The 271,722-nt window shown below is 58.1% G+C and overlaps 11 protein-coding genes and 3 non-coding genes across 34 annotated transcripts in view; 4 read left to right on the forward strand and 10 right to left on the reverse strand.

Moving 5' to 3' along the window:
* Positions 1-13,192: 13,192 nt before the first annotated feature.
* On the forward strand, positions 13,193-155,239 carry MACF1 (microtubule actin crosslinking factor 1). 12 transcript variants are annotated; one of them, XM_087760700.1, is made up of 100 exons: positions 13,193-13,370; positions 44,560-44,621; positions 45,772-45,861; positions 48,564-48,641; positions 50,431-50,523; positions 56,853-57,019; positions 58,255-58,367; positions 58,460-58,566; positions 59,009-59,128; positions 59,234-59,329; positions 59,582-59,709; positions 59,823-59,916; positions 60,700-60,854; positions 60,993-61,269; positions 61,718-61,846; positions 62,126-62,203; positions 62,362-62,523; positions 63,137-63,241; positions 63,843-63,938; positions 64,307-64,432; positions 66,672-66,824; positions 67,302-67,456; positions 67,889-68,015; positions 68,462-68,645; positions 69,259-69,428; positions 69,701-69,879; positions 70,077-70,215; positions 70,692-70,885; positions 71,050-71,212; positions 71,524-71,607; positions 71,716-71,823; positions 72,456-72,554; positions 72,734-72,886; positions 72,987-73,075; positions 73,529-73,664; positions 76,774-82,062; positions 82,558-82,707; positions 83,130-83,345; positions 83,452-83,601; positions 84,435-84,668; positions 86,099-86,248; positions 86,337-86,570; positions 87,184-87,411; positions 87,855-88,376; positions 88,734-88,910; positions 89,424-89,547; positions 89,879-90,087; positions 90,479-90,796; positions 91,600-91,766; positions 92,880-93,036; positions 93,866-93,983; positions 95,476-95,538; positions 96,333-96,574; positions 97,013-97,142; positions 97,947-98,146; positions 98,868-99,363; positions 99,973-101,444; positions 120,997-121,158; positions 121,305-121,475; positions 122,414-122,580; positions 123,332-123,491; positions 123,928-124,254; positions 124,918-125,002; positions 125,870-126,111; positions 126,267-126,473; positions 127,335-127,454; positions 128,575-128,682; positions 129,048-129,266; positions 129,868-130,071; positions 130,862-130,870; positions 131,980-132,211; positions 132,952-133,178; positions 134,171-134,293; positions 134,399-134,500; positions 134,948-135,049; positions 135,156-135,329; positions 135,434-135,589; positions 135,756-135,953; positions 136,303-136,431; positions 136,756-136,929; positions 137,734-137,889; positions 138,028-138,234; positions 138,367-138,486; positions 138,717-138,886; positions 139,057-139,216; positions 139,918-140,112; positions 140,817-140,945; positions 141,026-141,169; positions 141,307-141,495; positions 141,839-141,956; positions 142,495-142,658; positions 143,851-144,013; positions 144,171-144,325; positions 144,579-144,653; positions 145,422-145,439; positions 147,670-147,787; positions 150,363-150,574; positions 151,162-151,272; positions 153,173-153,296; positions 153,662-155,239. In XM_087760700.1, the coding sequence occupies exons 1-100, from the start codon at positions 13,277-13,279 to the stop codon at positions 153,916-153,918; spliced, it is 22,332 nt and encodes a 7,443-aa protein (XP_087616826.1). In that variant the 5' UTR covers positions 13,193-13,276; the 3' UTR covers positions 153,919-155,239. The 12 variants fall into 12 exon arrangements, with proteins under 12 accessions (XP_087616826.1, XP_087616819.1, XP_087616817.1 ...); XM_087760693.1 differs by lacking the exon at positions 130,862-130,870; XM_087760691.1 differs by lacking the exons at positions 13,193-13,370; positions 130,862-130,870 and adding an exon at positions 36,577-36,694.
* LOC148055393 (uncharacterized) lies at positions 50,550-55,389 on the forward strand. Its single transcript, XM_087760720.1, has one exon. The coding sequence runs from the start codon at positions 52,905-52,907 to the stop codon at positions 54,354-54,356; it is 1,452 nt and encodes a 483-aa protein (XP_087616846.1). The 5' UTR covers positions 50,550-52,904; the 3' UTR covers positions 54,357-55,389.
* A 1,049-nt stretch (positions 155,240-156,288) lies between the features above and the next one.
* On the forward strand, positions 156,289-168,838 carry LOC104017868 (bone morphogenetic protein 8A). Its single transcript, XM_087760728.1, has 7 exons — positions 156,289-156,718; positions 163,633-163,825; positions 164,409-164,557; positions 165,298-165,492; positions 166,158-166,237; positions 166,606-166,716; positions 168,104-168,838. Exons 1-7 carry the CDS (start codon positions 156,289-156,291, stop codon positions 168,251-168,253), a joined length of 1,308 nt encoding a protein of 435 aa, XP_087616854.1. The 3' UTR covers positions 168,254-168,838.
* Positions 168,839-170,487: 1,649 nt separating this feature from the next.
* On the reverse strand, positions 170,488-174,198 carry PPIE (peptidylprolyl isomerase E). Its single transcript, XM_009470943.2, has 10 exons — positions 174,117-174,198; positions 173,945-174,043; positions 173,796-173,839; positions 173,159-173,185; positions 172,897-172,978; positions 172,201-172,301; positions 171,950-172,073; positions 171,681-171,866; positions 170,951-171,093; positions 170,488-170,860 (listed from the first exon to the last, which is right to left on the reverse strand). Exons 1-10 carry the CDS (start codon positions 174,145-174,147, stop codon positions 170,792-170,794), a joined length of 906 nt encoding a protein of 301 aa, XP_009469218.2. The 5' UTR covers positions 174,148-174,198; the 3' UTR covers positions 170,488-170,791.
* Positions 174,199-175,998: 1,800 nt separating this feature from the next.
* PABPC4 (poly(A) binding protein cytoplasmic 4) lies at positions 175,999-190,668 on the reverse strand. Of its 2 annotated transcripts, none has more exons than XM_009470811.2 (15): positions 189,597-190,668; positions 183,364-183,557; positions 182,959-183,074; positions 182,339-182,478; positions 181,975-182,069; positions 181,252-181,389; positions 180,557-180,652; positions 179,779-180,051; positions 179,424-179,511; positions 179,131-179,250; positions 178,435-178,562; positions 177,695-177,788; positions 177,446-177,576; positions 177,260-177,359; positions 175,999-176,347 (listed from the first exon to the last, which is right to left on the reverse strand). In XM_009470811.2, the coding sequence occupies exons 1-14, from the start codon at positions 189,787-189,789 to the stop codon at positions 177,273-177,275; spliced, it is 1,893 nt and encodes a 630-aa protein (XP_009469086.2). In that variant the 5' UTR covers positions 189,790-190,668; the 3' UTR covers positions 175,999-176,347; positions 177,260-177,272. The 2 variants fall into 2 exon arrangements, with proteins under 2 accessions (XP_009469086.2, XP_087616835.1); XM_087760709.1 differs by having other exon boundaries at positions 175,999-176,699.
* On the reverse strand, positions 178,864-178,996 carry LOC148055394 (small nucleolar RNA SNORA55). Its single transcript, XR_015705569.1, has one exon. It is a non-coding gene; the product is annotated as a small nucleolar RNA SNORA55 (small nucleolar RNA).
* On the reverse strand, positions 180,148-180,280 carry LOC148055395 (small nucleolar RNA SNORA55). Its single transcript, XR_015705570.1, has one exon. It is a non-coding gene; the product is annotated as a small nucleolar RNA SNORA55 (small nucleolar RNA).
* On the reverse strand, positions 180,803-180,934 carry LOC148055396 (small nucleolar RNA SNORA55). The gene has a single exon (XR_015705571.1). It is a non-coding gene; the product is annotated as a small nucleolar RNA SNORA55 (small nucleolar RNA).
* A 3,909-nt stretch (positions 190,669-194,577) lies between the features above and the next one.
* HEYL (hes related family bHLH transcription factor with YRPW motif like) lies at positions 194,578-203,933 on the reverse strand. Its single transcript, XM_087760737.1, has 5 exons — positions 203,588-203,933; positions 199,802-199,868; positions 199,250-199,333; positions 198,709-198,790; positions 194,578-197,229 (listed from the first exon to the last, which is right to left on the reverse strand). Exons 1-5 carry the CDS (start codon positions 203,665-203,667, stop codon positions 196,562-196,564), a joined length of 981 nt encoding a protein of 326 aa, XP_087616863.1. The 5' UTR covers positions 203,668-203,933; the 3' UTR covers positions 194,578-196,561.
* Positions 203,934-216,529: 12,596 nt separating this feature from the next.
* On the reverse strand, positions 216,530-228,365 carry NT5C1A (5'-nucleotidase, cytosolic IA). Of its 2 annotated transcripts, none has more exons than XM_009470941.2 (6): positions 228,227-228,365; positions 221,969-222,136; positions 220,991-221,120; positions 220,550-220,672; positions 219,921-220,105; positions 216,530-219,639 (listed from the first exon to the last, which is right to left on the reverse strand). In XM_009470941.2, the coding sequence occupies exons 1-6, from the start codon at positions 228,329-228,331 to the stop codon at positions 219,274-219,276; spliced, it is 1,077 nt and encodes a 358-aa protein (XP_009469216.2). In that variant the 5' UTR covers positions 228,332-228,365; the 3' UTR covers positions 216,530-219,273. The 2 variants fall into 2 exon arrangements, with proteins under 2 accessions (XP_009469216.2, XP_087616855.1); XM_087760729.1 differs by lacking the exon at positions 228,227-228,365 and adding an exon at positions 222,243-222,381.
* Positions 228,366-230,508: 2,143 nt separating this feature from the next.
* Positions 230,509-234,738, reverse strand: HPCAL4 (hippocalcin like 4). Its single transcript, XM_087760745.1, has 4 exons — positions 234,616-234,738; positions 232,597-232,766; positions 232,238-232,453; positions 230,509-231,964 (listed from the first exon to the last, which is right to left on the reverse strand). Exons 2-4 carry the CDS (start codon positions 232,756-232,758, stop codon positions 231,767-231,769), a joined length of 576 nt encoding a protein of 191 aa, XP_087616871.1. The 5' UTR covers positions 232,759-232,766; positions 234,616-234,738; the 3' UTR covers positions 230,509-231,766.
* Positions 234,739-238,211: 3,473 nt separating this feature from the next.
* LOC104017750 (CYFIP-related Rac1 interactor A) lies at positions 238,212-246,294 on the forward strand. 6 transcript variants are annotated; one of them, XM_087760731.1, is made up of 13 exons: positions 238,212-238,419; positions 241,145-241,226; positions 241,754-241,834; positions 243,129-243,208; positions 243,666-243,838; positions 243,916-244,021; positions 244,228-244,364; positions 244,546-244,623; positions 244,743-244,859; positions 244,970-245,049; positions 245,138-245,264; positions 245,485-245,555; positions 245,672-246,294. In XM_087760731.1, exons 4-13 carry the CDS (start codon positions 243,136-243,138, stop codon positions 245,733-245,735), a joined length of 1,026 nt encoding a protein of 341 aa, XP_087616857.1. In that variant the 5' UTR covers positions 238,212-238,419; positions 241,145-241,226; positions 241,754-241,834; positions 243,129-243,135; the 3' UTR covers positions 245,736-246,294. The 6 variants fall into 6 exon arrangements, with proteins under 6 accessions (XP_087616857.1, XP_087616858.1, XP_087616862.1 ...); XM_087760734.1 differs by having other exon boundaries at positions 238,215-238,419; positions 243,717-243,838; XM_087760732.1 differs by lacking the exon at positions 241,754-241,834.
* Positions 246,295-251,122: 4,828 nt separating this feature from the next.
* TRIT1 (tRNA isopentenyltransferase 1) lies at positions 251,123-267,425 on the reverse strand. 3 transcript variants are annotated; one of them, XR_015705440.1, is made up of 12 exons: positions 267,158-267,425; positions 260,800-260,943; positions 260,236-260,331; positions 259,872-260,020; positions 258,832-258,974; positions 258,434-258,545; positions 257,734-257,846; positions 256,478-256,555; positions 254,605-254,714; positions 254,156-254,273; positions 252,692-253,175; positions 251,587-251,722 (listed from the first exon to the last, which is right to left on the reverse strand). XR_015705440.1 is itself a non-coding variant. In XM_087760721.1 (11 exons), the coding sequence occupies exons 1-11, from the start codon at positions 267,335-267,337 to the stop codon at positions 251,583-251,585; spliced, it is 1,383 nt and encodes a 460-aa protein (XP_087616847.1). In that variant the 5' UTR covers positions 267,338-267,420; the 3' UTR covers positions 251,123-251,582. The 3 variants fall into 3 exon arrangements, 2 of the variants coding, with proteins under 2 accessions (XP_087616847.1, XP_087616849.1); XM_087760721.1 differs by lacking the exon at positions 252,692-253,175 and having other exon boundaries at positions 251,123-251,722; positions 267,158-267,420; XM_087760723.1 differs by lacking the exons at positions 252,692-253,175; positions 254,156-254,273 and having other exon boundaries at positions 251,123-251,722; positions 267,158-267,424.
* Positions 267,426-269,644: 2,219 nt separating this feature from the next.
* MYCL (MYCL proto-oncogene, bHLH transcription factor) overlaps positions 269,645-271,722 on the reverse strand; it is a 4,834-nt gene continuing 2,756 nt past the window's right edge. The window contains exon 2 of the mRNA XM_009470804.2: positions 269,645-271,477. Within this exon, the coding sequence (XP_009469079.2) occupies positions 270,918-271,477 (560 nt within the window). The 3' untranslated portion in view covers positions 269,645-270,917. The remainder of the gene's footprint in view (positions 271,478-271,722) is intronic.

The following is a 271,722-nucleotide window of genomic DNA, read 5'->3' on the forward strand; positions in this document are numbered from 1 at the left end:
TGGCGGTAGCGGCGTGTGAGGTGAAAACCTGGCTAAAACAACTCGCTTCTGCCCGGATTCAGAGCGGTAGCGGATGGATTCCGTTTCTCTCCTGCCCTTTCGGTGCCTCGGAGGCAGATCTCCTGGCTGGGGGCTTTGCTCGGAAATGCCGCCTGTCAGCGGGATCCATTGAGCTCGGCGCTGGGCCCTGCTGACGGCGGCGGGCGGGCGGCCCTGGCGCGGCCGGGGCAGTTTGTCCCTTGGCACGGGGCCCCGTGGGCGCAGCTGCTGCCCCTCCCTTCCCAAGGGGGTCTTTCCCCCCGTCCCCTCCAAATCCAGCACGGTTTTGTAACAGCATTAAAGTAGGTGAGTACCTGGAAGTAGAGAGGGGACAGATCGGCGCTTTAATCCGCGTGTTTAATACCGATGACTGTGGGTTTAATGCTTAATCTTTGATGCAGGTGGAGCCTGTGAGGTTCCTGATCCTCGCAAATCCCCACGCCGGGATGATAAACGCTGACCCGAGCGCGGTGTAACCTCCGAGCGCGGTGTAACCTCCGGCAGGCGGAGGCGGCCGCTGCCCCTCGCCGAGCTGTGCTACGCGGGGCTGTCGCTCCCGCTTGAGGTCCTTAACTCCTGCTGCTGCCTTTGTCCGTGGATCGGCAGTGCTTGGGGCGCGCGCCTCTGCGTTTGTCTCCAAAGAGAAGAGATGTCCCCTCTGGAGGGCCGGAGGCGGCCGTGGCAGACCTCCTCTTTCGCCAAACACCTGGCAAATGATTAACTGGGTGGGGGAGACGAGCTGGTTTGATGAGCGGCCTGTGTTTAGATAGCGCGTGCCTGAAATTTGGGGGGCTCAAATTAAAATACCGCCTAACAGGATAGCCTGTGAAATTAAAATATCGCCTGTGACAGGAGTGAAAGCCCAGACACCCGCTGCCGCTTTGAGCTCCTGGGGGCCCGGAGCCCTCAGTGGGCACGGGGAGCCCGCGGGAGGAGGCTCGCAGAGCCCTGACTGGGGGCGCAGAGCCCTGACTGGGGGCGCAGAGCCCTGACTGGGGGCGCAGACCCCTCGGATAGGATACGCCACGTGGGTGCTGTGTTTTTGGGGCTCTCCGCCCTGCCCCTGTGCCGTCCCGGGGTGCCCGGGGCAGGGACCCGAACCAGAAGCGTTTCGTTATTTGCACGTGGTTGAACAAAATGGAAGAAGCTTCCCCGGTTTTCACCCCGGTTCCGCGCGGGCTGTGGCAGCGACGGTCTCGCAGGTTTTCTGCTGCTCCCTGTTGAGCTCCTCTCCCGCAGCTCCCTCCGAACCGGCCTTTCCGAGCGCTGCCGGGAGCTTTCTCCCTTCCCCCAGGCCCAGATGGATCGATTACTACGGCCCAGATGGGTTCCCTCCGCTCGGGCTAATTCACGGCTGCAGTCATCCCGGCGCGTGGGACGGAGCCACGTTTCTCCCTGGCAGGGACAGGCGCTGGGGGAGGGCGGCATCCGAGAGCCCCGAAATCCGGGTCCGGCTGCGATGAGGCCCCGGTTCCCGGAGATGGGGAGCTGCTCTCCCTGTCTGTAACGGGCTGATAATCCTCAGGGATTTTGTTTGGTGCTTTCAAATATGAAAAGTGTTTGGTGGCGATTAGTTTCAGCAGAGGAAAACTTACGTAACGATGCCGGCGCTCCGGTGGATTACGGCGTTTTGGCTATAAAAACAGGCGAGGGGGAGCTCCCCGGGCAGCAGTGGAGGGGAACACCGGGCAGATGCGAGAGCGGCATGAAGAAACGGGTGGAAACGTGAGCGGTTTCAGGTGAAAACGCCCTGCACGGCTCCCGGCCCTCAGAACTAACAAATGATGAACAGAGAGGGAAAACCGTGGCTGGGGATAGAAAGCGAACGCCGCCGCGTGAGCCGTCGGCTGCGGAGAGCCGTCTGGGGGGGCTCCGGGGGGAGGGTGGAGGGGTCCCGGGGACTGCAGCGGGGGCCAACACGGCACCGCCAGAAAGCGCCCTGTGCCCTGGGGCACCGGGAGCCGTTTCCCCACCGAGCCGGGCCGCCCTTCGCCCGCTGTCGGCCCCTGGGTTTCAACCAAGGATGGAAATTTGGGGAGCGGGGCCAGCCGGGAGCTCAAATCCTCAGGAGCCCCCGCGCCGTGCCTGCACCCCCTCCATTGCAATCGCTCGTTAGGGATGAGGATTAATTACCCTCCCCTTTCCCGGGAGGCGTTACGCTTCGGGGAGGCAGCGGTTTGCAGGGCCGGCCTCGCCAACGAGGACTCTTCTTGGTGGCAGCTCGACTGCGAGGGTCGTTAACCGGGCGGCGTTGCGAACCCCTCGCGAGCAGGCTGTGAGGGCTGGCAGCGCCCGGAGCCGCGTGGCAGCACGGGCTGGCACGCTCCCGGGAATCGCTGGTTTGCCAAAAAACCCAAAAGGCTGTGAAAAGGAAGGGTTGCTTTTCCAGGGAGAGGGGGGGAAAAAAAGGGCTCAGCAAAAAGCCCGGCAACTTGCTGGTGTCGGGAGTGACTCATCTCATCAAGCTGTCCAGACGTCGGAGGAGATACTGAAATATATCTAAACACTTCTGCCTCCCGAGTGGCTCTTTAGATCCATCCAAAATCTAATTGTTCTGGCGATAGATGTTAACACAGCCAAGGGCAAGCGGTGAAATAGCAGGGACTGGGAGGAGTGGCTCTATTTGTTGTAGTTAAAAGCTCTATTAGAAATTTCAGCCAATAAGGAAAATAACCAAAGACCTGATGAAAATGATCGAATTCATGGAGAGAGAAAATAAAACGCCTCCCAGCTCTGACGGGAGGAGACCGCGGCCGAGGCTCCGGCCGAGCAGCAGCGATTGAAAATGGGTCTGATCATCCCGAGTTCCCCCGGGCAAAAGGGATTTGGAGCATCCTCAGCTTCTGAATGTAGCTCACCATGGAGCCCTGAACAAGATTCATTTCCAGCGGGTAGCAGATCCAAATTTATATTTCACTGTTTGCTTTTTTGGCATTTTTTTGGCGCGGGGCGAAGCCACGTCCCGGCTGGGTGGGAGGTCTCTGCCGGGGAACCGCTTCTGCTGCCGGCACAGCCTCGGCCGGGCAGGAGCCGGCGCGGGCAGCGCTTGCATCGCTCACCGGCAGCTTTCCCAGCGGCTTCCCTCCCCCCAGCTCCCCCATTCCCGTTTTCCTACAACACTCGGCCACCCGGGAGCGGGAGCTGGGGTCCGGGGAGTGGGTGAGCCCCCACCTCCTGCAGCTCCCGCAGCCGCGGCCCTGCCGGGAGCCTCCAGCAGCATCTGCAGCTCCTCTCTGCCTCGGAGAGGGGGAATAAACAGCTCTCGGGAGATGAATAATTTATCAAAAGTCAAGGGAAAAGGCAGATTTCATCTGCGGGCTCGGGCGAAGGCTTTAATGAGGGAGAGGGGACAGATCCTGGCGCACAGCCGGGTGCCAGCTGATTTGCACCGGCACAGCCGCGGCCCGGGAGCTGTCTCCCTGTGCCCCCGCGGATGCTGAGCGGGACCCCAAGGGCTCAGCACCTGCGGGCGGGCGTCCGCAGGGCCCCGGCAGGGAGGGGGGTCCCCGCGGTCCTGCTGCGAGGCGCAGGGATGGGGAGATGAAATGATTTAGGGAGGCCTCCCCCCGCCCGCCTCCCCCCTGCCTCGTGAAATAACGATGCCCCGTCCCCACGTAGGCAAAACAAGGCACCATCTTAACCCAGATTCGTAGCGCAAATAATCCAGCGCCGCCGGGCGCCGTGAGGGATTTCTGGAAAGGTGTTTTGGGTGTGAAATCCGCGCAGGCTGGAACAGGCACCGTCTCCCGGCCGCCCTTGCTCCTCCGCGGTTTGACGTGGTTCAAATCGGCCGGGTTTGCTCTGAGGGCACCGCGAGGCCGGAGCCCGGCCGGTGGCACCGAGCACGGGGTGACGAAGGGACGCGTCACCCCACAGCCGGCTGCGCGGTGAACCGTGTGCCTCATGCCCCGAGGGCGAGCGGCGCCCGGCCGCGATGGGTGGGAGCGGGGGCGTCGTGCCCATCGCCCTGGTGCGCGCCGGGGGCCGGGCTCACCGCAGCCGGGCTCACGGGGCCGTCAGCCGGGGACCTTCGCGCGTCGCAAACACGCGGCTGAGCCGCCCAACCCTTCCGGGAGCTTTGGGAACGGCACGAGCAGCGTCTGGCTCTTCAGGCGCTTTCCTCCTCCCAATGCGTCTGGGGCCACGGGCTCCGGTGGGACGAGCCCTCCCCGCTCCCCGGCTCTTGTGGATTTTGGGGTCCCTCGTGGCGCTGGGACCCACAGCCCCCACTTGAGCGCAGCGGCTGCATTTGTCCGCCGGTGTCCGGTACAGCCCTGACCACCCGCTCAAGCGGTGCGAGACCTGCACGGGGGGAGGGAAGAGAAAGCAGTGCCGGGGCGGCGGGGCTGGCACCGGGGTGGCGGGGCTGGCACTGGGGCGGCGGGGCTGGGGCCGGCCCACAAGGACTCCATTTTCCAGTATACCCTTTATTCTGGCCCGGCCGCAGCGTTATTGGGGCTCCTGGGTCCGGGGAGCTCATGCCCTCGTCACCAGCCAGTGCTCATGTCCCCAAGGCCTCGGCCGCTGCATCTGCGGGCTCGATACATCCCACCGTGCACCCACAGCCGGGCGGGTTTTGGCCGAGCGCGTCCTCCTGCGCGGCTCTCCCCATCCCGGCTGCGCCCAGGCAGGGCTGCAGGGCAACACGTGCTCTTGAACAGCCACATCCCAGGTGTCCAGGAGCAGAGTGTCACCACACCCCGTGCCGTGACCTCCGCTGCGTCCCACTCCTTCGCTGGAGGGACTCGAGGAAACAGCCGCTGGGAAGCAGACGGACTTGTTGGAATGAAATCTGAAAACTGGTGGGGGAGAGATGCCCATGAGGCAGCCGGCTGTGCCAAGACCCCGGGAGGACTGGGGAGACGGGCTTGGCCCGGCCGCGTGCGACGCCGTGGGAGCAGCCGCGCTGGCCCGGGGCTGTGGCATGGTGCTGCTGCTCGCTGGGTCCCACCGTCGGTGCGGGGCGGCTGGATCTGCCGTCAGCCGGAGCGGTTTATCCTGCTTCACTCCTGCCAAGCGGCTGGGGTTGTCCTGCAGCTCAGCCACCCCTTCGGGCTGCTGCTGGTGACCCTGCCTGCGCCACGGCTGCTGCCGGCGCTGCCCGGGCTGGGGCTGGGATGCCTCGCTGCCCCGCAGGTGAGACCCTGGGTGGCCCACGGCTTTCCCAGCGCAGCCCTCCGGCCCCTTCCACGCCTGTCCCTGCTCACGTCCCCCCGCGCCCTGCTCGTGTCCCCTCTCCCCGTGCTCCCGCCGCGGCTGCGGGCCCCAATCGATGGGTGCTCTAATTACCCTGGGCCTGGAGGGATCCAGAGGATGGGGTGGAGCGGAGGGGTGCTGGGAATGGGGTGCCGGGGGGGGGCTGTGTGGGGAGCTGCTGGGTGGTTTGGGGGGACCCCCTGTGCAATGGGGGTGCGGGGGGGGAGGGGTAGGGGCAGCCCGGGGAGGTGGCAGGCACCGGGGTGCCCCGGGGAGCCGGGTCGGGGGGAGCCCCTGGCGGGGTGCCCGGGGCCGGGCTGGCGCAGGGGCGGGCACCGGGACCGGTCCCCGGAGCTGCGCGGGGCGGGAGGCGGCCGGGACCCCCCCGCCGCTCCGTGCCGCCCCGGTGGGCAGGGCCGGGCCGGGCCGGGGGAGGCGCCGCGGCGGCGGGAGCGCACGGCGGGGCCGGGAGCCGCCGTACCGGGAGCGCACGGCCGGGCCGGGAGCGGGAGCGGGAGCGCCGCGTCCTGCCCGCACCGAGCCGGGAGCGGGAGCGGGGGTGAGCGGGGCCGGGGCTGCGGGTGCGCAGTGGGGAGGGAAGGGCGGCGGATGGAGCGGGGATGGAGGGCGGAGGATGGGGATGGGGATGGGGATGGACCGGGAACGGCGGGCAGCAGACGGCGGGGCTGGGCTGGGGCTGCGGGCACCGGAGGGTGCCGGCCGGGGGGGGCAGGACCGGGGCGGGGGGTCCAGGACCGGGGCGGGGGGCAGGCCCGGGCCGGGGGGGGGGGGTCCAGAACCGGGGCGGGGGGCCCGGCCAGCCCCGGGTGCCCCCGCAGCACCGTGCCCGCACCCCGCTGCCTCCCGCGCCTGCTGCCCCCGCTGCCCGCACCGCGAACCCGGGCTCCCCGCAGCCTCCGCAGCCCCCGCAGCCCCCGGCCCTGCCTCCCCCCGCCCCCCCCGCCCCCCCAGCCCCCCGGTGCAGGCGTCGGGGCTGCCGGAGGAGACGCGGCTCTGGGCCGCGGTTCATTTTTTTGCAGCTTTTCCATGGGGGGTGAATGACTCATGGAATCCTTTCTCTCTTTCTTTCAATGTTTTTTTGGGTCTCTTTGTTCCTGTTTTGCTGATTAAATGATGATAATAAGGAAAGGCTCCGCGCGATGGAGGCGGCTCCTCTGCCGCGGCGCATCGGTTGTAGGAGCCTCAGTCATCTCTTGTGCATTTTTCCTGGTCGAGCTAGAGGACACAATGAGAATTATTTTAAATATGTCTCATGCAAGGTGCTTATTTGCCCAGCATGTGTACGCGGCACAGCTCGCTCCCTGCCTGCTCCAGAAAGCCCTACCATTTTCCCCTACCATGGTTAATAGGATTTTTAAAGCTGTTCCCCCTCTGAGAGGGGAAAAAAACCGCAGGTACAAAGAGCAGTGCCGATCTGATGGCTGCTTCTTGTGCTGAGCACAAAGAAATCAAACCCCAAAGGTTTGCTTTGTGGGAGTAAACTGGGGCCGGCGGCGTGGGCTTTGCTGGTAGGGGTGGCCGTGCCACCGTCCCCGTCCCCGGGAGCCCCAGCTGTCAGACCAGCAAGGGGGAAACTGAGGCAGCGTTTAGGAGCTCTGGGAGGGCCGATTTCCCTGCCCAAGGGGGTGCTTGGGCACAGGCGCGAGGGCAGAGACGTCCGTGGTGGGACGGTCCCTTCTCCATCACCCCCAGCACCCATGGCGGGGAGGGAGCCGCGGCCGGCAGCCCGGCGTCACGCGCCGTTTGCTCCTTCTGCAGGCTGCTGCCCGCAGGGACGTCCTGCCTGCCCTCCTGCCCACGCCGCGGGCCATGTCGTCCTCCGACGAGGAGACCCTCAGCGAGCGGTCATGCCGGAGCGAACGGTCGTGCCGGAGCGAGCGCTCCTACCGCAGCGAGCGCTCGGGCAGCCTCTCCCCCTGCCCGCCCGGGGACACCTTGCCCTGGAATTTGCCCCTCCACGAGCAGAGGAAGCGGAAGAGCCAGGACTCGGTGCTGGACCCGGCCGAGAGGGCTGTCGTCAGGGTCGCAGGTAAGGCGGCGCCCTGTTGTGTGGCGGGTCCCCCCGGGGACCGGGAGATGGGGCTCCCCCCGCCGTGGTTGAGACGGTCTCGGGGCCGTCCCTGTCCCCCGCTGCTCCGCAGGGAGCCTGGGGATGGATGGGATGGGGAGGGGGGGATGGATGTGGCCTTTGGTGGCCAAGGCCCGGGCTGGCGGTTCGGCTCTGTGGTGGCTTTGTCCTGTCTGGGCAGGGCTCGCCGCAGGTTGGTTCATACCCTCGGCACGCTGGGGTTAAGGGATGACTGGGCACCTCCAACGCTCGGGTTGGGTGACATTAAAGCACTTAATTAAGGACTAAATGGCTCCTTGGTGGAACAATGCCCTTGGCCAGACTCCGGGGAGAAATTTGCCCTGGGAGGTTTGTGATTCCCAGCCGGCTGATGGAGCCGGGGCTGCTCCGTCGCCGTGGTGGTGCCCATCGGCAGCCCCGTCGCTGTGGTCGCTGGGACGCCCCGGGGTCCCTGCGCTGCTGCGTCGTGGAAGGGGCCCTGCGCCACATGTCCCCTCGCCTGCAGCGCCGCCGCGGTGCCCGCCGGCTGCTGTCACACCCCCGGGGAAGGGACGGGGACGGGAAGGAGAAACAAAGACAGGGATGGACCCAGCATGGCTGATGGCTCCTTCTCCAGGCGCCGGTTGATGGGGCTGGTGGGGACCCCGCTGCGGGGCCGCCGAGGAGGGAGGGAGGATGGAGGAGCTTCGTTCAAGGTGGCGGCCCTGGGCACCGAAGCCGGGATTTGCATCTTCACCTGGGACAAACGGCTGTCAGGGGTTTGATCTGCGGCTGCCAGAGCAAACGGGGATTCGGGGCCATGCCGAGGGGCCCCCGCCGAGCCCTGGCCGGGCTGTTCCCGGCTGCCGCCCCAAGGGAACCCCGGGGCCCAGCTTTCATCTCGCTGGCGGAGGCGTGCATGAGGGCGGTGAGCTCCCGAGGCGCCCGCTCTGCCCTGCCTGCCCCTGCCAGCCCCCAGCCGATGGGCAAATCAGCTCCAGCGCTGGGCTCCGCACCCTGTGGGGACTCAGACTGGGAGGACTGGGAGCAGGGGGACCCCAGCCCCCGTGTGTCTGCAGCACCCAGCACCCGGGCAGATCCCACCAGGGCAGGAGCGGCAGCGGGATGCTGGCTGCCTGCCCTCCCTGCCTGCCCCGCGCGGGCACGGCGGGGTGCGCGCAGCTCTGGCCGTGCCGCGGTGCCGCTCGGGCGGGTTGTGCCGGGCAGGAAGAACCAGTTGATTCAAATGATGGTTCTCGAAAAACGCGCTGTCTGGGGCTGGGGGAAGCAAACGCGCAGGGTGCGGCCAGTCTCGCCCCGAACGCCAGCACCGTACCCATCACCGCTCATGGACCGGCTCTGCCCCGAAAGCCCCATCCTGCTGGGTGCTGAGCACTCTCCCACTCCCTGGGGCTGGACCCTCCCGAGGCACAGCCATTTCCCCAGCTGCGTTTCTCCCCGCCTGCCCGGGATGCCGAGCGCTTGTCATCACGCTGGCTGGATCCAGCCTGTGATTAAAGGCAGGGGGATGTCACAAAATCTGGTCTCACGCAGATTCCCCATTAAAAATAACTTGCGAGGTGCAGCGAGACAGTGCTGAGCTGGGAAGAAAGAGTTTGGAGACAGTTTTGTGTCACCAGTTTTGAAAATGAGCTGAAATATTGATTCAGATCCTTGCATTATTCAGCGGGACTGTCTGCAGCGCGCCGGCTGCCCCGGTGCCCGTCCCCACCGCGGGGCTTGGGGACGGAGCTAGGCTGGGGACCGGGGATGGCGGCTGGCGGAACGTGCCCGGGGCGAGCTGGCACCTCTCGGTGTGCCTGGGGAGGGGGACGGGCCACGGCTCCCTGGGACCCCCGGGAAGGGGCACCGGGAGCCAGCCTAGCAGCGGGGATGGAGCCTGGGCATTGTGCGGGGCCAGGGAGCCCCGTCCCGCGCCTGGCCGTGGACATCGCAGAGGCGGCGCAGGAGCGTTAGCACCTTGGTGGTTTTGGGGGGACACACGGAGCTGGGGTGCTCTTCCTCCTCGCTGTCCATGGCGTCCGACAGTCGCTGCATCCCTTCTGGCCATCAGGGCCAAGGAAAGGAGGATGCGACGGTGCCCAGGGAGGGGACGCGGCAGCGAGGACCTTGCGGGAGGTGCCGGGGCCGCGGTGCGGGGGGCTGCGACATGTTGCTCCCCGCCCCGGGCTGCCTGCGCTCCCGGTATCTCCAGTGCTGGGCCAGGTCCCCAGGCAGGCTCTGGAGCCGTCCCCTGCTTTGCTGGCATCGCCCTGGAAGGCGGTGGCACGGGGGAGGCAGAGGGGAGCGGGACGCAGGGGGTCGGAGTCCGGCCGTTGGCCCCGCGTCGCTCTGTCGCGCTCCAGCCGCTTGGCAGCGGGTGAGGGTGGCGGCGGGGGGGGCTGCTTTTGGAAGAAAAGGCTCTTTCATCCTAAACCTCTTTGCACTTGATCTTGCCAGGGGTCTCGGTCTGCTGGTGGGGTGCTGGGGTTCGAGGGGCCGGGGGCAGCGAGCGGGGGCGATGGGAGAGGCGTCGCGGGGGCTTTCCAAGGGCTGCGCTTCGCCTGTTTGAAAAGGCTCCTGGGAGCCCTTTGTCATTCGGGAACGTCACCCCAGCCCCTGGCAGAGGCAGCGCCTCGGCTGAGCAGAGGGAGCTGTGCCTGCGCGGCATCCTCGGGGACGTGGGAACAAACCTCCTCCTTCTCCGCTGCCCTGGGAGCAGCAAAGCCGCCCGCTCATAGGGACGGGGCAGTTGCGAGCAGCCCTCCCTATGCCCGATGCCCGAGGAGGAATCACGCGCTGCCAGCTGGCCGGCGCATGTTTCCCCGTTCCCCCGGAACGCGTTTTCGGGTCAGACGGACATGGCGAGCGCGGGCACCTCGGCAGGGCTCCGTGCGGGGCGGCTTCGCGGGCAGAGCCGGAGGAGCCGCGTCCCCTGCGGCCGTGCCCGGCGGGACGCCCTGTGCCCGAGGACGGTTGCCCTGCCTCTGCTCTGCGGGCCACAAAGGCAGCCCCGCCACGAGGCCGCTGCGCCGGCGCGGTTGCCTGGATTTAAACCCTCCTCCCTATGGAGGCTCTGCCGGGGATGCAGCCGGGCACCGGCGCTCGGTGCAACGTTAATTACTTTTCCTAATTAAGGCACCATGGTGGAGGGGAGATGCCTCCGGAGCCGGGGCGAGGGGGATGATCTGTGTAACCCCCCCCCAGGCCGAGGGCTGCGGGAGGAGGAGGAGGAGGATGGTGATGATGGCGGTGGCTGCCCGTGGCCCCTCGCCATCCCCCGGAGGGATGCGGGGTGCTGCCGGGGGGGCCCCTGGGTGATGCTGGGGTGACACACGATGTCTGGGCTGAGCAGGATGGGGCTTTTCTCGTTGCCATGGTTACCCAGCTGGCAGAGCCTGGCCCTCCGGTTGCCATGGGAACGGCGCAGCCAGGGTGAAAAAGCAACATCTTGTGTTGGCCAAAAAGGGCCGGGACTTGCCCCGGCGGGTGGGGGGCACGGGGCTGCCCTGGGGGGCTGGGTCCGGCCGGGGGAGGTGAGAGGGTGCCCTGTGGGCTGAGCGGGGGGGCCGGGTGTTGGGGGGCCGGGGGTGTCCCCTGGCCTGGGGACAGCCACCCGCCTGCCCCCGTAACGGCCGCTTCTGTGGGAGGTTTTGCTCTGCCTCATCCAGAATGGCCGGGAGGGCTGGGGTTTGGGGGGCTGAGCGGGGTTTCTGGTGGGTATGGGGGTGCCAGGCAGGTTTGGCTCTGCCACTCCATCCCCGTTTCCCCATGGGGTTTGCCCCTGGCCCTGCCGTGCCCCTTGGTGGGGTCCCCCCGTCCCCCAAAGTCCCCCGGGTGATGCCAAGGGGCTCCCTGTTCCCCCACTGCCCCCCAGAGCGATGCCGAGGGGCCTGGCTCTCCCATCTCCTACGCCCCATTCCCGTCCCGGTGGGAGGCTGCGGGGACCCGGTGGTAGCGGGGACAGACCCCAACCCGGGAGACCTGGAGGCGGGAGCCTGAGCCCCCGCCCCACGCTGGGAATATCCCAGGGGATAAATCCCTGCCGAACTCAGCCTGAGATCAAAGGAGGTTTTGCAAAACCGGAGCAGGGGGTCCGTCCCGCACCCCCATCCCCAGCGGCGTCTGACTCGTCCTGGGCCTTCGCCCGTGTGAGGTGCTGGGTTAAAAGACCCCGCGGGGGTATTTTGGTGGGGGTCTAATCGTGTCCAGCACCCCATGGGTGAAAAACGGGGCTGGAGCAACGTGGGGCTGCCCTTGGGCACAGCCTCCACCTGGCTGCAGCCGGGGCCGCTGCCGGGGGCCCCCCACGGGGCCGAGAGCCCCCACAGCCGCTGCCCTGCTGGCGGCAGGCGCGGGGTGCAGAGCCCCAGCGTTCGGCCTCGGTGGCTGGAGCGGCCGCCCTCCTGGCCGGCCGCGGGTGCCGAGCAGGAGCGGGACCCCCGTCCCGGTGGGCAGCGGGGCCCGGGGCAGCCACGATGCTCCCCTGCTTGGGTGCACTGAGGAGCACTGGGATGCGCTGGGACGCGCTGGGACGCAGTGCTGTGGGCACAGTGGGAAGCAGTGCTTTGGTTGTACTGGGGGCACTGGGAGGTAATGCCCTTGTTGCGCTGGGCTCACTGGGGTGCACTGGGATTGCACTGGGCTGCAGCACACTGGGATGCACTGGGATGCACTGGGCTGCAGTGCTCTGGTCTCACTGGGGTGCACTGGGCTGCAGCGCACTGGGCTGCACTGGGCTGTACTGGGCTGTACTGGGCTGCAGCGCTCTGGTCTCACTGGGGTGCACTGGGCTGCGCTGGGCTGCCCTGGGCTGCAGCACTGTGGGCACACTGGGGTGCACTGGGATGCACTGGGCTGCCCTGGGCTGCAATGCTGTGGGTGCACTGGGCTGCACTGGGCTGCACTGGGGAGCACTGGGCTGTAGTGCTCGGCTGCACTGGGCTGCAATGCTGTGGGCGCACTGGGCTGCACTGGGGAGCACTGGGCTGCAGCACTGTGGGCACACTGGGGTGCACTGGGATGCATTGGGCTGCACTGGGCTGCAGCGCTGCGGGTGCACTGGGGCGCACTGGGCTGTACTGGGCTGCAGCGCACTGGGCTGCACTGGGCTGCACTGGGGAGCACTGGGGTGTAGCGCTCTGGGCTCACTGGTCTGCACTGGGCTGCAATGCTGTGGGTGCACTGGGCTGCACTGGGCTGCACTGGGGAGCATTGGGCTGTAGTGCTCTGGGCTGCACTGGGCTGCAATGCTGTGGGCGCACTGGGCTGCACTGGGGAGCACTGGGCTGTAGCGCTCTGAGTGCACTGGGCTGCACTGGGATGCACTGGGCTGCAGCGCTGTGGGTGCACTGGGGCGCATCAGGCTGTACTGGGCTGCAGCGCACTGGGCTGCACTGGGCTGCACTGGGGAGCACTGGGGTGTAGCGCTCTGAGCTCACTGGACTGCACTGGGCTGCAATGCTGTGGGCGCACTGGGCTGCACTGGGGAGCACTGGGTTGTAGCGCTCCGAGCGCACTGGGCTGCACTGGGCTGCGCTGGGGGGCGCTGGTTGCCACTGGGGAGCTCTGGGAGGTGGCGCGGCGCTGGGCGGCGGTGACGGCGCTGGGCGGCGGCCCCGGGAGGCCCCGGCTCCACGGGGGGCCCGGCTGCACGGGGGGGCCCTGCCGGAGGGGGGGCCCTGCCCGGGCCCCGCCGCCCCCCCGGTGCCGCCCCCCGGTGCCGCCCCCGCCCGGGGACGCCCCGCGCCGCCGCCAGGGGTCGCTGCGGGCCCGGGGCGGGTGTCAGGGGGCGGGGCCGCGCTCGGGGGAGGGCGGAGCGGCTGCAAGGGGGCGTGGCCCCCGGGGGCGTGGCCGCCGCCGGTGGGCGTGGCCGGCGGTCGGGCGGCGGCGCGGGCGGAAGCGGCCCGGGCACAGACCGGCTCTGGCCGCCGCGCCGGCAGCTGCACCGAGGCCGCCGGCACAAAGGCCGCCATGGCCGGGTACGTGCCGGGGCAGCTCCCGGCCAACCGCAGCCAGGAGAAGGAGTTCGTCCAGGCCTACGAGGACGTGCTGGAGCGCTACAAAGGTACCGCGGGCCGGCGGGGCCCGGTGTGGGGCCTGGAGCGCGGGCGGGACCGCCCCGCGGGGGCTGAGCCGGCGCCGTCCCGGTGCCCGCGGCCGGGGCTCTGGGGGCTCCTCGGGGCTCCCGTTTGGGCGGGATGGTTGGGGTGAGCATCCCGGCGTGGGCTGCCCGCGGGCCGAGTGGCCCTGGTGTCCCCGGCGTGGGGTGCCCAAGGGATGAGTGGCCCCTGCGTGGGGTGCCCGGCGTCTGAGTGGCCCTGGTGTCCCCGGCGTGGGGTGCCCAAGGGATGAGTGTCCCTGCATCTGAGCTCTGTGGGTTCCCCAAGGGAAGAGTGGCCCTGCGTGTCCCCTGTGTGGGGTCCCTGGGGTCCTTGTGTGTCCCCTGCGCGGGGTCCTTGTGTGTCCCCTGCGTGGGGTCCTTGGTGTCCCTGCATGTCCCCTGCACAGGGTGTCAGGGGCCCTGGTGTCCCCCCGTAGGGTGCCTGGCATTCCAGCACCCCACCTTGCTGCTCAGAGCACCACGACATCCATCATCCCTCTGCCCGTACCCTGGGCTGGAGTAAGGTGCGTGGGGACCCACCGTCCCCCATCCCCGCTCCGGCTGCCCCGCTGTTCCCGTAGTCCCCCACGGCGCCGGGCTCCCCCTCCCCAAGCCGCAGCTGGGCAGGGGCGAAGGGCCGCCGCACTGCCCGGGCCGCTGTGCCGGCGGCTGTGCCGGTGTCGGTACCGGCAGTGAGTGTGCAGTTTTGATGTCGGTGGCTCATCTCTGGGAGTTGCGTGCGTTTCCATTCTTATTATTATTTTTTTTTTTTCCTCCTTGCTGCAGAGATAGACTTGTCTTGGAGCCCAGATTTCAGCCCCACAGGGCTCCTAGCGCTCTGTTTTGTAAGTTTAGCAGCCAAGCCTCTTTAAAATGCGGATGGCCGAGCCGAGAGGAGCCAGGCGCTCGCGGCGCCCGTTTCCTTTCCCTTTCTGCCTGCAGAGAAAGGGGAATAATGGGTTCCCCAGCTCCCTGATTCAGGGGGTGCCACTCAAACCTCCCAGAGGTGGGAGAAACACGCCGCCTCGCTCTGCTTTCACAGGGAGCGGGGAATAAAAGCCTCTCCGGGCGCCTTGGAAAGGCGCTGCATAATGTGACTTGGGCTCGTCCAAGTACTTGACAAACTTTTATTAATAAAAAGCCCCTTTGATGTAGTTGGGTTCAGCGTGGAGACGCGGAGGAAACGGTGCAGCGGGTGCCAGCGGCTGGCATGGAAAGAGCTGTCGTTTGCATTGGTTTTGCTTTGTTCCAAAAAAGAAAATGAAATTACAGTGCCTGTCCGTGCCGGTCCAGCTGGAGCACCACCGGCCGGCCGTGCCGCGCTGGGCCCCCCCTCGCCCGCCCCGTGCTCCGGCTGTCGGTGCCTTCGCTGAGCGGCCGGGTTCCCCCAAGAAGGAGGACTTTTTAGGTAATACCTAATTTCTACACCAGGTTATGGTGAAAAGCTTGGAAATACCCTGCTGGGTGTTGTTTGATCTTGTTTGTGGTGCCTGTTTGGTGTAGGAGAAATGAGTGTTTATACTGGATAAAAGCTTTCCTTTGCCTTTGACCCCTTCCCAGCTCCCCATCCCTCCCGGGACGTCCCACCCGTGCTGCGAGGTCTGGGTGGGAGCCTCCGGTTCGGGTCGTTGGGCTCCGAGCTGGTGGACGTGTTGTCTCTTCCCTGCTTTTCTCCATCGCAGCTCCTGTGAACAGTTTGGTTTTTCCTGTCCAGAACAAGTTTTCCACTGGCTCATCCCCTCCCCCTCTTAATCCTGCAAAAACGGAGAGTTTTCACCGAAATGTGACTTCTGGGGGCTGAGCCGCCTGGGGAGACCTGTGGGGTCGGTGTCTGGCTCGTGGTGGCCACCCTGTACCTGCTGCACCTGGGGCCAGCGCTGCTGGCGCCGGCTCGCACCGTCGGAGGGCAAGGAGGACGCTTGGCGCTGCCGAAGCCAGGAGCCATGGGGAGACTGTGCGTGCCTCCCTGCATTTCTATTAGACAGCTCCGCTCTATTTCTAATAGAAAATAGCCTAAAAACCCCAATCTGAGCAGCGGGGCCTCCACCGTCGAGCAAGCCGGGGCAGGTCTGGAGGCAGGGAGGTTGGCGGCATGGGAAGGGTCCCGGAGCCGGCGCAGTGAGCTGCAAATCCTGCCTTTTACTGCCGAGCAGGGGTTAACCAGCTGGCAGATCCCTGTGATTTCTTTCTTTATCAAAACTCCCACCGTAGGCAGAGGAGAGCTGCCTGCGCGGAGGGACCGGGGCGCCGGGTAGGTGTGCTGCATCGCTGCGGCACCGGTGCTCGCCGGGGTGCTCCCGCTCCCAGGCGTGCTGGGGGAGGAGGTTTGCATCAGTGCTGCGAGCTGGCGTGGGCGCTGCGGGGGCACGTGTCCCTGCTGCCGGCGGACCCGGTACTGGGTGCTGGGCGATGCTGTGCGTCGTTCCCGAGGGGGCTGGTTGAGCAAGGGGATGGGAATGGGGCTCAAGGGGGGGATTTGGGGGGGGCGTAGGCTCTGGTGCCACCTCACAGCGCTTGGAGTGTGGCAGAGCTGCCCTGATCATGGCTTCCTTTGGCTGCTGGCATCCTCGGGGGGCACAGCACCCTCTGGGTTGCGCTGTCCCGAACAGCGCCCGGCACCTGCAACTGGAAGGTCTCCAGCACCAAGATGTTCACCAGTCTGGCCCAGTTGAAAGCCAGCGGGCTGGTTTCCCAGGGCTGTGCTGGGGAGGTATGGCGCAGGGCGGCTTCCAGCCCCTCTTGCCTCATCGCTGGATCGTGGTGCCACAGCACATGCCGGGACGTGCAGCGCTGCTGCCGCGGGTGCCGGTGAGAATGACGGCAGCAGCGCGGGGGATGACGGCAGAGCTTTTGGGGGCCCATCTGGGTGCTGGCGCTGGTCAGAGGGGTCTGGGTAGGAAGGGAAGCCCTGGTCCGTCCTCCCACGGGCGCACGGCATGCTGAGTGGGGCTCAGCGTCTCCGTTCCCGTGGTGCGTACCTCGTATCATGTTTTGGGGGATGCTGACCCTTGCTGTCCCCCTGGGAAAGCAAGAGCCAGCACGTGGCTCCCTGCTGCCGCAGCCCCCGGGATGCCGGGCAGCGCAAGAGTGCAGGCAGCGCAAGGGTGCAGGCAGTGCTGCCGGGCTCCATTCAGAGCACCGGTCACGCTTTCCATGTTCAGAGCTCTGTAAACATTAACTAATCAATCTAGGTGAAATCCTTTCTTTTCGATAATTAACCCTTTTTGTCCTTGGGGGTAGAAACCTGGAGCTGTAGTGTCAGAGAAGCCCTTTCCCAGCCCCGGCGCCGTCTCTGCCTGCTCCATGGTGCCCGGCACGTGGCCTGGCTTGTTTGGACTGGGACAGCAGGGAATGGCTTGTCACCTTGTCCACCTAACCTGACAACCTTCCCAAGGACTGGAGGAGAGCCTGGGGCAGGCAGAAGAGATGTGGGACCCTTGTATAAATGGAGTGCATTGGACCCCTCCTCATGGGACTGGGGCCTTCCTGGTGGTGGGCAGCCATCCTGGCCATGCCCATCTGGGAAGAAACTCCTTCCCCGCCCCCGTCTTGTCTTCTGCTATAAGAAATACAACTAGAGGTGTCTGGACCCCAGCACTGGGGGCTCGGGGCTTGAGGACCCCTTGCTGCAGGTGCCGGCTTGCTGCAGCTGAGTGGCTGTGCCAGCCTGGCAGCACATGGCTGCCTGCTGACGCGGGGCCGCTGCCGCCGGGATTTCATCCCGCAAGAATAAACATCGTTCCTGGACGGCACTGAGTGGGCTGCGCGAGGCCTCCGCTGTCTGCAAGAGCGCTGACGGGACCGGCAGTGTGGCGGTGACTCCTTGCCGGGGGGAGAGGAAGCCTGTCTTCCTCTTCATCACCCAGGAGGAAGGGTGGCCGAGCGCTGCCGTCGGAGCGGAGAGTCCCTGGCTTGAGCAAGCGTGGGGGAAGCTGGGGCTTTCCACTAAAGGATTGGATAGCGCTGATTTTTTTGGGATGCGTGTGGGAGTTGCTGGCTTCCCTGGTACGGGGATGGGGACCAGAGATCGATCGAGGAGGGCTCAAGAAGGTGGCAGGAGCCTTGGGCTGCCCCCAGGGATGCCGGACCCGGGTGTCTGAGGTGGACCCTCAGCGTGCCGTGGAAGGTGCTGTTTCGCTCATGTTTATTTTGGCCAACAGAGAAATGAAATTGGTGGTTTTTCAGGTGAGAGGATCCACCCTGCCTCACCCGGCCAGCTTTCTGCTGCCTTCATGGTGGAGTCATCGCCATCCCAAGCGCCTGACAGAGCCTCCTGGGCTGGGCTCGCCTTGCCGAGAGCCTCCAGCATCCCCGGTCACAAAATCGGCAGAAGTGATTGCAATTGCCATTGTCGTCCTGGTGCCCTGCTAATGATCCAGGACTGTGGCTGAGCCCTGCTCTCAGGTCCTGGGGCTGTCGGCTGCTTCTCCTTGTTTCCATGTGCTTCTGGTCCAGAGAGAAAAGCCCCTGGGGAGGCTGGGACGGTGGGTGCCCGTGCGAGGTGGCCGCATCCACAGTACCTCCCTGGCACGGGCACCAGGACGCGGTGTGACTCCCGCCGGTGTACTGTGCCGTGCCGGAAAGCTTTGATCTTGTTTGATCTTGATCTTGTTTCAGCGGCCAGCTCGCCACCGAGCCGAGCGTTTGCAAAGGGCTCGCGCTGTTCTCTCGCTCCTCTTCTCAGCACTGCCTGCACGCGTTCCTGTCGGAGCCTTTTCCTTCCCTGCTCATGCTTCGGGGCGAGACCGGAGTCTTTGACCTCCGTCTGCTGGTTTCTGGCCAACCTCCTTTCCAGGCTCGTCTCGCTTGTGTCAGCTAAGTTTAGACTGCTCTGGACATACCGTGGCTGATGCCAGCAGCATGAAACCTCCCAGACGGAAGTAGAAAAAGAGGCTTTATTTAAATTTAAAGTGTCTTAACACCGTTGTTTGAATACCAGGGTGATGAGTCCCTTTATAAGCCATTTTTTGCCCCGTTTCTCCTGCACAGAAGGGCCGGGAGCCCTCCCCGGGGCTGTGGGCTCAGCCCGGTGGCTGCGACCGAGCTGGTTCCTGCACGGGGCAGTGTTTCGCTGCTGGCTGGAGCAGGAGGGCCGGGACAGGCGTGGGGCAGCGGGGAGGATGCACCGGGCAGTGCCGGGAAGCCGTGCGGCTCCTCCCAGGCCTCTGCTTGGCCAGGGTAGCCCTGGAAGGAAGGTTTCAGGGGGCACTTCGGGGTGAGCTGATCCCAGCCGAGGCTGAGCCGCAAGCAGCCGTATGGGTGCTGGAGAGCAGAGCCGGCGCCCGGGGTGGGATTTGTGACGGCTCAGCCTTTGGCACTGCGGCGGCTCCGGTTTGAAGGGGGTGACCGGGGCGGTGTCGGTTTGAATCCATCGCTCCTCTGGAAAGGAGCACAAATGCGTTGTCATTAATATTCCCGGGGGATGGTTTCCATGAGCAGCCTCTGATGTGCGCCCGTGATGGGGAGTGTGGGCAGGGCTGGCTGATGCCTTGTGCAGGCTCTGCTCACCCCGGGGGGCGCAGGGACCGCAGGGGACGGCATTTCCTCGGGGCTGTCCCCATCGAGGTGCGACCGCGCTCCCTGAGCTCAAATCCATCCCTTCCCCGCTCCTCTCTGCGGCTCGGCTGTACCCAGGGCGTTGCTGCCTCAGGAAACTCGGCGCTGTGCATGGATCCTGGCAACGCCAGCTGAGTTTTCCAGGGCAGATGAGGCAATCGCTGCCCGCGGGGTGAGGCGGTGCGGTGGTGGGTGCGATGGCACACCTGGGACAGGGACGGTAGCCTGCCATGAGCAGGGCCATGGTGGGAGCCCTAATTTCTGGGGCTGGTGGTGGCTGTCACCCACGATGTGCCCCCCTGCCCGGCACGGCGCTGCAGAGCCAGCCTTGGTGGGTCCGTGGGCAGGACCTACAAACCGGCTCCTGTCCGCACCCCGACTGGTTGCTCACGCCTTGCCCATCCCATCGGAGTCTGCGGGTGGGGTGGGAACCAGCGGAGCTGCTGCTGGGTGGCGGTGGGAGAGCAGGGGGTGGAGGCAGGGTGCTGGTCTCCCCGGCACAGGGAGGAGAGCGGCTTCCTGGCAGCTTTTCCCTGCTGCCGGCAGCGTGGTCCCCTGCCTGGGCGGTCCCCGTCCCGCATCCCAAGCAGCCAGGCTTGCAGCATCCCCGCTGGATGCTGACCTCAAGCTCCCCCTTCTCCTTCCAGATGCTCTTTCTCGAGGCTTTTTGGAAGCTCCACATTTGACATCTCAGCGTTGCTCTTGTCTGGGGGGGGCTGGGCCCGCTGCTGGGTTTGGGGGTGTTCAAACAGCCTCCAGCTCGGAGAGGGAAGCCACCGAGGAGGCCCCCTGCACAGCAGTGGTTGCAAAGCACAGAGGATGCTTGTGTGAATAAGCCAGGAAGTTTCGTGTTGTGAGTTTTTTGTGTGTCTGGATGGATCCCACCTGGCTCGGGGGGCAGGGAGGGGGATCCTCCAGTGTTGGCTTCCCGAGGAGATGTGTGGTGGGGCTGGGAGGCTGGGTGATCAGATGTGATGTATGTCTGGCTGTGGACATGGTTAAACAAGTCCTCGGATGTGATCTGAAACGTGTGCCCTGCCTCTGGGTCAGATAAGCCGAGTGATTCCTGGAAGGGGGAAAGCGGGGAGGGCTGTTGGGCAAGATGGTTTGGGAGATTTTGGGCAAGGAGTGGGATGCTGATCCCAGCAGGAGGGCTGGCAGGACGGGCCAGGGCTCCCTTTTGCCCTGTCAGAGCAGGCTCTGATGGTGCCGATGGGAGCCTGAATCCACCGGTACCAGCAGCGGTGAGACGAGTTGGGCTGCAATGAGCATCTTGTGTTCGTGCCCGGTCCCTGCAGCCGTGGCCTCGCAGTGCCAGGCATGCCCCTCTGTCACCCCTCCATTTATCAGCGATCTGGACCAGTGAGTTCAGAGCGGCTGGCTGGGCGCTGCCAGAGCACGGTCACGTTTTTGTGTTGTTTCCTTGTGCATGACATGCTGCATTTCCATTTTTCATTTCCTGTTGGACCCCGTTTCCCTCCGGTTGAGTCCAAGCCTGCCGGCGTGGACCGCGGGGCCGGCGCTGTGCCCGTGGGCTTGCAGCGGCTGCCTGCTCTCCCTGCCCTCCTCTGCTCAGATGAAGCATTTTTTACGAATGCCAGGGAAGCTTTGCCAGCCTCCCGCCTGTGATGGATGCTGTGTTTTGCACCTCTACAGCACCTGTGTGGGTCTTCTCCTCTCCCAGCCTCTGCTCTTGCCCACCTCGAGCTCTGCTGGGGCCCCTGTCCCCTTCCTTGAGCTCTGCCGGGACCCCTGCCTGGGTCGAGGGCAGAGTCCTGGCATGGTTGGGGCCAGAGCCAGCTCTGCCCCGTCCTGCTCCCAAGCCCTTGCTCTGCCCTTGCGGGCTCCCGACCGGCTGCCTCGCTCCCATGTGGCCGTGGAGCTGCACCTCTGCTTTGGTGCCGGTGGGACGTTTGGGCTGACTTCTGGTCACATCAAATAAGGGTGTAACTTCTGTCTTGCTTTTTATGAATCGCCATTCAGGTCCATGGTGGCCTTTCAGAAGTGCTTCTGCCAGCAGCTTATTTTTCCCTGCAGGAAACTGTATACAAGGGCGCCCGTGGCAATGAGATTCGCATTGACCTTGGGCAGTTTTGCTACAAGAGCCGTCCTGGTAAAACCGTCCAGCGGGAGTGACTCCTTTCCGCACGGAGCAGGGCCAGGCCATCTTCCCAGCCGGGCGGTCCTGCACCGCGCGGGCTGCCGGCAGCTGCCCTGCCAGCTAATTAGCATGAATTAGCAGCCCCTGCACCACCTCCCTGGTTGGAGCACCAGTTGATAAGAGGATCGCTATGAGTGATGCTGGGGACAGCTGGTGTGGCCGTGGCCATCGCTGTGTCCCCGCTGGGGGCTCGCTGGAGCAGTGACGGTGCAGCCCTGCCGGCAAGGCTCTCCTAAAATAAATGCATCCCGCACCCCAGGCTTGCTCCCGCAGCTGCCGTGGGGCACCCGTCTGTGCCCTGGCTCTGGCAGTGTCCTTGGCGTGGTGTGAACGGCCTCTGCCCCGCTGCTGGCGATGGTGGGGAAGGGCAGCACGGTCCCCTGCTGTCCCCCCAACTCGTGTGCACTTGGGGAGCAAAACCCCCACCACGGGGCACTGCCCCAGGGCGAGGGTGGCGGGGAGAGTCATGGCGCAGGAGGGTTTATTGCAGGCGGCTCCAGACGCTGCACACGGAGACATTTCATCCTCGCCAGCTGTTTGGGATGCTTCTCGTTCTTGCTGCGGAGGGCAGTTGCCGGGCTGGGAGATGCTGGGATTCCTCAGCCGGCCGGGTGCGCGGTGGCCGTCCCGGGAGCTGGGGGCTCCCCCCCCAGCCCCGGTGCGCTGATGGAGCCAGCTGGAGCGATCCTCCCTGCTCCGGGAATTCCTGGCGTTCCCGACGGGGAGAGGGAGCCGGGATGCTTGTGGATGGGGTCTGGCGGCATCAGACCTGCCTCCCCTTAACCCCCTCGGGACGGGAGGAGGGAAGCACCCTTCTCCCCATCGCCGTGGGGTTTGGAGGGTGGGTGTTGGGCTGCCTTCGCATACCACTGACCTGCTTTGGTGTTAGATGGTGCGTTAGGGAGCGGGGCAGGAGGCAGGCACCGAACCCCTGCGAGTGTGGGGTTACCCTTATCACCCTGGGGGTACAAAGCCACGGTGGGTGCTGGGGGGAGAGCCGGGGTGCTGGGGGGGCCAGAATTTGCCTGGGGCATCCACGTCTCCCTCCTGTGCTATAATTTCGGAGCAGTTGCCTGCTTGCTGTGTCCGTGGCCATCCTGGCGGTGCCTGGTCTCTCCCCTGTGCTGGGAAGGGGAGGATGGAGATAAATAAACCGGGGACGTTGGCGGTGCTGCCTGCTCCCCCGCGCTGGGCTCTGCTCTCCCTGCCTGCGCGGGGGTGACGGAGGGGAAGGAGATGGTGTCCCCCGCGCCCCTCCGCGGGGCTGTTCCTCGCTTCCTTCTCACAGCCCCTTTGTCAGCAAGAAGCAGGGGTTTTTTTCTTATTTTTGCTTTTTTTTTTTTCTTTAGAGGAAAATTCCATTGTGCTATTTTTAGTGGTGACAACTTGGCTTCTCACAACAACTTTATTCTGTTCCCGGCTCTGCCGGCAGGCGCGGGGGGATGTCTGCAGGAGCGGCCCCGCGATGCCGGGGCTGCAGCCAGGCTGCGGTGTCCTGGCAAGCAAGGGCTGCCACCGCCTGCTGCCAACCAGTCTCCTTCGGCTCCGGCACTGTGCGTGAATCCTCAGCGAAGGCCGGCACAGCCGGGCTCTTCCACGTGGCTGCATGCCGGCGATTGGATCGGCTCCCTCTCGCCGGGATGAATGGGTGCCTGTCCCGGCTGCTGCGGACCCGTGTGTCCCCCTGGGGCTCGGGCAGCTCCCTTCGATGGTAGTGGGTCCTCCGGGTGTCACCTCCATCCCAGCCGAGCCCGGCGGTGGGTGCCGGTGGTGCAGCAATTGGATTGCAGGGGGCTGTGGGCGGCACCTCGCCACCTGCCCCCGTTTCCCCCTCCGAGCTTCCAGAGCGATTTTGGCTCCCTGGTTCCCAGGCAGACAGCTGTCGGGGGCACAAGCGGCAACTGGCCCACGGGGTTTGCTCCGCTCGTGAAGGAAAGCGATACCCCTGGTGTGCGTCTGTCCCCAGAGATGCATCCATCTGTCCACAAAGCTGCAGAGGAGCGGGGCCCTGTGCCCCCCTCCAGGGTTGCTGGGTTGTGCAAACTGGTTTTATTAACGTTTTTATGGATAACGTGGGGCATTGCCATGGGATGCTGATGGCTTTGGGAACGGATAGATCCACTCCCCTAGCACGTGGTGAAGAAGCCGGGGATTCATGTGCCGGTGCCTACGGACAAGGGGAATCTCCTCACCCTGGCGAGATGTAGGGAGCTGCCACCCCTGGCTTCTGGGGGGTGATTTGGCTCCTGCAGCACATCCTCGCTCTGGTTTCTCTTCTCTCCCTCCGGAGAAGCTCAAACGCCGTGTGGGTGTGCCAGGATGGCTCTGCCGGGAGGTGCCGGCCGTGCCAAAGCCCAGGTGGGCAGATCCTGCGCTGTGCAGTGGGTCTTGCTCAATCTGCTGGGATCTTTCTGGAGAGGCAGTGGGGCGATGCAGGGAATGCGTGATCTGCCTCCATGACAAGCATGTTTCAACACCACCGATGGTGATGATATTGTTATTTATTCTTTGATTTGATAGAAGTCCGGGGACATGCCTGGTGGACACCAGTCCTGCTGAAGGGCAGCGATGAGCGGAGCAGGCGCTCAGATCCCCTCGGATCATGCTGGGCTGGTTCCTGCTGTCAAATAGTCCTTTAAAACTAATAAATCTCCTTTTTGGCTTTGTAAGTGCCTCGCTGCCGGTGCGCGGTGAGCATGTGGCGAGTGGGGGGGGGGGCAAAGGTAGGAGGGACCTGGCCCCTTCCTGCTCCTGGGTCTCTCCTGGCCCTTTTTTCCAGCACATTATGGAAATTTTCTGGTGGCTTCTCCCACGCTGGTGGCCTGGTGTCAGAGTCACCAGGGTGGCTTTTCCCATAAGGACAGGACCCTGCGCTCTGCCACTGACTGCATTTTCCTTGTCTTCTGCCTGCCAGTCTTAAAGCCTGTTGGGTTTTTTCCTTCCCCTCCCAATTCCCTCGAACGTGCTCCTTGCTGGAAATATCCCCCAGACATTCAATCCCTGAAACCTCTGTCGTGGAGGGAGGGGTAAGGGATGCCGGGAGCCCTGATGGTGTGGGGCGCTTGTTGGTAGCGCTGGGCTCATTTGCAAAAAGGGAGGTGGCCTCGGCCATGGGAGGTTTTAATGCACTTCATCAAATAAGGAAACGTGAGGGCTGTGCCGCAGCTGGACTTGCTGGTGGCCAAAGGGTGACGGCGGTGAGGCCGGCGGGGCTGCCGAGCCGGTGACGGTGGCTGGGGGTCGTGGGTGCCCCAATGCCACCCAGCTGAGGAGCGGGATAGGCTCGGCTGGAAAATGAACTCGGAGAAGTACAAGAAGTTCCTGGATGGACTTGGCACCCTGAAAGGTATTTCTCACCCTCCGCAGTGTGGAGGTGCAGCACGGAGAGAGGCTGAGCCACTCTGGCATCGCCTCCTCTGTGGGCTCCAGCAGAGTCCGACCATCTGCCATCGATCGCTGATTGAGGCAAATCGAGTCCCCCTGGGATGCCGAGGAATCGCCGGCTTCCCATGGAGGCAGCCGGGAGGGGTGGTGCTTTCCATGGCTCTGCTTCACTTCCCTCTTTTGTCTTTTATTTGGATTTTGAACGGTGTGTCTGGGCACAAAGCGAGTGCTGGGGCAGCGGCTAAGCCAGCCCTGTAAGTAAGGCAGGGAGGCAGGGGAAGCTGCTTTGCAAATAACAACTGGAAAAGAAATTGAGCTCAAAATCCTGCTAAAGGGAATGGAGCTGGCTGCTGCTCCCGCGGGCCGGGGGCTGATCCGGCCCCGGTGAGGGTATTTTCACCTGTGTGGGTCCCACTGGCCGTGGCGTGGGTCCTGCTGGTAGTGGGTGCACGGTGGCACCTGGGTGCAGATAGGTTCTTTTTTTTTTCCTCTCCCTTCTTTCCAAAACTGCTTCCCGATGCTCTGCCGTCTGCCGCCTTGCAGGCTGTCCCCGGAGAGCCGGCTGCGACACCCGATCGTGCTGGGCCAGCCCCTGGCAGGTGGCTGGAGGCCGGCGGCCGTTGTCCCCGCTGCAGCAGGCAGCGAGCCTGGGCTGCGGGCGCAGGGGCAGCGGGAGAGCGGCTCAGTTTACCTGGCACTCCAGCTACAGCAGGAGGGGATGCTTCCCTTGCTTTTTCCCCCTTTCTTTCTTTTTTTTTTTTTTTTTTTTTTTTCTCCCCCTCCCTGCTGTCAGAGGAGCTTTTTGCTCTGGAACTCCCATCAGCCTCATCTTGCTGCAGACGGCTAGTGGGATTCGCCTGCTAGAAGGAAGGCAAAGAGGAAAGCAGACGGCACCCGGGATGCCATCACCTGTCATCTAATAATGCTCTTACCGACTTGCCCCTTTTACGGCACTGCCTCGGCATGGCTGGGCTTTACCAGCTGATCCCGCTGTATAATAAAGGTGAATCAATTCAATGTTTAACTTAGCAGGGAGCCAAGGGAGTTGTCACCAGTCGGGCTGGCAGCCTCCCCACCCTCCTGTGCCGCTGCCGGGGCTGACGCGAAGGGTTAATCCCGCAGCTCTGTGGCTGACAGCTGCCCTGAGTTATCGTGTCCGGGAGTAATATAATTCACTTTCTTATGCTGGCGTGGTGTCCGTCATAAATTTTTCCTGAGCCTCGCTGCAGCTGGCACTGAGAATCAATGTAAAAGGAGCCCGCACTCGCCGTGTGCCGTGCCGGTGGCTGGCTCCATCCCGATGCTGTGTTTGTCCCCCAGTCTGCAGCCCCTCGGCAGCCGGAGCACGGATGGGCGCTGGGCTTGGGTGCCAGTGACACCCCTCCGTGTTTTGGGGCCACTGCTAAAGCACCTGCGCTTGTGCAGGGGGGTTCGGGCCCTGTCTCCAGCTGCAGCTTGGCAAATTCCCCTCCTGCCTGCGAGAACGAGGTGCTGAGGAGCCCAGATGACATTATTAATAGCGTTTACAAGGTGACTGGCTGCAGGAGCTGATCTGGCAGCTCTCCCCTCTCCAGGTGCTGCCCAGAGCCCTGCCGGGAGCGCTGGCTGCCTGCGCTGGCTCCTGCATCCCGGCGCTCGTGGTGCTTCCTCTCTCTGCTCTTACGAGCCTGTAACGGGAACGCGAAAACACGGGTGACGAGTCCCCAAGAAACCAAATCTGCAGTTTTTGGTCTGTTTTGCTGCCTCTAGCCTGAGCGATGCTGACTTACTGGTTGTCACCAGCCGTGCTTACCACAGCCCTTTGTGGCTTTAATTCAGAAAGTGGTGCAGGCAGGGAGACGGAGGAAACTGCGGCGTGGGCAGGGAAGGGGCAGGGGATGCTTGGGGGAGGCGAGATGGCTCTTTGAGCAGGCACAACCACCCCTTTTGCACTGTTGGGGTGCTTCCCTATGCATCCAAGTGCAGAAGGGGTGCCTGCCTTTGCGAGCGGTTATGGTTAGCTCTGCCGTGCCCGCCGGCATGGAGACAGCTGTGCCGTGCCTCTTGCCGTCGTGGTTTGGCATTTGCCGTGTAGCTAAGTGTGCTCTTCAGGGCTGAAAGCAGCCCCAGCCAGCCTGCCCTTGAGCTGCGGGGCTGGACAAAGCTGGAGGAGAGGAAGGTTTTATTGCTGGAGAGGTTTCTTTTCCCCTGCCTCCCTGTCTCCCCCCATCTCTATTCATCTCCCCAGGGAGGTGGAGGCAGCAGCGGATATTGGAGCTGGAAGCATTTCATATGTAAATGCCTGTGTGTGTAAGTCCAGGCCCCTGACCCCCGGCACGGTGCCAGCATCCATCGCTGTCAGCCCCGCCGGCTCCGGGCAAAGGGCTTGGAGAGCATCCTGATCCCCTGTGCCCTCCTGGCTGTGCTGGAGCTGGGAGGCTCTGCCGGATCCCTGCCTCCGTGCAGGGACAAAGGATGCTCCTCCGGGACCGACCGTGCCCCAACAGCCGCTGCCCCGCTGGGTTTGGGGTCACCCAGCCTTTCCACGGTGTCTCCATCTCGGGTTTCCCGGAGCAGCGGCTGTCACAGCCCTGAGGTGATGAGACCCTTGGGCCTGGCTCAGGAAACTCATTTGATTACAAATTTATTGCTGGCTTAATTTTACCAGTGGCACGAGGATGGCTGGTTTCACTTTCTGAGGAGTTTGTTGTTTATTTGGCAGCCGGATAAAATCCAGCATCTTCTCGGCCTTCTCCCGTACACGCCAACTAATCTCCTGCCTTCATCTGACCTTGTTGCTGCCATGTGCAGCCCAGGGGAACCGGGCTCAGATTTTGCCTGTGGCCAGGCAGCCGTGAGTGGGTCCGTGCTTGTTCCTACCGCCTCTACAGCACGCGCGTGCCCAGCTCTGCTGGGTTTCTGATATTAAAAAAGAGGATTTTTTGAGATGTAATGTGCTGGGGGGGGATTGGAGCAGGAGGCGGGAGCAGCATCCTGCCCTGGCACGGGCAGTGGGGCTGGTGCCGGAGCGGTGCTGTGGCTCGTCCCCGTGCGCTGCCGTCGCCGTTTGCTTTCGTCCCATCATGTGATGGCTTCCCCGAGGAGCAGCCCGGGCTGGGGCTGCCCAAGGTGGCTGGGTGCGATAAGAGATCCAGGGCCGCCATCTGCCCTGGCCGCTGCGGGTGGAGGCCCCGGTGGGTTTCGGTTCCTCCGGCACATGGCTCTCCTGGCCCCTTCTCCCCATGCGTGGGGAGAAGATGCAGCCGGTTGCTCCTGGGGAAGGGTGGTTGCCTCTTTTCCGGCACGGCCACCCTGCGAGGTGTCCCCTGGGGAGCACAGCCGGCCGGGGGTACTCGTGGGCCGTGCCCTAACTGAGGATCCCTGGTGATTTACAGCTCTCCCGCCACAGCCTCGCGGTGCCAGAGATGGTTTTTGCTCCGGAAAGGTCTAACTGAGCCCTCCTAAGAGCATCCGATGGGCTTGGGCCAGGCTGGTGGGATCCAGCGGATCAGGTGCTATGCTGGTGCTTGAATGAAGCAGGCAGAGCAGTGTTAGCAACTGGATTATTTAATTTGTTTTTTAATGGGGATTAAGTTTCTCTGCAGGAGAGCAGGTCTCTAGGGAACAGAGGTTTCAGGCTCCTGCCTTCCTCTGTTTGGTTTGGGTTTTTTTTTCAATCCCAAATTCCTCTCTGCTGCTGTGTGCCAAGGCCGGCCTGGTCAGGAGCCGGTGGCAGCAGCTGGGATGAAGCATCACTTCAGAGCACGGCACAGCCATGAGCAAAGCCCTGGCTGAGCCCACGGGCGGGATTCCCAGGAGCGTTTGTGCTCCGGGCGAGCAAGTGTGGAAGGACCAGGGCTGCATCCCGGGCAGGCACAGGGTGCCGTTGGGAGGGAGCTCTGGGTGCCCTGCTCCCCAGCCCTGGCTTCCTCAGGGGGGTCGGGACCCCCTGTCTTCAATCAAAGGGTGCTGGGGCTGGCTGACGGAGCGGGCTGCCGCCCCTTCACCCACCTCCCGCACGGTGCTAATCAGGTTTCACACTGCTTAGTTTGGGACATCTAATGAGATTAGGGCTCAAGGTTGCCTGCCCGTCCTCCATTTGCAGGGGAAAATGGGAGAATCGACTTCTTCCTTCTCTTCAACCTCCATTTCTAAGATGGGGCTTTGCACATCTCCTGTCCCAAGCAGGCTGGGGGCTTGCGGGTCCCCCAGCTGCCCTCGTGTTTGCAGCGTGGTGAGGCCGGTCAAACCCCGGGTGGCTTTGTGGGGCACAGCTGGGGGGGTGAAGGCAGCCAAAGCGGGGGCCGCGGCTTCCTACCAGCAGCTTGAGCTGCGAGGTGTGCGCTTGGCCCGCACGCTTGGGCTGCGAGCTCCCCTTGCCTTTTCTCTTGCTGTTTTGTATCGCTATTGTGATATGCAGGAAACGGGGAAAGGGGGTCCGGAGCCGGGAGCTGGCGGTGAGGCCGTGCCCGGGCAGCTCGGTCGGGGGGAACCCGGCCCTGACACCCCCGTGTGCGTCGTGAGCTGCTGCGTGGAGCCTGTGCAAACACAGCGCCCAAGCATGGCCCAAACAAAGCGCAGCCAGTTCCCACTAGCCTAACGTTTTCCTATTTCTCCCGCTGCCAAGCAGCCTTTGGTTGGCGTTGGAATAACAAGCCTCTTTGCGGAGACACCGGGTCTTTTGTTAGCTGGTAGAAAAGGAGTTTTGATGCCGGCGATCCCTCCGCCCCCCGGCTTTCCTGCTCCCTAAGCCACTGCTGTGGGAAGTGCAAAGCTTGGCCTTGAGCGGCCGACAATGATCCCACTGCCGCTGCTCCGACCCGGCTCCCCACGGTCCCTCCCGGGGCTCGGCTGTGCCAGGGCGCAGCCCCACACCCCAACCGGTTGCCCCACCACAGGGTCCGGCTCCTCTGAGAGGGGCTGGGGCCTGGGACTTCATTTAGGGGATTTTTTTCAGGACTTGGGGTGTTTACTGGTGCTCAGCCCCTGTGCAGGCAGTGGGAGCGGGTGCAGAATGCGGCCAGGGCTTGGGCTGCTCTCCGGCACGGGGCTCTGCTGCTTGCCTTTGCTGGGGCTTCCATCAAATCTTGTGGTAGGGATTTTTTTGTGTGTTTTTTATTTTGTTTTGGTTTTGCATGGCTTTCTCTCCTCCGAGGTGCCGGTGGGGTGTGCTGGGAATTACGGAGCGGGTGTTTACCCAGGCACGGAGACGGTGGCTCTGGGGAGGCATGCGGCGTTGTCTCTGTGGCTGGAGGGGCAGGGAGGGACCTGGAGATGGCATCGCCTTCCTCCTCCTCCCCCGGCCTGGGAAAGGTGCCACCTCGCCAAGTCAGGACAGGCCCCTGGGAAAGCGCAGACGTGTGTGTCCTCTTGCACGTGGGTGTGCGAGCAAGCCTTCCTTCACGCCCGGAGCTGGGATGGTGTTGCTCACTCCCAAAAAGCCGGAGTGTTTTCTGCCAGGAGACCTTTGCTGTTCCTCCGCCTGTGCATCCCCATCCTCCTCGCCTCCGGCACCGGCTTCACCTCCTCCCTCTCACCCAGCAGCTCCATGTGCATCGAGAGCTGCCCTCGCTGCTTGGCCATCTGCCTCCCGACATGCAGTTTTTATCTGTGCCCCAGTACCCAGCCGCTGCCTGTCCCCATCCCCTGCTCCCTCCTGCCCACTCCTCGCAGGGTGATGCCGCCGAGTCGATGCTGGCTCAGTGGGGTTTGGTGCTTTCCCGGAGCCCGGGGTGCATGGCCGTGAATTTCATGGCATCATTTAATGAGTGAGCGTGGTACGGCTCTCTGCCAGCGTCCTCGGAGGGGTGACAAACCAGGGGAGGCTTCCGAGAAGTGGGAAGCGATGAAATAATGCCTGAACCGCTGCGTCAGCAAAAACCCAATGGCCTCAGCAGTCATCTGGGGAGGCTGCCGGGCGGGTGGATTGGTGGAGATTTTTAACACTGGGAAAGAAGCGGTGAGATCACCCTCGCCACCTCTTCAGCATGATGTGCTTGGTTTCCTGCCGAGAGGGAGGGTTAAAAAGCCCGGGCAGTATTGGAGAGCATCTGAACGAGACGTGTCTAGGATGCACGTGGTTCAGCAAAGCCACCGGCTGGGTGCGAGGATCTGCTGGGGTCCGTGTTGTGGGAGAGGGGGTCTGGGTCACTGTGGGGGACGCGTGGAGGGGGCTGCGCTGGGGGCAGCTGGGCCAGCGGTGCTGATGGCTATGGACGCCCCGGGGAAAGGTGCTGAATCTGGGGCACCAAAAAGCAAACCCCACCAAGGAAAGGAGGCTGGAGCTCCGTGCCAGTGCCCTGGGGACACCAGCTTCACGCCTGCCCGCAGAGCTGCGGGCTCCAGGCAAGTGGTTCTCCCCACTGGTGCTGCGAAGGGAAACGGTCGCCTTTTGGGTCATTTCGGAGTTTCTTGAGGCCTTGGGTCCTCCTGTTGGCTCCATCCATCCCATCTGAGTCGGTCCCGTTGGATGGCCCCGATTTGGATGTCACATTCCTGTAAACCCCATAACTGCTGGTGTGCTGGGGGATTTCCACTCCTGCCCGCGAGCAGGAGTTAATGCTGAGCTGTGCTGCTGGGGAATGATTAAGCTGTGAGCAGGTGGCGGTCCAGCTCCGCTGTTTGCTTTGCAGAATGAAAACAGGCAGGAATGATGTTTGCTTCCAGCCTTACCTCAAACCGTCTTACCTCTGCCCTCCACCTCCATCTCCCAGCAGCGAGGTGGTCCTCGGGGTCCTGTCCTGCGTCCCCCTCACCACCCCAAAGCAGTACCGGCTGCAGGGCAGCAGCTCTGCCATGGGAAGGGAAGTCTTTTTTTTTAAGATATAAGTCTTATTTTGGTGCCCAGACGTCTGCTGGAAAGGGGAAGATCTCTGCTCTTATCATCAGCGCTTCCTTTCCCTGGTTCCTCGGAGCTCAGATTTTACCGCTGATGGTGGCGGGGGGGGGTCTGAGGTTCCCCCCCCCGTGCGGCCCCCTTCCCTCTCCCCGTGCTTTGCTGTGTCCGGCCGACCTCTGGCAGTGCGGGAGTGCGGGCAGGTCCTCTGCTGAGATTTGCGGTTAAATATTCACTTGTGCTGCCCTCTCGGTGCCGATGCTGAGCCGGGGGGGGGGGGGGGGCTGGTGCAGAACAGCCCTTGAACCCTGGGCTGGATGGGGCTGCCCTGGTCGTTACAGGTGAAGCCCAGCTCAAGCTGCCCAGTTCCCTGTGCAAACACGGAGGTGATGACGGGGCGCTTGGAGCCTCAGCCCTTGCACATAGGCTTCTCCCGGGCCAAACCCCCTATTTGCACAAAACCCAGTGTTTGGGAGGTTGGTTTTTCCAGGGCCACGAGGAGCGTTGCCGCTTGGGAGGTTTCGTAGTCCCAATTTTTTCAGACCTTTTGCAGCCCTGGAGTTCGGCGGTGACGCCGAGGGGCTGGCGCGGGACCCTGCGGACTCGTCCCCATCCCTCTTGGTGGGGCCACGGCTGCTCCAGGATGATGGAAGCCAGAAGGAAATGTGGGGAATGTGCCCGCTCTGCCAGGAGCTGTGCGGGTAGGGCTTGGCGTCGGGGCCTGCCGAATGGCGAGGGGATTGGTGGCTCTGCCCGCACACGCACGGGCGGGTGATTCACCGGTGGGAGGAGAGACTTTTTTATTCGAAGTGGAGGAGCTCGTCCTGTGGGGATGTGCTGGGCAGCACCGGGAGTCACGACCTGCCTCGTTCCACCTTGTTTTTAATAGCCAGGATCACAAGAAACATCATCTTTGTTCTTGCTTTCCTTTCCCATGGCTCCTGGCGCCGCGGGCAGGGTGGAGCGAGCCCCCGCGCCCCGGAAGGGCCCTGCCCGTGCTTGCAGGAGGGGGTGCGCCGGCACGTGCAGATGCACTCTGCAGCCGGGGATGCATCTTGCTGAGCTGTCTGTCTGTCCGCAGCAGTGTTTGCCGTTGTTTGCAAGGAAGGCGTAATGCTGTGGGTTTAGCCAAGCTCTGGGTTTTGCAGGGGGAAAAGCCGTGATCCGGGGGGAAACGACCCCGGCTGAGCGCCGGTGTGGGGCACTGGCTCGGTCCCCCGGCTCGGGGTTAGGGGTGCAGTGGCTTTGCTCGAGCACTGTGCCCCCCATCCAGTCCCTGCAGAGGCCAGAGCCAAGCGGGGCTCCTTGGCCCCCTCTGGAGCGGGACCTGCCCCTGGGGCCGCGTCGGGGAGCAGCGGGTGACACGTCTGCAATTTACCTGGGGCGTCCCTGATCCAGAAACCCACAGCCTCCTTCCCCTCCTCAGCAATTCTTGGCCACTGCCCTAAGTGACCGAGATTTGCCCTCGAAGCTCCCAGAAAGGAGGAAAAAACAACAGAAAGGGGAAAGCATCGCAGAGGAAGCACGGCAGGAAACCTGGGCCCTGTACTGCAGTCACGAGTTTGTGCGTGCTCAGCACCGCTGCCAGACAAGCCCTTTTCCCCACCATGGGGAGCGGGGTGTCCCCTGCCCGGTGTGGGGCGACCCCACTCCCCATTTGGGGCAGAGAAGCCCCTCAGTAAAACCCCACAGGGTTCCCTGGTGCACTCACAGCCGCTTCCATGTCCAGCGGTGCCCGCTGCGGGTGATGGGAGGGACTTTGGGGGGCACTGGCAAGCACCCCAGCCTGCTGTGGCCACAGGGGTGTCCAGGCAGAGCCCTGGAGAGACGCTTCACCCAGGTACCGTGCTGCTGGGGGCCAGCTCTGGCTCTGGCCGCCATCCCCAGCACCATCCGGTGATGCCCGCTTCAGCGTTTCGACAGTGCCACCTGGCTGCCACCTCCCGGGGCTGGGACACGTGTCCCTGGCTGGAGGCCATGGGGCCTCGGCTGCCTCCCGGGAGGCCGGGGCACCCGGGGGACGGAGGAGCATCCCTGCAGCATCGCCCACCCCGATGCCGGGGTGCCTCCCCCCCACGAGTGGTGCTGGGGAAGCGTGGGCTGTGCCTGGCTCCCGTGTGCCGCTGCCCGGCAGCTTCCCCAGTCATATAAGGAGATGCCGGAGCCGGCAGCCGCAGCAGGGCCGTGTCGGCTGAGCATTACTCACCGGGGAGGCGCATGGCGGGGGGGGGATCGGCCCCACAAAACGCTTGGCTGGAGCCAAGGGTGACTCAGCTCCGAGCAAGAGGCACGGCCGGAGCGAGGGGGGCCCAGGGCAGCCCGCGTCCCCAGAGCCGTCCCGTGGGGTACCCTAAAACCCAGGCAGGGTGCTGGGGGGGAGCGGGTGCAGCGATGGGGGTGACACCAGTTTGGGTGATGCACAGGGCTGTAAGGTGCTGCGCAGGGCACCCCGGGAAGCGGGGGGGTGCCCTGCAGGGTGGGGACTCCCCATGGCAGGGGCGTGGCCTCTCCGCTCCCCAGATTCCTGCGCAGGCGGGAGATGTGTGTCCTCTCCCCACCCCTTTCCTTTCCGGGTCGCGGCAACGGTTGAAGCTGAAAAAGCCGCCTTGCAAGGAACTAAAATGAGCTGTTTGTGTTTCGGGTACGCAGGGCGGTTTCCATGGCAGGGTGGGGGGGTGGCCTCAGGCTGCTCCCCCCGGGTGAGCGGAGCAGGGCCGGCGGCCGCATCCGGGGCTGGGTGTCCCCCAGAGCCCGGGGGGGTCACCCCGAAACCCACCGTTGGCTCCCCGCACCCTGGCTCTGCTGCCGCTGGCTGGGCTGCAGCCGTTATCGGCTTCCTGCAGCGGCGAGAGGCGGCTGGGCCGGCTTGTGCCGAGCCTCTGCCGGCAAGGGGAGCGCGGAAGGGAAGGGGGGGAACAGCGTTAAACTGGGTGGGATGAAGTGGGGGACCACCAGTGTCCCTGGGGTGTCCTGGTGCAGGGGAGGGATGTATTTATATATGTAAATATACATTAGTTTTATATGTATTTATATATATATATATTTAAACCCCCATATATTTCTATATGATTATATATACTTTATATATATATATATGTATGTTCCTTTTGCCCGAAGGCTTGTCCGGCTGGAGCAGCTGGCAGTGCTCCGTGTGTTTTATCGGCCCCTCTGCACATGCAGCACCCGGGAAGCACAGGAGCGGCTGAGCCCCCATGGGTGCAGCTGGGGCAAGGGGATGGGGAAAACCAGCTCCTGCTTCCTGGAGCCTTTTCTGCCGGCACATCCCAGCCCCAGCAGCCGCAGCCGCCTGCCTTGCAGGGCGCTAACTGCCCCGCTTGGGGCCATTTATGGTGGCCTTGTGCCTGCCAGTGGGTCATGACTCCTGCAATGCTTCCCCTGCCTTACCAGAAAGCAGATCGCTTTAGATGAAAACTATACTGGGATATTTTTCATCCAGGCAGGGCTGAAGCTCTGGAAAATACATTGCAACAGCACTGAGCCCCGAGGTAAATTATCTGTATTTTCTATCGCCTGTCTCATTATCCTGAAGGGTGTTAGGAGGTCATGGGTGGCATGGGTCCCCCGTGGAGTGCTGCAATGTTTGAGTCTATTGAGTTTTGCTCGATATGGTTTTCTTGGTGGGCCTGGCCAGCTTGTGGCTGTTGGGTTTGGGGAGCTCCTCAGGGGTTATAAATATAACTTAAATTTCTGCTTGTATCTGGCCGGCACCCCAGACCTCGTGTGGTTTCACTGTCCCATGCTGCGGAGCGGGTGCTGCTGGATGGCAGCCGGTCCGGCGCTGGCCACCGGCGAGCCTGGGCTCCCGGCTCTCTCTGTCAGCAAAGCCTGAGCCGTGCTGAGGTTTTGCAGGTCTGCGGCCCTGGGCTGCGGCGTGCCGTCCTCGCCTTAACGGCTTTCCCCTTCGCTGCCGAGCACCGGTAGCAGAACAACCCTCTCTTGTCCGAGCCCTTCTGGGAAGGTAAAGGCAAAAACCGAGCATTCAGTTCTGTACAGCTTTCTATCCAAGAGCAAGTTTCTTCCTCTGGGAGCTGGTGGGGGGACCCGGCACATGATGGGCTCTGAAAGCAAAACAGGCTTTGTAAGGAGCCTCTCCACCCAGTTTGCTTGTGGTTACAACGGCAAATGGGCCAGGGGACGTAACGGCTGTGCCGCGGCAGGGCTTGCTGCTCTCGGTCTCCCTGTGCCGTTTCTGTGCCTCCGCTGCCGGAAACGGTTCTGAAAAAGCGAAACTCCCAGAGTAACGCCGAGCACGGCGCTAACCATTAGTAAATAGGGTTGGGCTGCAAAGTCTCACTGTGCACGATGTGATGCTGGTGGCGAGCGCGGCACTCAGCCGCAGGAAGGAGCGGGAGGTGGAGGAACCTTTGCTTTTCGTGTTAGAGCATCGTTTGTGGGTGTTTCCCCGTGGCAATCAATGCATTTATCTCTGGGCATCCAGGGAGGGCGAGGGAAACGCGCTTGGGGTACCCGATTCCCAGAAGCCCAAATTTGGTCGCCTTTGTTTTTGCCCCTCTTGCTGGGCAGAGGGTCTCCTGCGAGCAGACTGGTGCTGGGTCCAGCCCGGGGTACCAAGCCCCCAGCAGGCAGCTGCCTGCTGCCACTTGAATGCTACCGAAGTGCTGCCTGCATCTCCCAGCTGCTCCCCCCTTCATCCTGGCTGCCCTCGGTGTGTTGGCATCGCCGGGCAGTCTGCGGGCAGGGGACGCTGGGCCGGGCTGCCGGCTGTCACCCGCTGGGGTGGGCAAGATTTTGTGCTGCTCCTGAGCCCCCCAAGAAGAGCGGGGCATCGCGGTGATGCCGGCACGGCAGCTGCTCCCGCCGATCCCCCTCACCGTGGCCACTGCAGCCGCAGCCGACGTTCCAGCCGGGCTGGGAATGGAAATTGAGGAGATGACGTCTCTCCCCCCAGACCGGGGGGGGGACGAAAAAGTTTGGCTGCGTGAACACCGAGGAAAGATGTTTGAGCCGGCCTGACGCTCGCTTTCTCCCTGCACCCGCCCCCCCGCGAGCTCCCAAATCTCCCTGGTCCCGTCCTGGCGACGCTGGCTCTCCCTGCGCCCTGCCAGCTCCGGGTGTGCAGCCAGCTGGAGGCAGAGGTGCAGGCAGGAAGTTTCGGAAGTTTCTGCAGGCAGCGGCTCAGCGTCCCCCGTCCCCTCGCCCTCCCAGCAATGCCAGGCTCCGACAGCGGCAGCTTCAGGAGAAGGAAATTCGGAGCTGGGCTCGGGATAGCGGGCTGGGATTAGGGGACAATGCCTCTTTCGGAGAGCTCCTATCTGCCGCCCGCTGCCTTTGTCTTGAGCCACGTCCTGGGCATCGCCGGCGTCCTGTACTGGAGGAGCAGGAGCAGACAAGGTAGGGGCGGCCCCCGTGGGGGGAGAGGCGCTAAGATGGCCGGCGTGCTGCTGGTGAGGGTCACAGCTTGTTTTCCCTCCCCAAGAGCCGCGGCAGCGGCACGGGTAGGGACGGACATGGCCGGTGGGGAGGAGGATGCAGTGACAGAGATCTTCCCGGCACAGCTGCCCTGGTCCCCATGTCGGGGGGGGTGGCAGAGGTTTTGGTGCCTAAATTTGGTCTCGCCACCCGTTCCTGGTGCATGTGGGGGGTGGGAGCGACTGGGATGGGGGTGTCTCGCTGGGGACGAGGCTGCTTTTTGTCTCGGCACAAGCCTGCGACACGTGGCTGGTGTTCTGCCTCCCGGCTCCTGCCCCGGCGCAGGCGGGCGTCCCTCCCTCCCCTCGCCGTGGCAGCAGCGTCTCGGTTAGCCACCGGCAGCGGCAAGACATGGTCCTGGGAGCTCCTCCCGGCGCTGGCACCGGCTTGCTGAGCAGCTGGGGCTGACCCTGCCTCAGTTTCCCAAAATAGGGCTTGCACATGACCACCGCCCGAGGAGGGCGAGGATTCGTTACAGGGACGTGCGATAGCTCCGGGTCCCGGGCAAGGACTCAGTAGCTCCTTCTCCGTCCCGACCTTTTCCTCCTGGGATTTGTTTGTTTTGATTCCTCCCTCTTTTTTTCCAGCAGGGCTTGTTCTCTCCCATTCCTCCGCATGGGGCCTTTTCCCTGTATCCGTGACCAATTCCCCCTTTTCTTTCACTTTTTCTACGCGAAGGAGCGGGACCACGGAGCCCGGGCAGCGCACAGGGACTTGTCCCCAAATATTGCTCGTGGAATATGCTTCTTCCTCCCCCAAAACTATTGGGAGAGAGATATTGAGACTGAGTTGCACAAATGTGCAGAAACGTGCCCTGTTACCCACTAAACCCAGCCTTGCTGCAATTCCTCCTGTGGACCCGCCGTCCCCGTCCGCTTAATTAATCTCGGTGTTCGGGCAGTGTTGTGCTCGGCTCCATCCAGGGACCTCCTGGCCGCTTCCCGGTGTGACTGTCTCCTCCCAGCTCCTCACCCCCGTACCGCGCCGACCCGCTGCTTCGTCCTACAGAAATCCGTCCCTTTTGGAAAAAGTCCTGGTGCAAGTGTCGCAAGCAGCAAGTATATTCAATATATGTTTTCCTTCATCACTCCTTCCTGGTAAAGGTCAGGTAATACCCGCCCCACGGGCGCAGCATCCTGGAAGACGAGGGTCATCTCGTAGCAGGTTTTGCTGCACCAGTAACCCCTGCGATGCTCGTCCAGCTCTGCCGAGCATCCACCCGGGTCTCCTTTGCATCACCGCTTCTCAGGTGTCTCCCTCATTAAATATCCAGGTGCTGGATGGTTTTCCACTGCAGGTATCTCTCGTGCATTCTTCCAGGGTGAATCAGGCGCCGTTTCTTCTCCCTGTTTCGAAAGGCTCTGTAAATCCTGCCCAGTCGGCTCTGCTGTCATGATGGATTATGTCAGCCCGCGAGTTGGCAGCCAGCACATTTTAAATACCTTGTGCTCCTCAGCCAGCCGGATTTTTTGCATATCCCCCATCTTAAAAGTACCACGATAAAAAAAAAAAGTGCATTCCCATTCTTTGCTTGCCTCAAAGGAGTTCAAAGTGGAAGCGATGGGTTTCAATGCTTTCAAAATTTGTTTCTAGACACTTATACATAACAAAACCCTCCTTCACCCCAAGGCTGGCTCTTGCTGTTTAATGCACAGAGCTGCTTTCATGTTGACCGTGGGCTCGGCGATGTCCCCAAGATCTCTGCGAGCTCATCCCGTGCAGTGCCCCATCTGACGTCTCCTGTGTTCCTTCGGCTTTAGCAGGAATTAATGAGCAGGAGGGGAAAGCTTGGGAGCCGCTTCCAGGCTTTATTCCAGCAGGAGAGGCTGAAGGAGCCAGTGGGGGACACTGAAATCCCGTGCTACCTCCCAGGGATGGCAAAGGGCCGTCCTGGGGGAGCACGAGAGCCCGGTCCCAGCGCTGGTGGGACGGAGGGTGCCTGGCCAGGGTTAGGGTTAGGGTTAGGGAGGGTCCCTGGCCAGGCACCCTCCGTCCCGCCGGCGCCCGGGGCTGGGACTGGCTCTCACAGCAGCAGCCCGAGGCAGGAGGAGGTGAATGGTGATGGAGTCTGACAGCGAGCGAGGCCAGCCGTGGTGGAGGAGAGATCCTGGGGGGAGCGGCAGCTCCTGGCTGGGCGTGTTGGGAGCTGCTGGGGACAGGCAGGCTGCCAGGACGGAGGCTGCTGCAGGCAAACGGGGAGGGGGGAAATGTCTGTACTTGGTGTTGGGGTGGTGCTGGGAGGGTCTCCAGCACCCCGTGCATGGGAGCCCTCCCCGTGACGATGGCAAGTGCCTGGGGGCCCTGGGGTCCAGCAGGATGGTGAGTGGGAGTTTTTCTTCCCACACTCAGCTGATGCCCCCGGTTTCAAGTTTGCTGGAAACCAGCTATGGAGCAGGATGGTTTTCCCCATTCCCCCTCGCTAGCTGGGTTTGCCTGGGGGACCAGTAGCAGTGGGGAAAACCCCAAAACCCACCTCCCTCTCAGGCAGTCGCCTCTGCTTCGTGGTCCTTGCTGCTTCTGGCCCCTCCGTGGAGGATCCACACTGCTGTGGGGGAGAGCAGACAGCGCGCCGGTGCCTTTGGGATCCCTGTTTCTGGGGATGCGGTGGACTGCGCTCTGACGTGCAATGGGGGGAGAGGAGGTGGGGAGGGAATTAAACAGCGTGCGTGGTCCTGCAGAGGTTTGGGCCTGAGGTGCCGGCAGCTGAGATGCAGGTAGCTGGACCCTGCTCCTTGCTTGCTCCGGGGAGCAGCCGGGACGGGTCTCGGAGCGCTCCCGGGCTGTCCCACAGTGGTCCCTGTGCCCTGGGGCTGGGCTCTGCCTGGGCAGCGATGGGGACAGGGACAGCACGGCTGTGGCTCAGCTGGGCTCCGGCTGCGTTGTTGCCTGGCTTGTCCAGGTTTTTGCCTCCATGCGAGTCTCACCTGTCTTGGGAAAGCAGCAACATGAAAGCACTTTGCAGCTGGAAGCATGCGGCTCTGATAGCATCAGCGGTGCTGGAAGCCATCGGATGGATGCGTGGCACACAGGTGTGGCCACTTAAGGACTGGGGTTTTCACTGGTGCTGGCAGCAGGGTTTCCGTTTGCCGGCGATGTTCCCTGCGTCACTGCCACCAGCCTTTGCTCCATGTCCTGCGTGCGAGGGGACCCGAGGCTCCGCAGTCAGCCTCTCCTGCCCTTGCCTGCCGCTGGCTTGTCTTCGGAGGGGTGCAGATTTCTTCTAGCCGCTGTAACCTTCCTGCTGGCCGTGCCCTGCCTGCCTGCCTGCCTGCCTGCTGCCCGGGCCATCGCCTCTGCTCCCTGTCCCTGGCTGGTGACAGGGTGGTTCTCAGTGGCTGGGGCCAGCGAACCCCTGCTAGACAGGGGAGAGGACAAGCATGGGGGAGTTACAACAAGTTGCTTATCAGGGTGACTCTGGAAAAGATTAGCCAGGGAGAGATAAGCTTGCAACGCCTTAATATTGTTAGTAAGCAGTAACTGTGCATTATTATTAGCTCAGACGATAGCGTGGGTGCAGGGTGGAGAAGTGTAATCTGGTTAGAGAACCACCGAAAGGTGGGGAGAAGGGGCAAAAAAAAAAGGAAGAAAAAACCCCATTTCTGCAGGAGATGAGAAGAGGGAGCGTGCCGAGGAGCCGCTGGCCCACGGGTACCCCCCAGGTCCGGCGTCGGAGGTGCCTCGCTGCAGACCTTCCGTGTGGGACTCGGTGACGCGCCCCTGTCCCTGTGTGCTCCCTGCGATGCTCGGGGACACGCTCCCGCCTTTCCCCGGCAGCAGCTCGGCTCCTCTCGCCCTCCCGGCCGGGGCGGCGGGGCTCCTGCCGGCAGAAGGTCTGCAGAGGGATTATATTTAGAAGAAAAGGAAGAGAGGTGGTGATAAGGAGGCCCCCGTTATCTCCCCGCGTGCCGAGCGGGGCTGCGGCTGGGTCCCGGCTCCAGCATTTCGGACCCGGGAAATGACTTGGGAAGAAGCTTTGGGCATGCAGGCGGGAGCGGAGAGAACAGCCTGGCATTGTCCTTCCCGTCCCCAGTGCAATTAACTGGAAAACAAGACGAGGAAAAACAAGCCAAGAGCCTGCCAGCGGGGCAGTGCCCGGCTCCACGGGGTGAGCCTGCGTCCGCACCCCCAGCCCGCCAGCTTGCTGCTGCTGCTGCCGGGAGCTGCACCGCGCTCTGCACCGCCTCTTGCTCACTTGCAGGAGGGAGCAGCTCTCCTCTTCCTCGCTGGGAGCTTTCCCAGCAGCTTTGCTGGCCATTGGGACCATGGGACAGGGTTTTGCTGGCACGGAGCTGCCACGCCGGCGGCACCCTCGGCTGGGAGCACCCAGAGAAGGGTGAGGAGCAAGGGAAGAGCAGGTGAAGCAGCTGTTGACGTTGCGGCAGGGTTTGTGGCGATGCCCCGGAGGAGGAACGGCCGGTGCCCGTGCCGGGGGCAGCGGGTGTAGGAAGTGATGCAGTTGGGAGGAGCTGCGGCTGAGAAGTCACCCACCCGCACCCCTTGGGGCCAAGGTCAGCAAGTGGGTGGTGCCGCCAGAAGACCCTTCCCCAGGAGCTGGGAGGCAGCCACTGCTTTGCTGGGACCCAACGCTCCCCATCCCGGGCTCAGGCGATGGAGGAGCGGCATCTCTTCGGGGAGGGGAGGCGGCTGCGTGCCTGCCTGGTGTGCCGGATGTGCTGCATCGGTTAGTACCCACCGCCTTCTCCTTCCCAGCCTGCAGGCAGCCCCCACCGTGCTGCCGGCACTGCGCCGTGGCTGGGGTACGGCTCAAGCTTTATCCACCCCGAATTAATGCCAGGGTTGGGAAGGGACCCAGCACCGCGACTCTGGGGGGGATCGGGTGAAGGAAAGGTCCCTAAAAACACGTGGGGGTGACGCAGCTTCCTATTGCAGGCGGCGGCCGGTGGTGCCAGGTGGCGGCTCCGTGGCTTGGCCACATCGTCCTGGGAAGCCATGCCGGAGCCAGAGCCTGGTGGGGCAGGGAGCGAGGGCAGCCGAAGTTCAACCGGCGGATAGTTGTCAGCACCTGGTTGTGTGCCTTGGCCGGGGGACAGAGCGGGACGCAGGGGAGGTGATGTGCCAGTGGTGTGCCACGTGTTTTACTGCGGTGCTTTCGGATGGGGGAAGCCGTGGGGTGGATGAGGAGCGATGTTAGATGGTGCTTTCAAATCTGCCTGGATTTGAGACGTGGGGAGGGAGGTTTTCCTGAGGGCCCCTGGAGCCGTGGCTGCCTGGCCGGTGCAGGGACCCCCCAGTGACCCCCCACCCCGGGAGGGGGGCTATGGGGCCATGCGGGCAGGACACGCAGCGTGGCTGGGGAGCCTGGGCTGAGAGATGCTGGTTTTCTCCCTTTTCTTGATTTTTGGCTTAAAACCAAAGCAAGGGGTGCTTCTGCCTGGTGGACCGTGATGTCGTAGAATCACAGGATGGTTTGGGTTGGAAGGGACCTTAAAGATCCTCTGGTTCCAACCCCCTGCTGTGGGCAAGGACACCTTCCACTAGGCCAGGTTGCTCAAAGCCCCATCCAGCCTGGCCTTGAACACTGCCAGGGATGGGGCATCCACTTCTCTGGGCAACCTGTGCCAGTGCCTCACCACCCTCAGCATGAAGAATTTCTTCCTTAGATCTCATCTAAATCTCCCCTCTTTCAGTTTAAAGCCATCACCCCTTGTCCTGTCGCTACCTGCCCTTGTAAAAAGCCCCTCTCCAGCTTTCTCGCAGGCTCCCTTCAGGTACTGGCCGGCTGCTATAAGGTCTCCCTGGAGCCTTCTCTTCTCCCAGCTGAACAACCCCAACGCTCAGCCTGCCTTCACAGGAGAGGTGCTCCAGCCCTCTGATCATCTTAGTGGCCCTCCTCTGGACCTGCTCCAACAGGTCCATGTCCTTCTTATGTTGGGGACCCCAGAGCTGGACGCAGTGCTCCAGGTGGGGTCTCACGAGAGCGGAGTAGAGGAGGAGAATCCCCTCCCTCGACCTGCTGGCCACGCTGCTTTGGATGCAGCCCAGGATACTGTTGGCTTTCTGGGCTGCGAGCGCACGTTGCCAGGTCATGTTGAGCTTCTCATTAACCAACACCCCCAAGTCCTTCTCCTCAGGGCTGGTCTCAATCCATTCTCTGCCCAGCCTGTACTTGTGCTTGGGATTGCCCTGACCCATGTGCAGGACCTTGCACTTGGCCTTGTTGAACTTCATGAGGTTCACACGGGCCCACCTCTCCAGCCCGTCAGGGTCCCTTTGGATGGCATCCCTGCCCTCCAGCGTGTTGACCGCACCACGCAGCTCGGTGTCATCGGCAAACCTGCCGAGGGTGCGCTCAATCCCACCATCCACGTCCCTGACAAAGCTGTTAAACGGCGCCGGCCCCCGTACCGACCCCTGAGAAACGCCACTCGTCACTGGTCTCCACTTGGGCATTGAGCTGTTGACCGCAACTCTTTGAGTGCGACCATCCAGCCAATTCCTTATCCACCGAGTGGTCCATCCATCAAATCCGTGCCTCTCCAATTTAGAGACCAGGATGTCGTGCGGGACAGCGTCAAATGCTTTGCGCAAGTCCAGGTTGATGACGTCAGCTGCCCTTCCCTTATCCACCGACGCTGTAACCCCGTCGTAGAAGGCCACCAGATGTCAAAGGGGTGTCTTAGGGTAGCAGGGCTTGGCCTTTCCCACTCTATCCCAGGGACCCCTGGCCTGGATGTGGCAGCTCTCGGGAGCTTGGAGTCGCGTGCCATGGGTCGGTACCGAGGCACTCTCTTTTCCTCCGAGATGATGTTGTTAAAACCAGGCGAGCCCGTTTGGCACAGGACTGGCTGCCGGGGTTGCCCTGAGCCCTCCCCGCTGCCCAGGCGTGGGGAGGTGGGGGCTGAGCGGGGCCCCCTGTGGGACCCTGTAGCGGTGTGGCCCCGTCTCACGCCCTCTCCTTTCGCCTTGTCTGCCTTTGTTTTTCATGTGATGTTATTTTTTGCGCCGAGAACGGGCAAGGCAAAGCCTGCCGACAGCTCCCCCATCCCACGTTGCTGTTTGGCATCGCCACGAATCGCCCGTCCCGTCACCCCATGGGACTGGTGGCCGCTCCCGCTGCTCCCTGGGACTGGGACCTCCGGGGGACGGGACCCGCGTTGTCACCCTGTCCTGCCGGTGTTCAGAGCCCCCCACGTCTGGCCAGGGCACCCTCGGCTGAGCCGCGGGACAGAAATAAACGTTAAATCCTGACAATCCAATGAACCAAAAATACAGCGACAGAATAAGCTGCTAATTGCACCCGCTGCTAGTGCCCGGCAGAGGCCCGTTACGGGACATCTGTGGGGTTTATATAATGCGTTAAAGCCTGTCGGGAGCGGGCAGGGGAGGGGGACACCCTCCTAAAGCGGGGGGGCTCGGGCAAACCCCACCTCCCTCCCTGAGGGGGACAAGGAGGCACGGAGGTCCTGGCCGGGGGGGACACATTTTGGGGGTTCGGTTGCCGCTGCCGGCTGCAGCTATACCCATCCCAATCATCCACGGTGCTTTTATTCGAATAACACTATTCTCCCCCAAAAAAGCGGTGTATTCGGTTCTAGCTGTGCAGATGCTCCTACCTCCCTGCCCAAGCGAGACGTCGGAGCCACGTGAACGGCCCCGTCCTGCACTAACCCGTGAATAAGCAGCCTCTGTTCCCCTGCGGGTGCAGGATCCGTCCGGCGGTCCTGGCACCGGCGGCGATTCCTCTGTCTCTTCCCCTCATTTCAAAGTCATTTGAGTTTCTGCATGAGAAACACTGACCGAGAGCCGCCTTTGTCTTCTTTTGACAGATGAACGGGACAGAGTCCAAAAGAAAACCTTCACTAAATGGGTCAATAAACACTTGATGAAGGTAAGAGTCATGTATTTTATTATAAAGCTGGTTAAATGACCGTCTGTCTGTTGGTTCTGGCTCAGGGCTGGCAGATAAATACCTTTTTAAAATATTTTTTTTTTTTTGTCTGGGAATTTTTGCACTGGATTTGAGTGTTCGTACGCGTCTGTACTGAGAGCAGAGACGGTTGCGGTGGAAATGTGCCGGTGCCTTTGGAGGGCACTGTAACATCACCACCCAGCCCTTTTTACTGCATTTGCCTCCTCTGCACCCAGTTCTTGCTTTAACGCGAAGCTCGTGCATCCTCCCGCCTGGGGCTGCGGGCGGCTGGGGTGAAGGAGGGGATCCCGGCTTTTTTTTGTCTTTCGAGGGATGCTCCTGCGCGGAGAGGAGCCCCAGAGCACGTGAAGGGAGATGCTCCCAGCCATAAGTAGCTAAGCAGGATTAACGTCGCACTGCAAGGTGCCTCCTGCTTTTCTTGGTTAATGCCAGGTGTTTTTTAATTAATTCTCCATTTGGAAAAAAAAAAAAGTCATTTGGGCATTAGGTGTCAGCTGTATTTTCCTGCCAGCTTTGCAGACCTCTGTGTCAAGCTTTTGGCTACTTTCTAAATCTTACAAAGGAGGGAAAAAAGAAAAATCTTGAGGCCACCTGCTTGAGGCTGCTGTGGGAAAACATCTGGGGTTTCCCAGCTGAGTAAAGCCCCAGGGTGAGGTCTGGGGGAAGAGCGGGTACGGAGGCTGCCTGCGGTCAGCCTGCTCTCGCAGCCGCGCTGCCCCGCAGAAACCCCCTCTGCTCTCGGATGGCAGCTGGGTGCCGTGTTTTGGGAGACGCTGTAAGGTAGCGTAAGCAATTAAACCAATGCTTCAGGACTCAGCTGCCCTTTCTGCAGAGGTCTGAGAGTGATATTCCTGGATTGCCTGGAGTACGGATGGTTTAACAGTTTGCTTTCATGCGTAACGTTGGCAGCAGCTTTTGCCAGGTCATTTGGGAAACGGGAGGCTGCTTTCCTTAGCGATAATTCTGAAATAACCTTTTTAAATGCCCGCGGCTTGGAGGGAGACGTCTGCTTGCAGATGCGGCTGCCTTCCTCCCGCGCTCTTGCAAGCAGCGGGAGGGCGCAGGAGACGCGTGGATCTGATGGCTTTTCCTCCCCGGCTCTCCGCAGGTGCGCAAGCACATCAACGACCTCTACGAAGACTTGCGAGATGGCCACAACCTCATCTCCCTCCTGGAGGTGCTGTCGGGAGTGAAGCTGGTAAGTCCCCACGGCCGGGACGCGACGCTGCTGCCCGCCCTGAGCCCCTCTCCGTCCTCCCCCTGCTCCCCTCTGCTCCCAGCCATCAGCTGTCATTTCTTATGCCGTAGTTTTGTTTTCGAATGTCTGTCGTTGTTTCTTTTATTATTATTACTATTATTATTTATTATTATTTTATTTATTTTCACTCAACCCTGCGCTCCCCAGGCTGGTCTCTTGGATACCACCAAAGCGAGTGATTAAAGGTTATGGTGCCCTGGGTAGAGCCCTCTTTTTGTGAAAGCTTACACACCTTCATCTTCTAGATTTGGCTCCATATTTAAAATAACGGATAATAGTGGCTTGGACTACAACTGTTTCTGTGAGAGCGTGCCCAGCAGCTTAGCTCAGATTTGGCGGAGGGCACGCTCCTCGCTCCTGCCCCGTGCTCGGCTCTTCACGAGCTGGGTTTGTAGCAGTTGGTGGCATGCAAACCTCTTCCTGCATCTTGAGCATCGTAGAGTCCCCCTCCTTCCTCCTCCTCCTCCTCCTCCTTCTCAGACTGACACATTCACTCAGCTCTGGGAAGATCCTGAATGCTGCAGCAGGGTAGCACAGCAGGAATTATTTTAGTTTTCCCCTAAAATAGGATCTGGGCAAAGATCTCCCAACTCCCTCCGTTACCCTCCCAAGATGCCAAATCAGTTTTTGTGGGGGCTGAAAAATTGGATCGAGCTATTTGTGATCCAGACAGTTTCCTTCTCTTCACTTCGGCTTTCAAAGGCAGGGAAAACTTCCGTGCTCGAGCCCGGGGTGTGCCGGAGATCCAGCCGCCTTCATCCCCACTCTTTTGTTTTTCCTTTTACCTGGGTGTTGCATTTTGGTTTCCATTCTGTCTCCCTGTTGTGTCACCCTCCCATCGCCGCTGTCCCTCCCGTCCTCGTTAGCAAATAGAGCCGCCAGCTCAGAGGAGCCTTCGCCTGGTGAGAGCGCCGGCCTGGTGCCGTGCAAGCAGTGAAGAGCGTGAGGAGGAAGATGATGATGATGAAGAAGTAGGTTGAGTTGGCCCCGGCCGCAGCCTATCCCTGGCGGACACTGGAGTGCCGTCAGATAGTCCAGTGCAGCCCAGCATCTCCGGGGGCTCCGACCTTCTCCTCTGTGTGGTTTTAGCCGGGGTTTTTGGTAAAACCCACCCAACGCGCCCCGAGCGAGGGTCTGCGGAGGGGAAGCTGTAAGAGCGGAGAGGCACCCGGTGCCACGGTCCTTGTTAGCGGGCTGTGTTCACGTTAACTGGATTATCTGCGCGTGCATTGCGGTGTCGGCCTGCGGGCAGGGCACGCCACCCACCTGGTGTGACAGCATGTGTCCCCGCCACGGGGCGGGAGGGGACAGGGACGCGGGTCCTGCACGCTGCTCCTGGCCGGGCCCCCTTGGGGGGCTGCGGTGACGGCTGCTCACCTCGCACTGCATGGACAGGCTCTGGGCACGGGCACCTTCTTGTGGGGCTGGTGCCACCGTGGGGTCCGGGCCACGACTGGCAACCCCGTGCATGTGAGTGGAGGTGGGAGCAAGCACAGTGCGGCCCCAGCTGAGGGTTACCCCAGAGGGGCTGGACCCCAAAACCTTGCTGAGGTGCAAGAGAAGGTGTGTTTTCCAGCCCCCTTGCTCTGGGTGACGAATCCCTTGCACACGGTGTCACCTCCCTCCTGGAGCAGCGCAGGAGGAGCTCCGGTCCCCTGCAGCCGTGGAGACGTTCCCCCTGCAGCGATGGCTCTTCCCTTTCAGGCTGGGGAAGGAAGGTGCCTCAGAGGTGTCCTTGCGGGTCAGAGCACCCTGGTGGCACCTCCTGTTGAGGCCCAGATTGGGATTTGGGCGTTGATCCTCCCCCTCCTGCTGATTCGGAGCAGACCCAGCATCCCACGCCAGCTGGCCGGGCTCCTGTGCGGAGGTTGGAGCTGCGCACCCAGCCCTTCCCCTGCTCTTTCCCTGGGCCACGACTCAGCTGCCGGGAACCTCGGAAAATCCCCTGCTTGCGGCAGCGGCGATGAGCACAGCCCAGGGCGTCTCATATCTCCCCTCCCAACGAGTTCAGAGATGGCACCTGGAGCAGCGGCCCCTGCCCGCACACGGGAGGAGCTGAGCCGGGTCTGCAGGGGCCGGTGCCGAGGTCGGGGTTTCTCTGCCATCAGTGGGGACCCGCAGCCGGTCCCTGCCCGGGTCCTCACATCCTGCTGTGGAGCAGATCTGCTCTGCTTCCACCTGGACGGGTCGGACTCCCTACCCGCTTGGGTGAATCTCTCTGCTGAGCCCTCTTCCCAGTTTGTCTGGCTGACCATGGGATGGGTGAGATCCTGCCCTGGGATCTAGAGGCTGAGCCAATCCTGCCTGCTGCTGGCAGCCGTGCAGCGCCCGGCTCAGAGCCTGGATATGGACCCTTGGGGTCTCCTGGCACTCAGAGGAGGTCGAGATCTCAGGGTCTTCCCACCTCCGTGGGCTTTTTGCCCTCTTTCAGCAGGATCGTGCGTAGCAATGACTTTATTTGCCTCCAGAGCAAAGAAGATAGAGCAGGGTGGATGGAGTGCACGGGGGGTCACACCAGCACGCTGAGTGTGGGGGGCTGCCCCGGGCGGCTCCCGGGGGCATGTGGGGGGTGGCTGTGCATGTGGGGTGCTGCTGGCCCGGCCCCGCGAGCCTGACCTGACGCTGCCGCCTCTCTCTTGCAGCCGCGTGAGAAGGGGCGGATGCGTTTCCACCGGCTGCAGAACGTGCAGATTGCCCTGGATTTCCTGAAGCAGCGACAGGTAAGGGCTGATTTAGGCTCATCCAGAAGTAGAGCTGGGTTCTTTGCAGTTCTTTCTCCTGGTCGGGGCTTGGGAAGGGTGTCGAGAAGCAGCATCAGCCTGTGCTGGGGTGTGCCCGACCCCGCGGTGCCGGTGCTGGTTGAGGACGGCTGTCAGGGGACTTTTCCCCATAGGCGTTGTGTCCTCTCAGAACCGCCCATGCAGCACAAAAACCAGTATCAAAATGAAGGATCAGACTCCAGTTCTGGGAAAGGGTTTTCAAATGTCACAGACAGTCACTTCTGCACCCCGAAAGCCTCACGCAGGGCTTCCCGGCAGATCGCGGCGGCAGGGACGGGCGGCTGTGGCACGTCCGTGCCTTCCCACCAGCTTCAGGGGAGATGGGGTAGCTGGGTCCTGCTCAGCCCCATGCAGCCACGGCCTCGGTGCTCGCACAGCCGCGTGGCTGTGTGCGGCATCGCCCCTCCGGACAGCAGCACGGACGTACTGCCCAGGGCAACATCGCCCTTTGGCTTTTTGAGGACAGGCTCCCTCTGCCGAGCTTTTGGGAGGTGCTGGCCCCGCAGTGCCTGTGCAGCTGGCAGAGACCAGGGATCCTCCACACCCCTGGGCAGATCCCGCCCGGAGCAGTGGGATGCATCCCGAAACTTGTTGGCTCTGCAGGTGAAACCCCCGCAGCCGGGTGTCCTGTTCCGCCTGTTGGGTCAGGTCTCCCCGCCGTGATGCTCCTCGGATAACGCCAAGACGATGATAAATTGTACCAGTTCATGCTGAAGCAGAGATTTTTCTCTCTCTGCTGGCCTGAGGGCACTGAATAAATTTGAGCACGTGCCCCACTCCAGGGAGGGCGAGCCGCTCCCCTCCTCCTCCCCGGCCCCTCGATAGAGACATTTTGCCGAGGGCTCTTGGGAGCTTGTTTCTCTACTTGGATGAAACAGCTTTTTCCTTTGAAGTGTGATGGCCTGGTGACAGCGGCCTTGCTGGGACATCTTACCCCAGATGCTCCTGCTAGAGATTGTGAGGTCTCCTTGAGTGTTGGGGAGCGGGGACACCCCCGTGGGGAGCCCACCAGGGGAGGAGAGCCCAAAGAACGTGGTGGCTCCCGGGAGGGCGGCTGCAAGGAGAGCAGGAGCAGCAGCCGGGCAGCACCGCTCCGGTTTGCATCTGCTGGAAGCGCTGAGGCTGGTGCTCCTGGTGCTGCAGGCATCTCCATGGGGTTCAGGGACTGCACATGCATTTAAACCAGCCCTAGAGCAAAGCAGCTGGGAGGGAGCAGCTCTGGGACTGCGTGGGGCCGGAGTCTGCCGGGACAGGGGCTTTCGGTGGGTGCTGGGGAAGGGCCCTCAGTGAGGGCAGCGCTGGCGCTTCTGCCTTTGTTAGGGCTGATTGATTAGCAGCTTGGTTTTGAACCCAGGAGGGGGTTAATAAAGCTCGGCCGTCCTCTTTTAACCATGCTCTGGTCTGTAGCTATTAAATTATGCACTAGCGCTCAGGGCTTTGGGGACGAGGCACTTCTCCATGTGAGCTGAAATAAAGCCATTAAGTGCTGGGAAAGCATTTCTAGATAGAGTGTGCTAGAGATGTGAAAAATCCTTCCTTCCCCATCCCTGAGCAGGAGCATGGGGTGGCCTCGCCACTTCTTTGGGAAGCGCTGGGGTCACGCGTGTCCACTCCCTCCCTGCCGGAGCGTTTTGGTGTGGCCCTGGGGACGGCGTGGTCAGGGACACGTCCCCCCACGCTCTCTGGGTGAGGCTGATGGGGAGCTTTGACTCTGTTGCTTCTCTTTCAGGTGAAACTGGTGAACATTCGCAATGATGACATTACAGACGGCAACCCCAAGCTCACCCTGGGGCTCATATGGACGATCATCCTCCACTTCCAGGTAGGTCATGAGAGCTTCTTGCTGAAGGACACGGGGCGGACGGTGGGAGCACGTTGTCTCCCCAGGGCGCTGGCGTCTGTCTCTGCGTGCACGCGTTTTGTGGCGATGCCGGCACGCAGATCGGTCTGGAGGATCAACACACGTTGCAGTGTCATGGAGACCGGTGTCGGGGAATAGCAACGCCCTTTTCTCATCATTTACATAATGAAATCATTAATGATGGGTTGTGTGCGGTGGCCTCCCAGTTGGCACCAGGGTTGCTGGCGGGAGCTGTTTGCTCAGCTGAGTCTCTGGAGGAGAAGAGCAAATTTGGAGGGGGCCGCGGAGGGGACAGGCTGAGCTCGTGCCCGTGCAGGGCTGTTATCCCAAGGCATTCCCAGCCCTTTGGGTGGTCGGCACAGCCATGGGATCTTTTAATGTCAGCTGTGCGACAGCGGTTCAGGACAGGGATGGGAGGAGCTCTCTGGCCCAGCTGGGGTGCTGGGGAACGCACTTAGGACCGTCTCCAGCAATCGTGTCCTATAGATGCTCTTGCAAAACAGGGTCTCGGGTCTTTGATAGCCTCAGATTGTCTGGTTGTAGCTTTGATGCCCTCAGGGGGACGACACGTGGCCCCTAATGCCACCATGGCATTGCCACATGGGGCTTGCTCAGTGGTGCTGCTGCCAGCAGCTTGTTAGCGATGTGACATTATCTCTGGGGCCGTCACCGCCACCGCCGCGGGACTGAACCCCTGGGAGCTGCCGCGTCCCGGCTCCCTGCCGTATCCCTGCTGGTGTCTCTCAGGCGAGACTAGCGCTGGCTTTGAGACCTCGTAAGGAAGCTTTTCATTTTTGGAGGATGAGTGGGCAATGCCCCGGGGAGCTGCCCCCTCGCCTGGGCCATGCGTGTGCCCCGTGCCAGCGCAGCCAGGCTGGCCCCATGCGCTGGGTGAGCCCCTCCTGACCTGTATTTCTCGGGAAGAGGCTTTGGGGGGGAGCACGGGGATAAATTGGGTGTAAGGCTGCTGCTGAGGCGCTCTGCTGGTGTTTTGGCCCTGCGAAGCAGCCAGGGTCGAGGAGGGTTTGGATGCTGATGAGTCACCGTCGTCTCTGGTGGGGCCCTGGCTGGTGGCATCCTGTCCCCGCTGTCCTCGGGGTGGCCCTGCTCTGGTGCGTGCTCTGCTGCAGGGGACCAGAGAGGGGACGGCAGAGCCCAGGCAGGAGCTCCTGGATCGCCTCTGCACCCAACTAGGAGGGGACACTGCCACCCTGCCGTGGGGAACAGGGCGGGTGACGTGGGGGGGCCCCCAGGGGAGCTGGGCTGGTACCGGCGAGCCTGCGCGTCCTTTCCCCGCCTGCGCTAAGGGGATTTTTTCTGCGGTGGTAGCTCCATTGTCAACCTCTTAATCTCCCCTGTCCCAGTGCCGCTGCCTGGGGGCAGGCGGCTGGGAGAGCCCTGGGGAGGGGTTCGGGGTGGGCCAGTGCCCCCTGCTCCCTGTTTTCTGTCTTGTCCCTGCTTTTGGCGTGTGTTCCCCTCCTCTGGTCCCTCCGAGCTGGCGAGAGGAGTCAGGGTGCTGCATGTTCCTCAAACCTCTGCCCTCGGTGGAGTTTGGGGCAGGAGCTGCAGGAGAGAGGCAGGACATGGGGCCGGACTGGGACGGGAGGATCAGCGCTGTCGTAGCCTGGTGGGACCCCGCGACTGCGGCTCCCTGAAGCGATGCCGGCTCCCCAGGGCACCTTGGGCTGCCCCTCCGTGCCCCGAGCTGGGTGAGCCTGGCAGGAGGGTGGGCATATGAGCCGGGCTCTTGGGGCTCTCAGCATTGAGAATTAAGGAGCTAACCTCCGGAATTGGAGAGAAACACCCCTGCGGGAGCCGGCGCGACGGCTCCGCGTCCCCGTTGGCGTGCATGCAGAGCCGCTCTGACTCCTCCCTGCTTTTTTTTTTTTCCCCCATTTCTTTCCCACCCCTTCCTTTATGCTACCTTTGCCAACCTTCTCCGGGTTTTGTGTTTTTTATCTCCCCCACCTCCCCAGCCTCTCCTCCTCCCCCTCCCCGCTCCGCTGCCTGATTCCTGCTCCCTGTTTGTGTTGGCGAGGGCCGTGCTCCAATTACCTCATATTTGGAGAGAAGGACGCCGCAGCCAATCCCCGCTCCCTCTGCTTTTAGGTCAAGTGATTTCTGAACTGCAGTGAGATGCTTTGAATTTGTCTTCTCGCAGCGCCCAGGCTGTAAGATGGCTGTCTGGAGCGGCGGCGGCAGGGCTGGCGGGGGGGAGCGGAGGCGAGGGCCAGTCCGCGGCACGGTGTACGGCGTGCGTTTGATCCGATGAAGCCCGGCTCGGGATTTATTTGGGAGCCGGCGACTCGCTTAGCTGCGTTGCTGCCGGCACCGAGGAGGAGATGGGGAATTCTCTGGGCTGTGTTAAAGAGCCGAAGGAAAAAGCTGCGGGAAAGGCACCCCTGTCTCCCAAAAAAAGGGTCCGCTTTAAACGGAGACGGAGGGGGAAGAGGAGAGCGATGCCGGAGGCAGCCCCACAGGGGGAGCCCCCGGCCCTGGAGGTCGCTGAGGATGAGGAGGTGCCGAAGTCGAAGGTATCCCCCCAGCAGGAGGGAGGAGAGGAGCCTGCTGGGAGCCGGCATCACGGGGGGGACCCCAACCCGGTGGCCCTGCACCCCGGGCTCATCGTGCAGGTGAAGGAGCGGTTTCAGGGGGAGGTGCAGAAAGCTCGCCTGGTGCTGGAACCCCGGCGGCTGGGTGCGGTGGGGGCTTCCCCGGAGGAAGGCACCACTGTCATCGCCCGCTTGCTGGAGAACCCGGCCGAGAAGGACTGCGAGAAGGCGGTGAGCCGGCTGGTTGAGCTGCAGAGGAGCGGTGCGGGCAGCCGCCGGGCCGTGCTGCTGCCCCTGCGCGGGGGGACCGATGGCCGTGTGGAGGGGCTCCTGTCCCCGGTGAGTGCCGTGTCCGGCAAGGAGCCAGCGAAGAGCTGGGAGCTGGGGGCCAGCAGCGCCCTGGATGCCTGGGGGAGAGGAGGCAGCAACGATCCCAGCTCCAGCGTCGCGTGGACCTGCTCCTCTGTGGCAGAGCCAGGCACCGTTTCGGAGCTGTCTACGCTGTCCCCCATGGTGGATCAGCTAGAAAACCCCAGCATGGGGAGAACCTCAGGGTTGCCATCATCTCAGGCCAGGGAGGGAGATGGGCATGGACTGCCGGCCTCCCGCAGCCCGTCCTCCTTCAGCGGGCGCAGCGGCGGCGCAGCCCGGAGCTCCTCGGGGTACGGCAGTGACCCGGCACGCCGGCCGGCCAAGGGCACTGGAGCTGGTGGGACAGCGGCGTCTCCCTCTGAAGGCGGCTGCAGGCTCGCTGCGGAGGGCTGGGCTCGGAGGGGGAGCTCAGGGACGGACGGAGGAATGGTCAGTGTCTGCATGTACCCTCACCCCCTTTTTGAAGCAGGGTGGGGGACCCGGTTCAGTGCACCCCAGATCCCGGTGGCCCCTGGGGATGCGCATCTGGGCAAGGTGCAACCTCGTCCTGAGCGCAGGCGGGAGGACTCTGGTGCAGAAAGCTCCCAGAGCCTTTTCCCCTATGAACATCTCTGCCGGGAAAGCATCCCCCGGGGATCACCCTGTCCTGTACTTTGCTCCCGGCACGGGCGGCCAGAGAGCGGCTCTCGCCGGAGCCGTGGGTGCGGCCGGCACTCACACGGGCTCTCGGTGCTGTTGTGTTTGCTGTTGGCAGCGCGCTTGCTGTCGGTGGTGGCACGCGTGCCATCGGGGCTGCTGGGTCGGGTGCGAGTTCGGGGTGTCCCCTTTCTGCTGCCCGCACGCAGCTTCCAGGCGGGCGGCAGCGGGTGAACGTGGAGGCTCTGCCTGCTCCGAGGGTGCTCCAAGAGGAAGAGGAGGGAACGGGGCTGTGTTTGCTTTGGGAGCCCATCGTTGCTGTTTGGAGGTCGCTCTTTGGGGCTGACAGGGCGGGCTGAAGGCACCCTTGGGTTTGGCCAAGCTCTGCACGAGGTTGGAGGGGCAGGAAAGGGGCTGTGGCCCCCGATACCTTTGCCGGGTTGGGACCGGTGTCACAGCCACCCTCCGGCCTTCAGCGTCCTGCCACCAGTTGCTTGATGTGCAAGGCTGATGTTGGAAGGGTTTGGAAGGGGCTGGCCCCGGGTCCTGCGAGTTTCTGCTCTCTCTTCTCGCCGGTGCCTCCCTAAATCTTTGTCCTGACACAGGCATGTGAAGAAAGGAGGGTGGAGCTGGTGCCGCATCCTGCGCCTCTGTAAGCACATCTCTAGGAGGGTCTCCTGCAAGGGTGCCTTTGGGGAGAGGCCCAGTGGTTGGAGAACCCCGGTGCTGTGTGTGAACGATTAAAAATAAAGGATTTATCTGAGCTGGGTGCTGCGAGGAGCTCCCCGATGGGCAGCAGTGCTGGAGAGCCCAGGTGGGGCACAGCCGATGGGTGGGTTTGCAGAAGGTTTCATTCTGCTCTTAATTAAGAGCTGTCAGGTAATCAATAAGGGGGTGCTGGGCAGGTTTGTGGGTCCCTCCCTGCTCCCGGCAGGCATGGAGGGTCCCATCCTGCTGCTCGCCCAGTGCATCTCCCTATCCATCCTGGCTCTGCTGCCGGGTCCCGGCATCCTTAAGGAAACCCAGCCCCGGGGCTGGAGGAGTTAAAGGCAGTGCCGGCGGTGTGGCAGCGGCTGACAAAGAGCAGTTTTGTGTGTGATGAGAGTATCAGGCTCGGGAGAGGGAGGTGAGCTGCAGCATACCAATTACACCGCCGCTCCCCATGCCGAGCTCGGCAGCATCCTCCCCGCCGGCGGGAGAGGCGGCTAATCCTGCAGGTCCCTGACACCTGCCTGCAAAGGGATCTCTGGCAGCTGGGACCCGTGCAATGCCAGCACCCAACCGGCTGTGTTTTGGGGGGGAATAAAGCAATTGGGTGTTTTCAGGGCGGAGGGGGCTCGGAGGGGCGGCGGGTGGGGCTGGGTCCTGGCACACCTTCTCCCTGCAGTGCCGGGAGGAGGAATCCAGCGAGCAAACAGCCCGCATTGCCTTTCCAGAGGGACCCCAGAAGATACGCGAGGCTCGCGTCCTCCCCTTTGTCTGCCCCTTAATTAAGGGGAGGTAATTGTACTAATTGGGGAGCTGGGGGGGGGATGGGCGAGGAGGAGGCCATGCCAGTCAGAAATATGCTGGCATGCGGAGACACGTGCGTTTTGTCACGTGCGAGTCTGGGATTCGCAGCCAGTCCTGCGCGTCTGCCTAAGAGGGGTCTGTGACCCTCGGCCTCTTTTGTTGGGGAAGTGGGTCGCGGCACCCCTGCCACCAGCACCCCCGGCACGGCGAGGCAGAGGGGGAACGCGACAGCCTCCTCCCCATCCTTGCCTTTCCCCCCTGGGATGGAGCTGGTGGCACCGCTCCCAGCGGCTCCGCTGGCTGGAGGGCGAGGAGAGACCTCTGCCCCACGCGTGTTCTCAAACAGCACCTCCGAGCGCCATTTCCCACTCCTTAAGTTGGTTTTGGTGGGGTTTTTTTTTTGTTACATGATGCTCTCCAGGTAGAGCATCCCCCGCCACGCCGGCCCCGGCAAGGGATGGCATCAGTGGTCCCTTCTTGGGTGCTTTCTCACTGCCCAGCCACGGGTGCTGCTGGATGGGGACATTCCTGCGTGAGTGCCGGGTGCCCGAGGGTGCTGGGGCTCCTCACGGTGGGTGCTGGGCAGGAGCGGGCAGCGAGCAGGGTTCTACAGGAGGGTGCGTAAGCCTTGCTGTTGGCAGAGTGTGTTTGGGGCGGGAAGAGACCCGCCCGGGCCCCCGTCTTGCCAGGGCGTTGTGTTCCTGGCGAGCTGCGCCCCGAGCCCTGGCTGGGGGGGACGGTGCCGGTGTAATGCGCCGGGGCATGCTGCGGGCTGCCGGTGGCACAGCGCTGCTGTCTGGTGTGCTCAGAGCATGTGTGGCAGCAGCCGCTCCCGAGAGCGGAGCTTGGGCGGAGGAGCGGCTCCGGTGAGCTCGGTGGTGGTAGGAAGCCGGGGTCCGGCAGTGGCAGCTCCTGTGCCAGCTGCACCTCGTGCCCCAGTGAGATGGGGCTGGCCCATGGCTGCGCCTCCCTCGCCTGCCTGGATCTCCAGTCTGCCCAAGCCACGCCGCGCCTCGGCACCCCGGTGCCCTCCTGCAGGCCCGGTGGTCCCTTCCCAAGTCTGTCGGCTCTGGGGTCCCCTCTCCCCCACAGTGACCAGGAGTTTCCTCCCGCCCTTCCTGGCGGCTGCCAGGTCTCGGGCAAGTTCATGGAAACTGGACACGCCTGGTGCTCATTCCTCCTCCTGCATCACCCCGTGGCTGTGCCGCTTCCTTACAGATCTCCGACATCTACATCAGCGGGGAGTCGGGGGATATGTCGGCCAAGGAGAAGCTGCTTCTGTGGACACAGAAGGTGACGGCAGGTTACATCGGGGTGAAGTGCACCAACTTCTCGTCATGCTGGAGCGATGGGAAGATGTTCAACGCCCTCATCCACAGATACAGGTAGGCAGGAAGGAGCAGCGGAGAGCATCGTCCGGGTGGGAGGAGGGGCTGGGGGCCTCCCGGGGGTCCCTGCCCACAGTTGGTGATGCTCTGTGCTTGGCGATGTAGGTAAGGCTTGCAGGGAGCAAGGGCTCTTTTACTGGAAATCATCTCTTCTGCCAGGTAGCTGGGGGGTGGATGCTTGGAAAGAGCAGCAAATACATCAGGTTGCGAGAAAAAACATCTTGAATGAGACTGGGGAGAGGCAAAAAAGCAAAGCTTTTAAACTCTAGAGTATGGGAGTGCTGCAGTGTTTTACGTGTTACTGCTGCCCATTCTGCTCTCCATGAATAGCAGCACGTCCATCCACGCTTTCATCCGAGGATCTCGGAGCTCTCCTGAGCAGCAATTAAACCTCCCACAGTTCCTTAGAGATGGCAGAGCCCTGCGCACCTTCCGTTTGCTCAGCGCAGGCAGCGAGTTGGAGCTGGGGCCGGCTTCTGCCCCGGCTGCTTGGTCAAGGGGACTTGGCACGGCTTGGAGTGCCTGAAGGAGAAGAGCAAAGGCCCCAGGAGAAAGCATCTCCTGGTAGCTGGAAATAGCACGGCCTTCCCCTGCTGCTCTGTGCTCGGGAGGAGCAGGCAGCGTTTAGCAGCAAAGGACAGGCAAAGCTCCTGCAGGCAGGGGCAGGCAGGAGATGGGGCGCGTGGTGGGCAGCGGACCTCACCGGGACAGCATGGTGCGCGGAGGCTGGGATTTACCTGGCTCTGCTGTGCTCGTTTGCACTTCGTTTGTGCCATGGCTCGCTGGTGTTGTTCGGTTGCTGGTGTTTCCTCCTGGCGCAGGGTTGGCAGCGCCCGCACCTGCTGCCTCCATTCCGCTCTGCTGCGGGCAAAGGGCTCTGCCCGCGTCCTCCGGAGAGGTGTAACCACCTCGCTTTGGGGCTGTTTCGGGCACCTCCTTCCAGGGAGGGCTTGCGGTCCCAGCCTGTCACGCTGGGTACAGAGCGGGCGCTGGAGAGGGCAGGTCCCAGAGGAGCACGAGAAGCTTTCCTTCGCAGGCTGACCACCCCCGTCCCAAAGGGGCTGAGCTGGGAGCTGCTGCAGGCCAGGGCCCCTCGGAGAGCCACCAGCCTGGGACAGGGGCTCGGACGAGCCCTCGGGAGCCAGCCGGGGCAGTGGTGCCCATCTGGGATGCTCTGCCCTGGGCACCTTGCGCTGTTTGCCGATGTCATGACTCTGGCGCGTGTCTTGCAGGCCAGATCTGGTGGACATGGAGAGGGTGCAGATCCAGAGTAACCGGGAGAACCTGGAGCAGGCCTTCGAGATCGCCGAGAGGCTGGGGGTCACACGGCTGCTGGATGCCGAAGGTGAGCGGCTGGGGGAAGCATCTGGCATGGGGAGATGCCAACCTCTCCACCCACTCCCATTCCTCACTGCCTTTCTGCTTCTCCCTTGTCAGATGTGGACGTCCCCTCTCCGGACGAGAAATCCGTGATAACTTACGTGTCTTCCATCTACGATGCCTTTCCCAAAGTCCCCGAGGGAGGAGAAGGGATCAGCGCTATCGTAAGCATCACTGCGGGTTGGGAGGCTGGGACAGTGATTTGGGAGGCAGCTGGTTGTTGTGGGAAGAGTTTGGAGGTTCTCTGGCTGCCGTAGCAGATGGCCAACGGGTGGAAGAGGCTCGGGGTGGAGCAAGGAGCTTCCCCATTAGTGTGTCTGCCCTGGGAACTGCCGGTGTGCCTGTAGCCTCCAGGCTCTGCAGGTTTGAGCTCATGGGAAAGCTGAGCTGGCTTCCAGGGAGCAGCTTGCAAGGAAGATTTTCCTCCTCCTCCCTCTACCTGGGATGGCATCACAGCAGGGAGGCAGAGGCAGATGATCCACCCCATAGCTGTGACCGTGGCACCTCGGTTTCCTCTGTGCTCTGCTCGGCAGGGCCGGGCTCTGCCTCTTCCCCAGGGAGACCTGCCCGCCGGCAGTGCTCTGCAAGGGTGCTCTCACCCCGCAGGAGGTGGATTCGAGGTGGCTGGAGTACCAGAGCCGTGTGGAGTCCCTCATCTCGTGGATCAAACAGCACACGATACTCATGTCCGATAAATCCTTCCCCCAGAACCCTGTAGAGCTAAAGGTAGGTCCTGGACAAGGTCCATCCGCAGCGTCCCATGTGCTCGGCGCCGAGAGCTGGGTGGTGGCATTCCCCAGGATGGTTTCTGATGAGCCTTTCTCATCCCAGGCACTTTATAACCAGTACATACACTTCAAAGAAACTGAAATCCCAGCGAAAGAGCAGGAAAAAGGAAGGATAGAGGAGCTCTACAAACTGTTAGAGGTAAGTATCATCATGGCTACCCGGAGGCTTGTAGGTGGGAGTGTTGTGCTTTTAGCAAGACTGAAGTGTGCTCAGTTCAGGTTTATTTTGGAATGGAGAACTGGAAATAACCCTCAGGGTAAATGATGTAGCAAGCAGCACGCTGCAGGAGCGGAGGCAGAGCTGTTGCCTTAAAGCCCCACTTTCCTCGCTGTAATCTCTCTCACCAGCTCGAGGAGGTAGGAAATGCCATTCTGTTGATGTTTTCCCCAGGTGTGGATTGAATTTGGACGCATCAAGTTGCCCCAGGGCTACCACCCCAACGACGTGGAGGAGGAGTGGGGCAAGCTCATCATAGAGATGCTGGAGCGTGAGAAGCTCCTGCGGCCGGCGGTGGAGAGGTCGGTGCTCTGCCCGTGGCAGGCAGAGTCCCCTGCGGGGACGTCTGCTGCTGCCCTGGCTGGAGGGACCTCCCAAAGCCTGTCTCTCATTCTCTTTCTCTCTGTCATCGCAGGCTGGAATTGCTGCTACAAATTGCTAACAAAATCCAGAATGGTGCTCTGAGCTGTGAAGAAAAACTCACTCTGGCGAAGAACACGCTGCAAGCTGTGAGTGGGGGGCGTTATTTTCCCCCTCCTATTTTTTTTATTTATTTTTTTGTTTTCCTGCCTCTTCTTTTATGCCCATCTCTTCCCCTCTCTTCTGCGTGGGGTGGTGGGTTCCCCTGGACAGCTTTCCTTTCTCTTCTGACGTTGAGCCTGGCCCAGAGGGGCTGTAGGGGTGGTGGTGGATACCTGGTGATCTATGGCACAAGGACCTGGGGGACAGGGGCGCAGGGGAACGGCCTTGCCGAGCAGCAGGCTGCCTCCGGGGATGCAGCTAGTGAGGCTGGACGTCTGCAGAGGTGATGGTTTGGAGGAGAACTGCAGTTCTGGGAAAGTTTGTTGTATAATGAGGCTTAAAAACCCCCAAATCTGTTTTATTTGTCTAAAAGACGGGCAGAAAGGACTCGGTTGCAGACTGTAGCTACCTGGGTGGCGAGTAGATTTCTGAAGAGGGGTGTTTTGTTCTGGGAGAAAGAGATGTAAGGGTTGGGAGCTAAAAATGGTTAAACTCAAGCAAGAAATGAGATGCCCGTTCAAGTGACTGTCCATGGGACTAACCACGGGAGCCCATCTGTCACTAGAACCTTCCGGTTCATCTGCAGAAGCTTTTCTAAGGGGGATGTCCTCGGTGTGGTGTGAGCGATGAACTCATGTTCTTCTGCTCGAGTCAAGCTTCTTGTGGATCAAAAGGTCTTTTTGGTCTTAAAGTTGATGCTGGGCTGCTCTCGTGTTCTCTCTGCCTGGGCCGGGGGGACCCAGCCCTCAGCCTCCTCTCTCTTGGTGCAGGACGCTGCTCACCTGGAGTCGGGCCAGCCGGTGCAGTACGAATCCGACGTGGTCGTGTATCTGCAGGAGTGCGAGGGGCTCATCCGCCAGCTGCAGGTGGATGTGCAGATCCTTCGGGATGAGAATTACTACCAGCTGGAGGAGCTGGTGTTCAGGTGAGAAGGGCCATGCCGAGATGGTCTGTGGATGGAGAAACGTGGTCAGGGGCTGATGGACGGGGCTCCTCTGCTCTGTTGTGGGGAAGGAGGGAGTGTGCGTGCATCTTCTTACCCGTGCCTTGCTTGCTCTTCCAGGATCATGCGGCTGCAAGATGAGCTGGTGACGCTGAGGCTGGAATGCACTAACCTGTACAGGAAAGGCCACTTCTCCACCCTGGAGCTGGTGCCCACGTCCACGCTGAGCACGACGCACTTGAAGGGCGAGTCCCTGACGAAAGGGCTGCACACCTCCTCTGCCTCCTGGTTCCGGAAGCCCATGACCAGGACAGAGCTGGTGGCCATCTCTTCTTCCGAAGACGAAGGCAGCCTCCGGTTCGTGTACGAGCTGCTGGCCTGGGTGGAAGAAATGCAGGTGAGTGCTGGTTCTCTGGGCCAAATTACCTGCCTCCGCTCACACAGATGCGGGAAGGTAGGAAGCTGGTCTGGGCTTTTTTCTGCCTTTATCTGTGAATAATTGCTTTGATGGTTCAAAATTTCTGGAGAGCACCGACGCTTTTGTCTTGAGTTGGGTTTTCTCTCTCGTGACCCTGCTGCTCAGTGGGTATCAGAAGATCCTTTCAAGGCTGGAAGCAAATCTGTACCGATCCAGTCGGTCCTTTGGTCTTATGTGGGTGTGAAGCTTGTGAAGGCTGTCCCAGAAATGAGTCAGTGGTGGAGCACTGGCTTCGGACCTTCTACCAGGACTGGCGTGGTGTTTGTTCCCTCTTGAGTGATGTAGGAGGTTTCCTTGCCCTCGTGTCCTTTTGAGATATGCTCCTGCAGATGAGGAGTGCTGACTTGGGCCTCTTGGCCTGTTTCAGATGAGACTGGAGCGGGCAGAGTGGGGGAGCGACCTGCCAAGCGTGGAAACCCAGCTGGAGACCCAGCGGCACGTCCACACCAGCGTGGAGGACCTGGGCTCCAGCGTAAAGGAGGCCCGGATGTACGAGGTACGGTGGTGCGGGCTGGGGGACACGGTGCGTGGCACGATGTGTGCGGGAAGGTCAGGGCGTCAGGATCAGCTCTTGTGGGTAAAGGTGCCTGGGGCAGAGGTATTTTGTAAGGATGGAGCTTCTGAATTGATGCTGGGCTGGTGCAAGAGGCTGCTGCCCTGGAGCCATCCTCTGCACCTCCTTTTGCTCCCGCAAAGCTGGGGAGAAAGGATCGGAGATGGGGTTTCAAGGGATGCCGTCCTGCGTCGGGTAACAGGAATATTTTTCATCCTTCAGGGTAAAATGTCTCAGAATTTCCGTGCTAGCTACACGGAGACGCTTGGCAAGCTGGAGACGCAGTACTGCAAGCTGATGGTGAGTGGGCTTCGAGTGGGCTCATGGCACTGCCCAGGGAGCGCGGGGTCCATCCCTGCCGCCCTGCTCCTGAGCATCCCTGCTCCGAGGCTGGGGAGGGGGGAAGAAACCGGTCGTCTTCAGAGCAGGGAAGAAGAATCACGCTTCGTTGTGTTCAGGAAACCTCGAGCTTCCGGCTGAGGCACCTCCAGAGCTTGCACGGGTTTGTGTCCCGGGCCACCGCTGAGCTGATTTGGCTGAATGAGAAGGAGGAGGAGGAACTGGCCTACGACTGGAGCGACAACAACCCTAACATTGCAGCCAAGAAAAACTACTTCTCGGTGAGTGACCGCGGGGCAGGGCTGGTGGGATGGGGCTCTCTTGGGTGCGCTGCTGCTGCTTTTGGTCCGCAGCGGGACCTTTGGCTACCGCCAGACCTGAAGTCCCCAGAGGTTGGATGCTCCCTCCCAAGTCCCTGAGCTTGTAGCTCATGAGTGCAGCTGATGAAAGAGCTCTCCCTAGAGCAGAAAGTGCAAAAAAGTGTTTGTTTAATTGAGTTTCAATCAAAAAGGCATCAAAAGATGTCTTTTTAGCACTATTTGGAACTGAAGGCATCTTTAGCAGGGGAAAAAAAAGTCTGAGCTCAAGAGGAAAATTGATTCCTCTTTAAAGCAGTATAAATAAATTGCTCTCTTCCACAATCATCTGGAACTGAAGAGGTCCCCGGGCAGGTTTCCAGTATCTGCGTTCCAGCTGCCCCGCGTGTTTGGTGCACAGGAGGCATCCTGATGGCAGCCGGCTGTGGTGCTCCCGTAAGCCGTGCTGGTTTCCCTGAGATCCACCGGCGTTCGCTGCAGCGCTCCCATATCGCCTGTTGTATTGGTCGGACACCTGCTCCGAGTGAGGCTGCTCCCCGTAGCCGAGATTTGGACTTTGCTTGTGTCCTTCGTGCAGGAGCTGATGACGGAGCTGGAAGAGAAGCAGGACATCTTCCGCTCCCTCCAAGACACAGCCGAGCTGCTGTCCCTGGAGAACCACCCGGCCAAGCAAACCGTAGAGGTGAGCGGCTGTGCGGAGGAGCCGGGAGGAGCCCTGAGAATCAGCTGGCAGCAAATCTTCTCACCCAGGCTTGGGAAACTTGCTGTCCCATCCCTTACGGGCAGCCAGGGCTGATAAAGTGGTTTATGGTGGCAGAAGAACATCAGTGCAGTGATAGAGCTGCTTTATTCTGGGGAGTGCCATGAGAAGCTCGAGGCCATTCCCAAATAATCCTCACCTCAAATTAAGGCACAGATACGCTTGTCCCAAGCATGAGCCTCTCCTGCAGTGAGGTGGTTCAGGGAATGGCCTCGGCTCCTTTGGAGCTATCCAGGCTTCCAGAAAAACCATGGTGGTGAAGCAAAGGGCTGCGGGGACATGTTTCTCCCTGGTGTTTCTCTCTGGGGTGGGAGAAAGCAAACCTGTGCCTGCTGCAGCCCCTGGCATCGCTGGTCCAGGGTCTGCCGTCTCCTGCTCTTCGTGCCTGTGTCCAAAGCCTCCTGCTTGCAGCCAGATCTTGCCCGTTTGTGTACATCGCGCCTCTGTAGCTGTGGCCTTCCCGTGACCCTCCTGGCTGGTAAATGCTCATTATTCCTCCCCGTTTGGTGTGTGTGTTTCTCAGGCCTACAGCGCTGCCGTGCAGAGTCAGTGGCAGTGGATTAAGCAGCTCTGCCTGTGCGTGGAACAGCACGTGAAGGAGAACGCCGCCTATTTCCAGGTACTTGGGAGGGACAGCCCAAATTTCCCTGGTCACCACCCTCTGCATCCCGCTGCATGAGCTTCATACGCTGCTGCTCCCTTCGGGGTGAGGGAAGGAGGGATGTGTGTGCCCATGGGGGCTGCTTTCTCCTGAGTCATCTCTTTCTCCTTAGCTGCTCTCTGGGGATGTCTCGCTAGGGCAAAAGGGATCAACTTCCACATAGTTCTGGCCGTCTGTGTGGGGTGCTCACTCCCTTTGCAGCCCTAAGGCCAGAATAGTGTCAGGAGCTCCTGGTTGAGATGTTGGGGTTGTCCCTTGCTGTGCTGGGTGCTGCTGACCGCTTGGTGGACTTGTGCAGGTTTCCTTGACCTTCTTTGCCTTTGCAGTTCTTCAGTGACGCCCGGGAGTCGGAGACCTACCTGCGCAACCTGCAGGACTCCATCAAAAGGAAGTATTCTTGCGACCATAACACGAGCCTGACGCGGCTGGAGGACCTGCTGCAAGACTCCATGGTGGGTTCTCCGACATCCCCGCCACCCTGGGCGGGCGATGGCTGGCCTTCTTGCTCCAGTCCAGCAGCATTGCTTGGGGCACCTCTTGCTTCCGAGGGAAAACTGGGTTCCTTTTATTCCCGCAGCAACGCAGTTTCATGTAACGCGGTTCGTTTCCTCGTCTCGGTCAATGTTCTGCTTTTCGGTGGAGCTGCTGCATGTGTTTGTACGTGGCCATGGGGTGCAGGCTGGGTGCTGCACCGCTGCCTGGATGTCACGCTGCCGATGGTAGCCAGATCTCGGTCGTTATGACAGCCGATGGGTCGCTTTGGTTTAGAGGCACCGTCCAGCATCTTTCTGTATCCTCGGGGTGCAGGGCAGGTGGCGTGTGCTGTCTGTGCAAACTCACAGCTTGATGTGTGAGCTGGCTCTTCCCCTTCGGTGCCCATCATGCCGTCCTGCTCTGCATGGAGCCGGGCGTGTTCTGCTGACGGAGGTGTCGCGCAGAGCCCGTAGCGTGCTCCTGTGTCTGCTTTTGAGCTGGTGCTTGCTAGGAACGGGGTGGGATGCGGAGAAACGCGTGCTTTTTATCCAGACCAAATCCCACGTTAATCCATTGCGCCGTGCTGGTGGGGGGAGAGCCAGGGCAGCCCGCCGGGGACGGGGGCTTGGGGGCTCGGCAGCGCTGATCTCTGAACACGTGGCCTGGCTTAGCTGCGGCGGAGCAGAGAGCAGATGATGGGCAATCGCGCTGTGATCTTCTTGTCCAAATTGGCCTGAAAAAAACTAACCTAAAAACAAACGCCAAGGAGCAAAGCATCAGATGGTGTTTGAAACCAGGGACGGGGGAGGATTTGGGCTGTGGATTGACCACTGAGCCACTGGTGGAGCTGGAAGGAGGCGACGTTTGGGGGTGTGGAGGCAGGTGGCTGCTTTGGCTTTGCTCTTAGTGCACACCACTGATTTCCAGCGTGTCCCCAGTGAAGCTGGGATGCCGTTACTGGGTGTTCGTGATGGGTGCATCAGCTGGGCTAGGGCTCGCCGTCTTCTTTCCTGGAGGCCTGGGAGGTCCCATCCTCTCTGTCATGGTCTCGGGGTCGTCCTGGTCTGTCCTCCCACGCTCCCAGGATGCGGAGCAGCCAGCCTGGCTCCTGGGGTCCGTATTTGTGAGCCCTGCAACACCAGAAGTCTGGCAGGCGCCGTCCAGGGTGGGAGAGGCTCGTCCGGGCAGCCGGAGAGTGGCCACGATCTCAGGACTGGGGCAGCTGCCCTGAGCTCAGCTATATTACTCTTTCTTACCTAATAAGTTAAAGTTGTATTTCTTCCAATCATGCTCCCTGGGACAGGCACAGGTAGTTTATTTAATCATTTATTCTTTTCTTTTTCTTTTTTTTTTTTTCTACCATTAAATTATCCTCCACTGTTGTTAGCTCACTAACCGACCCCGAGAGTACCAAGCATGAGGGAGAACATTTTTCTGGGATCCTTTTTCAACTTTTGCAGCCAGAATGGGCTGAGCTGCTACTAATCACACGAGCTGCCAGTGTCGTGATCCGCACACGTCTCCATCGGTGCCAGAGGCTGTTCCAGGGGAGCTTTGCCACCAGTCCCCCGGGTTGTCCCATCACCAAACCCAGCAGGGACTCAATTATGCAGCATTTTCCTCCAACGGGCAAATTTCTACCCAAACCCAGAGACCTGTGCGATCACTCCACCACTAGCCCCTTCTCCTGAGATTGTTTTATCCGCATAATTCATCATATCCGCATTCCAGCCATTGGTTTAAACATGCCTTCATCCTTTGCTTTAGAAAAGGGAGCATGCTTCTGTGGTCTCTCCTCCAGAAAACTAAACGTCCCCAGCTTTGGGCTGGAGCTTGTCCTGCTCTTGGCCCCTTACACCTCCTGGGACTTTAATTTTGGTGTATGCTGTCTTCTCTTTTTTTCCCTTTTGAAAGAAAATGTCTTCTTGTCCTAGCAGCAAAAGAGCCAGAGGCGTGCATGCGGCTTTGCAGGGCAGTGGGAGTAGTAGTGGAGAGGTCCCACCCCGACCTGAAGTCCGTTCTCCCGTCCATCCCATCTCCTGACCCCTCTTCCCGTCCCGTTAGGGCAGCAGGATCCTCCTGACGTGTTTGTTCAGCCCTTGAGATCCCAGTGTAGCTCTTGCAGGCCAACGTTGGGGTGGGGGGTGCCGAGATGCCTGGGAGAGGCCTCCTCTCCCCTGCCTCGAGCAACCTGTCCTTCATCCTTCTTCCTGCCAGGACGAGAAGGAGCAGCTCATTCAGTCGAAGAGCTCCGTTGCCAGCCTGGTGGGACGGTCCAAAAGCATCGTTCAGCTCCGGCCCAGGAACCCAGAGCACCTTGTGAAGAGCACGATCCCCATCAAAGCTGTTTGTGACTATCGGCAGATCGAGGTGAGCGCTGGAAGGGTGTCGGCGTGACTTTGAAAGGGAAGACGGGGATGAGGCAGGGGAGCAACGCCCGTGATGGTTTAGGATGTGGTGTCTGTCAATGGGAAGCAGGAACGGAGTGGGAAGATGGGAGGAGGGAAATAACACGGCTGTTTTTCCTGGAGCTGATTTCCATGTCTCAGATTTATTCTGGGCAGGAGCTAAAGCCCTTTTCCCCAGGGAGGATGGGCTTCATCAGCCTCAGCCAAATAAGCACGTGGGTGGTAGCCAACTCTGTTAAACTTCCTTGTCCCTTCTTCTCCAGACGTGAGCGTGTTGCACTGCTTGGCACTATCCCAGGCTTTTGCTTGATTAAAATATATATCTCTCTATATTTGTGGAAGCTGGCTCGCCCCCAGGAGGGGAGCTGGCAGCAAGGGCAGGCGTGTGCAGCCCTGCTGCTGGTTTCTGACGGGTCGGGTGGTGTTGGTGCCGCCGCAGATCACCATCTGCAGGAACGACGAGTGCGTGCTGGAGGACAATTCCCAGAGGACCAAGTGGAAGGTGATCAGTCCCACGGGGAACGAGGCCATGGTGCCCTCTGTCTGCTTCCTGATCCCCCCGCCCAACAAAGAGGCCATTGAGATGGCCAGCAGGTAACTCGCGGGTCTCTGCCGCGGGGAGGTCCCAGAGGTGCAGTGGCAGGGGCTTGGGGAGGGGGTTGGTGGCAGGGGAGGGGACAGATCTGGGGTGGGAATGGGAGAGGAGCTGGGGTGGAGGAATAGGAGTGGGTGGCACAGCTGATTCGGGGTGAGGGAAGGCATCCCTCGTGGTTACACAGCTGCCAACTCCATCACAGCAACAGCTATAGTAGCTTGCAAAAGAGAAAACGATGATTTGGGAGGAGGGATCCCTCCAGGGATCGCTGGCACTGGACATGCAGGAGCATGGCTCGCTGCGGGCTGCCGGGCTGGGATCGCTGCCTTGATGGGCCGCTGGCTGGCAGCAACGGCTGGTGGATTAACAGGGTCAGGGCTGAGCGTGCTGGGGAGATCCAGGGCTGACGGATCTGCTCCTTCCCCTTGCAGGGTAGAACAGTTGTACCAGAAAGTGATGGCTCTCTGGCACCAGCTCCACATGAACACAAAGAGCCTCATCTCCTGGAACTACCTGCGGAAGGACATAGCCCTGGTGCAAAGCTTCAGCATGGAGAAGGTACGGCAGGAACACCTCTGCCTGGCTCCGGGGCTGCGTTGCTCGCTGGCCGGACTTCTTCATGTGGCTGAGGGGGAAAAGGAGGTGTTAAAGGGAAGACCAGAGACTGCAAGGTTGGGGAAGTCAAGGCTCTGTGCACCTTGAACAGTGGGAAGACCTGAGCTTGGGGGTTCTGCGCAAAATGATTGCAGTTTTTCCCAATAGAAAGAGCATCGGCAGTTTGCTGCTGGACTGTAATAAGCCTAAGAGATTGCGGACTTAGCGTTTCATTAGGGAGTGAGCAAGGCTGGAGGGAGGATAAGGCTGATAGGGAGGAGCTTGTCTCTTCTCCTCTAAAGCGAAAATACTCACTTGGCAAACGAAGGTGATTAAGGTGGGGAGGGTGGCCTCAGTGGTGTGTAGGAAGTTGTTCCCACTGGTGAGATGTGCTGCTTTTCCACTTGCAGCTCCGGTCCTTAGCACAAGGGGAGTGCCAGCAAGCCATGAAGAGCCTCCAGGCGCACTACGAGGATTTCCTGCAGGACAGCCGCGACTCGGAGCTCTTCTCGGTGTCGGACCGGCTGCGCCTGGAGGAGGAAGTGGAGTCTTCCAAGGAACACATCCGGCAGCTGCTGGAGTCCATGGAGAACGGTGAGCTTCAAAGGGCTGATGGATTAACCAGGAGCTGTGAGGACTCATAAACAAAGGATTTATGGGATGGCTTCAGTTGCTTTTTTTTCCTGAGCTAGCTAGTTGATGGTGTAGGCAGCTGCTCTCCTTATTTCTCCATCCATTCAAGCTTTCGGCCCTTGTCCAGCAGTGTTCCTGCAGAGAGGGCTCGGCTTTGCAGCTTCAGCCTAACTGCTGAGTCCTCTTACCCTGATATCGTTGGAGATGGGTTTAGTCATTAGTCAGGACGTATTCTGAGCGAGGAGCTCTTCCTGCATTTAATCTCTAAGAGAACACACGTGGCGGTCGCAGTCCCGCTGTTCAGAGCAGCGGATGGCTCCCGGCGTGACGCAGCAGGGCTGAGCGCCACTGAGACTGGGGACTCCGGCTTCACCATGCGAGGTGCCCTCTGGCTGGGCTCATTCTCAGCTGCGTTTGAACGAGATGATTTGATGAACTTGTTTTCTGGCGAAGCTGAGACCTCGGTGTCAGTGCGATGCTGCACTTGGCTCCGGGGCTCCCGGCAGGTCCCGTTTGGGGCAGACACCGGCCGAGGTTGTTTGAGCTGCTGTTTTGGTTTGTCTGTGACTTGCAGAAGACAAGGATGAGACCGTTGCCAGGACGTATCTCTCGGAGCTGAAGAATATCCGTCTGCGCCTGGAGGAGTGTGAGCAGAGGCTAGTGAGCCGGATCCAGTCCCCAAGCAGCACCCGAGCAGATGGTGATACTATCCAGGAGAACACCATCCGCATTGCAGAGCAGGAGGTCAGTCCTGCCGCTGTGAGATGCGGAGGGGAGGGAGGTGGTGGCCACGGGTCTTTAGCGTGCGCCAAAAATAGCTTTTAACTTCTCCAGGGTAAACATGTGGGTGGTGGGTGCGTGACTGTGTGGGGTTCGGGAGGATCTTCCTGCACAGAAAGTAGCAGGAAACCTCTCCAGGTGGGCTCCCTGCTCCGTTTCATACCCGTCGCCTTTGCAAGGGCTTTTTCTCCCCCTGCTTGGGCTCTCCTTTCACCTTCTTTCCCTTCCTCCCGTAGCGCTTGCAGGAGGATCTGCAGCGGCTGCAATCGGACCTGCGGTTCGTTTCTGAGAGATGCTACAGCTTCCTCGAGAAGGCGCCCGCGGGGTCCAGCACGCCCCACTTGCGTTCCGAACTTGACTTGGTGGTGAACAAGATGGACCAGATGTGTGGGCTGTCTTCCATCTACCTGGACAAGTGAGTCGGGATGTGCTTCTGTGCCTAAATACCTTTTTGTATCTGCCTGACTCTGCTAAAGACCTTTCTTCTGGCCCTCTAACACACCGTGCACTGCGCTCCATCCCTTTGCGGCACGCGGTGCAAACAGCCTCGCCATCAAGAGGATCTCGCCGAAATTTTGGATGTCATTGTGCTGCCTCTGTTTGATTTGCCAGGTTGAAGACAGTTGATGTTATTATTCGTAACACCCAAGGAGCAGAGTCTCTGGTCAAAGGGTACGAGGTTAAGCTGAGCCAAGAGGAGGCAGTCCCCGCCGACCTGGCAGCTATTCAGTCTCACAGAGCGGCGTTACAGGTTGGTGCCGTTCGCTTCCCAAGGTGGGCCGGCAGAAACCAGCCAACGCTTTGCCATTTGTCCAGCAGGGGCCTTCCTTTTCTCTACTGAATTTGTACCGTATGCCATTTTTCTTGCCTCGATATAGCTGCCGGCAGGATTTTGTGCTGCTTATGTGATCCCTTATTGCTTTGTAAAGGTAAAGGAGCTGCTCTGGCTTGTGCTCCCTCTTGCAGGGCACACGGGAGCATCTTGGCAGCTACACGTCCTGCTGCTGTAGGACAGGGGCTGAACCAATCTGACTCGCTCCAGGCTGGGAACACAGTCCCCTCCATTTCGTACCTCCTATAATCAGCCAGATCTTTGCAGGTTAAGGAGAGTGGGACGATAAACCCCTTCTCAGGCTTGTCAGCTCTGGGCAGGAGGGTGTCTCTAACTTAATGTGCCTTTTGCTTTTCATGGCGTTGAACCGGTGCTGTCTCTTGCTGGTTTTGCAGCAATGGCTCGGGGAAGTGAAGGACAAGAGCTCCGTCTTCTCCACGTTGGAGGAGGAGATGGCAAAGGCGAAGGTGGTGGGAGAGCAGCTGTACCGGCTGAGACAAGAGCGCAGCATCGACCTCGAGCGCTATCAGGAGAAGGGAAGCCAGCTGTGGGATCGCTGGCAGCGAGTCTGCGCCCAGATTGAGACCCGGTGAGAAACCTCCTGCCTCCTTTTGCAGATTTACTTTCAGGCTTCGGCTGAGAGCTTGGGTCAGGCTTGTCAGCAGCAATATTTGTCCAGATGGTGGCCGGGATACCCCTATAGCCTGCAGTGGCATTTCGCCCTCCTCTCATTTGTCTTGGTTCTTCTCTCAGCCACGCGGAGCTGGAGAGCATCCAGGAGGTGCTGAGTGATTACCGGCAGTGCCACAGTGCCCTAATCCAGTGGATCGAGGAGATCACTGTCCAGCAGGAGCTGATGAAGCCCGGGCAGGCGGAGGACAGCCGGGTGCTGTCGGAGCAGCTGAGCCAGCAAACGGTACGACAGGACCTTGTGATGTCTCCATGGCCTGGGCGCTGCAGTGACCATGCCCTTTCTTTTCTTTTTCTAAAATCTTTCCATCTGTGAGCTTGAAAATATGAAACACAGTGGGGAAGAGGCTGCAGACCTGATCTGGGTGTCTGGGAAGCAGAGAAACTCTGCTTATCTTGAGGGGGAGATGAGGCCTTGCATAAAAAACTGAAGAGGACAAAGACTTTACCCAAAAGGGGCGGGATGGGGACTGAAATTCAGCTCACCACCCACGGCAGCTGTCCTGACAAGTGTTTTTGCTTTGAATTCTGGTGAAGGCTTTGGCTGCAGAAATTGAGAAAAATCAAGCCAAACTGGACCAGTGCCAGAAATTCTCCCAGCAATACTCAGCTGCCGTCAAGGTATGGGTCCCCTCCTGCGCCTAGATAAGGCTGGCTGGGCAGAAGCGGCCGCAGCGCAGCGTGTATCTCGCATGCTCCATGTCTCTCCACCCCTGGTTGCGTTTGCAGGACTACGAGCTGCAGCTCATGACGTACAGGGCATTTGTCGAGTCGCAGCAGAAGTCTCCCATGAAACGCCGGCGCATGCTCTCGTCCTCGGACGCCATCACGCAGGAGGTAGGAGCACGGCTGCCCGCCCGCCCAACCTTGCGAGGGAGAAATTGTGCAGGGGGTTCTTCGATGCCGAGCAGCCTCTGTGAAATGAGCTCCTTTCTGCTGAACTCTCTTGTATAAATAAAGTTTCCACCCTCGCTGTTTTTTCCAATAGCCAGAGAGGATGGCTTAGTGCTCTAAGCACCAGGTATGAAATACCTAGACTCCTGGGAACCCCTGGGTCAAATCCAGCGGGGTCGGCTCAGCCCTTCAGCCTTGCGAGGTAAATAACCAGAGCGCCATGCAGCGTTACTGTGTGTGGATCTTTGGGATGAGACCTTTAGGGACCCAAGGTCTTGTCTGCTCCGTGTGGATACGAAAGATCCCGGTAGCCCTCTTGTGAGAGTTGAGCATCCGCCCCAGTGTCCGTGACCGGAGTCTCCCCTTCGCTCCAGTGTTGTGCAGCATGCCGTGTGTGGCCACAACCCTCCCCGTCAGACTCGCTGCATTTCATTGATGCCGTACGGGGTCTGCGAGGTGCCTGGGGGCTTCCCAAGCGAGAGATGGTGCATCCGTGTCATGTACTGTAAAGTAAGTCGCTCCGGATCCGCTGGTCGTGGCTGATGCGCCCCGTTTCTCCCTCTCTCCGTTTGCAGTTTATGGATTTGCGGACTCGCTATACAGCTCTGGTAACGTTAACCACGCAGCACGTGAAGTACATCAGCGATGCTCTCCGGCGGCTGGAGGAGGAGGAGGTAAGGGTGTTCTGTGGAACTGAACTCTGTTCAAAGTGCGCAAGCTCGTTTCCTAGCACCCCCGAGGGTGCTGCTCCCCGTTCAGGTTACATCTCGGGTGCTGCTCCCCACAGCCTTCTCCGCCTTTGGAAATCTGGGGCCCCTTTGATGTGGTTATCTTCTCCCTCCTCTGTTTGCAGAAAGTAGTGGAGGAGGAGAAGCAGGAGCATGTGGACAAGGTGAAGGAGCTCCTGGGCTGGGCCCTGGGCTTGAAGCAGAGCGTACAGGGCAGGACGGCGGCTGCCGGGAGCAGAGAGCTGGGCGACATCGAGAAATCCATCTCGGAGCAGCAGGTAAGCAGGGGGGCAACTGTCAGGCAGTTTGTTTAACTTCTGATCTTTTCCCACAACTGAATTAAGCTTCTTTCTTTCTTTTTTGTTTTTTTTCCGACAGGCCCTGAATGAGGAGCTGGCTGCAAAGAAGGAGCAGGTCTCTGAGGCCATCAAAACTTCACAAATCTTCCTGGCAAAACACAGCCACAAGTGAGTGTGGCCCGAGGAGGGGAGAGGCAGGGAGAGCAGTGGGGGGAGATGAGACACCTTAGAGCTGGCGCCGGTGGGCTGGCGTCCCTGGGGTCCAGTGCCCAGCTCCCATTAAAAACAGCGATGAGCTGCACGTGAAAGTTGTCGTCTTTCTTATCTGCAAGAAGAGCTATGAAATATGAAACCCATTTCTCCTGTTAGGACGATATCAATCCCTTTTGGTAGTGATCCAGCCCTGATGTTTGGGGATTTGATCGTTACAGGGCAGGTCAGCCTTTGCTGAGCACAGTTACCCTTGCTGGTTTTGGCTGAGCTGGGCAAGGAGTAGGGCAGTGGGAAGGGGGGACTCCTGGTGGGTTTGGCCTTTTCCTTCACCAGAAGAAGACGTTAATTCTGCAGAGCTGGGAGACGGTTTGTGCAGTTTCCCTGAGAGATTTCCCCTTCCCCTTGTAGGCTTTCCCATCCAGAGAAGGAACAGATTTCTGCTCAGATCGGTGCCCTGAAGGAGACCTACCAGGCGCTCTGCAGCGACTCCACGGAGCAGCTCCAGCAGCTCCAGAGCCAGCTGGCTCAGGAGACGGAGCACAAGGTACTGGTCCCCGCTGGGTCCCGTGGCTGCACGGGCACAGGGTGTAAAAAAGGTTTTGCTTGGTTGCGTGTCTCATGGCCACCAGCCACTCACAGCCCGTCGACTTTCTTACTTGCACATGGTTGCCCTCCCTTCTCTTCTGTCCATGCGTCACCCGAAGCACCCAGGCTGGGGTGGTCCCTGGAGGCCAAGCAGGAGCCGTTTGCCTGCTGCCTTCCAGCTCAATGGGAGAGTTGTCCTTTGCAATGGTTTTCGTCAGAGCTCTGCCCTGTGCACGAGGGTTGGCTTGTTGACGCTTGGTGGGCAAGCGTGTAGATGGACCTCTGTCCTGGAAAGGGTCCCCTTAGCAAATCTGTGTCCTCTGAGGATGCTCTCGCAGTGGTTTAACCGCAGAGGGCTCCATCTCACAGGCTGCCTGCGTGCAGGAGACGCGAGAAGGTGGGTTTCTGCAGAAGGGCGTTTGCCCGTGCGGTCTCATATGTCTCGGGGTCTGGCTTGTCTCAGCTGTGGCTGAATGAAGTTGCTCTCCCCCGTGGAAGGCGACTGCATCGCCCAGGCCCTCGGCTGACCTGGGAGACCTTCACACCCCGTAGCTGGACCCATTCCCTGGTCCCGTCCACCAGCGCTCCCGTCAGTCCCCATCCTTGTTTCACTGGGTAGGGAGGGCTGAAAGCGCATCCTTATTGCCTCTGTTATGAGCTGTCTTCGGTCATTCACAGATATACGTGTACGTGTTATATAAGTGTATATACATGTGTCGATGGATTTATTTGTGTGTTTGCTTGCTGGCTCCCTGTACTCTGAAGCAATGGCCCGCTCAGATCTGGATGCGTGACGCAGGTTTTGGCCGTTGGGTCCGTGAGTGAAGCCCTGTTCGAGCCGCTCACGGGAAGAGGGCGGCAGGGCTGCTTGTGTGAATTCTGCCTGTCCAGCTTTCACCTAAACATGGTGTTTCTCTCCAAATTGGACTTTATAGCCCGTTTCAGGTGTCTCAATGCGGTCAATGCTTTCTATTGCAAGCCCTTTAGCCCTCGGGCTGGCAGCAGAAAGCTTACGGTGAGCAAACGGACTTGTTAGTCGCCGTGAAGCCATCATGGCTTTGATGCTTCTGCTGCCAGGAGAGCGGCGGAGAGCAGTCTCCCTGGGGAAAGGGGGCTTTTTCCTTTCCCTTTTCCTCCCTCCCGGGCAGGAAAATGACTTTATAGCGAGCGCCTTCTCCAGGGCTTGCTGGGCTGTTTTCCTACAGCATGAGCACGCTTTGGGGCTCAGGCTAGAACAGTTTTCACTCACGCTCTTGCCAAAGCCCAGGAAACAAAACGAGAGATGGCAGTGGGGCTCCGCCATAGATCCCGGGCCCGTCTAGGAGACGCTCCCCGCGGCTCCGGTGCGGTGCAGTTGCTTCACTGTAGAGGGAGCATGAGGAACTCTTAACATTTGCTTGCTGGAAACATCCAACTGTCAGAGAGAAGTTATAAAAGACAAAAATGCAAAGCAGAACGCGCTAAATTGAGCATGATGTGTCCCTGTACAGTTTGTGTTTCATGTCAACTGTTTTTAAGATTAACTGACATCCTTGCTTACAAGTTTAACTAACCCCCCGGGATTTAAACAAACAAAACACACAAAGCGAAAGAGGACGACCTGTGTGGGGGGCTCTTTTTGCAAACAAAACAGTCGCATGCTGGACGCTAACACCAAGCTTTACACTGTGTGTGATACGGCTGAACTGCTCCATAAGGCTCTGTCTTTAACTGCTCAAGGCACACCCTGCGACTCGGGTAAGTAAAAGCCTTTTACCTCCCTTCCCTCCCATCCTCCCTCCTTTTTTATCGTTCTCTTTTTTCCCCCCTCTCCTTTCTTCTGTCTTTCCACGGCTTGTTCATCTCCCAGCGTGCATGCCTGAGTCTGGCGACGGTGGTGGAGAGCTTAGGTTTTTGCAGCAGGTTCTGCTGGCTCCGCAGCAGAAGGCAGCGGGGGAACTGCAAACCAGCCTGGCGGAGGCTGCACCCTCTGCTGTGCCGTACCTGAGCTGCGCCGCAGCTACAAACACCCCCAGCCGCCCATGCTGTTGGACTCACCGACAAAAAAAAAAATCTAGGGGTCTTGGGGATGCCAAAGGAATTCATTCCACAATCCAGATGCCCTCCTCCCTATCCCCACAAAAATATTTTAGTGCTTGGGCCAACCTTATACCCAACCAGTGGGACTGGGAGACACCCAAATGTCCAAAGAACCATTACTCTGACATCCGAGTTATTACTCTCCCTGTGGGGATACCAGCAAGAAGAGAAAAGCCCCTCCAGAAACACCAAAGGAGATGGTCTGTTCCCAGTCTGTCACTGCTTCCGTGCTGGGACCTCCAACTTCTTACGCTTCTCCCCTTGCCCTGTCTGAAGAGCACAGCTACTTCGAGGCGCTGGAGCGGGGCAGAGTGGGTGCTGGTGGTCGTGCTGGGGAGCCGCCCCGCATGCAGCGCTCCTGCCCTGATGCATGGCCGGTCTGTGCGGCTGGGGAGCTGCTCCGTGGCGCAGGGCTCTGTGGTGGTCCCCGGCTGTCCTGGCACTTGAGATCTGCTTGGGGAAGCACAGGATTTAAGCATGGCAGGAGTCAGGGTGGAAACTGCACTGGGAGAGGTTTCTAGATACCCTGAAGTGGACATCTTTGGGGGTTTTTCTCCTCTGAGTACAGAGTGGGATTTGTGTCGTCTTTACTTTTTAAAACATGAGTAGTTGAACGGCTTTGGTGTGCTTGTTGGTCTCCTTCCCTCTGTTTCTCCATGGAGCATTAGGAGCACTTCTGGGTTTTGCTGCTTGCCGCTTTGCTGTGTTCCTGTTGGTGGATGTTGGAAGCATCTCGGTGCTGCCCTGGGTGATGGACTAGATGAGCATTAAAACTTGCTGGCAACGTGCAAGCTAGCAAATGCACCAATTTGCGTGCTGTGACGCCTTTGGAGTTGCATTTCAAACACTTTGGGACTCCTTTCTAGCCTGTTTAGGGTTTTTAAACTTTTTTTTTTTTTTGAAACTGAGACCTCCCTGGACCTCATACAATCTGAGTGCTGGCAATGCTCGATTTTCATTTAATTCTTTTCCTTCTCTTTCTGTTCTAGGGCAACGAAGCAGTGGCAGGAGTGATCGATCTTGGCACGGTAGAAATATTCCCTGTCTTTGGTGCCATGCAGAGAGGTCTGATAGATCAGGACACTGGCCTCGTCCTCTTGGAGGCCCAGGTTATCACATCTGACTTAATCGTTCCAGAGACCAATGAGAAACTCTCCTTGGAGAAAGGCCTGGCAAGAAACATCATCGATCTCAGGACTTTCCAGGTGCTGCAGGAATTGAAGGATGCTCTCCACCGGGTGGAAGAAGTCAGATGTGAAGGGAGGCAGCTGCTGCCTGTCGTTGCTGCGATAGAAGAGGGGAGGATCAGTGAGAGCATTGGGCTAAAGATTCTCGAGGCTGAGCTCGTCACTGGGGGCTTTAAAGTCCCTCAGGGCAGAATCAGCATGGAAACAGCGGTGCGAGAAAGGCTCCTTACCCCCCAGCTTTATTCCAGACTTATGTCTCACCTGGAGGGTGGCAAGGATTTGATTGACCCCAACACTGCTGAGAAGATCGGTCTGCCCGAGCTCATGCACCGATGCATCACTCACCAAGAGACTGGGCTGAGGCTGCTCCCAGTCAAGCAGCTGGCGGGTGGGATGGTGAGCTTGACATCAGGCAGAAAAGTCAGCATCTTCCGTGCAGTCCAGGAAGGGCTGATAGACAGGCAGGTGACGGTCAGGCTGCTGGAAGCCCACCTCTTTGCTGGTGGCATTGTTGACCCCAGGACAGGGCACAGGTTGACTGTGGATGAGGCCGTGAGACATAATTTAATTGACCAGGATTTGGCATGCACGCTTCTTATCCGGCAGCTTCAGACAGGTGGCATCATCGATACCGTCACGGGAGAGAGACTGACAATTGACGAAGCTGTAAGGAAAGAGTTGGTAGCACCAAGGATTGCATTGGTGGTCCTGGAATCCCTGTGGTCCTTCATGGGGCTCCTGTGGCCAGAGACGGGGGAGATCGTCCCGGTTGCGGACGCTTTAGAGCAAGGAATCCTGTCTACGGAGTTGGTTTACAAGATTCTCAGCAAGAGGCAACTCATTAAGGGTGTCTTTATACCAGAAACCACTGAGGTGTTGTCCTGGAAGAAAGCAGTTGAACACGGCATCTTGGAGAGAGATGTGGCAAAGAAGCTGAAATCCACAGCCATACCTGATGTCATGGCCAGCGTGCAGCTTGCTGGCTCTCCAAGCAGAAGCAGACATGGCCAGAGCTCTTCTGGAAGGAGTCCCACAGGTCACAAAGAGCAAAGTGACCCTCTGCTAAGGAGTGACGACGAAAGGCTGATGTTCCACTTGATGACCCACAGCTATATCAACATCCATGATGGCCAGAAGCTGCTCCTAGTGGATGGAGAGTTGAACAATCTCACTAAAGCCCTCATCCAAACCCAAGAAAATGGATCCTGTGCACATGTGTTGGAAGAGAGTGAAGGCTTTGAGGAGACAAAGGCAAATGCAGCTCTTGAAAGCGAGCCTTGCAATGGTTTGGCTTTGCAGCAGCTTGAGTTTCAATTTGCTCCTTCAAAAGAACAAAGCGAAAAGGTCCTGCTGCCCAGAACTGCTTTGGAGAATGGGGAGGTGGTGATGGGACCTGAAAGCCTCCTGTTGGAGGATGCAGAAGATATCCTGCTTGTGAAGGAGCAAAAGCAGATTCAAACCGAACAGGCTACCATCAAGAGTGAAACTGATGCTGAATTTGGAAGAGAGCAAGTAGCTTCTACAAGCAAGGACAAACAGGTAAAGGTAAAATTATCGATGCTGGGACGTCCCGGTGACCTTGGTAGCGGATTCAGAGAAACACAGGAGACAATGATTGAGGCAGAAGAGTTGTCCAAGCCTACTACAGCAGATGGAGTGGAAAGTATTGAAGATCAGAAGAGGGCATCGGAAAGTAGGGCAGTTGTTGTGAAACGTGAAATCTGCATACCGATGGATGTTTCAGAAAGTAGAGGGAGACTGGAAATCATGGCAGAGAGGTCTCAGGATGTGGAGGAACCTGAACTAGAGGCAGAAGATGTTACAGAGACTTATTTGCTAAACGAGGAAACAGTTGAGAATGGCATGCTGGGAGGAGAGGAGGGTGTGCTCCCTAAAACTGGAGAGGCAGAGCAAACAGAGAGGCAAAGTGAAAACACAGAAAGTGTATTGGAAGTGGAAGAAGGAGAGGGGGAAGAAGTATCAGGCAATGAGAGCGTTGATGAAACATCCCTGCCAGCCCCTGCAGAGCAGGAAGCGGAGGACGCTTTGGAAATGCTGTTAACGCAGCTCCAAAGCGGTGGCATAATCCACGAGCAGACGGGCAAGACTCTTCTTCTAAATGAAGCAGTAGCCTGTGGAGTGGTGCCCAGCCACACAGCTGTGAAACTAATGGAGAAAATGAAGATGTTCAGCGGCTTCTTTGACTCGCATACCTGCGAATCATTAACCACCGAGGACGTCATTGAAGAAGGTCTGATGGATGAGAAGCTTCTCCAGAAGGTATTCGCATCTGACAAAGCGATAAGTGGCGTTCTTGACCCAGGCAATAACTTTGTCTACTCTATCAAGGATGCCGCTGCGGTTGGCCTTCTGGACAAGGAAACAGCAATGAGGATCTTGGAAGGGCAAGTGGTTACTGGAGGGATTGTTGACTTGAAACGTGGCAAAAAAATATCCGTCACTTTGGCTTCAAATCTGGGCCTCATAGAGCCAACGGGTCAGAAAGAGCTGGTCAAACTGGAGAAGGCTTCCAAAGGGAAAGGCACTGATGAGGTGACCAGACAGAAGCTCATTAGCTTACAGGCTGAAACCAGTGGAATTGTGGATCCTAAAACGAAGCAGCCTTTGACTGTTGCACAGTCTGTTGAAAAAGGGCTCCTGAAAAAGGAAAGAGCTTTTCAGCTCTTGACCAAGCAGATTGCTGATGGAGGAATCATCCATCACATGTCTGGAATGAGGCTGTCTGTAAACGATGCAATGAAACATGGCTTGATCAATCAAGATTTATGTAATGAACTCATGAAAGCTGAAAGCGTGTGCCTGCAGGACTATGTTCATCCAGCTACGAAGGAGAAGCTGCCCTTGCCCCAGGCAGTATCGTTGGGGCTCGTTAGTCCGGACTTCCAGAGGAAAGTGCAAGAAATCCAGGCTGGGAGTGGAAGCATTATTGATCCTGCTTCTGGCCAGAGACTGGCACTCTGTCGAGCGGTCAAGGAGGGCTTGCTGCCCAAGCAGGTTGTGGAGAAAGCCCTGTCATCTTCAGAGATGAAAGAAGGAATTGTAGATCCCGAGACCTGCATGATCGTTCCGTACTCAGAGTTCATAAAGAAGTGTAAAATCGACATTGAATCTGGCCAGAGGTATCTGGAGGTCCATCCCTTCAGAGCCATCAAGGATGAGGTGACGGGGAACAAGCTCATGTGCGCCGAGGCGGTGAGGCTGGGGAGGGTGGACCCGCTGCCCACTCTGCGGTTGCTGCAGGCTCAGGCAGACAGCGGCGGGGTCGTGGAGGGTACTGTCAGCAAGAGGCTCTCCCTGAGGGCTGCGGTGGAGCAAGGGCTGCTGGATGAGGAGATGGCCAAACTCATCGCCACCAACCAGATGAGGACCGGGGGAATTGTTGATGCTAGCAGTGGGAAAAGATTGACTTTAAAGGAAGCTGTTGAAAAAGAACTGATTAGCCAAAAATTAGCTGCCAGTCTTCAGGAGGCACAAACATCTGGAGACAAATATGGCTCTGAGGTCGGCAAAGTAGATAAGCCCCACCTTTTCCAGGAAAAAGTGGAAAAAATATCTCCAAAAGAGGAAGATGTCATCCTCTCTACCAGTGCTGCTAAGAAGTCTGATGGTGCTGAGCATAAAGCCAGATCCGAAGCCACGAGCTACGATGTGGCTGGAGGTGCTGCTGCCAAGAGATCCCCAGTGACGCTGACAGAAGGGAAATCAAAACCTCAAGAAACTTCAGAGGATGGTGTAACGCATCAGCCCCAAGAAAAGGTTGCACTGCCTCCAGAATACCCCCCAGTATTAGGTACAGCATCTCTCTCTGAAGAGACGGTGGCGGTAAGGGCTATGGAAAAAGGGATTGCAAAGAGCAGCTCCCAGGTGAGAGCAGCTTGGGGGAAGGAATTGAGGAGAGAAGTCGTGGATCGAGGGACAGAGAAAGTGGAGGGATTGGGATTGCAGGAAGAGCAGTCATTCTTGGACATGGAGGCGCTTCACAATGCGGAGAACAGTGAGGAGAGGAGGAGGAGGAGGAGGAGAGGGTTTGTAAGTGCAGAGGGGGTTGTGGCAGGTGAAGAAGGTGCAGTGGTGGCTTCTGAGCAAGGAGAGCGAGCGGGCAGCCCGGATGGGGTAACACCAGCAGCCCTGAGAGAATCTGGTACGGTGGGTCGAGGGAAGGGAGAGATGGGTCCTACAGAGTCAGGAGAACCCCCTGAGATTGGCGTCCCCACGAAGCCTGCAGGAGACGAGCTTGCAGCTAAGAAAACTGTCAAGCACATCAAAGGAGAAACCCTGAGATTGGGTGCAGAAGGTCCAGTTGATCAAGAGAAAACAAGTGAAACTGAGCTAAAACCTACCCAAAAACAGAAAAGCAAGAAAAAGAAAGCAAAGCAGACTGGTATCCCAGGAGGCAGCGCTCAGCTGGAGAGATCTTCTGCAGAAAAGCAGTCCCTTCCTTTCCTGATTTCCAAAGAAATTCCAGGGAAGAAGGAGGAGGAGGAGGAGGACTTCGTCTCAAGCACGCCAGAACCAAAACCTGAAACCACCACCAAGATTACTGCTGGGTTGGCAAGAGACGCAGCCAAGCACATGGGGAGCAGCAGGGATGAAAAAGAAAAGAAAACAATTTCTGAGAAAGATAAAGAAAACCTCGCTGGGGGTCAGGTGTTGAAAGGGGAAGCTCGAGAGGTGATGAAAGGTGGGATCAGAAATGGTCACGATTCGTCGGTGGCATTGAGCCTAGAGGACAGCATGGCCCAGGAAAACACCAAGGTGGAAACCACCAGTGATGTGTCCAGTGCAGCCCCTGCAGCAGGCGAGCTGCCCGATGAATTAATTATCAGAGAGGAACCCAGAGAAGTTCAAGAAACCTCTGCAGTCCTTGAGCTTGGAGAAGAGACACGGCAAGAGCAAAGAGTGGAGATCAGCACAGGCCAAGGAGGTGCCCCTGTTCCCCCAAAATCCCAAGGAGAAACGCCGCAGGAGAGGACCAGGCAGGCGGGTCCTGGCGATCGGGGCTTGCTCTTACCCGTGATAGTGGAGGGGGAGCTGCTGGAAACCTCGAGGGAATCCACGAGACCAGCCCAGGTAAATTGATGCTTTTTGCTATTTTGACTTTTTTTTTATGAGCTATTTGTGCGTGTTTGATGTTAAATCTGTCCAAGGTCCTCAGGGGAGAGGACGGCCAGAACAAGAGGAGTGGATGTTTGAGCTTGATGTTGCAGTATCAGCTGCAATGGATTTGGCAAAGGACCCAGTGACGTATGACTGAAAACACTCGAGGCTTAGTTGTGGCTTCTTTTTACTAGAGCATTACTTATAAATGACTAATAAGTAGTGCTCTTTTTTGGCACTTTTACTGTAACACCAGAGATCTCTTGCCATTTATAAGCTTATGTTGGAAAAAGAGCCATGTGTTTTATTTGTCCTGTAGTAAATCTTGTAGATAAGGCTAGCGAGTGGAAAGACCCTGAAACGGAATGTTATTAACAGATTTCTTCTTTGGAAAAAAAAAAAGAAGAATATATAATCCTTTGTTTTCTGTCTAAATCTGAGGTTTGGTTTTACTGTTTGATTCTGTAGATTATGTTCAGCAAGAAGATGTGTCTGGAGCACGATGAGAAGCTGATATCTTATCTCTCCATGCTCCGAGATATCGAGATGAGAATCAAACGGGTGCAGCCAGCAGAGCAGAATTTGGCAGCCCTGCACGACCTGCTGCAGCAGGCGGAGGTAAGCGAGGCTGGGCCAGGCTTGGCCGGCGTTAGGCAGGACAGAGCTCATCCCTCCTCTCCCCAGCTTCATCCGCCGTCCTTACACCTCCTCCCTGCTTCTGGGAGCCAGCCGGGGAGGTTAGTCTCAGGTTTAACAGGCATTTATATGCAAACCCTGTCCAAAACCCCGCTCTGGCACTGCCTCTGGCTCACCTTCTCCTCCCTGCTTAGACGATAACCTAAGCGTGGCTGAAATGAATTTTACAGCCTGCAGAAAGACAGGGGAGTGCTGGCAGCTGAGCGGGGCTGGAGGATGGTAATGAATCTTTCTAGGAGATAGACGCAGTGTTTGGAGCTGGGTCTCCAAAACCTTTCCTCAGTGTTGGCAGCGGGATGATGAAGTCACCGTATCTTAGACATAACGATGCTGTCTTGCCTCAGGCCCTGGGCGCTGAGCTGCAGGAGCTGAGTTTCCCAGTGAATCAGGAGTTGGATGCCGTGCAGTGGATTGTGGCCAACCCCCCCGAAGAAGTCCCTGAGCAATTACTGAAGGCTTTGGAGAAGGATGCCAAGAACCTCCAGAAGTCTCTGAGCTCTGCGAGTGATGTCCTGGAGTCCCGGCTGCAAAACCTTCGCGGGGCAGCAGAAACCGAAAAGGTAGAGCTGGCAACTGTCCCCACTGCCTGCTGCCCCCCGAGCATCCCAACGCTCCTTCCCCGGAGCGCTCTGCTCCTTCTTTAAATGATGCATTTCTGTTTTTAAGGCTAAAATCCTGGCACATCACGAGAGTCTCCAGGACAAACTCCAGGAGCTGCTGAGCTGGGTCTCTGGCACCGCGGAGTCGCTGGACAGCAGCGACTATCACCACGCGACTGATGCGAACAGCTTGAGTCGCTGCCTCCAGCGCTACAAGGTAACCATGGCAATGCCCCTAATCCTTCTGGCTGATGAAGTTGCTGTCCCCTGCGCGGAGGAGAAGCTTTTAATCCTGCTTCCCTCCTGGAGCCTACCAAGGGTTTGCCCTTATCCTTTGTTGCAAGAGGAGCAACAATATTGTATTTGCTCCAAAGTCATTTGTTTCCACAATACACAAACCATCTGCTTTGGCCAGCTGGGGAACATGCTCCAATGCAGGTGTGTGGTGGGGGCTGAGAGACCGGAGGGATTCCCGTCAGGCTGTCGAGAAGAGAGCTGCCTCCTCCGTGGGGGTTCTGAGAGCCTCCTCCATCCCGCCTGCCCTGCTCCCCTTCGACTGTCCGAGGAGCCCAGGCTCCCCTCCACATTTATTCATCTTTTAGCGACAGCTTTCAAGGTTTGGTCAGTTCAGCATCTCCTGTTTGCTGGTGGCGCCTTGGCGTTGAAATCAGGGGATCGAAGGCTTTGAGAGCCGATGGTGGCCCACAGAGTCACCATGGACTGGATGGAGCTGGTGGCAGCTCCAGGTCGGGGTCATCTTCAGAGCCAAGGGCGGCCCTGCGCGCGCGGTCCAAGCGACCTCTTGGCGAGGTGCTGGAGGCCTGGTGCAGAGGCACGTTAGAAAATTGCTGCGGTGAGATGCTGTCACCTCGATGCCGAGTGTGCTTTTAGGAGCGTTTGGGGTTTCTGGAATATATCGTTCTGGTGACAACGCACTTGTTTTGGGTGCGTACTGCTGCCTCTCCGCGTGTCCCTTCTGAAGCCGGCAGTGCAGGAAGGCGCTGGCTGCAGAGCCGTTTTGCCTTGACGGGTCTTTTCTCTCCCGTTCAGGAGCTGAAAGAGCCCCTCGCTGACAACAAGTCTCAGCTTGACGCCACTGCCTTCAACATCCAGTTCCTTATCTCGGAGCACGCCCAGGACTTGACCCCGCAGCAGAGCAGGCAGCTGCTGAGGCTGCTCAATGAGCTGCAGAAGGCTTTCCGGGACCTGTCGGAGCGCGTGACGGCTCGGGTGGAGGTCCTGCAGGTCTGTCTCCAGCAAGCGGAGCAGACGGATCAGGTGAAGGTTGTGAGACATCTGCTTCCCGGCTGCAGTTTGCTCGCTGAAACGCTTCCCAGCCACGAGAACGTGCGCTGAGACACCTCGTATTTGGGATTTCACATGCATGCCACTCACAGTTTATGACTTTTCATTGCACATCATGAGCTTCCTCTAAAGTCTGTCTTCTTCCTACCCTGTAACTCCCGGGCGAAAAGTGGCTTTCCTCCCAAGAGATGGAGGCCTGCCGAGGTCTGGGTAGCACAGCCGGGCAGTCCTCTGCTAGGCACCGAGCTGCTTTGGGCTGGGTGGAATAAACCCCACCAGAAAATTCCTGTGCAGAGGGGCCACCACAGACACCTGGCAGCTTTAATGTCTTATTTCCACTGCACAAGTGGGTATCGCTGTCCCAGAGAAACAGCCGATGATGTATCAAGGCAGCAGGCGGCTGCGAAAGCAAGTCCTCCGGTCTCTGCTGCGTTGCTGCAGCACCCATCACTGCATGGATCCTCTTGTTCAAGACAGAATTAATGTGGTTTTTATTAACAGTTGCTCTCTGTGACTCTTGCCTGTCCTCTCTGGAGTGTGTGTGTATATTAACCAGTTTGCTTTGCTTTTTCAGATTGAGTGTGCGCCCATCCTAACCCAGGAAGAACTCGCTTTGCAGCTGAAGAGCTCTTAAGAAGGCTCTTTCAATTTGCTTCTGTTGTTTATCTTATGGCTGGGAGAAACAAGCACAGTGTTTTGCACAAGTTTGTACATCACCTTGCTGAAATGCCCAGTGAAACTCAAAAACCGTTATCTCCCCTGGGAAAGGGGAACAGGAACGTTGCAGGGACTCTCAGGTCACATCATGCTCAATTGCTCAAACAGGCGCTTCTGTATTGTGCTCTGGCAGCAAAACGGAGGAGCTGGATCAGCTACAGAAACGTTTTCTCTCTCCCGGGCTCCCTCTCCAACCCCAGGATCAAAAAAAACAGCCTACTTAGGTTGTTTGGGGCTCCACAGTGGTGCTACCTGACCTCAGGTTGTTGTTACCTCTCATTAGATGAGTTTCTGCTGCAGTTTTCATGTTTGTAAGGTTGAATGGAAAAGGCGCAGAAACTTCTGGTTGAGCTCTCCCAAGAGAGGAGCGCGTGACCTGGAGCGTAGCTCCGCGTGGAGCTGAACGGGCTTCTCAAAGAGCAGATTGAGAGAAACCCGCTCGAATGGTGGCAAACGTGCGGCGAGCCGCTCCTGCTCGGCAGGGACTCGGCACCTCAGCCCCGTTCCTGCAGCGTGTGAGCCGGAGAGGGAGCGGGAGCACGTGGAGAGCTGCAAAAGCCGTTTTCTGTGCTGCATCCTCATCTTCAGGAGATGCTCCAGCTGTAACCTCTCGCCTTGCCTTTCAGCAGTGTGCGTGACCGGAGGTGCAGCGCAGGCACTAATGTCCCCTCTCCCCTTCCCTCTGCCCGCAGACGCTGCAGGAGCAGCAGGCAGCCCGGGCGCAGAGCCTGGCTGAGCTGAGCCGCTGGCTGCACCAGGCAGAGGACACGCTGGCAGAGCAGCAGAGAGTGGCCAGCGAAGGGGACCTGTCCGCCTTGCAGCAGAAGCAAAGCGATGTTAAGGTCAGTGCTTTAAAAATGGAGGTCGGGAGGCGGAGAGGCTCGGTGCTGCCTCAGGAGCGCACGGAGCCTTACGGCATCGTCTGCCTAGGAGCTGCAGAGGAACATGCACACCCGAGCCGCCTCCTTTGCCAGCGTCCTGAAAAGCACAGAGGAGTTTTTGGAGGAGAACAAGGCAAAGATGGAGCCCGGGGAGCTGGCAGCCCTGCAAGAGAAGCTCCAGCGTGCCAAGGAGCAGTACCGGTCCCTGCAGGAGAGGACGGAGGTGGCCCAGAAGGAGCTGGAGAGCGCTGTGACTGCTGCAGTGCAGCAGGAGACTGAAAAGGTAACGTGCAAAGAGCCGTAGGCCCCAGGCTCTGCTTGAGGTGGACAACGAGGTCCAGTCGGTGCCATCAGATTCATGTGGGGTCCTGGTGTTCATCTGGGTGATGTGGCATAAAGCAATTTGCTGTTCCCTCCTGTCTGTCCCCCCAGGCGAGGTGCTCCCCAGGCGTTTCTCTCATGAAATGTCTTGAGAGCTGCAGCCACGGATGAGCTGGTTGCGGAGGGAATGGGGGAGTAAAAGGCACCTTGCTCTGCCGTTGGGTGACCTGTAAGGGGAGCGGGAGCATCGGGCACCTCCACGCGCTGGCGGCGAAAGCGATGCTGGCACCTGCATGCGAGGAGTCGCAGCCCTTGGTGGGGGGACTCTGGGTTGTACCAGGGCGAGAGATGCAGCGTAGCAGAGAGGCTGAGTTTATTCACAGCTTCTTTGCACCTTCCACCCTTTCAGAGAGCCGCAGTGTTTTGGAAGGCTGTGAGTGTCTCAGGTGTTTGCTGTGGCTGGAAAACTGTTGGGGGTTTTTCCTTCTGTTGATTTTTGTCTCCCTCCCCCATGCAGCCGTTTGCTGATCATGCATAAAACCGGTCATTCTTATCTGGAGCCTTTGTGCTTTCAGGTGAAAGCTGCCAAAGAGCTGGAGGAGAACAGCAATAAGATCGATTCCCTTTTGAAGTGGGTGGCATCGCTGGAGCAGAAGGGAGGGCTCCTGGAGTACAGACCGCACCCCATCGAGCCAGCGGCAGGGGCGCGAGCGGGGACGGGCACTCGGGACGTCCCCGACAGCCGTGTCGTGGGAGCAGACAGCGCTGCCGAGAGCCTGGATGAGGAGTACAAGAGGCTGAAGGTCAGGACCCACACCTCGTCCCTCTCAAAGCTTTCTGCCCGACGCACTGCCCCTGCCTCTCGCTGCTGATGCGGCTGGGAGCAGGACGGGGCGTCAGATGGGTCTGGCCTCTGAAACACGTGATCAGGGTGATTTTCCATATGGGAGACTTGGGAAGTCCCTGCCTGGCTTCCTGGGGGACGTGCGCCCTGTGTTGGTGGGTGGTGCCACGGCACGGTGCAGTCAGGGTAACGAGAGGTGCCCATTGTGGTCAGAGGAGGGGTCACTCTCCGGTGGGCAGAGCCCCTGCCTGTATCCCAGCCTTGGGGCGTTCCCCCCCCTTGCCGGGGCTGTAGGAGGGTGCGGAGGCTCAGTTGCGCGCGTGGCCTCGCTGCACCCGCCGGGTGCTGGTGGGCAAAGACCCTCGGTCGCAAGCATCACCTTTGCTCTCCGGCATCTTTCAGGCCCAGCACCAGGAGCTGCTGTCCCAGCAGCAGGACATCATCCTGGCCACGCAGTCGGCGCAGGCTTTCCTGGACAAGCATGGCCACAGCCTGGCTGGGGAGGAACGGGACCAGCTCCAGGGCCAGCTGGCAGAGCTGAAGGACCAGTATGCAGCTTCCCTCTCGCAGTCGGAAACGCGGCTGAAGCAAGTGCAAGTCCTGCGGGACGAGCTGCAGAAGTTCTTGCGGGATCACGGGGAGTTTGAGGCTTGGCTGAAGCAAGCGGAGCAGGATCTGGAGGGGATGTACAAGGGGGACAGCGACCCCACGGCCCTCCGGCAGCTGCTCCTGCGACAGGGGAGCTTCTCAGAAGACGTCATCTCCCACAAAGGCGACCTGCGGTTTGTTACCATGTCAGGGCAGAAGGTGCTGGATGCGGAGGGAGCTGCTGGGGACGCGGGGTCCCAGCTGCTGACGTCCGGGAGCGTGGTCAAGAGCAAGCTGGAGGATGCAACGCAGCGATACACCACGCTGCACTCCAAGGTACAGGAAGGGCTTTGCAAGGCTGGGAGTTAAACCCTGGGTGCCATTTTCCTTCTGTGCTGTTGAATGAGCAGCGATGGCAGAGAGATGTGTAACTCAAGAGTACCTGGCTGGACTTCTAGCACATATGTAGATTGTAGGTCAAGGGTTGTCTTCTTCAGGGCTTGGGCAGGAGTAACACCCTCTGTGTTGGTGTTGGTCTGCATGTTGTCTCCTGTAATTCCTTTAACACATACAGGAAGATTGTTTTCTATTGTTTTTTGTCTTTCCTGATGATTTCTGTGCGTTTTCCAGCAGCGCCCAGGTTGGTCTGTACTTGTGTGCATCCTCCCGTTGTATCTTGTTGCTCCTTTGCAGTGCACCAAGCTCAGCTCCCACCTGAACACCTTGCTGGATCACTACCAGCAGTTCCAGGAGGTGGCGGAGTCTCTCAGGACATGGCTGCAGGAGAGCGAAGCTGCCGTTGGGAAACTGCTCTCGGAGACAGTTTCTTCAGATCCGGCCATTCTGCAAAAGCAGCTCACCAGCGCTAAGGTGCGGGGTGCTTGGGTGGTCTCCTGGGGGAGCGTTGGAGCCTGTACGGGTCTTTGGCCGCTGCCCTGAGCAGCCGTAGTGCAGTCAGGAGCAGGGAAGAGACTCGATCCCTTTGGGTTTTTTGCTGGTTGAGTGCAAAGACGTACCTGCAGGCTCAGGAGGTCCCGGTGCTGCAGATCAGGTGGAGCCGGACCCTTCTGAGAGCTGCTCAGAGCAAGGACCAGGGGCTGCAGTCACAGGCTGCCGCAGGGGACATCCCAGCGGGATGCGGGGAGACATTCCTGCCCCGTGAGGGTGGCCGGGCACCAAGACAGCCCAGACCCCCTGAACCAGCTCTGCCTGCAGCTTGAGGTTGGACCTTCCAACCTACGTTATTATTTTTTCTTAACCATTTTGTGATTTAAATGAACAGGATCCCTCAGCAGGGTTTAACTGGAGCACTGAGCTCCCCGCGGGTGCAGGTCTCTCGCGTGTGACCCACTGGTGACTTTGCCCTGTCTTGTGTCAAAGCAGCAGCTGCAGGGAGACCTCGCTGAGCATCAGGTGCTGGTGGAGAAGCTCCAGAAAGCGGCTCGGTCCCTGCTGGAGGTACAAGGGGAGCCGGCCCCGGACCACGGGCACATTCAGGAAACAACCGGTACGGAGCAAAACAGCCACCGGCATTAGCAGGGATGGTTGGGGAGAGCGTGAAAACCAACCAGGGAGGGAGGAAAGAAGAAATCTCCCGCTTTTGGGGGAAGATGGGGCAAAGGCGCACAGCAACGCATCTTCAGGGCTTGTGTTTGTGCGAGGGGAGGGCTGAGATGCAGTGTGGCCGTTTGCGTTGGGTCCCTTGTCTCGCTGCTGAGTTTGGGGATGGGGATTCATCGGCTGGGGTTTGGCAGGAGCCAGAGGTTGCACTCGCTGCTACCTGAGCACCAGGCCAGAAGCTCTTTGCCACTGATTCTCGTTTGTGCTGAACTCCGCAGATGCCATCGTGAGCCGCTTCCAGAGCCTCTCCCAGCAGATGGCCGAGCGCTCGGACCTGCTGCAGAAATCCATTGCCCAGTCCCAGAGCGTCCAGGAGAGCCTGGAGAGCCTCCTCCAGTCGGTGGCTGAGATTGAGAAGAACCTGGAGGGAGAGCAGCCGGCCGTGCTCTCCTCCACCTCCATCCAGGACTCACTGGCCACAAACGTGGTAAGGCTGGTCCCTGAGCTCCCCCGCCTCAAACACGCCTGTCTGCAGGACCTGAACCATGCTGGCAGTTGCTGGGGGGTTAGCTACAGTGTTCTGAAAGCACAAAAAAAACCCTAGAAAGGGATATGAGCAGAACCTTTACTTAATTTCTTTAAGCCAGGACACAGACCTGTTGAAAGTCTCTCTTCTACTGACGAGCAGGGCTTAGATATCAGGCACCTGGAAAAGGCAGAGCAGGTTGGGGAGGTCAGAAAAGAAAGAAAAACTGGGATAGAAAACTATTCTTGCCCGACTATTCTTTCCCAAGGGCGGCCCAGCCTCTTTATGCCAGTTCTGTTTTGCTCAAGAGCCTTCCTAAAATGGCATCCCTTTCTGTGTGTGCTTACCGCAGAAGCTGAAGCAGGACATCGCCAGGCAGAAGAGCTGCCTGGAAGCCACCCGTGAGATGGTGACGCGGTTCATGGAGGCAGCGGACAGCCCCACGGCCTCTGCCCTGCAGGGCAAGCTGGCAGAGGTGACGGAGCATTTCGGCAGGCTCTGCCAGCAGCAGCGGGAGAGGGAGGACGCGCTGAAGGGCCTCCTGCCGAAGGTCGAGCAGTATGAGCAGCTCTCGGAGAAGTTGCGGCAGTTCACGGAGAGCAGAGCGCGGATGTTGGCATCTGGGAACCAGCCAGACCGGGACATCGCTCACTTCTCCCAGCACATCCAGGTGAGATGCAGGGGGAGAAGACTCCACCTGCCTCAGGTTTCTAGGGCAGGGATGTCTTGCAATGATTTCTTCCTGGGCAAACAGCCCCTGGTTCGCTCCCAGGCTAGCAGGATCCGCAGGACCTGTGCTGGCTCTTTGCCTGGGCAAAGGAGCGCAGCCGGAGCGGCTGAGGCTGTTTCCAGCAGTGAGAGAGGGGAATGGCATTTCCCTGGAGCCAGGCTGCTTTTCGGAAGGGCTCTCTAGCCAGGCTCTTAGGGGCCACTCCAAATATAGCAAGGTTTTACCGATTAAAGACTCCACAGAGTTAATACAGCAAAACGCCCGAGTGTTGGCAGTAAGCGCAGTGCAGGATGTGACAAAGCCCTCGGAGAGGCCGTGGGTCCCGGTGGCCGGCCGTGGCTGCGCGGGATTCCTCCCTCTGGCCTCCTACAAGTGCTCTGCTACAGGAGGTGGTTTGGCCACAGCCTCAGAAATGCTCTAAGTTGGCATAAAACCAGACATTTGTGCTGTGGGGGGGTTGATTTGGCTTGGTCTAGGGCCCCCCATCCCATTCACGGCACGGCCTTACAGCAGCATCGGGGAAGGTGGGACCTGCACCCGCAGCTGCTTGAAGCATTTGTTGAGCGGGAGCTGGGGGAGCAGGTGGGACCCAGCCGTGCCCACCCATTCGGTGCTGGTGCAATTCATGGCGCTGCCCGCGGGGGGTCTCTCTGGCTTGCCAGGACGTGGGGCTGTCTGGTTCATCCCCTTTGCCCGAGTCTGCTGGCGAGGGCACAGTCGGCATCGCCCTTTGCTCTTGGCAGGAACTGAATTCGGAGATGAGGCGGCACCAGGAGGACCTGGCCGCCCTGGAGCACCTGGCTGCAGAGCTGGGCTCCTGCGGCTTCGCCCCCGGCGCCTCCCAGCAGCAGGAGAAGCTGCAGAGCCTGAAGAAAGACTTCCTGCAGCTGCAGAAGGTGGCGAAAGAGAGGTGAGTCCCAGGGACCCGGCTGCTCTCTGGAGAGGTGAGTTTGCGAATGGCTTCGTGGTCAGAGCAAGACCCCGTGGAGATCTCCTTTCCATGGGGGGGCACGAGCGAACTCTTGCTGCCTCTCTCCTCCCACACCAGGAGACGTAAGGCAGCTCGCTCCAGCTGACGCTTTAAAAAAAGCCTTGGCTGGGGGCGTTGTGAAAAATTCCTGGTGCTGCAGGAGCTGGCGTTCGTGCATTTCCCGGCGTGTGGGCTGCCACAGCTCCATCCCAGAGCATCTTGCCGGAGGGGAGCGGGATGCTGGCGGGGGATCGGGAGCCTGCCCCAGGCGTGCTCTGCGGGAGGTGACAGAGCAGAGCAGGCTGTCCCCAGAGTCCCCTAAAGTGGGGGTAAAAGGGAGTTGTAGCAGCAGCTTGAGCTTGAATCAGCCCTGGCAGCGTGAGCAGGATTGGAGGGGCAGCGCGCCTGTGGCCCCGAGGGGTCACACCTCCCAGGCTGTGTCTCCAGCCTCCCTGGTGAATACAGGGAAGGTGATGGGGAAAAGCAGATGAACCTCATAATAATCCCCAGAAATTCAGCACCGCACAGAGAACTGCCTCCGGCCAGCCCTGCGCAGGCTGCTCGCAGCTGCGGTCAGTGAGGGTGAGCCGGAGGGGCCGTGGCTCCCGTCCGGGGGCTGCCTTGTTCCTCCGGGACGGGCTGAATAAATGAGAGCTGTGGCCAGGGAGGAGGGGTGGCAGAGCCTGGCCTCCCTGGGCTGCAGCTGCCTGGAGCCGGACGGCATGAATGAGCCCTGTCTTCCCCAAATCTTTGCTCCCCCCAGGACAAAGAGAGCGGTGCAGAGCCGGCGCAGGTCGGCAGCGGTGGTCCCGCGGTGGTGCCGGAGCGGCCCCGAAAGTGCCACCGGCCACGGTTTGGGGGGCCAGCAGCAGTGAGGGGCTGGCTGCGGCGTGCACCCCGCTTTGGCTGGTGCTGCGTGCGCTGTTCCTAAGCAACATCTAATAATAATAATAAAAAGAAGGGCTCCTAGAGACACAACTGTGCTACATTCAAGCAGGGGTAATTGCAAGGCAAAGCACGAGCTCTGACTCTCTGAAACCTTTTCACTCGCAGAGAAAAGGATGCGTCGTCCTGCCAGGAGCAACTGGATGAATTTCGGAAGCTGGTCGGGGCTGTGAGGAAGTGGCTGAGGGAGAGCGAAGGCAAAATGCCGCCTGCCGAGACCTCCCTGGGCACCCAGGAGCTGCACAAGCGCAGGCAGCAGATCCAGGTGGGCAGCAGGAGCCAGAACCAGACTGGGAAAGTTGGCAGCTGGTGTGGAAACACTGGAACGTGGAATAAATCCCAGGAAGCAGAGTCCTGGGAGATGTTTTATGGTCTCAGGAATCCTGGGCTCCCCCTGTACTTGCTGGTGGGCTGCAGCCCCTGGTATGTGTGCATCCCATGGTCCCTGGCTAGTGGAGAAAGGAGCAGTGTGAAGGTCCCTCTGAGTGCTGCCTGGTTTCCCTTCCTTCCCCCTGCCTGCTCGGGGCAGGGATTTGGGAGTGGGAAACCCCAGCGCAATCGTTTTCATGGAGCGTTTCCCCTTGCCAGACATGGAAGGTGACCTCCCGTCATCCGAGCCCCCGCTCCCCTCCAGCACCGCCATGCTTTACATCAGGATACGCCAAGGGTTTGACTCAGAGGCAGAGCAGCGTCTGCTGAGTCACCCACAGCCCTCGCACCCCACGGCACGCCGCCAGGCTCCGGCACGCCGCCGGGCTCCGCCGAAAGCCGCGGGGACTGGGCCCGCGTGAGGCTGGGTTGTGTCGAGAGGAGGAGGGAGGTCCCCAAAACAGTAGGAGGGAGAAGAAAGTTTCCTGTGACAGACCCGCTAGTTAGGGAAGAGCTTTTCACTCTTTGATTCCCCCTGACAAAAATAAACGTAAAGACACCCACTTTCCCGGTGCAGTCTGCTTGCCGTGTGCTGGTGCGACCTTTGCCAGTTCCCTGGGTGCCGTGTCTGGTGCCACCGAGTCACCGCAGAGCTGACGGGCGAGGAAGGAGGGCTGCGGCGGGGCAAGCGCAGCCCTCTGATCCCAGCCTTTGCTTTTGATCAGGATCTCCTGGAGGAGTGGAAGGGGAAGGGGGCCCAGGTGGAGGAGATCGGCCGCAGAGGGACCCTCCTGGAGAACCTGATCGTGGAGATTACGGCCCCTGACACCCCGTCCAAGGCAGGTGAGTCGCAGCCCGGCTCTCCCGACGATGCCTCCTTCCTCGGAGCTCTGTTTGCTCTTGTTGCGTCTTCTCTGAGCCTGCCTCAAGCAAAAAATGGGGTTATTTCCCCTTTTTAACAAACTTCAGAGGGCCTGTGGTGCTCTGAGTATTGCGGGGCTCAGCCCCGTGGTCAAGTTGCTGCCGCTTGTTGTGTTAATGCACCAGCCGAGCGCTCAGAGCCCACCAGCTTGGCTTAATTTGCTGCAGCATAACGAGCCCTGACGTACCCTGACTTACCCTGCATTTGCCGTGAGCCCGGCGCGGGGACACGTAGCGCTGCTCGGATGGGATCTTCAGGCTGCCGCGGCGCGGGGGTCCGGGCTCTCGGCCCCGCAGGGCGCTCGTGGAGGCGGCTCCTGCTTTCTCTTGGTGATGTGCTTCAGCCTCCTGGGGACCGAAGCGTTTTGATCAAACTCCAGTATTTGGGTTTCGTATCTGGATGAAATTTAAGACTGCAATATTCAGATGAGATTTACTAGTCTTCTTTTTGGCTTCAAGTCTGTGAAGCAATGAGATTATGTCTGGTTCATTTGGAAACCAACTAAAAGATGTCTTCCAGCTCGTGAGAACAAGTCTCTGGACTCTCCTCATTGATGGGCATTTATGGGAATTCAGTCGAGATCTGGTTGTTAGGGTTCACTTGATGAGCAGTTCAGTGGGAAACCTCCAAGAGAGGTGGGGAGAGGCTTGGTGTGGGTGACTCACGAGGTCACCCACGCGGGGTGAGCGAAGCTGCGGCCCCTTACATCCATGAAAGCTTTAAAATGCGTGGTTAGAAAGAGAGAGGCTGACCCGATAACGGTTCTGATGAATCCCCCTTTGGTTACGGACGTAGCTGTGATACCTGGTGTCCAAGGAGGGGATGCTGACGCATCCTGCGTGGAGCCTCTTGGCAAAGAGAGCGTGTCTCTGCACCAAGGCAGGTTTAAATAGCTTCATCCCATGAGAAAAGGAGAATATGGGGGAGTTAATCTATTCAGGGGAGTTAATCTCTTCAGGGAAGGCATTCAGAAGTCTCCCTTGATATCATAATTCACAAAATCGTGCTCGGGGTAGCAGCTTTCCAGGGTGGAGAGGTGGCCAGTGGCCCCCAGTATTATGGTCCATGCAGGTGCCACGTCCACCTTGGGTGATGCTGGGAGAGGTGCCCAGCTCCAGGCAGCTTCAGCTCTTCTGCTTCTGGTCCAGCGAGGCAAGAGCAGCTCCAGGAAAGCGGGGGGGTGCGGGTGGTCGGGAGGAGGAGAAATGAACAGGCTCCAAATCGAACGAACGCCGATCGCTCGGCGCCGAGCCACTGGGTTCATCAGCGCCAGGCGGGTGGGCCTGTGGAGACGCCGCATCTGTGCTTGGTGGCCGGTGTGGTCCATGTTGTGGAGGGCCGTTCATCGCTTGCTGTCTGTATTCCTAACACGTCTGTCTTGTCCCTCTGTCTGTCTCCGTCCCCTCTGCTCAGGTGCTGCGCTGCCCGCTCCAGGAGGGTCGGTAGGCAGCGTGAACGGATACCACACGTGCAAAGGTGAGCTTGCTGTCACCGCTGTGCCGGCACGCGCGTGCCGAGGTCGCCTCGCCGTCTCCGTGTCCGTTTTTGTCTGTGCATTTCCATCCGTGAGAATATAAACCACAATGTGACACCGTCAGCATCCCGGCGCAAGTGAAATGAGCCTGCAAATAGGCTTGTGAATTCTTGGCCGTGCTGCGCGGTAGCCAGAGCCGCGGGACGGGCAGGCGGTGATGGAGGATGTAGGTCAGGCTGAAGGACAGAGAGGGGCAGCTTTGGGGAGTGACAACACCCTGGCACCCCATCAGGTGGTGTCAAAAGCTGATAAATGGGAGATCGTTTTAAAGCTTGCAATTAAATTTATTGGTTCTAAGGGATTATAACCCATCCAACCCTTCAGTTTGAAGAGCAATTTTAATTATTGCCCGTTATCTGCTGTTAGTTCGCCGGTTCAACGAGATAATAGGTGCATAAAAATGGCTTTATATTTTGGTGTCAACTTACTTAACACTGTATTAGCAGTGACATTGCGAAAGGGGGGCTCAGCTTGCATCAGTCTCACAAACATGAAGGCATTCACTTTGTTTGCAAAGTGTCAACATGCATATGTGGTGCAACGGGAAGGGCCCCTCTGGCACGAGAGGTGAGGATAATCTGACGTTGCTGTGCAGACAGACGGACAGCAGCGCGGCCTCTCGCTCCTCCTGCTTGGCCGGCTGTGGCTGCCCAGGGCTAGATTAGTTCCTGATAGTCCAGGTCAAGATGGGCAATGCAGGCAGCGGTCCTCATCTCAGGCTGCTTTTTGGGAACAGATCTGACCGAGATCCAGTGCGATGTGGCGGACGTGAGCCAGCAGTACCAGGGCCTCGGCGCGGCGCTGCGGGAACGCCAACAGCAGCTCTCGGCTATGCTGGAGAAGATGCAAGAAGTGCAGGAGGAGGCAAGCTCGATGCTGAAGTGGCTGGAGTCGAAGGAACGAACACTGTCAGAGCTGGACGCCTCCTCCTCACCCACCAAGACGGAGACGATGAGAGCCCAGGCTGAGCACAACAAGGTAACTCCTCTTCCAGAGCACAAAAACGAGGATCTGAGGACCTCCTCCCAAAGGATCTCGGGGATGTGCTTTATTGCAGCAGGGCTAGGAGGATGAGCAGCGAGGATCTGCCCTGGGTTAAAGAAGGGCTTTCCCCAGCCGTGCTCGACCCTCCTTGCTTTCAGACCTGGTGCTTTCAGGCATTTGGCTCGGGGGCCAGGAGTTTGTCTGTAGCCCTTGTTGCTGGGTCACTCCAACTTCTCCGGGAAAGCAATTCCAGCCTTTCCCTGCTCTTGGAGCCAAGTTAGCTCACAATATTGCTAATAAAACGAAGTGATTTCATTAAAGAGCAAAGAACAGAAATTGTCCAACTCCAGCTTGTAGCTGCTGCTTCATTCCTACTCGGTGATTTCATTCTTTTGCCGTACATATGAAGAAGTTCAAATGATTATTTTCCAGGCATTTCTGGCTGAATTGGAACAGAATTCTGGGAAAATCCAGAAGGTAAAGGAAGCACTTTCTGGCTTGCTGGAGAAATACCCAGATTCTCCAGAAGCAGCAAACTGGAAGAAGATGCAGGAGGACCTGAGTAAGTGCCTGAAGCGCTTCGTGAGGCTTCGGTCTTGAAACATGGCGTTAGCAGTGGTTCAGGATTGCAGGGTGATTCCAAAGTCACGGCAGAGCAGAGTCGCTTCTAATTAAAATTTAGTAAATAGCGAACTTCTCTCCAAGCTGTCTGGTGTACAAGGTGTTCCTGAGATGAGCGCTGTCGTGATTAATGAAAGCTCTCTGATGGATGTATATTTTAAAGACTTGCCTCCTTAAATTACTTCTTTAATAAAAAAAAAAGGAAAGAAAGAAAAAAAAAAAGTGTTAGCGACATGGGTTGATTATTTTGATTAAAAGCTTCACTGCTTGATGTAAAATTCTAGTCATTAGTAAGGCTATCCTAGGTAATTAAATGTTGACGAAACAAGACTGTTTAAAAAGAAGCCCAGAGATTCTCTTCTTTGAAATAGCAGGACCGCGTTTACGGAGTTCTCCGTCCAGGAGATCTGAATGTGCTGTGTGAGGACTGATACACATGAGAGTATCCTCATTTGTCGAGCCAGGGATGTGAGATGGCTCCCCCAAGGTCAGACCAGCTTGTGGCAGTAGTGGCTAGAGCACAGAAATCCTGCTTGCAAGGTTTTTTTCTATGAGCTTCAAGACCACGTAGCCATTAGAAATGGGTAACAGCTTGTTAGATGGAGAGTGAATAGAGCCACGCTAGTTTTATTGAAAAGCTGAGGCGGTTTCCCATGGGGAAACCATGGGGAGGGTAAAAAACCTTCTCGACGGAGGGGTGGGCTGGCCGGGAGCACGACCACCACCAACGCAGCCGCTGCTTCAGATTGCAGGTGGGAAAGAGCCAGCCAGGCGACGGCCGAGCGGCAGCAGAAGCTGGAGGAGTCGGCGAACCAGCTGGCCAGCTTCCAGGCTGCCGAAGCCCAGCTGCGCCCCTGGCTCATGGAGAAGGAGCTGATGATGAGCGTGCTGGGACCCCTCTCCATCGACCCGAACATGCTGAACGCGCAGAAGCAGCAGGTCCAGGTGAGGCCGGGAGCTGCGTACGCGTCTCCACGGTGGGTTCAGGACGAGGAGGGAGGGTGTCTCATCCAGTATGTGAGGTGGAAGATTGCACTCCGAGTTATTTGTCTTGCAAGTGCTCTGTCATGCAGCGAGTGTTGGGAGGCCTCATGGCTCTTCTCCCAAGTCCTCCAAACCCCGCTGAGCACAAGCGACTGTGAATAACTTGAAACGGGTGCAGCGCTCGAGCTCTCTTCCCCGCACTGGATTGACTCATCAGTGAATCACTTGGCCCCTCTTGGAGAGTGAAATTGCTTTAAACAAGACCGGTGCTGATGCTCTGCAGGACTTGCTAATGCTGCCCCTCCGCCTGGCAGCCTGCCCTTTCCGTACCTCCTGCTTCCAAATCCTAACATGTCCGTAACCGGCCACATCATAAAATAAAACGCCCCAGTTAACATAATTAGATTTCCTTCTCATCTAACTGGTTTATGTTACGTTACACAGCAGTAGGACAAATAAGAGAGAGAGCAAAGTACTGAGGCCGCAGACCCCTCCCGACTTTTTTTAGTTCCAAGGTCACAGTAAATCGTGGTCTTCCCAGCCCAACTGCCGTCCCAGCCCAGGGCTTGTTCCTACCGATGCCGTGGGCTGGATAAAGCCCCTGGAGGTCTGGTTTGTTTTGACTGTGTGTATGCGGAGCTGTCAGTTTTATGCAAACATTTTTATGTTATTTCTCTTCCAGTTTATGCTGAAGGAATTTGAAGCTCGCAGACAACAGCACGAGCAGCTCAACCAGGCAGCTCAGAGCATCTTGACTGGCCCTGGAGATGTTTCTCCATCCACTAACCAGGTGCGGGAAGAGCTCCAAGGGGTTAATCAGAAATGGTCTGAGCTAACAGAACGCCTCAACTCCCGCTCCAGCCAAATAGACCAAGCCATAGTGAAGAGTACCCAGTACCAGGAGCTCCTCCAGGGCCTCTCCGAGAAGGTGAAGGCAGTTGGGCAGCGCCTGAGCAGCCAGTCTGCCGTCAGCACGCAGCCCGATGCCGTGAAACAGCAGCTGGAGGAAACCAGTGAGATCCGCTCGGATCTGGAGCAGCTGGAAGAGGAGATCGCAGAGGCTCAGACCCTCTGCGATGACCTCTCTGTCCTGATCGGGGAGCAGTATCTCAAAGATGAGTTAAGGAAACGTCTGGAGACGGTGGCGCTTCCTCTCAAAGGCCTGGAAGACCTGGCAGGTGAGACAGCACGGAGAAGTTGCTTAAGAGGTGTTGGGATGTCAAACTCCACCCCTGCTTTTTGCCAAAGGGCTCTCCCATCACTGGGTTTCTAGGAATAATAGGGGAAGCACTATTTCTCATTTTTTAGGGTGCTTCATGGGTGTTTTATGTGGGACTAAGCACAGGAGAGTTCACACTCCAGACATACCTGAGCCTGGAGAGTGAGCAGAGGTGTTTAGTCCCGCTGCTGTGGCTCTTCAGCAAGCCTGCCTGGCTTGCAGCAGTGGGGCATGTGCTGAGCTTGGGGAAAAAAAAAAATGGTTCCTAAATTCAGATTGGGGCATGGAGAAGACCCAGTGGCCACCCTCTAACCCTGGGACGCCTCTTCTGGTTTCTAAGAGGTTGCATTTAGAGACTAGTCAGGAGAACGGAGACTACTGCGTTACCATTGCCCGTTACTGCTTAAGAAATTCATGAATCAGTGAGCAAAAAGGCTAGTGATGCAATGGAAAGCTCCTTCCTGTTAATCAAAACACAGTTGGTGCATCTGAGATGATTTTAAATAATTGCACTTTGCTTATTTGATTTCAGCTTAATTGTCGCGTTCTAATCTTATTTCCATTTCAGCCGACCGGATGAACCGACTGCAGACTGCACTTGCAAGTTCCCAGCAGTTCCAGCATATGTTTGATGAACTCAGGACCTGGCTAGATGACAAACTGTGCCAGCAAGCTCAGAGCCAACCGATTTCTGCTAAACTGGAGAGGCTACAGAGCCAAATTCAGGAACAAGAAGAGTTCCAGAAGAGCCTCAACCAACACAGTGGCTCCTACGAGATGATTGTAGCCGAGGGAGAATCTTTGCTGCTTTCTGTCCAGCCTGGGGAGGAGAAGACCACTCTGCAAAACCAGTTGGTCAGCCTCAAAACACACTGGGAAGAGCTCAGCAAACAGGCTGCTGATAGACACTCTAAGCTCAAGGACTGTTTGCAGAAAGCTCAGAAGTACCAACGGCACACGGAGGACCTCCTCCCTTGGGTGGAGGACTGCAAGGCAAAGATGTCAGAGCTGGAAGTAACTCTGGATCCGGTGCAGCTGGAGGCAACTCTTCTGAGATCAAAGGCTATGCTGAGCGACGTGGAGAAGCGTCGCTCCTTGCTGGAGATGCTGAACAGCGCTGCCGACATCCTGATTGATGCTTCTCAAACCGATGAGGATGACATTCGGGATGAGAAGGCTGGGATCAATCAGAAGATGGATGCCATCACAGAAGAGCTGCAAGCCAAGACGGGCTCCATCGAAGAAATGTCACAGAGGCTCAAGGAGTTTCAAGAGAGCTTCAAGAACATTGAGAAGAAGCTGGAAGGGGCGAAGCACCAGCTGGAGATCTATGATGCCCTAGGGCCGCAAGCCTGCAGCAACAAGAATTTGGAGAAGCTCAGGGCACAGCAGGAGGTACTGCAGGCCCTGGAGCCACAAGTGGATTATCTGAAAAACTTCACTCAAGGTCTAGTAGAAGATGCCCCAGATGGGTCCGACTGTTCCCAGCTCTTAAGCCAAGCTGAGGTGGCTCAGCAGGACTTCAAAGCTGTGAAGCAGAAAGTAAATGACTGCTGTACGCTCATGGAAAACAAGCTCGAAGGGATTGGCCAATTCAATAATCGGGTGAGGGAGATGTTCTCTCAACTGGCAGATCTTGATGATGAGTTAGACAGCATGGGCCCCATCGGGAGAGACTCTGACAGCCTTCAGTCCCAAGCAGAGGACGTTCGCACCTTCCTGGGCAAACTCCACAGGCTGAAGTCTGACATTGAAGCTTCTGAAAGTGAATGTAAGAAGATGCTGGAGGATGAAGGGAGCCCTGATTTATTAGGACTGAAACGTGAACTGGAGACGCTGAATAAACAGTGCAGCAAACTGACCGAGAGAGGCAAGAACCGTCAGGAGCAGGTAGAAACGACGCTGTCTCGTGTTGAGGACTTTTACAGCAGGCTGAAGGAGCTGACCCACATGACAACCGCGGCAGAGGAGAACGAGGCATTGCAGTGGGTGGTGGGAACAGAGGTGGAAACCATCAACCAGCAGTTGGCAGACTTCAAGGTAAGTCTTTATGCTCTCAGGTTTCTCAAGTGATGTTTGGTGTTTGAAGGTCTCTCTAGTGTTGTGGTCTTTTGTGTAGGAGCTCTGGTCTTCAGGCTATCGCGGCTTCGTTTTTCATTGCTGTAACGTCAGCATTTTTGGTGTAGTGAAATATCCTTGGTCTGGAGAATGTGAGCTCAGCTGTTGGACTTGATAGTCTGTGGTGAAAAGGTGCAGAAGGATATTGTGATTGGGAGGAAAAAACTTTTTTCCCTGTTCTCCTTGTGATGTGTAATGTTGGCGTGCCAGTACCTCGTGGGCTTGTCGAGATGGTTGGCATTCGGGTTTTGGGGGAGGGAGGGATGGTTTTGAGTCCATCTGAGCTGTGAGTTGGCTTCATCTGAGAGCCTAGTCCGCATCAGATCATCCTGTAGGTCTTTCTACCTGGTCTACCGTTCCTGCTTGTTGTTCACTTCGTCTGGGACATATATAAGTCCATTTTTGGGGTCCTTGAGTACAACTAAAGCCACAGACAAAACTGTGGGGCGAGGGACACATACAGGGAATAAAACCAAGGCAAAGTTTTGCCGTGGGCTGTTCACGTTTCTAGCAAAGAGCTGTGCTAGAGACCATCAAGGCTTGCATGAAGTGCTGAGAGAGGGAAGAGTTGGAGTGTGTTTGATATTTTTTTACACAGCATTATGGTGTTGGGTCCTGCTGTTACACTACATTAATTATATTAATACTGCTTAGAAATTCTCTTGCTGTGAAACTTCTATTACTGATGGGCTCGGTAGCTGATGATTGGGCTGATTTACATCTGGCTGCTCGTTTCCTGGTGTTAATGGGGGCTGGGAGGGGGAGGCGTTTTTACAGCCATTTACTTTTCATCTCATGGCTAATTGATCCCGTTCCACCACTTAATAGCTCTGTGAAACCTTCACCAGGACAAGGTATTTCTGTTTTGGGGATTGCCTATCCAAAAAAAGAGCTTAGAAATGTTACTTACGGGGCAAACTCAAACGCGTCTTATCGTTGTCCTGTTAACTCTTGTGCTGGGCAGTCTTCTGCATTGAGCTTGTATTGATGGGAAGGATTTAACTTCATCATTAAACACCACACAGTCGCTTGGAACAAATATATCCAAAAAGGAGTTTCTAGTCCTTAAAACCAGTGAAACTTTCCTGCAGAGCAAGGGATTATTCCTGGCTGAGCAGCTCTCATTAGATACGATGATGAAACCCAGCGTCGGTGCAGATTGCTTCGTTGACCGGGCTGGCGAGCGGGGCTGGCAGGCGCAGCTTAACCCGTCGTAGCACTTGCAAATGGTCTATATCTCAGTGACCTTGAGGATGACCCTTTAAGTCAACGGTGTCCTGGGCTGCAGGAGCCAAGGGTGCTTTGGGGAGTGATGTGTCCTTACCAGGAGGCATCCGTTGGCCGTCGAGGCCACACGGTGCAGTCGCGGTCTTTGTTCACGGAAAAATGAAAGTTGCAGCAGTGATGGTAGGGTTTTGCCGTGTAATGGCTGAGAATAAAATGGGGGAGAAGCAAGAAGGGTGGATGGAGCAATCGTGGTTACACAGCGGCATTCCTCCCCTGCACAGTTCATCCAGAGAGCAAGCATTTTTGCACGAATCGTAAATGTTGCAGAGCAGATCTTTGCAAAGCCTCATCTTACAGTTCTCTCTAAGGGGAAATGCAATCCCAGATACTGATCTGCACGTGGAAGGGCATCACAGCATACGGGCAGGGACCGTCTGTACTCCATACGTGCGGGAGGGAGAGCGGTGGAGAAGTCTGGCTTGGGCTCGGGGGGGAGCGGGGACCATGGGGGGCTTTTTTTGGTTGCACCAGGCTTTTATTTCTCTGTGCCTAAGACAATATCACAACTGTCTCCCTTCTTGGACTGCAAACAAGATGGACGCATGGCGTGTCCGTGGGGACCAGAGGCAGCTCCTCAGCCGGGCAGCGCTCCCCGGGGCGGCATGGGGACGATGCAGCTGAGTGTGGGGAGGAGGATGGGGTGGCCGGGGCTCTGCAGAAGCGGTCGCGGTCCGTCTGTCCCGAAGGCTCAAATGCAGGCAGATATTATGTCTTAAGGCATTAATTTTAATGAACATCTGTGTAAATGAGATGCAAATTAGGCGTGGCCCCAGGGCTCCAGGCATGTTGCCAATGCAGCCCTGACAAAGGTGGGCACTTCTGGACTCATTGTGTCCAGATTTTAATAAAGAAGATATATTGAAGGCTCTGATGGAGGCCGTGAACAGATGACTCTCGAAGCCTATACTTGAAGCTTCCTATATGTTTTTCTTTTCCGGCCTGCAGACACCCCTCAAACTTGCCCCAAAAGGCCACAGCCTCCAACAAACCCTTAACTTTTGGAGAACTGCCACCCGTGCGTTTCCTCTCCCCCCCCAGCCCCTTTCCCAGGTCGCAGAGGGACTAATCCTGGCGACGGGAGGGATGAGCCCTCTCCCGCTCTAAGCGCTCCTCCTGGCCGGGTTTCTCGGAGGCGGGAGGCTGGGAAGCAGCTGTCGGATCTTGCTCAGGGGGGAAGCTTTGTCTGCAGGAGGTGTTTCGGTTCAGCGAGCGGGTGCAACGGTGGGGATGGCTACACCGAGGGGCTCAGCCCACGCCGGCTCCCGTGGCCATCAGAAGCCAGGACAGAGGTGTAGGGTGGACCTGGCCTTCAGAGGGTGGGGGAAAACTGGGTAGGGACTGGTTCGGAGCACCACATTGTTAGAGGATTGTAAGAAACCCATCTGGAAGAGACTTTAAGGGGTCATCTAGCCTATCCCCTAGCTTTATGGTGAGATCAAGTCCAGCTGAAAGGCATTTCTGTGGTTTGGAGTCTGTGCTTATATGGACATCCTGATACATCGCTTCCGATACAGCTATGCTACAGAAGAAAAAAACGTGGGTTTAGCTTAGGTTAAGCTGTCAGAGCAAAGGGACCTCATCTTTAACTCCCGGTCTGCAGCATGACTTTAACCCAAGTGACTGTCGTTCCATTGCTGCCTCTCTCAGGAGCCCCTTTTTTGTATAGAAGGGTACGAAAAGCTGGAAGAATCTTTCAGCGCCATGTCTCCTTGAGCATCACGGCCGAGTCAGGCTCTTCAGCACGAGGGACGAGCGACAGCCGCCAGCGAGAGCTCCTCCTCGTAGGAGCTTTCAGGACGGGGCATTTCTTCCCCCTCCGCTCTTGCTGCTGTCAGCTCAGGTTTCTCAAAGCTTACGCTGATATTAAATTTTAATGACTGGAATCAAATGAGCAACAGTTGAAATGTTACTAAACATAACAGCTATGTTGATTCAGTTTAGCAAACAGCAGAATTCCCCAGGGAAGCAATTCCCCAGGTACAGATGAGAGATGAAGGGTCAGCGGCGGCGCAGGGGTTTTCTCCATCACGTGCCCTCCAGCATCAGCAGCCCCTGAGCCAGAGACCCCGAGTTACAACCCTTCCTCCCAAAGATTGGGAAAGTTAATGCTGTGCTTCGGATAAAGCTTGTGCCATTCAGTGCAGGGGCTGATCTTCCTTTCCCTGCCCAAGAAGCAGAGGTGAGGTTTGCTGGTTTGGAGCGGTGGTGCCAGGAAGCCCCAGGCACGGGCTCGTCTGCTCTGGCCAAAGGGGATCCGTAAGCCGGGCAGCGAAGAGCCGATGGAATCAAATTCTTCAGTGTTTTTTTGGGAAGACGTCTGTGCTGGGAGAGCTTGGCCTCCTGGCTAAGCGAGCTCAAGCCTGGTTTTGTTTACTTTATCTTTTATAGACTGGATTTTGAACTTGGGTTTCAAAGCCTGGCTGGTATTTAGCAGTGGCAGTTCTGAGCTGGGACCCTCTTTGAGTCACCGTGTTGTTTTTGGACGAACTCTAACGTTGCCACATTTCACCTACAAAGCAGAGCGTAACGCTCAGCCCCCGCTAGCAGGGATTTTTAGGCTTGCTGCAATATAAAGCAACACTCGGGAGTGGAAGGATGCCGCTGCCTCCCCAGTCGCGTCACGCCAGAGCTGGTTTTGGTTTGCTTTGGGACACTTTCCTCCCCATGCCGAAGATGAGAGCAGGAACTGAGTTGTGCTCAATGGCCAGAAGGGATTTCTGCAAGACGCTGGAGAACTTGACCCAAAATGAAACCCAAGAAAAAGCATCAAACTTGCCATAACCAAAGGGGCACCATCACGTTCGAATCGGTGCAGATGCAGTTGGCTGAAGGGGAAGACGCATGGTGACGCCTCCGCGTGCGGCTGGACCTCCATTGACTTGCCGGCCCCCTCCCGATGCCGCGCCGCGGCCCCCGCCGTCACCGCAGCTGCGCTTCGCCCCACGTCTGCTGGCGGCGTTGGGGCACGGCGGAGGAATGCCGGCGAGCCGGGACCTGCCGCAGCTGGCACACGCCGCGCCGCTTATCCAGGATCTCGCCTCCGAGTATTAATTAAACCCCACCCTTGCCCCAGCCGAGAGGAGGCGGGGAGCAGGAGGGGGTCTGCCACGGGGAGCAAGGGACCGCCACATCCAACCCTTACGGGCGACAGCTTTGCCAGGGCAGGTCGTGGGGAGCGGAGGGAAGAGATGGGATTTCGGGCTCCTGCCTCTCCTCCTGCTGCGGATTTTTAGGGAGGTTATTTGAAACCGGAGTTGCTCAATGCAGTGAACTCGGGCACCACTCCTTCACGCCAGTAAAGGTTTCATGCTGGACGATGGCGAGGGGGAGGGAGAATCCCTAGACAGCAATAACTGAAGCTGCACTCCTGTTTTATTTTAGAGCAGGTCAGGTCATCCAGGGCCCGCAGAGCCGTTGTGCCTCCAGCACTTTCTTTGTCTGCTTAAGGAAAAAAAATCAGGAAAGAAAATCCCAGGAGGGGTGATGCAGTGAGTGAGTAAGGCCCTCAACAGCGTTACTCATCTTGCCATTCAGATGCCGCTGTGTCTAACCCTGCTCTGGGTCCTCCCCGCTTCACCCTCAGTAAAAGCAGCAATTAGCCAGGGCGCTCGTCGCGAGCCTGCGCGCGCTCCTGTGCCCTCCGTGCCGCTGTCCCCCTTCGCGGCAGGAGGACGTCGGCTTTCTTCGGCGCTCTATTTATGACTCTTAATTCCCCCAACCTTTCGGACAGGGAGCTGGCTCAACGGCGCTATCAGAAACGCCGCTGTTGCTAAAAACCGTTTGCCTCGTGCCCAGCGTCCCTGGGTTTCTCCCAGGTGCCGCTGCCAGAGGCTGCTGCTTTTCGGGAGAGGGGGCTGCCAAGGGCACATGGCCTTGGGGGTACAGGGGAGCTCACGGGCATTGCATCCCCCATGTGAGCTGTCATCGTTGCACGGGGCATCAGTGGAAGGGCAGACACGGGACGGGGACTTGGCTGCCCAGCGCCGTGCGGTGTTTCACAGTGGTTATTTTGCAAGAGGACTGAAACGGGTGGTTTCTTCCTAGAAGTTTATCCCATTTACGTTTGCAGAGTGCGCTCCTCGGCCGGCTGGGGACAAGCACGGTCCCCGATTGCACAAGTGGCGTTTTGTGATCTTCCTTTGCAAGGCGCGCGTATGATGATCTTCAGGGTCTTTTCCAACCTAAATGATTCTGTGATTCTGTCTCTGGGACCAGCAGCTCTGCTCCTGCCGCTGCAGAGCTGCTCTCAAGGACGGGCAGAGGAAAACCAGCATCTTGGGATCCCATCTTGGGATTGCAGGGCTGAACCGGAGAGCAGGAACGAATCCGTGTGCTGATGAGGCGAGGTATTTCCACCAAAGCATTTACACTCAAAGCCTTAATTTATCGAGGCAGCGTGTTAGCCGCTGCTAGCAGGCACGCGTGCTCACAGGCGATGCCCGAGCACCCGGCCCGGGCCTCCGTGGAGGCTTTTTTGGTGACTCCGCACCCGATCATATAGCCAAAGACCCTGTAGCTGGGGGTGCATCACCAGCGGGGGCTTCGGGGGGGCTGGGAGAGGGGAGGTGGGTTTCTGGGATGGGATGGGGCAGGGAGGGGACACTGCCACTTGCTGTGCCCCAGCCCGGCCGAGGGTATTTTTAACCCTTCTGTGCCCCCGGAGGAATGCGTGCGGCTCCCGACAGTCGTCCAGTTGGGAGCAGCTGGGTGGGACTGGGCTGGGAGCGGGGACAGGCTGCACAACGGTGTCTTCTCGTTGAATGCTTTCCAGACCTACTTAAAGTATCTCTGGCTAGTATTTTGAGCATCAGCAACACACGCAAAAATGCCTCCTCTCTGACAGCTGTTAAGCTGCCTTAAAGGCACCATCTCCCCTCGCCGGAGAAGAGGATGATAAATGGGGGGTGATAAGCACGGGCTGTGCCGGGTGACGGGGCTGTCACCGACCCTGGCTGGGGCGAGTGGCCCAAGCAGAGCGGCAAAGCCTTGGTGGTGTTGGCTGCGCTTCGAAGCTGGCAATCTGAGGGTGTTGTAAATAAACGTGTTTGCACAAGAGGCACTTGAGCGCGAGTGGCCCCTGCAGCCTCCTCGTTCCTTGGAAATAAATTTTATGGCAAATAAGGGAAGAGCAAACGCGGTCCCGGAGCTCGGCCGCCCCGAAGGGAGCCGTGCCGTGCGCTTGTTCATCAGCGAGCCGCGGATGGGGTTTGACCTTGACTTGTCATCAGGCGGGCAGAGAGGCACAGGCACTTTCCCGCTCCCAAGCAAGCCGAGAACAAGAGCGAATTAAGCCGAGAGCTGCCGAGATCAACCAAATCACAGCAAGGCTTTTTTTTTTTTTTTCTTTTCTTGACCGTAAAACAATTAGGCTGTGATCAAGCGGTCCCTTTTAGCAGCCGGCTTGGGTCACTGCTCCAAAGCCACCCACTTGCAGATGCTTTGGTGACCCTGCCAGGTCTCAGCTGAGGGAGATGGCCATAGGAATGTCCTCTGCGGGAGTGCTCGTTAGCTGGTGGTGGTGACACCTCGCAGTGTTTCCAGGAGATACTAAAAATACCAGCTTTGCATAAGACCGGCAGAGCTGAGGATCCGAGGGAGGAGGAGATGGGAACCTTTTTGTCTGCAAGGGCTGAGCAGAGGAGGGAGAGGAGCCCGGTCCCGGCGGGACGCAGCCACGGAGGGGGGATCCGTGGGGAAGCGCCTGGCGGAGCGAACACGGGACTTTCCCATCACCTACAGCATCCAAGCGACTCGCCGTTCTCTGCCGGGCAAGGGAGTGACTGTGGCCGCGGGGCCTGGAGCGGACGGGGACTTCTCTGGGGAAGGGCTTGGGCTCGGATTAGTCACCGCAGCGTTGCGGGAACAATTGCCAATTCTTCTGCTGAAGGAGTGGTTTAAAATGTCTCCCATCCAGAGGATTCTCTGGATGATAACACACTTACCTCACTTCCTAAAGAGCCTCCAGAGCAGTGTATTAATCACCCCGTCCCTCGGCTTTCCCTGCTGTCCCCAATTGCTCGGACACCAGGTGAGGAGCAGCTTTGGCAGTTTTCCATTTCCCCGGGGTGGCAGCACTCTGCCCGTAGGTGCTGGGTCACCGGCAGCATGGAGCAGGGTGGCCGGAGAGCTCAGGGTGCTTCATCCACCCTCATGCAGCACCAGAGCAAAGCCTGGCAGCCACGGAGGGCAATTTGTAGGAAAATCTGGGCAGCTGAGGACAAAAATGGGCATTTTGGCAGATTGCACCTCCCGTGCCCACCCAAGCCCCCAGCCGCAAGGACCCACTGCCCCGGCACGTCCCAGCAGTCCCAGCCCGGGTTGCTCCCGGGGTGTTTCAGGGTGCTCAGTGTACGCAGACGGGGTCCCAGGGGAGCCCCGGGCTCCGCAGCGATCGAGCGCCCAATGCCACGGTGCGGGGCTGCGCCTGAGCGCTGCTGTAACACGCAGGCTCCAGGCTTCGTTGGGGAGAATTATTTATACCAACATCTATATTAGCTGCCTTGCAGGGAAAGCGCTATGGTGCAGCTCCTGCACCCTTGGAAAAACAAAATGAATTTAAAAATGCGGTGCGCATTGCATCTGTACATCCAAACTGCAGAACGTTTCTCCAGGAGTTTGGTTTTTAACCTCTTTCTAAAACTTTTCCAGGGGAGTTGCAGACCCCCGTGGAGCCAACCCAGGTTTCCTCCCACAGCCCTGCGGAGCAGAGTCCCAAATTAACGGGCCACAGGTTGCAAATCGCTGCTTGAAAGGCGCTGGCTCCCTGCATCACGAACAGCCGTAGGGATTGCGTGGTGGCGGAGGCCTGACGTGAAATCGGTTTGAAGTCAGCTGTAAGCCAAGGGGATAAGGGAGCACCCAGCCCGGCACGGTGGGATGGGATTAGCCTGGGTGCTGTTGCCTGGAACAGGCTGGGAGCTCAAGGCTTGCCCACGCGCTGCCGAAACGGCAATCGCAAAAATTTGGCAAAAGGAGCGAGTTTAGGAGAGCAACAGCACTGAAAGGGAGATAAAGAAATCCCTCAGACCTTCTGACAAACGCAGCAAAGGCTTTAAAAAACATGAATCCTCCGGTAAAAATCCCAGCAAAACCTAAGAAGTGGTTTCGAAGGCAGATTTTGGGTGTGCGCGACTGGGCTTTGTGCTTTTGTCGTGGTGTCTGGGGGAGGCTGAAACCCCCACCCTGGTCCCTCCGTCGGGCTGGAGGCTCTCGGGGTTTGTCCTTGGCCATGGTGCCATGTCCCAGCCCAGCAGTCCCTCCTGCCGCCACCAGCTTGGTGGGGGTCAGAGGTGGGGTACGCGGTGACCCACATGGAGTTGGACATGGGGGACACGGACACCAAAACCTGTAGGGACAAAGCTCGTGGTGCAAAGGCAGGAGCTCTCCTGCATCGACCTGGGCAGGAGGGCACCAAAGTGGAGATTAAAGGAGCTTTGAGGATGAAGAAGGCCCTTGGTACCCTGGGCTCATTAGCGAAGGGTCCATCGGAGATCTTGAGCTGTCTTTGGGCTCTCTTGCTCGTCACATAACACAGGTCCCTCATTTCCAGCCGCTGAGATGCATTAAAAGAAAGCTAAAAATATATTGGTTTCCAAATACTGCTTTCCCATGTAAACAGTGGCGGCAGTGGCGGGCAGGATGTAATGCAGTCGTAAACAGGGTGACATCACCCCGTGACGGGGAAGGCACGCGTCCCCGCGCTCCGGGGCCAGTGGCCATATGAGGAAAGCTTGAAACCTGCGGGTCCGGGAGCCAAATGGGGATGCTCCCACTCGGAGCAAGTCTGGGAAAACCTCCGGGTGGGTTTTCGCTGCGGGTCTTTATCTGCAGGACGTGGCTGTGGGATGGCCTGGGGTGGCTCCAGGACACAAGGTCTGGGCTGGGTGGCAGCCCTCGGCAGGGCTGGTTGCTCCTCTCCCCACGGCAGGCTGGCTGCCGGAGCACGGGCATCCCAGCGCCCGAGCCCATCGTCTGCAGCCGTGAACCCCAACTGGGGTTTGGCCAAAGCACGCTGGTACCGGGGCAGGTGAGAGGAGGTTTGGGGACTGAACGAAAGCCAGATGAGGGGTCCTGGTGGTCCCTTCTGCCCACCGCCGCTGCGCCGCAGGTCCGGCGAGCTGCGAAGTGAGCGGCCGCGCTCTCCTGAGCTCGGGGCTGTGGCTCTGAAGCTCTATCAGCCCTTTATTTTAGTCCCGGCACTGGCTGCTGGCAGGGCTCCATGTGGCAGGGCCGCCCAGAGACACCCAAAAGGACAAAAAATCAGACGGGACCTTCGCGTCCTGCCCCGTCCTTCCCTCGTACCAACACAAAGCTCGAGCGAAGCCCTGGAGTTGCAATTCCCGGCACCCTTCGGCTTCTGTCCCCATCGCCAGGGTGGCACTTGGTGGCTTAAAGCCATGACTTGGGGAACCTGCGAGAGCCCCGGCTGGGATCTTCAGGCCAGGCACAGCAGGTTTTTAATTGGCTTTCGTACTTGCCGAATATTTCCCTAATGGTTTTAGAGACAGGGGGGATGTGTTGGAGGAAGACTTGGCTTGCTTCTGGCACGTGACTCGGTGAGGAAATTGGAAAAGAATTTCTGGCTGTGAAACGGCAGCTCCACGTCGAGATCGTTCCTTCTTCGCAGTGGAACAAAAAGCCTCTGCGCCCCAGCCCGGATGCCTGGGATTCCTCGCGGAGGGGCCCCGGAGCGGTAACGGTCCTGCTCCTGCTCCGCCAGCTCCCGGCCAAGGTGGTAGCGGGGGAGCCAGGGGCGGCTTTGCCGGAGCGCTGGCACGGCGCGGCCACCCTGCCCCTGTTGTTTCAGCTGCGCTGGATTAATAACACGGACCAAGAGCTGCTGTGTCCCCCGCCAAGTATAAATATCTGGGCTTTGGGATGCTCTTGCAGTGTTGGCAGCCAGGGCCGGAGGAGGCTGTGGGGCCAGCCCTGCCCGGCCGTCTGTCCGTCCGGCAGGGCTCAGGGGGATAGGGAGGGGACAGCCGTGGATGGGCAGAGGGGCTCCCGGGGGCTGCTCGTGCACCTCGCCCAGGCCCCCGCTCCCTCCCCGCCTCCCACTCTTTTCCTTGGCCATATTTAATCATGGAAATAAGAACAGGGGTTTCCAAAGATTTCCCGGTGTGCAACCAGCCCTGCCGAGCGCTTCGGGCCACGTAACGGGTCTTTCTCCTCCACAGCCCTGAACCCTTCCCTTCCACAAAATGTCCGTTCCCATCTCTCCGAAAGGAAAAAGTCCCTTGAGGGACACGGTGCTGGAGCTGCGGCGTGTGCGGTTGGCGCCGGGGCACCCGGGGACGAAGGGTCCGAGGGCTCCTACTGCAGCCGCGCCACGACCTTGGCCAAACCCTGATGTTTTCGGAGACAGCAGGCACCCGCAGTGCATCTGAAAAATCAAGCTTTTCACCTCCGCCGTGGCTTCACCCTCTCGGCTGTGACATGGCCATTGCTCACCACGGTCGGGCGGGAAGGCTTTTGGTGAAGCTATGGCACGGCAAAGCGCGGACCCAGACCACCGTCCCCCAGTGTTGGCGCTATCGGGGCGCGCGGCGCACGCTTTTATGCATTAAGCACCTGCCTGGCCTCTCGTATTTTTATCCCATGCTATAATTCATCCCCGAAGCAGCAGGCTGGGTGGCTGGTGGGGCGGGTTGTTGCCTGGAGATGCGTGGAGGCTGTTTCAAGCCCTCCTGGTTTGTTTTTTTTTTTTCTCTCCCAAGTCTGTGACTTCCCTCAGCATCACTTCGCAGCAGTGATTCACGCTCCCAGGCTGCCTCCCTCTCCCAGCCCCACGGCAGCCGCTTTTAATGTTCCCCATCTCTTCAACCCAAGGGTCGGGGGAAAGAGGGTGATGGGGTGGGGGGAGCACGATGCTGACCCAGAGCTGGGGCTGTAACAATTAGTGGATCGGAAAAGGAGGCGAGCCGCGCGGTGGCAAGTTGCGGGTGGGTTTTTGGCAGAGCTGGCAGCGATGTGGCGTTGGGGAAGGCAAAAATGGTACTGGGGGGGGGGGGGGGTGGTGATTTAATAACTCGGTTCTTTGTGCAGGGGTGGGTGGGAGGGGAAGGGGCCCGGGGGGGGGAGGCCCCCTCCCGGCTCGGGGCTCGGCTGGGAACCGGCCTCACCACGCCGGCTCGGGGAAAGGCCGGGGCCGGGCGCGGACAAAGGGCCGGGGGAGCGGGGCTCGGCGGGGCCGGTGCGCGGGGGGAGCCGGAGCCGCCGCCGAGCCAGGGCGTTGCTGCTCTTTGTCGGGGGCTGCCGCCTCCCCCCGGAGGAGGGGCCAGCCCCGGCGGGGCGGGGAAGGGGGAGCCCCGGGGCGCCGCCGGCCGCGGAGACCCCCCCCCTCCCCTCCCCGGGTCGGGCTCCGGTACCCCCTTACCGGAGGGGGGGGGTCGGGGGTGGGGGGGGTCGGAAGGGACCGCGGCGCCCGGGGAGGGGGCGGCCCCGCTGCTCCCGCCCCGCTCCGCCCCGCGGCGCCGCCCCCCGCCCGCCCCCGCCTCCCCCCGCCCTCCGCCGGGGCTGGCAGCGCGGCGGGAGCCCGGTGCTGGCGGCGAGCGGCGGCGGCGGCGGGGCCGGGGCGTGCGGCGGCCTGCGCGGCTCGGCCTTTTGTTCCGCCGGCGGGAAGGAGAGCGGGCGGCGGCGGCGGCGGAGGAGGAGGAGGAGGAGGAGGAGGAAGGCAGCGGCCCGGGCGCGCCATGCATCCCCCCGCGCCGGCCGGGGGCTGCCCGCGGGGGCGACGCGGAGCCCCCCGCCCCCGGCCCGGCCGCTGAACCGCGCACAAAAGGGGCGAGAGCGGCGGGGAAGGGGAGGGCGGCCCCGGTCTCTGTCTGTCCGTCTGTCCGTGTGTCCGTCCCCCCCTCCCTTCGCCGCGGGGACCGGCCCCCGCCGCCACCCCCCCCTCCCCGCCATGGCCGGGCCGTCCGGCGGCGCGGAGCCGCCGCAGCCCGCCACCGGCCGCCGGGAAAGTTAGTGCGAGAGGGGCCGGGAGGAGGAGGAGGAGGAGGAGGAGGAGGAGGAGGAGGAAGGAGCAGAAGCAGCAGCAGCCGCCTCCGGCCGCGGCTGCTCCCCGTCCCCCCTCCAGGTCCCGGCAACTTGGGGGATTTCGTGCCGCTCCGTCCCTTTGCCATTTTTGGATGCGTTTCATAGCTAATTTTTTTTTTTTCCTGGGGAGAAAGAGAAAAAAAAAAAGCGAAGACCTAGCAGCCTTCCTCCACCGCCGCAGGACTCGGCGGCGCGCCCCGACCGCCGCACGGGAACCGGCTGGATTTTGGGGGTTCAGTGGCTCTCGGTGGTCCCCGGTGTCGCGGCGGGGTGACGGGAACAACAATGCCATCATGTTTTTGAGACAGGAAACCTCTGAGTTTGCCCTGAATGAAGAACTTCCTGTGTTTAAACTTGCACGAATATCCGCTGACAAGCTCAGTTCAAATGAAAACACGAGAGTCGGGGGGAGAGGCTAATTCAGACCAGCTGGACTTCCATGGGACTCGGAGCTGGGCAGAAAATGCGAGGAGCCGCTCGCCGCTCGGGCTGTGATACGTGAGCGGCCGGGACAAGCAGTGCCTTTGTTATTAAAGAAGGACGGACGGGATAATTTAAGAGCTTGAAACTCTTCCGCGGTTTCTGTCGCAAACGGCGATTGGGAATATTTTATCGAAGCTGTCGGATTTGGATGGTTTTTGCTGATGGATGGGGGTTTTTTAGGGGGATGGGGGGGATGAGATGGGTTGTTTCACTGCTCGGGACCGCCAGTCAGGCTGCTGAGCCGGCGCGGTGCTGCCAGCGCACCCTCCCGTCCCCATAGCGTCGCTGCTTTGGGATTCGAGTCTGCCGCGGCGGGTTTGGGACCTGCTGGCCGTGTGATGCTTCCTGCGGTGGCGGGCGAAAGGTTGCCGGGGCGGTTTCGTCACCCGTAAGGACGAGAGCATGGGCAAACCACTGAGCCGGCCAGACTGTTTACGGCAGAACCGCACTTGCCTGGGGAAGGGCGAGGAGGAGGATGGTTATATAGAGGATTGCTACGTGCCCCAGAGGTCGATATACGACACAATGAGAATTAACGAGCAAATCGATCAGGGATCGAAGCTCAACCAGCTTTCCAAGAGCACCCTCGGCAAGGGGGACAGCAGCACCATATCCAGCAACGGGACTCTGGGAGCTGCCAACGTCTTCGAGTCCAGGGCGCCAGAACCGAAAAAGTTGGATGAGCGAGTCATCTTCGACGCGCTGAAGCTCAGCAGCGACGTCTCCAAGCCGGCGCCAGCTCCACCAAGGAGACGACCGAACCCCGAGAGGAAGGAGAACGTCAACCGGCGGTCGTGGAAATCCTTCATGCCGCCAAACTTCACCGAATTTGCGGAAAGGATGGGGGCTTCGCTGAGCGAGGTGTCGGAAGCGGGCGCCTCCAACCCTTCCCTGCGGGATAAGCGGGAGTCGAGTGCCATGCTCACCGAGCGCCCGGGCCAGTCCGACCACGACGAGCCCATGTCCGAGTCTCTCACTTTGGAGCACGTCTCCAAGTCATCTGGTGGAGCGGAGGCTCTAACGGCCAAGCAGTTCGGCGCAGATGGCTACGGTGGTCCCCGGGACGAGCGCCAGCCCCTGCTGAATGCCGGTGTCGGCCGCGGTCATGGCGGGGACCTGGCCAGGGCTCGACGGCTCCCCAGTGCCACCTGGCCACGAGCCAGGAAGAATTTCATCAAGGGAAGCCTCAGCGATGGGCACCAGGAGACCCTGGAGGCCTCCGAGTCGGACTGTACGGTGGAGAATGTCAACCTCTCTCCGTGCCTTAGCGAAGAGCTGCTGGATGCGGGACTGGATATTCTCATCACCTCCAATCTCAGGGAGAAAACGGAGTCTGAGCTGAGATTTGAGGAGGACGAGCGCTGGGTGATGATGGAGGAGTGGGAGGAGGCGACGCTGTCAGAGAGAGGAAAGGCTGTTCTGGTGGCAGAGGAGAAGAAGAGCTGTTGCTTGGCAGATATTTCTGAAGAAAGGGAACAATTTGCTGCTCTGGCGGACGGCTCTGCCCCCAGCCCGGGCACCTCCCGGTCCTGCCTGTCCCCCGGCGGTGCCGGCAGCCCCCTCACCGGCAGCGCGTGCTGCACCGAGGATGCGGCGGTGCAGTGCGAGGCTGAGGACTTTGCTCAGCGTTCGGAGCGCTCGGCCAGCCCCGCGGCCCCCGAGTTGTCCGACACGGACTCGGTGCAGATGTTCCTGGAGCTGGAAGAGCAGTGCCTGAATGAGGACGAGGGCGATGGGGCCATCCCCGGCTGCCTGGAGGTTCAGGTCTCTCCGATGGACTCGGAGGGGCTGGACCCAGATTCGGCCAAGCTGGCTGGGGCAGTGGTTGAAGCGTGTCAGCATAGGGCCCCTTTGGACATCAGCGCTTCGGACTCTGCCGTCGTGTCGGATCTGGAGGACTTTGATGTCACCTGCAGCTCGCTGCAGCTGCTGAGCACGCTGGAGCCGGCGACAGAGCCCTTCTCAGAAAGGGACACCTCAGCCGTCACCCCGACGGACTCGGATGGAGGGGCCTCACCCAGCCCCGTGGCCGCAGTGGGGCCGGGCTCCCTCCGGCAGTGCTCTCCAGCACTGGTGGAGGAGGATGCACCTGACCCGCTGGTGGACCTGGAGCTCGTGGATGGTTGTGCGGTGGCGGTGCTGGTGGCTGGTGGGATGCCGTCTCCTGAGATGGGTGCACACCCAGCCTCTGGCTTGGAGGGAGCTGATTACCCCAGTGCTCCAGTGGGGTGGGGTGAAGATAACCAAGACTTGCTGGTCCCCGACGGTGAAGTATCGCAGCTCCCCGAGGAGACCTGTCCCGGCCGAGTGTCCCCCTGCCAGCCCTCAGCTCCTGACACAGTAGCGGAGGAGCCTCAGTCCCCCCTGCAGCACAACGAGGACAGCGTCGAGGGAACGGATCCATCTGGGACCCATCACCTTCTGCCTGGAAGGACAAAGCTCACTAACTGGGATGTCCCAGAACTGGTTTCTGAGGATGAAGCCACAGATTTGGGATCAGAGAGCGATGGAGCTGAGGGCCAGACTCATCCGGCAGAAAGCGGGGATGCTTGCTATGGTTCTCTGCCACCTTTCCCTGCCGGCTCTGCATCAGAGCCGGGCTCCGAGGCTCCGACAACGTCCCTGGCACCTGCTGAGGATCTCCCGTGGGAAACGGTTCCCCTGGGCCAGGGCCTGGCTCTGGAAGGGGCTGCCCACGCCGAGGGGTCCCCTGCAGGGGTGGCTGTCACGCACGGGGAGGCACCGGCAGCCATCCTGCAGCCAGGAGACCTGGACTTGCTGTTTGCCTGCGGCTGGGAGGACCAGCCGGCAGCACGGTGCTGTACCGTGGTGCTGGGTGAGGGGGTCCCACGTGCTACCAGCCCGGCTGCCCCAGAAGAGCTTCCCAGGACGTCACCCATTGCAGGGCAGCCTCCCGCCGATGCCATCCCATGGGATGTTGGGGGGCTTGCTGCTCCAGCCGACCCGTCAGCACCGGGGGATGTGGCTGTCCCAGAGCCCCAGGCTCAGGAGATGCCACCAGCCACCGGAGATCCTACCACGGATGGTGAGGAGCTGTGTGTTGAGCACCCAGCTCCAGACACCACCACCGCTGCCGTGCCCTTAGCAGTGGAAGAGCTTCTGGATGCCCCACCACCGTTCGCTGATGTGCCTGTTGCCACTGTGCCACCAGAAGCGTCCAACCCCCTCGTCTCTGGTGTCAGGGATCTCGGTGGTGGCCCTGTGCTGCTGGCAGTGGGGGGGCCAGTAGTGGCCTTGGGGGATACAGATGACTTTGCCAACATGGTTGTGCTGCCCATCGGGGAGCACCTACCCATCAAAGCACTGGCTTTGGAGGATGACCCCATTGCGAGAGTGCCCGTAGCGGAGGTGGCAGCTTGGGACAGTGCCTCCGTGCTGCCGGGCACAGAGGGTCCCCCCTCCGCCTTCCCACCCCTCCTGGACGGGCCCACCACCCCAGAGCTGCACGAGACGCCGGGCGCACCCTCCGCCACGGCACCCACCGCACAAACCCTCACCGGGGCTGTGCTGGGGGACGCCCTCCGTCCCCCCAGTCACGGGGGTCCCCCTTCCCCAGCACCCGGCGAGGTGCCTGCAGGCGTGGAGGGGCCCTCCGCCACCGCTCTCATCGCAGAAGGGCCTCCCGCTCTACCAGATGGATTCGTTCCAGATAACGAGGTATTTGTTGCTCAGGCGCTCGCAGACGGGGTTTCGGGCGCAGAAATTGCTTTATTTTGCACTTGAGGGGTGGGTGGGAGATGGGACCGTGCTTGGTAACTCACAGCCACGATCTGCGGGGTTCAGGTTTCGAAACAGCCTTCTCCCTCCCAAAGCTGCCTTGAATTTGGCAGGCAAAAAGTTTGGGGGGGAATTGTGTGTTTTTATAAGACTCGCTGATTATCTAAACTATTGTCTTAAACTTTTTTGGCTTATTAAAGTATGCTATGGTCACTCAGACATAAATCACAGGCTTCAGAAAAACCTCGCCAGATCCTGTAGAGAGAATCCAAGAGAGAATCCTGTAAAACAAATTAAGTGCAAATAATTCCTGTCCTGTGCAGTCACCACTTTCTGTAGCTTTTTAAGCGAGCGAGAAGGTGCCAAGGCTCTGAACGCATGCGGGAAGGGGCTCAGATTCTCTCTGGCGTTTGGGGATTTGCTTTACCGTGCCGTGCTGGCGGCTTTCGCCTGGAGAGACCTCGGTGGTGGAGTTCCCACAGCCGAGTGCTGATTTACTGCCATCTGGATTAGGAGAAATATCACTAAGGAGACATCAGAAGTTAGTCAGCGCCAAAAATCCCGATTCGGTAGCAATTACTCATCCTTTGGGCTGTGCCACCCATTTAAGAAATGGCACGTGGAGGGGCTTGGAGAGATGCTTTCACATGGGGGGGTCCGTGTGAGCGCGGGCTGGGGCACCGGTGCGGACCTTAGCGAGGAAAAAGAGCTGTTGGGTTCTTGCCGTTGTCTGAAATTCACTGCTTTGGTGTCAGCATGTCCTCGCTGGTGGGACCCTTATTTTACCTGCGGCGTCTCTGGTTGTTAACCCCATCAATCTTCTCCTTCTCAAATGTTGTTGAAGCCGTTGGCAGCTCCGGGTCTGCAGCGGGGCGATGCCGGTTCTTCCCACGGCGGGGCCGGGCTCCGCGTTCGGCAGCGGTGGGGTTAAGGAGCACGGCCGCCCGGGAGATGAGGGAAGCAGAAAGCGAGGGGATGCTTTGGGAAGCATTTCTGGGAGCGAGGAGGAGGTGTGGTGGAGCAGATGTCCTTCTGCTTGCCAAGATGTCTGTCCAGCCGCTTCGCCTGGGCAGGACACCTCGCTCTGCGCCTTTCCCTGCCCAGCAAAGGGTGTACGTTAAATATTTGTTTCAAAGCTGAGTCACGGTGAGGTTAATGAACTAAATCGCTGGAATCTTTCATGAGCCCAGAAAAACAAGCATGTTTGACACGCTCACTCCTCAGGCCGTTGGCATGATTATCTTTGTAATGATCCTGGTGCAGCAGTGTGCTCTGGGGCTGTACCGCTTCCCATGCTGCAGGTACCCGCGGTCCGATGGCCGGGCTTTCTGCGGGGCTCCCTCCCTGCCCGGCTGCTCCGAAGCCCTGGAGTTTGTTTTCGAAGCGTGCGGAGGGCTCGGACCCGGCCCAGCATGCCAGACTTATCAGCCTGGTCCTTTTGTGGGTTTGGCTGCTCGAACAGCCAGCTCCATATACAAACAGTAACGGGAGAAGCGGCCAGGGAATCGGTGATTTCATGTCACCATTTATTTCTTATAACCGTGGCATAATTCTCCCTGAGCAAACAGCTCTGGACAATGTCTGCCAGCACACCCTTCGCTTCGTGTCCTGGAGCGATACCTCCCTGCCCTTGAGTGGCTGAGCTCTGTCGGGAAGAAATAGGTTTTTCTTTGAAAATGGGGCAAAGAAAGTCAAGGCAGCCCCTCTTGCTCAGGCCGGGAACTTTTTGTGTGTGTGTGTTTGGGGTTTTTTTGTGTGTTTGGGGTTTTTTTGCCTGCCTTGTGTTCCTTCAGAGGTAAAGTGATTCCTGGGTCTGGCGAGCTGTGCCATCCATGAGCCGCTGCTCTGCTACGAGAGATCTTGTATCCCAGTGGGAATTTTTCGATGCCGTCCATGTCCGTGTATTCTCGGGCGCGTGAGGAGGAGGCACGCTTGAGAAAGCAGGCGGCTGGCTGCAATCCGCCCCGCTTCCCAAAGAGGAAATATTGTGACAGGGCCAAGGGCCCTGATCCTGTCCGGCGCTGGGCGCGGGGTGACCCGTGCTCTGGATGGGCTCGTGCTCCAAGGGACCAGAGCAAGCGGTGAAGGACTCCGCTCCCTTTTTTTGGGGCTTGTGCTGTTCGCTGTGGGGAAGCAATGGGCTCGGCCCTTGGGACCGGGCTGTGCGGCCACCCCAGCTGTGCCGGAGAGGGACCGTGCACAGGCGGCCGCGTCAGCGGGTGGTTACAGCAGATCCGCAGCTCTGATAAAGAGCATTTACCTCCTTCGTGGAAACAGGATTTTCCCTGCTGCCTCTCTTTACAATGGGAGCTTCGTTCGCTCTCCTCCCCCTTCCCTATCAAATTTTTTTTGGTTTAAAAAGCTTTTCCCCACAGGATTCCCAGGCAGGACCATGCCAAATATGCGGTGCAGTGAACGACTAGCACATTAATTGCCTATTGCCTTTGTCTTTCGAAATACAGCTAGCTTCTCAGTGTCTGTAATTTTGTGGTTAACAAAACTCATGTGATGTCAGGTCTCTGTTCTCAATAGCATCACTGTAAGAATTGCTTCGGGTTTTTCCCCAGGAGCATTATTTCCCAATCTGATGGCTGACCAGAGCTGCTCCTCTCATTTCTTCCCCGATTTGCTCTCTCCACCTCACTCCGGTGCTTGGAAAAAGGGGATTTACCCATTTAAAAGCAGAGGTGGCTGCGTATAGATCCCGAGCTGTGCTCCACACCAGCGAGTGCCTGCGACATCTGTGTTAGTGGGTCAAGGCAAGGGAGGAGTTTAGACAAACTTGCACAACTCTAATAAAATCAGTGCAAGTAGCTCCTGCATCTTCCCTAGAGAAGAAAGCCTGTCGTATCTATTGAACAATGGAGGGGCTGTAAGAGCAGCTCGCGGGTTATAAATACCTCTTCTCTTCCACCCTTCCCATCCCTAGCTGTTCCAGAAGGAGCAAGTGGATCCTCTCCAGCTAAAACTACAGCAAGTCAATGGAGTTGGTCAAGGGCTCATCCAAAGCGCCGGGAAAAACTGTGACGTCCAAGGGCTGGAGCATGACATGGAAGAAATCAACACCCGCTGGAACACCCTCAACAAGAAGGTGAGAGCGTGGGAAGGGGCTGTAACTGGTTTCTCACGGCCCCGTTGGGGTCTGGTAGAAGAAGGGGGTCATCGACAGGGAGCTGAGGCTCCGGTGTCGATGCATGACCAGCCTGACCATGCGGTGGGATTGTGTTTGGGGTGCAGGTGGCCCAAAGAGTTGCCCAGCTGCAAGAGGCCCTGTTGCACTGCGGGAAGTTTCAGGATGCCCTGGAGCCGTTGCTGAGCTGGCTGGCGGACACCGAGGAGCTCATCTCCAACCAGAAGCCTCCCTCCGCGGAGTACAAGGTGGTGAAAGCCCAGATCCAGGAGCAGAAGGTGAGCAAGCACAGGGCAACGACTGGCTCAATGGGAGGGGGGGCTCTGGACAGACAGACAGACAGACAATATTTTGGGGGTCCAGCTGTAACAGATAAGGCGTAGCTGGGATGTCCACAAGTCTGCTTCTTTCACGGTGGATCTTCTGGTTCCCCACATCCTAATGCCATAAACAGGCAGTTCGTTTGCCCTCACTCGCTATCGCCATCGTCTAAATCACCAGCGTTACTTTATTGCCTCACTGCCTCTTGAAGTTTGCTGCTGGTTTTGCTGGTCGGCCGTGTTTTTCCAGCCCTAAGTTTTGTTTGTGCTGGTAATTCTGCTGCGTCAGGAGCGAGCTGGTGTTGTAGGTACTGGTTTGGGTATTTGGACAAAATGAATGTACAAACTGTAAGAACCGACCCGAGGCGTGCCGGTGTTTGCAGAGATAACAGCCTGGGTCGGCGCCTGCCCTTGTGAGCAGGCGGATGAAAGTTCAAGTGTGGTCGTGGTAAAACGTTTTAGAAATAAATTCTTACGGAGGCTTGGTCTGACGCATGGAGGCTTTGAAGAGGAAATTTATTTAAAGTGAAAGTTAAAAACCTGGTCTTGATAAGTTTGGGGGGGGTGATGGGGAAGCCTCTGAAAGCTTCTCTGGCACAGAAGTGCTTTGCATCTCTTTAGAACAGAATAGAATATTTCAGTTGGAAGGGACCTACAGCGATCATCTGGTCCAGCTGCCTGACCACTTCAGGGCTGACCGAAAGTTAAAGCGTATTATTACATTATTATTTTTTTTTTAACTGGTTTTGACGGCAGAGGCTGGCTTTGGTCTCAGCCCCGTGCTTACGGTGGTTTTCAGCCACAATTAGAGATTTTCTGTCTCTGGGGGCTAGAAGAGGTTCTGCTGATCCAGTCTGGTAACTTTTATCTCCTTCCTTTCACTGCTGATGCTAAAGCTGCTCCAGCGACTCCTGGACGATCGCAAAGCCACTGTTGAGATGATCCAAGCGGAGGGAGGGAGGATCGCGCAGTCAGCCGAGCCCGCGGATCGGGAGAAGATTGTCGGCCAACTGGAGAGCCTGGAGCGGCGCTGGGCAGGGCTGCTGGGCAGGGCGGCCGGCAGGTGAGAGCGCCTGTGCCGCCGGCCAAAAACACGGGGCCGGCTCGTCCTGCAATTCACGGTGCCCCGGAGCTCGGGGTTACGGCACGCGGGAAGCTGGCGGAGATTTCTGTGCAGATACATCCTGGAAACATGGAAACAGCTGGAAAACATGAGAAATCAAAGCCTGTTTGGGGAGCTGAAGTTGATAGCGGTGGTTTACAATGGCAGGGAAGAGCTCAGATTAAATAAATTCCCCGCAGGGGATGGATGTTATTTTTATTCCTTTAAGCGTTAACATTTAGCTTTAGTGGCAACATCCTGTTGACACCTTTCTGCTGCCTGAATCTCGTTTATGAGTTGCTTGTTGCTACATAAGCTAATATTTGAGGTTATAAAGTCACTTCTGAGGGCCAGATTTGACCTGCCAGTGTTTTAAATCACTGCCAGCTAGATGGGCTGTCCATCTAGAACTTGCATCCGTGCCGGGCTGTCTTTGAACTGAAGCTCAGCAGCTCTGAAACACCAAGAGCCCGGCCACAAGCTGAGCACGTCGGAGGATCTCCAAGATAGTGATAGGAATGGAAGAAAAGCAGCGCAATGGGGGGGTGAACTGGACCCTAAAGGTGCAGCTGCAGGAAAAAGCTTATTTTGCCATTGCCCTTGGACCAAACAGGGCTGCTTCGGTTCCCTCTTCCCGTCGCTCGGAGCTGCTTCCCATGCCCGGCTCCGACAGGGAGCTGCTCCTTAGCGGTTTGTTATGTCCTTCCTATAGGCAGAAGCAGCTGGAGGACATCTTGGTCCTGGCAAAGCAGTTCCACGAAACCACGGAGCCTGTGTCGGACTGGCTGTCGGTGACGGAGAAGAAACTGGCCAACTCGGAGCCCATCGGTACCCAGACTGCCAAAATCCAGCAGCAGATCAGTCGGCACAAGGTAGGACCTGTGCGTGAACGGGAGCTGCCGGTGGAGGCGGTTGGTATCGGGTCCCACTCCGGTGGTTGTTTCTGCCATGACGAGGGGGTTTTTGACACGAACAAGCGCTGGAGGAGTTACCCAGGCTGCTTTATGTACAGAGAAGGCTGCAAACCCTAACCCACCGGAGTGGGTAAATATTAAACTGATGTCTTTGCACCTCACAGCGAATGTATCTGGCTCTGGATAGAAAACCCGTTCCTGTTCTTGTGTTTCTTTTAAACCTTTTTTATTTTGATGCAGTTTGCCCGTTCACGGGTGGGTTTCGTGTCTCCTTCATTCCTTCAGTTGCATTCGTTGTTTCTGTTTCCCCTTTTATGTTTTGTTTTGGTTTTTTTTTATCCATTTTTTCACTCATTTTCCTTTCTGTTGTCCATTTTATCCTCCCGGCATTCAGGCTTTAGAGGAAGAGATAGAGAGCCACGCGGCCGACGTGTCTCGGGCGGTCGGTGTCGGGCAGTCCCTCTCCTCCCTGAGCTGTGCCGCTGAGCGGAGGCTGCTGGCAGAGAAGCTAGACTCTCTGCAGACCCGCTACGGCGAGGTCCACGACCGGTGCTGCCGGAAGGCAGCGCTGCTGGATCAGGCGCTGTCTAACGCCAGGCTCTTTGGGGAGGAGGAGGTGGAAGTGCTCAACTGGCTGGCTGAGGTCGAGGACAAGCTCGGCTCGGTATCCGTAAAGGATTACAAACGGGACGTCCTGCAGAAGCAGCATGCCGACCAGCTGGTATTTTCCATTTTCTTCCATGTTTATGTTGTTTATTTCGTTGCGTTTCTCTGGTTTTATTTTTGTTTCTGGTCTGACTTTAATTTTGCAAAGCTTGTTCCACTGCTGGTTCTCTTCTAGGCTTGGAGAAGCGTAAAGAGATTTCATGTGTTTAAAAACAATAATTGTGGCCCCAAAAACGGGTTTCCCTGGGGAGGAACTTCAAACGATTCATTTGCTTTGTGAACAATGTCTGAGCAAGCTTGGCCACCCCATGCCTTTAGAAAGCTGGATGCTGTTTCCAAGAACGAAAGCTTGAAAAGCCTGGTGGGTTTTGTGAGCCAGGCTGGCCACCGAGGAAGCCGTCTGCTTCCGCTCCCCGGGGGCCGTGCAAGCTCTTTTCAAGAGAGAGGTTATGTCTAATGCAAGGGCAAGTTCTTCAGTAGCACATATCCAGTGGGTTGGGATGGGTTTGCTCTAAGATTTGAGCCTTTGGGTCCCAGAAGTCCCAATAAGTCCCGTAGCAGGAGAAGGTTGACTGGACAAGTATCAGATCTGTTGTCCGCCCTTCCCGCGCTCGGTTGGAGCGGTTCATGCTCTGCTTGGCGTCTCTGGCCAGCACTGGCCGGCGGGACTTGGGGACCTGCCCGCAGAAGGATAACCCCAATTTGCCTTTCTCTCCAGGCTTTGAACGAGGAAATTGTGAACAGGAAGAAGAACGTGGACCAAGCCATTAGAAACGGGCAAGCTCTTCTGAAGCAAACCACAGGTACCATGAAGAGCCGGGCGCGCTCTGGCCCGTGCGGGGGGTCTGGGAAGCCCCCCATCCTCTGCAGGGTTCTCCCTCAGGTCTAATTTCCTTTCGGATGCTCCCAAAGTAGCTGGTTTGCATCCAGACCTGGATGCTGAGCCACAAGCACTCCAGCTTAGTAAATCCCAAGTACCAACCTCGCATCTTCGTGAGCGGGTGATTCCCGCCGCCGGGGTGGTGATGCTCAGCGCTGAGCAGCCCTGCAACGCGAGGGAGGGTTTTCTCATTGCATCCAGCTGCTAAATCACATGGAAAGAGGTTAAAAATACACCCAGCCCTTTCCTAATATTGCTTTCCCATACCAAGCAGTTGTTGCTGTTGCCACGTGGGTGTGAGTTTATGTTTACGAGTGGGAAGAAAGGTCGGGGCCATGCATTTCCTTCAGATGTGGTCTGCTCGAGCAGCTGTACAGACCTCTGTCCTTGTGGGAGCCGTGTAGCAGGAAGAGTGATTACGAAGAATTTGGCTTGCAGTTTCTTGTCCTCTCGGAAACAGCAGTAAAGAGCGAGCTGGAGCTTTTCTCTTGGAGCTACGACACCTTAGTTGAGAACTGAGTTCTCGTGGCTTTGGGGCTTGTGGCAAAGCCAGGCTTCGCAGCACGCTTCCGTCCTGTTCCAGGGGGGAGGAGGACGTTACGCTGGCTGGTAGAAAATGTCAGCTCTAAGAGTAGCTTCCTGGCTGTAAAAATAGGCTGCTAAGTTGTACTGACATAAAGCGAGACTGAAATTAGCTATTTAAAATGGGGCGAACAGGGCAGGTGGCTGCTTAAACCGTCTTGCAGCCCCCCCAGCCCAGCGTCATTTGCCCCTTGCGGCTCTCTCGCAGGGGAGGAGGTGTTGCTGATCCAGGAGAAGCTGGATGGGATTAAGACCCGCTATTCGGACATCACCGCTGCCAGCTCCAAGGCGCTGCGCACGCTGGAGCAGGCTCGGCAGCTGGCCACCAAGTTCCAGTCCACGCATGAGGAGCTCACCGGCTGGATGAGCAAAGTGGAGGACGAGCTGGCTTCCAGCGGGGGACGGTCCCCCGCCGGCGAGCAGATACCCCAGTTCCAGCAAAGACAAAAGGTGAGGGCTGGCAGAGCAGCACCCAGGGGACGGGGATGCGAGGGTGGGAGCCGGCGGGGGTTTGCTCGCTGTTTTGAGCGGCCAGGGAGGAGCTGGAGGGGAATGTCACCTGCAGAGCACTGAGAAGGACACGTGTCCATGGGTGCCTTCCACAGGAGCTGAAGAAGGAGGTGATGGAGCACAGGCTCGTCCTGGACACGGTGAACGAGGTGAGCCGAGCCCTCTTGGAGCTGGTTCCCTGGCGAGCCCGCGAAGGGCTGGATAAACTCGTGTCGGACACCAACGAGCGCTACAAGGTGGTCAGCGACACCATCAAGCAGAGGGTGGAAGAAATCGATGCTGCTATTCAGAGGTCTCAACAGGTAATGTGATAACCCCGCCGGAGGCTGACGGGGTTTCTCAGCAGAGTGGGAGCGAGCAGCTCGGCACCGCTCCAGCCCACGCGGCGCAATGGCGGCGGGAGGGATAGCGAGCACAGCCCGACGGGAGGGCCGGATCCCATTGGGAACACCAAGAAATGAACTGGCCCCACCAGCGGTGTGTGGCCGCGGGGCCGGTTTCTGACCCGTCCCGTCGCGTGTGGTTTGGATAGGGTAACGCTGGGGCAGCGCCGTGTTATCCCGCCTGCTGGCTTTTGCTTGCGTGGGTGAAGTAGATGGTGTAAAACCGATGACAGATGACTTTCAAGCCTCGAAAAATGTCATCCCCTGTTGTGATAGCACGGGGATTTGTTTCAGACGAATGGTCCTCAAAAAAGGCTTGTTCTGCATGGACTGGAGGCTGTGGAGGGCTGTGGATAACTGCCCTCGCTGGCTTTGAGCGCTGACTCCATGAAGCTGAGCATGCAAGCAAAATGATCGTGTAAAACAGAGGCGTCCCTTTCCCTGTGGGCAGGGAGGGTGCAGGGAAAGGGGGTTGCTCCACCGTGCTCTGCTGCGCTGAGCGCCTGTGGTGCAGCGATGCTCTGTGCCTTGGAAGCAGCTGCAGGAGCCACCGGCTGCGGGACAGCGGCTGCCGCTCCTCTCGGAGGGGAGCGTGGAGTCAGCAACCCATGTCCACAGCAATGTCCCCTTCTCCTCCCCGCCTCTGCACACCCGGGCGAGGCATTCATCCCCCGCATCGCGCTGGGTCCCCCCATGTCTCCCGCTATCCCCAACTTGCCGTGTGCTCCATCCCTGCTGCCCATCACTAACCCGTGCTGCCTGTCCTCTCCCATGTGCCAGTACGAGCAGGCGGCCGACGCGGAGCTGGCCTGGGTGGCTGAGACCAAGCGGAAGCTGATGGCTCTGGGTCCCATCCGCCTGGAGCAGGACCAGACGACGGCTCAGCTGCAGGTGCAGAAGGTACGTGCGTGCTCGCTGCCGGGGGGGACGGGGTGGGCAGCGAGGTTTGGTTGACGGGCTGGGGTTCGGGGGGCACAGCTTTACCCTGGGGTTTGTAGCGCTGAGCCCAGAGCACCAGGAGAGATGCAGCCCTTGTCCTTGGTAAGTAAAAGGAAAAAACGAGGAAGAAAAGATTTAGAGAAATGAAGTGTTGGGCTTCCAAAGGAAGAAGCCTCCTGTCCATTTGCAGGAGCTGAAACCTTTGCATGCCCGTTTGGGGCTGGATGGGTGCTCTTGCCTGGACTGCCCCGGAGAGAGCTGCTCCTTCCGAAGGCTTTCCCCGCGGCCGTGGGAGCAAGCTCTGCCCAGGTCTTGCAGGCGCTGGCGGCGGGAAGGGTTTAGAGAAATGTATATATTGATTAATGAGGGTGCTTTTACAGTTGCTTTTTGCTCATTGTTCCTTGCAGTGGGGGACTCCTCATTTCCCTCCCGGCAGCCAGACGTGGAACAAAGAGACGCTGGGGGTTTTTTTTATATCTTTGAGATGAGCTCATGCCTGAAAGAACGCGCACTTTAAATAAACGGCCCTTTTCTTCCCTTACCAGCCTCGGCAATCAGAGCAGTGTACAGGCTTATTGGATTTAAAAAAAAAAAAAAAAAGAAAAATAAGACGTTGTTATAAGGGAGGGGGACTGAACTGCCAAGCATTAAGTTAAATTGAGCTCAGCTTGGCTTCCCGCTGTTAATCACATGGACCTTGGGAATGGCAAAATTATTGGTAGATGCCGTTGTAGAGAGCATCGTTTCGGGGGGTTAACGTGTTCGCTAAGGAATGGATGGGGGCGCTTCTCCTCCGGTGAAGACTCTGGGTGTGGAGGTTGACTGACACCTCCTTTCCAGAGCTGTTTTCAGGCCTTTGAAAGAGAGAGGTTGATGTAGAAGAGTCATGAGAAAAACATGCAGTAATCTGCATTTTCAGCCAGATTTTCAGTGTGCCGCAGGACACTTGTGCTGAGTTTTGTGTGGTCTCTGCTGCCTGCTACAGCTGGTGCAGGCAGGAGGGTCCCGTGGATGGGCTGGGGGGAGAGGTTGGGCTCGGCTCTGATTTCTTTTCCTTTCTTTGGACGTTTCCTTTCTGCAGGCTTTTTCCATCGACATTATTCGGCACAAAGACTCCATGGATGAACTGTTCAGCCAGCGCAATGAGATCTTTGGGACGTGCGGGGAGGAACAAAAAGCCGTTCTCCAGGTGAGCCTCCCTCTGCCGTTTACCGCAACGGGGGAGACAGAGAGGGGAGAGAGGCGAACGCTCAGCTCTCGAACAGGCTGAAGTAGTTTAAAATTACTCCATCTTTAGTAATTCCCACCAGCGTTAGCAAAAATCTCTTTACATTTATTACTCCCCTTTATTGCATATTTTTATTGCGGTGTTTAGGGATGGGGGGGGGGGGACAGCGGAGATTTCTGAGGCTGCTTTAATTGGAATTACAGCTCGCGCGGATGGAAGGCCACCAAAGGCACCTCCTGCTCTTCCAGCTCGCAGCGTGCAGCTGGCGCTGTCCCTGGGACCTTTTGCATCCCTCGCTATAACTCTCCTCCCTCTTTTTTTTTTAGGAGAAAACCGAGTCCCTGGTGCAACAGTACGAAGCCGTGAGCCAGCTCAACTCGGAGCGCTACGCTCGCTTGGAGCGCGCCCAGGTCCTGGTCAACCAGTTCTGGGAGACCTACGAGGAGCTGAACCCTTGGATCGAGGAGACGCAAGCCCTCATCTCCCAGCTGCCCCCTCCGGCCATCGATCACGAGCAGCTGAAGCAGCAGCAGGAGGACATGAGGGTAAGAGGACACGGCATTTGCATCTCCTGCGCTGTCGGTTCTTCTACCTTAAACAGAGGTGCAGCGCTTGCAGGGGCGAGAGAGCCTTTTTTTCTGAATTTTTCTGGTTTTTTTTTTCCCCATTCTCTTCTTTTTGGGGCTCCTGCCTATGCAATACAAGTGTGCCGTGAGCGTACCATGTGGAAATCACTAGTTATGTTGGAGCCCTTCTTACTGAAATACAGATTGCGCCCAAGGGAGCCTGGCTGCCTTCGAATCTCCTGCCTGATTGTGGCAGGGAAAACCGCTTTGTGCTTTTAGGGTAGAGAGCTGCAAAGTGTGTTTTTTCAGTGGTGTCCCCCGTGGGGCTGTGGGGAGGGTCAGGAGCCGGCTGTGCGGGGGAAGGACCCGTGCCGGGCGGCGTGCCGGCGCGTGCAGAGCCGTGGCCATGTTAGGAAGAGCCGAGTGCCATGTGCTTGGCAGATGCTGGGTCGAGACATCCACGGTGTGAGTTCACTACCAGATACGATCGCTGCTCCTGGAGTGTTGCGTGAAATAAATAGGCAGAGGCTTTCAATAGATTTCTAAACAAATGTCTTTTTTTTTTCCCCCTATTCCCTAGCAACTGAGAGAGTCCATTGCTGAACATAAGCCTCATATTGACAAGCTGCTGAAAATCGGACCGCAGCTCAAGGACCTCAACCCCGAGGAAGGGGAGATGGTGCAGAAAAAATACTCGACGGCTGAGGCCATGTATGCCAAAATCAAGGAGGAGGTGTGCCAGCGGGCTCTCGCGCTCGACGAAGCCGTCTCGCAGTCCACCCAGGTACGCTGGGGTGCCAAGGAGCCGAGTCGTCTTATCGCGGTCCCCTGGGGAAGCCATGTGCTCTGAGACGCGGTTTTATTCTGAGTGTTAGGATCATAAAACCCTTTATAAGGCACAACGTGGTCAGGCACCTCCAGGGTCGCTTCCCGCTGCTCAGCACTGGCTGCGAAAGCAGGGAAGGAGGCGTTTGAATCTTCACATAGTAAATAGGGTAATAAATTTTTACAGCCTCAATAATGATGCTGGTTCAAAGGGGCTGTTTTGGCATCCACCCAAGGTTGGAAGGGCCCAGAGAACCTCTTTAAAGGGCTTGGAGAGATAAGTTTCATTTCTGATAAGCTGCGTGCAGCGAATGGCCATGGGACCCTTTGTATGGGAGAGTTAACGGTCATCTCCAGGGCCTGGGCATCTCCGGGGAAGGTCCGCGACCGCAGGAGCAGAGATAGGAAAGGCAGGGCAGAGACTGTGGATGCTAAAGTCCAGAAAGGGGGTGAAGCGTTTCTGCTGCTGAGGGTTTATGACCCCGTTATGTTTCATTTCACCCCGTGTTACCGTAGCACAGTTGGTTTTTGTCATGTCTGGGTGTTTTATTTTTTTTATTCCTGTATTGTGTAGTCACTTCTCTTGGTTTGCACTTGTATTAACTCCGAGTTTTTCCCCCCACACCCCCCTCCCGTCTCATCTCTCACTCCCATTGTGGAATGTGTTATCTGTGTGTGTTGCTGCCTGTGCCCGTCCTCCCCACATGGTCCCATTTCATTCTTGTGTTGACTGCGCCCCACCATTGCAGATTACGGAGGTAAGCCCCACCGCCACAGATGTTCATTTACACTCTTTCTTTGGGCTGATTCTATTTCACACCCAGATTTTTATTTCTGGTCCGTGCACCGCTCGGCAGAACGTGCTTAAAAATTAACTCCGGGGGCCTGAAGTCACATTTCTGAGATGGCTTTCGTTGCATTGCCGCCTGGTCTCAGCCGTGGCCAGCTTCTGCCGGGAATGCTTCCTGCAAAGCAGAGGTGTTGCTTTCAGAGCAGTTTACCCTGATGCGTGGAGCTTTCTGCTCTAGCTGGACTTGCCGGTTTGCTCCTGCTTCTTGGCTGAGCCGGCGTGCCCCTGATCAGCTTTGCACCGAGAGCCCGTCTCCTCTCTGCCGATAGAGCCTGGGACTTGGCGAACACCAGCACCGGTGTCCTGCAGAGAGGGACCAGAGCTGGCAGCCAGAGCACAGAGCTGTCCCCCTCACCAGCAGAGACGATTTGGGATCTTTAAGGCCAAAGTTGACTTTTCTTAAAAAAAAAAAAAAAAAAAAAAAATTATAATAATAAGCCGTGCTAGACCCCTTCCTCTCTCACTCTTGGCTTTCTGGTTCTGCTTTTGTGGAAGGCCCAGCTCTGTGGCAGCTCGCTCCTCCCTGTGTGCATGCATCTCCCGCTGACCCTGGTGGTTTTCTTGCTGGCGTTGCACTGAGCGGAGATTCCCATCGGCACCAACCACGGGCGCTTTCCCGGCAGCGTCTTTGCGCGGGTGCTCAAGCAAATGGGGCTGGGTTTTCTTGCCACGCTGCTCATCTGCAAGAAGCGGGGCGGCAGTCAGAAATGTGAATTTTGTAGGGTTGAATCTGGTGACAAATCGCTGCCGTGTTTGGTTTGCAGTTGCCTGTGCCGGCTCTGTGAGTCTGTATGGCTGCTGTATGGTTTGAGCTGGTGCAGCCTGGGGCTGTTGGCAGCAGAGGAAAGCAGAGGCAGGCGTGAACAGGAGGCTGCAGGTTTAATTGCTGTTGCAGGCAATGTTTGTCCTCTCCGAGAGGCCGCTGGGTGCAGCGCTTAGGGCTGTTGCACACGCAGGGAGCAATGCAGCGTTGCTTAATCTCATCTCGCCTGCCCTGATGGACTTGCTCTTCTCCAGTTCCACGATAAGATCGAGCCCATGCTGGAGACGCTGGAGACCCTCTCCTCCCGCCTGCGCATGCCGCCCCTCATCCCCGCCGAGGTCGATAAGATCCGGGAGTGCATCAGCGAGAACAAAAACGCCACCGTGGAGCTGGAGAAGCTGCAGCCCTCCTTCGAGGCTCTGAAACGCCGCGGGGAAGAGCTGATCGGCCGATCACAGGGAACAGACAAGGACCTGGCAGCAAAAGGTATCTCGGGGTGGATTTAACAGGAGGTGCTGGCTGGGCTGGTAGCAGTACCCAGCTTCTCCTACCCAAACGATGGCTCCATCAGCGTGGGGGAGGCTTTGATGTCCCAGGGGTGTTTCAGAGGGTCTCCTGGCCTTAGGAGGAAGGATGAGACCTCTGCACGCAGATACCTGGTGCCTGCTTCCATCTGGAGCAGACAGGGTGGTATCAACCAGAGGAGAAAGAAGTATTTGTGGCTGCTCAGGCAGAGGTTTGAGCTCAGCCGAGCTGAGCCGTCACCCTGAGCTGGTCTCTTGTGGCAACCGTTGGTGGCCCCGGTGAAATGATTTGTTGGTGTCGATTCAGCATCTAATGGAGGGAAGGAACATCCCCAGCACAAAAAGACCTGTCAACGCGATTGGCACTAATTGGCACCTTTCTTGGCAGCTCAACACTCAGCTCATGGACTGAGTGAGCGTAGACTTCACGCTAGAGGTGGCCAGAACAGAGCTTCGTTGGAGGAGAGTGTGTGGGCAAATTTGCCCTCAGCTTGCCTGCACTTAAATAAAGGCTTTATTTCTGCAAGCTGGAGTTTCTCATGTCCCTCAGTATCTCTGAGTTCATGCTCTGCTAGTCCTGGTCATCTTTAATTCCCATTTGAATATTCTTTTGGCTGTGTCTGAGTGGAAAGTGTTTGCAAAATGTTTTTGAGTTGCAGAAGGGTTTCCTTCTTCACTGAATGTTTTCATTCCCTTCCTCAGTCATCCAGGATAAGTTGGATCAGATGGTCTTCTTCTGGGAAGATATCAAAGCTCGGGCGGAGGAACGTGAAATGAAGTTCCTTGATGTGCTGGAGCTTGCAGAGAAGTTCTGGTACGACATGGCAGCCCTCCTGACTACCATCAAAGACACGCAGGACATCGTTCACGACCTGGAGAGCCCAGGCATTGACCCCTCCATCATCAAGCAGCAGGTGGAAGCGGCAGAGGTGAGGACCACGGGGCCGTACCCCTGTATGGAACTTGCCTGCACCCAGCTTGTAAGCTAAACTGGGGTAGATCTTAGATATGAGCATGGCCAGAAGTGGCCGTAAAACAGTTTTGTAGGCAGGCGGTCGGATTACGAAATGTTATTTCCATTGCAGTTTGGAACTGCAAGGAAAAAAACAGAAGTGGATTTCACATATCCCTCCCCACCACCACCGCCCCCTGCTCCAGACAAGGAAATGATGCTTAAATCACTTTATCTGCTACTGTTTTGGGAAGCTTCTCCAGCGTGTGGTCAGAGTTGTGTGCCCACTTGTTTTGAGTGATGTGGAAGTTTGCACGGTTCTGCTCCTCGTCTGAGTCGAAGCCATCTGAGTGCTGTCTAGCGTGGGAAGTGTATATTTAGATTTTGGTTAGACCGGAGGTAATTGTAAAGCTGGATGGGCTTGGATTTGTGTGGTGGTGGTTGGTTGTTTCAAATAAGTGGTGAAATCCACTTCAGGTGGATTTGACTTGGCTTGGACCTTGGGGAGCAGGGATGTTTCTTTATGCTTTGGTAAGTTGGTCCTTGCTATTTCCCTTTTATATCCAGTCCGACTTTGGTTTGAGACTCAAAAGTTGCAAAAACTGATTCCTGTATTGACAAAATACTCCTGTAAACAGTACATCTCTCGTAAACAACATCTTCAGCCAGGCGGGTCAGGCACACGTCAAGCTAAATACAGATGTCCTTATTTTAGTTCACCCAGCCCCTGCGTGCAGCAGCGTTGCCGCCGTGGCCAGGGGTGGGAGCGGACCAGGCCGGCGGTGGCGATGCTGGCGAGCAGAACAGCCATCTGCTCGCAGCGTAACCTCGTCCTGGGCGCCGGTGGCCCGGCTGCAGGACACCGGAGCAGGAAGGACTCTCTGTGCTTCAGCCCTCCTGTTCATGGGGCAATTTTGGAAGAGCATTTAATAATAAACATTTTTCTTTCGTCACTGTTGTTATATGCAGACTATTAAAGAGGAGACGGATGGCTTGCATGAAGAGCTGGAGTTCATCCGACTCCTTGGAACTGATTTAATTTTTGCCTGTGGCGAAACTGAGAAGCCAGAAGTGAAGAAGAGCATTGATGAGGTAGGAAAACCAGGAGGCTCGCCTTCAGATAACATCAGGTAGGAGCAAGCAGGAGCTCTGGTCGAAGAGCCTAACGAATTTTGTGGGCAATCTTGTGTTCCGCAGATGAACAACGCGTGGGAAAATCTAAACAAAACGTGGAAGGAGAGGCTTGAAAAGCTTGAAGAAGCCATGCAGTCGGCTGTGCAATACCAAGATACGCTTCAAGTAAGAGGCAGGGCTGTTTGTGTGGGGCGGGTAGACCTTGGGAACACCACTGCGGGTCCTCTCCCTGCAGTTGTACTGGGATTTGCACTAATGCAAAGCAGGGAAATGTCTCCTGGGTGAGTGTTTGCAGCCTGCGATAGAGCCTGAGCTCAACAACCAGCTCCAAGGAAGAGCAGATACCTGACGGCGTTTGTCTTCCCAAATCTCTCTTCATTTCTGCACGAAGCAGCAGGATGAGCCTGGCTGTCGTCAGGTCCTTATGTCGGAAGCAGGAGAGGGGAGGAAGGAGCTTGCAAAAGCGTGTGTTGGCCAAGCAGGCATCTCTGCCCCGAAAGACAAGTGTCAGGGTTGCGGGGCGATGGAAGCAGCAGCCGCGTTTCCCCCGCCAGCTGCGGGGGGAGCGTGCTTTGCCATTCCCTTTGCTAACGGTGTCTGCGCTCCTTGCAGGCCATGTTCGACTGGCTGGATAACGCCGTGATCAAACTCTGCAACATGTCTCCTGTCGGCACTGACCTCAACACGGTTAAGGAGCAAATGAACGAGATGAAGGTACACGGGCGGAGTGGGACCGGTTCTCCGGGGCTTGCTTTGCATCGCAGAGCTCGCGCTCCAGTGATTCATTTTGTTCTGGTTTTTGTCCTGCTTGTTTTGGCAGGAGTTTAAAATGGAGGTTTACCAGCAGCAGATTGAGATGGAAAAGCTTAATCACCAAGGTGAACTGATGCTAAAAAAAGCTACAGATGAGACAGACAGAGACATCATAAAGGAACCACTGACAGAGCTGAAACATCTCTGGGAGAATTTGGGCGAGAAAATTGCTCACAGACAGGTAGAGAAGACCTGGCCTCTCGCAAGTGCAGGGCTGAAACTCGCTGGGATGCTCCCCCTCCTTCCCAACTTAAACTTTCCTTCTCCATCCCTGTCCTTGCCCAGCATAAGTTAGAAGCCGCTCTCCTGGCGCTCGGCCAGTTCCAGCACGCGTTGGCGGAGCTGATGGCCTGGCTGACCCACACCGAGGAGCTGCTCGACGCACAAAAACCCATCAATGGAGACCCAAAAATCATCGAGGTTGAACTCGCAAAGCACCATGTGAGTACTCCCACTCCAGGTCCATTTTTAGTCTATTCCCGTTGCAGGAGTTGGTTTCTCGTGAAGGGTTTGAGTTGGTTTGAGTCCATGAGAGCATGCAGGAATTGCTAATTTAGAGAGGGGGTTTAGAGAGGTGTCCAACGTTTGCCCACCACGTCTCACCTAGGTGCTGAAGAACGACGTCCTGGCCCACCAAGCGACCGTGGAGACGGTGAACAAAGCGGGCAACGAGCTGCTGGAGTCGAGCGCAGGGGACGATGCGAGCAGCCTGCGAAACCGCCTGGAGAAGCTGAACTCGTGCTGGGAGTCGGTGCTGCAGAAGACGGAGGAGAGGGAGCAGCAGCTGCAGTCCACGCTCCAGCAGGTCGGGGAGACGCGTCAGGGGTCCCCCCCGTGCAGTGGATTGCTGCTGAGGGTCCGCTTCCCCCTTCGCTTCCAAGGGGAAAGGAGTTGGGGAGACACTGGGATTATTTTCTGCAAGTTTTTCATTTAACTCTTAGTCCTGGAGTGGTTCTGTGCCTGCCCAGAAGCACGGCAGGACCAGGCACACCCTCGTGGCTAAGGACGTACCATGTATAACCCTCCTTAACGCTCTGGCGCATCCAGCTCTGCCTCTTTATCTGGTTTCGAAGCAAACACAGCGTTAACCCTGGCATATGATCAATGGGGGCTGATGTCATCTGATCCGTGGCCGATTATATGTTCCCGAACAGGCCCAGGGTTTCCATGGTGAGATTGAAGACTTCCTCCTGTGGCTAACGAGGATGGAGAGCCAATTGTCGGCATCAAAACCCACAGGAGGTCTGCCAGAAACTGCCCGGGAGCAGCTCAATGCCCACATGGTAATTTCTTAGGAGAGATTTTTAATGCTTTTAATTCAGCAAGCTCCTGTCTGTCAAATATCAGCATCAAAACTTCTCCCTTCGGTACCTGATGGGAAGAAGTGTGCTTCTCTGGTCTCCTCTTGCAGATAATTTTGCACTTGGTGCCTGGGACAAGCATCACGATGCTTTAACCACCTTTCTCTGCTCAAAGTGACGCTCTTACTGCTGTCACTTTGCTGCCTGCCCTGAACCTAATTTTCCCGTCACCCTGAGTCGCAGCGAGCCGTGGCCCCTCTCCGAGCTCTCCCTTTGTCTAACGCTTGGGTGCTGCCTGCCTTGCAGGAGCTGTACGGCCAGCTGAAAGCCAAGGAGGACGTCTACAGTCAGCTGCTGGCCAAGGGGCGACTGATGCTGCTGAACCGCGACGACTCCGGCTCTGGCTCAAAGACGGAGCAGAGCGTAGCGCTGCTGGAGCAGAAATGGTGTCTGGTCAGCACCAAGATGGAGGAGAGAAAGGTAGCGTTGGCGTCCACCCTTGCCCCGTGAGCTGGTCTGATGGTTGCTCCCTGCTTTGCTGCTCTGCTTTCCCCGGAGGGATGGAGCCGGTCAGGGCTGGAGAGGAGGGCTGGGGTATTTGGTTTTTTTTTATAGACAAGCTCTCTCTTGGTTGCGCAGGTTGAGTTTGTCTTTCAGGTGGTGCTGTCTGAGCGTCAAGCTGTTATTTTATTTTTTTTCTAGGTAGTCATCAGAGTTGGTTAAATCACACAGAAAATGAGGGTAAAATTGCATTTTGGGTTAATTTAGGGGAGAGGTGGGAAGAAATCTCCCGCGGCTCTGAAAGGCAGGCTTTGTTGGTCCTCTGTGAGACAGCAGGCCAAATCCTCCTCCGAGCTGACTCCATCCTAGGCTTTTGGCCGGTGATGAGATAAAACAAGGGACACGGTGGCCTCAGCCCAGAATAAATTTGCAGTGCTGCAGCTGTTACCATCAAAATATCATCCACCTCATTTACCGAGCCGCTCTCCCCACGGCGATCCCTTTCTCAGGAAGCTGAGGGTGACGCAGCTGCTCGTGTGCTGATGAAGGTCTCCCCTTTCAGGGCCGATTCTTGTTTTGAAAGAAAGCGGTGGCTTTCACCGAAACCCCCTCCCCTTGGTAAACAAGTCGCGTTCCCAGGCCAAGGCGATGAGGTTCCTGTTAGAGGGACGTTTCGGCGGGGACACAAAGGCCGCCTCTGTCTGCGAAACCTCAGATCGTGAGCTCTCACCCTCCGTGTTGTGTTTTTTTTCCCCCTCCCTTTCTGCCTCCCCACTGCGGCAGGCGAAGCTGGAGGAGGCGCTGGCCCTGGCCACGGACTTCCAGAACTCCCTCCAGGACTTCATCAACTGGCTGACGCTGGCCGAGCAGAGCCTGAACATCGCGCCCCCGGCCAGCCTCATCCTCAACGCCGTGCTGGCCCAGATCGACGAGCACAAGGTACCAGCGCCATGAGCACCCAACGGCTCCCTGGGATGGAGGGAGCAAGGGTGGCACCTCATCTCCCCTGCGCCCCCGGGCTGCTCGCAGGCACGTCCAGCTCCCTTAAGGATAAGAGGACATCTTTGCCATTTGCAGGTGTTCGCCAACGAGGTGAACGCTCATCGGGATCGGATCATCGAGCTGGATCAAACCGGCAACCAGCTGAAGTTTCTCAGTCAAAAGCAGGATGTGGTGTTGATCAAGAACCTGCTGGTGAGCGTCCAGTCCCGCTGGGAGAAGGTCGTCCAGCGCTCAGTGGAGCGGGGACGGGCTCTTGATGATGCTAGGAAGCGAGCCAAGCAGGTGAGAAACACGGGAAGGGTGCGGCAGACCCTAAAGTATGTCCAGCCTTGGGGAAGAGGAGGTCCCAAGACCAGAAAGGGACTGGGGACACCACCAGGGTTAAGTTTCAGACTTGCTCCTGTTTCTCTGCAGTTCCATGAAGCTTGGAAGAAACTGGTTGATTGGCTGGAGGACGCAGAGAATCACCTGGACTCGGAGCTGGAGATTTCCAATGATCCTGACAAAATCAAGCTCCAGCTCTCCAAACACAAGGTAGAGCTTCGCCAAAGCGAGACCGGCGCTGGACGCTGGGCGGAAGGGTGCTTTGTGGGGAGGGGGAGCAGGGCAGCATCTCCTCTGCCGTCAGGACAGGAGAAGGGCACGTCCATGCTTACTGCTGCCATGGAAAGTTGTTCATCTGGGGATCTTCACAAGCACCGTGTACCTTCAGAAAGGCAAGGCCAGGCTCTCTGAAACGGTTTTGTTTTCTCTCCGGTTCCCAGGAGTTCCAGAAGACGCTGGGCGGGAAGCAGCCCGTCTACGACACCACCATCAGGACGGGCAGAGCCCTCAAAGAAAAAGCCTTGCTTCCAGATGACACTCAAAAGCTGGACAATTTACTGGGAGAAGTCCGGGATAAGTGGGACACAGTGTGCGGGAAATCTGTGGAAAGGTAAATCCAGTCCCAACATTGCACCAAGAGCACTTGTTTGCCGAGGAGTCGTCAAAGTGGAGAGCAGAGGAGGGGAGGCGATTTCATGGGGTGGTTGGAGGAGGTCACTGGGACATGACAAACGGAGGTGAGTTTGTTCGTGGAAGTTCACGGGGGTGTTTGTTTTTCAGGCAGCACAAGCTGGAAGAAGCCCTCTTGTTCTCTGGTCAGTTCATGGATGCGCTGCAGGCCTTGGTGGACTGGCTCTACAAGGTGGAACCCCAGTTGGCTGAAGACCAGCCTGTCCACGGTGACCTGGATCTGGTCATGAACCTGATGGATGCTCACAAGGTGAGAGCACCTTTCCCAGCTCTTCTCTGGGACACGAGTAGGCCTTGTCTTCCCCAAGAGCCAAAGAATGGAGGAACCAGAGCTGGTGCCTTGCTGCAGAGCTGCCTGTCCCGCTGCTTTGCTTTGCTGTGGTGGACAAGGAGGGCAAAACCAGGGCGAACAAGTGGGAAGAAACTTTTACGTAGGTTACAGGAGCTGGAGCTGTTCTTCTGAGATGCTATCAGTCAGGTCTGTGGAGGGTTCAGTTTTGAAAAGGTGGCTGAATTTATAGTCCTCTATAAACTTTGGTCTTGGCAGTTCTCTCCAGTGTGTCTTGGAGACTGGCGCTCCTGGGTTTGGGTTAGGTCATATGCTGAAATCCCCGGACAGGGCTTGGGCAACCGTTCGGGGCAGCCATTGCATTGCAGCCGGAGCTACTGGGCTAGAGCTTGCCTGCTCCAAGTCACGAGTGCTTCTGCCAGGGTGGAAAGTTGGGGCTCCTGCCCATGTACTTAACGCTGAAACACGCTCAGGAGCTGCCTGCGCTGTCGGGCTCCCTGCCTGCCTGCCCTCCCATCACACCGGGTCGTGGTGGATCCCTGATGTGGGTGCAAAACCCATGTTACGAACTATGTCAGATGTGCTCCCTGGTTTATTCCCCATGTGAAACAACTCGCTGGGACTGACTGGCTCCACTTGGCTTCTGCTCTTTCTCCATCCAGGTTTTCCAGAAGGAGCTGGGGAAGCGCACGGGGACGGTCCAGGTGCTCAAGCGCTCTGGCCGGGAGCTCATCGAGAACAGCCGGGACGACACGACCTGGGTGAAGGTGCAGCTGCAGGAGCTGAGCAACCGGTGGGACACGGTGTGCAAGCTGTCCGTGTCCAAACAAACCCGTCTGGAACAGGCCTTGAAGCAGGTGAGCAGAAGGCTACGGGTGGAAATGGTCCTGGAGAGCTTTGCCTGGGCTGCAGGTTTGTGCCGGGAGGTCAACACAAACCTCGGAAAAGACGTTTTGCTCAGTGACTGATCTCCTGGCCGAGCAGGACACCCCAGCCCTGCAGCAGTTACCAGTGAGACCTGCAAAGCGGCGGGTTGGTGTCAGTTATTTACTTTATTCTTTTCCCCAAAGAAGAGCCGATAAAGGCTGATTTGAAAAGGGAGGATGAAAAGATCTCACCGACGTGCACGGCAGGAATAGAGCGGTGATCAGAGACTGCCCAGGCTGGCGTTTGCTAATGTCCGGTGCAAGACACAGACCTAGATTGAAGCTAAAAAAACCCAAAAAAGTCAAAGGCTCTTAAATAGTTTTTCTGTCAAGTAGGCAATTTACAGAATAAACTGCCCAGGTGTCAAATTGGTCAGAATACAGGGAGCTGTGCTGTTTTTAAAAACATTTAGTTCTTCAGCGCAGCTGATGCTGGGGGGAGGGAGGTGCCCAGCCGCTGCGGGACCCATCTGCTGGTGCTGCACAAACCCAGGCCCACAGACAGGGCTTTTTTCCCCTTTTTTCTTTTGTTTTTCAAACCCCTTTCAGCCCTTTGTCTCTCCAGCTCTCAGCAGCGAATTGAGCGGCCCGTTTTGGGAGAAGGAGGGCTGACGCCTGTGCTTTTGTCGCCACAGGCAGAGGAGTTCAGGACGGCTGTGCACGTGCTGCTGGAGTGGCTCTCGGAGGCAGAGCAGTCCCTGCGCTTTCGGGGAGCGCTGCCCGACGACGCCGAGGCGTTGCAGTCCCTCATTGACACACACAAGGTAGCGGGGAGCTCTCAAAGACAACCCGAGCAGAATTGATGGGGGAGAATATGGCAAAATAATTCATTTGGGCCTTTCAGGAGTTCATGAAGAAAGTGGAGGAGAAGAGAGTGGACATGAACGCGGCGGTGGGCATGGGGGAGGTCATCCTGGCCGCCTGCCATCCCGACTGCATCACCACGATCAAACACTGGATCACCATCATCCGAGCCAGGTTCGAGGAGGTGAGTCCACGAGGCTTTGTTCCAGGCCGGTGGTGAGAGGCGGCGGTGGACACCACCACCAGGCGTGGCCGTGTGGTGTTGGTTCCTGCCCCTGGTTTCCCACCCTGGGCTAATGGTTGCCTCTGCATTTCCGACAGGTTCTCACGTGGGCGAAGCAGCACCAGCAGAGACTGGAGTCTGCGCTTTCCGAGCTGGTGGCAAATGCAGAGCTTCTAGAAGAGCTCCTGGCTTGGATCCAGTGGGCTGAGACAACCCTGATGCAGCGGGACCAGGAGCCCATGCCGCAAAATATCGATCAGGTCAAAGCCCTCATCTCCGAACACCAGGTGAGCCCAGTGCCGAACACGGCGGACACTGGGGAGAGGGGCAGGGCCTTCCCGCCCCTCCACGGAGGAGGCATCGACTTCTCCTGGAAGTCCCTACTAAAACAGCGTGTGACCCAACTGGAGCTGTCACCTGGGAGCAAAGCCAGCCCAGGGGACGAGCTCCAGCGTTTGCAGATCCAAGCCAGCGCTGTGCAATAGCTTGACGACAAGCCCCCATTGCCAGTGCTTAATGCTCCCGTCTCCTCTGGGGGCTTGGCACGTCCCAGCGAGGATCTGGGGCAACAGGAGATTGAAAACATCTTGAAACTGCAAAGGTTCTCTTGTCCCTTCTGTATTTTGACAGTCCTTTATGGAGGAGATGACACGGAAACAGCCAGACGTGGACCGGGTCACGAAGACGTACAAGAGGAAAGCTACTGAGCCCCCCCACGGGCCTTTCATCGAGAAGTCGCGCAGCAACAGTACGTCTCCGCTCGATTCACGGCTTTCGGTGAAACGTGCTACGATGGGAGGAAATGAAACGCATAGGAAACTAATTAACTTTGATTATCAATTAACAAGGCATCCTGCATTGACAGCCACCAGGAAGGCGGTTGAAACTTGTCAGGAGGGGAAAATCCAGGTGGCATTTACCAAAACGCCCGTCCCGGGGTGTGCGGCGCCTGGGGAAGCTCATGCTGTCACCGCTCTTCTCTTTCTCTCTGCAGTTGCTTTGTGATGAGGTTTTGGGGTCTTTTTACACGTTGTTTCTTGAAACTGGAGTCTGTTGTGAGTTCCCAAGTGCAAAGGGAGCTCCGCGGTGGTTGGGTGTAGAGCCGTCCGTCGCCCTGCCCTCGTACCTGGGGACGCTGCGTCCCCCCAGAGAGCAGCCAGCGAGGCCGGGGGAGGTTTTCTATTTGAAAAATGAAATACTTTTCATTGCTGCCCTTTCCTGAACCGCTCAGACTTGCTGAACCCATCAACACCACCTCAAACGATTCCTTTTCTCCCTTTTTCCAGGAAAATCCTTGAGTCAGGCTGCCCCCCCCAGCATGCCCATTATCTCCCAGTCGGAAACAAAGAACCCCCGGATTAACCAGCTCTCGGCCCGCTGGCAGCAGGTCTGGCTGCTGGCGCTGGAGCGGCAGCGGAAGCTCAACGATGCCCTGGACAGACTGGAGGAGGTAACGGCCACCGGCTGCTCGGGGCTGGGGGGGAGCCGTGCCGGGGGTTGCTCGCCGGAGAGGCGCGAGAAGCGTTTTAAATTAGTGCTGCCTCTTGAATTGCCCGGCTCTTGCAGGCAGTTTCTGCTGCCTTTCTGAAAATGCCGAAAGAAAAAGAAAAAAATAACTCCTAAAATGTTAAGGCTGAAAGCTACCTTCTGTAATTAACTGCACGTTAATTAACTGCTTTGTGCCCCTGCAGTCAGTATCTGTAGAGGTAACGACAGCCAGGCCTGCTTTACTCCTAGCAATTAGTTTAACAATTACTGTCTCTATCTTTTCCAAACATCTAATGTAATTTTTGTTTTTATTTATGCTTAACAAAGCAGCTATGCCCAGAAGTGAGTGTTTTTGTTTTTTGTTGCTTTTGCTGTAGGTCAGTTCAGTTTATCCGTATTAATGTTTTTTCTTTGTTGCTCTTAACTCCAAGAATGTTTAGAGGAAAAAAAAAAAAAGAAACATGCTAAAAATTGTTGCATTACCTGAGCTGCTTTAGCTGCTGGGGTCATGGGAGCCCTTTGAGGGGGGGATAAGAAGGGTGTTGGTTTAAATTGGTGGGCGAGTGGCTCGTCAGAGGCTGGTGGCCGAGCCGCGGGGCTGGGGTTTGCAGAGCTGAGAAGTGCCCCAGCCGCTGTCTTACCTGGAAGACGAGCAAGAAATCCCTTCTTGGCTGCTTAGAGGGAGAGGGAGAGGGGAGACGTGCCCAAAATGGTGCCGGCGATGGGTATTCCCCCCGGGCAGAGCCCGGCGAGTCGTTAGGCGAAATCTGGGTGAGGAAGCATCCCCAAATGCCCGAGCAGAGACGGGGTGTGTGTGTGTCCGTGTGCAAGTAGCTGATATCTCCGCATATGTGTTCATATACCACCGGGGGGGATGCTGCATCCCGTGTTGATGGTTCCGTGATGCGCGGTCCACGTGGTGGCTGTCGGCTACGCTGTGTGTCCTTCTGTTCTGGAAAGTCGATTTGAGCAGCCCCCTCGTTAACGGGAGTCGTCTGGATAAACCCAGATAAACCTTCCCGGGAGGGCGGGCAGTGGGCGTTAGCATCGGGAGCTCGGCCATGGGCTCACCTGAAGGTTTTAGGGTGCTGTAGAGCCGGGGGTGCTGCTCCTTCAGGGATTTCCCCCGCTGACTCTCACTGGTTTCCTTCCAGTTGAAGGAGTTTGCAAACTTCGACTTCGATGTCTGGCGGAAGAAGTATATGCGCTGGATGAACCACAAGAAATCCCGCGTCATGGACTTCTTCCGGCGCATCGACAAAGACCAAGATGGGAAGATCACCCGGCAGGAGTTCATCGATGGCATCCTGGCCTCTAGTAAGTCCCTGCCCACCTAAAACAAGCTCAGAAAATGGCCACCTTGGTGTGACGAGCTTGTCCCTCCTCGAGGACCGAGATGCAGACAGTGCTCCGACATCCCCGGCTCTGATGAGTGAGGTCCCTGCATCGGTTGCTCATTTCTCCCTCCTTCCAGAATTCCCCACCACGAAGCTGGAGATGACTGCGGTGGCCGACATCTTTGACCGTGACGGTGACGGCTACATCGATTACTATGAGTTTGTGGCTGCTCTCCATCCCAACAAGGATGCCTACCGCCCCACCACTGATGCCGACAAGATCGAAGATGAGGTGAAGCACCAACAGAGATGGGTGCTCGAGGGTGTGGGGTGGTTCAGGCTGCAGGTTGGCAGTGGGGAAGACAAAAAGGAGGAAAAAAAAGGATTGTGGTGGTGCTGAGCCAAAATAATTGGCTGTTACCACCAGTACCTACCGTGTTTTTGAAGGAAAGGCTGCTTAAGGCTGTGTGTTACCCAAGCAGTGCCTTGTATTGGGGGAGACTCCCAAAATCCTGGTCCCTTACCTCTCTTGTTGGTGATGGCAGGTCACCAGGCAAGTGGCCCAGTGCAAGTGTGCCAAGAGATTTCAAGTGGAGCAGATCGGCGAGAACAAATACCGGGTAAGGCAGAGGGGGCCGAACGCTGCCCCGGCGGCACAAATCCCGCTCCCCCTTCCCACCCGGGGCGAGGGGGGATCACCGACGGGGTGCCCGGCCTGGCGCGGGGGGACCCCCCTGGGCTCCCTGGGGCGAGACGGAGACCTCGTCCTCCGGCACACCGGCTCCCGGCGGAGGCGGCCGAGCCGTGTTTGCCCAGCACCGTCCTCAGCCCCAGGGCGTTCCCCGAATCGGGAGAGCATAAAAGTGGCCCTGTTCTGGGGCGGCCAACCCACCGGCCCCGTGAAACGCGGCATTCACTCCGCGGGCAGCCGCCCTTGAAGTTTTCCTCGTGGATGAGTGTACCTTACGCCTGTGTTTTTCTTAGCTCGCTCCCGAAGAAGGAGAATAATTTCCTTAAAGAATCTCTTTGTAACGGGCTGGCTGTTTATGTTTCAAATCGTTCACCGAGGTGAACTGGTGAAACGAGCTGGCAGCAGAGCTGCCCGCTTTCCTGCCCACTGTTTTCAGGGCTGATGCTCCGGCCGGGAAGAGCCAAGCCACAGCGCTCGCCACCCCCGGCCGCACCGGCCCCAGGCTCCCCGAACTTCTACCTTACACCCAAATAGCATAAACCCCACAGATTTCTAACTACCTGCAGTTAACAGTTTTCGTTATTATTGCACCGTTAATCCCATAAATGTTTTTCTTGTTTTTCTTTCCCCTCCTCTTCCTCTCGACTTTCCTTCCCCCCCCATCCCCTCTCCCTCCACAACTCCTCTCCCTCCGTAGTTCTTCCTCGGCAATCAGGTACAGTTTGCCTTGCGATCCTGTCTCTCACCTCTTTTTTTTTTTTTGGTTTATTTTTTTTGTTTTTTTAACAAACGTAGCTTTGTGTGTCCGTGACGCTGCTCTGTCCTTTGTTGCTGTGGGAGGACGTGATCTGTGAGCGCTGCTCAGCAGAGCCTGGTACAGAGGAGTGCCTGAGCTGGGAGGGCCGCCCGAAAAAAAGACTGCATTGGGCAGAAAAAAGGGAAAAATTCAATGGAAAAAGCAGGATTTGACAAAAATGGAGAGATTTTTCTCTCCGTGGCTCCTTTCTCGGATATGTCGGGGATGTTGATGGTAACCAGTGGCAAGTCACGGCACCCTGCGGCGGGGAGCGCTGGGATGCTGATGGGCCGATGCCCGGGACTGCCCTCCCTCGGGGAACGGCCAGCCCAGATGAGACGGCGGGGGTACAGCTACCTGCACGAGGGCTATACCAGGCTCTGGTGGGTTTGGATCGCAATCGCTGTGGGATGAGAATGCCGAGTCCACCCCTTTAATCCCGTAGGTAACGATAACTAAACCCTCATCCCCGCTACACCCCCTGAGTAACTCCTAACTGGAGCAAGGCTCGCAAAACCTGCATGTATCCCCATTACTGTCGTGACCCGAGAGGAGCGGTGCAGCGTGCGTGAGTGCTGGCTGGTTTTGGGGGCAGAGCTCTTTTTTTAACGGGACCGGAGCATCACATCTCGTTACGATGTGCCCACTGCCCCCGCTCGAACAGAAAAGCCTATTTTTCACGTGAAATGATGGTGCCCCACCAAAAACATGCCCAACAAGAAACAAACCTGGCTGTTGGGAGTGAACGGATCCAAGAGAGCTCTGGCTTTAATTTAGACAGTGGTTATAGAGACATTTTCAATAGCAACTGAAAACTAATGTAAATGCGGCAGTGGAAATGAGAATTAACATGTCCCTGGTTTTCCCTGGTGCAGAACAGGCTCTTGAAGGACACCTTGCGTAGAACCCGGAGAGAGGGAAGGCAGCTCCGCTCCCCTCCCCTCCTCCCTGCCCGCAGACACCGTGGCCGTGCCGAGCGCGGCTGCGGCAGCTCTATCACCGCAGCGCTGGGGCAAGCGCGTTTTGGTAGGACCCCGAGCGGGGAGACCCACCAGCGCACGGTCCAGGGTCCCAGGTCCCCGCGGGAAGCAGGCTCGGAGATGCTATTACCTCCTGCCCCTCTGCCTGCCGCAACCCATCTCAGTGTGGCTTTGCACTCTCTGTTTTCGTTTAATCTCTTGATTTGTCCGTTCTTATCCACTCAGGGAAAATGTTGCTGCTTTTTTTTTTTTTTTTTTTTCCCCTTTTTTTAATCATTCTGAAGATGGTCTTGCTTTCCAAGGCTGGTTCCCCTATCTTCTCATCACAGCAGGTGCTCTGTAGCCCTGGATGCGGAGCTGCTGCATCCGAGCAAGGCTCCCGGTGTCCCGCCCCGGCTCTGCCGCCGCCTGCCCCACGCAGAGGGCAACCAGGAGCCTGGGCTTGGCTGTCCGGGAGATTTAGGGAGCTTTGAAAAACAGACACATGCTTCTGATTCAGGGTGCACTTGCTGGAAATTGCAGGTGTTTAAAATCACTAATGAACATTGCAATCACTAATCAACATTGCTGCGGGATTCCTGCCTGGATTCCCATCACTCTGCACTCACCGAAACATCCTCGCTGGGCGATCTCTGCGGCGGGGGCTTTCTGGCTGGTGGGGTCAAGTCTGAGGCTCGGTGAAATCCCTGGACTTCAGACTTGATGATGAGAGGTTTCTCGCTCAGCGGTGATGCAGCACTGCTTGCCTCGCTGATTCACTGGCACTCAGTGATCTGAAGCAGCCGGCTCTTTTCCACGTGGGCTGCACCAGGAGGGGCAATGCGTTGCCAGCCCCTATTTCCTTCATAATAAAAGGAAAAACTACAATTCTGGCTGAGAAAACCCATCCAAAGACCAAATTCCAAATTCTTATTTGCTGCTCTCAAAAAATTCTCTCTTTCCAGCTTTAAAAGTAAAGGATTTGGATAGTTTTATCACTTTAAAACCACGCAGCAGAAAAACTCCTGTAAATTGGTACTAGCCTGCACTTATTCCAGAAGAACCTATCTGGAGAAACCTTAAAAAGTATGGAATAGGTCAAGAGAAGCGTTTGGTGCAGCCTGCTGCGGGAAGGAGCCGAGCGTCCCTCGTTGTGCCCCCCTTCTCTGAATTGTTTCTTGGCTCCGCAGTTCGGCGATTCCCAGCAGCTGCGGCTGGTCCGTATCCTGCGGAGCACGGTCATGGTCCGTGTCGGCGGAGGGTGGATGGCCCTGGATGAATTTTTAGTGAAGAATGATCCTTGCAGAGGTAAGGCAATTCCTGGGATCTTCTTGCCCAGTAAGGGGAGTTTGAGAACTTGTCTGCTGTGACGGTGAATGGCCAGAGGTGCCAGAGGAGCGGGTCTGGGTTATCCGAATAACGCGGGAGCTGGAGAAAACAGATCCGAAGCAAACCGTAGAACTTAAAATCACGAGATTTGGCAATGCTGCAGCAAATCTCACAGCGGTTAGCCAAGTGGCTTGGGAGGAAAAGAGGGAAGGGTTGTGTTTCTTGTTTTTAAGACCCCAGCGAGTAGAGCTGCACTGCCGTGCTGGGGGTCTCGGCGTCCCTTTGAAGCGGTCGGTGCGTACGTGGGCTCTGCGGATGATGCAGTAAGCGTCGTAAAGGTGAACTGAAAAGGTTCAAAGCCAGGAGATGGTAAAATCCTGGTCTGAGATGCTCTGGGGAGAAGGTGCTCCGGCCCAGGATCCGTGAACCCCTGGTACGGCCGCACTGGGCTGTGGCCACGGGGCACTGCCGGTCCAGCCCTGTCCTAGTGAACGAGGAGACGTTTCTCCTGTGACTTTGAACAACTTGATTTCTCTCTGATGCACTTCTGATGCAAGTTTTCTCAGTTCATTTGTTGTCTTTAGAGCAGCGGCGTAAGGAATTAATTTGGAAATCCTGAGCTGGGCAGGACCGTGCAACTTAAATACCTGTTTGCAGCAAGAGCCGCTGACGGTGCTGGGTCGTCTTCTAGTGCCTTAAAATTACCTTTCTTCCCCCAGCTCTGCCCAGAAGGGTGGAAACGTGGCCCTTCTTTTTTCTGGATTGCCACGTGCCAGATTTGAGTTGTAAAAGGGTTGCATTTAGACATCGTTGTCCCTGGGGCTGTTCAGGGCTGGGTTGGATTTCTGTGGGGGATTTTGAGCACCGCGCCCTGCTGTACGCGTGTCGATAAGCATCACCTTGCACACGTGTGTCCCAGGGATTGACCAGCCCGGCAGCGAAACAGAAAAGGTGTTTCAGTTCAGCATTAAGGCAGGAAAATTCAAGTGCAAGAAGCTCTTGGACAAACTGAGCGTAAGGAAAACACAGCAGCACATGAGAAGGGAAGAAAAACCGAGATCTTGGGTTTTTAGGGCTGAGCAGTGTTTGCTGGAGCTGGTTTGGTGGGACGCATTTGGAAGGGATGGTTGGGATAACGCAGACCAGGGTCGTATACCGTGGGCACGGAGAACCAGGATCGCCTCCTTTCCAAAACCTTCAGTCTTGAGGTTTTATCGTGGTGAGAGCTTTTGGGATGGAAGTGATGCTCTGCTGCGGCTGGCCAAGAGCCACGACCAGGGGACAGTGAAGGATGAGCAAGGATGGCCAGGAATGAAGTGCATCAAGGTGCAAAAAAGCAGGAGTCTGACGTGTTCTCCCATCAGAAATGCCGATCTCCGCTTCCCGCAGCGGGGAGCCCTCGCCGGAGCGTCCCCCAGTGCCGTTCGCGGGGGGACGGTGGGATGAGCAGCTCTGCTCTGGCAAAGAGGAGAGCAGGCACCCGTCAGAGGGGCCCAGAACCCCGCCTTTCTGCCCCGTTGCTCCAGAAGGAAAGGAGCATTTAATACGCAGCCCACTGCGTATTTTGGAGAGCTTATATCTGTACTCCATATGTCCCTGTCTCACCGGGGTCTCCGAGATGTTAATTGCTTCAGATATGTCTTCTTCAAGCTGCTGCTTAACCGTTCTTTGCTCCTGCTGTCTAATGGCTGTTGCTGAAAGCAGCATGATTTACCGCGTGTGCCGCTTGCTTCGGGGAACCTTCAGGGTTTTCCTGCTCCTCCAGCCTCCCCCGTTCGTGCTTTGCAGCAGCTGTTTTACAGCGCTGACATGGAGGTTATTTCCATCCCTTGGTAATCTCAGCATGGCGCTTCCCTTCTGGAATTGCTTCCTTGGTTTTCTGGTCCGTAATGCATCAACACCAAAGTCGCTCCCGTGTCCCGTAGGGCTCGATGCCTGCCCTTGCTCTCTGTTTGGCTGCCGTGAGTATGAACCATGTTGGCGCGCGTCAGCTGGTCCGGGAGCTGAAGGCCACAGACCTTCTCCCTGCTTGGTTGCCCCTTGCTTGTCAAAGGGAGACCCTCCAGCTCTTTGGGGCGTTTGGATGAAAATTTTAAAGTTGGCTTTTAATGGGTGGTGGTCACTTCTCTCTCTCTCTCTCCCCTCTCCCCCAAAATTGGTGAAGAGCTGCCCAGAGCTGTGAGAGAGCAGAATCACAACCCTTCAAAGCTGCTTTTCCTATTTTTAAGCTATGTTAAAGGTGACATTGTTGTAACGCGGGGTGTTTAAAGGCCCTCGGGCTTGCTTTCCCCAAGACACTAGAGAATGATAGGCCATCCAGTTCGAATTCATGGGCCTCAGGCAGCTTTTAATCAGGCAGTTTCTCAAAGAGCTGATCCGTGGCAGGAGGTGGCTAGGGCAGGGCAAGAGAGCCGGGACAATCTCGCATCCATCCACTCGCCCTCGGAGATGGGACATTGCAAGGACACGCACTCCAACCCTGAGCCTCCTGCGCCCCGGTAGCGACATCGGGTTCACGTGAACCTCAGCTCTTCTCTCCTTTGTCCCCTTCCAGCACGAGGACGGACCAACCTTGAGCTCCGAGAGAAATTCATCTTGCCGGAGGGAGCCTCCCAAGGAATGACACCGTTCCGATCACGAGGCCGAAGATCAAAACCGTCCTCGCGGGCAGCCTCCCCGACACGATCCAGTTCCAGTGCCAGCCAGAGCAACCACAGCTGCGCCTCCATGCCATCCTCTCCCGCAACTCCAGCCAGCGGAGCCAAGGTGGGTTTCGCGCGTGCAGCCTTCCTCTTTCCTCTCCTTTGGAACCTGGTGGCCTCCAAACCCGTCCTGGTGAGAAGAGGAGCTGCAGGAGGTGTATGGAGGAGGAGGAGGAAGGCTGGGGATCAGGGGCTTGGTGGTTACTGTGGTCTCTGGAGGCTGTTACGGTGTCTGCAGGAAGAACCCTGCTGTCCGCGTGGGATGGATGGGGTGGGATGGTGCAGGACAGGTTTGCAGCCCAAGCTGGGCGCTCATGGCTCTGCGGAAGGGTCCCCGGCTCTCGCCATGCAGCCGAAGGCTCCCGGTCCCCAAGGCAGGGCTGTGCCACAGCCGCGGTGCCCGGCTGGCGCCCAGGAGGAAGCCATCTCCCGTCGTCTCTCCTTTCCCACCACATCGTCTGCCCATGCATGTTTTATTTTGTCATCTGTTTGGGTTTTTCCCCTTGATTTTAATTTATATATTTCCTATTTGGTTCTCATTTCATTTTAGTGCCGTTTCTCCCCATTCCAGATACATTCCCGTTTCTTTTTCTTTTTTTTTCCACTCACTTCCACCTCTTCCCCCCCCTCCTTGGATTTTCCATTTCACAGACTCCACATCACTTCTCTCGATGTTATGACAAACCCTGGTTGATAAACAGTAAAGCGGGCACCCCCCTGAGGGGATTCGATTATTCCGACTTCCAGCTCTCGAGCGCCGAGGTAGAGTATGGTCTCGCAGCCCCGAGGACCTGCCGACAGGCCGGAGTGCCGCTGGCACGGAGAAGTCCTGCTCCCTTGCCTGTTTTAACGCTTTCCTTGTGGTAGAGCAGCGCTTGTTAGCACCGCTAACGCTCCGACTGTTAGCGTTTTTCATGGGTTTCTAACTCGGATTAAATAAAACATCGACTTTAGAATAGAGCGCAACTGCTTGCGATTCAGATGTCCCCGCTTTCAAATTGAGAGCGCGACATTTATCCTCTTGTGCTTTAAAAAAAAAAAAAAAAAGACATTTTCCAAGCTTTAATAGCTTTTAAGCATTGAAAAGCAGCCGTGTTCGGCTTTCAAAAATTGAAATCCAGCAGCCGAGTTGAGACTTGAAAATCAGCTACAGCGCATGCACAGTAACCACACCGCCTTCATTTTTATGAAGCGCTTGTGTTTATCACCGTGTTGAAGCACGTATGGTGTGTCCGGCACTGCCACCGCCTTGATGCTCCCAGGAGGAGGAATTCAGGCTGAGACTTTGATCTCCCTAAAGTTTCAGCTTCCTCGTGGACTTCCCTGACCTTGTGAATCGGTGATGAGAAATACCTGGTGGATCTCGGTGATTCACTGAGCGGTGGTGTGCGCTGGCAAGATAGCCGCGTCTTGCTCGGCGGTGCTTTCACGCAGAAAAGGAATTATTTTTAAATCATCATCGGGTCAGGAGCACTTCCCCAGTTGCCCTAAATTGCCTGCTTGCTGCTGTTAACTTGTTTATAAAATAGGATCAAGGACGAGAATCGAAATCCCTGATGATGAAAATGGTACCTTTGCAATCACGTGTTAATGGATTTTAATTCCCCCGGCGCCCGAAGGGGAGCCCGCTGCTCGGCTGCCCCTCTCCCACCGCCCTCTCCCCCGCTGCAGCTCCAGTTTCATGACATTGCAAGATTTCCAAGTTTCCTAAAAACCACAAAATCGCAGGGGGTGGAGGGAAACCTCTCCAGCTGTTGCTTTAAAGCTCATGGGGAAATGCCCTCCAGTGTTAATGCACAGCTGGGTGCCGTCCCTGCGGCACAGGGGACACCCCGGGCCGTCGCTTCCCGCCGCGCTGCCCCGAACCCGGCGCTTTGGCTGGTGTACGGAAACTGGAGCTGCCCTTTCCAGCTGGATCCAGGTGCCCTCGCCCTGCCGGCACCCTGCCCTGCCCGGCACCTTCCCCTTCGCTTTCTTCCGCAGCGGCGGGAGCGGAGCTGCCTGTTGTGCTGCTTTTCCACCCTCCGTCTGTGTTTGCAACATCTTAAAGGTCAGGGAAAGCACCGTTTCGGGATGCGGCCGAAGCCGGTTCGCTGTGTTTTGTGTCCCTGTTCAGCGCTGGTGGCTCGCTGCTCGGATCCGGCTGCCCTTGGGTGGTGGGTGCACGGACCCGGCCGGGGCACCGGCACCGGCGACGTCCCTCCACCTCGCAGAATCACCCTGCGCTGATGCCTCCCTACAACGGGATGCGTTTCTCAAGACGCTGCATTATATTTGACCTCCCACAATGGTCCTGAGCTGCTTAGATGCTAAAATACCTATTTTTGCAAGGTTTCACTTTCTCTCTGCAGCTTTTGAGCCCAGAAGGTGCTGTCATCCTCCGATGGATGGCAGCTTTGCTTTTATTTTTTTTCCCAACAAATAGCTGTGCATCAGCCTGCAGCACACAAACTGCCATCGCCCTCCAAATTTTCAGGATCCAGGCTTTTTTCTTTTTTATTAACCACTGCTGAAAGGACAGCTTGTGTTCTCCTTGACCGTTAAGATGGGTGTTTCCCAAATGTCAAAACCCTTTTGCCGAAGTGCTGATCTCGGACTTGATCTTGGCCCGTTACGGCCCAGGTGCCCCCTAAAAGATGCTCTGCGTGTGCTTCCTCCCAAGGTGACCCCCTCCGCGGGCAGCAAGCTGAAGCGACCCACCTTCCACTCCAGCCGCACCTCCCTGGCTGGGGACACCAGTAACAGCTCCTCACCGGTCTCTACAGGTGCCAAAACCAGTCGGGCAGGTACGTTAGGTGCAAAGACTGAAAAACTCCTGCTGCTGCTCTTCCTACTTGGTTACTTAAACTGGCAGGGAAAATATTCAATACGTAGGGAGCCCGCAGCGAGCTGGGGAGGCCGATGCCCGCCGCCGCGTCCCTGCGCGGGAGAGGGGATGCTGCAGCGGTTTCGCAGTGCCAGGGCTTGCTGCTGCTTCGTTAAAAGCTCGGGAATGAATTGGTCCTGGCGCTGAACCCCCTCTTTCAGGGGTGCTGGGCGGGTGGTTGAACGTAGCCGCGGTGGTGCTGGGGGTTCGGGTGCCGATCGGTCCGGGGATGGGGAGGACACCTCCTCCTCCGCCTGCTCACAGCGCTCTCGGCTCCCCTTGCAGATCCCAAAAAAACAGCCAGTCGTCCCACCAGCCGCGCCGGGAGCCGCACGGGCAGCCGGGCCAGCAGCCGGCGGGGCAGCGACGCCTCCGATTTTGACCTGCTGGAAACGCAGTCGGCGTGCTCGGACACTTCGGAGAGCAGCGTGGCCGGCGGGCAGGGCGGCTCGCGCCGGGGAATGGCCAAGCCCTCCAAAATCCCGACCATGTCCAAGAAAACAACCACTGCCACCCCGAAAACTCCAGGCCCTAAAAGATAATACTGTACCCACGCCCTCCTGAGAGAAAGAAAACCCAACCTGTGTCCAATTTTTAACCCTGCTACGTACATTGGATGTATATTTATTCTAAATGGGAGAAACTATATTGTTAAAAGTGTAAAAGAAAGTTGTGTTATGAAGCTGCCTTATTTGGGTTTTTTTTTTTTTTCCTTTTTTGTAAGTTACTATTTTCATGTGAATATTTATGTAGATAAAAATTGCCTCTCGGTGACCCCTGTTTAGAGAGGGGCCTGGAAAACTGAAATGTGGGAGAGAAAGGAAAAAAAGAAAAAGAAAAAGAAAAAAAAAAAGGAAGCAAAAAAAGGTCAAGATGTGAAAGTGTAAAGAAAAACTAAAATATAAATAGGATTTCTGCGCGGTGCAGGGTGCGAACCTGCTTTATCTTTTAGGATTGTTTCCTAAATGCATCTTTATAAACTTAACTTGCTGTCTCAGCAAGGTAAATTATATTTAAAAACAAAGACCTGAATCCTACAGTGTTCAAGGAACTCTCTTTTTGTAAATCACAGATACCTCAACCAGAGAAACATGAGGTGAGGGGACTTGGGGTTTATGTTTCCATTTTTTTAAAGCTACGTGGTTTTACCTGAAGAAAGCGGAGTTTGACTTAATAAAATTTGCACACACTACAGCGAAGGTCATGACAATTGCTGTCTTGAAAATCCTGTCCCGACCACTTCGTTTTTAAAGAACAAAGAGGGGGTGCGGGGCTGGGGAGGGGGCTCACGCGGCCGGGGGAGAGCACGCGGGTAAGATCGCGGGGCTGGCTCACTCGGATGCATCCCGTAGCGGTGGCGGGTCCTACAAATTAGAGGATTCTTCTGGATTGAAGGCCTAAGAGACCGACCCAAGGTGTTCCTTACAGAGTCGCTATTTATCTGCATCTCTTTTTTTCCTATTTATTATTTAACTGGTCATTCCACTTCCAACCAGGCTGAGATTGATGTGACCTCTGCTCCTAGAAGAAATCTGGACTTACACGCACAGTTGCTTGTCCTTGAAATGAGTCTCACCAGCACACTTGCTACAAGTCCTGTCTCGCTTTTGTACGCTACTTTTTCTTTGTAATAAAATCAAACTGACCAAGTGACCAGGAGACGGGCTGGGGGAGAGGGCTCGCCAGAGCCCCGGTATTTATTAAATAGTGTTCCTCGCCGGCTCTGACCGTGTTGCTGTGTGATTCTCTCAATTGGTTTAAATTGAGGCAAAACTGAAGCTCTACCAATGAATTGTTTAAAAACCAGACACATTTTTGTATTAAAATTGCTTGCGGTAATAAACAATCTTGCCTCCTACTTTATTCCACAGCGTTAGCTTTTTAAGTGTGAGAGCTGGAGCTGGTTATCCTGCGCGGGGAGGCGACGGCTGGGCCAGCCTCGGGGTGTCTGCCCGCCGGATTCCTTGCAGGACGGAGTGAGGAACCACCAGCCCCCAAATGAAAAGGCCCAGGTGGGTGGGTGGGTGCTGGCGAGGGTGCTCGGTGGTGGCGTGGTGGGTGCCCGCCGGTGAGGATGCTGACCGAGGAGGGTAGCTGTCGGAGTGGGTGTTTGCCGGTGAGAGCGTCTGGTGAGGTGCCTGCGTGGTGGGGTTGGGTGTTGGTGCTCAGTGAGGTCGGTGTCCGGGGGGGTGAGTGTCCGTAGGGGCAGGTGCACAGGGTGAGTACCCAATGCAGGGGGGTGCCCATGGGGAGGGGTGCTGCTGAAGTGGGTGCCTGTGAGGGTTTGGGTGGCCACGGGAGCGGATGCCCATGGGTTTGAGTGCCCATGGGAGTGAGTATCCATAGGGGTGGGCGTTCATGGATTTGGGTGCCCACGGGGGTGAGCATCCACAGGGGCGCGTGCACATGGGTTTGGGTGCCTTTGTGTTTGGGTGTTCATGGGTTTGGGTGCCCACAAGCTTGAGCATCCATAGGGGTGGGTGCCCACAAGGGTGAGCATCCCTAGAGATGGGTGCCCATGGGTTTGGGTGCTTATGAGGGTGAGCATCTCTAGGGATGGGTGCCCATGGGTTCAGGTGTTCATGGGTTTGGGTGCCCACGAGGCTGAGCATCCCTAAGGGCGGCCGCCCACGGGCCGGCGTGCCCAGCGATTTGCCCCGTTCCCCGGGCCCGCCGGGCGGGGAGGGCCGGGGCGTCCCGGAGCCGGGGCCGGGGCGGCGCCGCCGGCGGGACCATCCCTTTCCCTCGCCCCGCCGGGGCGGGCCGGGGCCGGGGCCGGGGCCGGGGCCGGGGCCGGGGCCGGGGCCGGGACCAGGACCGTGCCCGTGCCCGTGCCCGGGGCCGCACCGCACCGCACCGTGCGGGCGGCGGGGCGGGGGGGGGGAGGGGGCGGCCCGGGCGGCGGCGGTGCCATGGGGCCGGGGCGCGGGGCGGCGGCGGGCCGGGGTCCGCTGGGGGCCCTGGCGCTGCTGTGGGCGGCGGCCGTGCTCTGCCAGCTGGGCAGCGGCAGCGTCCTCCGCCGCCGCCTCCACGCCGCCGGTTTCCTCCAGCGGCGGCTGAGCGGCGGCGAACGGCGCGACCTGCAGCGGGAAATCCTGGCCGTGCTGGGGCTGCCCGGCCGGCCCCGGCCCCGGCCCCCCGCCGCCGCCCGCGCCCCCGCCGCCGCCGCGCCGCTCTTCATGCTCGACCTCTACCACGCCGTGGCCGGCGAGGAGGAGGCGGAGGAGGAGGAGGAGGAGGCGGCGGTGTCGCGGCCGGTGCTCACCGGGCTCAGCACCCAGAGCCCCCCGCCCGGCAGCGTCGTCAGCCGCGCCGACACCGTCGTCAGCCTCGTCAATATGGGTGAGCGCGGCACCGGGGGGACCGGGGCGTGCGGGGCACCGGGGGGACCGGAGCCTGCGGGGGCACCGGGGCATGAGGCGGCACCGGGAGCACCGGAGCCTGAGGGGGCACCGGCGGGACCGGGGGCACCGGGGCGTGCGGGGGGACTGGGGCGCACCGCGGGGACCGGAGCCTGCAGGGAAACCGGGGCGTGCAGGCAGGATCCAGGCGGCTTTGGCAGGACCGGGGGGACCGGAGCCTGCGGGGGGACCGGGGCATGAAGAGGCACCGGAGGAACCGGAGCCTGCGCGGGCACCGGGGGGACCGGGGTGCACGGAGGGACCGGGGGGAGCTGCGCAGACCGGGTCTCACGGGCAGGACCCGGCGGTCTCGGGAGCCCCGGGCGCGGAGGCGGCGGCCGAGCCCCGCACAGGGCAGCGCATCGCCCCGGGGCACTCGGGGGTGCCGCCCGCAGCCCCGGGGAGGCAGCGGGGAGGCAGCGGGGAGGCACCGGGAGGCACCGGGGAGGCACCGGGAGGCAGCGGGGAGGCACCGGGGAGCAGCGGAGGGCGGGAGGGGGCGCCCGGGGCTGCGGCGGCCGCACCGTCGGGGCTGGGCACGGCGCGGAGCCCCGCTGCCAGCGGCGGGGAGGGGAGCGGAGCTGCTGTACTGACAGCCCCGAGCATCCTCGGGCCCCGGGTGCTTCCTCAGCGGGGCCCTGCCCAGAAAAGCCTCCTTTGCACAGAGCTGAGCTTAACTCCAGCGGGAGAGCGGCCGGGAGGGAGGCAGCGGCCGCGGGGCTGCACCCTGGGTGCTGGGGGAGAGCCGCTGTGGGCCCCGGCAGCCTCGGCACGAAACCCAGCTCCACTTAAAAACGTGGAGACGGAGAGGGGGAAAGTCCCGGAGCGAGGGTGGGCTGAGGGCCGGAGGGCTGGGACCAAGCTGGGTCAACTCGGTGAGCTTCTCCCCCAGTTGCAATGAACTGGGCTGCTTCCCCCGAGCGCCGTCTCCATCGTAAGGCAGCGGAGGGAGGCTGGAGGCCACCGCGGGATGAGGCAGGCTCGTCCTGCTCGAGGGAGCCGCGGCACCCGTCCTGCGCGCCCCGTTTCGGTGGGCAGACGGGAACCGGCGGCGGGGCGCGCGGGCAGGACAGCAGCTCTCGTGTCAGCAGCAGGGTGGACTGAAGTACCCGCGGTGGGACACTGAATCACGGCTCAGAATAAAATCCTCCAGGTTGCTAATGATTGCTGGAATCCCGGCCAGCTGGCTACTGAGCAATGCCGGGCTCCAGCCACCGTCCTATTCCCAGGCGGTTGCACGAGCGGCAGCGAAAGCAGAGCTATTTCCAGCCGGCATCAGCGGGGCCACGAGCACTCGGGGCACGAGGGGTCCCCTCACGAGGGCAGGCACTGGGGTGGCCTGCACCCAGCAGGATGAGCAGACCGGGCAGTCGGATACGGAGCTTTTCTCCTGCCTCCGCTCATTGCTTTAAGGGGCGTTCGGGTGTCCCTGTCCGGGCCAAGCACAAGGCTTTTGGGGAGCATTGGTGCAAAGGCTGGGGGCCAAGGTGCGGGGCAGGGGGGTGTCAGTAAGCCTGGAGCAGTGTCCTGGCCCACGAGCCGCGGATGTGGCTAGTGTCCTGGGCTCGGGGATGCCTCCCCAGAGCAAGGCTGGATTCGGCTGCTGCACTGTGGTGTGCCAAGGGGCACGCGATGGGAAGGTGCCTCACCGTGGCACCCCCAGCGCCCCTTTCCTCCCCTGCACCCCTCCGGGCCCTGCAGGGGTCCCCCCCCAGCCAGTGCTCTGAGCATGGGGAGAGCCCCCGGGAGCCCCGGCAGGGAGGGGACCTGCACCCTTGGGTCCAGGGGTGAGTGAGGGCTGTGGAGGCATCGCCCAAGCCTTCTCCATCCATGCTTACATTCCCTCCGCCACGCGTGGATGTAAAGAGGCCAGGGAGCTCCCTGGGAGGGCCCCTGCTGCACTGGGCGGTGGTCGGGGGGTGCCCACGGGAGCAGGCACCCAGCACCCAGCTCCCGTCTGGAGCCCTTGGGGCTGTGGGGGCTCAGCGGCCCAGGGCAGCCAGGACCGAGGGAGGCAACGCTGGGGCACCAAAGCCCAGCACCTTCAACACTCAGTGCTTTAAAATGGCCGGGTTTGATGACAGCCAGGGTGGGATGGTCGGGGGAGCTGCCCGGGAGGCGTCGGTGCTGGCAGTGGGGTGCTGGCACTGGGGTGCTGGCGCAGGGGTGCTGGCACCGCTCCCCTTCCCGGTGCTCCTGGAACAGCAGGGAGAGTTGGGGAAACACAGTTCCAGCCTTCAATTTGAATGGCTTTGATTTCTGTGGCTTCATCAGCCCCTTCATGTTAATTAAATAAGTTTTTGTGGGAGAAGGCTAGCTTTCATTTGCATGCATAATTTGCTGCGCCATTACCCTGATGGGGCATGCAAATGGGGTAAGTCGTTGCTCCATTGGGCACTTGGACCTCTTTGCTCCCAGCCACCCCACGTAGCCCTGTGTGAGCCGGGCCGGAGCGCGGCTCCCAACGGCACACCTTTTTTTCTGGGAAGGGGAAATGACAAACCTCCCCGGCTCACGAACACGTCCCGGTTTGGGCGGGCAGAGCGCCCTGCCTGCCTGCTGGCCTGGCCAGGCGGCCGGGCCGGGAGCAGCGAGGGCCTCGGGGCGATGGGCGGCCAGCGGGCACCGTCGGTTGGGTTTGGTGATGATGGAGCCACCCATCCCGTCCTGTTCGCTGCCTCTCAGCGTGAGGATGAAACACTTCGTATAAACCTGACCCGTGCTATTTCTGTGCGCTCACTGAAGGAGTCAGGTGGGTTGTATTTTTAAGCCTGGGGTAAGGCTGGGCTTTGAGATTTCTTCTCGGCCAGGGCTGAGCCACCGGCTGTGAGTCACGGTTCCGCGCAGGGTATAATCACGGAGCAGAGAGGTTTGTAACGGGAAGGCGAGGAGGAGGCTGGCAGTGCCGCAGCGTGCCCGAGCCCCCCGCGACCGCCCGGCAGCACCACAACGCGCACGTCCTCCCTTTCCCTCCCCGGGATGTGGCCGGACTCCCCCCGTGGCTCTTTCGGATGAAGCAGTGAGGCAGCTCTGCCCGCGGCTTTCTGGCAAACCCTGGCTTCACCGGATTTGCTTCCCGGGGAGCACTGGGGGAGGAAGGCAGGGCAGCACCTTTGCAAAAAATAGATGCAGTGCCCCGGGCGCTGCAAGGAGCCATTAGCGCGGGGTGGGAGCTCACAGCAACCTCTTTGATTTCGCCAGGGAGCTGGGCTGTGCTGCTCCGCTCCCCGCGCTGGCAGAGCATCGCCCGCTGCCGGCCTCGGCGCCCCAGCGGGTGCTCACCCTCGCCCCCACACAACGAGCACTGAGATCCCACTGCTGCCAGCAGCAGGGTCAGGATTTTTGCACTCCTGACTTCATTTTGCAGCCGTTTGTGCCTCCTCCTCCGGGCATCCGTGCTGGCTCCGCCAGAAAACCCGGCGCAGCCGAGGGACGCACGGCAGATTTTTCCGCCAGCGCGGAATGAGCCCGGGCAGAGGTGTCGGTGCTCTGTACGCACCCGCCGTGCGTGTTTTAAATGGGAAAAGCTTTGTGAATAAAATCCCCTGGGCTCCACCTGCGGCACCGTGCTCTCGGCTGGCCCTGGAGCGGGGGGACGCAAGCGGGGGCCACGGCTGCCTCGCAGCCGGGCTGGGGGTGCCCGGTGCCGAGCCCTGTGTCCTGCGGCTCCCGCTGCTCAGCCTGGGAGGACAGAGCAAGCGCCCGTCAGACAAAGTGGGAGCCTGGCAGAGGCTTGGCTGCATTTCGCAGCACTTGGGATAACTCCTGATTCCCTCCCCGCTTCGGAAAGCCTCCGGAGCTTATTTTTTCCTGCTTGCAAGCGAAGGATAACATCTTCCTTCCATCTCCTTTAAACCTATTTTGGGATTCAGAGCACTTGATGTGGTTGAATATCCTGGCATTTCCTTTTAATTTAGTGTCTGAAATGATCATGGGGACCACTGGGAGCAGCCAGGACCAGTAATTACGACTGATGCGCAGTTTATAGAAACAGAGAAAGTTTACAATAAAAAAGTGCAGCTAAAAATAACCTGGGGAGCAGGCTGAAGGGCGGGCGGCCCCATCGCCCCATCTCTGGGAAGAGACTGGGAAGAGACTGGGAGCTGGGAGACACAGCTGGGCATCCCTTGCCAGGGGTTGCATGGCCCCGCAGCCATTAATATATACATATAATATTTTTTTTGCTGTTTTTTTGGGGTGGTGGGACCGCAGGGCATAGTTGTGGCATTCAGCTTTGGGGAAAGACGCAGCAGCTCGTAGGGGCGAGACAGTAAACGCCGAAGGAGGGGGCAAGGAGAGCAAAGAGCTTGGGTTGGGTTTTTTTAGTGTCTCATCCACAATCCGGATAATCCGCCCACAGATAATTGAGGGTTGGCAGCGCGGCTGAGTCAACCCGCCTCGAATCAAGAGCAGGTTCCCAGGCGCGACGGGCTCCTGGCCGGCCGGGGAGGGCCCGTCGCCCGCACACCCCCAGCACCGGCAGCGTTTTAGCACCCACTTTTCTGCCTGGGCAAGAGGCACCGGGTGCTTTCGGGATGCGACACGCGCTCCCTCACTGCATGGTCATAATTTTGTAGCCGTTTATAATTTTGCCAGAAAACAGGGCTGTATTAAACCTCCCCCAACCTGCTGATCGTCAGCCCGGGTCGCAGTTTGCTAAACGCCACGCAGCCGGTCCCATCCCCGTCGCCCTCCTCTGCCGCGCTCGCCCCGTGTCGGCGCAGGAGAGGATGCTTTGCCCTTGGGGGTTCCCTCCTCTGCTCCACAAAAAGGGGGAGAAAGCAGGGATTCCTCCTCGTCTCTCACCCCAAATACCAGGCAGCTTGCTATTAAGTCCAGCTCATTTCATTCACCAAGGGGCACCGCTAATTGTGGTCTCCTTTAGCAGTTCTCATCCCTGGCCAGGTTCTCCCTCGGCTCCCCTCCCTGCCAGCTCACCCTCCTCTGCCTTCGGCCCCGGCCTCCTCCAGCACCTCCACAGCGCACAGAGGGGAAGATTTCATAGCAAACCTCTGCTTTAGCAAAGGTTTTCACCCTTCTCCGGGGCCAAAAACTCACTCTGGGGTCCTTTTCTGTGTCGCTGGGTCCCTGTGACCTCCTCGGCTCTGCCAGAAACCCCCCCTGCCCGTCCCCGGCTCCACCCGAGCGGCACCGCAGCATCGCTCGACCGAGGAGCGCGGTGATTTCCGAGCCAGTGTTCAGTCTGGTTGGGTCTCGCCTGATGCCAGCGGGCAAAGGGGTGACCCCTGAAATACCCGGGTGACCAAAAATATCCGAGGGGACAGCGCTTTGTACCTGGGTGACCCACCGCAGGACCTGCCGGTCATCAATGGGGAAAAAAACAAACGAGGGGATTCCTCTGGTTGTGTTTTGGGGGGATTTAGGTATTTTCCAAGAGCTGTGAGGCATCGGCGGCCTCAGCAGCATCTTCAGTGGCCCAGGAGCATTAAACCAGCAGCGATGGGTCAGTGGATGAAATGGAAATACAGAAAAGGGCTGGGGGGCCCCGAGGGGCTGCAGCGGGGTCGGGGGGCCCCAGGGTGCGCGGGCCCGATCCGGCGCCCCGCAGCACCCTCCCGCCGGCGGCTGGCAGCCGCCCCGCCGCAGCAGGAAGCGCTCTCCGCAGCCGCCCCGGCCCGCCTGGCCCCGGGCTTTTTTTATAACATAGCTTGTGGTGAGCCCAGTAGCTGGAGGGAATGTAGGGCTTTTTATTTTAAAAAAAAGAAAGAAAAAAAAAATCCATGGATGCATAATTAAAATCTCATCATTCCATTTGGAGACTTGCACCACGCTGCTCCCCCTATACAAACGGGGACGGCCACTTTATGGCGTATTAAATTTGGAATGGTTTTTTCCCCCCCTGGAATCAGTTAAAAATTGCATTTGAAACATGCGTTTTTATTTTATATTTAATTATTTGTTTGTTTTATTTTTAAAAGTAAGCGCCGGGTCAGATTTGTTACATTGCTTTTGTGCCTGAAGCAGGGGGAGCTTTAATCACTTTAATTATGTTCAGTCATGGCAGCCTGGAATATTTTTAAAGAACAATTTGAAGAAAATAATTACATATTAGCGAAACTGTGTGGGGCTGCATTACTGTAAAGAAAGACGGCAGGTTTTTCTTTATGGACTTCATGAAAAAAAAAAAAAGAATCACCAGATTTTTCCCTTCCCAACACGCACTAGATTTCTGCAGAAAGTCGGTATTTTCAGTAAAAAGCGAGGTTTTATTTTTACAGAGCAGAGACCTGATAAATCCCCCCCCCCATCTCCCGTAGGCTGCAAATCTTTCTGGTTTCAGGGGAGAGGGACCCGTGACGCCCGGCGACGGCCCCGCGAGCCCCGGGCTGCCCAGGCTTTGTCCTGCTGCCAGAAAAGCTTGCAAAAACCCCAATTCCTGCCCCGCTGACCCCAAAGCGCAGGGTTTCGGGTGGGGTTTTCACCCTTCCGAGACGCGCAAAGGGCTGCAGCCCCTAAACCACGGGCAGCTTCTCTGTGCACCCACCACAGCCAAGCCTTCGTGCTTTTTATTTTTTTTTTTTTTTAATTAATAATAAAGAAAGAGGGCTGGGAGGCTGGTGGGTTTGCAGCAACATAAAATCGGGGGGATTGTGGAAAAATGGGGGAGTTGCATCAGGATTTGAACTCTCGGGAGGGGAGAGATGGGAATTTGCAGCAGCAGCCGAGAGCTCAGCGGGGCGAGGGGCCCGGAGCCAGCAGGGTTTGTCCCCAAATCGGGGACAAATGGGGTCGGTGGGACTCGGCGGGGGGCTGCAGGCTCTGGTCAGCCCGTCAGGGTGGCCGGCGGCATGGTGAGGGCCCGGCACAGCCCTCCCTGACCCCTTTGCTCCGCAGTCGAGCAGGACCGGGACATCTTCTCGCCGAAGCCGTACTGGAAGGAGTTCAGATTTGACCTGACCCAGGTGCCCACGGGCGAGTCGGTGACGGCCGCCGAGTTTCGCATCTACAAGGCACGGGGTGTCACCCGCCACGCCAACACCACCCTCCATGTCAGCATCTACGAGATCGCCGCTGAGCACTCCAACAGGTGACGGGGACAGAGGCAGGGATGGGGATGAGGACGGGAATGAAGATGGTGGGGTGGGGATGGGGATGGGAATAGAGACGGGGATGGGAATAGAGACAGGGATGGGGATGAGGATGGAGACATGGATGGGGAGGGGGAGGATGGCAATGGAAACAGGGACAGGGATGGGCAGGAGGAGGGAGGCAGGGATGGGGATGAGGATGGAGAGCGGGACGGGGTTGAAGATAGGGATGGGGCCCCTGGTGAGCACCAGCCCCAGCACTTTCCCTTCCCAGCACCACGCAAACGCCGAGGGAAGCAGCACCGCCGTGGCTGGCTGTTCCCACGCTTTCCCACCGGGCAATGTCACACCCCGGCCCTTCCGCCAGGGCCGGGAGGATGCTTTTCCCAGGGCAGCTGCCAGGGTGCCACCATCATGTGCGGCACAGCCGGAGGCACCGACAGCTGCCATCCTGACGCTGCTGTGCCGGGACCTGTATGGACACAGGCACCAAGGACTCATTTCTGTGAATTATCGCTGGTGCCGGTGCCCTTTGGGGACTATTACTCACTTGCTCGGGTTTTTTTCCCCCCATTTCCACAGGGAGTCTGACCTGTTCCTGCTGGATGTCCAGGACCTGCATGCCGGGACCGAGGGCTGGCTGGTATTTGACGTCACGGCCGCCAGCAACCACTGGTTAGTGGATCAGAAATACAACCTGGGGCTGCGACTCTACGTGGAGACGGCTGACGGTAAGCCTGCCCAGCCTCCCCGCAGCATTTGGGGCCAAATCCCCAGGAACCGGAGCCCTCGTCTCCCCTCTTGATGCCGTGGCAGGCAGCGGGGAGGGTTCGTCTGGCTGCAGTTTTAAATTTCCAGCTGTGATGGAGAACAGCGGGCGCCAGAAGTCGGCAGCACTGGAGTTGCAGGCAAGCCCTGATGGCGAAGCCTCCCAAAGGCCTTCATGCTAATGTGGGTCCTGGTGTGGGCTGTAATAACCCCATTAGCGCTTAATGACCTCCTTACCTGGAGGAGCCTTGTGCGTGTGCGCTGGAGGATTAACCCTCTTCTCACCAAGGGGGCAAAGCTGCTCCAAAGGTGCCTTTCGCAGGTGTGCAGGCACACAAAGCATCTCCGCTCCCATGGAGGGAGAAATCGCAGCCGTTGGTGCCCCATCCATCCCCGTCCCTCGCAGCTGAGCTTCCCTCTCCAGAGATGAAAGGGAAAAAAAAAAAAAAAAATCAGTTGCTTGGGTCTCACTTGGTTTTTCTCCTTGAATCGCTCTACGTGACCATCGCGTGGTGGTGGCCGCGCAGGCTGAGGCCGTGCCACCTCTGAGAGCAGCCCATCATACACCCGCCCGGGGGGGGGAAAGCAGAGCAGGAGCTCCTGGAGGGCTCAGGATGCCGAAACCGCAGCTCTCCGCTGCAAATTTCCTTCTGTAGGTTTTTTTCTCCTTGCTTTAACCGACCGAGTGGTGCCGTCCCTGCAGGGCACAGCATCGACCCGGGCTCGGCGGGGCTGCTGGGGCGCCGGGGGCCCCGCTCCAAGCAGCCCTTCATGGTGACGTTTTTCCGGGCGAGCCCCAGCCCCGCACGCGTTACGCGGGCGGCCAAGCCCCCGAGGAGGCGGCAGCCCAAGAAAACCAACGACCTCCCACATCCAAACAAGCTGCCGGGAATTTTTGGTAAGAACCCATGGGGTAAGAAGCGACCCTTGTCAAAAAAAATGGGCTCTGCTGTTGCCATGATCAAGGGATCCATTTTAGTACCTTGTCTTGCAAGGAATCCCGATTTTGGCCCAGAAACGCAGCCCGGGGAGCAGAGCGAAGAGCTCTGGGTTTTTAGGATTGGGGTTGTTTGCAGCTCGGGAGGTGCGGTGGGGCTGGGGCTGGCGCCGTCGAGGGGACAGGGTTTGGGGGGGTTTGGGGGGGTACCTGAATATTGGACTTTTTGCATCATTGCCCTTGGTTTGCATCATTGCCCCCACGCATCACCCCGGGAGGGTGTCACGGCCCCGGGAGGGTGTCACGGCCCCAGGAAGCCACTCAGGCGGGGGGGAGCGAGAAGCCCCAGCTCTCCCGAGCCCATTTAGCTTGGGAAACCCTCAAAGCCAACTCCGCCATGAGCAGAGCTGGGGTTTAGCCCTTCCCAGGCTGAGTCCCCTCATCCCAATGTTGGAGCAAGAAATTTCAGGCTGATCTAAAGCTGCTTTGCAGCTTCACGGAGGACTAACGCTGGACTAACCGCAGTTCTGTTCAATCCCACCCTTGAGCGGGGATGGCTGCGGGGGGGGGGGTGGTCGGGATGCTGGCACCACGGGGCAGATGCTGACTGTCCCCTTCTCCCGCAGACGATGTCCACGCCGCGGACGGGCGGCAGGTCTGCCGGCGCCACGAGCTCTACGTCAGCTTTCAGGACCTCGGCTGGCTGGTACTTGTCTACCGGGAGAATTAAATGCAAAAAACTCCATCGTCCTCCCCCTGGGGCTCCCTCTCAGCCCGGCTTCTCCTGCCCATGAAGCAATATCTGCACCGTGCGAGCAGTGCAGGGCAGCCGGGAGCTGCCACAGCCCCATGCCGGGAGCTGGGAAGGCAAACATGAACTGCCACAACCCCAAACCCCACTGGTGACCCCGAACAACTCATAGCTCAGTCCGAAAAATCAAAATAAACCCTTGCTGTTGGCACAGCCACCCAGGGAGGAGCCGGCTGGGTTGTTTTTGCAGGTGGGGAATGGATGAAGGGGTGCAGGAAGGGTGAAGCCCACAAGCGTAACCGGTGCAACCCCTTATTTTGCAGGACTGGGTGATCGCCCCGCAGGGGTACTCAGCCTACTACTGCGAGGGGGAGTGCGCCTTCCCCCTGGACTCCTGCATGAACGCCACCAACCACGCCATCCTGCAGTCCCTGGTCAGTGCAACCGCAAGGGCAGCGCCGGGGGGATGCTGGGGGCCCTGGGGGAGCGCTCGGAGCCCGGCGGGTCCCGACGGAGAGCTGGATTTGGGGCTGGGTACGCCTGGGCTTGGGAGCGTTTAGGTCGGAGGGTGCAGTTTAGCTCCAGCTCCCACAAAAGCGTGGGTGGGCGCATGCACATCCGGATGGGTGCTTCCCCGTCAGCTGGTGGGCAAGGGCATCGCGTCGCCTGTGCATCCTCCTCGCCAGCCGTGCATGAGGGTTTCGTCCGCGGTCCCACGAAGCACCGCCGTGGCTCAGTGCCCAAGCGTTGCACTCAGCATATTCGAAGCAGGGAGGCTTTAATGCCCCGTTTTTCCCAAACCCACCCTGCATCCCAGCCGGTGCTTTAATTTCTGGAATTTCCTGCCCTGTGAGTGTTTGATTTCCCAATGGCAGAGTCACACTGGCTCCGGTGATCGCGGTTAATTACAGGGAACACCGAGCCCTCGCTGGAGCCTTTGAAGGTGTTGCCTGGCGGGGTTTAATTTTTGCATTGACAAAGCTGCTAGAGGCCCCGTCCGGGGCTGAGCACGATGCTGGCAGCGGTGGGGAGGGGTCCCCTTCCCCCCTACGCCCACCCGTCACCCCTGAACCCAACGCTCTTCCCAAACCGGAGCCGTTTGGGCAGGATGTGAATCACCTGGCGCCTGGATCCGGCTCTTCTGGGAAGCACCGGGGCAAATGCGGCCGCGGAGCCATGCCAGCCCCGGCCGGTGCTGCAAATAGCAGGGTTTGACAGCAAAAACACCAGACTTCCGAAGTAGGAGAGCTCGGCTGCCCCTGCAATAAATTAATCGCACATGTCGGGTAAAGCTGGCGAGGGCTGCGTGCGTCCAGCAGCCTGCGAACCTCCCAGCTTACATTTTACGGCGAATTGCTGGGATAATGCGTGTCCTGAGCAGGGGGTGGAGGAGCCGAAGGAGAGTTGTGCTCAGAAAGGCGTTGTGTACTTAAGATTTGAGTGCAGTGTGTTAAATTTGGGGCAGAACTGAGCCCTGACGGAGAATCTCTATTGCCACAGCATCCCGCACCCCCACCCACACAGGAGCGAGCCTTGCACTGCCCTATTTTTTTTTTTAGCCATTTGCCTATTTACAGTGAGAAAAGGGCCCAGAAATCCCAAATTAACGAAGGGGCTGCCTGGCCCACGCAGTGCCACGAGCCCCGATCCAATATAAACTCCAGCAAGGACTGCCCAGAGTTTAGAATAAATATTTTTGCAAAAAGCTGGAAATAATCTCCCCATTCACCCAGGCTTTTTGCAGTTAAGAGCTGGTTTGATGCTTTTTCTTCTGCCCGGAGCCGCGTTCGCCGGCGCTGATGGGCTCCATCCATCCCCCAGGTCCACCTGATGAAGCCCGAGGCCGTGCCCAAGGCGTGCTGTGCCCCCACCAAGCTCAGCGCCACCTCCGTCCTCTACTACGACAGCAACAACAACGTCATCCTCAAGAAGCACCGCAACATGGTGGTGAAATCCTGCGGCTGCCACTGAGGGCCGGGTCCCACCCCGGCCGCGCCAGAGCCACGCGACGCTGGGTTTCTGCTGCGCGTGCGGACGAGGAGCTTCGTGGGCTGCATCACAGCAAAGTCCATTAAAAACAATACATAATAAAAAGAAATCCCTCCCACCCCTTCCTGGAAGTGGATGTAAATAATATAAAACTTTTATTCTCTTACTACGCTTAACGGGACCCATACGTATATATACATATCTATACAGGAAAGAGGATTGGTGGCTGGTTACGCGGCCGTTTTGTTCGTGGCCGTGGTGTTTCCCCCCGCGCTGGCGGCTCGCAGGCTGCTGCGGTCTCTGGTGGTCGCAGAGGCGCTTCGGGCTGCGGGGCAAGCGGGGCAAGGCAGGCGGCACCCGCGCCGCTCTGGGACGGAGCTGTTTCTAGCCCTGTACGTCTCACTCACCTCTAACCAACGCTTTTAATTCCCTTAATGAAAACACCGTCAGCCAATTAAGTAGCTGGCTGACTAACCCGCTCCTGTTTACTTAAAGTTCACGAAACTCAGCCAGTTGGAAAAAAAATAAAATATCCGTATTGAGCTATGACACTGTTATAAAATAAACGCCTAGTTTGGAAAGTAAACACGTAGTTTCTCTTGCTGTTTGTTTTTTAATAAATGTCACAGCACAGCAGCGCTCTGTTCGGCAGACGGGATTTCGCAATGAAAAAAAATACCCTGGATTGGCTAAAATTGGACCTGTTTGCTTGAAAATAAGCCCCGCCAAAGCGTTGTGATGTGAGGTTTAGGTCAGGTTTAGGTGTCTCCCCGGCCGGGAGAGCGGCGGCGCTCACCGGTGGGTGTTTCCCGTGGGCTCACAGCACCGGGCAGCTTCCCCGTGCTATTTGCACAATTAAGTTATTTATTTGCTCTGATTTTAAAAGGGAAGGGCCTGGCTCGTTCCTCGGCTTGGGCACCCCGGGAGCCCTGCGTCACTGAACAAATAACGAACCTGGCTTAGCCAAATGCAAAGAAAAAAATCCTAATAAACCCACCCAAATAAGACAGATCTGCCAATGCCCCGCTTCCCGAAAAAAGGTCTCTCCTCTTTGGAAAGATTTCCTCTGCCGCCCGATTCTCCATGAAACCCAGCTCAGGCTGAGACGGCGGCTCCGTGCAATGCGGTGCCTTCTGCAGGGCAGAGAGCCCCGGGCTTCCATCGGCTCCCTCCGTCAGGCCAGGGCCCCCCCTGCTCCAGGGGTCGCTGACGATTTCTGCATGGTTTGTCTTCAAAAATTTGAGATTTAAACACCAAAAAGAAAGGAGCAAGGAAGGGAAATGCTGGGCTGGTTCATCCGTTTGTCGGGTATCACCTCTGAGTGCCCATCTCTCGCCTTGTCCCAGCTGTAGGGCAACGCACGACCCCCAAGCAGTGTGGAAAACCAGCAAGTGAATAAAAGCAACCCAGTGTTTATTACGGAAAAGCAACAGCCCTGATCTGTGAGCGGCCGGACTGGTGAAACCACAAATCCCCAATCACACAAGCTTTTAAAAGCCTCCCCTAAGCCCCAGCCCCGCACACCTGACCCTCATCGCCGCCCGGCAGCCCCATCCCTCCTGCGAACGCCTGCGCAAGCTCAGAACCGCACAGCCCTTCCTCCCCGCGCCCGTTCCCAGAAGCACCCAGTGCCGTCATTTCATAGGAAACCCCAAATCAATCACTTTCCAACGACGCGGTTCCCTTTATGGTGCACGGCCAGAGCTACCCACTGATGGGAACCATAAATGTACGTGGCTATCCCGCTCTGCAAACCAGAGTCTGGAAATTAAACCCCTTCCTACAGCCTCATCACTTCTTTTTTTGTTCTCTGTCACCCAAGGAGCTGCTTCGTTTCCTGGTACTCCTTGTCCAGACCTTGTTCTCCCACTTCAACACCCCAGGAACTGCCCTCCCTCTCGGATGGAGATGGAGTTGGAGCAGGCTCGCTTCCCCGCAGGACGGCCGCCAGCCAGGGGCCTGCCTCCCTCTGCTGATGGGAAATGAGACTACAGAGCCAGGGACATGCCAAAAACACCTCCACGAGACCCTGCTGCGGAAAAAGCATGAGATTCGGCTCTGCTCTTCCTGCCCCGGCGCGGGTAGCTTCCCCTGGAGCCAGGATTTAGGCATCAGATTTGAGAAGATGAGGGCAAACGCAAAAAAAAGCACCTTTGCTCAAAAGCAAAGACCGTCTTCACCCGGTGAGAACTCAACAGCCAGGGGTAGGTCCTCAGTATTTTTAAAACTAGGTTTTATTTCTACCTAATATAAAGTCTTGCCGGAACACAGCAGCAGAACCGGCCCTGCCCCGCTCGGGGCAGCGCAGGGCGGCGCAGGCTGAAGCGATTTCTCCTCGGGTGGGTCGGCCCCCCGCAGCGCTGTCCGCAGGCACGTTCACACCAAGCTTGGCGGGGGAATTTCGACAGAAGCCGCGGGAGCTGGGCGCTGCTGGGGCGTCGCGGGGCTGTCCCACCCCAGCCGGCTCCCCGGGCCCTCCTGGCCAGGCTCACCCCAGCCGGCTCCCTCCAAGAGCCGAGCTCACGGGCACTCCCCGCAGTCCGAGATGATCACCTTCTGCTTCGGTTTCCCATCCTTGGTGCCCTGAGCCTTTGAGAAAAGGGCAGCAGGAATTAAAGGCACGAAGTCGAAGGGCAGGAAGGTCGGCTCTGCCCTGACCGTCCTGCTGCCAGCACCTACCTCGATCTGCCGCACCACGTCCATGCCCTCCGTCACCTCCCCGAACACCACGTGCTTCCCGTCCAGCCAGTCTGTTTTATCGCAAGTGATGAAAAACTGGGAGCCGTTGGTGTTTGGACCAGAGTTTGCCATCGATAACAGCCCTGTGACCAAAAAGTGCAGTGTTATGGCTGGGGAGGGAGCAATGAGCTCCACACTGAGCCGCTACTTCAACCCAAACCCATTCCCACGCCCTGCAAAACGCTGCCAGTTTTAGGAGAGCCTCTGAATATGAAACTCCACAGAAACTACTGGAAACCAGTTACATTGAGAGAGAAACACTTGCAAGCATGAAAGATGGAAAGTGGTGGAGACTGCTCATCTATTTTTAGTTGCAGTAACAGAAAAGCTGTTTGTATGGAGATAAACCTGCTTGCTTTTTGCTGCTTTTCGTAGTCACACTGCAACATTCCTCCTCTAAAATCAAAGCGGAAAGCAGCTTTGAAACTCTTTCTCCGCTGTGTAATACTGGACACTAACAGCGCGTGGATGGAGAGCAAACAATGCGTTTCTGCTTGCTGAATGCCGGCGATACACGACAGCCTGACCGCAGCAGAAGCATTCGGCCAGTGTAGATTATAATTCAGGGCTGCTACTATCAACACGGTCTAGGTCAAAACAGCCAAGCGTGGCCCCTAGATGATGTTAAGCCATTTTGCTCTCCAGCCCCTGCCTGGGGAGACGGCCCTACCTGGTCCCGTGTGTTTGAGAATGAAGTTTTCATCATCAAACTTCTTCCCGTAGATGGATTTGCCGCCGGTGCCGTTGTGGTTGGTGAAGTCGCCGGCCTGGCACATGAACTGGGGGATGATGCGGTGGAAGCTGCTCCCTTTGAAGCCGAAGCCTTTCTCGTGGGTGCAGAGGCAGCGGAAATTCTCTGTTTGGGGGCAAGGCGGAGAGAGGTGAGAGCTGCATCGCAGCTGGAAGCCACCACGCTGGGGAGGCTGACCCTCTCCTCACCTACGGTCATGGGCACCACATCTGAGCGCAGGAGGATCTGCAGCCGCCCCGCGGGTTTGTTTCCGATCTTGATGTCCATGTAAACCTGAGGGTTGACCCGGGATTTCTTGGCAGGAGGCTCGCCCTGGGCAGGAAAAGAAAAAAACCAAGCTGAGATGACATTCCTCTGCTCTGCCACCACAGACGGCTGGCCCCACGCTCTCAGTCTTTGGGACAGCAAGGATACAGATGGTTCCGGTTGTTTTTCCTACCTCCTGCACCTCTGGTTTGGGGGCCTCTGCTCCTGTCTCCTCTGTGTTCTCCTCCAGAGTCTTCCCCGAAAACTTCTTCAGCCAGTCATCGTCTGACCAAACTGCGATGGCAAAAGGGAGGGTTAGAGCACAGGAACCGAACCAAAGAGCCAGGCGTGAGCACGCAGCGGCTGCACGGGTCAGGGTGCAGCATGGTGCTGGCGGCAGGATGGCAGCCGAAGCGTGGGAGCACTCGGCTGGCAGCAGCCTACCCCAAAAGACAGAGTGTGCGGGGGAAATAATGGACAAAGTCATCCCTTCCTCCTCCACACATCACCAGGCAGGGCAAGCTCTGTTCCCTGCAACGACCCCCATGCAGAGCAATTGCTCGGGACGACCTTGGCCCCATCCACTTTTACAGATGTGGCCAGACATGTGGGTAATTCTGCCTGCCACGTGTGTGCGTGCTGTGCCCTCTGTCAGAGGGCACAAAGGCAAAGGTAAGTGCAGCCAGGAGTATTTCCATCCAAGGAACTGGGAGATATTTTTGGTTACTAGGTTATTTGGTTATCAGGATGCTGCTCAGATCCCCAAGATCCCAAATGTGAGGCAGAGTGCAGGTCTCTGCCTCAGGGTCTGGGGAACCAGAGAGAAAGGCTGATGCACAAAGCTCTGAACATCCACGGGGATGCTCTCCCCTCCCGGGCACCGACTCACCAGGCCTGGATGATCCCTCCTTAATTCGCATTGGTTTGGCCAAGTTCACACGAATTGTCCTGCCAAAGAGCTCAGACTCATTCTGCAGAGGAAAAAAAGCAGAACAAAGCCCACCAAAAGGTAAAAAAAATCACCGTGCCCCCCAAATCCCTGCAGAGGTCAGAGGAAAACAGAGCCGACGCCACACAGGGCCTCGCTCTGTGCTACCGGGAAGACGGCAAAGCCACGCGTCTCCGCAGGCCAGTGGGAACAGGGTCCGTACCATGTTGTCAATAGCTGCCGCTGCATCCTGCCAAAATGTGAAAGAAAATCATTATCATTTCTTCTCTCTCTACCTTTAAAAACAAGGCTCAGCATACATATCCCCCAGCATTTCATTGCAATAAAGATGGCCAAAGGACTCTTTTCCTAAACCTCATCTACCCCAGGGCTGTAAGAACTGATGGATCTTGCAAGAGCCGTATCCAAACCAGCACCTGGGGTTCACCTTCCCACAACCAACCCAGTAAACCCATTTTACGTATGGTGCTTCATCGCTTACACCAGTATTTGAGCAAGGAGGAGAGATCCCGTGTATAAAGCCCAGGACGGATTGTAAGATGGCAAATATACGACTGCCCACGAAGCCAAGAAACCCGCTGCTGCTGAGCTCCCGGGACAGCAGGAGAGCCGTTCGGGCCGGCGGCGGCCGTGCTTCAGCCCCAAAGAAAATGGGAAAAGCGGGAATTTGGAAAGGCAGAACGGCAGCTCCTCCTGCTTGAGGGCAATCCGAGGCTGTGGCTGGTGACCCCCGCCTGCTTCCATCACCTGCGGGGAACCCACAACCCAACGGGAAGAGGATCCAGCCCAGAAACACCGGGGGAGGAAGAGGAGGGCCCGAGTATTTGCCCCTTTCTCACCTCCGCCAGCTCAAATTCAATGAAGGCGAATCCCCGGTGCTTTTCTGGAGAGAGAAGCAAGCGGTCACGGGCAGCGAAGCCACACCGGGCCCAGGGCCACCGGGCCCCGTCCCCCCGGCAGAGCCCCGCGGCCGGGCCCCTCCACGCACCGGTCTCGTAGTCCAGCGGGATCTGGATGTCGGTGATGTCCCCGAAGGGGATGAAGGCGGCGTGCAGCACCTTCTCGTCCACCTCCTCCGCCAGCCCGCCTGCGGGGCGGACAGCGGTCACCGCCTGCGGAGCCCGGCCCCGCCGGGGGCAGCCCCCGGCCCCGCCACTCACCCACGTACAGCACCCGCTTGGTGGCCGCCATTTTCCCCGCGGCCCGGCCCGCCCCGGAACCGCGCCCGCCCTTCCGCGGGGGGAGCCGGCGGGGGGGGGGGGGAAGCCGTTCCCATCTCAGGTTTTTGAAGATAAACCGTGCAGAAATCGTCAGCGACCCCCGGAGCAGGGAGAGCCCTGGCCTGACGGAGGGAGCCGATGGAAGCCCGGGGCTCTCCGCCTGCAGAAGGCACCGCGTCCCACAGAGCCGCCATCGCATCCCGAGCTGGGTTTCACGGGGAATCGGGCGGCAGAGGAAATCTTTCCAAAGGGGAGAGACCTTTTTTCGGGAAGCGGGGCATTGGCAGACAGCAGATCTGTCTTATTTGGGTGGGTTTATTGGGATTTTTGTCTTTGCATTTGGCTAAGCGTCGTGGTTTAACCCCAGCCAGCAACTCAGCCCCAGGCAGCCGCCCGCTCGCTGCCCCGCGGTGGGATGGGGGAGAGCATCGGAAGGGTGAAAGTGAGAAAACTCATGGGTTGAGATAAAGACAGTTTAATGGGTAAAGCAAAAGCCGCGCGTGCAAGCAAAGCAAAGCAAGGAATTCATTCCCTCCTTCCCATCGGCAGGCAGGGGTTCAGCCGTCCTCAGGAAAGCAGGGCTCCATCATGCGTAGCGGTTACTGGGGAAGACAAACGCCATCACACCCAATGTCCCCCCCCTTTCCTTCTTCTTCCCCCAGCTTATATACTGAGCATGACGCCATATGGTATGGAATAGCCCTTGGGCCAGTCTGGGTCACTGTCCTAGCCGTGCTCCCTCCCAGCTTCTTACGCCCCTGGCAGAGCACGAGAAGCTGAAGAGTCCCTGACTGGTGTGAACTCTGCTCAGCAAGAACCAAAACATCAGTGTGTTATCAACATTATTCTCATCCTAAATCCAAAACACAGCGCTCTACCAGCTACTAAGAAGAAAACTAACTCTATCCCGGCTGAAACCAGGACACTAAGCCAGGTTGGTTATCTGTTCAGTGACGCAGGGCTCCCCGGGTGCCCGAGCCGAGGAACGAGCCAGGCTCTTCCCTTTTAAAATCAGAGCAAATCACCACCGTGTTCAAGGGGGATTCTTGCTTGTTTTACGAGGAAAACAGGACGGACACCATGGTACTTACAGCCAGAGACGGCAGGAGCCCTTTCTGCTCTCCGGGGACGCTCCGTCCACCCGCTCCTGGGGTTTTTCAAACACAAACAAAGCCTCAGTTCCACTACGGAGCAGGCGTCTTCTCCTCCGGGGTGAAAAAGGCGTTTTAGCTGGCCACGCTCCTTCTGCAGAAGCAGCTGTAGTGTGGAGTCTAACTCCTCTTTCTTTCAGAATTACTGCACAATATATACTTACTTGAGTAACACTTTTTATCCCAAAGGATCACCCAAAATAGGTTACAAATCATTTATCAACCCCACTGCCAAAACACAGCCGCCTTTAGGGTATAAAATACCAACTGGCCGACAATGACAGAACCATTGAAGAAAACATCCAGCTGAAAAACAGAGAAATATATGCAAAGAACAGCAAAGTTTCTCCTCTCCAGCAGAGGATAAAAAGGAAGCCAACCCCCTGCTACACTTCAGTTGAAAAATACCTCCCAAACCCTTCTATTTGATCACCGCTCACAGTCATCTCCCATTCAGACACTAACCAAACCCAATGTAATCGTCCTGTGGCATAATTTTAACACCGCTCCTTCAAAACAGTGATCGTCCAAAGTTAACAAGCAGAATAAACACAATTAAAACCACAATTTTAACGTAACAATCATATGACAACTGCCTGCCAGTTTCATTTTACTAAGCCACATCACATTACTTATCAAATTTAGAGAAAAAAAAACAACACACACAGTGAAAGTTTTTATTCCTTTATTGATAAATGCTTTCCAGACTTTCCAAACTGGATTGTTCAGTTAAAACCAAAACCACAAAATACTTTCAACCTAAAATCCTCAATGTCCCGCTTAGAAGACACAAAGGGTAGCTCTGTTCTGACCACAAAGGAAAAGCTTGCAAGCCCAATTCTGGTTTTGGAAATCTAGAGCTTCAGAGTTGGCTTTTTAAATAAGATCTTAAAGATTAATTTACAAAATGCAATATAACTATGTGATATGATGCACGGCATTGAGATCTGCAGGACAGTGAAGAATCTCCAAACATCGTGAGCTGATGTCTAGGAAGGGGCTATTTGGCTTCTTCGCATCCTGGAGGAAAAGACGACAAGTTACCTCCGTGCAGCACACCCCCCTCCAGGCTAGCGAACTTCCCAGCGTTACAAACCGTAAGGACCCCAGTATAATTTGCAAGGTAAGGAGAAGCTGTTAACGGTTGTGGGTAATATCCGTTTCTGATCATCTGCCAAGAAACTCAAACTCTTGAGCAGAGAAGCCACTGACTGGAGCCACTGAGAAATACATGGCAGAAAATGGAAGAACCCTTCATCGTTCTTCATTTTGAGTTGTGACATCTGACCACAACAGCCTCGCAAGAAGTACTGAAGACGTCAATTCCAGACAACCCACAGAGAACTGGATCATCAAAAGCAAGAAGAGGCATCTGAAGAATCAAAAACCTTATTCAGAAGTTAAACAAGAGCCAGCTCCAAACACAGGAGACAGCATTTGCTTGGACAGAGCTATGCAGTGACGTGACATTCCTGACACCAGCACTTTGCCGGATACTGTAGGCAGATGATTGTCAGGAAAAGGAACGGGCATTAGCAGCCTATTTAGCCCCACAGTCACTAGAACATCTTGTCTCTCTCGTTTTATTTCCCAGATTAGCAGTTTCACAAGACTGATCTCAATACATTATTCCTTCCTTGACATGTCAACTGCTAGGAACACTTCAGGGACTTACGCAACATCTTTCTGATGCTTAAAGTAAGGTTTCTGAAGAATATTTCTAAAGCCTCTGCAATAAGGACTCCATTGGGAAAACCGCATTAGGGTTGTTTTTTTCCATTTTGTCTTGTTTTTTTAAAGAGTGGACTAAAAGCAGCAACTGCTGCACCCAGAGCTACACGGGCCTCCAGACTGGCTACGTTCACTAACCGCCATGCTTTATTTACTCCAATTCTGGAAGCTTTAAGTGACGCTAAGGACCGAGACACTCACCAGTCTTCCTGGTTTAAGAGGTAGCAGCAACCACGCCCACCTTCTGGGCAGCTTCTTTCTTGGCTTGGTGAGCCTGCAACACTGCAACGGCCTCCTCCACCTCGGGGAGACAAGTTATTATGAGACCTATTCTCTTGACCAAAGCCTCCCACAACCCACCCCATCTAAAGGAACGGGCCAGCTTACCTTTGACCGGAGGGATTCTGGAGACTCTAGCATGTGCAGCAGCTCTGAGTTGTCAATCTCTAGCAGCATTCCTGTGATCTTCCCCGCAAGGCTGGGGTGCATAGCTTGAATCAGAGGGAACAAACGTTCTCCTGGGGGGGGGGGGGGGAAGGAGTTCAGACAGCCAAGTTTTGGTTAAAATGTCATCTTTGAAACCTGAGGGCATTTCTGAAGTAAAACACAATCTGTAAGAACCAGAGTTTCACTTACCCAGCATCTGTTTCTGCTCCTGGGGAGGGGCAGCAGCCAGCATGGAGGCTGTTAGCGGTTCCTGTCCCTGCACATGCACTGCAGGCTGCGGGGCCTAGAGAAGGGCAGACACAAGGGTTCTGAAATAGATACTAGCCTGGTTGCTTCATATTTAGAGACAATAAGATATTCCCTCCTTCTAAAGCACAATCTTTGTCCAGCCTACAGCAGACTTCAGGTCCAGAAAAGGACAGATAAGGCGCCCTTGGTTCACCAACACGCTCCCTCCAAGTCCTGAACTCAAAACTCCCTATTATCACACACGGGCACTGTAAATATCTTACAAAAACCGGATCAAACATTGTGCGACAAATATCATAATTGAGAAAGAGCAACATCCACGCCTGCTTTTTTTATAACACAGAGGTTTGTGGGAGAAGCAAACCGTGCCTTCAATGATATCCTAGGAAGGATTTGGCCACGAGGTGAGGGAATGAATGGTTGCAAAATGGGAAACCAACGAACCAAGAAAAATATCCTCACAGCAAGTCTCGGTAAGAAAGGGCCTACAAGTACAAGACAGAGAAACCAACGAGGTTGCCCCAGTAAAGGTACAACTGCAAGGTTTTTAAATTCCAAATTACAATGCCTGTCTGGGTTATAAAAGTCGCTTGAAGTTTCTGTGAAAACCCTTCAGCTGCATGTAAAACCCGTTGGACTGCAGTAGCTGCGGGGACTTCACAGCCCAGACCCTCGGTTACCTGCAAAGGCTGCACAGCGGGGTGAGGGCTGCGGACACTTGAGGCATATTTATAAGGAGGAACCGCTCTGGGAGCGGGGGCAGCTACAGGCGGACGAGGAGCTAAATTCTGTGCTGCGGTGCCAACGCCTGCAAAAGAAGAGGAGAACAGAATTACAAACACCTGTAGCAACATGCAAGCAAGTTGGGATGTCTGATATTAACTGCTGAATTCAAACTGTGCTCTGCACAGTCTAATACTTCCTCAGAAACTGCTCTCCAAAATGCAACTGGAGGGCTATTCTCCCTAAAACTAAATCATGGATTCCACGTCCTGCACTTAAGATATTTTCTAGTTATTCGCTGGAATAAAATGAATTTGGATGCTCTACTCCGAAAACAATATCCATAACCTACAGAGCCTTTTTTTTTTTTCCTTTTTTTGAGTGGTAAATGTTGCAGAGGTGTAGAGATGAGCTCCAAACCAGTGGAAAGCAACCCATCTGGATTTCCACTGCTGTGCTGTAGCACCAACTGTCCCCAGACCTGCACTGCACAGCAAGGAATAGGAAAGATTCAGGTGCTGTCTCTGCCCCTTGCTCCAGGTGGCCTTTGGTTATCCGGATCTGACAACCATCTTTGGAAGTGAAAGTCAAGTCTCAATAGCATCCTCCTCCCTCACAGACAAGGGGAAGAGCCTGGGAGGCAGACACCTTACCAACTCGCTGGGCAGCGGCAGGGAGGCCACGAGAGGCCGGAGCATTGCCGGCAGGGGCCAGATGGCGCAGTGCTGGCCGTGGTCCAGACTGGCGCATGGCATTTGGCATTCCCTGGAAGCCTAATGGAAGAAATGAGGGGAAATCCTCAAAATAGAACTGACTGGCAAGTCAGGACAGTCAGCTACAGAAAGCAGGTCGGGGTGGTGCATGGAAAGGAAAGCATGCATTGTTCTCATTGGAAAGTACAGCCCAGAGGGTCATACAACCAAAACATTGTCTCTAGCACGCTCACCTTGAGGTCTTCCCCCTTGCTGCCAGCGTGGGTTGGGTCTCATCTGCGTCATTTGATTGGGTGCATAGTAAGTGGGTCTGCTCTGAGCCTGAAGAAAGATCAGAGAAGCTCAGAGGCAAGAACTAAGTGAATCTCAAACATTGTTTACAACATGGTTTGGCAGTTGTTGCCAGGACTCAATGCTCAATTCGCATGAAGAGAACAGGCAGCTGGGAAGTCACAGAATTAACTCCACTGACTGCACCCCTCGTTAGGAGTTATTTGCTTATAGGCATAAGGAAGGCTCAATGAGATTATTGCAGCTGAACCATCAAAGCTCCAAGACAGGTTAAAAAGCCACACTAGCTCAGCTTACCTGGGGCACAGCAGGCATGAAATATCCCCCAGCAGCAGGCTGGAACTGATTAATAATTGTGTTGGCAGGCAAGGCTCTCATCCCAGCAATGCGCTGCATGTACTGATTAGTGAGATGGGCCTTTCGCTCTTCTTTCCTTTGTGCAAGAGCAACATACAACGGCTTTGAGCCCACGATTCGCCCATTCATCTCTGTCACAGCTTTTGTAGCTTCCTCTGGAGAGGAAAAGCAGACAAAGCCAAACCCTTTGCTCCGTCCATCTTCCAGCATCACCTGCAGTAAAGATCAATTGCTAGTGGAGTACCATTACAAGAACTCAGCCTGAGAATTCGTATTTTTTAAACGTCGGATTTCAGGCAGGTAGGACATAACTGTTGCAGAGGTGTAGAGACAGGTACTCGATAAATGAGAAGTCACCTGTCTGGATTTACTCTGCTTTTCTGTCAGCACCATGTGTCCCCAGGCCCACACTGCGCAGTAAGGAATGGGAAAGATTTGGTGCAGCCTCTAAACACACGTAGGGAAATGCCATTTCATGCTTACTGGGAGTCACCTCAGACAAGCATGTTTGCCACCTCCTGCCTCCTCTTTCCACGAGGAAACGAAGCAAGTTTTCAGCAAAATCCCACTGAGACCCAAAGAAATCTGTGTATTTACGAGTCCAGATGTTCTCAGGACCACAATGACCAGGGGATACAAGAATTGCCCTTCAATCCCCTGTCGATAAGAGTTCCTTCTTCAGGCTTTAAAATCCAAATACCCCCAAGCCCCACAATACCTTGGCACTCGTTATTGACCCAAAAGGTGAGAACTCCTTCCTCAGTTTTTCATCATCTATAGTGTCATCTAGGTTTTTAATGTATAGGTTAACACCCTAGAAGGGAGAGAACAATAAGATATTCATAACATTAAGAAAATCTTGAGCACATTGACTGTTCACATCCATCTGCCAGAGCTGTAATTTGTCTGAAAACTCTTAATTTAGCATAATGTTCCTTTCGTACCACCCGAAGCTGAAGGCAATAAGTGTTGCAAAGGCGTAGAGACAAGTCCCGCTGTGGTGAAAGGGAGCTTGTCTGGATTTCCTCTGCTTTCCTCTTGCATCATGCGTCCCCAGTCCAGCACTAATCGCAAGGAGTGGGAAAGATTCAGATGCGATCTCTGACACGACCCAGTTTTGCCATAAATGAGAGAGACAACAGCACGGGGTTATGCTGTCTCTTTCCATCCTTCTAGGTATCCCCATCTGAAAATAAAGGGGACTGCATGACTCTCTTCTCATGTCCTCCTAAACATTTTATTGCCAAGACTATGCCCTGACGCCCCCTCTGTCCCCAAACACCACAGAGTCGCCTTTGCATTGTCACTGCCAGGATATCTCATCGGACAATGACCGATTACTTTGTCAATTCCTTTCAAGTCTGCCAAGAGACTGAAAATGGTGGAAGTTCAGAAAAGGAACAGACTATTCACCTGGTACCGGCTGAGCCTCTCTTGTTTTAGCTGTTCAAACTTCCGTTTCAGCTCTGCCTGGCGCTCGACCTTCTTCTGTGCTCGGCCTACAAATACCATTTTCCCATTGATATCCTTTCCATTCATTTCTTCTACTGCCTGGACAGAGGGTTCAAGAGGAAACTGTCAACTGCCGAAACAAGACAGCATCTGATCCTGTTAAGAACAGGACTGTTCAAAGCTCACATTGTATCTCTTCCTGTTAGCCAATAAACCAGGGCTGCCACGTTACCTTTGCACCGCTTCCACGTAACAACGGCTAATTAAAGACAAACGGAAGTAATGAGGAGAGCCCATGCTGACAACGCCACTCTAAGTGCTGGACTAACAGCAACTTGTGAATTTATCCCCATCTCTTCTTGCAATTAAGGCCAAATTTTAACAGGCGTTCTGCTTAGGGAAGACCATTTCTAAGCAATGTTCTCTATCTAGACACCTTCCTCCTCCTGAAGCCCTGCACTGTAATATTTCTTCAGCAATTAACATTCTTGATTATACCACTGCACTCTGAGAAATGCCCTTGAATTTCAAGCTAGTAAGGTGCAAAAGGTTTTAAATCCTCACATCTAGAAGAGGTTACGCCTGAGGCAGAATTTTCTCTTATTTTAGTAACAGGCTCCTATGATAAACCAAGTTAGTTTTTCTTCTCTGAAGGTACCCAAGCAGCATAAAAACCAGTCATACCTTATTAGCATCTTCATGCTTTTCAAAGCTTACAAAGCCAAAGCCTTTGGATTTTCCAGTGGGGTCTGTCATCACTTTAACACTCAGAGTTTTACCTGTTACCAAGGGACAGGGTTAGTAAAATATCATAAAACTATTCCAAGACTACTAAACTCCATATAATAGCCCCAGCCTTCTCTCTCTCATCTGCTGGTCAGCCTCAGCCTCCTGTCCAACATTTGGCACAACTGCTACCCACACCTCAACTCTTTATAATCCTCAGCCTCAAAGTGACCCACGTAGACCTATACGGATGGTAGCAGCACTGTCAAACTACCACGGGTCACGGAATTCACAGCCCCGTTAAAAGTGTTTCTGTGTTTACCGTATTTGCTGAAGAGCTCCTTTAGTCTTTCATCATCCATGTCGTCCCCGAAGTTTTTAATATAAACATTGGTGAATTCCTTTGCCTTGGCTCCCAACTCAGCCTCCCGCTCTTTACGAGACTTGAATCTCCCAACAAATCTGTAAGAAAGAATGAAGATCCTAATAAGCAGCTTGTTTTCAAGAGTGGAAAAACAACGTGTGATTTGCAGTGAGGCAAAAAAATGAGTGTGTAGTAGGAGCTGGGAATGGGGACAAGAAAGGGTGACAGGAGAAGGACAAAAGGCCACAGACCAACCAGAAAAATCACCTGTCCTATGGCGGAGAGAGTCGGACAAGGATGCCCACCCAGCTCTGCAGTGGAGAGAGCACTGGCCGCAGAAACCCACCCCAGCCCACTAGCGGAGAGGGAGCAAATCAAGGCTTGGTTAGGGAAACCCACCAGCCCTGTAATGGAGGGGGAGCAGGCCATGGCTTGGGCAGGGTCACTCACCAGCCCTGTAGTGGAGAGGTAGCAGGCCAAGGCTTGGGCCAGGAGAACCAGTGCCTTGTGTGTCCCTGTTAATACCGAGATGCATCACGGTTCATGCGATCGTTGCTGCTTCTGGCTGTGACACTCACACTTTGCGGTCGTTTAGCAGCATGCCGTTCATCTTCTCGATGGCTCTATCTGCAGCATCCTGGGTCTCAAAGTGCACAAATGCGTAGCCCTTAGAGCCATTCTCATCACACACCACCTAGACATGTGGAAGGAAAACAAAACGTCAGCTCCCTGTCACGCTTAGACACAAGGCCAGCACACAAAACCAGGTTACTGCCAAGGCTCAACACAGGGAAGACGTTATGTGTGTTTCAGACTTGCACACTTCATGACCAAATCTGATGTAGCTTCAACAATCCCTGACCTTTTGGTCAACTCTGCCTTTCAGAGACTCCACTCCTCGCTTGGTGAAAGGTGTCCCTTTCGCTTCCTACACTGATCATGTCACCGCTATAACAGAATCGGACAAAGTAACCACATCTCACCTTGCAGGACAAAATATTCCCAAACGCTGAGAATGTGTCATAAAGTGCCTTGTTATCAATGGATTTGTCCAGGTTCTTAATGAAGACATTCCCAACCCCTGACTTCCTCAAGGAGGGGTCCCTCTGAGACCACATGATGCGAATGGGTTTTCCTTTGATCACATCAAAATTCATGGTATCTAGAGCACGCTCAGCTGCAAGAGAAGTCAAGAACAGATTTCTGTGGTTTGTTAAAAAATAAAGGTTTCCATCACGGGGGTGATAATTTTCTCTGAATTTTACTCAGCTCATGGAGACATTTGGGCAATATCACAGGCAACCAATTTTGATGACTTTTTAACTCAGTGTTTCAAGGGAGGTCTTTGCAGCATGGTCACTAGACATGTTTAAGTATATAATAGGTTTAATAGACTATTTTAAATTTACATGATAGTGATGTTTTAACAACTACAGTAAAATGAATGTCAAAATGCCTGGGGTTTATTAGTTATATTCTTAATTATTATAAAAGTAAATTGCTGCACCCAAAGAAGGAAAGGAAAAACACGAAACCCTGGGGAAAAGAAGGAAGTAACAAAAGTGACTGTCTGGCTAGTTTGCTCTTCGTGAAGCTCACAACCCATTTCTATTAAGAGAAAAGGATCATCTCCCTGTCAGGTCAGGGAAAACATGCACAAACACGTGGCTGGCTGGGAAGAAGACATGAGTCAGCCTCTATAACTTATGGGGCCAAAAAATTATTCCCAAGTTGCTGAATCTAAAGATGATAGCAAGAGCGGACAAAACTCTGGAAAAAAGTCCATATACCCGATCTGATTAACAGGGAAGTATTTATCTAAACTCTAAAACCCCAGGACTGTCATTCTAACCTACACTGAAACCCGCTCCACGATTCTATTTCTGCTACCTACCGATATATTAAAAGGATCATTACGTACACACATTAGGATCTTCTTCATAAAATTGAGATGCTTGGGACTCTTCTGTGCCAGAAAACACTCCCAGCATGGAGTGCGCAGAGAAAAAGAAAGGCTGTTAATGCCCAGCATGAAGCAGGGAAAGAGAGGGATAGACAGGCATTAAAATCAAGGAATATTAACAGGGCAGAACCCAAGTTTTCCAAATTTGCTTGTCTCAATTCTTCCAGGCCACCTTCACCCAATGATACTTGCTGATTAGATTTCAGGAGCAGCAAATTCAAGGAAAATGCCAATTCAAACACCTCCTCCTTTCACGTCACTGCTAATGCAACCAGAGTAACTACTCAGCATTTCATGGAACTCCAGAGAGACATGGCCTACAGAAGCCTCCTGCGCTCCCTACCCCCAGAGCCAGTTTCAACTACTGCATGGAAGTTTCTCAGAATTTTTCATGTGCTTAGAAAATGGTTTTTTTTGTTGTTGTTGCTGCTTTTTAAATTGAAGCAGTGCTGTCGCTATTTTCCCCAGTCCTTCACACATACTCCCAGCTGGAAAACAAGCTCTGATGGACTTCACTCCAGAAGTAGTCAGACTTGCAAAAAAAAAAAATTAAGGAAAAAAGTTATACTTCCTACAACTCTACTAGCTCTGTTGAGTCAAAGGTGTTAAATGCAATTAACTGCCATGCTAAAATGATTCCTCAGCTGCTACTCTGAATCAATGCAACTGAGGTTCTTCCTGCAGTCCATTCCTAGTAGGCACTTCAGCAGGCAACTTGGTCCAGTTTGTCAAATTTGGCAGTGTTTATTTATAGCAGGGAGAGGTCCTCCAGAAGTATGTGTTGGCAAGGACACAAACTAGTTGCATATACTATTTGCAGCAGAAACAGGGCTCCTGCTGAAAGGTGACAAGCAGATGAAGCAGTGGCATGCAACCAGGGGGAACTGTGAAACACTGCACAGCAGCTACCGAGATAGAGACTCGTTACGAACTTACTCCCAGTTCTTTCAAGCTTCCTAAGCATATACTTAAGCAGATACTATTGCACTGCTCTTTCAGTAGCTCGCTAGTATTCCAGTCTATTATTATACTCTGCTTGAAATTCACTCAGACACTTCTTGTGAGCAGGGGTATAAGAAAGCCCTAGATGGATTCCCTGATTCGAGGGAGGTCTGCCATACCCACGGGTGGAAATGCAATGACCCCAGTACTGAAGACAACCTGTAAAGGATCAGCATGAGTTATGTGAATGACTCAGACTAGGCACATCTGATTCATTTCCTTAATCTGAGCAAACACCTTCTCATTTTCTTCTATTTAAGCCACAAAGCTTCAGCCACTTCAGTTCCTGTATCTGTTTCTCTCCCACTGGTTCCTGTCATCCTTCCAGCAGACTCAACTGCAACTCATATATAACATTATACACACTCTTAACCCCTTTCGGGCTTCCTTTTCATTCCTCTTCCATAGCCTTCTGGATAGGGAAAGCATATGAACACTCCTTGCAGCTTGCCTTAGGCCTCAAAGTAATTAATCTCCCTTGCAGGCTCCCTGATGCAGAGCTAACACAATGCTGGAATTAGCAACTGTGGTTGAGCAGTGTAAAGACAGATAACCGCACGCACACACCAAGATCCACCCAGGAGAAACTCTGCACAAGGAGTTTTATTCTGCAAGATGGCTGCTCTGCAAACCTCCCGGCTCGTGCTTACATCGCTAAGCAAAAAAGACCTGACAACAAAAGCACATAGCACAAATTTAGCCACTTTTTTTTTTTTAAAAAAAGAGAGGTTGCATACAGAACAGACTTAAATCCCGATTGCTGAAGTTAGAACAAAATGCTGTTGGTAATGAAGCATGTACAAGTAACCGCTCTTCCCTTTTAGCTTCACACCTGCATTTACGTTGCACAGGTCTTCTCTTCCATTGCCTTCTCGTCTTTAAGGAAGAGACAAAAAGTTTATCTATACTCTTCCACACCTTTCTTCAGAGACACTTATCTAATCCCACCTCTGGGTTCCTTCTTGGCTTGGGAAATGTTCTGTTTTCTCTGTACTTCCAGAACAGCTTATCTCTGTAGCCATATTAAAGTTTCTCTGCTTCATTATCTGAGTTGTCATGTCATGACTGTTGTCAATGTTATGAAACCCTGGAATGTAATCAAGTTGCATGAGGAACACATGAAAAAGGAAATTCAGCTTTTCTTTCCAATGAAATGAGTTTGTTGTCTTTCCCTTCTTCGCAGTCAAAAAGAATAAATATTAACGACCACAGCTGAGCCTGGACTAGCCAGAACTTTGAAGCGTTTCCTTAATCTGCCTATCACAGCGTGACAGATTCAGTATTCAGCATTCACCGGTTACTACGCCAAAGAACTGCAATCGAAAACAGCAGAGCTTATTTTCCCTAAAAATAACCTCTCTGCAGCAGACTACCAGTTAGACAATGCATGTCCAGAAAGTAACCCCTTCCAGGGTCAAGCATCACTCCATTAGCTAACAAAAAATGTAAAGCAAAACACAAGCTTCGAATCAATTCGGACACAGGAACTCTGGAGGTACAGAGCACATCAGGATGCAACAGCGTGATCTCCCGGTGGCCCCATGTAATGGGGAAGAGTTCTGGCTACTTGACTCGCTCTGTGGTCTTTCTCTAGTCACACGGACAGAGTCTTATTTCCCACACAAAAAAGTTAAAACATTGTTTTCTTCCGATTGATGAAGCACTCCTCCTTCCACAAAAGGTGCCAGGGAAATGCAAACTATCATAGATCAACTTCTTTAACACCTACCACCACCTCAAGCATACCAACAATGTGTCCACCAGAACTTCCCCAAAAGTTTTCAGAGTACAAAGCTTCCTGGTTACTTTTATGTGGTATTTTGTAGCATCTGCTATCACCCGTACATCAAAACGGGTCCCTACAGTGCTACAGAACACCCCGCATCTTTTCACAGATTCAGTAAAATGAAGTCCAAAGGCATTTCTGATTATGCATTCCCAGACAAAAATACAGATCCCTCCTTCTTTCGGAAAGCCCTCATGCAGGCAGGTCTGAGTACTGCCACCTTGAAAACAGAAGCCAAATTTCTGCATTTGACAATAAGAATTACATTCTTCATATGCAGGTCTTTGTTTCGGAGAGACCGCAGCACACCACCAACGGGCTCACCTTTCCAAATTATCTGTTTATTACATTTAGTACAGCAGCTCTTTTTTACTTATGCAAAGTAACACACGCTGCAGTTCGCCAGACAGAAGAAAACAGGAGCATTTCAGAAGAGATCTCTTAATGAGGGCAGGAGGAGTTTGCATATTTCTCCTTCCCGATATTCACTCAATGATTAGGTTTAAATCACTTGACCTTCTAAGACCTACCAGTAACAAGACACCACTTACTTTGTCAAAGTATCACTTGAAGTGCTGGGACTTCCTAAAATGTCTGCTGCCTCACCAGGAGCCCAGAATGATGCAACCTCCCTCTAAATTCCTGCCTACTTATTACCATAAAAGATTACCTTGAAATATATTGGAAGGCCACCTGTCTTCGTGTTTGTATGAGGTGCAGAACTTCTTTCTGCTAAAGCAAGCACATGTGACTAGCCACTCTTCCCTTTTAACACCATAACTACACATATTACACAGGTCTTCTCTAATTTAAGAAAACTTTATCTATAGTTTTGCACCCTGTCTCCCCAACATCTATCTAATCCGAGCTCCGACTTCCTTCTTGACTTTGTTTCTGCTGCTTGTTTTTATTTCTATTTCTACAGATTATAGCCTAGACAAAGGGAGGTGAGCCTGGCTAACTGTACCTTTGCTTGCACAGCACATGAACATACCAAGGTAGTTTTAGAAGAGGGAGTCAGAGGAGACAGGTTCATCAGAGCAGGAGAGGACCACATATACAGGCTCTCAGGTTCTTTCCTTCTCACCGAGAAGTTTCAAAACACATAAATACATTGCTTAGCCTGCATAAAAAGCACTTCTGAGAGTTTCATGAATGAGAAATTATGCACTGGGGTGCAAGCTAGCTTTTTATCAGCCTAGCAAGAGAAAGGATCAGAACCGCTCCATCAGATCAGTCAGCATCCCAAGGAAAGGACATGCAGAAGGTACTTTGACCTGGGAGAGGATGGAAGCTAGGGTGGCACATAGTGACAACAGACCATGTAAAATCCAAACATTCCAGCCAAGAGCTCAGTCCCAGGGGCTCTGCTAGCTTGCAGGAATACAAGTCTGTAATAACGTTTTTGTGTTCCACACAACAAATACTTTGATCCAGAGTCAATTTATTACCCTGTACAACAAACAGACCACTCTCTGCTGTCTGTAAAAATGTAAAGCAGGATAACCTCCTACAGGCCAAAGGAACAGTTTACTTGCTGCTGAAGTCTGTGCTGTTGTGAATTGATTCTGAATTCAAGGGAAAAGTTCGCTTTCATCTATCCCTTGGATCTCTCTATTGCATATAGATACTGCTAAATCACAGCAGAGAGCAATAAACTTGCACCAGCCAACAAGCAAGGGCTCTGAAAACTAGGGCAGAAAACGCTGACCCATTTTTCTTCCCGACAAGACATATTCCAAAATGACCTCTTCTGTCCCATCTTTCACATGCTACTGCTGCTTCAGCTCTGGAATACCTACTTCAGCAGGAGTCAAATTAAAGTATGAAAAAAAAAAAAGAGTCCGGCAAGAGCAAATCAACCTGGCTTCTGCATGTAAGACAACCTGGTTTCCCATGCATTGAACAACGCATCTTCTTTCCCATTAATACAAGAATACCACTTCCCAGACTGGGCGACCCATCTGGCTGCTTGCACAAACGCAGCAACCTGCAGTCCACCAGAGCTCCCAAATATTAAACTGGAGTGAGTGGGCAGCCAGAGGCTCAGCCAGGCAAACTGAGCCTTCAACCAGGGCTGGCTACTCTGAAGTTTTTCTGCTATGACTGACCGCATGAAGACCCACACAAATAGCCCAAACCTACACGAGAACGATGGGGGGCACAGTGGAGATTATTCTCTTATGTGAGCTGGAACAAACCCAGGTCTCCAAAGTTTAAAATAAGTAAGAGAGAAATAGGTCTATCTATCAGAGATGTTACCAAGATGTACATTTGCAGAATATTTTGTAGACACCAAGAAGTAAAAAATATTCCAGCTTCAGTCACTAGAAGTGATTACTTACCCTGTGACTGTAACATTTTGGTACATGGCAATACACGGGAACAGCAGTGTGGATTAGTGGGGAAAAAAGTGAATAAAAGTGAAGAAAAAAGCCGTAGATGCGGTTGTATATCTCACTTACCATCTGCTGGCTGCTGGAAGTTGACATAGGCATACCCGAGGGACCGGCGGGTGATCATATCCCTGCAGACCCGAATCGAGAGAACAGGGCCAGCGGGGCTGAACTTCTCGTAGAGCATGGCCTCGGTGACATCGGGGTGCAGGTCACCCACGTACAGAGAGGCCATCGGGTAACTGCTGGCAGCTGTGTTCATCTTCCACCCAGCGTGCGCTCCCCACCGAGAACTAAGGGGTTTATTCTTGTGGTTTCTTTAAGTCAAGCTTTTCGTAAATATTTAAACTGGGGGGAAACTCAAAATCTTATTTAAAAGCCTCACTAAAGCGGGGGGCCTGCAGAAACAGCTTGGGAGAGGGGGGCTGGCAGAGGCCGGTGACCGGGGGACGCCAGGCCCCGGGACAGAGAGCGGCTGAGGCGGGAGCAGAGGCCTGGAAATCAGCAAAAAACGAAGTTAAAGCCTCCAGGAGAGCGGGGCTTAGATATGAAGCCAAAATGCATACACCAGCTCCTGAGCGTTTCTCCTGTCAGCTCTGGGGGCAAAACCCTCCTCGATCTCCCTAAAACCACGTCCCTTATTTTGCTTTAAGAGTCTAATTTAGCCCCGATTCTCCAGAGTGGAGGCCGTTTGATTTTCTCAGGTTAAAAAAAAAAAAAATAGTAAAAATAATCCTCTCTGTAATATAGATTTATATGAACCTTTCTTTTAAAATTAAATCTTCTCTGCTAGGTTTATATTTTTTATATATATATATCTCTATAAAAAACAGCGGCTCTAGCGGGGCAATAAATAACACGCGGCGGCGGTTGCGCGCCGAGAGGGGCGGCCGGGCTGACAGGAGGGAGCGGGCCGGAGCCGCGCTCGCCCGGCGCCCCCGCGCTTCCCCGTGCCCTCCCTGCCCTGCGGTCCCGGCCCGGGGCGGCGCTGGGCCCGGACACCGACTCACGCACTGCGGGCCCGGCGAGCGGAGAGGCGGCGGCGGGCGGCGGGCGCCCCTTTATAGCCGCCGCGGCGGCGTGAGCGGGCCGCCGTGCCGCGGAGAGGAGGCGGCGAGGCCCGGCGGGGAGCGACCCCCGCCGCCCGACGCGTCGCCGCCGCCCGCTGCAGCGACCCCAGCGGGGGGGAGGACCGCAGCCCGCCCGGCCGGAGGCGAGGCGGGGCGGGGCCAGCGCGGGCTGAGGGGGGGCGCCCCCGCCCGCCATTTTGGGGTCGCCACTCGACGACCCTCAGCGGGGACATGGCGGCCCCTCAGCATTCCCCTGCCATCGCCCTGGCTCCAGCCTCCTCGTGTGCCCCAGGACAAGCCGGGCCTCTGTTTCTTTCCGAACCGCTCAGGAATCGCAAATCCCCCCCCAGGGAAGTTCTGGCCCCTCACGATGAATGTGCGGCAGGAGGGACTGGTGCCACACCGCCAGTCAGACCCCAGCCCCTCGCCACTCCTCAGCGAGACTGGTTTTCCTCAGGCTGCCCAGCAGCACCCACCCCTCACCTCTCAGGGATGTCCATCTCCCCCAGGCCAGCAACCAACCCAACAAATAAGCACAACACCTTCCTAATCCTTCAAATCTATATGGTTGCCATGAAAAATGGCACCTGGGCAGCATTTGGAGGACAGCTGTGCAGTCTCACAGCTCAGTCCACGTGCTGATCCCATGGCGGCTCGAGCGACACCAAGGTCTTGTCCCTGCCTGGGGATGGCGGGCCAGATTGAGAGCGAAACGATCCTCTGCGGGCAGCTGGCAGGGACACGCACCCACCAGCAACACCCCCCAGAAGGGTGTTTTTGGGGTTGTTTTCCATCCCATCCCCATCCCCTGCATGCGGATGCCTCGCAGGGCGGCTCAGTCCCGCCACAAAACGAGGGACCCGGGGGAGCCTCCTGCAGAGAGTGGGGCCATGGGGCTGGGACCGGGCAAGGAGCAGGCCGGCAGAGCAATGCACCAAGACAGCAAATAATTCCTCTGGGATAATTTTTCTCGCTGCTCCAAGCTATGGTTTTGGAGGTGTCACTGGCGGTGAGATGAGGAGCGGCCGTAGCTGGAGCCGTTCCCACAGCCTCCTCCTCTTCAGAGCATAATTTTCCCTCAAATAAGCGCGAGTTCCTGCGGCAGCCCCAGCGCTGCGCCAGCTCACGTCATGGGCCGCCCTGGAGCAGGACCAAGGGTCCTCGGCATCTCCCATGGAAGCGAGCTGTCAGTCCCTCTTCCCAGGGTGAGGGCTGAACAACTCCAAATGCAGAAGAAAGCTGCTGGAACAAGAGAGGGATTCGCCCCCCTCCACTGTCCCACAGCTTCACACTCACAAAATTCAGCTCCAGGGAGACCCATAATTATCTATTTTGAGCATCTTCGGCAGAGCATGAGGACACAGCAGCGCGGGATCCAGTGATTCATCGGTGACCTTCAGGCACCATGGATGTCCTGTTAAGGGGGACTAAGATAGTCTACAGAGCCCGGTAGCCGCGCTGCTGTGACTTTTTGATTCTACGTTACATTGCCTTTAATTTGCCTTAAAAGTGGGATGTGATGTTATCATAAAAATGCTATATGATACCTGTCCCTTCATTAATCGAGAGTGGCAGAATAAAAGGTAACAAAAGCAAAGTAAATTGTAATCTTTTTCAATATTTTCAGTCCAGGTTATTTTCTAAAGACACAAATCATCCTCCCCCTGAGCTCATCATCTTCCTCCCAACAGCCGGCGGCGCTGGGCGGCAGCACCAGTACGCACCAGTGGGATCACGCCTGGCGCCTGCCGCTGTTTCACGGCTCAGTCCTCTGCAGCCCGGCATCTCCTCAGCTGGGAAACCACGAGCTGAGACAAGCGTCTTGCTGTGGAAGGAGTTCGGAGTGGCTCCTGCTCTGACAGCTAAAGTCAAAACACGGCAGAGCTCGAAGAACATGTTTCCACATAAAATGCCCTTTGGCTGTAAGCAGCCGCTGTGGCTGCACTGAGAATAGCTTTTATTTGAAACATATTTATTGACATTTACGTCCCCTCCCAGGGGACCCCATGCAGACCACTACAGTCCTGTGTCCTCCTCGGTCCTTATCACTCCCGACACGAATTGACGGGCTGGGGGTACCCCCTGCCCACAGGGGCCCAACACCGCCCCAGCGACCCCATTGCTCTCAGTACCCTCAACACACGAGTGCAGCTGCTCCTGGTGACCAGCGATGCTCGAGATCCTCCCAGTTCACCCTCTCAAGACCTTCAGCAGTGCCTGGAGCAAAGGTTACATCTTTTAATGTCTTCATCTCGCCAGTCTGTCCCCATCGATGGCGATGGTGTAAGCCTTGGAGGCCTCCCAAGCCACTCTGCTATCGTGTGTCTGAGCGGTACCTCAGTTGATGACGATCATCGTAAAAGATCATCCATTTTTCAACACGCATGGCAAGTTTGGAACCAAATGCTGACCCTGGTTTAGGATTTCTCCTCCTTAGCTTTGGGATTTTACCAGCAGAGGGCAGGCCGGGATTGCACTGGAAGCGGAAAAACGCAGAAGCGCAGAAGGGAGAGCATTTCACCCAGGGCAAGCACTGGCAGAACTGAGATAAGCAACATTTTTCATGCAGGGGAATTTGGGAGAGCGGGACTCGCACCTGCTGCACAGCAAATCTCCCGCAGCCTGGCAGTGGCCTTGTCCCCTCCAAGTAGCAGGCGAAGCCTCGTTCATCAGGACCCTGTTTTGTTCCAGCCTCGCCGCTGCGGGAGCTGGAGGGGTGTTGAACACCACCATGTGCCACCGAGCAACCCCAGCCGGACTGCGCCGAACGCAGCCCACGCGTTCCCATAGGCCTCTTCGTTATGGGTTTTTTTGCCTGAAGAACAAGGATGAAGAGAGTGCGCGGAGGGTTCGGGGATTTCCCCTACAGGGTAGATCAAAAGTTGCCAGGATGTGTTAGAGGAGACGTTCAGGCTAAAGAAAACCCTGGGAAAAAAAATGAAGCTCTGGTCCCGGGCTACTGCTCTAATCACCATGTTGCTGTGGGGAGAAAACCTCATGGGCCTGAACCGATGCCCTCCCACCCGCTCCGGCTCCCGTTTGATCAGCAGAGATCAGGAAGTGGGATTTTTTCACTGTCTCTGTTTTGTTTTACCACTGTAGCCTGCGGGGCTGGTTTGTATGCCTGCCTCCCACGGAGGGTAATTTGGTTCCTCTCTCTGGCCGAGGCCACACCAGAGCACTGAGCTCCCACCGCTGCCTCCAGCCGGGTCGGGGCAGCCCAGGCACCAGCGGGACGACCCGTCATCAATAGCCCTATTATTGCTCTTGAAGCTTCTCTCCGCTTCCAGACGGATGCTGCGTTATTCCCCCACAGCTGCAGTTGCTCCCTTCCAGCAATTCCCAACACAGCACTTAAGGCAGGGATTTATGGGCGGTTTTGAAAGGCATTTTGGAGCGAGAAGGAGTTATGGGAAAGGAAGTCGAATTCCCACCATTCCCCGGAAAATTCTCCCAGCATCTTTCACGAGAAGGATCATTTACTGGTCCTTTCCTCAGAACAGAGACAAGCTCTCAGCTGTGGCTCTTTGTTTAGTCCAAAGCGTTTCCAGACAGCAAGAAGCAGCAGGGGTTATTCTGGTCCTGCTTGCAAAGGGTCAGGAGACCGAGGCGAGGCCTCGGCGTCTGGCTGCAAGGCTCTGCTGGACCCAATTTGTTCCCTGACATTTTTGTGGATGCTGGTAGCTCAATTAAATTATTTGTTCTCAAGCCACGGATTATTGCCAATCTCAGGGCAAGCGCTGCTGACTATCCGGCTGATTTTGACTCACGTAGTGGTTTGCAAAGTAAAAAGTCATGGGACCAGAGTTACCAAGAGCAGCGGCTATAAAAAGACCAGCAGGGATGTTACCTTACAAGCTCCATCTTACCTTTTTCGAAGCTTTTCAGGAACAAAAGCTCACCTGTCGCAAAACTAGCAGTCACCCAAGCAGGCTGGCTTAGCAGAATAGATTCACATCAACACTACATTTCACAACCAGGAGAGGGGTTTGAAAGGCTTTATTTGACACCTTCGCTGGATGTCACAGCTCGTGAATCTAACAGCTCTGCACAGTGTAAAGTGAGGCCGGGCTACTTGCTGTGAGCTCTAGCGTGCCGACCAGCCGCAGGAACGAGCCAGGTCCGCGAGGACCTCCTCTGACTTTATGAAAAGGGAATATGTTGTTCCTGGCTGATGCTGGCACTTCGGGACAAGGGTCAGGAGAAGTAGCAGAGGCATTTCTGTGTGTTAAGTACGACGACTTTCATCAAAACAACTGGGAGGGACTCACTTTCAAAACAATAGCAGATACATACATTGACATGCACATGGCAGATATAATCTGTAGGAACGCAAACACCAGCTCATCCACACAGTCTAACCGGCTGCGCGTTGACCTGAGGCCTGGGGAGAGCCTCTCCCACTCAAGGGAGATCTTCTCCCTCTTTTTTACCTTTCTTTGCACTGACCTTTCCACACTTTTCTCTCTTTTCGTGTCACAGTGCTGTAGAGGTGGGTGAGACCCCTCGGGGTGGGCATGCCACTGGGTCCAGGCTATTCTGCACGTGTATCCCAGCAGATCAAGGCACGGATGCAGGGAAGGGGGGCTGTTCAGATGAGGGGGAGCACTGGGAGACCCTGCCCTGGCCACCACGGGAGTTAGGGACATGGCACGGGAGCAGGGTGGCTCAAGAGCTTCAAGTTTCTGTTCCTTTCTGCCCAAAGAAGAGAGGAGGGGAGGACAGCCAGAGGAGCAGAGGCATATCTGCTGCGCCAGTTGTCCAGGGGCACGCAGGCCAAGGCAGAAAAAGCTCCCGGGAATCAGGACAAGTGCAGACCCAGAGCTTGCCGAGGTCTGCGGTGGAACCTCAGCAGGTTTTCATCCTGGCCCGGGGAGAGGGATGAGCAATGCGAGACCAAAACATGGTGCTGAAGAAAGAAAACAGAGCCATTGCGGGAGGAGAGGGTGAGGGATGCAGGGCTAAGAGAGAACGAGGGAGGCACTTCAAATGCAGGCTGGTCCGACCCATTCCCCCCCTTTGCAGTCACGGCTGTTCAGCAGGGGACAGAGGAGAGACGGCTTCAGCGGGGAGACTGGCAGAGGGAAAGGCCTTTTCTTCTCACTTTGGCCGTCAGAGCCTTCCCCTCCGTGACAGACGTCCCTTTGAAATCTTCTGTCTCACCTCGTCTTGCCTCTTCACACCTCGGTGCGGAGCAAGGGCTGCAGAACCCTCCCTCCGCCCAGGCGGCCTGGCCGGCTGCTCCAGCACGGTTTGTGCAGGGACCCAGCACAGGCCCTGTGGACACAGCGGTATTTCAGCTCGGCTGTGGGAACGAGCTCTGTTAAGCTGTTGCCTCACTCCACCTTAAGGGCACATAAGTGGGAAAAGCTGGTAATGCGGTGAGGAAAGCACGGGGATTAGCAGGCAGCCAGTTCGTTAAGGGAGCTGGGGGGGCTCTCGCCTGCCTTGCTGGGTGCCAGCAGTGCTGGGGAGGGGGGTGAGCTGCGTCCGTCCCGCCACACCAAAATTAGGTGCGGCAGCTCAGGGAGACGTCGCAGGGAATCAGCATGAGCAAGTCTCTGGCAGCTCTGAGTCCCCAAGGAAATAAGACAGTATTTCAAGGCTGGCTGTTTTCCAAAGGAGAGCAACGCTGGGCTCCTCAGAGGGGTTTGCTGGAGGAGGGACAGGGTTGGGATCTGCGTGTGCCCCCTCCCTTGTAGCCAGAAGGGTCTGGAGTACAGCCGCATGCAGACAAGTGCATCGAATTGGATGTGATTTACGTTTGCAGGCATCACGAGGGAGAGGACGTGTGATGGTGAGGCAAGGAAGGCAGTGCGAGGAGGGAGGGAAGAGTAAAGAGAATTTTCTTTATGGATCCTTGGCTTCTGCAAAGCAGGAAAGATGCCTTTTCAGCTGAGTTTGTTCTTAGGCCTGTGGGCAACGAGTGCTGAAGAATTCCTGTCTCCGAAGGGGAGGGGAGGGTCAGAAAGCCCCAATTTCAGTTGCCCAGGAGCGGCAGATCCTGGATGTCCCAACCCTGATCCCGGGTCCCTGCGCAGCAGCGCCCAAGGCGGGAGGCACCGTGTAAGCCGGCGGAACAGGGACTCCAGCAGAGGCTGGCGAGAAGAGGAACGTCGCGATTTGGCTGCTCTTGGATGAACCCTCTCTCAACACGCCCGCTGGCGACGGCATCCTGGGCATGGCTGCTACGGCTGCAGACGAGCCCGTGCCTCGGGCCCTCCGGCTGGAAGAGGCCATCCTGCTGGCCAGGAAGCTTCGGCGGGATGGCAGCATGTCGCTGGGGACACGGCGAAGCGGGGCCGGCCTCACAGCGGGGCTTGGGTAAGCCAGGGAAGATGCAGTCAAAACAACCGGAGCAGGAGCAGCCTCCCTCCTGGGGATCTGCACGGGGCCAGCAGCGCTGTGGAGGAAGGACCACGGCCACGTCTGAATGGGCAGGAGGGAAGTGGCCACAGGCGAAGGCTCCATTTCTGCCACGTAATTATTCAGGTGGGAGAGGAGTCGCAGGCGGATGGGGTCAGCGGCGTTTTGGCCCTCGAGGATGCCCAGGTACCTGACGACTTCCGTGAGACATTCGCGGAAGCCGATACTCCTGTAATCCACGGCCAGAGCTCGAGCATCTAAGAAGCCTGTAGGGAGAGGACACGGGTGACAGTAAGCCCAGGCAGAGCTCAGGAATGTGCTTTGATTTCACTACCCTCTCTAATGCACTGTGTATTTCACTTGAGGCACTTTGCTGCCGTGTGATATTACTGAAGCAGATAGCCAAGTGGGTGTCCGAAAGGACTGGACGTTTGCGTGCATGAGAATAGCATCTGCGGTTATCTCATCGGGATAAAACTGCCAGGGTCATGAAGCCTCTTACTCCAGCATGTGAGACGAGTAAGAGGTTTCATTAACCGTGCTCAGGAAGGAAGAAATTTTTCCTATTGGACTCTATCCGTTATCGGTGCTGGAGACACGACTGTGGGCTCGGTGGGCACTGGGTCCCTCTTTGCAAACGGGCCATCCCCGGTCTTGCAGAACAGGGGGACACTGTGTCTCCTCAATGCACAGCTCAGCACCGTTTTCCTCTGCCTGCGTCCCAATCTTTATACGCCATATAAACAGATGTCCGGCTGAAGGACACGGGACAGTGGCAGAACCAAGACCCCTGGGCCGAGAAAGCTCGAAGCCATGAAAATCAACAAGATAAAATGCAACCGACGGCTGATTTTTAGGCTTCTGCTCCCTCCTTGCAGCTTCATGAGACGATAAGCAAGACAGCAGAGAAAGTCACAGCACAGCAAAGCACTGGACCACTTTGCTTGACGGGGTCTCTCGTGACAATACAGCCCTTTGTTGCAGTGCAGTCAAACTGAATATCTAAACAAATGTTCCAGACCAAGTTACAGCTCTGAACCAAAGCCTGGATGCCAGCAACGTCCCCAGCAAGCCAAAAATGGGTGGTAAGCAAGCCAGAGGCTTCTTTGCTGGAGCTGTGATCTCCATCCTGTTAACTGGAACAGGACAGAGGGTCTGTACTGAGGTCTCGGTACAAATAAGACCTTTGTTGAGTTTTGCACAGGGCTCCCTCTCTCTTCTTATAACAACCAAGAAACAAAAAAAAAAAAGAACAGAAAGGGAAAAAAGCCTTGTTTATTTGCAGAGTCCCCATGCAGAATTCAGCCTCTGCAGGAAATGTATCCCAGGGAGGAGGTAACGAGTTTAATATCGGTTTTCTGGAAGCGGGCTCCATTTTTGAGCAGGACTAAGCGCGTCTCTGGCTGGGCAGCTTTTCGCAGCATGTGGGACAACAGCAGTGGTGCTCCCCCTGTGGGGCTTTGGGACTTGCTATCCCACACACCCCAGTCTTCCAAATGTATGCATGGGATGCTGACCCATATGTTAGACATAAGAAAAACAACAGGGCAGGAAACGTTCATCTGCCCTCCTTCGAAAAAATACTTCCCTTGGGAAGCAGGCAGGGCAGCATTCGTTTTGGTGCTGGCTGGTGTCAGCAAGGCACGCCAGCACCAAGGTATTGCTTGCTGCTAAGGCTGATGAGGAATTTTCCTTCCAGGTTTTCACCTTTGCCTCACCCATGTGCTTATAAGAGCAATTCTCACCTGTGCCTCCAGTGGCGTGAAGCATTTTTAAGTGATCTACTGTCATTTGTAGAATTTCTGCCTTCTCCAGCTTGGAAGACCCCTGTGTGTTGGGAGCAGGAAAAAAGAGCAATTCATCATTTTCTGGTCTAGGGTTTTGTGCCTCTCAGGTTCCCGATGACTTCTTCCCTGAAACCTTCCTGGAGCCCAGGAGTGCTGAGGTTGCAGCAGGGCATCCATCCAGGGCACTGGCTCTGGTTTTTACATCAAGGGAGTAGAAAATGGAGCTCCTTCCCAAGATCCCCCGATACAAATTGAAAATACCCATTTCTCTGCATGTTCATATCTGCAAAACACTTTCTGGATTGAATTTATCCTCCCCAGGGCTCCTGAATATTTGTTAATATTGTTTTACCACCCAGTTTCACCACCTACTTGCTCCCTGAAGTGATGATGATAAGACATAGCATTGCTCCAGACTTTCTCATTCTGAGGGCCCTACCCTTACACGCTGAAACGCAGCCCGCGCGGGAGGATGAGTGGAAATCGTGGACACACACACCTGCTTCTCGAAGGCGGTGGGCACCAGGCGCCGCAGTTCGGAGAGGCTACTGTTGATACGGTCACGGCGCCGCTTCTCAATGATCTGCAGGAGATTTCCAAGTGGAGAGAAGAAACCACGGTCATTGACAGCCGCAGCTCACAGACCTAAAGCCCTCGTAACAGCTACGGCAGGTTGCGAGAGGCGCTTTGAACAGGGCCATATAAGTAAATGTTTTGGGTGCAAAAGCTGAGCAAAGAAACATTAACTGGCTGGTGCGATAACCCCAGGTGAAATCGCTCTCCTCCACCCCCATCCCCACCCCTTTCTGCCAGATTTGAGGCCAAACCTCTGCAAAAAAATCTCCAGTTGGCTGCGGGGAGAGTTCTGCAGGAGATGGAGCAGGGAACGGAGTAAAGCCGATTTTGCACTGTGTCCCCGCAGTAAGGACGTGCCAAGAGCACCCCACCGCACACAGGGGATGGCACGGGGAGCCCTGGCATGCACCCCAGACCAGCCTCGCGCCCCAGGGAGACACAGCACAACCACCCTGGTCACGCAAGTGAGACTCACCCCTCTCCGCTTCTTCCTGGCTTGGATCTGAGACGTCGTAGTGGGAGATACAGACCTGGAAACGTGGCTGGAAAGGAAGAAGAGGGAATCATTTCTTGTGCTAACTGGAGAGAAACCTCTGTTGCACATATGCTTTACACACGTTTGCCATCTGCAGTTCCCCCCCCCCCCCCGCCCCGAATAATGTCTTCTGTGGTTCCCATCTCATTTTTACCCACAACACAGAGCTCACGAATTGGGGACGGGGAGCCAAGCAGAGACTCGAATCCCCCTCTCTCCCCTCCAAGAGTCTTTCACCAGCCTGGGACAGATTTCTGCCCCAAACTGCCCATCCACTACCAGGCACACGTCTCCTTCAATTCAGCCTGTGCTGGCATCTCCACGGGGCTGGAAAAGCAGTGATCCGAGCTCCGGAGTTGTGGCCTTTCTTGTGCGAACCTCCCGGCTCTCATGTCTGAGCCTGCCCTGTCTGCAGGGCTTTGCATTTCGGAGCTACGATAGCATGAGCGTGCATCTGCGCTTCCACCCAGGGCGGCAGCAAAGGGCTGGTCGCTCCTCAGGGTGAGGCTAACGGCAGCGTTGATGTGGTTTCTGAGGGCTTCCTGGAGAGTCGCTTCACAAACCACAATTTTTTGGGGTGGGCTGTGATATTCTGAATGCACGGACACCCCTGAACCAGACAGAGAGGGGCCAGGAGCCGGGCAGGGGGAACACCCGGAGGGAGGTGACGGAGCAGGGACCCTGCCTGCTGGCCAACAGCCCCAGGGACCAGCTCTGCCTCAAGGGACAAGGAGGGGACAGGCTAAAGAGAAGGGTCCCACGAACCATCCTGTGCCTGGTGGGCACGGAGGAGGCTAAAGACACCAAAGGTCAGCGCAAGACATGCACGGGGAGGCAAATTTCAATCCCTAGGTCCCCACGGAGGTGACGTGTCCGTAAGGATGGATAACCGGGCGTGGGAAACTCCTTGGAGCAAAACCCCGCTGCTCAGGGGGAGGCCGGCTGGGCCACCTTCCACCTCCCCCAAGCGGGCTTTCTGCCTCTGGAAAGCGGGACCGGCCCAGGGCGCTTTCTGCGCCTTACGAAACTCGGCGCAGGGATGTTAACACGCAGGCGAGACGGCAGTCTGCAACTGCGGCCAGCACGGCGCTCCGGAGGGACTCGGAGACCGCATAAGACATACAAATCTGGAAAGGGGCATTTGGGTTCACCCCGTCAAATCAAAATATTTTTCAGTTTGACGAAGCATTTTAGTAGCAGTCTATTAAAGATGTTTCTGCAGAGACACTGCTGTCTGCACAGCAAGCCAAAAACTAGACCAAACTCAGCCCATTAAAAATACATTTTGTTAGGCCCAAGCGAGGTGCTTTCAGAAGTGGTTTTACAGAACCAGACGAAATAACGCGTTCTCCTACTGACTGCTCCACTCCTCTCCATATAGGTGCCCTGTCGGAGTGGCTGCTGGGTGGGCTTTCTCTGGGCATAGGTGCCGGCTGGCTTCGCGAGTACGAACACGCGTCGCCCGTATACATAAACACACGTATGATGAGCATGTACGATGCGAGAACGGGCTCTGCGCGGACGCCGGGGTGTTGTACGTGCAGGGGGCAGGTACTGAATGCACCTGGCAGCGCAGGAACGCGGAGCGCGCGCTCAGGGGGTCTGTGACAGTGAATTTTGAGACTCTCTTTGCAGAGCTGGCCGAACGCGTTGCTCTTCGTGAGCTACGGTTCCAGATGTGGATATAAAGACCTAGTTTACTGCAAAATATATTTTAAAAATATGTTTGACAGATTTGAACCACATAAAAGATACCGTAACTATATTCTCGGATGACTAAAATTTCTGCATTGCTCTTTGCTTGATTTTATAATTTACAGCAGAACTTTGGCCGTATATTCAAAACAAAAAGCAAAAAACCCACCAAACCAAGCAGTATCTTGCACTTCTGCAGTGACCCCAGAGCCTAAACTGGCTGCACGCACTGAACCAAGCCTCACGCCCGGAGTGACTCACCCTCACTCTACGGGGGAACTGGTTTGCCCAAACCACGCGCCGGATGGGTAATGGGCTGGGAACCCCGGCCAGCCAGCCCGGCTGCCTCCCTCTGCCCTCATCGCTCCACCTCGCTCCCCAAAATGAAGTCTTTCATTTTGCCCGATCCGCCAGCATCCCACGCAGGACCACGTTCCTCGGGGTGGAAACTCGTCAGGGCAGGAACAGCTCTTTTTGGCCATGTGTTTGCATGACACGAGCAACAACATAAACGTATACAAATACCACCAGTGCACAGTGCTGCCCGGTTCCGCGACTGGCTTCAGAAGACAAACATAGCAGCAGCACCAGAGAGAGAGCAAAAAACTCCTCGTTACTGTTCATTAAAATAAAATCCTGTGGCAATTCCTCTATTTCATCCGTCGGGGTACTATGGACTCAGTGTGCTGCACTGATGTAAAGCGCTGGGTTACGTTTCACCTGCAGCAGGAACGTAGGTTAAATATTGATGCACTTGGAAACTGCATAAAGGAGGCAGTGAATTTGTGCAGGACATTACGTGTCGGACATGCCCAACTCTGCCCGTGACCGTATCGGCGAGAAGCAGGCTCATGAATTTATTCCCATGAGAACCTGAGCTTGGCAGCGGGCAGGGCGACTTCTCCGCTCAGGATACCAAGCAGCAAAAGGGAATGAATTCATCTGGGGCCTTGCTGGACACGGAGGGAGGGGGACACTTGGCTACTGAAACAAGAGTTCAAAAGCAGCTGATTTTTGGACGAGAACAAATAACAGAGCCCTCCCTTCATCCCCAGCGCCGTCTGCACGCTTGGAGCCCGGGCATGCCCGCGAACGGCTGACACAGCACGGGAACCCGGGCTGCGAGCGGCAGCTGGGGATGCCCTTTGCCAGCAGAGCCGCAGCCCAGGGGAGCGTGGCGAAGCCTAAGGACATTGCCCTGGGGAACCGCGCAGAGGTCCTGTCCTCACTATTTCACCCAGCGGCAAAGCCCCAGAGCCGAAACTGCGGCTCAGCAGGGATGGGATGGAGCCCGCGAACTGCGGTACTGAAAGTGCAGGCTCGAAGCGGGGCACCCTGCGCTGGCACCCTCAACCTTTAATGAAGATCAAAGCCCCAGCTGGTGCCTTACAAAGGCATCAGCAGAGCAGAAGCGTTTCTCATGCAAAACCTCTTCGTTTCTTCCCCGTTCCCTGGGAGCCCTTGGGTGGCCGGGACCCCAGCGGCACCCAGGCAGCTGATGGGTGCCTTTGCTCTGGGGGGGCTGCCCCATCGTGGGGTGCAGAGACCTGGGGGGGGGGGGGGGCCTGCCCCATCGCGGGGTGCACAGACCTGCGGGGCTCCCGCTAAGGCAGGTCGGAGCTGCTCTTCTCCCCCCCGGGCAGAAGGCAATTGCGCTGGCTTTCACTAGCCTTTTCTCGCACGCCATCAGCTCGGCACACAGCGTTAATGCTCGCATCGCCGCCCGGGTCTCCCCGCGGGTCGCTCCTAGCGCCAGCCCAGCCCAGGCTCTCAGAGCGGGGCGATGCCCACGGCAGGACCGGCCCGGCCCCAGGGGGTTAAGCCAGGTCCCGCCGCCTCCCGGCGAGCCCGCGGCGGAGCCCGGTGCTCCCCGCTGCCCCGGCCCGGCAAGCGCCCACCCCGGGGAGCCGCCGCAAGCCCCGGGGGCACAGCAAGCACCGTGGCCGGTACCGGAGACCCCGCTCCAGCCCGGGCTCCCCGCAGGGACCCCAAAACCCGGCTGGGTCCCATCGCCCCCGCCGCCCTGCTCACCTGTACTCCTCCTCCCGGCCCACGTCGATGGTGCCGTCCGACTCCGTGTCGGACGAGCTCTCCTCGCACAACCGCTTCATCCTCGCGGGCGATCTCCTGGGGGGGGGGGGGGGGGGGGGAGAGGCCGGTGGACTTCGGCGAGGTTGCCCCACGCGTGGCCCCGCTGGCCACCTCCGTCCTTCCCCGCCGTCCTCGGGGAAGTGCCGTCCCCCCCCGGGGCTGCGCGGAGGAGCCGGCCCCAGCGCCTGCCCGCCTCGCCCGGCTCCTCCCCTGCCCGCTCTGCCTTTCACACCCCCGGCTGCTCCCTCGCTCCCCTCCGGGGCCGTCCCCAGCCTCCCCGGTTCCCGGGTTAATGAGCCATCTCCCGGGAGTGACGGATTACGCGGCCGCGCCGGCGCTCCCAGGTTCCCAGCAGCTTCCCCCCCCCCCCCCCGCCTCCTCCCGAAATCCCAAGTCTTCCTGTAAAAGGAACAGTCTGTGTGAACCGTCTCATGTCCCCCCCCTTCTGCCCGCGGCCCCCCTCTCCCCACGGCCCCCCTTCCACCCGCTGCACATTGGCCTCAGCCCCAGTTTAAAGGGACCAGTGACCTCACTGGCAACAGAAAACCGTGGGAAAGAGATGGGACTGATAAAGCCTTGAGTTGTTTCAGGGAAAAATCAACATCCAGCCCCACACGCACACACACGTCTGCCCGGCTCTGCGCGGCGCAGGCACTTTTGGAGACTTATGATTCAGATGGAAACCAGCTTATTCGAAGCGCGGCGGTGTTTGAGGACGCCGCTCAAAGGGCCCTCGCCTGGGATTAATCAGTGGCCACGGCCGAGGGCCGGGAAGGCAGCGGTAGCACCGCGCTCGGAGGCGTCGGGACGGGTTCGGCACCGCGGCACCGTGCCGCGGTGGTCCTGCCGGGAGCCGGGCCCCCTGCCACGCTCCCACAGCCTTGGAGCATCTTCAAGTGCCTGCTCGTGGCACTGCCAGGGCGTTTGAGACCTACCCTGTAAAGCAAACTGTCCAAAGCCCAACTTTAGGTTTTATGCCACTAGGATGAATTGCTGTTTTCTTGTCTCATTCCATAGTGCTGGAAACTTTGACCCGCAGCCCAGCATCTAGGGAGCATCTCGCTTTCCCTGAGCTTGCGGGAAGGAGGTAGGAGTCTGTTTTTCAGAGCCCTGCGCTGCTCAAATCCCCCAAGGCAGCAAAAACGTGTGCGTGTGGGAGAGAGAAAGGGGAGGAGGGAGAGCGCTGAAGTGGAGGTTCACAGTACAAAAATAATGCCTTTTCTTCTGAAAAAAAATAATCAGCTCTGAGATCTGGCAACACGTGGATTTCCCAAAGCCTTTTGCAAAGACCACGGCGGCGATAACAGCCCGCCGCCGCTCGGGCCAGCCGAGCCGCCCCGCCGTCGGTCTCCCGTGCGAGGAGGCGCCCGGGCGGGCGGTGGGGTGCTCCCTATCTGCCTCAGCCATCTCCGCCAGCTCGCCCGCGCTGCGCCCGCCAGCCCCGCCACGTCTGCGATCCCCCAGCGCCTCCCCAGCAGCTCCTGTAAGAGCCCAAGGCCGGCTACCAACCTGCCCCGCTCCCAGGCCTTCCCCAGCCCAGCACACGGGGGCTGAGCAAGGCACGGCCCTCGTCACCGTTTTTTGAGACTGAACCGCCCCGTCCTCCCTCCCAAAGTAAAAGAAGAGAGACCCGAACCAGCCATCCTGCACCGGAGTGGAAAACTGACGTCTCAGAAGCGTTTGTAAACCAAAAGAAAAGGAGAATAAAACATTTGCTTTAGGTTATAGCACTTTGTTTCTGCAATTTTGATGTTTTGTTTTAATTTTCACTATAAAAAGTGGTCAAGAAACCAAGCTGTTATTAGCTCACATTTCAAGATGGAAAGTTACTTTGAACCAGAAGACTTAGAAATGTGTTATTTTAGCAATTTTGAGACCCACTCCTCCTCCCTTTCCAAAGTGATTTCACTTAAAAATACATACATCTCCAAACTAAACTTCCCATAAACATGTGTTTTTGAGAGATTAATACTCTTTCCACTGATAAAACCTTTTAAATGGGATCCAGAGATTGGTTATTTCAGGCTCTCGCTCATATCGCAACGAGCCTGAACCAAGGGGAGCCCAGACCTGCCACGGAGGAACACTTTTCTTCTCCATTAGAAAGGAATTCACTGTCCAGACTCCGTCTTTTCTGGGCCTTGTCTCAGCATCATTATCTGGGTTCAATTGAAGTGTAATTGGCAACATGTTTTTCTAGGATTACACTTCATTATGAACAGAGCGGGGGCCCCGAAACCCACTTCTCCTGTAATCGGATCCGTTCCCCAGCCTGTGCTCCTGGAGAGCGGTTTATAATCGCTCCCGGCAAGCCCTGGGGGATTGCGAGGGCCATCGGAGACGTGCCGAGACCCCTCGCGGGTCCGTTCCACCCAGACGACGGGGAAGGATTAAATGGGCTTAGCTGCGTGCGAGGGAAGCCAGGTTTCAGTAAGCATTGCCCACGTCTCGCGGGAGAGCGCGGGCAGCCCTGCCCCGCTGCGGACAAGGGCTGAGGCTGGGGGAGATGGGGTCTAAGCGCAGAAATGGGGTTTCTGCCGCCTGCTCACCTCTCACCGAGCGGCCATGCAAGCTGTTCCCACGGTACGCTTTCCTGCAGTGGCAAAGGCTGGCCCCAACCGCAGAGCCGCAAACAGTGGGTGACCAACCTCTGCCCAGAGCCGATCTGCTCTTCCCCAGAGAGCTACGGGCTTTGCCACGGCCAAGCCAGGCAATTATTAGAGGAAATCTCTCCCCCGGCCCAGCGTTCAGGGCTGCTTCTCCTCCTGCACGGTCTCTGGAAGCTCAGCAAGCATTGCTGCAGCGCCCGTCCCCGGACCCCTGTGACACCCTCCGGGACCCCGGAGCCTGGCGGGAGCCGTCCCCCGCGGCGGCTGGCTGTGCCTCTGCCTGGTGGGAGCCGTTTCCAGAAGATGGGTGTCACGAGGACGGGGCTAAGCCATCCATCGCACCCAGCGCTAATTGGCTGCCCTGCTTCAGAGGCCAAGGAATAAGTGAGCTGCAAAGATTGATGTCCCTCCTCTGCAGCAGGAAAAACTCTCCAGGCCAGGGCTGAGGGTGGCTCCCTGCCAGGGACCTGGGATTGCCCAGGTTCGCCCGTGCTAGCCCGCTCCTGGGGGTGAGGGGCTCCAGCCCGAGGTTCCCTGGGGGGGGACGGTCAGCACAGCCACCAGCCCACCTCCCGTGCTGGGACCAGGGCCGGCCGCTCCCTCCCCTCCCTCCCGCTCAGCTCTGGGAAATGTCCCCGGAGAGCGGCCAGCTGTGAAAAGCTGCAGCAGCTGGAATGTGGGAGGGAGGGCAATGCTTCTGGAAAGCCAGAGGCAGCGAGGAGCAGGACGTATCTGTTACCTCCCCGTGAACTGACACCTCTGATTTAACCCCGTGCATGCCTGGAATGCCCTGTCCGCACGTCTTCAGTCAACATCACCTCCTAACCTCAGGTCCCACCACGGGCTGCCAGATCCACAGCTGTAATTTCAAAAGCAGAGGCCTCGCAGGGATGCTGGACGGGATTCCTGGCTGCAGCGCTGTGGACAGGCTGTCTTGTTCTGTGGCTAAGCAGAGGGATTCATCGCAGACGGGAGAATTGCGCAGGGTTTTCAGGAGGTGATATTTGGGATGAAAGCGTGTAGGTACGAATACGATATCACCTCCGTGTTTTGTCAGATCTGGAGCGCGGCCAGGAGAGGATTGTTTGCCGTGGCTCCGCTCCAAGCCAGAGGCACTACAATTGTTAACTCCCCCCCACTTCCCCGGCCCACGCAATTCAGAGCCGGCCCAGCCGACTGCTAGGGGCAGTCCAGGGGAGGGAAAAACAACATTTTCCCACAAACCCGTGGCCTCACCCTTCCCCAGGCAGGGACAGGGCTGATCCTGCATCTTCTCGGGGCCCAACTGAAACTCGGCGCTACCCTCGCCGCCCTGGCACGGCTGTCTGTGTCCTCACGCCTATTGCCCTGCGGCGGGTCTGCGCCCAGCCCTGCCGCCGCTGCCAGGAATGCGGCTCAGCTTGGGCAACCGTGCAAACCCCGTGGGATGGGGCACCGTGAGGCTGCACCTGCTGGGCCACCTTGGAGGTGCTGCCCTCCCTGCAAGAGCTTCTAAGATGGTGCTTGTGCCCCTGCGCCCGCATCCAGGGCAAGGCTGGGACCCGCAGCCGTGAATGCCAGGCGTAAGGCGGCTCCGTCACCGCGTCCCCAGGTCAGCGGGGCTGGAGGACAGCCAGGGACAGGATCGCTTTCCTGCTCCAGAATCGGCGGTGCATCCCGACAGTTAGCGTCAGACGACGCCAGCGTTTTAGTCCTGACTGCCCTTGATATGCCTCAGTTTCCCCACCCATAATGATGCTAATGCACTGGGCACTCACTTTACAGAGAAGCAGCGATGAGTGATAATTAATATTGCACCAGCCCTGCTGACAGCTGGGGTTACTGGCTCCTCCAGGAGCCCAAGCCGAGGTCAGGGCTTCCCTGTGGCTACACGGAGAGGGCCCAGAAACTTACTGTCGGTAGACACAGGTCTGCTCCTCTCTCGTGTCTGGGACCTGGAGAGGGCGATGCGGACGAGGTGGGCTGCTGCGGCACGGGACGGTCTGCACGACTGCTGCAGCGGGCTGCTGCAGCACAGGATGGTCTGCATGACCGCTGCAGCCCTCCGTGCTGTGGGCTGCTGCGGCACGGGATGGTATGCATGACTGCTGCGGTGAGCTGCTCCGGCACAGGACAGTCTCTGCACAACCGCTGCAGCGGGCTACTGCAGCACAGGATGGTCTCCATGACCGCTGCAGCCCTCCATGCTGCGGTGGGCTCCATGGCTCTTGGCTGCCGGGGCAGGCTGAGCCGAGCCCGGAGGTGCCAGCCCCGCTCCGGCCTGTGGGCGCTGGAAGGACAGGAGGCCTTAAGGCTGCTCCCGTGCTAAAGCAACAAGAGGAGCTGGGATGAGAAAACCCATCCCCGTGAAGTGAGGCCCTGGCCTTCCCCCAGGGCCAGTCCCCAGGGCTCCAGGGAACACAATGCCTTTGTTTGCGACTTGGCCTGCACCAGGAGCCCTTCCCTCGCTCAGCCCCAAAACACCAGCCCTTCAAAAGGCCTGTTCCCCCCCTCCCCTTCCCTCAGCAATGCTAATGTGCCGGGCCTCTTCTCATGAACCCTGGGAGAGATCGGGCTGGTAGACAGTTTCACCACTTGTTAAATGTGTGTTTAGCGATCTTGTGAGTAGACAAGAACAAATACAAACAAGCCGGGCGGGAGAGCCCCTGCCTCTCCGCCCTGCCTGGAACGCACCAGCCCCAAAGCCTTTCTTCTCTAACCACTTCAAACTTTCATTTCTTCTGAAGCCACAACAAGGCACACTTTGTAAAGCAAATGAGTAAACAGCAACTTTCAGCTTAAAAGGAAAACAAGGGGGAGGGACTGTTTTTAATTACTGGATTTTAAAAAGGGCTTTATTCGGTTAATTGCTTTCTGTTGTAAAATGTTCTTCTGCGCACAGCCCTGGTTCTAGCTGCATTGCTGCTGGCCAGATGGCATTGCAGAGGTAATGACAGCATGTGCGTTCGCTGCTTGGGTACACAAGTGCCTTTAACATTCACAGACATCCTCCCCAGCCCTCCCAGCCTCATGGAAATGACAAGAGGCACCAAGTTTTGCTCAGACATGACCAGTGGTTTGGCATGTCCAACTCCCATCCCTTCCAAAGGACGGGAGGAAGAGAAATCGGCACGCACAGAAAAGCCTCTGCAGCATTTCCAGTCGAGTTCCCAAGAGGGCTAATTGCTGTTGATTGTCTTGGCTGCAGCGTGTTACCCTCCTAGTCTGGGGTAATAACCGACGTTCGTGCGAGGTGCCGCGCTCAGCTCGGTCCTGCCCGACGGGGCGCCTGTCTCCTCGAACCGGGGAGAGCGACAGCGCTGCGAAGTCTGGCACGGCAGCCGGCGTGCGTGTAGGCATGTGAGCATATACGTGTGCGTGCGGCTTGGTGCAGCAATGCGAAACAGCTTCCAACTGTATCCCTGATGATCACAACCAGCTTGGAAGATACCCCGAGTCCCTGTGGAGACAGAAGGATTAAAAATAGAGAGCCAGCTAAGAGGTGCACGAAAGGACCTTCAGCAGAAACGCCACCAGCGCGGAGCTGTGAAGTAGTCACTGCGCTGGGGACAGATGGCACGGGGAAGGGACGGGGAGAGGAGGCAGCGGGAGACTCTTCTCCGGTTGGATCGGCCTCAGGAGGGGAAGAGCGAGGAAAGGAAACGGGGCAGGAATGGCCTTGGGCTCCCAGCGCATGGAGCTGCCAGGGAGCCCCTGAAAGCCCTGTGGCTCCTCGCTGCAGCCCAGGTGCTGCAGGGGTTTCCACGAGGCCCCGGTGAGCAGGTGCCTTGCGGGTGGCTCAGAGTCAGCGCAGGAGAAGATGGAAGCGGGTTTGTTACCAGACACGGAGCTCGCAGGAACGCGTGCTCTCTCCTCCCTTGTCAGCCTAGAAAGTACCATGAGGAAGCGCACACGTGTGGGGGAAGAGGGGCAAGGAGGCCCCAGGTCCTCATTCAGTAGGGACAGGGATCATCCCCTGCCCCTCCGCACACCGGCCAGAGCCTGCTGGCTCGGTCAAGACAAGCTTTGAGCACAGAGCAGGGGAAGTGCACGTCCAAAGGGCTTCCAAAGCCGCCAACCCTCAGCCCCAGAGGCCCCAGGGTGAGGGATCGCACAGAGTTCAGGGCAGGGGCTGAACCTGCAGTGACTGAGCTGGCCCGGGGGGAAGCCGCTGCGCTGCCGTTCTCTCCAGCACTGCGAGCTCGTGGCTTTCCTTCCTCGTGCGGCTGCTCGCCCCGTAGGGTCCCCCCCAACCCACGCTGGGGCTTTCCATCCAGCTGCTTCGAACAGGCAACCTCCTTCCCAAAAACGAACGCAGGAGAGAACATCAACTGCGGTGCAGGAGAGGAGGGGAAGCATCCAGCCTTACCTAGAGGCTGTTCGGAGCAGGGCTGGCAGCCGGGCCGCGCAGGGAGCCCGTCATGCCCGCGGCAGCAGGCAGCTTTCCTGCGGAGGAGAGCTTTCCCTGCGCCCGCCGCGGCGGGTGGGTCTGTTCCTGCCAGCAGCCAGCAGCTGGTGATGAATGCTCACTTTCTCTAATTGAATAGCAGGAAGTTAAATCTTGTTTCTTTGCCTTTCAGGCTGACAGCTGGAACAATTGCCCACCTGTGGCACCACCCCGGGGATATAAATAAGGAACAAAACACAATGCTGCCAGAGGAATGGACTGCGTTCCCAGAAGATCTCCCGATACTGTATGCCATATTGTGTGCCCACGAGAGAGGTATCTGTGCGGCGGCGGGCATGCAGGCAGCCCTGCGCGTTTCCAGGCAGCCGTGCAGGCAGGGGGGTGTGGGAACGGGTTGCAAGGCGATGGGAGCGAACACGCAGGGGGCATGCAGAGCGCGCAGCCGTGGCACGCGGGGAGGGAGGTGCGTGCGCGAGCAGGCTGCCGCTGCGAGGAGTGGCAAGCGCGAGTGCACGGCCTCGTGCGAGCGTGCACAGCTAGGCGAGTACTCATGGGTGACACATACCACCGCGAGATTAAGTGCCAGGCGCTTTGCAGCAGCTGGGGTGGCCGGTGCTCCCGTCCGGCGCACTGGGTTTGTCCTGCGGCTGCCCTGCGTCGCCAGCACCCTGCGCAGGCAGGTGCAGAGGCGAGCGTGTGCCGGTGGCTGCCCCGCGTGCTTGCTTCCCTGCTCGCTTTCCCGTTTCGCCAAGCCCTCTGCCAGACAGGCTGCAAAGCCGAGAGCTCCTTCCCGGAGCTGCGCCTTCCCTCCCCGCCACCCAACGTGCTTCCCCGCCACCTCCGGCACTCACATCATCAGTTCACAGCTGGGCCCGGGGCTCCTGCCGGGATGCTCCCAAGGCGGCGGCTGTCACAGCTGGACCGAGTCTGACAGTTACGCGCAGCTGGAAGAAGCCCAGCTGAGGACAAGGATGGAGAAAGTCCGCTGCGAGCAGTGCGGACCCTCCGTGCGCAGCAGGGAGGGGGGGAAACGTGGTTGGGAGGGCAGTGGGAGACACCGACACACATGCACACGCACGCACGCAGGCCAACATTGTTGCCACGAGAGGAAATTATTAATTTGCTGGGAATAAAGTCGGCAGCAAGTCAAAAACCCATCCTCCCAAAGCGCCGGAGAAAAGCCTCCTGCCCTCCCCCTCGCGCCCTCCCTGCAAGCAGCCCTGTCGCCTTTGTACTGCGAGACAGGCCCGACACAAGGGCGTCTGTCTGGGCACCACGTCCCCATGTCAGGATGAAACGCAGCCCGGGCTTCGCCCAGACACCGAGAGCCCTCACTCCCCCCCGCAGGACTCGGGGCGCCCTGACCCGGCGCTCCCTCCTCCCCAGCCCCGTGGCGGGGGGACGCGGCCACGGCCCCCTCCCAGACAGCCCTTTTGTCAGTCACTGTGGTAACAGCCGCCGCGCAAATGCCGCTTCCCTGTTTGCTTTCCCCCTGCCTCCGTCGCGGGGGCGGCCGTGGCCTCCCTCCCTCCGGCTCCGCGAGCGGGAGCCGGGGTATTCAGGGCTCGGCAGCCTGAATGAAGCCAGATCCCTGGACACATTCCTGTGGTTTTTTTTTTTCCTTCCCTTTTTCTCTTTATCCCCCCCCCTCTTCTCCCTCGCTTGGCACAAGCTAAAGGATTCAAAAGGAAGCCAGGCTTGGCAGACACAAGGGGAGGAGGGAGTGGGGAGATGAAAGAAGGCCTCTCTCCAGCTTTCTCTTCCAGTTCCCACACTCAGCCCGGCACGGAGAGCTCCTAATGATTCCCAGCCGCACCTGGAGGAGGCCGCCCGGCCGCTGAGGCAGCGGGGGCCTGTTTATACAGCCAGCAGGAAAAGCCCCCACCACCCCGGCCATGCCATGTGGGGTGGTCCCCCAGCCTGGTCACCCTAGGTGACAAGGTGCTCGAGATGGCCGTCCTGTCTCAGCGCCTGAGATGGCTGCTTTGCCGTGGTGCCCGAGACGACCACCCTGCTGTGGCACCCGAGACAGCAGCCCTGCCGTGGTGCCCAAGATGGCAGCCCCACCTCAGCACCACAGTGCCCAAGATGGTATCTCTACCTCAGTGCCACACTGGCACTTATGGACATGGTGCCCCATGCCAGAGCTGGCGCTGAGGAAAACCTCTCCATTCCCGGCTTGGTGGGCTTCAAGCAGCTGCCCTTCCCCATGGAGGACGTACCCCATGAGGTGGCAGGTTGGGGACCGCCTGGGGGCTAAGATGGCCACGGGGCTGTGCTGAGGCAGAGATGCCCGCTCACACATTCCCCAACCACACGCCTGAAAGGGAAGGAGCAACAGGCGGCACTGCGGAAGGCGGCGATGCTGCTTGGAGCATGTTGGCCCACGAAGGACGCCTGCGAGGGGGACGCCTGCCGCCATCGCGCCCTCCCGCCGCGTCGTGCAGCCCTTCACGCCCTCTCGTGGCACCCACTCGGCACCACAACCGTCCCCGTCCACAGAGCCACGGTGGCAGAAACGGGCCCGCCGTTCCCCGGGGAAAAGTCATTCCCGTCAGGACGGGCGTGAATTTCCACCGCGCGCAACCGTTTCCACCCGCGCACAAATTGCCGGCAGATGTAGCCCAAAGGCAAGCGCCGCGCGGGGCTGGCAGAGCCCGGTTTTCCTCACAGGGCAACCAGAGCAAATTTTCCCTCATTTATCCTCCCTCTCATGCAATTCCATAGATAAAGGCTCTGTCGGTCCTTGCCGCCTCTGGGCAGCGTTTCGTAAGGCGGAGGTCCGGTTGTTGCGACTGGACGCTGTCCCCATTTTGGGGGGGACGGCATCGACTCTGCTGCCTGCGGATGCTAACCTGCACGGCCCTGAACAGGTTTGCTTTATCTCGAGGGGGAAACCGCTGCTCCCTGCTCGCTGCTGATGGCCACGGTGACAAGGACACAGCCGCAGCACAACCGCAGGCCAGTTCCAGCCGCGGGGCTGCTGGTGGGTACCGCTGGCCGGCGGGACATGAGCTCCCACCAGGTAAAGCTTAAAAATTCAGAGCCGCTCCTGGGCTCTGCATCCCCTTTTTGCCACAGAGAGAAGGGATAACCATGCAGTTCACCCTAAGGGAGAAAATAAGCACAAGTCCCATCCTGTGGGCAGGACTGCTCGATGCTATCCCTGAGGATTTTATTTATATATATTTTAAACACTAATACCCATCTCTTCTCAAGTCATTCAATCAGAAAATTCGGCACCGGTTGTGCCAAGCTCACAGCAGCGTGGGGCTGGCCGCTGCTCCCTGGTGGGTGCAGCCATACTTGCCTGGCATTGGTAGCCCCAGGGCTGCGGAGACCCCCTCCTCTCCTCTTCGACGGGATTATGTGCGCAGTCCCATCCGGCACAGCGCTGCCAGCAGAGCTTTGAAGTGCAGCCCTGGAAACGAAGCTTTCGCTGCAGGAATGGGAAAATGCCAGGACAGAGAGATCTCCGCCTCCATCGCTCGCTGGCCTGGGCAGAACGGGGAAAACGAAGCAGGTTTTGAAAAGGCAAATCTCCAGGCGGGGAACGGGGCGTATTTGCTCTGCAGTTACAAGGTCTTTGCCCTCTTGCATTTTGCTCCAGCCCAGTAACCAAAGGGTTATTTCCACCAGCGTGGGCAAGGCACAGAGCTATTCCCACAGCTACCTTGAGGACCAACATCAAGCTGTGGAAACCACTGGCTCTCAGAGCTGGACAAGCCCCAGCTCTGGGGGGAAGAAAGAAGCGGGGTGGAAGGTGGGTCTATTTACCCCTCTGACTCTTTCTGCTGAGGGGCCAGGCCTTAAACAGAAACCGTCTGGTGCATCTTCCAAGGAGCTGGCCCAGCGTGGAGCTGCCTTTTGGCAGAGGGAGACGCCGGCTTCCTCCGTCAGCGGGGCGATGAGCAGCTTCACACATGCTCCACTGAGTCACTGCTTCGTTGGTGGCCTCCCCAGCGCGGGATGGCTGAGCCCAGCCGCCCCGGGTGCACACGGGGGAACCATTTTTGGCTCCGGTGACAGAGGCATCAGCGAACACTGCTATAAATAGCGGTGTCGAAGGAACAAGACGGTCAGGCTGTCCGAATTCTGGCATGGCCCTGCTAGCGCTGATAGCAGTGCCCTTTGCTTGTTCTCTTGCCGCCAGGTCCTCTTATCTATTCTTCCAACTCCGGGTGTTTCTGTTACCTTGTCACCAGGTCCCCCACTCTGACATTGCAGCCTCCTGGGATGGCTGCAGGTCCCTGCTCGCATTTGTTGGTCCCTACTCTGCGCTCCAGAAAGGACGTAAAACTAAATGCGCTGCAGGGACACGGTGGAGTCCCCACCAGTGCAGCCTGGGACCCCTCATGGCCGACACCACTGGGTCGTTGGGACATGCTGGGAGCTGCTGCTGGGCATGCAGGCATCACCATGGAGATACGGGGTTTCACTACACTTAAGAGCACTCCTGCATTTCTGCTTTTCTTCTGCAAGGAAGATGTTACCTCTGGATCATTCCGATCTCTGTTACGGTGATGGGGAAACTGAGGCAGGGAGGTGTCATGACTTACCCTACATACATGAGGATGAGGAGAGCAGAGCTCACGCTCTGCCGGAGCTCCCTGCCCTGCAGCTGCTCACCAGGGCCGTCACACCCTTACCAAGAAGCCCCACAAGTTCTTGGGGTTAAATTCTGGGTTCGTCATGAAAAGCTGTTCTCGCTATTCAAAGGCCATGATTACCTTGCGAACATCTGCGCTGACAATAGCTGAGTGGCAGCATAATTCTCCATCAGCTCTGCCTCCGCTTTCTCCTCCTCCATGTTCTTTATTTTAAAGCACACTCATTGCAAAGCCCTTCGATGCCTGATGAAGGAAAAAGCTCAGAAAACAGGCAACAGAAACAAAAACTCTGGTTTGCAGCAAACCAACGACAAGACGTCACAGACCCAACTGCACAAACCTCCCCCCACGGCCTTGGCCCATGGCTCTCCATGACCCGTTGGCTCCTTGGCCCCAATGCCAATGCTGGTCCCCAAGAGCGAGTCATGGGCTCGGGGTGGTCTTTGCATGAACATCACAGCCAGCTCTTGGCTTTGGCATGGACATCCTGACCTCCCAGCACTGGGTGGGCCCACCTGGACTTTCACTGGGGCAACGTTGGCCCTATCAATGCTGGAGTTCGATTTTTTTTTTTTTTTTCTTTTTCTTCCAGGCATCTGGTGGAAGGACACGCAGGAGTGGGGATGGGTGTGGGGAAGGCATCCCAGCAAACGAGGCTGCACGAGAACGCTCTCCGCCACGGGCCATCCGCCCCTTAAACGAACACCCATAGCAGAGATGCTGCCCTGGGGCCTATGGACATTCCTTGGCTATATTTGGTGACGGATGGAGAATTTGTTGCTTCCCCTTAACCCATCTGTTCTCCTGACCGGCAGGGAGGAGCTAACACCAGAACTGCAGTATCGCTATTTGGATAAACCCGGTACTTCAGCAGCAATAAATCTCCTCTAAAAAGCTTTTGCTGCCTCCCACCTGTTGGCTGGGAGAAGATCAAGTTGACAAAAGTCTTCTGCCAAATTGTATTTTTATCTAGGACTCCATCGTGAGCCCAGGTTACAACAAAAGCCTGTTCACGAAGCGGAGGGAGGTAGCTGTGTCACAGCACATCTCTCAGCTCTGGAATCCCACCTCTCCCAGAGGTCTCCAGTTCCCAGGTAGCTGCTTTTATTACATTTTTCCGAATTCCCTTAAATCCCAAAAGGCCCTTTTTCTTCTGTCACCCCCACCCCTTCACCATAAAACCTGGGAGGTCCCACACAGGACCCCAGACTCTCTTGCTGGCTGCACCAGGGAGCCAAAATACCCATTGTGAGAATGGCAACAGAGGGAGCCGGGCTGGGACCAACACAGTTTATTACAGAAAAACACCCAGAGGGATTTCATTAACATGGCAGTCCATTCACAAGAAAAACCACCAGAGGACAATGAAGTGAAACCCACAGCAACAACACACAGCGGGAAAGTCCAGTCGTCAGCCAGCGCAGCACAAGAGGCACAACCGTGCTGGCCCGTCAGGGTGGGAGATGTGCCCAGCCCATGCGGCCGGTCCTGGGGACCGCAGCGCTCCCCCAGCCCCAGGGAATGTCACGGATGGGCACAGGAGGAAAGTGCACAAGCAGCAAATCCACATCTGCCAGCTGGAGTGATGGAGGAGAGAAAAATGCGTAGGAAGCCACATGGATAAGAGCAAATGGGGCAGCCATTGCGGGAATGGAAAACCCTCCCCGCCCAGGAAGGACTCGGGAGGTGCGGAGGGAGCTCTGCCTCCCTCGAGGCCCGTTTCCCGAGCCCCATGTCTCCCAGCGAGCCCCTACGCTGCCCTGGCAGCAGGAGGACCCTAAGCAGAGTCACTAAAACTCCCGTGCCCCTGCTCCCCAGCTCGCACCCAGCTCCCTGCGCATCTCGGGGCCCGGACAGGCAGCAGTGAAAGCTGCTGAGACCCAGGGCCCTGCCCCAAAACCACAACACATTGCTTCCCTGGAGCTAACGGCGCCTTCAGACAGGGCATCTCCTCCTGCACAGCCCAGCCCTGCCAACACCCCTCAGCCGAAGCACGCATCGCCCACGGCACCCGGTGCAAGCACCCATCCCCAGTGGCTGTGCTTGCACCCTGTATGCGATCCCACCAGCACCCTGCCCCGGCCAGGGGTTCCCAAGGGCTTGCTGACAGCCCTGTTCCTCCCGCAACGTCACCCCCCGGGCTGGTGGGAGGCCCTGGTGCAGCCCATTTGCGAGCTGGGCTTGGCTGGGCTTCCACGATGCGATCTTCAGGAAACACCTTGGAAATGTCTACTGGGAGGCCCGGCTGTTCCCCCCCAGCTGCCAAAAAGGTCTCCGAGATACAGTTCAGATCCCAGTATCTGGGGTTGACATTAAAAAGATGAGACCCTTTTATAAACCTCTATATTAATAGATGTGTTACTGAGATACTCATTTCTTGCAAGACTTTTTTTTGTCTGTTTGGATTTTAGACCTTCCCCTAAGGTGCTCCTCACCCAGATGTGACAAATAACAGTCTGGCAAAGTGAAAGAGTTCAAGGGGGGAAAAAAAGTGCAATTTGCTTTTCGCTGCTAGAGCAGGATTTAGTGCAACGAGAAAACAGTCTCCCGAGCCACCAAAGGCATTGCCAGCTTGTTTATATATTCGTCAAAAGTGCGATAACTCGAGCTCCAGCCTCGCTGCCGGGAAGGGCTGAGCTGCGTTAGCCGAAACCTCCCTGCAAAGTCGAGCCAGAGGCAGACACACACCTCGGAAAACTTCAGCCCATGGAGTTGATGTTATAGAAAAAAAAACCCTACTGCCTGATAACGCAGGGCATCCTTCGTGCCCAACCACGGGGCGTACTGCCTAAAGAAAAAGGAAAAAAAAAAGAACAAGAAAGAAGTGATCTTTAAATTTTCCTCCTGAGCGTGTCCTTTGGGACAGGGCTCTGTGCACAAATGTCAGTGGGATTTTCACACCGATTTCCGAGCAATTCTCTGATTGATTTCTCTTCCTGTTTTTTAATGGGAGACTGGGTTCTCTCTCCCAGCATCGCTAGCAGAGGTGTCTCTTCTAGGAAACACCAGAGGTTTTAAGCAGCTGAGGAGAAAGAGATCATCAACTCATATGGGCTCAGCCTAGAAAGGGGGGAAAAAATCCTTTCATTAAAATCCCCAGGCTGAAAATCTCTGCAGATTTACCTAAACGGACTTAAAATGATGTCCCTAATATATTAGGGCCTGCTTTTAACTGAATTCAAGCCCTAGGCATGTGTCTGCGGACGGCTCACACAAGAGCTGGGCTCTGGAGGCCTCACTGAGATGATTATTTTTAAGTGCTAACTCATGCAACTGTGAAACCTAAACTTAGAAACCTGCGCCAACAATACACTGGCCCAAATCTCCAAGCTGGAAACAGGATTTTTTTTTTTCTTTTTTATATATACTTTTGTTTCTATTCTTCCAAATTTTAATGCATGAAGGGAAAGCTGACAAAATCTTGGTGAAAGGACAAAGACATGAAAGGTTTCTGGCTGGGGAGCAGGGACTGGGTCTGTGAAGGAATAATATTACGGTTTAATTTTAGTTAAAAGGGACAACATTTTGTTTCAAAGCTGCAAGAAGGGGTTTTGTGTGCTCCCAACTTTCCAGTTCAACAGTTCAGCCTGAACATTTGCTTTGTAAATCAAAGGCTTTGGGAATTACCTGGGGTTTTAAAGAAACGCCAGTAGGTTAAACCTGCCTGGCACAAACAGTCCACAAAAGGCGAGATCCATCCTCGAGGGATTTTGCCTGAAGCAAGTGCAGAGCGCGGAGGAAGAGGGAAACGGCCGGTGGGGCTGCCTGCCGCAGGGCAGCCTCCAGCCCCACGAGGACCGGGGACGACGCCACGACACTGCAACGAATACAGAGGCGAAGGGAAGCCTTTCGTCAGCCCCCTCCTCCATCCGTGCCCCCGACAAGGCTCCCGCTGGGGAATCACCTCGCGCTCGGCAGGGCAAACGCCCTCCGCCTCGCAGACCGCAACCGAGGTCGGAGCGGGGTGCACGGGGTGAAGTCTGTGCCGCACGCCAGGGGCCGCGGGACCAACTAGCTCCACTACTTGCTGTTTGGGGTTTGCTTCTCCTGCGCTGGCCGCTTGTGCTTCTGGGCGACGCCGTAGGGGACGTGGGCAGCGATGGTGCCCATCTCCTTGGCTCCTTCCACATGGAACAACTGGTCATCGAAGAAGATGTGAGGACGGATCTTCTTCAGCAGCGGCCCCTTGGGAGCCCCGGCCAGGAACAAAGCCTCATCCGTCTCCAGGCCCCAGCTGCGCAGAGTCTTTAGGGCCCGGGCTCCCGAGCTGGCCGCGCTCCTGGCGGTGACCAGGTAGGTGCGAATGGGACACTCCATCCTCAGCCCCTTGGAGTAGAACTTCTTCTGCAGCTTCCCCAGGGCCTCCAGGAAGCCCTTCAGGGGTCCCTGCCAAAGCAAGAAGAAACCATCACTTTGCAGACCTCCATGCTATCCCTTCCTCCAGGCTCCCAGTCCCAGACGTGCTGGCTAACCCCTTCTCCCAGTGAGCCCCCAGAAACGACAGCGAGGGGCCGGCCGCAGCCATCCTGTGGGCCAGCGGCACCAGGCTGCTGACCCACCCCATCTCACACTTCACGTGCCGACCCCTGGCTTGTTCTCAGCGGTGAGAGCAGCCCTGCGGGCTGTCTCTCTCCCAGAGGTATTTTCTGGCTGCACCCCAGCGCTACCTGTGCCAGAGGCTTGTTCTCATGAGCCTTTTCATGCTCAAAGAACATGTCCAAGCCGTGAGCCTTCACAATCTGCTCCGACTCATCAGAGAAGAGCACGGCGTCACCATCAAACGCCACCCGCAGCTGGTTCTCCGACACCTCCAGGTCTTTGCTGGGGCTGAAGATGGTGGCCGCAGCGATCCCTGTGGAGGTAAAGCGTGAGGCAAGAGGCGGCAGTTACCCAAGGACCCGGCCTCGTGGCTTATCTGGTGAGGAGTGGAGCAAAACACGACGGGCTGGAAGCAAACACTGCAAGGAAATTCATGCACCCAGTAGTGCCGGCAGCTTGGCCCCAAGACCTTTTACAGCAGAAACAAATCCCCAGATGACAAACCTCCCTTTGCATACAAGAATAAATGGGAAAAACAGTGCCTTTGCCTTGGAAGAGCTGTGGAGCTTGAGGAAAGCCTTATTTCTATGGAAACTAGAGGCTCTTTGGAGCACCAAGGATGGTATGTGGGACAAGGCAGACCCTAGCTGCACATTGACGTAGGGACAAGGACACTGGAGCTATCGCTCCTGGCACCAACCCCCTACGGGCTCCAGGCTCCCCCCGCTGCCCCCCCCAAGCCGGACCCCAGACTCACCCTCTTCAATGGCCCCACTCACTTTCTCGGCGTCGGAGGAGAGGTAGAGGTTGGTGTGATAGGCCTTGAGGTAACAGATGGGGCTGTTCCCTCCCGTCATGCAGAACCTCTCGATGAACAGATCTGAGGGCAGACGGACCCCGGGGTGAGCCTGACTGCCCCCCAAACAAACCTTGACGCTGCTCTCCTGTGGCCTCCCAAGAGTCGGCAGGATGGGGGCTAATTTTGGTACTGCCATTCAACAGCATGGCCGGCAGCCAGAGCATCCTCACCGCCAGCCAACTTCCACTCAAAGCCCAGGAAATTTGGGAGAAGTGGGCTCAGCGTGTGATTTGGAGGAAGAGACAGGAGAAAGCGTCTCCGTATCTCGCTGCCAGGCAATAACACTCCGCCCAAAAGCCCTCAGCACCTGCGCAAAGGCCAGCTTTGCTCGCAGCTTACCATAGTGGTTGATGCTGTTGATCAAGCGAACCCCAACCTGGGCATGGTTGTTGGTCATGAGGACGATGTCGAAGAGCTCCTCGCTGTCGGGGTAGAGCTCGCGGAGCTGCGTGTTCACCGCTTCCAGCGCCTGCAGCACCCCAGGGCGAGGGGGGGGGGGGTGTCAGCGAGCCCCAGGCACGGCCCTGACCCCCTTCTCACCGAGCAACACACTGCTGTTCACCAAAACTAGGGATCTGGCCCAACCCCAGCTGCACCCTGAGCCAAGCTGACATCAGCAGGCAGCTTTAGCTGGGGGAAAAAAGACTGATTTGGGGGAAAAAAAACACATAGCTACTCTCTTATTTTTGAACACAAAAGGTTTCAAGTTTTCATTAGGAGATGAGAATAAATGAGCTCGAAGTTACAGATCAGTGGTTTTCAAGCAATCGGAAACAGAACGAGTCTCTCCCCAGCAAGTGGATTAGGTTATTCATTGGGAAAAGGCAAGAGGTTGCTTCAGTGAGGGCCAGCACACAAAACTGCACGAAATCCAGTGGAACTGGGGCAGAAATTGGAAAATATTTTTAAAGTTTGAAATGCCTCATTTCAACATGTCAAAATTAGAAATTGGCTGACTCCGTAGCAAGGCTAAATTCAGCCATTTAAAAGAATAAATAAATTGTAATAATAAAAAAAAAAAAAAGATATGAGATTTCCCTAAAGGGAAACTTTAAATATGATCCAAAGAGATGATTTCTTCAACCCTTGGGCTCACTTGCTGCTTTGGAAAATTCAGCGTTTCCCCAGTCCTGGAAGAAGCGCACCGCTTGCCAGGAGGTTTATTTGACCTCTGTTTGCTCGGTGGCTACATCCCTTCCGCCACGCTGCTCATCTCCCATCCCTTCCCCACACGAGCACCCCATAGCACTCCCCTCTCCCCAAAACTTTTGGGTCAGGACCACGGTGCAGATTCAGCTTAGGCGGGTGGATGCTCACCTTGACGAAGGGGAAGGCGGCCCCAGGGAGGAAGGGCTCGTTCTCGTGGTCCAGCTGGTATTTCACGTAGGCCTCCACCCCTTGCTCGTTGTAAATCTTCTGCTCCTCCTCCATGCGGAAAAGCGCTCGCGACGACACCGCGATGGTGATGGCGTTCTCGGGCTTTGGCTGCAGGGAAAGGGAGAAAATGGGGAGGCAGCCCCCGCACCCAGCCCCACCACCCGAGAAGGCATCTGTTCGCTTTCATCATGGAAGGCCACGGGGTGGGTGATACCTCCATAGCGATTTGGAGGATAACGGGGCAGCTGCAACCCTGATCTTCCAATGCTTCAGCAGATGAAGCCCTGATGCACCATCCCCACACATTCGGGATACCCGAGAGCCTTTTTCTGCTGCTCACACCATGCCCAACCCCTCTGACTGCAAACAGGCTCCCAGGACCCATCCAGACCCAACGTGCTACCCCGGGAGAACCGCTCAACCCCAGGCAGAAGGAATTTATGTGGCTTTTCCCGCCCCCCAGCCAGGAAAAACCACACACCGCGGCTCAGCCAGATCCACACTCCCACGATGCTGTCCAGATGTGACAAACAACCCGTGCCAGCTCAGCTTATAAAAACACTTGATATAGTTATTGTGGGCGGAAACATGACAAACAGGTGGTGCAAGCAATGATTTATGAGTCATTATTATTAATGTTTGAGGGCTTGATCCAAAATCCACTGGAGTCAACAAGGGGCCTCTAGCGGGACTTGGCAGCGAGAGAGGGGACACCAGGAAAGTCAATCTCATCGTGACCCCCACCCGTCCTCCCTCTCTCCTCGGAGGGCAGAAGGGCGTTAATCCCCATCACTCTCTTGCAAGCAGGAAAGCAAATGCCTTACTGATGGCCAACAAGAAATCCTCGCTCCCAGAGCAGCAAATCCTAAGGAGGGAGAGCGGCGCAGGCAGCCCCGTCCCCGGCAGGCTCTGCCGGCAGCGAGTGCTAGGAGCAGGCACAGGCTGGGGGGCTCACACGGGGGTGCTCCCCGGGAGCGATCCCGGCCCACGCGCTCTCCGCAGGGAGTCTGTGAAACCCAGGCCGTCAGCACTTCAGAAACACCTCACCCTCAGCTCCTCTGCGATTTCCAGGATCCCGGTGTAGCATGTTGCCCCGTGAGTAATCCTCTGGCAATGCCGTTTGCCCAGGGGCAGGAGGGCGCCTTGGCCAGCTGCTCCGCACACCCAGGTGCTCCAAAGTTCAAGCTCCCACCCTGCCCAGGTCTGAGCTTTACAGAAAGAGCAGCCTGGCAAGGACAAGGTACCCATCCGCATCAGGGATCGTCGGGCTGGGCCTGCCCCAGGGCTCGCTCTGTCCCCATCCCGGCCCCTCTGATCCTGCCCAGCACGGAGATGCACCCAGGAATGAGTCAATGGCAGCCGCCATGCCATTCCCAGCACCATGCCATTCCCAGCACCATGCCATTCCCAGCACCACGCCCCCTCCCGTAAGCGGTGCCCGGGGCCAGCCCTGCAGCGCGGTCAGTCCCAGACACCTCTCCAAGGCCGCATCATTACTCAGAATCCCCAGCAAGCAGATTAAGCAGTGGGCGATTAGGACTAAACACAGATTAGCTCAGGCTGAGAACACCACTGCGGCCAGAGGGATCCCTTTCCCACCGCGTTTGCAGAGAAATAAGGTCCCATTCGGAAGCCGCTCTTTGGGGAAAGCAGCTGAACAACCCCCAGGACACGCAGGATCACCGGGTCCACGCAGAAGCTGATCAGCGACACCAGCATCACTCCCACAAGTGAACCACAGCCAGGACCCCCATCTTACATTTACCCACCCGGTAGGCGTTAGCCATTAACTTGCCATGGGCCAAGTCTTGGCACTTCAACTCATTAATTAATAACTCTGGTGTCATGGGCCATTTATTAGCTGAAAATATTAATAACTATTAAAGGTCTTGGGACATCCGGCCATTAGCCTTCAGCAAGGAGTCCTGCCGCTCCGTGCTGCTCCCGAGCCCCTGCAGCGCTGGGTTATTTATCCGGGTACGCAGGAGAGCTGCTGGGCGTTTGCTCCCCAGCCCTGCTCCCCGAGGGACCGCAGGGCAGAGCATCCTCCGCAGCCCGCCCCGCAGAGGGTCCCCAGCGGGGAAAGCAGGTCAGCAGCACGCACCGCACAGAGGCATGTTCAAGGGGGTGAGATGCGTGTGCGGGGCTATAAGCCCAGCCTAGCCGGATGCCCAGCCCCAATTTGCATCTCTATCTCCCCGCAAGGCACACCTTGCACCCGGCGGGTGCCAAGAGCACAGGCACCTTGCGCAACGGCCGCAGGCTGCTCAAGGTCCCTTCCCTGCCATTTAAAGGCACCAGCCTCCAGGAGGTTAATTTAAGAGGTAATAAACACAGCAATAAAAATAACCGTAAGCTCGGGGCCTAACCCTGCCCCAGCGTGGGCTGCTGGAGCCCCAGCTGCCTGCGGGCGGGAAGCCCGGCCTCCGGGAATGGGACCTGCCGGATCCTGTTCGCTCCTGCCAAGGAAGATTTGCACCTTTGGAGCACTTTCTGCAGGAACGTCTCACCCGGGCACTAACGCAGCTCCCAGCTCCGGCTGGGCTGGAACAGCCCTGCTGTTCTCTGGGAAACGCTGACACTTGAAAAATAAGGCAATTCTCTGCGAGGAGGGAGCTGTATTTTGCTATTTCTTTGAAGTGGAGGCTTCATTTGGAAGCGTTCCCTCCTCAAGGTTGTTTAGATGCTTCTCCATCCCCACTGGTACTGCAGATGATCATTACTAGATTCAAAAATGGACTTTAAAAAGCCACAGCGGTACAGGAACCATGGCACCTCACACCCTCCCTCAGAGTGCTGTGAACAACCCAACAAACCCCACTTTGCCTTGAAACATCACCGTTTTTGGGGCGAACACCCTTCATTTCCCATAGGAAGCCTGTGCACGGGAGGGGTCCCACTCGCAGCCCTCCTCGGGATGCATTCAGTCCCACGAGCTGTGGCGGAGCCTGCCCAGCACCCCGTCCCAACACAGCCTCCTGCTCTGGCTCCCAGCCCCGGCGGGTTTGGGCACCGAATGACAAACCCTGTTCTACCCTCAGAGCAGCGTGCAAGGTCAGCCAAGGTCGACTAAAGCTCATCATCCAACACTAGCCCGGGAAGTGGCTGTGGGGCTCAGCTCTGCTGAACCCAACTGAATTTGCTGCCTGGGGATTCATGGTGAGCTCCTCTCCCTTCCTCCCTTCCCACGGGAAGGTCAGATCCAGCCCCATCCCGAACATCAAGCAAGAGATGAATGATTTGTTTAACAGAAGCGTGAGCAAGGCAGCATGGGGGAAGGTCCCATCCCAACCCTGGGTCCATCTCCGGGCTCAGCCAGACAGGAGGGACAGCCAGGGACGTGTCCTGACCGCCCAGCCCTCTGAAGAGGAACATCAGCCCTTGGCACAGACTCCAAGAGGTCCACGAGGTCCAAACCCCATCTCAGAAGCATAAGTGACCTTTCCAGCAGGCTCTGGCTCCACAAAGTGCAAAACCCATCCCAGCTGCAAACACCCCAGTTTTGGGATAAAGACGTAAAGATGTTTTCCAGTAGTGACTGGAAATGGCACGTTTTCCTCTGCAGACCCAACAGCTGGCAGGCCTTTAAATCGCCCTTCTAATCAGATGTAAATCCTAAGCAGCCCCCCAAGGATTAGAGGCAGACGTTTGGAAATCCCACACGCTCCCGGGGTGTGCAGCGGGGCCATGCCCTCCCACCCATGAGAGCCATGGGTGCCCACAGTGGCACCCAACACCAGCGGCTTCGCTGCCGCCCCTGGAGGCCATCACTGGCTGGCTCCGAGGCAGGAGCCACAGCGGGGACCCCATTCTGCACCCCTTGATCCTTTTGCATTGCCTGGGGCTGAAGCTGCTGGACCCACCTCGACCCTAAAAACCTGGAGGAACTCTGGCAGCTCTGGGCACTTCCCTGGATGCTGCAGAAGACCAAATCCTTGGGGCCAAATTCAAAACTTGGAGGTGAATTTTGGTGTGAGATTTGGTCACAGAAAGGGAAGAGGAAGGGCTTGCTCTAGGGTCAAGCGTGGTCCCCAGCTAAAGCATCCCAAAAATGAGGCACCCTGGTGAGCCGGATGGGTCCCCATGGGCGCAGGGGACTGGCAGAGCAGGGGATGAGCAGGGCGCCCAGGGGAGTGGAGCTAGCAGACGGCCAGCTCCCACCGACCCAGCCTCTCCTCCCCGCGCGGCGTCACCGGAGAGGCTGGGGGACATTTTCTGCATTGCTGAAGAGTGACAAGTCTCATCGCTGACCTCCTCAGCTGGCAGGAGCCAGGCTGGAGCAGGCGTGGGAGCCGGGGCGTGGAAAGAGCAGAGACCCCTGCAAAGCGGGGAGCCCCGTGGGCTGCGGGGATGCCCCGTTAACCCATTTCCCAGCCAGGAATGAGCTCCCCAGAAATACTCCCCAGAATTACCCTGCCTCCTGCCATCTTACAGCCATCTCCAGGAGGGAGCAGCCCCCACAGCTCGCGCCAGCTCCCCCACCGGTACCTGCTCTGGCCGGCAGAGACACTCGGCCGAGAGGACAGACAGACCCGGCACCCGCAAGGGCGCAGACGGACGACAGCAAACTCCATTTCCCGCATGCACGAGGGAGCCCTGGGCGGTCGTGAGCCCCCTGCTCGGGATCAGATTAAAGTTCAGGGCAATGGCTGAGATGTTTTTGCGTTTTCCAAACACATTATTTATAATGCAGAAAAGCGCTCTGCAGCCGTCCATCACGGGGCCTGACAGCTGCCTGGCAGGGCAGGGCAGCCCAGCTGTGCGCGAGGGCAGCCGAGCTGCCTGGCCGCGGGCACGGGGCCCCCAGCCCGCCCCGGCGGAGGGGCACGGGGCTGGGGAGGCACCGCGGGCATCGGCCCCAGCCCCGCACGGGTGGATGGCACAGCCTGACTTCGGGGCCCAAATGCCATGGATTTCGGCTCTGCTGCTGGCACAGCAAACCACTCCACTGCCCCGCGCCTCAGTTTCCCCAGCTGTACAGCAGAAATGGGTGTGCTGGTCACTGAGCTTGCTGCAAGGGGAGGAAGAGGAGGAGCCTGGGCTGACATCCACAGGAGGCTGAAAGCATGGCATGAAAGACAACCAGTCGCATCCTGCCACCGAGCCAGGCTGTCCCTCTCCTCCAGGAAGGGCAAAGGCAGCGGTGCTGCCCGTTGGCAGCGGGTACAGGACTGGGGGCTGCAGCCGGGTCCCCAGCAGGGAAAGCGCAGCAGCTGCTCCAAGTCGGGGTCCGCAGAGCGGGGGCTTGGCTGTCTCCCCTCACCCAAGAGGTCGCAGAGTCAGAGTCGGCAGAGCTTTGCCGCGAAAGGTGCGGCTGCCACCAGGCTCCCAACCTCACCGTGGGCAGCACCTCTGCCGGAGCCCCGCGCTTCGGGGGCACCCAGAGCCCCGAGGATGGATGGCTCTGGCTGGGTGGGCTCGCAGGCTGCGGGGCCAGGGCCAGCCCACCCCGGGCTGCGGACCCCGGGCTGCGGACCCCAGCCCCGCCAGGCTGCCAGCCCCGCGCTGCCGCAGCTATTCTGAGATACAGCAGCTCTTCCAGCACTCTCATGTTTAAACCCGGCAAGCTCAGCCCTGGTTAGATAACACAAGCTTTCCCTCTAATCTCCTGGAGCAGGCGAGCCTGGCAGGGGTGGCTACACCCCTGTGACACCCCGCTGCCCCGGGCAGGGATTCGGTCCCCCCGCTGCTCCGCCGTAGCCACCCCGCCTGCCCCTGGCAGGGCCTCCCGGTCTTGGCGCGGGGGACAGGCAGCTCAGGGGGCACCGAGCCGCTCGGCAAGGACATCTCAGCCCAGGAGGGACCCGGGAACACCCCGGGGACCTGCAGGAACCCAGGGAGACCCAGAGAGACCGGGGGGATCTGGAGAGAACCCAGGCAAGCAAGGACAACCCAGGGATGCCATGGAGGAGTGGGGGCACCTGGAGAGACCCAGGGCTTCCCCGAGGACCTGGACAGAGACAGGGGTCAAAGAAAAACCAGAGACACCCAGGGGGACCCCAGAGCACCTGGAGGGGATGGGGCACCCAGACAGACCCAGAGGGTTCCACGGGGGAAGGCAGAGAAGATGGGGCACCCCGGAGGACCCCAGAGAACCTGTAGGAGATGGGGCACCTGTAGGAGATGGGGCACCCAGAGGGGCTGGTTTCCCCCCGGGGTGGGCAGCGCTGCCCGGTTCGGCACCGCGGGGGCTCTCACCGATTTGGGCTTCTTCTTGGGGGCGAGGTTGTCGTAGAAAGCCTTGGCCTCCTCCCAGGGCCGCCCCGCCGCGCCCGGCGCCCCGGCCGTGCCCGGCGGCTCCATGGCGCGGCGGCTCCGCGGGCACCGGCGGCTCCGCGGGCACCGGCGGCTCCGCGCTCCCTGCGCGGCGGCGGCTCCGCACGTACCGGGAGCAACCGGAGCCGCCGCCGGGCCGGCGGAGGGCGCTTTATAAGGCATCCCATGAAGCTCCGGGGTTTCAGCCCACCGGGACGCGGCTTAACCTCTTCGGGACCGAGCCCGCCCCGCCGCCGCACCCTTCCCCGCACCCCCCCAAATACCGGGGTGCTGGGGGGGAGGGAGGCGGGAGCGCCCCGCAGCCGCTCCGGGGCAGAGCCAGCGCCGGGACAGCAAAGCGAAGGGGCTGGGGGAGAAAGGTGCCATCAGCAGGGAGGCTGGGGAGCGCACGGGGGCAGGGGGCGACAGGGGGACACCAGCTCCCTCGGCCCCGGAGGCTCGGGGGTCCCTGGGGTTTGCCCATCCTTGCAAAGCACCGAGCGACACCGATGCCGGGGCCCCGAGCGGCTGGAAGGGCACAAGGGTGGAGGAGCTGGAGGGGAAGGTGGCTGCGTGGCGGGTCACGGGCACGCTCGCACTCTGTGCTGCGGTAACCCGTGCTGTGTGCTATAGCTAACGGAGTGAGCGTGGCTATTAATTAAGGCTTTTCTCTCAATGTTATCCCACGAGTGCTGATGGGATCAAGTCCAGCCACAGAGCTGTGTGTAGAGCCCAGCTTTCAGCTCAGACCAGAAAGGGCACCGTGACCAGCAGACCCCCGCAGCCCCTCAGGGAGCAGGGAGCGTGCCCCAGAGACCAAAACTCAGCAGCCAGAAAGGGCCAAGTGGCGGGGGATCCCACCTCGTCTCACCCGGCGCAGGGCAGCAGTGGGGAGGAGGTCACAGAACCCCAAAGCTCTGGGCCAGCAGCTGGACCCCAAGCCTCCCTACAGACCACGGCCTCGGGAACACCCCTGTCCCTGCCCGTGAGACTGATCAAACACAACCTGGCTTGCTCTGAGGCTCGACCAGGAGAGCAGAGTGGGGGGGAAGGCGGGTGCTGGAACAGTGCTGGCTCCAGGGCTCGCCCGGCTGCCTGGATCCCAAACCCTTCGGGATGCCCTTCTGGGAATTTAACATCATTTCAGCCTCAAAGACTCCTTTTCCCCAGGGTCTTTCCAGGTTCCCCTTGGGAAATACCTGAGCTTCCTTTGGGATGGCCCCAAGAGAAGCAGGAGCTTTGAGGGTCCTGGGATCACCGAGGCTGTCCTGGGATCCCCTCCTGGGCCTGAGCTCCTGCCCTTTCAGACGGCAGCCCTGGCACGTCCCGGGGCTCCCGCACAGCCACGGCAGGGTGACCTGCCCTGTCCCCCCTTCCCCAGGCACCGCTGAGCTGCAGCCACACGCGCACGCTCCCGGACAGCCCAGGCGAGCACGGCAGCCCAACCCAAGGCGCGCAGAGCTCTCCCTCAGCAGGACTCCTAAAAATATACACCCACTGCCACGCTTTTGGCACCCTCCCAGCTCCGTGCTCAGGTGCTGGCGATTTGCAGGGTGGAAGCCGAGCCACGCACCTTCCCGCGGGCTGGAGCCAGGCAGGCCGGGGTGAGCAGCACCGCGCAGCGGGGCTCCCAGCCGGGAGCCAGCCCTGCCTGATTAACCACAGAGGAGTATTTAAAGTTGGTGAGAGCTCCTTAGCAACAGCCACTGTCTCTGCAGGCTGCTGCTGGAGAAGAAACGCCAGAGGAAAATATGCGCAGGGAAGATGGGGGTGGAGAAGAGGAGGATGAGAAGAAGGACAAAGACACAGTGACAGCAGGTCCCAGTTGCTGGTGGTGCTGGGATGGGGCCCAGGACAAAGCCACCGCATCCTCTGGCTATGCCCAGCCCTGGATGAAAGGAACAGCCAGGGTCCAGGCTCCTAGTTGACACAGACCTATTTCCAGCACAGACCAGGGATGGCTGGCCCTATCCCTCCCCCCAAAAAAATAACATTCCCTTCCCCAAAGCCACCGGCATGACTGAAGAGTTACATTTCCACCCATCCTCAAGGCTTCCCAGGCTGCGCCACACCGCACTGGCCCCAAGGTCTTCTCCATCCCTTGGAGTGTCACAGGCTCAGATGAGCCCCTTAAACGATGCTCAGGAACGCAGCGTTGCCATCTCGCTCTCCCCATCGCTGCAGCAGCCAGCTGCCCCCCAATAAGCCATGCGGCGGGAACACCACACGTGGGGGACAGTTTATTTTTCCATTAAAAAAATAGATAACAACTTCACCATCTCCTAACAGATATTACAGTCATCAACACCACAACGTGCAGACTAAATACCAATCTGTGACAATATTCCTGTCCTGGGGCAGGAGGGACGGAGGCAGCAGGCTGGGATGGGGGGAGGAAGGAGACAGACATGTTTCTTGTGGCCTCAGAGCCTTGCCCGGAGGCTCAGCAGGTACAGGACCCATCCACACCTCTCCACAGCCCCAGTCCAGGGCCCACCCGTCCCCACAGTGGTGTCACACACCGGGAGCAGCACCAGGACATGCCTTCAACACCCACACTCCCAACCTTGCCCCAGGGCAGCCCATGGAGGAGTCGGGCAGCCCCTGCCTTCAATTTGGGACCCTGGGCATCACCTCAATATCCAGGAAGGCCAGAAACTCCACAAAGCATCCAAGATGCTGCCGGGGCAGTTGTGGAGGTCCCCCACCTGCTCTGCCAGCTCACACAGGTGGTGGGGTGGAAGGTGGCTTCTGGGATCAGACACTGGCCGCATCCAGGGGTGGCCTTGGACACTTCTGCTCTCCCCTAAAGTCCCCTGACCAACCCTGGCCATTCCCAGCAGCAAAAGCCGAGGTGGAAAAGCTAAAGCCAGGCAGAGGGAGCCAAGGGAGCAAGCCCTCAGGGAGGGTGCAGCACCCTGCCTGAGCTCCCCAGCACCCTGGGGCCAGCCCTGGCCCCTCCGGGCATCCTTGCAGGGAATTGCCAGTGAAGGGGAGGCCCAGGGCCAGGACTTGGGACTTTTCAGCCTCCCTGGAGGCATCACAAGCAATGAGAGGGGGAACAGCGGAAAGGGGAAAGAGCTGGTTTCAGTTAGGATCGGGGAATGGGCCAGGCAGAGCAGTGGGGGAAAGCAGGAGGAAAGCAGCAGGGACATGGGAAGAGTTGGCCCTGGGGAGCCAGGACACTCGCCACTGGCTGCAGGGAGTCCAGCTTCAGGATGGGAGAGGGTTGATTTGGGGGTAACCTCAAGCCGGCAATACCCAGAGCAGGCTCTACCCATGGAGGGAGAGCTACAGGCCATGGACTGTGGGCTGCCCAGGACGCAGCCGGGAGCAGAGGCGGATGGGTGGCAGGAGAGATGGAGCGTGGCTCATGCCTGGGGCCAAGCGGGCACGGGGGGAACTCAGCACAAAATGGGGATGGAAACCATCACGGGGAGCAGAGGTTGGCTGCAGCCAGTCCAGCGATGAGCCCTCAGGGCTCTATTTCTGCATGTCGCACTGCAGGAGGAGGACGATGGAGGGGTCGCTCTTCGCTGCCTCCTTGAACTCCTCCAGGGAGATCTGGTCATCCTTGTCCTTGTCCATCTTTGTGAAGATCTTGTCAACACGCTGCTGAGGCGTCAGCCCATCTTGGTTCATCCTCATCATGATCACAGTCCCCACCATCTTGTAAATGGCCTGGAGCAAGAAAAGAAGCAAAGTATCAGAGTGGGGATGTTGGATGGGCAGAAGGTCCCAGGACAAGGCAGGGGACAGGATTGGTGCTCTGCTGGGACCCAGTTAGCTGCTGGCACGAGCTATGCTGCTGCACAGCTACAATCAGGTGCATGCCAGGTACCTTTCAGACAAGGCTCTGGGCAGGAAAACTCATTCTTTGGTGCCAAAAGGGACCCAATAGCTGTGAAAAGCCTGGAAAAAGCAAGCCACCCTGCTGATTTTAAGCACCAGTACCTCAATGATCTCCAGCATCTCCAAGCGCGTGATCTTCCCATCCCCATCCAGGTCGTACATCTCAAAGGCCCAGTTGAGTTTCTGCTCAAAGGTGCCCCTGGAGGTGACAGACAGGGCACAGATGAACTCCCTGAAGTCGATGGTCCCGTCACCGTTCTTGTCAAAGGTGCGGAAAGCATGCTGGGCAAACTTGGAGGCATCTCCGTAGGGGAAGAACTGCAGGGAGGAGAGAAGAGAGAGATCAAAATGGGGAGAGGGAGCTCAGCGCGGAGGCTGCACCCGAAGCAGCACCCTTGCCCCAGCAGGAGCAGGGTGCTCCAGCCCCGCAGGCAGCACTTGGGCCCCCGGCTGGAGCCCACCTTGATGTAGAGCTGCTGGAACTCCTCCAGGTTGAGGATGCCGGTAGGACAGTCCTTGAGGAAGCCCTTGTACCACTGCTTCAGCTCCTGCTCGCTGAACTCCGTGCTCCTTACCAGGTCATCCAGCATCTCCGGGGCCAGCTTGCTGCTGTGCTTGCCCATGGCTGCGCCTGGGAGGGAAAACGCACGGCTCCCACACACCGGGCACGGGGAGGGCTGGTGCTCCCAGGCCCTCCTCCACCCCGGCAGCTGGCCGACCCTGTGTGCCTTTTCCCCACGCTAGAGCTGATCCACCCGGCTGACGGGTGCCCGTGCACCATCAAATGCTGGGACGGTGACTGTGGCACTGGGGACGGGCTTGGTGCCCGTGCTCAGCTGTGGCCCTTGCTGCTGGAGAAGTGCAGGAGCTGGCCCTGGGGCAGCCCACCAGTGCAGCCAGCGGCACCGCCTTCAGCCCCCCCATCTCCTAGGCTGGCTCCCTTCAGGCTGCAGAAAACCACTCAAAAAGCAACTGAAGACCCAGAACTCCTCACATGGCCTTTACCAGGCCGTGATGTCCAGCTGCCCTCTGTGAGGACAGGAAAAAGAAAAGGTAACACGAGTCTGCCATTAAAGCAGGGAAAAACCTCACTGGCACCATCTGACCTGCAGCACCCAGCCGGCCACAGCGATGCCCGACCCGCTCCTGGCCAGCCCTTGGTGAGGACGGGGTCCGTGGCCAGGCACCCCTCCGCCGCGGGGCTGCCTGCAGCGTGGTGCGCTGGAGCGCTGGCAAGCCCGCACTGCGTGGGCAGGACGCGGAGCTGCTCCGATACACGCCGTGCCCGCTCCCACGCAGCCTTGGCTGCCGGCGCCGCTCAGCCCGAGCGGCAGATGGTTTGCCGAGAGCTCCTGGAGCTTCTCTCTCCATAGAGAAAGTTGAGTAGAAGTTCACCTGGAGCCCGACCAAGCACCATCTCCCTTCCGAGCATCTGATTTCCTGGCCGTGTGGGCTTGGGGGACGTGGGGGTACCCTGGGATGGGCACAGCCTCCCCCTGCAGCGATGCGGGGCTCCTTGCGCTCCCAGCTCATCCCCGCTCCCAGCTCATCCCGCGGGCAGAGGTTCCTTCCTGCCCCATCATACCACCAGCATCTGTCACCATCTGCCGTGGCAGCACTTAACCCACCACCCTTCGGCAGCCAGAGCCAAGGAAATGTCTGGACGCCCACAGAGCTCACCACTTCCCCAGTGATCCCCAGCTCAGCTGCGGAGCTACATGAGCCCTCCCGGCACCGCAGTCCGGCTCTAACCCGCAGGGTCCGATTCATCCCTGCCGTGTGCCATGTCCGTGTCCTCCCGCACCTCCCACCAGCCGCGCTGGCAGGCGGATGGACCCTCTCGCCTGCACAAGGGGCAGCTTTTCCCATAAGGGAACAGCAACGAGGCCCTTTGCTGGAAGCACCACACCTTATCCTGCAAGCAAAGCCCTCAAAGAGGCCAGGACTCAAGCAGCATCCTTTGGTCCGCAGACCTCGATTCCCCTTTCTGAGCAGGACCCAGCACAGGCCATGCCAGGGCAGGGGACAGCAGGGACAGCTGCTGGGGCCAGCAGCCAGAAGGGCCACCCCGCACTTGGCACAAACCGCTCGTCTCAAAGCGCCAGTGTCATCATTGGTCACCGGCTGCTGGTCCCAAAACAGGACAGAGGGGGGTCGCTACGGGTGTCCCCCCCCGGGGCTGCACCCTGGGCAGCGCAGGGCACCCAGCCTCCAGCACCACCCCGACGGTTCGGCACCCTGGGGAGCTGGGAAGGGGCACAGGGGCTGAAAGGGGCGGCCGGGGTGGGGGCAGCAGCACCCATGGGTGCGGGGGCTGCTCTGCCCACCCGGGGGGCAGCTCGGGGGCACCGGCCCCGACACCCGCTGGAACCGGCTCCCGGGAGCAGCGCGGCTCCCGGCACCCGCCCCGACGGCAGCTCCGCACCGGGGAACCGGGTCCCGGCGGGGGGGAACGGCGTCCCGGCCCCGACGGCCCTTACCTGTCGGGCGGCGCGGGCAGGCGGCAGCTCGGCGGGGCACGGAGCCGGAGCCGGTACCGGAGGGGCCGCGGTCCAGGCCGCCGGCGCCCCCCACGCCGCTCCCGCCCCTCTTGTAGCCGCGGGCCGCCCGCCCCCCCCCGGCGGCAGCGCTCGCCCATTGGTTGGGAGCGCTGTCAATCAAGCGGGTGGGGCCGCAGGGTGTTCGAGGTGGGATACTGGGTGGGGGGTACTGGGATGCTGGGAGGGGCAATGGCACTGGGATGCTGGGGGGTGCTGGAGGGGAACGTGGAGGGAATGGGGGGGGGGGGGGATGCTGGGACCGGGATGCAGGGGGGATGCTGGGACCGGGATGCAGGGACAGGGATGCAGGGGGGATGCTGGGTTCAGCATCAGGGGTGCTGCCGGCCCTGCCTGCCCGGAGGTGCCTGCCTGGTCCCCAGTCTTGAGCAGAGCCCCCCTGCGCTCCCTGCCCCTCCTGCCACTCTTGCTGCTGCTTCCCTGCTTCCTCCTCACTCTGCCCCACTCACCCGCTCCTGTCCCTGCTGGCAGCTGATGCCAAAGCACCCCAAAACCCCCTTCCCTTGGTGTGCGTCAGGGCTGGCAGGGGCCAGCAGGGGCCACGCTGCCTGTGTCCCCCTGCCAGGCACCCAGCACAGGGCCCCACGCTGCCTGCACCGAGGGGATGCCGGGGCACACTCGGTCCTCCTTGCTTGGCAGAGCCGCAGCTGAAGCGCAGAGGGGAAAGGGCCAGGAAAACCGCACTGATCTCCAGAGCCAAACGTGGAGTGTTTCCATGGCGATTGCTGGTGGCTCTTCCCGGTGACCTTGGCCATCCCGCTGTGATCCCGGTGCCACCCGGGCTGCCACAGCAGCCCCGCTGCAGCTGGTGGCCACTGAGCCGGGATGAAGTCTCCATCCAGCCAGGGCTGGTCCCCATCCCGGTCCCCAACGGGGCTGTGGGGTGCCATGGGGTGCTCTGCCCTTCCCATGGCTCAGCATCTCCCGGCCCAGCCCTGCTCTTGGGTGCACCCACCCTGGCTGCGGAGGTGGCTGCATGAAGCTGCAGAAACTGCCCCAGCTGGAGGCGGGAGGGGGCTGCTTTACAAAAAGACACAAATATTTGCAGCTGTGTCTATGCCCTGGGGCTGCAGGGATCCATCACCCGCCCGCCCTGGGGGCAGGAGGGCTGGGACCCCCCACGGCTGGACGTGGCATCCCTGGATCCCCACCCGGGGTGGGGCAATTCAGCCCCACGGCTTTCAGGTCACTCCAGCAGCCTCCGCTGGGCGCTGGGCACGTGGCTCTGTCTGGCCTCAAAGCCGCTCCATGAGCCTCCCCGACAGCGCGGGGCGATGAGCCCCCCGTGCCGGCCAGGCAGCCCACCGCCGCTTCTTACATGCTTAAGTAGAGAAGCCATCAGTCAGCACCAGTGCAAACCGCCCGCACGCAGGGTGCGCAGGGGGACTGCAAAATTAATGAGGGCTTAATTGAAGCAGCATGGCTGCCCAGGCTGAGACCGGCGCAGCTCAGCTCATGGGACGGGGTGTGCTGAAGGGGCAGGGGGCGGCTGGAAGAGGCGGGGGAGCGCCAGGCTGGGGGTGCGACAGGGACACCCTGGGGATGGGGACACGGGCGGCTGTGGGGTACTGGGGTGTCCACATTTTTGGGGCTGCGACACCCTGAGTCCCGGTGCTGGGGAGGTGCCCGGGCTCTTGCGGGGCTGGCTGCACTGGTGGCCCTGAGCACATGGGCTGGAGCCCAGCTGCCCAGCACCCAGATTGGGGCACCCCAAGCCCTAACGTGAGCCCAGGCTCAACTGGGACGTTGGCCCTAGGATCGCAGAGGGGGGACGAGGCTGTCCAGGGCGGGGGACACTGGCTCTGCAGACAGCGCTGGCTCCGTGGCAGCCCTTCGCTCCCCGCTCCTGGAGCAGCACCACCCCAGCTCCCGGCCCTGGGGTCCCCAGGGTGCCAGAGCTGCCAGGGCCTCACCGGTTCCCAAAAACCCCGGTATCCAGCGACGCTGCCGAATGCAAAGGGCTGTAGCTTCCCCCAGCGGCTACGGGCTGCACCAGCACGGCCTGGGGGGCTGTGCCCAACGGGGGGGACCCCGCAGCCACAGCCCCCCCGCTGTCCTTGCGTGCTGCAGCCGCATCAGCCCCCCCCGACTGCTGGGAGCTGTGGGGAGCGGGAGTCACCATCGCTCGCCCTGGCTTCCCGACAGCCCTCGTCCTGCTACACCGCCAGATCGTCTGGCTGTGACACCGGCAGTGCTCAGGGTGCCAGCGGTTTGGCCAGCCCCTCCGTGCCCCCCATGCTCCTCTCCCATGAGTGTCCCCACGACACGGTCCTGGGCAGGACCCGTCACCCCAGGTGGGGTCAGCTGGGCCGGGCTGGGGACGGGGACGGACACCGTCCCTTCAGGACAGTACACAGTGCTCACGGCCAGTGCAACCCTACAAAATCTCCCACTTTCCAGTGCCACGCTGGGCAACAGCCACACAGCCCGAGCATGGGACTGGTGGGCCATGGGCACACACCGGGACGTTGGGATGGGCTCCAGGTGGCTTATTCCTTGGCACAGCCCCTCTGCGGGTGGCACATCCACAGGCACGTGTGGCCGGGGGAACCCAGTGCCAGCCCCGCTGTGGGCAGCGTTTGGGGTTGAGCTGCGGTTTGCAGAGAGTTTTGGATGAAAACGGGGGTTTCTCACTCACTTGCTCATTTCTTCTGCCGCTCCCTCCCTTCGAGCCGCGTATTGTCGCCAGCAGCCTCAGCCACTCCCCAGCCGCACGCCACCCCAGAGCAGGTCCCTTCCCTGCCCGCTGTGCCCCGGGGCCAAGGCTTGGTGCCAGGTGCCCTGGTCGGCATCGGGGTGCTGTAGGCTGGGCACCCGTGCCGTGCTTTGCTGTGCAGAAATGCCATGGTAAGGGAGCAAGGAGCTGCTGTCACCCACGCCGTGTCCCTGGGGGGCACCTCTGGATGCTGCTGGGTGAGCCAGACCTGGGGTGACCACAACGCTGGGGGTCCCTCTTGATGTCCCTGCCATGATGCCCAGCACTGGCCTGGGAAAAGGGGGTACGGAGTGGAAAAGCGGAAATACTCCAATTTTGGGGTTCCCCACCTGCTTCCTACCTCCCCAAGCAGAGCATCACCCCTGGGGGAACAGCTCTGCGCCAGCGGGAGCCGTCCAAACCCCTCCTGGCCCCGGTCCGGGGAAAGGCGAGGGGGGACCTTGCCAAAATGGGGCTCACGGAGCACGCGCCTGGTTTGGCCCCATGGCAGTGGCACCAGGCACGTTCGGTGGCTGACCCCCTCCCGGAGAGGGGGGCCAGGGGGAAGTGCTGCTGTCCATGGGCTGGGGCAGGAGCAAAGGAAAATTTGGGGGGTCCCTCCCCCTTCTCAGAGGGGGCTGCGGGCGCTTGGGCTGCTGGGGCTGAGCGGGGCTGGCTCTGCTGGGGGGGGGGGCGCAGGGACCCGCTTGGTGTTACCGTGTCCCCCAAAACCAGGGAGCGGCACCCCGGTGGGACCCAGAGCCCTTCCCAGGCGGGCCGCAGAGGTTTGCCAGTCGGCACGCAGGGGGTTAAGCATCCCCATCTTCCTCACACTTGAGACGTCACCGTCACCAGTGGCGTGGGGGGGGCCGGGGGGCTATGGTGGTCTTTGTGGTGCATTCGGCAGCTGGCGCAGGGCGGCTCACGCACACGGCGGGCGGCTCTTCCCTGACACCCCGCGCTCCAGCAGCATCCGCAGACACCCGGCAGCGGCCACCGCCTGCCCACGCCTCCAGCTCCCCACCGCCACGGTGAGCACAGGGGACAGGGACAGGGATGCCACCAGGCCTGAGAGCGGGGGGGGGGGGGGGCGGGGAGCTGTGGCAAGTGCTGGCTGTCTCCCCCGGGGGCCCAAACCGGTAGTGGCCCCTCGCAGGGGTCCCTGTCTCCCTTTGCACCCCCAGTCCGGTGCACCCAACGCTTGCTGGGTGCTCCCAGGACTGGGGGTGATGGGGTGGGTGCAGCTCCCCCCCCCCCGGGATGCTGCAGCCCCGTGGTGGCCCTGGGTGGGTGCGGGTGCACGGCTGGGTGCTCACCCGCGCCGGCTGGGTGCTGCGGCTCCATTCCCCGGCAGCCCTGCGGTAAATCCTGCTGCTCGCCTGCAGCTGCAGCAAGGCAGAGGGGAGCCCCCCAGCCCCCCGCCGGCCCCGTGGGGGGCTCACGTCTCCCTCTAGCCAGGGAGGTCCCCAAGCTGGGGGGGGGGGTGACAGCCCTGGGAAACCCCAGCCCCACCCTGGGCAGGGCTGGGGGTGCCCTGGCTCATCCTGGGGCAGGATCTGGCCCCAGCACCCGGGTTCCCAGGATAAGGTGCCCCGCCGTGAAAAATCCTCCAGGCACCACGCATCCGACCCTGCGACGGCTGCAGCGATGCCGGCGTGGCCATGGGCGGGGGGCAGCGGCAGGAGGGGCTCGGTGGCGGCGGTGGGCACCGGGCCCAGCACCCAGTGGGCACCCAGGGGGCAGGGGGGGCCGTGGGGTGCAGAGCTGAGCCAAGGGGAAGGGGCACCCAGCCCCTGGCCAGGGGTGCGGTGCTGCACCAAGCTGCGGTGCCGAAAGCAATGCTGCACCGGTGGAAAAGGGGCACAGCCCCAAAACGGCCCCAGGTGACACGGGGATGGCCTGATCCGGGGGCACTGCTGCTTCTTCGGCGTGGCCAGCCTGGGCACCGCCGGCTGGGGGGGAGCGATGCTCCTGGGTGCAGGATTTGGCCCTGCCTGGAGGAGGAGGGGGGGTTTCACTCAGTTGGCTGGGATGTCCCCATGGAGGGGTCCCTGTGGGGCAGGGTGCTCGGGGGGAGCGGGAAGAGGCGGCGGAGCAGGGAGGGGAGCAGGTGCCTGAGCAGGGCTGGGGCGCAGGGAGGCCACCGCAGGGAGGGACAAAACCCGGGGCCACCTTGGGTGTGGCTGGGGGGGACCCCGCTGCCTCCAGCCCCGCGCCCCTCGTGGGCAGCCCGCCTCCTGCAGCGCACCCCTCTGCAGGAGTGGTCCTGGGATGGGGTGCCTTTCCTGGTGGGTTTGGGGTGTGCAGCTCCCCTGGTTTGGTGTCGTGGCGATGGGCAGCCCACGATGGAGGGAGTCCCTTGCCCTCCTCGAAGGCCACCTGGGGGGTGACGTGCCGTGGCTCCCAGGGACAAGGGCCACCATGGGGCGTAGGCACCTGGGCCAAGGAAATGCTGCAAATCAGGCGCAGAACCCCAAGCAGAGCTGCCCCACCAGACCGGGGGGGCTGCAGTGATCCCCATCCTCCCACCCGGTCCCAAACCCCCGTGCCACGGCTCAGGCCTCGTGCCAGGGCATCCCCACGCCGGGGACCACAGGGACACGTCTGTGCCCCCTCCCTGGGCACAGGCAGAGTTCAGCAGTGACAAATCCCAGCCCCAAGCCGCCCGTCAAGGACAACCGCAGCACGGGCATGAGGACGCCCGCCCGCCGATCACAGCACTTATGAAATCCCTGAGCAGAGCGGGTGCGAGTCTCCCACCCAGCCGGCTGCCGGGAGCACCCCAGGAACCCCCAGCACCACCCTACAGGGCCCAGCACCCCTCCAAAATGGCCCAGCACCCAGCAGGACGAACCCCAGGGTCACTGCGCCAGGGCAGCCCTGGGCATCTTTATGCCCCACCGCAGGGTACAAGCACCCACCGCATGTGGGGAAACTGAGGCAGGGGTCTGCGGTGGGAAACCTGGCTGCCTTGGCTCCCCCAAGGCAGCTTGCGTTTTGGCATCGGGCTGGTGTATCCCATGGAGCCCCAGTGTAAAGCCACCGCTTACCAGGCCCAGGAGGAAGAGGAGGAGGAGGAAGGCAGAGCCATCACTGTTGGTGCCGAGGGGCTGCGCTGGGGCTGAACTCTGCTGGGGGGCAGCAGCCCTGTCCCTCCCTGCCGCTGCTGCCTCCTCCAGCTCTCTTTCTCCCCTCCCCAGCCATGTTAATTAAACCTAAGCGCTTAATTACAGCCTGCTGAATCCCGCGGCTGCTTCCCAGAGCCCGCTAATGCCGTGGGGCCAACCCCGACCCCCCCATCCCCGTAGGAACCAGGGGAGCATCCCAGTGCTTGCGGGATTTGGGTTGCGGCTCAGCAGCAGCATAAAGGGATCTTCATGCAGCGCACGGAAAAGAGCAAACCCAGCCAGCGGCACCGGGAAAGTCAACCCGGGGGGTCTTGGCCTCTCCAAGGAAGATGGGGATAGATGGCTGGGCCCCGGGGTTGTCCCTGAGCTGGCAGGTCCCCCGATGGGTGCAGAGGGAAGGGCATGCCCAGCCGATGTCTGGCAAGCTCCCAGAGACACCGGCTGCTGGCAATAAAAAAATAATTGAGGCAAATAAGGTGAAGGCCGGCAGTGGCGTGCGGGGCTGTGAGCTGGGGTGGGGGAAATCAGCGTCCCACCGTGCTTCCCCACCTGGTCGCCCACCGGCGGGTCCCCGGGGTGGGGAGGTGCCCGGCGGGGCAGCCTGACCCTCTCGCCCTCCTGCCCGCAGGTCCCCGCCAGCCCATGAAGTGATTCAGACGGGTGGCACAGCCCCTGCTCTTGCCATAGCCGCCGCCGCACCGGGCACCGAGGTAAGGACCCGGGGCCATGGCCGTGGGGTGGGCGGGATGCTCCAGCGCAGGCACCAGACCCCCAAACCGGGTCTGCAGGGCAGAAATCCCAGTTGGGGTCTTCCCCTGTCAACGGGGGCTGCCCAGCCCCGTCACCCAGGGGAACTGGCATGACCCCATGGGGGTCACCTGGGGCAGCCCCCCGGCCAGGAGCGGGTGGCTGGGGCAGGGGAAGCGGGGCGCCTCGGGGGAGGCGGCGCGGCCAGGGGCGCCCACAGGAAGCGTGACGCTCGCAAACCCGCGCCCCAGTTCCCTCCCCACCTCGGCAAACGGCCGGGGAGAGCCGCCACGTTTCAGCAGACGCTCAGACCCGTGTGCCCCGGCCGGGAGGGTGCGGGCTGGGGACAGCGGGGCCGCGGGGTGCGGAGCCCGGCGGGACGGGCGCAGGTAGGTGCCGCGGCAGCAGCAGCGGTGGGGGCTCGGGCGTGCCGGGGTGTCCGGCCGGCGGCACCGGTGCTGTTCCACTCTGTTCTGTTTCTCTCGCTCAGGTCTGCTGGCCATGGGCAACCTGATAAAGGTATTGGGCAAAGATTTAGAAAACTGTCCTCATTTTTTCCTGGATTTTGAAAGTAAGTCCCGTGAGCAGGGCGGGCGTGGGGAGGGGGCTGGGGCCGCTGCCGCGGCTGCTCTCCAGAATATGGGGACAGGCACCATGTCCCCGAGCGGCCCGGCATCCCCAGGCGCCTCGGGGCAGCCCTGGACGCACCCTGCAAAGGGCTGAGTGGGGCAGGGGAGCGGGACCCCAGGAGATGCCCCGTCCCTGGAAGCGCGGGGAGATGTCCCCGGCTGAGTGGCGGGGATGCAGGATACATCCCAGCAGCAGGACATGGCCCACGAGGACCTAAGGCACGTGCCCGCTGTCATTAGAGTCGATGGCACGGGGTGGCCAGGTGGCACGGCCACCGCCACGACGGGGACAGCCTGGAGGCCGGGGACGCCAGGGAAGGAGGAGGGAAGGATCCGTGCTGCCTGCCCTGCCAGGAGGGGCAGTGCAGAGGGACGGGGACTGGGGACCCCAGTCCAGCTCAGGGGACCTGCCCCAGCTTCCCGCCGGCCTGGGCTAACTGGGACAGGACATCGTGGCTTGCGGACCTCCCAGGCTGGACACGGGGGCGTACGGGAGATGGTTGCCACCACGGCCGGGTGCCAGACCCGGCACAGCCCCGTGGCCCCCTCTTCCTCCCTCTCCTCCCCTTCCTCCCGGGGCACAGCTCAGAGCAAGAGCGAGGAGGGTAAAAATAGAGCAGCAGCAACCGCTTGCCCCGGCCCTCGCCCCGGCCCCCGGCGGGGAGAGGCCGTGCACAGCTCACCGCACCGCCTCCGGCACCGGCACATCCCAAAATAGCCGGGGCTGGGGTCACGCAGCCACCCCGCTCCCACGGCAAGGGACCTTCCCAGAGCCTCGTGCGTCCTTTGAGGCAGCACAGCCTTCACCCGCCTCCAGCCCCCTCCGCAGCCCCCCAGCACAGGACGGGGCCATGGGGGCTCCCCAAGACCCCCCATTTCGGGGCTGGCTCCGCAGCTAGAGGAGGGGACGCCCATAGCCAAGACTTTGGGGACTCGCTCACCGCTTCGCCCTCCTCGCCAGCGCCAGGCGGCTCTCTCCTCCCTTCGCTCCTTCCTCTCCATCACCCCATCCACCAGCGCTCATCACCATCGGGGTGGGGGGAAGAGGCTGCTGCCCCGGGGCCGGGAGCAGCCTCGGGGTCACCGCCGGCCGGCCGGGAGTGCCTCGAGCCCCCGGGGAGCAGCGGCGGGGGGACGGGGCTCTGGCCGCTGCCGGCCGCTGCCCGCAGCCCAGCACCTCTTCCCCGAGCACCACCTCACCATCATGCTTTTTTCCTCTTGTTTCTTCTCTTGCAGGTTTCACATGGGGAACCTTCTTAAAGTGTTGACTTATAACGAACTTGACCAAGGCCCTAATTTTTTCCTTGACTTTGAAAGTGAGATGGGATTTTTATTTTCCTTTTTTGTTTCGTACTTATTCTGAGTTCCACATCCACGCCATTTTGAGTTCTCGTACCTGTTGCCCATCGCATCGCGCCCATCCCAGACGTCCTCCCCGCACCTTTGCCGTCCGGGGGTCTCCCCGGGGAGGGGGGGGCCGCAGCCGCTGGGGCAGACCCACGGTGGGGGGCTATCGCTCCGCACCTCTTCCCCAGGGCAGTTTGCAGACTGTTGGGGCCAGCCTGGGGCTGGGGGCTGCTCGGGGACCCCCATGAGCAGGACCGTGGTCGCAGGGCAGCCAGGACTCACCCCCACCTGCCCCACCTCCACGGCTTGGCTCAAGCTCGGGCAAGGAGACGGACCGGGGGGAGAAACCCGCCAGGAAGGGCTGCGGGCTGGCGGGGGAGCTGGGGGCTGGGGTGCTGGCACCCCACTCTGGCTCTCGCCGCCCAGGGCCCCGCTCAGAGCCCTCCGGGTTTCTCTCCCCGGGGTGCTGCCCTGCAGATGCGCAGCCGACAGAGGCCGAGACGGCGGTGTGGAACCAGGTTAACGCCGTGCTGGAGGAGGCGCAGGCGGTCCTGGCCGAGCTGCAGTCCTACACAGGCGCTGGGCAGGAGATCCGAGAGGTGGGTGCAGCCCCGGCGCCCACTGCCCACCCACCCACCGTGGCTTGGGACAACCGCCGGCGCTCTCCCCCCCACAGGCCATCCAGAACCCCGGGGACCTGCGGCTGCAGGAGAGGGCCTGGAGCGCCGTCTGCCCCCTCGTCGCCAAGCTGAAGCGCTTCTACGAGTTCTCCCTGCGGCTGGGTGAGCACCCCGAGCCCCCGTCCCCCTTCCCCGCATCTCCCCGTTGCATCCCGCAGCCTCCCCAGGAACGGGGCAGGCTGGGGGGAGCCCTGGCCACGGGGCATGCTCAGGCGCGGATGCCGTGCTGCCCCATGCCTCAGTTTCCCCAGCCGGGGTTGGGGAGGTGCACAGGAGCAGGAGGGGGACCAGCAGTGCTTTGTCCCCAGAGAACGCCCTGCGGAGCCTGCTGGAGGCCCTCACCAGCCCCCCGTACGCCCCAACCCAGCACCTCGAGCGGGAGCAAGCCTTAGCCAAACAGTTTGCCGAGATCCTCCACTTCACCCTCAGCTTTGATGAGCTCAAGGTACCTTCCCGTGCCCCCCGGGTGGGACGAGGGCTGGGGGGAGCCCACGGGGTCCCCACACTGGGACCACGCAAAAGCTGTGAGCCAGCGTGGTCCCTTGGGCCCCCTGAGGCTCGCCCCGGGCACACCGAGCCGGCCGTGGCCCCCACCCCGGCCCCTAACGCTGGACTCCCCTCCGCAGATGACCAACCCCGCCATCCAGAACGACTTCAGCTACTACAGAAGGACCATCAGCCGAAATCGCATTAACAACCTGCAGGTGAGAGGACGATGCCATTCCCCCAGCCCCGGGGTGGCCTCCCCCAGGGGTCACAGGACTGGGGACGGCTTGGGGGAGGGGACAGCCACCCCAACGGCCCCCATCATCCCACCCCGCAGCTGGACGCGGAGAGCGAGGTGAACAACGAGATGGCCAACAGGATGTCCCTCTTCTACGCCGAGGCCACCCCCATGCTCAAAACGCTCAGCAATGCCACCACCAAGTTCGTTTCGGAGGTGAGCGAGGCCGGGGGGGACCCTCGGGGCGGGGGGAAGCCCCCCTCCAGCCCCGGCACCATGCGGGGCTCAGGAGGGGAGAAGGGCAGCTGGGACCTGTTGGATTTCAGAACAAGACCCTCCCGATCGAGGACACGACCGACTGCCTGAGCACCATGGCCTGCGTCTGCAGGGTGATGCTGGAGACGCCGTGAGTACCCTGCAGGGACGGGGGGCACCTGGGTGCCGGGGTCCCTCTGCCGCCCACCCGGGCTCAGCCGGCCCCTCTCCTGGTGCAGGGAGTACCGGAGCCGCTTCACCAACACCGAGACCCTCCTCTTCTGCATGCGGGTGATGGTCGGCGTCATCATCCTCTACGACCACGTCCACCCTGTGGGGGCCTTCGCGAAGACCTCCAAGATCGATGTGAGTGGCCGTGGGGGGTCACAGCCGTCCCGCTCATCCCAGGGCAGCTGTGATGCCTGGGGGTCCCTCTCCCTGGATGTCCCCTGTGGGGACATCTCTGTCTGAGCTGGTCCAGAGGGGAACTTAACTCCCAAGCATCGAGGAGGAGGATGGGGAGGAAGGGGAGCAGCTCCCTGCGGCACATCCAGGCGTTCACTGCCTCTCTCGCTCCCCCCACCAGATGAAAGGCTGCATCAAAGTCTTGAAAGACCAACCCTCAACCAGCACCGAGGGGCTCCTGAACGCACTGAGGTGAGCTGGGGGAGCGGGGGACCCGGCGGGGACCCGGCATCCCCCGCCGGTGCTGTGGGATGGCGGCGGTGGAGCGGGTTGGGGTGCTGCGGGGTGACCGTCCCCTCTCCGTCCAGGTACACCACTCGGCACCTCAATGATGACACCACGTCCAAACAGATCCGGGCCCTGCTGCAGTGAGCGCGGGGTGGCTGCCAGAGCCACCCCGACCTCGCGCACGTCACCGCGTCACCTACGCCCATGACCATACCGCTCATTTTGTACAGAGGGAAAAGGGACAATAAGAAATACACAGAAATACAGAAAAAAAGTCGAAATGGCCCGAGGCCACCCCCCCACACACACTCCTGCCCCCCTTTCCCACCCCCCAAATCAGCACCCAATTACTGGACACAAGGTGCGGGTGGCACCGCGGGGACACCGCGCCGGGGGTGCTGGGGCCGGGCAGGATGGACCCAAGCAGGGATGTGCCGATGGGGCCGGTGGCAGCAAGCACCCACAGCACGGGGGCACCCCGGGGAGGGGGGAAAGGAGCAAGTGTCCCCTCCGTCCCCATCCTCGTCCCCGAGCATCCGGCTGCGGAGGAGGAGGAATAAACATCCCTGCAGATCTGCACTGACTCTGGTGGAAGCGGCTCAGTCTCACCTGGTAGATTTTTAATATGAGCAATTAAATCTCCACTCACCTCTTCTTTTCTACATTTTTTTTTGGGTGTGAAATAAAAATGACATTTAATCTGTTCGTGGCCAGAGCGGGGCCGTCTCTGCTGCGTCCTACCCCGTGCCGCACCGGCTGGAGGCACCCGGATCACCGTGCCCGGCCCTTGCAGGCTCCGTGGCCCCATCCGTGACACCCCAGGGACTGAACCCCCCGGGGACTGAACCCCCCCAGGGACCACGTCCCCCCTCGGTGACGCCCTGGGGCCCCATCTCCCAGCCACGTCTCAGCCCCACCGTGACGCTGCCGGTGACCAGGAGCTCCTGGAGGGACTACGGCCCAGGGCTGACCTCCAGGGTGCCCCCCCTATGGTGGGGCCACCCCCCCCAGCTGCCTCCGAGCCAGTCCATCCAGGGCACCCTCCTACCCCAGTGTCCCAGCAGCTGCAGGCTGGGAGGACTGGGAGGCTGCTGGAGGCCATGGCGGACTGCCACGAGCCCGTGCCTTTGCCGGCAGATGGCCCTGTGACACCGTGACAAAGCAGCCCCAGCGGCCCCCACTCGTGCCAGCCCCACCGTGGGGGGCCCCACTCGACCTCGGCCCCCCACCCACAGCCCCCCAAGCTTGGGGAGGCCCCGACAGGCACCCTGCAGCGCAGGGCTCCGTGCCAGCCCTTGGCAGGGGCTGCATCACCCCACCACGGGGCCACCCCAGGGCTCCCCCCGCCACGGCCACGCTCCCGGGGCGCTGGGCCAAGTCCCCCGGAGTTTGGTGTCCCGCCAGCCGGACGGCGCTCTCCTTCCCGCGGCCTTTCCCGCCAGGCGGCCGCAGGCGGCTGCCAGCACCGCCGGCCCCCCCTCGCTGCCCCGCACGGCCCCCCGCACTGCCGGGGGACAATGGGCACCCCGCGTGTGACACCAGCACCCCAGAGCCCTCCTGCAGGGTGGCTCCCTGGTGGCATGCCCGTGCCTCAGTTTCCCCACCTGTGCAATGGGTGACGACCGCTGCCTCAGGGGTGTGCTGGAGGGTGCATGGGGAGGGTCCCCGCAGCCCCCTGGGCTCCGGACCCCCCCAGTGAATTGCTCAGGGTGCCAACACGGGAACACCCATCCTGCCCACCCACCCACCACAGCTCAGCTCAGCCCCCATGTCCCCAAACCTTCATGGGCACCCACCAGCACCCCCAGCCACGGCAGCCCTGGGGGCTCGCGGGCAGCACAAGAAGGGGACAAAGAGCGGGGGAGAGCTGGCAGCCCCCAGCCCTTCAGCTACCAGCATTTTCTGGGCCCGGTGCCGGGATCTGTCCGCACACACCCAGGCTTTGCCGCCAAAGCCGCCGAACTCCCGCGTGGCGCGGGACGCGCACGCTCTTGCACAACCTCGGCCAACAGCTCCTTTTATTTTTAGGCTCTTGCGACACAGCTTCCCCGCAGCCCGCCCAAAATGCCGCCGAGGCACCGGATGGGCCACGGGATCCGAAACACCCTGCCCTGCTCCCAGCTCCGGCAGCTCTCAGAGCAACTCCATGCACCAACCGTGCCTCAGTTTCCCCGTTAGTTACCTTCGCCCACCAGCCCTGCGACAGCAGCGATGCCAGCCAGCCCTGCCGACCCCAAGCAGGCCCCGAGGGCTCCCTCCCGCCGAGCCCATCACCCAGGGCTTCGTTAGATCTCCCCGGCACAACGATCCCACCTGGAAACTGAAGATGAGGCCAGGACGTGGCTCGGTTCGGTGGCTGCAGCTGCCTCGTCTCTGCAGGAGCCGCCGTCCCCAGGTGACACCATCCCCCAGACGGTCCCCAGCCCGTCCAAGGCACCGGGGCAGGATTGTCCCCACAGTGTGGGAACTGGGTCAGGAAGAGCCAGGACAGTGTCACCATCCAGGACCTCCGACGGGAGTTAAGGGACAGCCGGACCCTTTGAACCCACCAGCGAACACAGGCACGGACACCAGCTGGTCACCGGTGCTGGGCGAGATGGCAGCTGTGCCACGGTGCCCCAGTGTCGGCCGGCTCCTGGCGCAGAGCTGCAGCCCGGCCACCCGTAATGGCCCCCCATGGTGCTGCCCCTTCCTTACGAGGGCAGGGCTGAGGCCAAACTCGTGCCGCATCCCTGGCTTCAGCTCCAGCTGTCCCCAACGCAGCACCTTGCGGGGCACATCCCACCCCAGGGAAGGGCAGCATGGATGAGAAATTTCCTGCAGGATGAGCAGATTGGAGCATTTTACAGCCAAAACGTGGTACGAACAGGGAACCAAAAGGTGGAGGAAACGGAAGCAAACCCAAGTCCTTGAACATCATGGACAGACGTGGGATCTGAGATCAGCAGAGGGGCTGTGGCTGCTTTGAGCTCCGGGGCTGGCGGCAGCAATGCAATCAGCAATCCCACCTTCCCGCGCGGGCAGGGAGTCGGGGCCCAGCTGGATGCGGTGCCGTGGAAGGGACTGGTGAAGGCTGGAAGCAGTAAGTGCTGGGGAGGCAGATGGTGGGATGCTGCCCGGGTACCTCTCGCTGCCAGATGCGAGCATTGGGGCTGCCCTGGCTGCCACGGTGCGTGCGCTCCTCCCGGGCTGTTCCCTGGGACCTGCATCACCAACGCCCAGCCCTGCCGGTGGCCGGGGACAGGATCCCATCCCAGCACCCTGCCAAAACGCCGGTGCCCAGGCGAGGGGACTCCTCCGAGGACAGGCAGCGCCACAGGGACGATGCCCCGTCGGCGAGGGCACGGGTCTCTTCCAGCTCAAGTTCTCCAGCTGCGATGCTCAGCCGGGCCAGGGCACCGAGGACTTTAACTGATGGCGAGCCAAGCCACGCCAGGCCTGTACTGTTTTCTAATGCCAGTGTAATTAATGACCTTATCTTTGGCCAAAGCCATTTAGATTAAGTGGCTGGTGTGATGGGCTCGGCGGCTCCGGCTGCACAGATGGAAGAGCTGCGTTTGTCTGGGGATTAGCAGAGGGCAGATGGAGCCAAGTGCCGTTCCCCATCCCCAAACCTCTCGGCACTGAAGCAGCCTGAAACCTGAGACCACCACAACTTTCTCAACGAGTCTTGGCCGGGACCGGACAGCGATTTCACGTTGTTTGTCCCTTCTGCAGGAGCCGGCCGGGCCCAGAGCAAGAGGAGCAGGAGCTGAACAACGTGTGCTGGCGCCAGGAACCGGTGCGACCCTTGCCAGGAGCTCAGTCCCAGTCCTGCCTTGAGACCTTCCAACAGCAGAGGTACAACAGACACCAGCTTCTTCCTCGGAGAGCAAATCATCGCCGAGATGCTGGCCCTGGCTCTGCATAAATAAAAACTTCTGTCCTCATCGACAGCCCCTACCTGTCGGAGAAAGCAAACTCACCTGCTTCCCGCTGCTGCAGGATCAGGGCGGGCTTCCACCTTCCATTGCCTGGCGCGGCCACAGCACGAAGAAGCAAGTACGACAGACCCCGGTTCTCCTGAGAAACCCGGGAGCTGCTGCCCTCAAACGAGGGCACCGCAGCGGGCGGCACGGAGCAGGGGCAAGGCCTGGGAGACCCTGCCCGACAGCGGCTGCAGCACAGCCTGTTAGGAGCAGGCTCTTGACCAGAACAGGCAGACTAGCAGCTATTGTGGTAGAGGAATAACATTTATCTGTGGGGATAACAAAGTTCATATTAAACCGATTAAGGATATTAAATCCATTTCTAAGAGTATGGTCCTCTGACTGCGCTCAGGAGACAGAGCAGATAATCCCACCCCGCACTCACAGAGCTGCCCCGCCGCTCCCAGCCTGGCCTGGGGAGGTGACTCAACATGCCCCCGTGCTATCACAAGACCACGCTCAGCACATCAGCGAACAACGGGGCTTTACACCGGCCTCACCTACAGCTCGTCCATCCGGGTTAGGAGAACACGGCTCCACGCCACGACCCCTTGGCCGTCTGCTCCAGCGCTGGGCTGAGCCCGTATCCACACACGCTTGAGTCAGCGTGGATGGCAAACAAGTCTGGGCTCGAGAAGAGGTTCAGCTGGCGCTGCAGACAGACCCAGCAACACAAACGCGGTGCCCAGCGTTTCAAAGCTGATGCCCAGCTCTGTCCGATGCTGGCAGAGAAAAGCTAACCCAAATTCCCAGCTCTTCGCTGCATATTCCCTTCAGTCCGAGCTCCCAAGCCACCCCACGCCCCTATCGAACAGCCCAAGGCAGCCACCCCACGGAGCATTACAGAAATAATTCAACGCTGAGGCACACAAACTGGAGGTTTAAGCTGACCCCCACCAGAGCAGGCACCTCCAGAGCCTGTGATGGCAGATCTGCCCACGCAGCCTTTCCCCTCGCAGGCTGCGCCCCGGGAGATGGCTCTTGCCACATGGCGTATGGCAAGCAGCTGAAGGAAAAAATCGTGCTCTACCAGCCCACAACCCTCCCAGGAGGAACTGCCTTGATCGCATTCACCAGGAGAATCCCAAACGCCCTGGAAAAGGCCCTCCCAGTTTCACCCAGCGCGGCACGCTGGGAAGCGCGGTGGCGCAGACGGCGCTCGCGTCCTCCAGGAACGACACCGTGGAGACCAACTGCCTCGAGGACGCGGCACAAGGAATTTGCTGCTCAGCAACTCGGATTCAAACGCGGGGCCGGTTCCCGCTGCCAAACCACAGTGTAAACCCCCGGGAATTCAGCTTTAACTAGGACAGCCTCATCTGTTGCAAACTTGATGAGATCATTTCCAAGTTCCTGTTTAACAGGTGCCAGCTCCTTCTGCACCTGCTCTGTGCACAGGGATCAGCCTGCCTGCACCAAGCTGCGAACATCTGCTGCAGAAAAGGCGGCTGGAAGAAGGAACCAGGCCTGGCCGTCCTGCCCTGTGCCCAGAGCAGGAAACCTGGGCCAGGTGGGAACAGAGAGAAAGCAAACGGCGCTTGTTAATAGGGAGGGGAACCCACAATAATCTTACAACTTTATTTCCATATAAAAGAAAAAAAAATATCCTCTCCACAATAAAGGCAGTAAGAGCTCACTCAGCTCCGGAGCTGCACTCCTGGCCAAGCTGGAGGAGTGCGGGGTATTTCTGCCTCTGAGAACGACACGTTCGCATGCCAGCAGGATCAGCTCAACCATTCCAAGGATAATGCTGCATCTCTGGCAGGAATTAACGCTTGGCATGGGAGGATGCTCCTAGCAGCCTTGCCGCGGGGCCCAGCCCTTTCCAGGCAGCATGGGAACACGGGCGCGGTGAGGCCACATGAAGAGGATCTGATGCAGCCTTTGGCCGTCACTTACACACCTGCCTCATCCCGAAAAAAATGACTCAGCTCGTTCGGTTCAAGGCCACCCAGGACTAAGTCGCTGCCTCGCCGTACGGGCGGAAGCGTGGCTGCTCCCCGTCACCAGCTGGTTTGCAGGCCTATGGCGAAGGCAAGCTGCTGTCCTCGCCCGAGGTCTCTGTGCCCCCACTGTCCCCCTCAGTCTCTGCAGCACGGCTGGCGGCCTCCAGCTTCCTCCTCTTCTTCAGGTGGTGCAGGTGGGATTTGGATCGTGTGTGAGCTGGAGGAAGAGGCAAACAGAGCATTTAACTCTGGGGAACTCGGAAACGCCCGACCCGATCCCCCCGTGCAGTGCAGAGCACCTTCCCTTCCCATCCTCCCCCACAATTCATTCCTGCAGAAAAATGAACTCCCAAGCCCTGCCCTGGCCATTTCTCAGGAGACTTCCAGGCCAAAGTATTGGGGCTCAGAGGGGGACAACCCTTCCAAGCATTCTCCTGACCACTGGAAGGACTGGGAGAGGGAAAAAACCTGGCTCTGGATATGCAGAAGACCCCAGATTGTCAGGATTCAACTCTCCCAGCAAGTCTGCTCCCCACCGAGACACGACGCCAGGAGGACGGGAGAAAGGAAAGCGTTACCAAAGAGGCAGCACATTGCAGGATGCAGGCGAGGTTGTGCAACTATCCACCACCCCGTGGAGCGCTGCCAGGATCGTTTGTAAGCCTAGATGCCTGCACCGCAGCGCTGGGGATATCCTGTACATCTACGGAGCGGATAGGGACGGAGCCTGGAGCGTAATTATGCTTTTGCATGACTCCAGGGCAAGGCTCCCAGCTATGGCAGCACTTCAGCAGGAGTTGGATGGGAACAGAGGCATAATCCCAAGGATGCAACTTGTATTGACACGGCAGGGCAGCAGGAGCTGCATTTCTGTTTGAAATCACATAGCTAAGGACAGTAAAACCTCCTGTATCAGTGGTATTATCTAAGTAGAAGGCGCTGTGTCTAACCAGACCGATGTACCATCTTAGCAGGGCGGTTTTGCTATTTCCAGGAGATCAGAGCAGCAATTAAAGCAGCAAACTTTTCAAGCAGGGCCTTAATTAAACAAGGGTATGTGCTCACTGAATCAAGGCCCTCAGGTGTTTTCCAGTCATCCTTTTCTGCCAAAGGATGAAATTACATGCAAAGCTGCTGCTTTATCACAATGCTGTAGGGTCACCCGCAGGTTGAAATAAAGTCTCACCTCCTACAATTTGTCGCAAGCAACACCAAAGCGTAGAGCGGCTGGAAGAAGCACTGATTGCTGCTGCTGTCTGGGGAGGTGTGCTCTTTTCAGTCCACACAAATTGTAAAATTAGATAAAATTTAAAAATCTTCCAGAGCCAGGGAGGTACTGGGAAGCAGTTCCCAGAACTATCTGTAACTTGACTTAAGAAAACAGACCAGATTGCTGATCGACTCAGCTCCCACTACTGTTTTCACTTCCCTTTAAGCTTTTACATTTTGCAGTTAAGTAACACCCAGGTTTTGGACCGTTTTTCTCCCACCATCTGCGGATTTGAGCCAAATTCAGCTGGATGCAGAGAACAACAGCTGGTCTTGGTTGGGAAAGGTCTTGTCATCATCTGTCAGAATGTGGGATGACAGCCCTAGAGGACACGTAGTTGCAGCTGTAGTGTTTGGGGGGATCTTGAGGAGTTCCCACTCGGTCACAAAACTTGCTGGACCTGGAAGGACAGCACGGACTCTGATGGCTTTCAGAGTCCTCTAGTTCTGGAGTAGACAGAGCTCCTTCCAAGCACCTCCAAGCTGAGACAGCTGAGACTGGCTAAAATAACAATTACACTTACAAACTGAACTCACTACAACGAGCTTCCAATTCTGAGGCAACTTCCACCCTGCTTTCAGCAGCTCCCTGGGTCAATAGGAACAAGCGACTTGTTCAAATCCGACGACCAACGACCTGGGAAATTTATCTTTGCACTGTGTCTGTATATGCTGCATTTGGGCAACACACAGAGATTTACCAGTTTCGTTTCTCCAGCCAGTTTCTCCGCTATTTTTTGTTTCTGGTTCTCAGCATGAGCCTCACAGCACAGATAAATTCACTGAGTCAATCTGATTCTGACTGAGCTCTTTCAAAGTAAGTCTACTGAAAACAGAAAATCCCTTTCTATTACCATTACAGCTAGGAATACTTCTTTTTTTAAAAACCCCACAGAAATAGGAGATATTGGAGTAAAACTGAGCTATTAAAAACACTAAGAAACTTTTATTTTACACAACAAAATTTTAGAAGAAACAAATTTGTTCTGTGCTATTTGACAAAGTCTCTAAAGCGCTGAAAAGGACCAGCAGCCCTGACTGAACACGGACAGCTCTGAGGTTTGATGCTACGTATAGGTGCCCACGTCTGGCGTGACGGCGGAGAGCGGCAGTGTTTACTGGGTGCCGGGGAAGGGGGGGAAGCCTGACAGATGGCTGCTGTGGCACAGCTCCTGCATGCCCTCTGGGCTTGCAAATGGCTGCTTTCATACACGGGCTGTAAACAATCCTTGAAAGCCCAAGATCATGTGCTGAGGGTCACCCGGCCAAGCGGGGACAGCCAAGGAAGCCGCTCTGCTCCGGAGAACTGCCTCGCTTCATCCCTCTGCAAAACTGCGCTCGCTGTGTCCCCCCCAGGTCCTCTCCTCTCATCGGATCCTACCTGCCCACTCCCTGTCCCCGATGATGACTCTGTCGCAGAGCTCACACACGCGATGACTCCGTTTGTTCTCATTTACATCATACTCCATCTTCACAGGCTCTGCTGGGGGCTCGCGTCCCTGTAGATTAAATAATGGCTCAAATTGGTTTCTACTACAAAAATCTGCTTGACTGCGTTCACTTTGGTAGAGTTTGGGCTCTGAACTTGCCATACCCAGACACTAAGGTTAGCAGGACAGACGCTGCGGTTTTACCATGCAAGACAAGCAGAGTACTGGGCATTAGGAGAAATTTTCAGCTGAGACAACAGCCCTCTGCCACTGCAAGGAAAGCCCGAGGCTGGACATGTACACAGACAGCCCTGCTCATGGGAGAGACTAAGGGCCTGGAGACTATCAAGAAGTTGGCTTCTCAGCCACAGCTCACGTGTTAACTCCAGTTACCCGGTACCTGGATGAAGCTCTCCACAATCTCCAGAGCGGGTTTCAGCACATCCTCCTCCCACCGCAAGAGATCAGACACCTCCAAGCCATACACCGGGGGCACGTTGGGCCCGGGACCTACAGAGACACAGAAAGGCAGGTCACCACCAGAACCTCCCCAGCATCATGTCCCAGCACCCGCGGGGCTACGCTGTGACCAGGGGGATCTGCTCTTTCATATCTAACTGTCCTTTAGCACTCAGAAGTAAACGGCACCAGCCTTTCCAGAGCCAAAATTACCAGAGACCTCAGCTTGGGGGGCACCACCCTTGCAAAGAGCAAGAACACCCAAGACCTCAAGCATCTTCATGGTTGTCTGCCTTCAGGACGGCATTATGCAATCTGAGCACACCGACAGCCCATCATAACAGCAAACACTTCATCACGGCCATGGTCCACAGGAGGCCACAGAAGATCAAAAGCTCGATCCAGGCACAAAGCCATCACACAAAGCTTACAAGGAGATGCAGGCATGGAGCCTGGATGAGGAATCCGCGGGTGCAGGTTCCCACTCAGAGCTGTAATTGCTTGTGCAGCTGCAGGGGCCAACGCTCCCAGCTCCCAGTAGCAGGCCACGGTGGGAGATGCTTTATTAATGCCTCGACTTGACAAGGCACAGTTTCAAAGCCATCCCTTCGGCCTCCCCCAGCCCGGTGTGAGGGCACAGGGCACTCGCTGCAGCCCAGCCAGAACGAGACAGCTGCAATCAGAGAGCGCCCACTCCCTCCGGCAACGTCGCTGCCCCGCCGCGGCTCACCTGCCCGCAGGCATCGGGCACACGGCCCCGCTCGGACAAAGCCATCAAAGGCTGCCGTGTGCCAGTCTCCAGCAGGTGCTGCTTTTTATTGCCGTAACCACAAACAAGCTCCCGACAGGGCTGATCTGAAGCACACCTGCCACCAGAAAGGTGAGCCACAGCCACCAAGCACATGGCTCCAGGAAAGCTCTTGCACCCCGTTCAAAGCCCGTCTTTTGACTCGAGTTTCTCCCTGCTTTTTTTTTTTTGTTTGTTTTATTGTTGTTTTGCCCCTACCAAGCACCTTTCAACAAGTGCCCGGCTCCCAGCTGCTGCTGCTGGCCCTGCTCCAAGGCTGGGGCTGGGACGGGGAAGTCCTGCTGGCTCCCTGCCACCGCAGTGAGCGCGGCCCAGGCTAAGAGCAGCCGATGGGCTCCTGCTCCTAATCTGGAGGGCAGCTCTCAGCTGGGCTTTTCGCCCTGCACAGGGAGCATGTGTGGGTGCGTGGGGAGAGGGACAGTGCTGGGCACCCCCTCCCCGAGCCCCTCGGGAGCTGTCGGCAGGATTGGCTGCAAGGATGCTGCAGCCATCATCATCTACTGCTGCCCGCCACGGGGCTGAGCCTTGGCTTGTTTTGTTCTGTTGGGGTATTAGCCATCCCAATGGCACTTCTGTTGGGAGGGGAAGATCTTCCCTTGACAGGCAGCCAGGGGTACAGGGGAAGCAGTGAGAAGGAGCTGGCTTCCTGAGTGTCTGGGCTGATGGGCGAGATAAACATGGACAGTGCTGGGTGGGCTGTCACAGGAGGGCCGAGTGGCCGCTCTCCTTCCCACATGTGCGGGTTGCAATCAGGGCAGAGCCTGGTGGGTGGATCCTGGAGGGATCTGGCTGGCAGCAGACACCTGCAAAGCCTGGGCCAGCCAGAAGAATCCAGGCAGGATCGTCTGATCTCTGCCGGACTCACGTCCCCCCCAACACACGCTGCCCCACAGCAGAGCAGCCACCGCTCTCCTCTCTTGAGCTGGGAGCAGGGGATGTGCCAAGGAGGGATGAGAAGCGATGCGAGAAGAGGGATGGCGAGGCAGGGCAGGAACAGAGGACTTACGTCTCAGGAAGCGGTTTCGGACCCACTTGTTCTGCCTCCGGGCGTATCTCTTGGTCACCTGTTTCAGGGCCTGGATCCCTTTCAAACAGAGGGAGTGAAAAATAAAACCAAAGATCAGCGCAACACTGCAAGCTGAGCTCAGAGCAGAGTGAGAAGAGGCTGTCAGCTCTGGCGCAAGCAAATCACACCAGCCAAAAGTTTGTGCTGGATGGCACCATGCTCACTTAAGGGCAGCATTTCTCCTGTCAGTCTGGAGGTCTCCAAGCCAGCAGTGAGAAGTGGTCACCACAGCAAAGCAGCCAAGCCCCACCAGACAGAGCGTAGGGGCAGCGGCAGCCAGAAGGGCCGGACAAGGTGTCCCAAATGCCCTTGAATGAACACTGGGTGGAAAGGGCCCAAAACCTCAGCCCTGAAGCTTTCAGCAGGTAGGACAATCTGTTCAGGGACTGCACTGCTCTCGTAATGCCTAATTGAATACTTCTCTGCGCAAACGGAGCCCAGGCCTCCTTGTCCTACCACAGTGGGCACGGAGGTTTACCACTGTACAACCTTCCAATATTTAGTACCAGGCTTATCGTATCCCTCCATAATCATCTCCTGAGCAGACACAACAAGACTCTTCTGCACCAGACTTGTTTTCAAGCCTTTTATGATTTCTGTGGCTTCCTCAGCCTCCATCTCCACTTCGCACTGAACCCTCCTCAACATAGACCGACTCCGCCTGGGACCTCCGCTGGGCTGAGGAGCAGAGCAGCTCTCTCCTCTAACAAAAACGCATCAGTCCAGACACTCCAGAATGACACCCGCCATCGAAGAGCGCATCACTGTTGACTCATGCTGTGATCTGCTAGATCCCTAGATCCCTTCCCACCATCCTGCTGCTGAACTAGATGCTGAGTTCTGCTTCATTCCTTCCTTCTCCACAACATTCACATCCCAGCTGGGATCCCATCACCCAGGTCACTGGTGGACCAGCTCCGGATCCCAAGTCATGCTGTGCCCAGTACATCTTGCAAGGAGGCCTGGGGGAAGGGAGGGAGGAATTGCTCTGGGCGTGCTCAGAGATGCTCTCCAAGCACTGGAAAAGGAGTCCCTGCCCCCCTGGGCTGGCAGAAGTGGAAAACGCAGTGAGAAAGGGGCAGCTCAACCCCAACAAGACCTGCCCCAAGGTTTGAGCTTGGTTCAGACCATTATGCAGCATCAGCTGGAGCTGCGTGGGGCTGAAGGACGCAGGGCACGCAGGGTGCTCCTCTCACCTTTTTGCAGCAGCAGAGCACTGGTCTCGGGCGAGCAATTCCCCTCGCTGATGAGATACTCGTGGAACTCCTTGAAGCCGATGGACTGGAAGATGCCGTGCTGGTAATCCTGCCTGGAGAACAAGACAAGAGACAGGGGTCAAAGCAGTCTCCTTCAGAACAGTGGGAGACCTCAACCCTCCCCATAGCAGCTCAGATCTCTGCGTCGCACCCTGCAGGACCCCCACAGGTGACACAAGCCCATGGCGTCAGGGGACAGGCCAAGCCAGGCACACACAGGAACGCAGACCAGTGCCTTCAGTGACCATCCATGTCAGCTTTGCTGTGTGAACACTGGGGCAGCACCAAGTAATTTTTACAAGGGGAAATGCCACCGCTCAGCAGATATGGTCCGAGCACAATTAATTCAATGCTGAGACTCGCAGGGACTCTGCTGTTGGACCAACCCTGGTCTAAGGGTTCTGGCAGGGAAGGCCAGGAAATGCTGGAGGATCTGGCTGGTTCCGACCTCTCCGCTGATGGTGCCCCCGCAGAGGCAGGCACCCATCCCGTCTGCTGGCCCTGCCGCAGGAGCAGGTGCTGCCAGGAGAGGGCTGGGAGCAGCGATACATTGGAGCTGCTGTAGGGAGAGTCGCTCCAGGCCCTGCATGGGTCTGGCAGGTGGGACTGGGAACAGAAAGGGAGCTGGCTTCTCACCCACCGGTTCTGGGCCACCTTCTCTTGGTTGTAGCGTCGGTGGAAGTCCCGCAGCTCCTCCAGCAGTCCCGCAGCCAGCATGTCATCCACCCGCTTCTCCAGCCGCTGGTCCAGAGCTGGGGGGAGGAGAGCAGGACACACTCAACCACTTGGAGACGTGCCCTCAGGAGGCCCACAACTGCACAACATGCTAGGACTCAGTTCAGCACTGCCAGCTTCCCAATCCACCTGAGGAAGGCAAAGCCCAGCAGGCGAGGGGAGCAAGTCCTCTGTCACGCCCACTGATGCCAAAAGAATTCCTGCCTTGTTCAGGGAGGAGGCTGGGGCAGGAGCAGGGGGGTCAGCCCTAAGTCCGCATCGCCATGCTCAGCCAGCCAGGAGCTGTGCAAAGCCCACTCTCACCTGCCTGGTCTGCATGGAGCCACAGGATGCAGGAATATGGGTATTTCAGGGGTCCCCCTAAGGGTCCCCCACCTTCCTCCTCCTGCTGCTGGTGCAAGATTTCACTATGGGGGATCCCCGTCTCTTCAAACACTTGGAGGCTCCTGTAAGCAGAGACAGACAGAGCTCAGAGGCTGGGTGAGGATGAGCTTTTCCATTTCCCCAGCAGCCCTGGGGGCTCCAGCAAAGGGAACCGCAGACACTTGCTGCGATCCAGCCCTCTCATGTGGGGGGAGGGCAGGTTTCTGCCCCCTCCCGTGCCTGGCATCCCAAGCACACCCAGGTCCTGGGGGTGCAATGCAGTGCAGAGCACAGCAATGGCACCCAAGGAGCCCAGAGCACAGCCACCCACTCCTGCCTGGCACCAGGACAAGCCCTGCAGGGGACGGGGTTCTGGCTCCAGCCCTGCCCTTTCCAGCCAGGCAGGGCTGCAGGGAAGGGGCAAACCTTGCCATTGCCGTGAAGCATTACCGCCAGCTCAGCCCAGCCCAGCCAGGTAGGTGGAGGAAGCTGCGCGGGGTGCCCAACCCTCCATCCTCCTGCACCGTGCGAATGGGGTGGGTGGTGTTCTGCTCCCCCCAGGCCAGGGCTCGGCTGGGATGGGCCCACCAAAGCGGCAAGCCTGGTCTTGCTACCATGCTGTTCCCACAGAGCTCAGGTATGTTACTTAGCCAGCACAGCAGCTTGCTCTTTAAATAGCTCCAGATAAACCCTGCTGCTGGGGCACCGCAGCGGGAGCAGCCCCAGTGCACACAAGCCAGGAGCAATGCACTGTCCTGGACCCCAAAGGCAATTCAAGCTGGGGGCTGCATGGCCAAAGGTCTCAGATGCCAGCGAGCTCCCCAACACCAGCACTCCAAGGTCCCCAAGCACCTTGGCTAAGAGGCTAGGAGCACCCGCCTGGGCTGGGAGAGCCCATCTTGCCATGTTCCCAGGCACACGATTCCCTCGGGAAGGGGTGCTGGGCCCTGGCACACCTGCCCCCGGCACGCCAAGCTCACCTGGCCACTTTGCGCTTGTCGTGGGGGTGCAGCTTGGCCGCCATCTCTGGGTCCACCTGGCTCAGGCGGCGATGGAGCTCGACACCGTCCATCTGCTCCAGCTCCACTTTCCTGTCGGTGACCGGCCCAGGGGCCGTGCTGGCCTTCTCCTGTGGGGCACAAGGCAGGCCTGAGTCAAGCCACTCATCCATGTGCGAGGCTAGCACAAGCAAGATGATTCCCCCAGACCCACGGGGTGAATGAGGGGCTTTTGGTTCTCCTCGCCCCACTCTAGCAGGGGGAGCACCATGCCTGGTTGCAGGAAGCCTGCCCTGAACACGGGGCTCACCCTTTCCCGGAGGGATACGCAGCCACCCAACGGTACCTTGGTGTTGATAAGGACCTTCCAGAGCAGGGACTCGATGTAGTAGTTGGTTCCTCCCACAACAATCGGGATCTTGTCACGGGCAAAGATATCTTCTATGTGCCACAGTCAGGGAGCGTAAGCAGAGATGCACAGAAGGAAGGGAGGGCTGTGGGGAGCGGCAGCCTGCGGCCCAGACCCCACTCTCCCAGCCCCAAGGAGCCACTGAGGCTGCAGGTCAGAATTAGAAGTGTCCCTCATCTCTCACTATCCTCTGCTACCTGTGCCAGCTACCACCAAACCTCAGGGACACCCAGGGACTGCCAGGGAGGGCAATACCCAGCTCAGCGCTGTTGCAGTGCAGCAGAGATCCTCCCCAACCAGCCCTGATGGGTGCTGCCCTCAGCATTAGCTGGGAAAAAGAAGCCCCAAGCCCCCCCTCGCCAGCAGTATCCTCTGAAAACTGGAGCTAGTTGCAACGTGGGGAGCCCAAGGCTGATGCAAACACTGATCTCTCTTGCAGGCCTGGCTGTGGAGGGGGAGAGTCCGTATCTGCTCAGCCAGGCAGGCTGCAGCCTGAAAGGATATCAGAGCCACGGCTTTGTCTCTGAAGTCCACCACCGTGTAGTTAGAGACAAGGGGATCCACAAAGCTGATCATGTGGTGTCTGCACAGACGCTGCTCCTGGGGAGAAACCTTGTTCGTGATGATGTCCAAGCCCTTGTACACCTGGGGAAGAGAAGAGCCTGTCACTCACCTCTGCGTCCCATGAAACCCCCACCGACCACCGCTCCTTCCCCCACGCGCAGCTGCTGCCTGCCCCCATCACCCCCCCAAGCCCCTCGCCGGTCTCTGGAGGAGCAGGCAGCACAGGCAGGGGCACGTGCCCTGTTCAAGCGAGAGAGCAGGAATCTTGCCAATGCCTGCTCCTGCCAGGGCCAAACTGCCTCTCTCTGGTGTTTTTTCCTGCCCACGGGAGATGAACCGTGAGTCTGACCGCTCATGACTGCTTTCCTGGTCTGATATAACCCTGCAGTTAAGGACGGAAAGGCTGATTGAGTGATCAGAGAGCAGTGTCAGAGCCCTGTCAGCATAACCAACCAAACCTGTCTCTGAAGCACAGAGCTCCGAAACAAGGAAGGCGGCTGCCTCCGTGCCGCCGGCTCCTCATCTGCTGCCGTTGCAGCTAAAAGCTCAGGTGTGCCTCTCTCCAAACACCCGTCTCCAGCACAGCACCGAGTCTCGTCTGGGGACAAGGATCCCTGCTTCCCATAACACACACAGATCTCTCTGGATGCAACATGCAACTTCATGGAGCCTCTGAACACGCACGAACGGTCTCAGCTCATGCACATCTTAAAAGCCTGGCGTACCGCCTGCTGCCTGCTCTCACTGAGCTAGTCAGGTACGGAGAGGAGCAAAACAGATGGGTGCAGGCCAGTGACCCCAGGGGGAAAGAGGCACTGTCCTATACCAAGGTGCCAGGAGACACTGGTGAGCGCAACCAGCAGCATCTCGCTGCTTTGAGGTGCGTCTTCAATTTCGAGTTTGGGGTATACAACCTTGAAGAGCACTGCCGAGAGACGCTGGCCCTCAGCTAGACAGCTAAAAGCAGAGCAGAAAGAAAAGCCACCCAAACCAACCCCTCGGGAGCGTTCTTGGTAAAGAGCCAAGGCAACCTGCGATCCCAGCAGCACGCATCCGAGCCACAGCCCAAATCCACCCTCCAGGCTGCGTAAAGCAACAGCCACAGCCCAGCCCGCAGACCCAGGCAGTGCAAGTACTGGAGCCACCTCAGCTTGGTGTCCCATCCCCGCGGCTCGGCTGGGTCCCCTGAGCAGAGCCCTTTCAGATGAGAGCATCTTTCACCCAGGAGAAGGGAGGAATGCTCCAAGCCCTGCTCCCCATGGCATGCAAACACAACCCTGCTCAGCACGGGGTGCCCCTGTGCCCTGGCACTGCCCCAGGCATGCCTGTCAGTGGGTGCCGTGAGGCTCTGCAGAGCTGCAGACAAGCAGGGATCAGAGCGGGGACCCGCACCCCGAGGGTGCTGGCAGCAGGCACATGGTCGCAGCGGGGCACATAAAGCCTTTCTGTCCAGCCCAGCTCTGCGCCATGCCAAGGACTGAGCACCCTCCGTGCCAGGCGGTGGCTAAGGCTCTGCTTCATGCCGCGGTCGCAGGGAAGATGTGTTTAGCTCTCAGCACCTCCCCGCTTGCAGCAGTCTCCCAGCCTGGGATAAACTGGCTTGATGGGAGAAGAGACTGAAAATGGCTGTACTCATTTCCTCCTCCTCCTCCATCACCCAGAAACCACCCCAGCCAGAGGGCCAGACTTCCAGAAACAAATTTCCCCTTAATCCCCTCTGAGAAGCTGCCAAGCCTCAGGCTGCAGCGCAGCCCCCACCCACTGCCTCCCCTGGTCCCAGACAGAAGGACAAGGTGACACAGAGGTGACCCACGGGCAGAAGGCACGGAGCGGCAGCAAGGGACGATCAGAGGTTAGTGGAGCAGGGAAGCCTGATCCCTGCCCGGAGCAGTCATGCGAGCTGCTGGGGCGGCTGAACCAGCTGCAGCCTGGCAGACACTCCCTGTCTTGCTTAACTCTTGCACTTGCCGCTTGGAGGGCGAGGGCCAGCTCCTGCTCCCGGTCCCTCGAGCGGAGAAAGGCTCGCCGGGGGGCAGGAGGCAAGGGGGGAACAGGAGGGCAACCAAATGCTCTTCCTTTCTGCCCTGCAGAAACCCAGCTAGCTCCAGGGGATGGCAAGCAGACAGGAGGAGAGGCCCAAGAGGCAGCTCCCTGCCAACATGCCCCGTGGCTGGCTGCAGCCTATAGATCCCCTTCCATTACCCGGCCCGGGCTGAGCAGCGCCATTCAATGCAGGTCTCCAGTCGGCACCCAAAGCCTTTGAATTCGGTGAGCTTTGGCTCCGTGCCTTCTCTCCCCTGGCAAGGGCCAGTCCAGCCCTCCAGCTCCTCCGACTCCCACTCGTCTGCCTGAAATCACAGGCAATACAGAGGGCTGACGGGGAGGCTCGGAGGCAACTAGGAGGTCCCAGTGCCCTGTGCGGGCAGAGCCAGGATTTACAGCTCAGGCTCCAATCCTCCAAGGTTCTCCCGCAGATTAAACACCGAGAGACTCCCTGAATATCTGGCAACAAGAGGAGGAGGAATGCGGTGTCAGTGTGTGGGCTGGGAGGAAACAAAGGCGGCCTTTTACACACACCCAGCAAAGCCCAGAGAAGGTTTCCACCAGCTGGCTGTCGGCAGGGCCTCGCACCGAGACGTCCTCCCAACACTCATTTCTATTTTCAGCAAGCAGCTCAGATAAGCCTTTGTTGCTTTCTAAGGCCCCAAAACAGATTAGCGGCAGCCTGGAGCAGCAGGCCTCCGAGACATCGAATACAAGCCGGGGACTAAAGACGCTTAGCCTTGACGGCATCCTCCCACCTCTGCCGCTGAAACCCCCAGGCAGGTCAGCCCCACAGCTCCCAGCACTTTGCTGGAAAGTCAGCACCATCTCCCCTTTTAAAGGGTGGGGAAACTGAAGCAGGAGGCACAAACACCAGCGATCCTCAGGAAAGGGTGCCTGTGAGGATCCGCAGCCCGGGAAGGGTGGGCTCTCCCAAACCCTTGTTCTGCCACCAGTTTCATGCACAATCCCCAACTCTGTCCCTCTGTCACCATCTGCACCAGAGGGGGAAAGGCACTGTCCTTGCCCCAAGTGCAGGGAGCACAGTGTAGAAGGTGACGTGATGGCTGTGCAGCACAGGGACCCCAGACACATCCAAGCCACCTACGGCCAGGAAGAGCATGAAGATTTCACAAGAGCCAAGGCATCTCCCAGCTGCGGAGGGGCATGGAGGACCCAAACCAAGCTGGGGTGCAAGGAGAGCACAATTCACTCCCTGCCGTGAGAAGGATGTCAGCTCTTAAGATGTCCTGACTTGACACATTAACTGGCAAATGTACCCAGTGTGCTACCACAGCCTCCAGAGGACTGCGTCCCCACTTCCAAGGGTGAGATCCAGAAGGGACAGCGGGATCAGGAGCAGACAGGGCCCTCCAGCAAGCTGGCACCGGGATCGCTGCACGCTCACTGCTCAGCCAGGAACGAAGAAACGGGACTGGCTTCACCCCTCCTTTCCTGGGGAATGACTTACTCCCAAGTGAAACTCACTGGGATGACAAACGGCAACAGAAAGGACAAAAAGAAAGATTAAGAGGCCATCAGATTAACCAGAGCTCCTGAGCTGCACGCAGGCAGCAGCTAAGTCTGTAATTTGACCACAGCAACCCACAGCCCTGACAAAAACGCCCTGGAGATAGAGGGGTGCCTGTGTGCGGGAACAGGTGGGCTCAGGGCTCCCCGGCCCCTTCCCGAGCCTGGCTCCAGCTCCAGCAGCTGCCCAAAACACTGCCAGCATTTGTCAGAGCTCCGCGGAGCCCGCACGGGACGTAGCGATGAATGGACAGAGGGGGCTGAGGGCGACACGGTCGCTGGCAGCTGTCAGTCGAGAATAAGCAATGGGATTTTTAAAACCCAGCAACTCGTCTGCAAGGACACCGGAGCCAGCTCTGCGTGGCAGAGGGACACGCAGCACGAAGACAATATTCCACGGGAACAAAGCCAGCAAGAAAGCAGACCCAGTTGGCTGGCTGCAGCCGCCTAAGCAGGGCACGGGGGTTAGTGGAGCATGGTGGGGGAGGCGCAGACGTGAGCTGCTTGGGGCTGTGCCTTCAGGCAGCCGGGGCTGGGGAGAGGCAGGGCTCCCCTGCCTCACTGCCCCAAGAGGCCGCACAGAAAGCATGCTGCGTTACGGGATAAAAGTAGCGGAGCTGCTCGGCTCTCGCTCCACGGTCACGCTAGAATGAGATTAAAAGGAAAGGAGGACAAGAGCCACTGAGCCTGGATGCCATTGGGCGCCTGCAGCCAGAGTCCTCCCAGCGCCTGCATTCCCATAGTGGGACCTGAAACAACCAGAGCACAAAATACACGCTTCAAAACATCCACCAGCGTGAAACGAGAATCCGCAGCATGCCAGTCGGCTCCAGCCACGTCTGCAGAGCTCGGGATGCAGCAGGAGCCTCGTGTTCGCAGGATCGCTCAAGTCAACAGCCCTTTCCCTCGTACTAAAGCCTGCTGTACGCTGGGCTGGCGGTCACTGCAAGGTCTGAGAACCTCAGTATTCGCAGTACACGGACGGGCACGAATAACCGAACAAAAGCTCTAGAGCTTGTTCGGATCGGGAATGTCAGTGCTAGTAAAACTGCACCAGCCAAGTTCTGCTCAGAGACACTCCTGACGTGGACACTGGAGCAGAGTAACTCGCCTTGGAAACCTCACAGCAGCCGAGTAAAAGCCACCCCAGCCCAGACCGGGTCTGCGGAGGAAACCAGCCCGCAGGCAGTCCCACCCCAGGCTCGAGGAGAGCGAGACAGAAGCGCCGGTCCTTCGTTAGGGAGCACACGTTAAGGGCTCACAACGCCGGCAATGCCTGGTGGCTCTGGGCAGCGGGGCCGGGCAGCTGCCCGCAATCAGGCAGCGCTGGACAAAGCTTCCGCGTCTCACGTGAACGTTTTGCCCCTGCAGGATCTTGTCAATTCAGCTCAGATCTCAAACACTTTTTCTCTAAGAGATTAAGAAAAACATGCCATAAAATTAAAGCGTTCCAATTGCTCGCTCCAAATTCAGGAGAGGGAATTTTTAAATTTAGCTCTCTAGGATACAGTGACCAGCATCGGCAGCCTGGTGCGGAAAACCAGGAGGTGACCACAGGACAGCGAGAGTTGATCTCTTGAGCAGCACAAAGGGCAAAGGGTGTTGTTGGCAGAAAACAGCTTTTTAAAAAGCGTAATAAACACATTAAACATTAAGCTTGACGGAAAGGCCAGGTGTTATAGACATAGAACAGTGAAAGTGTTGATTAGGAAGGAAAACGTTTTGCTAAAGAGTAACAAAATTGCTACTGTGGCTGAAATCTACATCCTGTGACAAAGCTCTTGTCGCTCAATGCAATTAGGACCAAAAAAATGAGGCTGGGTTCCTCGGTGTTTACTGACCCTGACTGCACAACCGATACGTTCCACGCCGCCGCCTGCAATAAGAGACGAGACCACAGACGGTGTCACTGGCAAGTAGCAAATATCATTTTTAACACTCTTTCCCATATCTTGTCGGAGTCCCTTTGCTGGGTGACCGGGAAGGGGAGCGCTCGCCTTCGGCTGCCACGTTAAAGCCTCACTGACGCTACGTCCATACAACAGCCTCTGGAAGGACAGACGGCACCAGCCAGCACTGCTGCCTCGCCAGGTCTCCCAGCCGGGGTGCGAGGCACCGCGTAGGGACTCAGCGAGTCCCAGCGATGGCAGAGGGGTACGCATCTCCCTGCGGGCGAGGGGAGAGCCCGTGCCTTGCCAGCGCTGCAAACCACGCCGTGCCCCGCGCCTGGGGGACCCGTTACAGGAGGGGACATCACCCGGAACACCCCGGAGCCCGGCCAGCCGCCTGGCCCCTTCCCCAGGACCGGGGCACCAGGGCCAGGCCAGCCCCTGCGCCGGGAGCGCAGCCAGCGGGCAGGATCCGTCCCCGGGCTGTGCCCCACAGGCACCCGGCCGCGGGCCCTGGGGTCCTCGGGGGAGCCCAGCCTCCAGCCCCGCGGGGCTGCGCCTCTCCGGGCCCCGACCAGGCCCCGCCGCCCCCCCGGCACCAGGCCAGGCCTCCCGGCACCCTCACCCAGGCCCAGGGCCCAGCCGGAGATCCCGGGCCCAGCTCCGGCCTTCCCCGGTCCCCGGGCCCGGCCGCGGCCTCCCCAGGGCCCAGCCGCGGCCCTCCCCGAGGCGCAGGCCGGGCCCCGGCGTCTCCCGGTTCCCGGGCCTCCCCCCGACCTCCCCCGGCCGGCCGCGGCCTCCCCCGGGCCCCGGGAGGCCGGGCCCGGCCGTACCTGCATGGAGTCGGCGCTGACGATCTCCCCGCCGAGGCGCAGCCCGAGCTGCAGCGCCAGCGCGGATTTGCCGGTGCCGGTAGCGCCCAGGATCACCACCAGCGGCCGCGGCGGCGGCGGGGCCCGGCCCAGGCAGAGCGCGGCTGCCGCCATGGCCCGGCCCGGCCCGGCGGCTGCCATGGGGACGGGCGGGCGGGACGGGGGCGGGACGGGGCCGGGGCCGGGGCCGGGGCCGGGGCCACCCGCGGGGAGGACGGGGCCGGGCCCGGTGCCCCGTGTCCCTCTGTCAGGCGGGGTTCCCGGCCCCGGCCCCGGTCCCTCCCCTTTCCCCGGCCCCGGCCCCGGGCCCCGGCCCCTGCCCTGTGCCCATCCCCTCGCCCCCGGCCCCTTTTCGGGCACCCCCCGCCTTCGGGGCCGCCCGGGCCGTGTCCACGAGTGGGGTCCTGCCCCGTGGTACCTTTGGGTTGGTTTTTTTTTTTGGGGGGGGGGGAGGATGGGGTGGGAAGGATGCTGTTGCTATAGCAACGGGGCAGGGGGATAAGGAGCGGGGTTGTTGCCATAGCAACAGAGATGAGCGCGTTGCCGTGGCAACCGCAGCCTCCACGGAGGCTCGTCCTCCCCATCGCCACGGCAACAGGGGGAGATGGGGAGCGGGCGACTGTCTCCGTGGCAACGGAGGGAAGGGAAGGCAGGGAGACGGTTGCCACGGCGACGGCGGGAGGAGGGTATCTCCTTGGCGCCGCTCTCCCTGGCAACACACATCCTTTGCCATGGCAACAGGGAGCAGGAGGCTGCGGGCCGGGAGGGTGCGGGCAGCCGGCCCCCCTCGGAGGGGAAGGGATTATGGCCGCCGCGGGGAAACTGTCCTAAAAATTTGCCAGCCCAGGCGTGAAGGCGGCGCCGCGCCCGCGGCACCCCCGGCTGCCCTGCGCAAAACCGGGGCTGGCGGGAGCAACGCTACAGTGGGAAAGCGGCGGGTGGTTTTTGGGGAGGGGGTATGGGAGCGGAGGCAAGGGGGTGAGTCACAAGGGGCAAGGTGTGAGCAGGTCGATCTGCATTAAAAAAATAACTGTATCAGGCCTGGAAAAGCGGAATTGTGATGGTTACAGCCGACATTTGCAAACTGCAGCACCGAACAAGCGAGGAGGAAAAGCCCTGTGTGTTTATTTTGTTCACTTCGTAGCGCTGGCAGCCTGCTTTCCTCGTCCATACCATGGCAATAGGAGAGGAGGTATCTGCTTTAGTAACCAGGGAAGTTTCAGGTAGATCTATATATTTATGTATGGGGGCTTTGAGCAGGAGAACTCAAAGGTTTGTGCAAAACTGCAACCGTTCCTCCGTTTGGCTTGAGACCAACTACATTTTCCACTGATGGTTGTCTCAGCTCAGGCCACGGGATCTGCACATCATTTCGACGAAAGAAAAATAATGTTTTAAACATCCTGTATGCCTTCAGCATGAAAAGAAAAAGCACGCCTTCCTAAAAACCGTATTGGGAGGGTCACTTTGAGCCGAAAAAAGACACCAACGTGCAAGCGTCGGTGTACGCACAACAAAAATAAACGCTTGAGGGACTGGTACATCTGGGCTTTGTTTCCTGCGCATGGGCGAGGTGTCAGATTTAGGTCACCCTGCTCCCTGCTGAAGCTGTGGTTCCTGTGAGCACCTTTTAATACAGCTCTAAAACACTTTGACACGGCATGATGCAACATGCAGAAAGCGTGAAATGTTGCTGGAAGCAAAGGGAATGACTATTTAAGAGCGTCTATGTAGAATCGTTGCTTTTCAAGGCTGGCTTCCACCGGGTGATCGAGTCCCCCTGCAGCAGCAGCAGCAGCAGCTCCCTTCGGACTTCTCAGCAGCAACCGGATCCCGTGTCCCTCCTGCATTTAGAGTAAGACTTTTGCTGCCAGTATGAAGGAAACCCAAAAGCATCGGGTTCGGCAGGCAGAATGAACATATATATAATTTCACCCACTCGGCAGAGCTGGGTGTATGAAGTTCTCCGATGCCCACCGAAGCGAGCGGATTGCATTCCCCCCTCCCTATAGGGTTACTGCCAACCACGGCCCCATCCCCTGACCCCCAGGGCAGCAATCGCCCCACACCGCCTGCCCCGAGCCCCGCTGGGGGGTTTATAGTTACACCGAAGCCCTCTCCAAGCCCAGCATGGGCTCTCTGCCCCTCCTTGCCAATAAAGCCACTTAAAAGGAGGAAAAATAATCCAGGTGATTTGTTCCCTGGCCCCACTGCCATGACCAACTTCTGTTTCAATCGCTGGGAGGAAGCCAGGACAAAGAGCTCAGTCTTACTGGCAGCGAGGCAGCCAAGCCCTGGTGCAAAATATATTCATTTCTGTTCGTGTGCGAGTGGCCAGGACACCCCAAAACGCGGGGGCCAGGCCAGCCCCCCCGGGAGCATCGCGGCGTGACGCATGGAAACCCACAGCCACCTGCATGGAAAAAGCCAACCCAGGCTGTTGCAAACTTATTTATTTATGAAGTGTGAGGTAATGAAGAAAGTGCTAAATCCAACCACAGTGTTAACTCTAACGGTTCTCAGCAGGTCAGCGGAGACCCCAGGGTGCCGTCCCACAGGGCCACACCTGCCAGCAGGCCCAGGAGGGGACAGGGGACTCTGCCACCCCCATACCCCACCACAGGCTGGGCAGCAGGATGGCACAGGCAGGGGAAGCCTCAAAGGCAGCACAGCCCCCCATGCACCCAAGCTGCCCCCTCCAGCCAGGCTCCCTGCAAAGCCCAAAGCTTTGCTGGGGATTTGAAGTGGCTGCTGGTGAGGGGGTGCTCCAAGGGTGGGAAAGGGGGTCACAAGGGTGCTCACAAGGATGGGAAAGGGGAAAAAAAAAAAATCCCCTGTTATTGCAAATGGGTGGTTTGGAGAGCTGCAAGGGGGGAACCGGCCTCCACGAGGACCCAGCTCAGGGGTCCGACAGGAGCCAGCCCCTTCCTGATCTCCCTAAAGTGCAGCAGGACTGAGCCCTCCCCCGCAGCAGCAACCCCCCTCCAAAAAAAGTTTATATATATATATAAAAAGCAAACTCTTTACCAATACTTCTCAAAAAGTGGTACAAAAATACAGTATAAAAACACAGCCTCCAGTATAAGACTTGCAGTTACAGCAGCAGGTTCTAGAACATAAAATCCAAGACAAGCTACTGCGTGACGTGATAAGAAGGTGAGGTACGGTCCAGCCGAGCAAGGGATCGCCCACGGGGTGCCGTGAACCCTGGTGAGAGAGACCCTGCCGTCGCCATCTCCAGGGGGATCCATCCAGAGACGAGCCCCGCGCCGGGCTCTCCGTGTCTGCCTCGCCTGCTTCCCTGAGCTGAAGCAGATCATGGCTGCTTGGGATTTTGAGGGCGAGATGGACACCCGGGGGCAGCTCCCAGCCACGCGGTTGGTGGCAAACGGCAGAGAGGGCTGCAGGGGAGGGGGAATAGAGCTGAGCCCACAAATCGAAGCAGTCACTTGAGAAAGCTTCACAGGGGGGACAAGGGAAATCTTGCAACACCCGGTACCAAGATGCCAGCCCCAGGCAGGCGATGCCACGGGGGGGCCCCCACTGTGGCCCCATTCCCGCAGCTGGGAGCACCACTGCAGCCACCCCACATGCAGCAACCACTGCGTGCTCCAGCCCCCTGGGGCCAACAGTTCAACAACCAACCAAAAAAAATAAAAAATGTGCAAATTGAGAGGGAGCCAGGGGGTTGTGGGGACCAGGGTGGGGGGCACATTGGGTGCTAGTGCCCCTTGAGGTGAGCAATCCGTTTGAGCAGCTGGGTCTGCCGCAGCCGCAGCTGCCGCTTCTCAGCCGCCATCCTCCTCTCGGCACTGATGAGCGACTGCAGGTACTCGGAGGATTTGCTCAGGATCACCACTTTGGGCGTCCTGGGGCAGCTGGCGAGCCCGGGCACCTGGTCCCGCAGGGCCAGGAAGCGCGAGCGCAGGTCGTTGCGTCGCTTGCGCTCCAGGTAATTGTGGTTTTTCCTCTTGGCCACGTCCTCACTGTCGGAGCCGGGGCTGCTGCCAGCTTTTGGCAAGCCAGGCTCAGGCAGCGTGATGGCAGGGGCCGGCTCTGTGGTGCTCAGTGGCTCGTCCTCGTCCTGCTGGGGTGGCTCCGGTGGGGGACAGGTGTCCGGCGGCGAGCGGGCGGCATAGTTGTGCTGCTGCTGGTGGACGGAGATGTGGAAGCGTTTCATGCAGGGGTCCAAGGGGTCAGCGCGCAGGGTGATGGTGACCGGCTTCCTCAGGCTGAGCGATTGTCTCTTCTCCACCGTCACCACATCAATCTCCTCACCTTCTGCTCAAAACAGACACGGCAAAAAAGAGTCACCATCAGTTGGGAGCCCCTGGTCACCCCTCTTCACCCCGCTGAGGCTCCCCACAGCCCCCAGACGATCTCCCTGTTGCCATCCCACAAAAGTTTGCTCACGTGCCGCAAAACCGCTCCACGACCTCCAGAAGGGATTACGTGATTCAAACGTTTTTCCAATGCCATCCTAAGGGAGGAAGCTTTCCCTCCACATCCATGTGCCCAGTCCCCTG

Source organism: Nipponia nippon, unplaced genomic scaffold, assembly GCF_047370975.1.
Source record: "Nipponia nippon isolate SJK-2023a ecotype South Korea unplaced genomic scaffold, ASM4737097v1 scaffold_23, whole genome shotgun sequence".
In the NCBI taxonomy this organism is placed as follows: Eukaryota; Metazoa; Chordata; class Aves; order Pelecaniformes; family Threskiornithidae; genus Nipponia; species Nipponia nippon.

Bases quoted from the DNA above. Each gene is read 5' to 3' on its own strand.
- MACF1 (XM_087760700.1), top strand. From the start codon at position 13,277: ATGGCCGGGTACGTGCCGGGGCAGCTCCCGGCCAACCGCAGCCAGGAG. The intron at 45,862-48,563 runs GTAAGTCCCCAC...TCTCTCTTGCAG, and splicing joins TGCTGTCGGGAGTGAAGCTG to CCGCGTGAGAAGGGGCGGAT. The intron at 88,911-89,423 runs GTGCGGGGTGCT...GTGTCAAAGCAG, and splicing joins AGCAGCTCACCAGCGCTAAG to CAGCTGCAGGGAGACCTCGC.
- LOC148055393 (XM_087760720.1), top strand. From the start codon at position 52,905: ATGGGGAATTCTCTGGGCTGTGTTAAAGAGCCGAAGGAAAAAGCTGCG.
- LOC104017868 (XM_087760728.1), top strand. From the start codon at position 156,289: ATGGGGCCGGGGCGCGGGGCGGCGGCGGGCCGGGGTCCGCTGGGGGCC. The intron at 163,826-164,408 runs GTGACGGGGACA...CCATTTCCACAG, and splicing joins GCCGCTGAGCACTCCAACAG to GGAGTCTGACCTGTTCCTGC. The intron at 166,238-166,605 runs GTACTTGTCTAC...CTTATTTTGCAG, and splicing joins TTCAGGACCTCGGCTGGCTG to GACTGGGTGATCGCCCCGCA.
- PPIE (XM_009470943.2), bottom strand. From the start codon at position 174,147: ATGGCGGCCACCAAGCGGGTGCTGTACGTGG. The intron at 173,186-173,795 runs GTGAGAAAGGGG...ACATTTTGGCAG, and splicing joins TTGAATTTGAGCTGGCGGAG to GATGCAGCGGCAGCTATTGA. The intron at 170,861-170,950 runs GTAGGTGCTGGC...CTTTTCTCAAAG, and splicing joins ACGTGGTGCGGCAGATCGAG to GCTCAGGGCACCAAGGATGG.
- PABPC4 (XM_009470811.2), bottom strand. From the start codon at position 189,789: ATGAACACAGCTGCCAGCAGTTACCCGATGGCCTCTCTGTACGTGGGT. The intron at 183,075-183,363 runs GTGAGATGTGGT...CCACATGTCTAG, and splicing joins GGAATATTTTGTCCTGCAAG to GTGGTGTGTGATGAGAATGG. The intron at 179,512-179,778 runs GTAAGCTGAGCT...ATCTTTCTTCAG, and splicing joins TCATGCCTGCTGTGCCCCAG to GCTCAGAGCAGACCCACTTA.
- HEYL (XM_087760737.1), bottom strand. From the start codon at position 203,667: ATGAAGCGGTTGTGCGAGGAGAGCTCGTCCGACACGGAGTCGGACGGC. The intron at 199,869-203,587 runs GTGAGCAGGGCG...CTTCCTTTCCAG, and splicing joins GGCCGGGAGGAGGAGTACAG to CCACGTTTCCAGGTCTGTAT. The intron at 197,230-198,708 runs GTGAGAATTGCT...CTCTCCCTACAG, and splicing joins TCACGCCACTGGAGGCACAG to GCTTCTTAGATGCTCGAGCT.
- NT5C1A (XM_009470941.2), bottom strand. From the start codon at position 228,331: ATGGAGCCGCCGGGCACGGCCGGGGCGCCGGGCGCGGCGGGGCGGCCC. The intron at 221,121-221,968 runs GTGAGCATCCAC...GGGGTGCTGCAG, and splicing joins CCGCCTTCCCCTTCGTCAAG to GCGCTGGAAGCGGTGAACAC. The intron at 220,106-220,549 runs GTGAGTCTGGGG...TTACCTCCACAG, and splicing joins GAGTGGGGCCATTGAAGAGG to GGATCGCTGCGGCCACCATC.
- HPCAL4 (XM_087760745.1), bottom strand. From the start codon at position 232,758: ATGGGCAAGCACAGCAGCAAGCTGGCCCCGGAGATGCTGGATGACCTG. The intron at 232,454-232,596 runs GTGGGCTCCAGC...TCCTCCCTGCAG, and splicing joins TCCAGCAGCTCTACATCAAG to TTCTTCCCCTACGGAGATGC. The intron at 231,965-232,237 runs GTACTGGTGCTT...TTCTTGCTCCAG, and splicing joins AGATGCTGGAGATCATTGAG to GCCATTTACAAGATGGTGGG.
- LOC104017750 (XM_087760731.1), top strand. From the start codon at position 243,136: ATGGGGAACCTTCTTAAAGTGTTGACTTATAACGAACTTGACCAAGGC. The intron at 244,022-244,227 runs GTGAGCACCCCG...CTTTGTCCCCAG, and splicing joins CGAGTTCTCCCTGCGGCTGG to AGAACGCCCTGCGGAGCCTG. The intron at 244,624-244,742 runs GTGAGAGGACGA...CCCACCCCGCAG, and splicing joins ATCGCATTAACAACCTGCAG to CTGGACGCGGAGAGCGAGGT.
- TRIT1 (XM_087760721.1), bottom strand. From the start codon at position 267,337: ATGGCAGCCGCCGGGCCGGGCCGGGCCATGGCGGCAGCCGCGCTCTGC. The intron at 258,546-258,831 runs GTGAGAGTGGGC...TCCTCCCCCCAG, and splicing joins GCTCCATGCAGACCAGGCAG to CTCTGGACCAGCGGCTGGAG. The intron at 256,556-257,733 runs GTGAGAGGAGCA...TCTGTTTGAAAG, and splicing joins TGCTCTGCTGCTGCAAAAAG to GGATCCAGGCCCTGAAACAG.